General features: G+C 35.2%; 2 protein-coding genes across 3 annotated transcripts in view; both read right to left on the reverse strand.

Moving 5' to 3' along the window:
* FBXL3 (F-box and leucine rich repeat protein 3) overlaps positions 1-7,697 on the reverse strand; it is a gene marked incomplete at both ends in the record, with an annotated part of 7,779 nt that extends 82 nt beyond the window's left edge. The window contains 4 exons of the mRNA XM_084234360.1: positions 1-562; positions 2,471-2,642; positions 5,161-5,283; positions 7,353-7,697. The exon at positions 1-562 is cut by the window's left edge and continues 82 nt beyond it. Of these exons, the coding sequence (XP_084090486.1) occupies positions 1-562; positions 2,471-2,642; positions 5,161-5,283; positions 7,353-7,697 (1,202 nt within the window). The remainder of the gene's footprint in view (positions 563-2,470; positions 2,643-5,160; positions 5,284-7,352) is intronic.
* Positions 7,698-19,495: 11,798 nt separating this feature from the next.
* Positions 19,496-225,235, reverse strand: MYCBP2 (MYC binding protein 2; the record flags this gene model as incomplete). 2 transcript variants are annotated; one of them, XM_084234986.1, is made up of 85 exons in its annotated part: positions 19,496-19,611; positions 21,764-21,929; positions 22,830-22,937; positions 31,228-31,437; positions 32,378-32,485; positions 33,208-33,396; positions 34,236-34,339; positions 35,431-35,563; positions 35,933-36,061; positions 36,679-36,780; positions 38,482-38,601; positions 40,124-40,220; positions 41,262-41,545; positions 42,322-42,588; positions 43,620-43,700; positions 48,604-48,693; positions 48,984-49,223; positions 50,299-50,364; positions 51,571-51,795; positions 51,955-52,111; positions 53,144-53,304; positions 55,158-55,307; positions 55,900-56,096; positions 57,277-57,434; positions 57,923-58,090; positions 59,986-60,230; positions 61,233-61,402; positions 61,956-63,599; positions 77,928-78,083; positions 80,865-80,987; positions 84,336-84,468; positions 85,294-85,518; positions 88,073-88,147; positions 96,982-97,122; positions 97,800-97,916; positions 98,949-99,046; positions 101,139-101,254; positions 102,030-102,085; positions 103,589-103,804; positions 106,524-106,668; positions 107,846-108,018; positions 108,122-108,171; positions 110,592-110,679; positions 111,234-111,352; positions 112,641-112,866; positions 117,934-118,152; positions 118,797-118,897; positions 120,436-120,578; positions 122,901-123,079; positions 124,392-124,523; positions 125,609-125,815; positions 128,339-128,530; positions 131,392-131,604; positions 132,877-133,151; positions 133,673-133,865; positions 136,520-136,616; positions 137,847-137,930; positions 139,474-139,608; positions 141,719-141,810; positions 144,139-144,266; positions 144,351-144,476; positions 146,049-146,221; positions 148,675-148,828; positions 149,468-149,672; positions 153,912-154,029; positions 155,513-155,594; positions 156,531-156,650; positions 162,629-162,736; positions 166,984-167,085; positions 167,399-167,544; positions 170,272-170,476; positions 173,445-173,603; positions 176,022-176,186; positions 177,642-177,846; positions 178,815-178,891; positions 180,284-180,422; positions 180,566-180,639; positions 184,309-184,405; positions 185,624-185,695; positions 185,920-186,162; positions 187,856-188,052; positions 192,126-192,279; positions 198,429-198,644; positions 204,619-204,694; positions 224,934-225,235. In XM_084234986.1, the coding sequence occupies 85 exons, from the start codon at positions 225,233-225,235 to the stop codon at positions 19,496-19,498; spliced, it is 14,247 nt and encodes a 4,748-aa protein (XP_084091112.1). The 2 variants fall into 2 exon arrangements, with proteins under 2 accessions (XP_084091112.1, XP_084091113.1); XM_084234987.1 differs by lacking the exons at positions 77,928-78,083; positions 88,073-88,147 and having other exon boundaries at positions 48,595-48,693; positions 55,900-56,099; positions 131,392-131,613.
* Between the last annotated feature and the right edge of the window lie 63,123 nt (positions 225,236-288,358).

Raw genomic sequence — 288,358 nt, forward strand, 5'->3', positions numbered from 1 at the left:
TTTTGGTCAGGAATTAATACTTCTTCCATAATGGATAACTGAGACAGGCGGCCACCACACATTTTTACAAACTCAACAAAGGCACTACAAGAGACTTCGCACTCCCCAAGTCCAATAGCAGATAAATTTTTGCAACGTTCTGCAATGCGAATTAACTCTTCATCAAGTGGCCGTAATCCATTAGCACAAACTACTAGTTCAACCAATCTAGGACATGTCATTCCCACACGACCAAGTACATCTTTGCTTACTGATCTCCCGAAGTAAAGATGGGTAGCAGGTATCTCATACCGAAAGAATGGATCAAATTCCTCTTCATATAAAAAAAAATACATCACTAAGTTCACTTTGGGTGAATGTCTGATGAAAGCATCCCAGCTGCTCTTCTGAATAGTATGAAAGTGTGTCTGTCCAGGATTCTCACTGACTACATCAATGCGCAAATGTTCTAATCGAACATGTTTTTCAGAAGATAAAGCAAGTAGCAATTCATCACTTAACAAGTGGTAGTTCAGGGCCAGTTCACGTAAGCCATGACACTGATCAGCCACACAAAGGATACCTTGGGAGAAAAAAGTTAATTTACAAATTTTTGTACAAGTTCATTGTCTCTTCAAAAATGCAATCTTCAAAATAGCTATTACTTATTTTTGAAATTTTTGAGTATTTGTGGAAAACCTATCTAGTACCAGACATCGCATACTTGCACAGTAACAGATAATACATTGAGTGTTTTGTTGTTCCATTGTTGTTTCTAAATACAAGGAAGAAATGACTAACGACTATATACATGATAAGATCTTGTTCATAAATTCTAGGGATCAGGGCATAGACTCTTGGGGTCCACTTTTAGAACATGCCTGCCAAAATTGCTTTTGTAGTTATTAGATCATATCTTGTTATCTTTAATTTGCATATTTGGTTACTATTTCCCATTTGTTTTCTTTTTATATCAGACTTTATGAGATCACAAAGAACATAAATAACTAGCCCAAAAGCCACTAGGTGAGATCAAGCAAGTTACATGATAATTGATGTGTGTATTTAATAAAGAATAAATGAACACAGAATGCACCCGGATAAAGAGGGTAACAAGCTCATGGTTTCTGAAAGACACCTCACATAGTGTGATAGCTGCCACAAGTCATGTTGAGAGGACTATGAAAGGACAGTTTAGTTGGGGAATCTAAACCAGAAAGGAGGAGGAAACAAACAAAACTGAACATCTGAGCTGAATTTCTGAAGCTGGTCTAGAGTTAGCTAAATGAAGTGAGGGAAAGTATCCCACAAGCCTCAATGTACTGACCACACACAAAGGTACAAAGAACTATTATATACAAGTTCAAGTAAAAGCTGCATGTGAATGTGAGTAGCAAAAAAGATTTAAAAAAAAAGATTAAGTAGCAAAAAAGCAAAAAAGACAAGTGGAGGTAAGGACACAGAGGACACTGTACACTATAAAGCTATGAAGTATGGACCTAACTTTTAGAACAAACCTAAACAGATGTAAACATAGTATACATGCTATACATAGTAAAATGTGACCAAGGTCACACAGGAAGTAACTGCCAAAGTCCACCCTTCTACTTTATCTATTATCATCCTCAGTGATCTAGACTTGGCAGGAGCAACTGCAGAACAACCACAATAGGTCAAACTATTCCCATCACAGGTCAGGGTGGGAGAAGTTGGAACAAGCGCTCTTCATCCAGGAAGGAGTCACTTTCTTAGAGAAGGCTAGTGTCATTTCTGGCAAGAAGATGGGAAGTGTTCTGTAAAGGGATCAAAGACCTAACACTGACCCTTAAAAACAAGTTTCCCAAATCACACAGCCAAAGTACTGGAAGGTGAGGACCAGCAGGAGCACTGCAAGTATGAAGCACAGGTTTATGCTTAGCTCTGCAATACAAGCCATGTGGAATTTAAATGATCTCCAACTGAATAATGCAGCGACACTTAGAAAATATAAGAGAGGTTTGAAATGACTTTCATGTTACTCCCCCATTTGACAGATTCAGTACCAAAATTCAATTGAGGAAAGCACTAACTTGCAAAATGTAAGGCAACATTATAATAGTTAGCACAACTCTTCTTCTATGGTGAGAAGAAAACCAATAATGACTTTTGCTTTGACCCAAAACCTATCCTGTTAGCCCAACTACAAATAGAAAAAAATCCCTATTACCTAAAGGGGCATCTCAGGCAGTCTTTATCCTGTCCTTTCCATTTTTAAACTTACTCTATTTGTAGTACTGGTTGGACACAAATTGCCAAGAAAGGTTAGAAAATAAGTTGAAAGTAAGTGTATAGGCTAGGAATAGTACAGAATTTATGCTACTGTATTATGAAGTTATAAAAACACTATGCAAAAAGAATTAGTGCATCTTCAAGGTTAATGATCACAGTTCTTAATTTGATAAATACCTCAACACAGTTTACTAAAATGTGTACGGCAAAAAAAGCAGCCTACCTGCTGGAGAGACGTGAGGACAGCTGCTCATTTTTAGCAGCTTGAGCGTATCACTGTTGTTGGCTACCAGCACTTTGAGGGATGGATCATCTACTGGGGTATCATCTATCTTAAGCGAGGACAAGGATTTGGAATTTACAAACACAACCGTCAGTGCAGAGATAAAGTGAGACTGAAAAGCAAAAACAGTAAAACACCGCTTTGGTTACAAATGAGAAACCCCGCACATAAACCTTAATGTTCACATAAACCTTAATGTTACTGTTTTAGGGGTAGCAACCATTCTGTTATGGGAGTAAGGGGAAAAAGAGAGGCGGTATCTGCCATCTTTGAGAAGAGCCTTTTTACAGGTGCGAGAAGAAAAGGTTTTAAGCTTCGGGATGATTGTTGCTAAATCAAACCAATCAATGGTAAGAAAAAGAGAAATTCTGAAACCCAAGATAACACCTCTCAGGCACTTCACATCATCTTATCTTGAAACCCTACTCTAGTGTTGAAACTCTCACTAGTGTTTTACAACACTGAACTGCATTCTCTATTGGTCTGATAGCAATGGCTATTAAAGTAGCAGTAACTATTAGCATAATCATTACAAATAGTCAGCTAAGAAGCTATGAAAGACTCTTTTGCAATATGAAAGCTCATAAAAATTTGATCTAAAATAATCTGAATCATACCTAAATTAAATTCCACATTTAAAACTCCTTTAAACATGTTAAATTATCTACAATATTTTAAAAAGCATTTTTCCCACAATGTACCAATTAATATCCTTCCAGTTATATAAGTATCTGTTGGACACATAATTGAATTTAAAGCAACTGATGTAGGGAAATAGGAATTAAAAGCATGGTCAAAGTTTATGCAACTTTGAATCACAGCTTAGAAGCCGGTCATACCAATGGAAAAAAAAATGCATTTATTAATCCAATACATGCTACAATACATTCTCCTACATAACCAATCTTACCCTTTACTTCACTTTATAAGTTCACTATAGTAGTAAACAAGATGCGGGAAGGCTATTAGGCAAGAAAGTATAATGAAACACAATCTTCTTGCTCATGTTTTTCTACTTACTTTTTCCTATGGTGATTAAATAACTGCTTAACTACTTAAATTTTGATTAGGTAACTGTTAAGCTACTTTAAGGTTACCATCTTTCTCCTCATTTTTACATCAAACAACTGTATCTTGAACAATCACATTTCTTCATTAGTATTCTCTTGGCTGCATTACTGCCTTCTTTTCCCTATTTCTCTCAGATTAAGCTCTGGTCAACTATACTTCTTTTGTGTTCTCTCTTTTTCTCTCAGGATTTCCAAGATATAGCAACACCTATTTCAGTGTCCTACAAAAGTCATAAAATAAAGAGTGTAAATATCCTAAGCTCATTTAATAAGGAAGCAGTTCTAGATGAACCAATAGCTCCCAAAGACAAAACTACAGTACATACCAATACAGTCCTAGTACTAAATGCACATAATAACCTTAATAAGAAAAAAAGTAAATTATGTTCAACATAAACATACCTTTTACTACAGTGTATTTTATACACACAATATGTACATTTAACTATGGTAGGTATACAGAAAATCAATTGAGAAAATGTCATTTTCTATATGAAGTTTTAATAAGGGGCAACTATACCATGTAACCAGGTGCTGTTTAGGGGCCCTGTATCATCTTAATGAGAGTCATCCGTATTGGTCTTAATTGGGAAGGGAAAATTCTGTATAGATAATAATCCAAAATTCAGAAGTTACTCAGATGGTTTTTGGGTACAATAAGTTTGACAGCTACAGAGATCTAACACATATACTTTGAATCTTAGGATGTTGAAATAACATGAATTCTCTCCCTCATATCTCAAATACACAAATTTAACGACCCTTTTGAAATCTAGTAAGACTTTGAAATCATGATACATTTGTTACTGATATTCCAATGAACAACCTGGGTTACATACTCAAGTTAGTAATATTTCTTCCTGAACCATCCTAGTAAATTAAATCGCTAAGTGTTTAGAGGGGTGTCTGTGATGTATATGAAAAACACTTCAAATTATTATTAGATACTAACATACTGAATATTAACTAACATACAGAAGGGGCTTTATCAGTTTTTCTATTTAAGAGAATAGCTCCTAGAGAAAGACTATCTCTATGTGCAGGATTATGTTCATACAAATAAACAAAATAACTTCGCCAAAAAAAGTTTTCTTCAAATAAAATCAGTAAGTTAACCCAAGTTATACTGATACCAACTTCTGTGAAGAATATATCTTTATACTCTTAACAAAAGATTTGATAAATAAGTTATACCTGCTCTCAGTACCAGCACTATCTACTTTCCTTTGTTTATAATTTCGCATTCTGTTCTGAAAAATCCTAAAAAGAGCATCTTTATGTCTCATTTTTCTAATATGCTCTTTTCTCATTTTACTTAGTCTTTGTTAGTATTTCCTATAAAAACCAATGCAAATTAATTTACTTTTAATCTTACAAATGAGGAAGAATAAGGTAATGAAAATAGGAAAAGCCTTTTAAAAATTCAATTGCTTAACATTCCACAGAGTAATGGTTTTCCATTATATATACTATTCTTATATTCACTCCCACTGGCAATAAAAGATGGTTAGGGTTACACTAGATTTCTCAGTGACTACTAATAACAAAACCAGCAGATACCTTTGGCAAATCCATAAAGCTTGGCCGAGCAGTTGAAATAAGTCCAAGTGTTTTTAAAGAGCAATTCACAAGTTGTGATAATATATCACAAGCTGCCTCAGCTGACTCTTTGCTGCTGTCCACCTAGAAAAGAAAGGACCATTTATCCATACATATATTTACATTTCTCTGTACATGTAATTTTATAAAAGCAAGAAAAACAGTTTTTTTTGTTCACTACAAAAGCAAGAAAAACAGTTTTTGTTCATTAAATTAAAATTAATTGTAAATTTAAATTCTCATATATACTGTCAGTCTCTTTAGAGGTTCTCTGGAAAATAAGGACAATTTTCAAGACTTGACTTCTATCATGATGAGATATTCAATGCTGAAAGGACCTGGCTTTTAAGTTGAGAGATCCTAAACTGACTGAATAACCTAATGAAAAACATAAACTTACAATCTTCGAAAATAGTTATGTATTTGGTGGTAGGTCACCTCATACATGTTTTAAACTGAGAAACTGAGTATTTACTTAGAAGGTTCAGGTGAATTATAACCTGGGTTTCATCATTAATACACTAAGGAAAAATTAGAGGTGAAATAAGGCATAGATGAAAGTAATACCATTATTTTAATTTCCAGATTGATATACATTACCTTAATCCAAAATATTCTTGAGAACTGATCTGGGGCCTCCCTCGTGGCACAAGGGGTTATGTCTTAGCACTATCAAATTATTGGCAGCCACTGCAGCATGAGTTCAATCCCCAGGCAAGGAAGTGACCCACATGGCACAGCAGACCTCTCCTGTCCTGCCCCCTGCTCCCCTCAGCAGTGTATTTTAGCCAAACTGCTTGTTCTGCTCTCCATTCTGTCTCTGGTGAATCTTCTTACCAGCCACCCACCGCCTTTGGGCTACACCCCAGCTCTTGTACGTATAAATAAATCTTTAAAAAAAAAAACAAACTGATTATGGTACAGTTCTGTACGTGTTCATAATATAATCCTTTGGTTAGGGTTCTCTACACCAGTGATTCTCAAAGTGTGGTCCTGGGACCAGTATCAAAATCATCTGGTAATTTTTCAGAAATGCAAATTCTCATACCCAACTCAGACCATCAGGACTATAAATTCTGGGGGTGGAACCCAATAATCTGTATAATAAGTTCTCCAGTTTCTGATACAAAGTCTAAGAAGCACTGGTCTATACTGGTAACTGACTACAAACCTCTGTGGTATAGAGTCAGTCATGATTTAAACACAAACATTATCAGGAGAGCTCACGAGAATCCTGTGATGTGGCTCTTTCTGCAAATCAGAAATTATTTCCTCAAAACTGTTTAAATGTATAGAATACAAATGTTTAAATACATAGGACAAATGGTTTTGTGAGGATTCTACAAACAGGATATAGTGCCTATAAAAATACAACACTGGGGCCTCCCCTGGTGGTGCAGCGCTTAAGCGCGGGTTGCGAAGCTGCATGCAGCCTCTGCAGCACTGGTTCAATCCCCAGCCACCGGGTGAGGGTCCCACATGGCGCACAGACCTTTCCTGCCGCACCTGCTGCTCCCCTCAGCAGTGTATTTCTTCGTCAGTCTGCCTGTTCTGTTCCCCGCTATGGCTCTGGTGAATTCTCTCACCCTCCCGCGCTTCTGACTGTACCTAGTGCTTGTATAAATAAATAAATCAAAAAAAAAAAAAAAAATACAACACTGACCCAGTCAATCCACTTGATTGAATTGGCCTTTAAACCTATGAGATTAATGTATTATACACATTTCTTAGGTAGTATTTACCACTTAATATTTTTTTGACAACTCAAAGATGACTGCAACTGAAAGGAAGGCTCTTCAGGTTTCTTAATGGGAGTGGGGTAAGTGTGCGAGTATAGGGGGTCGGGGGTAACATGAGGAATTTGATCCTTCCACCATTGCCCCACTCTTGCCCCCAATTAGGGTTGCTTCTCCTTTACAAAATTATCAATTATAATAAATATTATAATATTATATAAAAATTATCAATTATAATAATAAAAATTTAGCTCATACACGATCACTTGTGTCAGGTATTAAGTACACAATAATCCTAGACCTTTAAACACTTTCCCTAAAATGAAGTATTGTAAAGACATGAGATGATGTATTGGTTCAGGACACAAAAGTGGCTGAATATGTTTTATTGTTTAAAAGACGGATTTAAAGTATTACCTTGAAGCTGACATATTGTAGATGATTTGAATGTCTTTTAATAATCTGTTTGATCAGCTCTGGATGTGTAGCTTTCAAGTAAGATGTAGCTGGCTGATTCAGTTCAAATTCAAAACATCTCCACAAGTCAGGCATGTGAAATACCTGGTTCCAGTTACGGCAAACTTGTGAAGCATGAGCCCGGTCAAGAAGAGGCAAATACTTAAACACTTGGAGAATGATGTCCTGAAGGAGATTCCCCCAATCACAAGTCTGAGAATGCTCATTTGCAGTCCTGAGTTTCTTGGCATTCTCTGCAGTATCTTTTTCTGAGGCAATGCGGTCACTTTCTCTTCCTCGTTTCATCCTATTCAGAAAAATGAATTATTTTTTTTGTACTTCTGAAAAAGAGGAACCCAAATTTCATTCTTCTGTCACTGACGTTTGTATACATGTTTATATATACAAACACAAACACATGAGTAGAATCAGATCTAATTTAAGGAAAGAGTATCAAAACAAAATATAACAATATGTCAGTGAAGATCAACTATGGTTTTACAAATTCTATATATCTTTTTTGCATCTCTATACTATACTACTTGGGGGAAACATTAAGATTTTGAAATTAAACCAAGGATTTATATTTCAAAAGTTGTAGTCAACTAACTAAAAGCAACTTGTAAGAGAACTCACAGTGCTACTTTTAAAGATTTCCTTAAAATCACCTAAGGCTACCTCAGGTTCTTAAATTCAATACAGACAAGAGTCCCAGCAATCTCCAGAGAAGATATGAGTTAAATAGCAAATAAAGAATTTGAATAAAATAGTTTAAGATTTTATTTATTTATACAAGAGCTGGGGTACAGGCCAGAGGCACGGGAGGGTGAGAGAATTCACCAGAGACAGAGCTGGGAGCAGAACATGCAGACGGACAAAGACAATGGTGAGGGGAGCAGCAGGCGAGGCAGTGGGTTTCTCCCTGGCCGGCCGGGATCGAACCCGCGCTGCAGAGGCTACGGACAGCTTCACAGCGCTGCGCTCAACCCACTGCACCACCGGGGAGGCCATGAATTAAATAGATTTTTTATTAAAAGACATGAATTAACATCTTACCACAGTGAACAGTTATATGTTACTGACATTTCCAATCTATGTTCAAAATAAACAAACTCATCCTTGTTATGACTGTTTGGTGTGGAATGTGGTTTCTTCTTCTAGCATATCACAGTTCAGTTGCAATGTTTCCCCCAAATTCCACCCTGAATGATAGCAATTTGTTTATTCTATGTATCTGTATTACTTTCACTCCATTGGTTTTTTTGAAAACAGTTTTCTTATTGCAAACTAATAAAACAGTTAAAGGAGAAAAGGCTCTGGAATCCAGCTATGCAGTGTTCAATCCAGTCCCTACCTACCTCTCATTACTTGACCTTCCTGCACTTCAGTTTGTAAAACAGGAATAATTAACACATAGGGTTCTTGTCAGGAATGAAAGTACTATTAAGGTTTCTGAAAGGCAACAGATAATTGCTTAACTGAAATATGGGAAAGCAGCCCAGTATTAAAGCCATACATTAAAGTGTACAACACAGTAAAAACAAAGATTGCCAAACAGGGCAAAGAATAATCCTACCTATCTTTTATTTATTTATTTTTTTAAGATGTATTTATTCATTTATTTTTATCTATCTATCTATCTATCTATCTATCTATCTATCTATCTATCTATCTATCTATCTATCTATCTATTTATACAAGCACTGGGTACAGCCAGAAGCACGGGAGGGTGAGAGAATTCACCAGAGCCAGAGCGGGGAGCAGAGCAGGCAGAAGGACTGAAGTACACTGCTGAGGGGAGCAGCGGGCGGCAGGAGAGGTCTGCGTGCCATGCGGGACCCTCCTCTGGTGGCCAGGGATTAGCCGGGGATCGAACCGGCACTGCAGAGGTTGCAGGCAGCTTCGCAACCCAGTGCTCAACCGCTGCGCCACCAGGGGAGGCCCCCTACCTATCTTTTAAAGTAAAGTGACTAAGAGAGAAAGTGTGCCCAAGAACCCATGCTAACATGTGCGAAACAATGGAAGTAGATCCACCAAATTATTGAACATTAATAGTAACTACAATAGTAGCATTATAGTGATGGGATTAATTATATATTTATTATATTACTTGATTATAATAGCAGTGACATTACAGGTAACTCTTTTTGCGAGTACTTTCCTCTATATTTTACACATTTCTTCCAATATCAACGAAATGCACTGTAATCAAATAAAAAGATCTTGTTTTTATTTATTTTTCTGTTGTTTCTAGGGAGCAGCTCTGGGCAGGATAGTGGATTTTCGTGTCATAATTTTTCAGACTCATGGCTTGTGGTTCTAACTCCCTTCTAACACACCACTGTACACGTATTTCTGATTCCTGTGTGGGATAAAGAAATGTGCATATGCATGATTCTAAGCCAAGTCGATCCTCACACTCTCTATTTAGTAGCTTTCAAAACTTATGAAAGAGGACTGGGATATGAGGGATACAGAATCCAATAACATCAGCCTATGAAGATTTAGCATACGTGCAATAAACTACCTATTTTCTTGCTCCTACCACCAACTCTGTGAGTAAAGAGAAGTAAATGATGAATATTCTATTGAACAGAGGTAGAGGAAGACAGAAAACTGAATGACAAAGGTGATGGCAAGAGGGTAGTTTTACAGAACACAGAAACACACATGTGAATCTAAGAATACATTTTCTCAAAAGGTAGTATAATCTACAATCTTTAATATTAAAAAAAATTCTCCTAGTAATAATGTCCCCATTAGAGGTTGAGAGAACACTGTCATTATGACCCAATTTTCTGCTTTAACCTATCCTGAAGGCTTACTTTAATTTTAGCATATAAAATTTGGGTCAAGGAACAAAGAGTTTGCTACCCAGGGCTTATAATTTCTCTTCTGGCAACCTAAAACTACTCAGAATTTGGAGGTACAGAGATTTTTAAAAAAGTGAAGTGGTGTTTATGCGGATATAGAAACAAATAATGACTATTATTCACATAATTATCTTTGCTAATACTTTGCTGGTCGTAGCAATAAATACTTTTTCAACTACAGTCCTGTTTCAAATAAGTTTATTTCAATACCTTTCCCAAGCTGAGGGAAGAAAAAGTTGTCATATTAAAAATAAGTATGCAACACTGAGGAACGGTATCTGCTGATCTATATACCACGAAAAGCTATTTGATCACCAAAGTATATTTTAAGCACTTTCTAGGTTATGAATAGCTGAACAAAATCTGTAAATTGTTCTATGTAGTATGACTGTATTATGTCAGAATGATAGTATATTAGGCAATAGGAAAAAATGTAAGGCCAAATGCTGATAAAAAGGGTGTCTGCATTAATCCTCATTTATGCACGAAAATACAATTCCGTGGGCTCCTAATGTTCAAAAGCCAGTATTTTCCAAGATGATGTCACTTTATTCTCACAAAATTTCACATTGCATTCAAAAGTATTTTATTTATTTATTTTTTTAAATCTCTCTTTTTTAAAGATTCATTTATACAAGAACTGGGGCACAGGCCAGAGGCACGGGAGGGTGGGAGAATTCATGAGACAGAGCAGGGAGCAGAACAGGCAGACTGACCGAAATACACTGCTGTGGGGAGCAGCGGGAGTGGTCGCCACACCATGTGAGCATCTTCCTGGCCGGCTGGGAATCAAACCCGTGCTGCAGAGGCTGCGGACAGCATCACAGCTCTGCGCTCAACCCACTGCGCCACCAGGGAGGCCCTCAAAAGTATTTTATTAGAGCTATTTACACATGATGCTCTGCAGCACAGAAAGTTAAAAAATATTTATCTCCTTCCTACTTTTAGCCAAAGAACGAACATCTTATGTTTGAACAGGGGTTGTGCCACTGAGAATGCTGGATAATATAACTCACTGAGAGTAAAGGAACAAAACCAGGCCCTTTAGAGTTTTGGCAATTCACAGATTTTCCCCAAATAAGTGATGCAATACAGGCTGCTATACTCTATTGGTGAGGAACAAACATTACTGAAAATGCCAAAAAACAAACTAATAATGAAATATCACAAACTAGTTGAGCAGCACAGGGAGGACTGCACAAATGCTAAACATTTCCATACACTCTGAAAGGAACAGCCAGCTTGACCTTAGGTGAGGAACAGAACACTCACCTGAGAGCCCCTCATTGTATGAGGCACCTTAAGTACACTGGGCATGTAAGTCATTTTAAAAGTCCACTGGCAGGGCCTCCCCTGTGGCGCAGCAGGTTGAGCGCGGTGCTGTGAAGCTGTCCGCAGCCTCTGCTGGGAGAGTTCGATTCCCAGCAGGCCAGGGAAATACCCACATGGCGCCGCAGACCTCTCTTGCCGCCCGCTGCTCCCCTCAGCAGTGTACTTCGTCAGTCTGCCTGTTCTGTTCCCTGCTCTGGCTCTGGTGAGTCCTCTCACCCTCCCACCTCTGACTGTACCCCAGCTCTTGTATAAATAAATCTTAAAAAATAAAAAATGAAAGGTTAAAAAAAAAGTCCAATGAAAGGTTAAAAAAAAAAAAAAGTCCAAAGGAATCACAATTCCTTTCCCTCTACGTTCTGTTTTAACTAATGCAGCGCAAAGTTTGCATGAACTCAGAACTACAAAGTAGGAAGGCGGTGGTGGTGAAAACACACCTAAAATTTTAAAGATAACCGGGAGCCGATGGCTTTTGCATCACCATCTCAGGAATGGTGGGGGGACGCGCCTCCACCGACACGATCTGGCTGGGCATCACCAGCAGGAACAAAACCCAGTAACGTCACCACCATCGCCGTCACCTCCCACCTCTCAGTCGGGAGTCGCAGAGGTAAGAGGTTTCCGCTGACCCCCCCGACGGGCCTGCAACCCCACCCGAAACGGACGCGCACGCCACGGGCAGGGGCGACGCCGTTCCGCACACGTTAACCAAGTTTCCCCGGGTTCCGCGGCGGGGGCGCCCCCACGGGCTCTCCCGGACGGGTCGCAGGCGCCCCACGCCGGGCCGTCTATTCTGACACCTCAACGCCCCCCGTTTCTTAAGTTACTCGCGCCCGCGGAGCCGGCGACGCCGGGAGGGGCTGGCAGCGCGCGCCACGCCCGGTACCTGTCGCGGGCCCCGCCCGGGAGTCAGTCCCGGGGCCCGCGAGCGGGCGGGGAGGGCGGGCGGCCGCGCCCCACACGCACCACGCCTTGTTGACATGTTTTCAAGCGGGCGCCGCGGGGAAACGCCCCCAGGCAGGCGCCAGGTCCTCGCGCCGCGCCCCCCGCCCGCGCCCGGGCCCGCGCACCCCACTGGCCACCCCGACACCCAGCCATGTCGGCGCCCCCTCCCCGGCCGCACCGGGGCTCGGCCCTGCCCCCGCCGTTACCTGCTGCCGGAGGCGGCTTCCCCCACACACCACCCCGGGCTCCGGGAACCGCGGCGGCGGCGGCCGGGCCCGCGACCCTCACATGAGGCGCCCCGGGCCTCCCGCTCAGCGCCCCCGCCGCGGCGGCCCCCCGCGCTCCGCCCGCATCCGAGGCGCAGGTCCCGCGGCGGGCGCCAACGCGGCTCCACCGCGGCGCTCCGGCTGCCCAGGGAGACGCCTTCCTTCTCCGGCCCGCGCCGCCGCGTCTTCTCCTGAGACCCCCAGTCGGCGCGAGGCACCCGGCGCGAGCTGCCGCCACCGCGTAGGGCCCCGCGCCTGGGCCGAGACGGCGAGCCCAAGATGGCGCCCGGGATCGCGGCCGCGCGCTTTTCCCGGCGCGTCTCCGCCCGGGGGTGCGCGCGCGCGCCCGCCGTGATGCGCCCGCGCGGGAGCGCGCGCCGCTGGGGGTCTCGGCCTCCCGGTTCAAGGGGATGCACCTTGCTCTCTGCCTTGCTCCGCAAAGCCGGGCTTGGACTTGGGAGGGCTGGAGCGAGCTAGAGGCCCAAGAGACTAGCCGGAAAGTTTAGGGAGGTGGAGCAGAAGGGAAAAAGCAGGAGTGTCTCTGGATTCCAGGATAAGCTGCTGGCCTTGAGGGCGGAGCAGCCCACGCGGAGACACACCATGCGGACTGCAAGAAATAGACGGTGCACATCATACATGGACAGGTGTTTTAAAACTACCCAAATGGTGACAGTGTTGACGCCGGAATTACAAGGGATTTGTGCATGTAAAATATTGCATTTTTCAATTTTCTTAAACAACTTATATCATCAGTGACTACTTTTTTGAAAGCACCTTTACTTTATAGACGCCTGACATTTGTAAATAGCTTTCTGAAACACGATGAGGAAAGTGTAAAGGGGATGAGTAATTGAATGTATACCTGGGATGAAGCATTTTGTAAATCCTAGCATCTTGGCTTGTCACTGCTACTATAGGTAACTTGTTTTACAGGTTTGGATTTTTTTTTTTTTTTTTGAATATCTTCAAGTTAGAAATATCCTTAGGTGCAAAATCATAATGTGAAGGATTCCCCATTCTCCCGCCTCCCTCAAATATAAAGAAAAAGTAACATTCTATCCAAAAATGTGTTCCATTGATCTAAGAGATTGGGAGGCAGTGATGCCCAAGGGCCCCTCCACTCTTCCACTGTGCCCCACCCCAAATTGAGCTAGGAAGCATGTGTAAAATAACATTAAGATTCAGTGTGGGCCTCCCTGGTGTTGCAAGGGGTTAAGATGCAACCTCTGAATAATCTATCCAGAGCCTCTGCAGCACAGGTTAGATCCCTGGCCAGGGATCTATCCACATGAGGTAGGTAGTAAGAGAAAAGATCACAGATCTTTTCTTTTCTCTTACTGGCTAAGAGAGGTGCAGCAGACCTCTCCTATCTTGCCCGATGCTCCCCTCAGCAGTGTATTTCAGTTAGTCTGCCTGTTCTGTTCCCCACTCTGTCTCTGGTGAATCCTCTTACCCCCCACACCTCTGGCCTGTACCCCAGTTCTTGTATGCATAAATAAATCAATCTTTAAAAAAAAGATTCAGGGGGCCTCCCCGGTGGCGCAGCGGTTGAGCACTGGGTTGCGAAGCTGCCCGCAGCCTCTGCAGCGCCGGTTCGATCCCCGGCTGCTCCCCGGCCACCGGAGGAGGGTCCCACATGGCGCGCAGACCTCTCCTGCCGCCCGCTGCTCCCCTCAGCAGTGTACTTCGGTCCTTCTGCCTGCTCTGCTCCCCTCTCTGGCTCTGGTGAATTCTCTCACCCTCCCGTGCTTCTGACTGTACCCAGTGCTTGCAAAAATAAATAAATAAAGCTTTAAAAAAAAAAAAAAAACTTGTCTTTAAAAAAAAAAAAAAAGATTCAGGGCCTCCCCTGGTGGTGCAGGCAGTTGAGTGCCACCCTATGAAGCTGTTGGCAGCCTCTGCAGCGCCAGTTAGATTCCTGCCGGCGGGGGAGGGTCCCACATGGTGCAGCAGACGTCTTCTGTTGTGTCCACTGCTCCCCTCTGCAGTGTATTTCGGTGTCTCTGCCTGTTCTGTTCCCCACTCTGACTCTGGTGAATCCTCTCACCCTCCTGCGTATCTGGCCTGTATCCCAGCTTGTGTATAAATAAATAAATCTTTAAAAAAAAAATTCAGTGTGGGGAAAATACCAGTGTTTTCTGTTTGGACCTGACTATCTGACCATCACTTCAAATGGTACAAAGCTTCTAGTGACAATAATGTGGATGTACCGAACTGCAACATTTTTCTAGGTCCTTTAGTGACTGGATGATGGACACTAAGTCCTAAGAGAAACAATGATATTTGTGGACTATAGTCCCATTTATTTGAATGCTAGATTGACATTATTAATGATCAGCAAAACACATTAAAACAAATCAGCAAGCATATCTAGAATATTATGTTACATTTCACACTTCAACTGTAGTTCTTTTTAATTCCTTACTATCTAGCCTCTTCCTAAAGAACACAGGACCTTGGCACACTTACAGAATGCTCCTTCTCTTTCCCTCTTATTTTTATTTAAAGATTTTATTTTTTTAAAGATGTGTGCTTATATTCTAATCAATCAATACTCACATCCACTTAGTTGCATTAGTGAAGATCAGTGACTTTGGGAGGAAAGGGAGAGGGTATTTTTGGAGCAGACCCATCCATCAGGGAAGAATATTTTTTGTTTTTTGACTTAGATTTTCATCCAGGTTCTGCCTTTACTAGATATGAGTTTTGCCAAGTTATTTACCTTCCTTGTGCTTCAGTTTCCTCATCTGTAGAATGGGAAATAATAAAATGTAACAAGCCCAGTAAATGTTAGTTTTCTCATTGTTACTAGTACTAGTGGCTTTAACTCCAGAAGTGAGGACAGAGGCAGTTGTTTTTTAATTCCAGTCCTCCTCAGCAGCAAGAGCTGTGATCTTTTCTCTTACTGGCTAAGCAGCAGGAACACCTCATGAAAGGAGCCACTAATATCAAATGCAGAAAGTGTTTTTATAAGGACTCACTTTGTGCCTTGTAAAGCAATAACCCAGGAAAGTGCCAAGACACTTCTTTCTAGGTCTGGCATGCATTACAAGAACATCACACAAGCTGCAAATAGTTCTCTTACCCTTTACAATTTATACACTGAAGGTGATTGATTTGCCAACAAGTAATGACACAAAACTTTACAGTGCTCATGTATCCATGGTACCTCTGTGTGGTATTCTCAAGGTTATTTCATTCTTGTGGACTGTGAGTTTAAGTCAAATATATTTACAACAGCCTTACTCAGTTCTCCCCTTCGGTTTTCCAGAGTTAGACCTCCAAACAGCTTTCCTCTCTACCTACTTTGTGATTTCTGAAGACATTTAAAGTGAATCTTGAGGGCCTCCCCTGGTGGCGCAGATGGGTGAGTGCAGTGCTGTGAAGCTGTCCATAGCCTCTGCAGCCCCGAGGGTCCCACATGGCGTGGCAGACCTCTCCTGTCAGGCTGGCTTCTCCCCTCAGCAGTGTATTTCGTTAGTCTGCCTGTTCTGCTCCCCACTCTGTCTCTGGTGAATCCTCTCACCCTCCTGCGCATCTGGCCTGTACCCCAGTTCTTGTATAAATAAATCTTTAAAAAAATAAAGTGAAATCTTGAGGCTGTACCCTGTCTTCTTTCACAAGCCTATAACCATAGTAATGTTATAGACAAGGACCAAGGATGGGAGTGGTGGGGGCGGAGCAGGGGAACAGAACTTCTTGAGCCATAGAAGCTGGGGCTGTGAGCTCCTTTAAGAAGCAGGGTCATTCTTTCCTGATAGCTGTTGCCCAACATCCTCAAGGCAGAATAACATGTTTTGGGAAAAAAAAAAAAAAGCTACGCTGCTCTGAAGAGTCTGGAATTTCTTTTGAACATAGGATGTGGATCCCCAGTAGTCCTTTGTTAGAAAAAAAAGATATAAACATGGGAATGCAATGCCTTCAGGACTGTTTCCTGCTGAAGATGTGGGGGTTAAAGAAATATTAATGCAAATTATTCTGGATGTTGAAATAGGACTAGTCTTGCCTCCAGCCCTTTCAGTTTGCTAGGGGATGACCAGTACTCTCAATGACAACAAATTATGCCTCCTGCTTGCAAATACATTGGGGTACTAGCAACTCTGACCAAATAATGCAAAGGAAGTTTGCATACTCTTCTTATCTTGAAATAATTTAGAATAAAATGAATCAAAATTTTTGTCAAGTCTTGTGAAATAAATACAGTCTGATGTATGATGAGTCAAGCAATTTGGCAATTTCATGGATTACTATTAAAAAAAACCTATTATCTACAAAGATCCACTTATCTATAAAGATCAGTGAATTTGTTGATTATAAAGTTTTAAAAAATGCTAGTAAATAAAATAGACTGTGTAAGAGCAACAGTGAGGAGCAACCTCCGAGTCAGTGAGTGGCGCTCATAGTCAATTTGTTGGTAGAAGGAATGGACTGGAGGCAGATGGTAAAAAGGGGTGGAGCTGGGGCTTCAGCAGTTAAACTGCTGGTGAAGAAGGGTGTCTGTGGAGAAGCTGCCAGTTTGTCTCTTGTGACTTGGCTTGGACCTTGGTTTCTGCTCAGCGGATGCTGTGCAGAGCTGTGTAAGAGCAGTGCTGTGTTCCTGGTTCAGGGGTGGCGCATGACTGGCTCTGCTGCATCCCTAGAGCAAGGCGGCTGACCTCAGTGCAGGTGGGGTTTTATGTGCTGGTGGGGATTGGGCTTTGAAACTTGTTCAATTTTGAAAATGTGCCAGTCAGGTTTGAACCTGGGCCAGTGCCAATAAAGTTTGAAGACAGCACTGGTTTTGAAATTGTACCAATCTGGTTGCAGCATGCAGACCTCAAGAGCCACAAAAGCCAGGGTAGCAGATAGCTTGGGATATACTCATCCAGACTCGCCTGGGAAAATCTTCCCATCTGCTTTTTGAACTGCCTGACTGCTGTTCCTGTCTCCAGCACCACCTGTACTGCCACCTAGAGCTGTACACTGCTGCTTAGTCCTTTACACTGCCTGTTGACCTGCATTGCTGACTTGTGCCTGGTGCTTCTAAGAGCTGTCTGCTGCTGGCCTGTGCCTGGCCACCTCTAAGAGCTGTCTACACTTCTGATCCTTCAGTACCACTGCCAACCTCCAGTACTACCTCCAACAAGTCCAGCACCACTTTCTGGTTCTGTTGCTTCTGGTGCTGTCCCGTCTGACCTCTGGATAGGAGCTGCTGGCTGTTGCTGTATCACCTCTGCAGTACCACCTGTGATTACCTCCAGCTGCCACTACTGAGTGGGGTGCCAGGCTATTACGTGTGTGTGCAACCAGTTCCAGGCTCTCATTGGAGGGGCAACTCCATCATTCACAAGCAGCTTTTGTACTACTGGGCACTGGAAACACTGTTTGGGGTAGGACAGTTGGCCATGTGTGGCCTTAGAAAGTCTTTCCTTTTTCCTTATATCTCTTGCCCTTGCAAATAAATGCTGCTATTGTCACAGTCCGAGTCTGAGTCACGCCTTGCAATTGTAAGCTCACAGGTTGGACCCAGAAATTACCTACGTTCACCTAGGAATGCAGTTTCAGCAGGACAGGCAGCATTTTGGCTGTGCTAGTCTTTAAATACTTTCTCTCTCCTCCTGTGTTAATAAATCCTGTATTGTCTTACAAAATGTGTCTGCTTTTGAGTCATGTCCTGCAGTTTTAAGTGCTTGGAAGAAGACCCACCAGTTGTGTCAAGCATCATCCTCTGAGTTTGTCATAATTCAGTTGGTCAATTTCCTTAATGTTTTCTTCTGGCTCTAGCATAGGTCTGTATGTAGATACATCTCGTATCTATGTGTATTTTCTATCATGTGTTTAAGACTCCAAAATTGAACTTTATTCCTACTTTTATTTTTCCTAACAGTTGTGAAAATCATCATTGTCTGCTAGTAAGTTTCTTTCCAAGGAAAAGTGGATAAATTTTTAGAACTTTAAGTTATTTAAATTTTGTTTTTCAAGCAGTACTGACACAATTGTTGGACTTTATCACTGTATAAAAATGTACAGTGGTTTATTGACATGTACATTCCAATATGTTTACAGCTGTAAGATAATGAGGCACACTCAGTATTGCACTTCATTAAAATTTCAGGCTCAAACTTAACCTAGAAGTTTAAATGAAACTGCATTTGTAATTTAGTAATTCTTATACAGGACAAACATTGATATTTTTATGTACAGTGTGTGATACTTATTACATTTATATGCATCCTAACACAATTTTTTTTAAATAACAGTCTAGGAAATAAACCAGAATATTCCTCTTTTTATCCCCACCCGTGATGCAATTGTACAGGATTACAAAAAGGCAGTATACAATAAACAATGATTAATTTTCTTTTTTTGCTTGAAAGCCAGCATCATTCTTAGTCCATGGGCATGGTGATTCTTTTATATCAATTATCTATAAATGTCCAATGCATCACAGGCCAATGACGGTAATGGCCACATGCAAACACCTCAGAACTTTGATGTCTTGGTTCAAAAGAAGATAAACCAAAATCATGGGAAAACTTTCCATAGCAAGAATTATGTACATGGTATTTGGCATCCTTCTTGCACTGTAAATGGTTCATTTTCATGGGTTTAAAAATGGTCCCGGTTCTTATCCTGAGCAGTTTAACTTCACCACATCCCTTTGGAGGATGAAGAAAACTTTTCTCTCTGTAGACAAAGGAATCTGAGTGTTCTAAAAAGTGTGAGCATTCCTACACACTCCACAACCTAGAGCAAACTCTTCCCCAGTGGGTGGATGAACAACGTGGAGAGGACATTCAGTTCCTTCTAACTGCTTGCCTTTGGGACCTGTATAAATTTTGAAGGAGGCAAAAGAATATAATTAAAAAAAAATACACCCATCGAAATCTCATGTAAACAGAAACCATAAGTTATGCAAATAAAGGCTATGGTTATGCAAATATAAAATTAAAAAATGTATCCTCTAACCACAAAAGTAAAAATGCTCATTATAAGAAATTCAACAGGGTCCCTAACATAGATAGCTGCTCTTAGCTAGAGAGCCTTTTCTTTTAATAAACAGATCTTTTAAAAGATAGCCTTTTCTTTAATACATTGTTTTCTAGCAAAAAAAAAAAAATTGTCACAAAAATCCCTAAATGTAATCAAACAGGAAATTATTCTGGATGGAAACTTTTGTGTTGACTGTATGATTAAAAAAACTTTAGGTGTAAAAAAAGCCATATTATACATTATAATCTTCTCAGAAGAAAAAAAAGCAAACACTGGTAAGATGGGAAGACTCTTAAGTGTTATTTTTAAAAGTATCTTAAGAGAAAATGAAAAATGAAAACTAATCAGCTTAAAAATACAAATGATAAAATAAAATATAGTAATCTGGAAGAAACTTTGGGGAAGGTAGAAATTTGTAGGTAACCAAACAAACTAGGCTTGAAAATGTACAGAAACTACTTTTCTACTTTTTAAAAAGATTTCTTATGTCAACGTGCTTATGTCATAAGCGCAGAGTATTACTGTGTATGGAATACAGGCTGTGCTTGTACTGGAACACAGAGTCCCTATTTACAGCGGAGGATGGAAATTAACTATGCATTAGCTTCTGGCCACTAGTTTCCAACATTTTTCAGAAAAGGAAACTGAGGCAAAGATAAATTTTCTGATTCTTTGATCCTTTCTCTTAAAAATAGGCACGGCAAAAGCTAATTCCCCGGGTGCTGCTAAAATTAAGTATCCTGGCACCAAGAAGGTAGTCAGTATTTTAGAAAGGAATAGAGGGGTGAGTATCTACTTCAACTTCTTAATCTGGATTCTGGTCTTTATCCAAGTTAAAAATTCAGAGTTGATGTTTGGTAGTGACTGAGAATCAGTCTTTCTTTTCTTTGAGGTAAACTGTACAGTAACTTACCTGCTGATCTCACCGTATGGTATCCTCTAATTCTACTCCAGTTCTCTAAATGAACGGATGAGTTAGAGGAATATGTAAGGAAGTGAGGGCACACCTCAAACTATGTGGGTGATCACAATCCAGTCACTTAACCTCATTAGGTCTTGATTTTTCATTTGTAAGTGTGGAGGCAATGCTATCTACCTTGTAGGTTGTAAAACTTAGATGAGAAAAAAAACATGTGAAAATGCCCAGCCATCAATACCATTCCCCTACCATCTCCCTATATCTCCTTTCTTGCCTTATTTCAGTGAGTCACAATTGTTTAAAGGGCAAAGTCCCTTCTGTTGGCTGACCCAGATGATTATACGAATGTGTAGGAGAGAACCCTTCCTTTGCCTTACCCATTCTCCTCTCTGAGGCTCCCCACCCTCCTCCTGCTAATTACAGTTTTCATCTTATTCAGCCTCTATTTTAGAGTATGTTCTTACATTATTTTGATCTTGCTCTTTCCAACTCCACTACTTCTACTTAAAAAAAGTTTTCAGAGAGAACAGTGTACAATATTACTTGACATGAGCAAACAGTAAAAAGTAGCCATAGTTTAAAAAAATCCTATTTATATTATTTTTTGAACAGATATTATACTTAGATATCACATGGTTAAAAACAGAAATGTCAAAAAATTATCTATAATAAATTATCTTCTCTCCATCTCTACCCCATTTACCTTGCTTTTTCCAAGTTAATCAATGTTAATGTTATATATCTTTTCCTTTTTATGTAAATATAAACTATGCATATAATAGTCTCATTTCCTCCTTTCTTACAAAAGGCAACATACCATATTATACTGTTTTGTAATTTGACTTTCTTCTCATTCCTCTTCACTATAGTTCCAAGCACCTCATTCACAACAATGATCTAACTTTCTGCTTCACTCAAAGTTAGAAGATTGTAAGAGCAGAGGGATTCTCTTTGATTCTAAGGCTGGTTTAAACCAGGTTTCTGTCACTTAACACAGAGTTTGCATGTGGTCTTTCAATAAAACTTAACAGATACCATGTAAATCATCACCTTATATTAAAAGCATACCTGCAGGACAGTGTGGTAGTTCTTCCTTAGGAATGCTAGTCATTCTTTGAAAATCATCGTGACAAGCATTACAAAAATGTGTTGTTCCAAAACAGAAAAAGACAGCCACCGAACAGCAATAGCGACATTTATATTCCAAAAAGTCCGTGCCATGTTTTGGACACATCTATGGCAAAAGAAAACAGACACAACATGACAGTGAGTCTACTTCAACTATACTTCAGATGGTCACAGACAGCTCAGTGATTCACATTTTGAGAGTATACACAGCTATCAAAACTGATGGAGACTTGACTTCCAGGATCAAGCAATTCCTGGCCAAGAAACAGAAGCAGAACTGTCCCATTCCCCAATGAATCTGGATGACAACTTGGTAATAAGATCAGGTACAATTCCATGAGGAGAAAATGGAGAAGAACCAAGTGGAGTCTATAAGGAACTGCATGTGAGGAGGCACACAAATTTATATTTACCAAGATCAGTAGCATTTTACCATAGCATACTGAAAGTATCATTATTAATTGGACATGTTTTCTCTGTATGCTTCTGTGGCTAGCAGGCTGGCTTAAGACATATGTGAGATTTTTGTTTGGGGGGGAAAAAAAAAACCCAAAATAAAATATTAGATGATTTATACATTAGAAATTAATGAATGTATGGCTTTGCTCAAAAGATCTGCACAAAGTCCTGAGTACTGATCCTAGCTCCATCATAACCAAACTTATTTAGTAAACAAGTCACTTAGTTTCCCTTTAACTGTTTCCTGGTCAGTCAAATTGAAAAATTAATATTTCCTTATCTCTCAGTCCCAAAGACATACTGTGAAGATTTAATTGGCAAGGGGAAAACCTAAGAGTGTGACTTCACATTTAAGAAAATGAAGTAAGAAATTAGAAAGTACAAATATTCAAAAGAAATAACACACATGAAGTAATTTGGAAAATTATGCCCTACTGTACAAACATCAGAAAACACTAAGGGAAAAACCTACTACACAATTCCTACTATATTGGTTACATTATTTTTATTTAAAAAAAAGTTGAATTCTATAGAATGTTCTTCCCACCTGAGCCCTGGACACATCAGAGCAGGCACCACAAATGAGCTCTCTGGGATCATAATCATCTCCTTGCCCAGCTTCTGCATCACAGCGAGCTTCACCACCAAAATATGCCTATGGAGAGAACACATTTAGATTACAACAGGAAAAGAGAAAAGGCTGCATTAAGCGATAAGTGTGAAGTGAAAGTGAGAACAAGAGCTGTGAGAAAATATTATTGTCTACCAGGAACCTCCTTGCAATGCCAAGAGGATGTCCATATTGTTGCCTGTAGGACAGATCAGGGTAAGAAATAAAGCTGTTTCAATTCTGGAATGGACTCATGTTTATAGTAGGAAGTTCTAATACCGCACTATCAAAGCAAAATAACAAAAGGATGTAAAAAAATATATATATATAAATAAAATATTCAAAATAAATACCAAGAATAGGTTATAGAGTAGTAAAGAGAAACTGCTTTTCTAGGTCAAATTTCGAGTAAATGTTCTCATTTCAAAATTTTAAATAATGTATTCCCTTAACTGCTTTAAAAAATGCCTAAGATGCCCCAAATTTTAATACTATAGAAATAAAATTTTGCCTAACATAAATGTTAGTACAGAATTATAATCTCTGAGGGCTAGTGGGGAAAAAACAATATTGATATATAACATTTTTTTGAAGGAAAGGCGAATTTGATAATTCTATTCAGAATACTGCTCCAGTTACAAAGCTACATTATATGCAAGAACTGAACAGTATTCAAAATAGACACTTGAATAAATGAAATGTCATGATGAATAATTTATCTGTATTTGCTCTGGGCACAAAATAAAAGAGGTCAATTTTAATTGGGGCAATCTGTATGCATGACATGTTCCACAGCTAAAAGACTATGTCCTTAATTGAGGATAAACAAGATGAGTCAATATAAATCTATTATTTGTACTAAAAAAACAGGTCAAAAGACAGGCTCCATTGATACAGAGGTTAGGAACAGCCTTCTACTAGCTAAATATGGCATCAGAAGTATTTCTTTTGTCCTGGGATCTCTTCTTTATTCCAGATATTTCACTTTTCTATAACCCTGCTTGATTTCCTACACATTTGACTATTATCCCTCTGGTAGCACAATATTCATTTATGATGTTTACTACATTAAACTCACAGAAATATTTTCTTTGAAATAATAAGTTTCTCAAATACACATTAGTGGTCTCTCCTTGCTGTATGAATCTTCATTCCTTTTCTGGCTCTCCTCTACTTAGCCTTCCATTTATTATCTTTATTTTCATCTTGTTCCAGTGGGAGACTATGTATTTGTTGACTCCCTTTACATGTTTATTCATTTCCTAAATAACCTATTATCTAGTAAGTGAAAGTATTAGAGATAAACAAACAAACAAAAAAACAGTTTCTGTTATCAAGAAACTTCTCAAGTGGGGAGGAGACTAGCCAACCAAAAATCACAATGCAGAAAGAGTGCAATAATGGATTCATGTAAGATGCCCAAATCATGCGGTGGTGGTGCAGCACTTTATAGGGGAGATGAATCCAGAGGCAAGAAGTTAGATTTGGCTTTGCAGATGAGCATGTGTGCCTGGTGGGTGGCAGGTGCAGAGGAGGAGGTAGAGAAGATAACCTATGAAGAGAAATAGATTCTGCAATGGCATGCAGGTGGTAGTGGTGAACAAACATGGCCAAGTTTGGGGAACTGCGCATTGTTCAGTATTTTGTAGAATGCAGCACAAGTATTAGCATATTAGGAGATGAGACTGGAGACTGTTGTTGCAGGATTATAAGCAGAAGAGTAACACAATCAGGTCTGAGATCTAGAAATATTAATCTACTAGCAGCAGTGTAAGTATCAAGGATAGAATGGAGGGGTTAGGTGCTCCACACAAGGAGTACAGTAAGAAGGTTACTAAATTACCAATGAAATGATTAGGGCTGCTGAAGATGGACTAGGGAGAAAAAATGGACTTAAACATTTAAAGATAGAACTGACAAGATTTTGTGAGTAAAGACTGGGGACTGAGAGTCAAAGTGGATGAATATAACATTAGATGTGTGAACTTTGAAGTATCTTTGAGAAATCCAAATGTCTAGTAGGAAGTTGGATATGTGTATGCACATTGCAAATATTTTGGAAGGTCAGATGGTAGACAAAAGCATGGATGAATAAGAGGTCATCAAAGGCGAACCCAGCAGAAGGCTCACCAAGGAGACAGAGGTAAGCTGGGAGGCTTGCCCATGCTGGGCGCCTTCTAGCCTGCAGTTCCAGCCCAGAGGGGAGCAGCACCCACCGCTGGGGCAGACCGGGCGTGCAGGGGAGCACGTTGGGGAGCACGTTCCCGCATCGCCATTTTGCAGCAGGGACCTTTCTTGCTGGAGACTGTGTGAACCCAGCAGAAGGCTCACCAAGGAGACAGAGGTAAGCTGGGAGGCTTGCCCATGCTGGGCGCCTTCTAGCCTGCAGTTCCAGCCCAGAGGGGAGCAGCACCCACCGCTGGGGCAGACCGGGCGTGCAGGGGAGCGCGTCCCTGGCACCGGCATTTTGCAGCAGGGACCTTTCTTGCTGTAGACTGTGTGAACCCAGAAGAAGGCTCACCTAGGAGACAGAGGTAAGCTGGGAGGCTTGCCCATGCCGGGCACCTTCTAGCCTGCAATTCCAGCCCAGAGGAGAGCAGCACCCACCGCTGGGGCAGACCAGGCGTGCAGGGGAGCGCGTCCCCTGCACTGGCATTTTGCAGCAGGGACCTTTCTTGCTGGAGACTGTGTGAACCCAGCAGAAGGCTCACCGAGGAGACAGAGCAGGGACCTTTCTTTGCTGGAGACTTGTGAACCCAGCAGAAGTTCCCCAGAGGAGCCAGTGGTGAGCTGGGAAGGTCGCCCAAGATGCCGGCCAGCACCAGCAACACAGTGTCACAAGGAATACGGCAAATTAAAAAACAGGCAGTAGGGAGTAGAAAAACCACATGCAACCCAGCAACTCCTCAGCAAAAAAGCACACCGCAAAAAGAAAACCATCTACCAGATGGCAATGACAGTAACTTGGAAGAACTTCTGAGCCTTCCAGATAGAGAATTTAAAATTGCTGTGATTAAAAAACTGACAGAAGTCATAAAGGAAAACAATGATAAGGGGAAAATAATTAATGACCAGAAGAATGAAATTGAGTCCCTAAAGAGGGAAGTAAAAGAAATGCAGGAGATCAAAGAATTAATGGAGACGCTAAAGAACTCTGGGAAAAGCAATGAAAGCAGAATAGATGAAATGGAAGAACGAATAAGTACTCTTGAAGACACAGAAATAAAAAGAACTAAAACAGAAAAGGAAGGAGAAGTACGAAGGAAAAAGACCGAAGAAAGACTTCGGGAACTATCTGACTCCATGAGGAAAGGAAATATAAGAGTTATAGGAATCCCAGAAGGAGAGGAGAGAGATGTAGGAACAGAGAAAATATTCATGGATATAATTGAAGAGAACTTCCCAAACGCGAAGAAGGATCTGAAAATTGATATACAAGAAGCAAGAAGAACACCAAACTTCCATGACGAAAGGAAAAATACAGCAAGACACATAATAGTAAAGCTCCCAAGAATCCAAGACAAGGAAAAAATGATGAAACTAACAAGAGGGAAGAAACAGATAACATTCAAAGGGAAACCAATCAGACTGACATCAGACTTCTCTGAAGAAACACTACGGGCAAGGAGAGAGTGGAGGGACATAGTCAACAGACTCCAAGAAAACAGATGCCAACCAAGAATACTCTATCCCGCAAAGCTCTCCTTCCTCTTTGAAGAAAGAATATGGACCTTCCCAGACAAACAGAAACTCCGGAATTTCATTAAAACTAAACCCCCACTCCAAAAAATACTACAAGGAGTCCTAAAGCCAGAACCTCAGAGGGACGAATAACAACAAAAGAAGGCCAAAGAAAGTTATTAAAAGAATAAATAAATAAAATCAAAGGAAAGACAAACACAATGGCAAATACAGATGCTAACATATCAATACTAACTCTAAATGTAAATGGACTAAACTCTCCAATAAAAAGACACAGAGTTGCAGGCTGGATTAAAAAACAAAACCCAACCTTTTGCTGTCTCCAGGAAACACATTTAGCTGCAAAAGATAAAAATAGACTCAAAGTTAAAGGATGGAAAACAATTCTACAAGCAAATGGACCAAAAAAGAAGGCAGGAACAGCTATACTCATATCAGATAAAACAGATTTCAAACTTAAAAAGATAAAAAGAGACCCCAGTGGTCATTACATTATGATCAAGGGGACAATACTTCAAGAAGAAATAACACTCATTAACATATATTCACCAAACGAAGGAGCACCAAAATATATCAGACAACTATTGGCATCTCTGAAAACAGACATCAGAGAAAACACATACGTAGTGGGAGACTTCAACACACCACTATCAACAATGGATAGATCAACAAGACAAAAAATAAGTAAAGACACTAAAGCTCTAAATAAGGATCTAGAGTGCTTGGGCTTAACAGACATATATAGAACACTAAACCCAAAGAAATCTGAGTATACATTTTTCTCAAGCGCACACGGATCATTCTCTAGGATCGATCATATACTGGGGCACAAGACAAACATCAACAGATACACCAAGATTGAAATCATTATCAACCATCTTTTCTGACCATGAAGGCATCAAACTAGAAATAAACCATAAAAAGAAGGCAAGGTACTCTCCTACCTCGTGGAGATTGAAACCCACACTACTGGAAGTCCACTGGACTAACGAGGAGATAAAAGAAGAAATTAAAAAATTCTTTGAATTGAATGACAAGGAGGACACCAATTTCCTAAATGTATGGGATGCAGCAAAAGCAGTAATAAGAGGAAAATATATAGCAATAGATGCTCACATCAAGAAACAAGAAAAACTCAAAGAAACAACCTAATCTCGAAGCTCAAAGATCTAGAAAAAGAACAACAAAAAAACCCCAAAACCAGTAGAAGAAAAGAAATAATAAAAACCAAAGCAGAAATAAATGAAATCGAAACTAAAAAAACAATCCAAAAGATCAATGAAACCAAGAGCTGGTTCTTCGAAAAAATAAATAAAATAGATAAACCCCTAGCCAGGCTCACAAGGGCAAAAAGGGAGAAAGCACAAATAAATAGGATAATAAATGAAAGAGGAGAAATCACAACAGACACAGCAGAAATCAAAAGAATAATTAATAACTACTATGAACAGTTATATGGAAACAAGTTCAACAATCTAGAGGAGATGGACAAATTCCTACAACTCTACAATCACCCAAAGCTAGATAAAGAAGAAATAGAACACCTAAACAGACCAATTACAATTAGCGAAATTGAAATGGTAATCAAAAACCTCCCCAAAAACAAAAGCCCAGGACCTGATGGATTTACAAATGAATTCTACCAAACATTCAGAGACGAATTAGTGCCTATCCTTCACAAACTCTTCCAAAAAATTGAGAAGGAAGGGACAATACCAAACACGTTCTATGAAGCCAACATTACACTAATACCAAAACTGAACAAGGACAACACAAAAAAAGAAAACTATAGGCCAATCTCCCTAATGAACACGATGCAAAAATCCTCAATAAAATTTTAGCTATCAGAATCCAACAGTGTATCCATAAGGTAATTCACCACGACCAAGTAGGATTCATTCCAGGGACACAAGGATGGTTTAACATCCGAAAATCAATCAATGTTATCCAACACATCAACAAAAAGAAATATAAAAACCATATGATAATATCAATAGATGCTGAGAAAGCTTTCGACAAAGTGCAACACCCATTCATGATAAAAGCCCTTGAAATTCTTGGGATACAAGGAACGTACCTCAACATCATAAAGGCCATATATGACAAGCCAACAGCCAGTATCATTCTCAATGGTGAAAAGCTGAAAGCAATTCCATTAAGATCTGGAACAAGACAAGGATGTCCACTTTCACCACTGCTTTTCAATATAATACTGGAAGTCCTAGCCAGAGCAATAAGACAAGAGAAAGACATCCAAGGAATCCAAATAGAAAAAGAAGAAGTCAAACTATCACTCTTTGCAGATGATATGATAATATACATAGAGAACCCCAAAAACTCCACAGAAAAACTAATTCAACTCATCAATCAGTTCAGTAAAGTGGCAGGATACAAAATCAACACGCAAAAGTCAGTAGCCTTCCAATATACAAACAATAAATCTGAAGAAGAAGAAATCAAAAAAACCATCCCTTTTATTATTGAAACAAAAAAAATCAAATATTTGGGAATAAATCTAACAAAAGAGGTAAAGGACCTATACAAAGAAAACTATAAAACACTGTTAAAAGAAATAGAAAAACATCCCCTGCTCATGGATTGGGAGAATAAACATTATTAAAATGGCCATCCTTCCAAAAGCAATATACAGATTCAATGCTATTCCAATCAAAATTTCAATGTCATTCTTCAAAGAAATAGAACAATTATTGATGAAATTCATATGGAATCACAAAAAACCCCGAATAGCCAAAGCTCTCCTGAAAAAAAAAAAAGAAGGGAATGGAGGCATCAAACTCCCAGACTTCAAACTCTACTACAAAGCCATAATCATCAAAACTGCATGGTATTGGAACAAGAACAGGCATACAGACCAATGGAATCGAATAGAAAATCCAGAAATAAACCCACAGATTTATGGTCAACTAATATTTGACAAAGGAGCAAAGACTATGCATTGGAGCAAAGAAAGTTTGTTCAATAAATGGTGCTGGGAAAACTGGGTCGCTACATGCAAAAGAATGAAGCTTGACCACTACCTCACACCATATACAAAAATCAACTCAAAATGGATTAAAGAACTAGACATGAGACCTGAAACCATAAAATACATAGAAGGAAATATAGGCGAAACACTACGTGATTTGCACATCAAAGACATCTTTACAGACACATCACCCAAAGCAGTGATAGTGAAGGCAAAGATCAACAGCTGGGACTACATCAAATTAAAGAGCTTCTGCACAGCGAAAGAGACAATAACAAAAACAAAGAGAAACCCCCCAACTGGGAGAAAATTTTTGCACACAACACTAATGATAAAGGACTGATCACAAAAATCTGCAAAGAGCTGATGAGACTCAACAACAACAAAGAAAATAATCCAGTCAAAAAATGGACAGAGGAGCTAAAAAGAAACTTCTCTGAAGAGGAAATGCGAATGGCCAACAGGCATATGAAAAAATGTTCAATATCACTTGCAATCAGGGAAATGCAAATCAAAGCTACCATGAGATACCATCTTACACCAGTGAGAATGGCACATATTAAAAAAACTAGCAACAACAAATGTTGGCGAGGGTGTGGAGAAAAAGGAACTCTTCTGCACTGTTGGTGGGAGTGCAAACTGGTCCAACCACTATGGAGAGCTGTGTGGAGATTTCTGGACCTACTAAACATAGAGCTTCCACAGGATCCAGCAATTCCACTCCTAGGTATTTACCCAAAGAACACAGAAACATCAATTCCAAAGAACACCTGCACCCCTATGTTTATAGCAGCACTGTTTACAATAGCTAAGCTTTGGAAACAACCCAAATGCCCAAAAATAGATGACTGGATCAAGAAGATGTGGTACATATATACCATGGAATATTACTCAGCATTCAAAAAAGATAAACACATGCAATTTGCAGCAACATGGATGGCGCTGGAAGGGATCATGCTCAGTGAAATAAGCCAAAAAGAAAAAGAAAAATACCGGATGGTCTCACTCATAGCAGGAATCTAGAAAACTTAAATAAGGGACCAGGAAAATGAATAACTATAAGAAAGTGAAAATCAAAATCAACAAAAACTATGAACCAGAGACACTTTTTGGGGTGTGGGGGGCGGGAGGGGAGGGATTGGGGTCAGAAAAAAAAATAAAAATGAACGATGTAAAAAAAAAAATATTAAAAAAAAAAAAAGAGGTCATCAAAGGCAAGGAGGTCTTAGCAGGGTAGAATGGGGGGCTGAGAAAACAAATTTGTAAGGGGTGGGTAATTGGAAAGAAGCCTTATGAAGGAGCTGAGGATGAATGACCAGAAAGGAAAGAGGGTATCAAAACTGAGTGAAGGGTGCAGAATTTTAAAGAGCAAAGTATAAGAACTTTATTTAAGAACCAACTGGATTTGGCAAAAGGAGGTTATTAGTGATGGAAAACAGCTTACAGTCAGAAATATTACATATTTTGGAAATAGTTTGTATAGATTAAAAAATATGCATATTCATCCTGAAATGCAGTACCAAACTTTCTCATTTTAAACTTCAAATTTAAGACATAAGAATAATTACATACATTTAAACAATTAACTTCTTAATCACATAGGTAATCTCAAGTTCTCAAAAATTCTTAGTATACTTTATAGCATACCTTTCCGCATTTGTAACAGACATAATATGCATATCTATTCATGGCATAGCCAGCTGGATCATTATAGAATCTCACACCAGGAGTTGTGATAGCTTCACTTTTATGCAGACCTTCATACTCCAATCTCATTAAGGCTTTTCTTCTGACATCTTCATAAAGTTCTTTTATTGGATCAAGGAGGTCTTTTAAAACTATATGATTTATTTTGTTCTGAAATATAAAACATGAACATTTTTAACAGAATGTGTACCTAAGTGCCAAGTGCTATGCTAGGTGGTAACCAGACAGTAAGTATTTTCTAAATAAAATGCCATTTAAAAATAATCCTATAGGGCCTCCCCGGTGGCACAGCGGTTGAGCGCTGGGTTGCGAAGCTGCCCGCAGCCTCTGCAGCGCCGGTTCGATCCCCGGCTGCTCCCCGGTCACCGGAGGATGGTCCCACATGGCGTGCAGACTTCAACTGACGCCTGCTGCTCCCCTCAGCAGTGTACTTTGGTCCTTCTGCCTGTTCTGCTCCCTGTTCTGACTCTGGTGAATTCTCTCACCCTCCTGCGCTCTGACTGTACCCAGTGCTTGTATGTATAAATAAATAAATAAATCTTTAAAAAAAAATCCTATAAAGTCTTCACAAGCTTTTATTTCCCCAAGAGCAGGGAAAATGGGAGCAAACAGGGCAGAATATGAAAATTCCATTGTATTAACTTTATCTGTGAGTCTTAAATATATCTCTTGCTGCTTTAGTTTGGCAATGAAAGATTGTTGCCGTATCTAAAGCACATTCTGTGTGTTTGCGTGTTGCTGACGGGACTGGTATGTGTGAGTGTGTGCGGAGGGGTGGGTTGGTACTGATTTCTTGGCATAGGGTAAAATGTCAGGGGGTAGAAATGAGTACCTGGAATGGAGAGAGCAGAAACTGATTGGGTTGGTGATGAAAAAGTAAGGTGCCACATATGGTGCAGTAGACCTCTCCTGTCTCGCACCTCTTAGCAGTGTATTCCAGTAAATCTGCCTGTTCAGCTCCCTACTTTGTCTCTCGTGAATACTTTCACCCTGCACCTCTGGTCTACACCCCAGTTCTTCTACACATAAATAAATAAAATTAATAAAATAAAATAAATAGGCAGTAGATAACTTCTGAATCTTGCCATACCTTGCAAATGGGACAGGATATAAATCCAAATGTTATCCTTGGACCAAGCCATCTGTTTTCCAAAACTCGTCGACAGCACTGTAAGTGGAATACATGACTACAATCCAGCTTAAATAAAGAAAAGAGAAAGGTATAAGCAAATATTACAATGACAAACACTTAAGTAACTGGCAAATTTTTCAATTTAAGGTGTTACTAAAAAACAGGTAAGAGAAAAATAAATTTAGTACGATGAAATTTTAGTGCTTTCTAATGTTCACAGGACATTACTTAGTCTTCAATTTTCCCCATTTTTTTTACTATTACATATTAAATGCCACCTTATAGAATAAGGTGGGTTAGAGAGAAATGAAAAATTATTAAATTTTATATCTCACAGAATGAAGAAACTACTGATTCAAAGATTTAATATTGATTTTTGAGATTTCATAATCTTGGGCTCACAAGAATTGAAAATATAAATTAGCAACTAATAAAAGTTGAGAAATTATGTATAGATAAGTTACTTAATAGTATAAAATAACATTCTAGATTTTGAAAATTAAGATGTGTGTTGCTACAGGGTAATGTTTTTTCCTTCCTTATGAACATTTTATAAATTCTATTGATTATGTTAATTGTATAGATTCACACAAATTACAAATTATAACTAAGCACACAAAATAGAAATAGAATATAAAAAGATATCACTTGCTTTTCACTAAATTGTTACCTATTAATGGTACATTTCTTTCCCAATGATACAGAAAAGAGTCAACCATTTGATTATTAGACAAATATATTTCCCAGTTTAAAATCAAGACAGTTAATACTTTAAAAGCCGAGACAACCTGGATGGCTGGTGCTGCTGAGAGTGCTTCAGTGAAACAGATCATGCACATGTCATCAGCATCTTGCTTCAGTGTTGTGGCATTTTTATCACAACCGTGTAGACAGGGCAGACAATGCTCTTCGTTTTTAACACCTCCACATGGATGGCCACAAGGATGTGTCTTACTACAGGCTATCTTAGCATATTCCTATTAAAGATGAATTATATGAATTATAATGGCACATAAAATATCAAAGAATGCACATATCCTGGTAATTACTTCCATTACATTAATTTTCCTGGATATTTTCCCACAGAAAATAAATGTTAAGGATAAGAAACCAGAAAGTAAAGGTATTTACTCTTTGTTTGAATATAAGAGGATTATTAATAAAGCCTACTTTTCTTTTAGTGTCATTAAAACATATATTCAACATAAAGGGACTGCTGATAAAAAGTGAATTACAATTCTAATATATTTGTTATGCGCAGCCATGAAGGAAAAAAATTCCTGCCATACAATCTCCCAATCACAATCCATCCCCATGCCAAAATGGGGTTTTAAAAAAATACAGGTATCTTTATGTGAATTCCACCCAAATTTGTGTTAAGTGAGTTAAGAACTCCAAAAAATACAAATAGCATGAAATGTATATAAGTGTTTATAATGAGTGTACACATTCGTATAACTGTTTAAGTACTGAAAGGTTATTTTCAAGAAATATGTAAATAAAGTATTCAATAAAGTAGTAAAATATGAGGCAAAGGAAATACAGTCTATAGATTTTTTGCTGTTTTTAGTAGACATAAATATAAATATATATGATGATAGTAGTTAAGAAACACAGAGTCTGAAAGTTTGAGAGCCTTATCTGATCCATTCTCTAACTTTGATAAAGCACTGAACTCTTGACATGGGTAACTTACTAATTTAGAAAACTCCAGCATCCCTGGAGTGATGCGGAGTTCAAACTTATTTATATGAAGTAAAGGTGTCATGAGGGAATACATGTTATTACTTATGGGGATGACCAACTATCTACTCACTTGGCAATCTGCATCAGAACAAACGCTGCCCACAGCAGATAACTCTGTTCCACTCCTGGAACCACAGAAGCGGCACGCTTCTGAGCTACTTGTGGTGGGCTTGCCTAGGTTAGAGCAGAAAAAGAAAAATTTACCTTAATGATATAATTTCTATATATTTTAATATAATTAATTAAAACATAAACTAGGTTTGTATCAGTTGCCATCAGTGGGAAATCAGCCTGGTAGTCTTACAGCTGAACAATTGTGAGCTCCTTAATTACAAAGTAAATAATCATGCACAGGCACACACACAAGAAATTAAAAATCTATTTGAAAATCAAATACATTTCTTAACAGGATTGTTTATACTTTTTCTATAGAAAGAGTCTTTTTTAGCAATATATTTTTAGTAAAGACAGCAGACTCAGCATATATCACAAGTTCTCCCACCACAAAAGCACAATACCAGACAACAGCAATAAAATAAAAATACACAGGACAAAGAGGAATCTTTAAGTGTTTTTCCATAAGATAAAATTATAATACTTCCCATTCAAGTAACTAGCAACAAAAAAGCAACTGGAAAAGGAACTTAAATGAAATAGTTAATATTGAATTCAGCAATATTCATAGAAAATAAGCTTTAAGAGGATGTTTTATATCATGAATGCAAGGATAGTTCTCATTAGAACATTTTTTAATGTAATACATGATACAGATAGGTTATTGAGGAAAAATAATGAGTTTTGAACAAAAAAGACCATGCTTTTATAACATGAAAAGTTACTCATATTTAGAGTTATATTCTTTAGACTTATACTTAACTCCAATATTAGAAATGTGTGTCAGTGCAGCACATGGCAGACTACAGAGGTGCTGAAAATTGATAATTTGTAAGTTTCAATGTAAGTTTAAGCTTGGAACATACTAGAAAATTTACTTTTAAGTGAAAAGCAAAATGAAAAGTTGGATGTTTTGGAGACAAAATACCCAACGTCACACAGCTAATGAATAGTAACCCGGGTTTCCTGACTTTTAGCCTAAAGTCTATTAAATATAATAATAGTAATCAATGACATCATAATTATATATCAGAATACACTAAAAATTATCCACATTGAATCATTAAACTAATAGTTACTTTAAACATAATCAGTAGACATGGTGAAATCTTTTGTTAAAGGCATGGTTCAATCTTAAATTCCTTTTTTACCTGTGTGTTCTCTAAATTCCACCATTGCCTTCATTGTTTTAGAATCTGCTAGTGCCATCAACCAAAACAATTTTGTTCTACCACAGCCTTCATGAAGATCAACTTTTATAGCTTCTTCTTCTTCTTTGAAGACCTATTGTTTCATTAAAGGGAAAAATATATCCATTTATCACTCTGAAAGAAGACATATCAAATTTAACTATTCAATAATTATAATAATAATAATGGTTTTATTTACTAAGCACTTCAAGAAGTTTTTGTCTTTAATATTCACAACAGTACTCTTTTTTTTTTTTTTTTAATGTGGAAACTAAACCTCGGAGAAGTGAAACAACTGCTTGATTTATAGTTGGTAAATGAAACAGGAACTCCATGGAGGTCTTTGATTTCAAAGTCCATTTTTTTTTTCATTACACCAAGTCTCCTTCCCATATCTATTACAAAATCTATTTCCAATCTATGCTCAAGATACTGTTGTGTGTGTGAAGAGAGAAATCTTCACCTGTCTCTGATGAGTTTTGGTTCGCCGATGAAGATGAAGGAATCTGTCACAGTCAGTACATAAATTTCCACATACGTTGCATAAAATGATTGCTGCTGTTTCTCCATCATCATGGTTATCACACATAGGCTAAAGTAAGACATTTCCATAGTTACATCAGGTTAACAAGAAAGTCTCATACGTTCATACACATCGAACATAATTTATTTACACAATAACATTGCTCTCCTGAAGTCCTTTAAAAATACCAATGTCCCAATTCAATGATTAATAAAATAAACGTATATTTTGCTTATTGAGTTTAGAAATTGTCTTGCCATGATAGTCAAACATTCTGTGTGTTTATGAAGAAATGATTTAGTTTTGAACATACATAAGAAAACGCTGAAAGGCTTATCTAGCTTATCAAATCTATTTTAAGTACACTTGTGAATAAATAGATGTAATGTTGCTTATTTTATTATGTTATGTCCTTCTGATTATATTAAAGTATAAAACATAGATACAGTATCAGGCTAAAACCAAATTTTGGTATGATGCAACATAACTCAGAGGAGAAAGCTCTTTTATTGAATTAAAACCCATATATACTATAAGAAGGGACCCTTATTAGATGAACTCAGGCACCATGATACAAATTTTTTCTACTAATTGTGTATTTTACCTTGCTGAGTTTAAAAAATACATTACTAAGTTAATGCTTACTGTAAAGAAAAACAATGTAAGTCAAAAAAATCTTATCTTACCATTTGTTTTTGCTGCCCATCTTTCCCCATCCATCTCCCTGAGGATAGGCGATCTACATGATCCTGGTCAAGAACACACAATGATGCTAGAGCAAGCCAGAGCTGTTGGAAGGAAAGGCTGTTTATACCACTGAATTTTTAGGGGAGACTTACTGGTACATTACAAATAAAATAGGTAGGTTATAAATAAAATGCTGACTGTCTGACACATCAAAATAGCTTAATAAGTGCTAGCTGAATTTGAAACTACATAGACACCTGTGATACTCAAGTTTGTGTATCAGACATACATGCTCACTACTACATGCCATGTAGAGAGTAGGCACCTCAGTAGTATTTACTGAATTAATGAATAAATGTTGCTGTGATGAATTATTGTTTTTTTACCTGACATATAAATTATCCTTATTGGTCTATATGTAAACAATAGATCAATAAATGAATTACATATTTAATATAGCAATGCTTCCTACAAATTTTTCTATCTACTATCATCTGCCTGAGTTATAAGTTCCAAAGAAGGTGGCACACAATGGTTTTTTAATTTTGCACGGTCATATGAGCAGTTATGACATACTACATTCTTTCAGATAACAACATATCCTTGAAGTCTCTTATGAGCTCTAATTATGGCCAAACACAAACTTGGTATACTTTGTTGGAAATAAGTAAATGCCTAATAAACTTTAGAAAACTGCTTTCAAAAGTCACTTGAAAGTTTTTGAGGTTTAAAGGGTTTCAGTTTTACCAGTTTTACACAGGTTTAAAGGGTTTCAGTTTTCTTACATTACTAAGAAAAAAAGAAAATTACTTAATTGTCTCAACTCTAAAAAGTGCATTAAATGTCACTGGACATAAAGACTAAGAATTTGGAAAAATAGGGAAGAAAAGTACGTAAGGAGAAAGGGGTGCAGAAAGAAAAGAAAGCATTCATGGTAGGAAAGTTACTGTAAGAAGGACTGCTTCAGAAGCCAGTCACTGAGCAGCATAGCATAAACTGGTTTTATTCTGCCCTATGGAAATGCAATTTATCTTCTTTCCCAGACTTCGATGATTAACATAAGCAATTCCTATCAATGCTAACTTCTTTCCAATGCTGCCACATTGCCTTGCTTTAAGGATATATCAACCTGTGGGCCATGAAATTTGGTAGGTTACAAATTACTAAATTTCTTTCATTTGAAGAATGCAATCCCATGTCCAAAGAGATTCTTATGTAATTTTTACTTTTTTTTAAAAGCAAACATACTTTTTGCTTTTTAAAGTAAAGCCTCTATATCCAAAAAGTAGGCTAGAGTTTCTCTACTTTAGGATAATGGGTCACAGCAAAAGGAGTAGGCAGGGGTTTTTGTCTTTGAAGGACCTTCAGTCTATCATAGCATAATTGAACTAATACTAAATTTTACTGTGGTCAGCTATAATAAATACATCATCAGTAAGATAAATATATTGACATATAAAGTATAAATTGTTAAATGTCTTTTCTAACCAGTATATCATTAACTTCCTAAATAATTTAGAAATATGTGATAAAAAACACATAAAAGAGAACATTAATGGTCATCATATTTAGTAATTCAAAATTACACTCCTCTAGATAATGAACAGATCTCCAAAAGTTTCTGTAAGGCCTAGCACAGAGTCCTTCATGTTTTTCCAATAAGTAAAATATTTGGTTAAAAAAAAAGTGGAATAAGCTGATTTATTGATCATAGCTTGTTCAAACCCACAAGTGACAAAGAATGTATTGCAACAATACAGACCAAATGTTAAAAACAAAACAAAACAAACAAAAAACCCTACCCTAGTTGTTGCAATACATCTCACTGGAGATCTAAATTCTTCCTCCATCTTGGTCAAGGCAATGATGGTTTCTGCAATGGCATTTTTTGTCACTCGGGACCATGCTTCTGACAGATGACCCTATTGAACAGGACAGAATAACTTAATAAGAAAAAAGAAACATATAATCAGAGTAGTAAATTCTGTCCTCTAAATAACCCCTCATGAAAATAAAAAGATCTGTATATAACAAGACCATGAATTAAAGAACAAGGGACATAGACTTTTAAAATAAAAGTCCTTCACAACCCTGTCAAAAATTCAACCTCTAATCACTATTTTGATGATTCAAAAGAAAAGAAGAAAAATTTATGTTCTAAATACCTTTTCGTAGAATTCAAGGGCAATGTCTCTTATATAAAGAAAAAACATAACAAGTGTACTGAATGGTCTATGCTTGAGAAATTTTGATTAAGAAGCCTTTTATTTTACATAAAATTTATACAGGTAAGCAAACTGCTATAGATAACTATTACTGGAACACAAGAGCATAAAATATCATTTTTTGCTAATTTGATTTTTAATAAACATTAACAACTGACCACTACACAAGTTAAATATTCCCTAACATTAATCTTCAATGATTTTACCTAGTCAAAACCCTGAAAAGGGCTGAGAATGGAGAAAATTCTTCCATTTTTTGCAACTGAGTAAATGCCCATGCTGTTGGGGAAAGAGAACTTTCCATCTTCCAGAAAAATTCATGTTATCATTACTTGAAGGGGGTTGTTTAAATTCCTCCTTCAAAACGTTTTTTATCTACTCTACCATTCATTCCTGGAAGTGTAATAGAACAAGAGCAAACTAATGATATGGAGCAACGACTAAGAGCCAGACACTCTGAGGAGTAATCCCCTTTCCTCCACATTCAAAGATCTCTCCCCCAAGCCAACAAACACCTAAAGACACAGGTATAAGATACATTAATAATGAAGAGTAAAGGTGTTATAAAGCATGAGAACTGAAGAGAATGAGAAACTTCCACTTTGGGGTACCCTTTTTTTTTCCCTTTAGGCTTTTGGACTTGGGCTGCTTTTTAGGATACAGAAATGTTTTATTTTGAAGTTTTAAAGTCTGAGAAGACTCATATATAACAATTTTTTTTTTTAAAGATTTATTCATTTATGCATACAAGACCTGGGGTACAGGCCAGAGATGCAGGGGGTGAGAGGATTCACCAGAGACAGAGTGGGGAACAGAACAGGCAGACTGACTGAAATACACTGCTGAGAGGAGCAGCAGACGAGACAGGAGAGGTCTGCCATGCCATGTGGGTTGCTCCCTGGCCAGCTGGGGATTGAACTCCTGTTGCAGAGGCTGTGGATTGCTTCATAGTGTGGTGCTTAACCCCTTGCGCCACCAGGGAGGCCCTCATATAACAATTCTTAAATAAATTAACTGGGAAGCTTGAAATGAACAGCACAAAGAAAAATTTATATATCTAATTGAAAAGACAGAGTAACAGTTACTAAAGGCTACTACTAAACAGAACCTTTAAGAAAAGCAAAATAGCATTAGTGTACTTCTATTAATTTGGTTGAATAAGCTGCTTGTTTGTTCATCAGATTTCATCAATGTAACTGTTAGTAGGATGGTAACTTACTGCTGCCATATCCTTTATAAGTTTAATGATAATCTCTGAAATCTGGGTAGGAGTTGAGCCCTTCATCCACCAATGGCTTTCACCTCGTCGAATATAACTACAAAGAAAAAAATCAGCATTTGCAAACCAATAAGTAATAGATATAAATGAACAATATGAGAACTGTTATTTCAGTATGTAGCATTTCAGTTTTGAAATGGGTCAATCAATTAATGTGTTTTTAAAAGTAAATTAATCAAGATACTGTCCGTAATCTATCTCTTCAACCCAAAGAGAGTAGTTAGTCTGATAATTATTCTAAATATTTTTCTGCTTATATTGTTTGTATCTTCTACAACAGTGCTATTAAAAGCATATCCATGGACCAAAACTATTTGCTATTAGTCCACATAAAGATAATAAAGAGGCTTCATCAGAATATGTCAAACTATATCACTGGGCATTCTACTGTTCAGCTCTGCTGACCTTTTTTCCCTAAGAAGACTATCTATAGATGTAGGAATACATCCACTGATGTATATTCCAGTGTTTGTCCTAATAAAGTTTAAAGAGAAATATATGTGTAACTTTGAAGGCTCTCAACTTTATTTCTGTATGTGATATGGGGGGTGTGTGTCTATAACTCCCTACCCTGCCCCTACATGGGAAGAATTCCAATGTTAAACATTCAGCACACTTTCCTTTTTTCCAATAATTGAAAATGACAGCATTCTATTTTGAAGATGGGTCAGTCATTTATGATTTTTATTTTATTTATTTTTTTATAGAGGCATGTTTTTATTTTATTTATTTATTTATTTGTTTGTTTGTTTGTTTATACATGCACTGGGTACAGTCAGAAGTGCGGGAGGGTGAGAGAATTCACCAGAGCCAGAGCGGGGAGCAGAGCAGGCAGAAGGACCGAAGTACACTGCTGAGGGGAGCAGCGGGCGGCAGGAGAGGTCTGCGCACCATGTGGGACCCTCCTCTGGTGGCCGGGGAGCAGCCGGGGATCGAACTGGTGCCGCAGAGGCCGCGGGCAGCTTCGCAACCCAGCGCTCAACCGCTGCGCCACCGGGGAGGCCCTATGACTTTTATTTTGTAAGTAGATAAGGCAACTTTGTTTTATTTCAGTACTAAAACAGATGCAGTGACCAACCTGGAATTGAAAATCATCGGAAGGGTAACTGTTGTAACTCCTTTGCCCACAGTGGTACCAGCTGTTCCTGTGATGGTAGTTCCTTTGGCTTTTAGCTGTACTGTGAGTGCTTTGGCAATGCATCCTAGAAACATGTCCAAGATACCTAGCTTGTTCCAATCACCTTTCTCTGTTGAGTGAATGATATCACTGATATCTGCTGGTGGGAGGGATTTCACTCCTATGATGCTAGCCAGACGATTAGGGGTCACTTCAGGTAAAACTCGTCTTAGTAAGGAAGTCACCTGGTAAAAATAAAAGAATTCCATTTAAAGGTTAGTGTATTCATTTTCATTTTTAAAAATGAGCTTAACAGTCATTCTATAACTTTATAAGCTTTGAGAGGGACAGAAATATGATTTAAACACTCTTAATTAAACATTTATCATTTTTTACCATTTCAGGACAGCAGCAAAAAACCCACCTCTTTTATTTGGTCAGAATTAAAGAAAAATTAATTAAATCACATGGCAATAAAACAATCAGTAGCCACAATACCCATTATCCAATTACACATTAGTAAGTTGGAACATAATTTTCCTCTTCCAAAGTCTTATTACAATGAGTGAAAAAAAAAATTGTTAAAATCCCCTCAAAACAAAATATGAAACAAATAAACAAATATGATACTTAAGGCCCAAAAGAGATTCTCTTTGCTAGTATATATATATATATATATATATATATATTTTTAAAGATTTATTTATTTATTTATACAAGCACTGGGTACAGTCAGAAGCGCGGCAGGGTGAGAGAATTCACCGGAGCCAGAGCGGGGAACAGAACAGGCAGACTGACAAAGTACACTGCTGAGGGAAGCAGCGGGCAGCAGGAGAGGTCGTGCCATGTGCCATGTGGGACCCTCGCCCGGAGGCCAGGGATCGAAGCTGCGGGCGAGGCTGTGGGCAGCTTTGTAACACAGTGCTCAACCTCTGTGCCACAGGGGAGGCCCTAGCTAGTATAATTTTTAACAATGTTTCAAGTACAAAATAAGGCAAAAGGTAAGCTTATGTCCAGTTACCTGTCTCTGGACTCTAGGAGATGCTGTATGAAGCAGCGAAAAGAGATCCTGCAGTAGAGTGAGCTGCTGAGCCAGATATTGCCGGCCCACATTAGAGCCACTCAAAGCTAAAACCATAGAGAGCAGCTCAAAACAGTAAGCATCAGAGGAAGCATCTTCATCATTGGGCTGAGAATTGGCATTTTCTTTACTTGATATGGCATGCTCCCATTCTTCACGAACTCTGGTGGCTTCCATGCGAATAGCCTGGACAATGTGAGCACACACCTATTTAAAGGCAACATAAAGAACATGGAAAAGAATATTTGTAAGTCTGATTTATAAGGCACAGTAAAAATAGAGACAAATATATTACTGTATTATTAGTTGCTATTCAATTTATTATTCTTGCTCCCATTTAATTCTCCGTCATGATATTCTCTTAATTCATCTTAAAAACAATTACAGAAAAAGAGGAAACCATGAATAAAAATCTAAATATTTGGATTAACTACTGTGTACAGAAACTATATACAACTTATCAATACCGAGGTCTGTGCTTTAAGACATCAAACAAAAACAAATCACCTTGTGTTATCACTTCTAAGGTATGTCCCCTTGATTTTAATTTTTCCATTGACAATGTGCTTTATAATTAAGAGATACTCATAATTTAATTGGCAGTGTAATTTTTTTTTTAGTAATCTATAAAGTAACAGCATATTTACTGGTGGTACCTAAGATTAAATGAAATGCTACTATAAAGGACAAATACATTTATGCTATTTATTAAAAAGATTTCATGGTATTTAAGGTTAAAATAATGAGTTAATTTAAAACCAGAATTTTATTTTTATGTTATTGAAACGCTTAGATAACATAATCCAATTATCTGAACAATCTAGCACCATTCTCCATTTCCTTATAATTTAAAAATGTTAACATTTGTTTAGTTAATACTGCAGTTGCTTGGCAAAATAATAAAAAAATAATCAACTAACAAAAACACAGTGGGAAAAGGAACACACGAAATGCAAATGAAATCTTATATATCTTGGTATATGACATCAAAATGAAGTAATCTAGTTGAAAATGGGAAATAATAAAGAGATGCAAACCAAGAAAGCTAACATTCATAAGAAAATCTTAAAGTGATGCAGGTATGACAACATATTCCTGTCTCTCTAGAAAAAGGTAGACACATTCTGTAGGACCTATAAAAAATTAGCATAAAAATGCCTTCATAAATTTTGGAAAGCACACTATGCCCTAAAGACAAACAAAAACTGATTAAGTCAATGAAACAACTTTTAACTAACCTGTTTTTGTAAGTTAGTCAGTTTACTCCTGCTGAATATGATTCCAACCATATGTTCTTTCAGGTCAGCATCTGATGTTGCCTTTACATAGAAAAAGGGGGGGAAAAAGAGCAATCTTTGCATAAAATTTGTATATTTGACATTTTAAGGTATCTTGAGACATAATTATGCAGGTATTTTCATTAAAAAATTTATTTTAAATTGAGGTCTATAGCAAAAGACTAAGGGTAAAGTTTGAAGAAATAACACTGGATAAGGTGACTATAAAAAGTTTCCAAATTCATGAAATTCAATAAATACCATCTCTTCATGGATTTCTTTAATCTCATGATTTTGGATTATTTTGATTAAATCTATTTCTATATTGTGAAGATTATTAGTTCACATTTTACATTTAGTTGTTAAAAGAGTCATATAGGAAAATGACATTTGGTTAAAAGGAAAGCTCGGGATAATGATGGTTTTAAATTAATCAGCAATAATCAAATAATATGTTGTAAGAAAAAAATGAAGGCTGCAGTTTTATAGTGCTTTATTGATAAGTGCATGATACCTTTCTAAATGTTAGGCAGATGTACAAATATGCATTTTTTTCTCTCTCATATTTGACTTTCATAACAACCCTGCGTGGTAAGATACGATGTTTTGCCTTTTTAATAGGGAAGGAAACTGAGGCAAAACTACTCTTGTTTAAAAATAAAGAAATGACTCTTGATTTCACTTTTCTTAGGATAAAGTCACAAAAGAATGTCACTTCCATCCCAATAATGAGAAAAAGCTGATAATCTGTGAAACTATCGCTTTTTTTTTAAACTACTTTTTTTTTTTTTTTAAATAGAGGCATGTTTTATTTATTTATTTGTTTGTTTATACATGCACTGGGTACAGTCAGAAGCGCGGGAAGGTGAGAGAATTCACCAGAGCCAGAGCAGGGAGCAGAGCAGGCAGAAAGACAAAGTACACTGATGAGGGGAGCAGCGGGCGGCAGGAGAGGTCTGCGTGCCATGTGGGACCCTCCTTTGGTGGCCGGGGAGCAGCCGGGGATCGAACCGGTGCCACAGAGGCCACGGGCAGCTTCGCAACCCAGCGCTCAACCGCTGCGCCACCGGGGAGGCCCGAAACTATCGCTTTTTTGATGACCATCAGAGAGATGACACTGGCAACCAGGTGAGTTGAAATCCAAATAAGTAAATCCATAGAGTTGGACATTTCCAAACTTCTCTTTCTCTATTTGACACAACAAGTAAATGATAAACAAAATTTGGCAAAGTTCTTGAAGACTCAAAGAACATTACGAATCAGCTTGACCTATTAATAGTTGATATTTACAAAACTCCTCAAAGAGCAACAGCAAAGTTCACATTCTTGTTAAGTGCACATGAACTAAAATAGATTACATTTATTAGCTGGAATTCAAACCTAAATTTTAAAAGAACTGAAATTATATAAAGTATATTCTTTGATTATAATGGAATTAAACTATCCTAGAGTCAAAGAAGAAATCAAAATGGGAACCAGAAAATGTTTTGAGCTGAATATGAAAAAGAAACTGCAAAAAAAATGTCACTCACTAATGTAAATTACAATCTTTTTTTTTTTTTTTTTTTAATAGAGGCATGCTTTATTTATTTGTTTGCTGGTCTGTTTGTTTGTTTTGTTTATACATGTACTGCGTACAGTCAGAAGCGCAGGAGGGTGAGAGAATTCACCAGAGCCAGAGCGGGGAGCAGAGCAGGTGGAAGGCCCGAAGTACTCTGCTGAGGGGAGCAGCGGGCGGCAGGAGAGGTCTGCGCGCCATGTGGGACCCTCCTCCGGTGGCCGGGGAGCAGCCGGGGATCGAACCGGCGCCGCAGAGGCCGCGGGCAGCTTCACAACCCAGCGCTCAACCACTGCGCCACCGGGGAGGCCCGTAAATTACAATCTTTGAGGAAAATTATAGCACTACTTATGAAGAAAGATCTTAAGTCTATGATTTATGCTTGGACCTTATCTATGATTTATGCTTGGACCTTAAGAAACTAGAATGAGGGCCTCCCTGGTGGCACAAGGGGTTAAGACGCAACCTATGAAGCTATCCACAGCTACTGCAGTATGAGTTCGATCCCTGGCTAGGGAGCTACCCACATGGCGCAGCAGACCTCTCCTGGCTCGCCCGCTGTTCCCCTCAGCAGTGTATTTCAGTCCATCTGCCTGCTCTGTCTCCCACTCTGCCTCTGGTGAATCTGCTCACCCCCTGCACCTCTGGCCTGTACCCCAGTTCTTGTATGCATAAATGAATCAATCTTTTAAAAAAAAAACTAGAATGAGAGCAAATCAAATTCAAAGCCATCAGGTGGAGAAAAATAATAGAAGATGACACGTCACTACAGGCTGATGATTTTCAATAGTTACAGATGTTCCCTCATTGGAATAGGGGTTTCAGAAATAGACTTAGATATGTGTAAAGATTTTATGTAAAAAAATGACAGTGGACTAATTTGACACCTACATGCAAATATCTGAACTTCAACCCATATACCTCATATTGTATAGAAAATTAAAATGAAGCTAAACTATAAATTTTGTAGAAGGAAACAAAAAAATCTTTGTGATATCAGATAAGATTAAAAAATTATTAGTTTTTCATTAAAAAGAGATAAATTGGACTTTACTGACACTAAATTTCTCTGAAAGACAAGCCACATACTAGGAGGAAATATTTGAAAACATATTTGGTAAAGGACTTATAGTCTGAATTATGTGAGATTTTAAAATCTAAAAGCAATAAAAAATATGGGTAGAAGATCTGAATAGACACTTCACTAAGTTCGGAGATGTTAAATAAACACATGAAAATTTGCTCAGTGCTATTAATTACCATATTAAAATAGAAAACCCCATATTAAAACCATAGTGAAATATTACTACTATACACTTTCTAGAATTACCAAGAACTTTTTAAGATGCGGAACAACTGGAAATCTCAAACACTACTGGTAAAAGTTTAAAACTGTTAAATCAACTTTGGAAAGAGTTTGACAGTTTTTTATAAAATTAGGTATACTCTTACCAAACAACTCAGCAAACCTACTCATAGGTATTTACCCAAGAAAATCTAAAACATTTATATAAAGATTGTATGTAAGTGTTCATAGCAGCTTTAATAATAATAGCTAAATAGGGGAAATGACCTAAATATCCATCAGAAAGTAAAAGGATTAACACCATATAATGGAATACTTAGCAACCAAAAGAATGAACTACTGATATATGCTCCTACATGTCTGAATCCCAAAAGTATTACACTAAGCGAAAGAAACTAGATTTAAAAAAAAGACAACAATTCTATGTGGTTCCATTTATGACATCTGGGGAAAAGGCAACACTATCAGGGAAAATAGCTCAGTGGTTGCCAGCTTCTAGGCATGAGTTGGAAGGATTGAATGCCAAGGGACATGGGGGGAGTTTGGGGAGTGATGTGTTTCAAAACTTTACTGTAGTAATAATAATTTCTCTACTGTACATATAGGTTAAAGTTTATTGAATAATAACACTTAAAGGATGAGATTTTGTTTGCAAACTTCACTTCAAAAACTTCAACTTAAAAATGATTCTCTATTAGGTTGTTTCATGAACATCCACTGGCTAGCACAGTCTCTCCTATTCAACCTTAATGCCTCAACATATACTCTCCTACAATTAGGCCAGCCTTTTCAATGAACCCTTGCTCCCAACCTCTCTATTAATCTAACTTTTATCAATTCTCTTTCAGGTCTAACTCAAGTCCCACATTCCTCAAGAAGCTTTTTCTGATCACTCCTGAGCACAATAATTTTACAGTATTCCAAAACCCTATGACATGTGCAGATTCTACACATAGTTAATATGTGGATTTTATAATATATATAGTATCCTTGCTAATTTCTTTTGGGGTGGGTTGTAGGTTTCCCATCTAAGAATAGAATGTAAGCTTTTTGAGGGCTTGGTACCAATTCTTATGCTTTATTTAGCAGAGCCTTGCCATTTGCTAAAATACAGCTGAGTTTAACAATTAGGCATTCATTTAAAATCTACAAAAGATGTTAAAAGAATGACCAGTTTACGAAATCCTAAGGTCTACAGACCCCAAACAGAAAAAAAAAAAAAAATGGATGATTTAGATATTAATGTAATAGAAAGCTACAGGGTTAGTCTAGGTTAGTCTTTGAAGTTATACTTCAAACAGCTGCCATGTTGATTATTTATAACATTTAAAGACACAAGAATATTAAGGATAGTCAAGATGGACTTCTATTTTTGAAAGTGGATGAAATTTCCCTATTATATAACATGTTTTAGTTTAGACCAAATAAGTAAAGGATTTGTATTTGAGAAGACATTTTAAGAACAGTATAAAGAATAGGTTATTACAATGAAAATTTCCTGAACATACCTATGTTTACATTATGGTGAACACAACGATAAATCAGACATGTACTTGGTTTTTAAGAAGTTATGATTCAATAGAAGAGATGAAACATGTATGAAAGCAAATGTAAGAGACAAACCAAGAAAAGCTACACAGATTAGTATGAAGTTTGGCAGACATTTCCTCAAGTTTTTGTTTGGGGGAAGACATTAAAGAAGGTTCATGAAGAGGACCGTATTTCTGAGCTGGACTGAAAAGGACAGATAAAATGAAGGAAGGAGAAGATAACTGATGGTGAATGACACCATAAATGACTAAGCAAATTTTACAATTGCTAACATTTGAACACAACAGCCTAAGATACAAAACAAGATTTTTTGTTACTTAAAATAGCTAGCTTATACATAAACAGTGAATTTCTTTTTTTAAACTCCACCATCTCTCTAGTTAAAGTAAAACTATTAATTATATGTAAGCTAGTATCACATATCCATTAAAAAAAAAAAAACAGCAGTACATGGATTATTTCACTGAAATGAAAGGAAACCAAAAAAAGGAAATAAATATTTTTAGAATACAAGTAAATACATTGTATACTTTTTCTTCTCCTTCAGGAGATGATAATAGTGCCTTTTCCTCTTGTTCTGGTGTAGGTTCAGCATCTCCAGAGATGAGCTTTCCAAATACCTGAAGAAGAAGACAGGCATGTGAGAAGGAATTAATGGCAGAAATTAGAGGACTGATTCTAAAGGTTTTAGAGTTATTGTGCTACTCCTGTTATACATCATCACTTCAGAATTAAGAATACAAAATGAAATAAAAGTGGTTAGGTTATAAGAAAAAAATAGACCCACCACATACATATGTAGCCAGCAATCTCTACAAGTTTTACAAAGTATTCTGTTACCCTCTTGATATTACTGAAACAATTTTTTTTCAATTAATCCTGAACTAGAATATGTCAGAAGGAAACTCACTTGAGATGTAATAAGTCTGAACACTCGCAGAGTCTCAGCTTCGCAGTTCCGTTGCTGGGCCATACTGGCTGAAATCTGACCGGCAATTTTTGTACTTTCACCATCCTTCCAACCCAACACCTTTACTTGTCTCACTCTCAGAGTATTCTCTGGGCCTTTTAGTTCAATTTTGATGATGTGATTATCGCCTCCTGGAAGTTCACTTGTTACCCAACCAATGTGTCTGGAATCCAGATCAACCTAGTAAAGCAGAAAGGAGAGAAATCTGATACAACTGTATCACTGTCTGAGATTTAGCACTAGTTAATAGCAAGTTCAAAGAACAATTGTACAGATAGTAAAGTTTATTAGGTAACTCATAATGATTATCACATTTAAACCTAGTGAGAACATAACTTTTTTTGAGGATTAAATTTCAGTGCACCATGAAATGGTTTTTGACACTCCTTACTTGACAAAATAAAAATTGTTCTCATGGTATTTTATATCCAAGAAATGATCTGGAATGTCTACAAAATTTATACAGATTTTAAATTGGTATTATTTTAATTGACAATGCCAATTTTCTAAAAAAAAAAAAAGCATAAACATATTTTTTTTTTATTGAGGTAACATCGGTTTATGTTGTACATGATTCAGAGTTACAGAATCAGACTTCCTCAGATACAAGCATAAACAAATATTACCTCATTGAAAAGAATTATTTTCCCAAATCCTCATACAATAAATGAAATTTATTACTTTAATCTATAATCTCAACTCATTCTTTCAATATAACTTGAAAAAGAAAAAATCCACACTGGCCAACTTTTATGGGCTAAATCAGCAGCACAAGAACAGCTCTGACAAAGTTTCACTAATGCAAGTGATTGATGCATGCGCTGGTAAAACTTAACTTGTTTATAGCTCATTTGTAAATTGACTTGCAACCTCGACATAGTTGCAGTGTTATAAATGATAGATCTTTAGGCTAGAGAACAACAGCTTATGTTTTAATTTAAGATGGAGGTGAACTGTGTATTAAGATTTTAATTATGAACTGGACTATGAATTTTTGTAGATGCATGATGAGGAGTGGAGGACTGCAGGTACAGTGCAATTTTTCATTACTGGAGAACATATAGGGCAGTAACAGGTAAGAACTTAAGCAAATTAATTATAGTCATTCCCATATATGGACCGTTTGTCAATTGGGCATTTTTTAAGTAGAAAATTTCCTATAACACTTTGGAAGCATGTAAATTAGACTTTAGTGAAGACTGAGAAGAAATTTCTCCCTACGTAGCAAAACATTTAATGATGAAATTTTAATTACCTGCTTTATTCTGCACAAATCTTCTACTGCTTTGCCAGTTAAGAATGTCATTGAGGTAACTTTATTCTTAAAAAAAAAAAAAATTCAATATGGTTATTATACTATATTTCCACTCCAGAACTTAGAATGGTTTCTTTTCGTCTACCAATATCACATCAACTCTTCTGTCTTTTTTATGGTTTTTCCTAAGATCTCATTATATCTGTCCAATCAACTACAAACTAGTCTTATTCTCATAAACTCCATCATAATTTTCACATTAGCCTTTCTCTGAGGACTCTTTCACACCTTGACATTTTCTTTTTTTATCCAATGGTTAAATCCTCAAATTCCATCTCTATCGTGAAGTCTTTCAGCAACACTAATGGAAAGGAGGTGCAGTGGCTATGAGTGGTATATCTAGTCTTACTGCAGAGTGGACTCTTGGCTAGCATCATATGCACCTTATCTGGGATCCAACCCCACCACTCTGGCTTTTCCGGGAGAGGAACTATATGAATGGGATAGGATAGGAGCAGCTTAGCAATAGTTCAAGGTGCTCCGTTAATCCTGTATCTTCTAGCAAGTCACATCCATTCTGAGGGAAAAAATTCCAAGTATCCTTTCCAAGTATCCTTTCCAGGAATAGGGGTTTAATAGTTGGTGCTATTTTCTTCTTAGTTCTTTATGTTCAAGTAAATCAGATTCTTTTCCTATTGTTCAGTACCTTTTGTAAAAGAGTACTTTATTCAATTGAAATGTATGGATGAGCAAGCGCTAGAGAGAATATAAATTTTGATTATTTAGGTTGATCTAGAACTTCTCCCACTAAACCATGGGTAGGTGAGATTACAAACTGAAAGCTAATTACAATATAGGTCAAAGTGTATTAATTGCCATCAGAGTAATATAAAAAAAGAACCCAGTTAAGGAAAAGGGTTCTTAGAGATTTGAGGAGAAACTGATAGGCAGAGTTTAAGAGTTTAAGGGGAAGACTTCCAGGCCAAGGGAATAACCTGAATAAGGACATGGAGGTAGAAAATGACAGAGAAGAAATTTATTTTGCTTATATAGTCATGGTATACTTGTAAATAGACCTCTATTTATAATTGATATTTTACAACACTCCCAGTCACATTCACTTATTTTCAGATTTAAGATTTGGGCATATAAAATGGTGTTTGGTTGGTGAAGTTTTGATGAAAGTCTTTTTTGCTAAACTCAGAATTATAAGTGAATAATTACTAAATATCTGAAAAGAACTAATGAAGCAAATTAAATTTCTTTTCTTACCCCAAGATCTCGGGAATTGTCCACATGAACAGATACATAGCGGGCATTGATTCCTTTCACACAGTTGATAGTGATATTCTTAGTTTTGTTTTTATCCTCATCTCCTGATTCCCAAAAGGTTTCTGTAGAACCATCTGTCAAACTGCCAATCATGGCAGGTCGGCTTGAAGTTTTTATATCAACAATGCTGGTTAAGTCCTTTAAACACATTACTATGCACAATTCCTACTCAAAAAAAATATGAGTAATCATAATATGCAAACATAAATCTTCTTGATAGTAACAAAGAAATAAAAGAATTACATCATTTATGAGTAACTTTCAGTTTCTCCTTCAATATATTGTATGTTTGAACATTAATAGGAAAATCGTTCAATGACCAACCTGATTCATAGCTTCAAAGCCTGACTGTATACTGATGCTAAAGCTCTCTTCACTATCTCCATCATCTGATTTTGACAAAATATTGTTAATGTGATGAAATACGTTGCTCTGATGGAGGAACTGATGATCAGATTGCTTAAATTTCAGACTCCAGCATCTAAAAAGGCATAAGGAATATATCAAATTGTTTTTTTCAAGGAATTGCTCAGGAATTCCTAGAAAAGCACTCTGTAGTTAATATTTCAAGAAATCTTTATTTTCTAAAGAAAATAATATAGAAATTAATATAATACAGGAAACAAAGGCATTGCTACTTTTTTTTTTTTTTAAGAAATAGATAATTCCTTTGAATAAAGTCAGTTTTAAGAAAAGGTTACTCGTTTTATATATAAAAAAACTTGATACATTAAGATCAAGGCTACGGAAGCAGCAGAAGTAATAAATCAGTTTTGTAGACCTATTACCCCAACTCTAAAAGTCTTTCAAATTTGTTAGTCTTACAATTCCATAGTAATTCATCAGAGTAGAACATATCTTGTACTTCAAAAATCTTGTGCGGAGAAAATAAAATCTTCTTTCTGTTGCTATTATTATTAGGGAGCTGAGCAGTCAGAACTATTCTATCAGCCCATTTCTTATAAGTCAATGGACAATGCACTTGTATTTGGGGTCTAGTATGTGGATCCAGTAACAAGGTTTAACAATATAAAAGCAATGATAAAATTTCAACAGATTTGGGATTATAAGTAGGAGAGGCTCCTCAAGAGTGTTTTTTTGGGATAGGTTGTGTAGTGAATTAGGCTCCATTTTTCTTAAGATTTTTTTTGAATTCAGTACCTTACTTTGATTTTGGTTTTGAGATTTCATTTTTCCTCTCCTATTTGGCGAACACTTAAGATTTTACTCCTGGGAAGCATGGAAACAAGTAATTTGGAATTCAGGAGTGGGAACTGAGGAAGACTGTAACAGACTGATAATTTAAAACACGATTTTCCCACATTTTAGAAGGGCACAATTTGAGATAAGAAGGAAATCTTAAGCTATGTAGTAATGAAGGAGGCATCATTCACGTAATGTAGAGATTCTTTGTATTTTACTATTTAAAGAGGTCTTTCAATCATTTTGGGCTTCGAATACTCTATAAAATCTCTTCTCTAAATACCGAGAAAATACTTAGATTTAAAATTACCTTAGGGCCATTTGCTGTAATGAACTACCACTAGGGAGAGACATCATAAGATCGGAGATTGTTTGAAGTAGGCGGTGAAATGTATGTGGTAAAGGATGAGCAGCTTCACCTGCAATCACTATATCTGAGAGTGGATGTTCACATACTCTTGTATCTTTCTCCTAAGACAGAAAGTGAAAGCAAATTGATCAGCTTGTGTGCTACAAAGAATTTTCCCTACAAAAGACTATTAGGTATATTGAAAAGAATTAAGTATACTTTAAAGATAATCATACAACAAAAATGTAAACAGTAAACCTCACCATACCCAAACCCTATATTAACATTAACTAATTATGTTTCTATTATTTTAGGGAAAAAGTGATGAGACTCCTCATTAATAAAATCACTAAACAAATGGATACCACATATACTGGAGTACTCAAATTCATCAGCAGAGTGAGTCTTTGTGTGTGTGCGGAAAAGAGCACCTCCTCTTTGTAGAGTCTTACCCCAAACTGGCAACCCAGAGCCAGCTACAGGTGTAATGATCTCACACTGTAACTGCGGAATTTTTTTCTATAATTCCTTGAAGATCTGTCAATCTGTACTTGATGTTTTTAAGGCTATATTAGTAGGCACATATATAGGTTCAGGATTAACCTGTTATCATTTTGTAAAGAGCTTCTTTTTCCCTATTATTAAGTTTGTCTTTAAATTTATTTTTTCTGATGTTAAAATAGTTGTACCATCTTAATTCTGGCATTTATCCAGTGTATTTTTTTCTAATCTTCTACTTCTAATCTCCTTGTATCTTTATGTTTCAGATCTGAAGTTTATTAAGTACATAGCGTTTGTTTTTCTATCTATTCTGACAGTTTCTGTCTTTTAAAACGTAGATTTAGTATTCTACTTTTTAATCTGCACTTGTTATTTTGTAGTTTTATATGAATAAATTTTTCAATTTTTTTCTCTCTTGAGTTGATCACTTTTCTCATTTTTCTGAGTTTGGAAATTATACACTCTATTTCTGCTACTTGCTACTTCTGCTATTTCTTACTCAAGGCATTTTGATTTTTGTAAATTTTAAGAATTTTGACTAAATGCTCTTTGACATCACTGGAAATTACTTTAAAATATCAAGTATATAACTAAATTTAGAGTGCTTGCAATTAAGTTAAATGCTGTTTAGCTTACACTTTACCTTTATAAATATGGAAACTGACACCTATGAGTCATATTGCTACCCAGACTTCCAGCATTTTAACTGAATGATTTTCCATTATACAGACTGCATCCTATAAAATCCAAGTCCTTTCTAGCCAAACAAAGTTTCTGCATTTAATATACTACACAGTATTACTTCTACTCTGTGACATGTTACAGCAATGTTACATTAATAGATTGATTTTCTATGTAATAATGTTTTTTTTTGTTTTTTTTGTTTTTTTTTTTAAACTTTTTTTTTTAAAGATTTATTTTATTTTATTTTTATTTATTTATTTATATAAGCACTGGGTACAGTCAGAAGCGCGGGAGGGTGAGAGAATTCACCAGAGCCAGAGCGGGGAGCAGAGCAGGCAGAAGGACCGAAGTACACTGCTGAGGGGAGCAGCGGGCGGCAGAGGGGGTCTGCGCACCATGTGGGACCCTCCTCCGGTGGCCAGGGAGCAGCCGGGGATCGAACCGGTGCTGCTGAGGCTGCGGGCAGCTTCGCAACCCAGCGCTCAACCGCTGCGCCACTGGGGAGGCCCTTCTATGTAATAATGTTGACCTATTTATCTGTTTCATACTGCCATAGTATTTATCTTCCAGTTGATTAAGTCATGCAATGATGATTATAGGAAATCAGAACTGACTGATAACAGCTTTGCTTATTAGAAAATCTTTACCAGTGAGTACAGTAAATATGTTGCTCATGCATTGCCTTTAGGTTATGTAATCTGTGAATGACCTGAAGCAAACTATTGTATTATTTGAGGGGGCTTTACTCTTCTAAAAAGTATGGGCAATTAAAAAAGTAATTCTCACTCACTTGTTCTGCATTTTCTTTGTTTGTTTTATTTTCCTCGTCCTCTTCTTCCTCTGGTTCCACTGGAGCAGGAGTCAATGATGCCACAAAATGCCACAGGATATCATGGAGAGAAGTTGTTTGGATGACATTACATAAAAGCCAATTGAAAGCCTGAATAAACAATGGTTAAATGAGTCCAAGATAAAAGTACATGAAGAAAAAATTACAGGACTTTTCGTACTCAGAAACATCAGAACCAAGCACATTTCCCCCCTCAATTCTACTTAGGATCAACACAGAATGTTTCTCAAGTTCTACACAGACTACCACTTATATTTAAATACATTCATATTGTTCCCATCAATTTAGTGGCTTTCTGAGACCCATAATAAAGAATTTACTATATATAAGCAATACTCTCATTTTTAGAGAATAGAGAAGCAGATAAACTATTATTAAAATCACAGTTCCACTTCTCTTTGCATGATTATTCTAACTGAAATGACACTATCAATAATACCAAAAGCTTTGGAAAAAAGACAGGATTCAAATAATAAAGCAAGGCAGAAATAAATTTCTTTAGAAGGCTTAAATATGAACTCTAAATCTCTACATTCATAAATTTAAGGGTTTAATTGTGATATCAAAGTAATATTTTTCCACTGGGTAATGTCTTAAAATTTGTAGCCATTTATGTTTGGAAGAAAAGTGACATCATTAAATAGAATCATTATAATCAAAAACTTCATCAAAGTATTCATACCTCCATAGCAAAAACTCGACAAGCAGACTTCCTTAAGGCCTGTTTCATTGCTATTTCAAGACCTTCTAAGTCATGGTGCTGTATAACAAAAGCTAAAACTGGCCACTGGAAATTTCGTTCTCCTTTGGAAAGAGAGCTGTGGGCTGAGATTAGCCGGGAAAGCTCAGGGGATGGATGTCTCAAGAGGGAAGAACCAACTTCTATTACAAAAAAAAAAAAAAAAAAAAAAAGTATTAATTCTTATAGAAACTCACATTTAAGATACTAAAAATAACAGTTTAGTTTATTCATCTTAGAGCCCCCTTTTTTGCTTGTGACATGTATCAATCATATTGACTTCAGTTTTTACTAAGGTTCAAAAAGATTAAATGCCTTACTTTCCTCAAGTCATACTGCTATCAAGTTGTCAAGGTGGGTTTTGAATCCAGGGCTGAATCTAAGTTTCATGCTTTTTAAATTGATAATATTTTATCCCTTAAAGAAATCTGTATCTTATTCCATCATTTCCTAAAGGGCTGCTTTATAACAAATGTGTCTCAGCAAGAGCTAAAATATATTTGTTGAATGAACTATAAATCACTGGAGTATGCTCAGTAATACTGTCCTTGAAGATCTTCAGTGACATGATACATAATCACCTCCCTAAAAGTATTAGGTAGATGATTTTTCTAAGTATTCTACCTGATAAATTATCACCATCTAACTTTTCTCATAGGTTTCTTTTTTTCTTTATTCTTTAGGTAGAATCAATCAATCCTAATTTAGGGCTATTGATACCAACTGGTCCAGATTATCTAACTTTTTACTGTTAAGGGAGCAGGACTTCAGTGTGAGGTGAAGGATGTGTTTATTAACAATAGGGGGCAGCCATTCACAAAGGATACATATATCAAATATCATCACATTGTCCACTTTAGATATCATATAATTTTGTCAATTAGATCTCAAAAAGTAATTTAAAAAAAAGAAGAGCAGCTCATATCCCCAGATTTATTATTCAGAGTAGTAGTAGCTGCAAGAGTTACAAGCTTTTACTGAGGATGGGGAGATAATTGTGAAAGTTTAAGTCACTGGAATTGCTGGTTCACTGAAGTTTAATGAAAGAAATAATGGTTACTATATTGTCATAGACACCTAACAAGTAAGAATTTAAAGATCAAGTTATTCTTGAATAGTCACTAGATGACCTCTGAACGTCTTTTCCAACTGAGATAGAAATTTTTAGAGAGGTACATTTATATTATGGCTGTGTCAGATAGAAGGACTATGTACTCTAATTTAAAATAATCGATTCTTCTCCCTTTATAAACCAGATTTAAAAACCTGCACATAAAACCATTAGGATCACATAATCTTCCTTTTTATTTTTATACTTACCAGTGTCTCCACTGTTAACTCTTCTTCTAGGAATGGCTTTGACTCGTGCAGGTAGAATAGAGTGTTGTTTATCATATTCAGAGGCAACAACTGAGTATGATCTTTGGAAGACAGTTCTCTTTGCAAGATCAGTATCAGTTATGGGGCTAGTTTCCAAACTAGATGGAACAAAATAACAGAAAAACTTAGAAGAAAAAAAATGAGTAAAATATAACTATATTTTATAATAATGTAGCCAAATGTGGGAATCGACATTTCATGTGGAAAAACACAAATTCAAAGCCAACTTGATCTTCTCTTTTCAAATAATAATTTGATCTTTCCAAATGCAAAAACATTTTGATTAAACTCAGAACTACATCTTTTTGTTGGGGTTTGCCAGTTTGTTTTCTTTGGTTATTTATACCCACAAATGAGTGAAACCATCTGGTAGTTATCTTTCACTTTCTGACTTATGCCACTTAGCACCTCAAGTTCCATTCAGATTGTTACAAGAGACTACATCTGCTTTTTACTAGTGTTCGAATAGTTAATTCAATGTCCTTTTGATATGGAAGGATGTTTAAATGAATTGTAATATTCTGTTTTAGTTCAAAGTCTTCTATGAAACACTGGCTAGCCAACAGAGAGTACAGAACTAAAATACCTTGGTGGCATAGACTTCATATTGCTCTCTGGTTCCTCAAACACATTAGGACTAGCATCAGGAGTTACTGATATATATGGTGCAGGTACAGATGTTGAACGTAGATATCTCATTTCATCCTGGAATAAGTTGTCATCTTGATAGCCCACAAAATTTTCATGATGATGCCTGCATTAAATCAAGTGAATACCTTAAATTATGATAGCATTACAGATATCTTCCATTTTTTAGTATTCTTTGTAAAAGAAGCATATGTATGTAAACCTCTAATTAAAAGTATTAGAATAATCTACTTAAATCTAAGTAGAAGGAAATAAAAGTCTGATAATTTTACACATAGGTATTTCAGGTGCCACCATTTCAAATTCAAAATTGAACTTTTTTTCATTCCTTTTTTGACAACTTTTCCTGTTTTCCAGTGTATTAGCGAATATGTTAAACATATTTTACAATTTGATTCTTTTGTTTTCAAACAGCAACAATTGTTAAGTCTACCAAATGTTCTTACTAAAGCTAAAGAGTTCTTGCATTTGGCATACCTGATGATTTCAACCTTAGTCTCAAACGTATTTAGTTTCACATTTTCAATTTTGTTCTCCATTTATTTTATTGGACTAGTCAGTACAAAATTAAGAAAACAACAACATATAACTCTGTTATATAAATATGACAGTTGTCAAAATGGAGCTGTTTGTTACTAAGATATGCCAGTAGGCAACTTTTAGAAACTGTCATTTGCTAGTTGATTAAAAAATTTCAACATGTTATATGAAAGTCAGTATAGGCTGTGCCCTCCAAGTCCAAGGTACTATTAACAGGCTTCTCTCCATCTTCAGTTGTGTTCTTTAGTTTTCACGTTAGTAGCAGAATAATCTGAGAGCCAGTTCAAGTATTTCTGTTCAAATTTTTCCACTCTTTTCTATGGGATAAAACCCAACCTCAGCATGGGTTACAGAACCCCACATTACTTGGCCTTGGTTAACCTCTTCTAGGCCATTTTATATACTTTTACAAGCCCATGATTCCTCAACTATGTAATACTTTTCATCTGGGTCTTCACACACATGATTTACACTACCAAGAATAGTTTTCCTCCTGTTACCCACCTGATTTATTTTTATTTATCACTCAAGACTGTTAAAGTGGCTGACCCCCTAGATATCCTTGGGAATACTCAGATACTCACCATCTTTGATGTTCTAATAGCATCCTATACTAATTCTATTATAGTACTCCTCACACATTTTTTTTTTTTCATTGTGGTAACACTAATTTACAACACTGTACCTGATTAGGATCACCCCCCTTCAGGAGTGTTACCACATCACACCCATCACCAGGCACCCATACTCCTCCATCATAGTCCAACGTGCTCCCTCCGACTTTCCTTTCCTCCTCCTGTCCCCCCACCCTTTGGTAGCCTCAATTTCATAGTCAGATTTCTAGAATTTGTTATTGGTTTTGTTTTATCTGACCTGTTGTTTTGCTTTACTGTAAGTCCCACATATATATAACATCTCCTCCTTCTGACTGATTTTGCTTAGCAAAATCCCTTCCAGTTCCATCCGATACTCACATAATATTTGCAATATTTTATTTACATGTTTGTCTTCTCACCAGAATGTGAGCACATGGAAACTATGATGACTATTTTCATCTTGGTGTCTTCGAAGTCTAGCACACAACTGTTATTCAGCTGTTACTCATTTAAATGTTACCAAGATGATTTAAAAATGAAAGAGTCCTATAGTTCCACTTTGGCAGTTCCCGCTATTAACATACTGGAGTCAGCCAATAAAAAGTAAAAGGTAGCTGAAGTCTTACTTTCAAGGATCATATTTTATATTAATAATAATGCAAATTGACAGAGCATTTACATGCTTTTCTGAAATGCCTACCATCATAAAGTATACCAGTCATATACTGCTCAAGATAACTTAGAAAGTAAATTTTCGAAGGTCTATTTATTGTACAAAATATGTAATGTAGTGTGGATATTCATAGAATATTAATCAATAACAGCTGTTAATCAAAAGTGATTAAAAACAACAACCAGTTATTACCTAGCTAATGTCTGCAGGTAGAGACAAGGCATTTTAACAGGAAGGTCCTCAGAAATGCCTTCTTTCACACTGGGCAGTTGAGACTGGAATGGCTTTGCAGGATGGTAACACAAAATGCTTGGTTCTGCTGCACTGCTCAAGGAGAGCAGGAAGAGGGCATTTGCTTTAATCACCTGGTGCGCTTCCATAGTGGGCAAGGCACGTGGAGTCTTGACTTGCATTGGCTTCCTCCTAGATTGTTTGACCTGGGAAAGAAAAATCCTAGTGAAATTTTACTACTTTTACACAAAAATTCCTTAACTTACATATTTTGAGTTCAAAACAATAATTATTAAAATCTTGCAGAACTATTTTAAAATAATAAGATTACCAAAAACAACATTCCTTTCATGCACTTCCTGAACAGAATCTACTTCATACTGAATACAAACTATGTTTTTATTCCCCCTGTGAAAGATAAAAACGTAATTAGGAAAAACTAAATGTAATTATTTTTTAAAAAGAATAAATAATCTGTTGTGTGTATATTTATTTAGCAAGAATATTTTGTTAGGTGTGTCATTAGATAAAATCTTGAGTTTCCATGAGTCCTACAATATAACTAGGGATTAAGAAAAGAGAAGTTAGGGGCCTCTATGGTGGCACAGGTGTTTGAGCGCCACACTGTGAAGCTGTCCACAGCTTCTGCAGCGCAGTTTTGATCTCGGCTGGCCGGCGAGAATCCAACATGGTGCGGCAGACCTCTCTGTCTTGCCCCTACTCCCCTCAGCAGTGTATTTCATCAGTCTACCTGTTCTGTTCCCTGCTCTGTCTCTAGTGCATCCTCTCACCCTCCCACACATCTGGCCTGTACCCTGGTTCTTATATAAAAATGAATAAATCTTAAAAAAAAAAAAGAAAAAAAGAAGTTAGAGGGTAGAAAAAAAAAGGGAAAAGAAAAAAGGAGAGTTGAGAAAAAGGAAAAGAGGGAAAATTATTTGTGTGTAGAGTAGTACATAATTAATAACAAAGAATGACACAATAAACATTTGTCAATAAGGCATATGTACCACAGGTTAGTTGTCCTCTGTTATCTCAAAGATGTAATTTATTTCTGTAATTAAAAACAGCTGACCAAGTATTATATTATTTGTTATAAAAGCTGATCTTTATCATCCATGGAGTTATCAAATATAATCGATCATATAAATATTTTCATGACGTTTATCCCTATCATTAACATTGTAGTTAGAGAAGAATAAAAATACCTTCTCCCTTGCAGCAGCCTGTTTTTCACGGAGGTATTTTTCTCTGCAGCGATCACACACCAGATACCAAGTGCTTCCTCCTATGCCACCATCACCACAGTTACCAGCCCATCCTCCACAAAAATGTCCAATGCTATTGTAACCTTGCCCACCAGCATACCGGCCACAACCTTGAAACAAGAGCAAGAATAAATTTTTTACACAATGTCCTTAATAGTCTCATCTTTGCCATTTATAATATTCGATTCAACTTCTCAAAGTAAGCAAAATGCAGAAGCAAACACCTGACTTTTTTCTAAGCTATTAACTTTTTAAAAAATAATCATGCTTGACCCAAAAAATAATTTGCAATTTTTAACAGGAAAACACTAGTATCAAAGGAGATAGTATTAGGATCTGCCCTGTGGACACTGACATACCTTTTTTTTTTATCGTGTGAGACATTTTAAAGCATACTTTCAGTAACACAAAGAACATTTAATACTTCAACAATATTTCAGAATGTCATTCACTGAAATATACTCAACTGCTTTACCACCATACAACTAGAATTTTTCTTAGCCATTTTTCACAACACTTATACTGACAGTACATTTTAAAATGATATCATCAAATATAAATCTGGGCAGGTTTCCCTATACTTAAACATAATTCATAGTACAAATCAACTCAAAGTTACCTCCTTTTTATTTTAAAGTATTTATATTTAATAATCGCACTTACCTGGGTGAGCCTGTCTCATGTGATATGTCACTGGGTATGGATGTGATTCTCCACACAGCTCACAGATAGTATCTTTCTCTGGTCCTCCCACTGCCAGCTGGGCCATCTCACCAAACAAATTTCCCCTGGGTCGAACTTCCGTCTTTTCTTTTTTCTTTTTTTCTTTCTTGGCCTTTTTATTCTCTTTTTCACATTCTTTCTTTTTAAGAACTGCACAAGAACCAGGACTTGGAAAAATCATATTCTGGGAAGCTGCTTTGATAGTAGCCAAAGATATGTCTTCCCAAAAAGCCACTAAATGTTGTAAAGTTAAGGGAAGAGGAGATTTCGACTTCATTGGGTGATGCATGGACATTTCAAAAGTGGCTTCAGTTTTTCCATCTTCACATTTTTCATGCAGAGGTGGTTCCTTAAGCATAGACAACACCTTATTTTTGTTGATACTACCCATTTTAGATATATCTGGTCCATGAGGAGCAATATTAAACATATTCAGTGCAGATGATATTTCCAGTGAATGTCTATTTTTTAATTTGGTTTCCTTTTCTTCTGTAGGTTGTTGGCTATTTAAACTACTTCTTATAGGAGCATGTTCTTTGGAAAGTTCAGGATTAAATTTCAGGAAAGAAGAACAAGCCATTGCATCGTGTACTATGCCTTCATGCCACAGAAAAGAGGCAAAGACTGCTCTGGCACACTCAGCCACAGAAGGAGACATGGCTTGCTTGGCTGGCTCTAGTGGTTTGGATCCATCTCCTTTGAAAAGAAAGCTAGATTTTTCCTTTTTGGGCCTGGTGTGCCTATTAGCACACTTTCGACTTATTTTGGGGGATGCTCTCATTTCCTGTTCATCTTTCAGTGGTGCTTTTCCTATGCTAAAATGAACTTTATTTGAGCCTTCATCTATACTTTTAAATTCACTGTTTTCATCACAGGTGCTATCTGTTAGACTATTTGTTTTTAAAGTACTTGAAGTGCAGACTTCAACCACTTCACTGTGAAGGTTTTCTTGTACAACATGGGGAGAGGGAGCTCTATTTTCAGATCCAGGGGAATCTTTAGAATCCTTTGGTACTGATTTTGCTTTTGGTGATGTTGATCGTCCCCTTATTGGTTCAGTGAGGGGCATTTTCTTCTTACGGAGGGTATCTGGATCAAGCGTGTAAGAGTCTGATTTGGAACGTTCCCGAGGAGGATCAAGTTTTGTCTTAACAGGAGCAGTGCTCTTTTGAGGTAGATTTTTCTCATGCGGGGAAGAGGAGCGTGGCGAACTAGCACCAGAAGGGCTAGACCTATTGGTTGGGAGAGTCTTTGGCTTAGGAGATGATGACCGAGAACCTGGTCCTGGGGATTCAGCTCTGAAGCTAGAAGACATTCTCCCATCAGATTTTAGTGTCTGCAAGGTGTTATGGTTGGGAGATAATGACCTGCTATGAGAATCAGACCTCAACTTTGCAGCATCAGATTTCAATATGAGAGATTCACTTGCTGATAAACCTTCTGTTCCCCTTGGCTTCTTTTGATCAGCAGTAGTCCGGCTCATACGTCCATCAGCTTTAAGTGACCTGCTGTGTTTGGAGGACAATTCTGATTTTCCTGATGTAGAGACTGGTCTAGAAGATGTTGAGATAGTTCCTCGGTCACCTGCATGGTCCATTTCATAGCGAAATTTGTTAATAAAATTATAACTTACTGATAATTTAGCCAATAAATACTGCAATAAAAAACATAGCTAAATATTTTCATATTTCTTGTCATAGACAAAAATAAGTATTTGAAGAACAAAGGAAAAGGCAAAAACTTTTCTCACTAAAGTTTAATTATATCATTATATAATCATTTCCATAAAAAACTATTTTCATGGATATAAAACAGATTGAACAAATAGTACCTATTCACCAATATGAATTATCAGCTATATCTAAACCTTTATCCCAGAACAATAATTAGAACTGAAATTCAGTGAAGGACTAGAAAGAAAAAATGTAATTCTTTATTTTGAAATAAGCAATTATTAAAACATGTATTTTTATGTATGAAATAGTCAACCTAATTTCCAATACAGTGATACCTCATATCCTTGTTAGGGTAAGTGATGCAGGTCCTACTGAATTAGAAAATACTGAATTTATATTTAGATCTTATCATTTTCAAAATACAAATAATTACAGTTAGGCTAATAAAGAGCTGCTTAGGACACACTCCATTTCACTAATTGGATCAGAGAAACTTATAATTAACATATGAATGTCCTAAAGTTATGATTTAGTGATGTGTAATTCAGACAGCCTATTATTAATAAATGGGTTGTATTCCAAGAGTTTATTTAATTCATTAAGTTAGCTGATTAGAACTCGGTTTGGTTCTCTTAGAACAAAGACAAATGGTAGGATCATCAGAAATAGGAGTGCAGGTTCAAATTGTGGAACCTTGAGACAAGGACTCAGGAGACTGCAAAAAAGGGGAAAAAATAACCTCCCTCTTTCTAGATAAATTAGTAGATATTTCTACAAAGGTTCCATTCGCCATGGGCACCCTAGCCCTCATTCAGACTTCCCTTCCTACTTCAAGCTTTCCTTTAAGACCAGTCTTCTTGGATTGTTTCCAATAATACAACCTTCAACATTACCTTTTCTTCATAAAATAGAAATTTTTATTCTTGATAAAAGTAATAGTTGCTAGCAGGAAAGCTATGAGACTTAATATGAAATCTGTAGATCTTGCTAGTAAATTAAATGAAGTTAACTGGTTACAATGTTGTTATCCCCCCTCCTTTTTTTTTTTTTTAAAGGGATGTAGATGTAAACAAATATGAATAATTCAGGGGAATGTTTCTTTTGCTTGCTTGCAGTCAGTACACATGTGCGTGCATACCTGTTTGCTGTCATGCTCTCGTTTAGACAGCATCAAGACAGCATCTGCTCTCCTAATGGAACACTCACAGGTCTTTTATTTTTGTCTGCTGTTCTTCACTGCTATAATGTAAAGAATGGGTCCGGGAATATTGTCATGCTTAATGAATATTTGTTGAAATGAGTAAATGAATTCTTTTTTTCTCTTTTGCTATTCCCAAACCTTCAGATTCTCTGAAAATCTACTTTTCTAATTCCAGCTCCCAAACAACAGGCAGAGGAGGAAATAGCCTTTGTTGCGTAAGGGTTAGAGGTTTACAACTGAGTAGTTCTGTAGTCAAATATTGAAGAAAGGCAAATAGTATATCTAGACACACTGGTTAACTAAATATATGTTTTAATTGCAACATGCTGTTGTTTAGAATAATTATTCCTGTTCTTTGGGTGAATAAAAGTAATTACATTGAATATATTGCTTTTCAGCTTCCTGCAATTATTTTCTATCATGAATTTTCATTTATCTTATCTGCTCTTTTTATATAGAATAAAATTGGGCTATATTTGGGGCAAGGAGTAAAAAAAATCACAATATTGAAAAAAACTCTAGATATGATGTCTCAGTGAAGCACAGAAAAAAAGGAGTTGCAATCTTGATTATAAGTACTTTCACACTGAATGAAAGTTTAAGAAACAGCTTTCCATCTCATCTTATTATTATAGTTTACAGATCGGTAAAGCAATAAAATATCTAGATTTTATTGACAAGTATACTGCATTTGGTAAACTTCAACATCAGCCTGAACTTGTCACTAATTTGGAGTGTGGGATGGTGGCTGGACATTGGGCTCTATCAATTATCAGGAATACCCCTTATTATATGCAAGCAAAAATACTATACAAAGAGGATTAGACAAAGGCATCTGTATTTCTTATTTCTGTACCTTTAGTAGTGGTAAATATTTTCTGAGGTATATGAGTGGGAAGAGTTAAGATTGTATTCCAGATACAAAGCTGAATTATTTCTTCCTGAAATGCATTTATTAATCATTAAGTATTTTTGAAAAATTTACTTTTCCAAAATATACTTCATATACTAAAAAAATGTTAAGTTTGTCAAGTGTGGTGAACCCATGTACTAAATAAATGATGTTTATCTTCTTCATATGGCTTTCAAGATTGGAGGATACAGAAAATGCTACTCAAAATTGTCATGCTGTGGCTGTTTAAAATGCCAACAAATACAAACTGCTAAAAATCTTTAGACCACATGTAATACTTCCTCATCTATCACTTAATTTAGTTTATATTTATCCTAAGTTTAAGTGATAATGGACAAAACATTTTCTAATCCTGAAGGAATTCTGAAGAAGTAATAATATAGGGCAGGATAGAAATTTAGTACATTCAAACAAATTAGGAAATATGTTAAATGTTAAGCATTCATTCAATAATGACCGGCGTAATTTTTCCACACCAAAATCATTAGGTTATATGATACCATGCACTAATATACCATGATACTATAATACAATATGCCACATTATATAATATATATCACTTTACACAATTTTATGTTTTGCATAGATGTGGTTTTATAATAGTATTCATTAAAGTATAATATTATATGGTATCATTGTCAACTGCACAAAGGAGAAATGTAAAACTCTTACTTATTACTAAGAAAGAGTGGTAATTACTTGAAAATTTATGCCATATATTAGCTATTGCTGCAAAATTTTTTTTCATAAAATTTTCTTAAAATACAGGATTATAAAAGTAATATTACTTTAAAACAAAAATATGTAAATCTATATCTATCAAAAAGGCATCTATATTTTAAAAGACATAATTTTCAAGTTATATGAAATTTGATCCACTGTCAAGAGTTTAAACATAGTCTAAGTTTAAAGTATTAAAGGAGTCACTAAGAAGTACTGTAAGGAAGATATGCTAGACAGAATAGGTAAGTATATTCAAATATGTGTGCCTTGATAAATAATTTAACTAAAAAAGTGTTTCTCATAAAAAGTGAGTAAAATGATTTTTACATTCCATAATAGAAAAATGAATTTAAGACTAAACTGTCACATGAGATAATATATCCTTCTAGAACACAATGTGTGCTTTATACACCACCTTGTCCTGATAATAATGATTTGAGTAACTTTCCAAATAAGGCATTTCTTTACATATATTCTATTTCATTTTTAAAGACCTCCATAGATCTGAAATTAAATGTAATATTTAACCTACAGATACAATAAACATGCATATCAATTATAATAATCAATACTATAACACTGAAGAGATATGTTACAGGTTACCCAAATAGCACATTCTAAATAAAATGGTATATTTTATTGGTAAATTCTATTCTTAAAAAATGGAATGGGATGAAAATGACTGAAGTGAACTAAAAACTTCTTTAGTGAAACCTATTTTTATTAAGAATGGCCCATCCATGAATGCACGCATACCCACCCTTCAGTTTGTGAGACAGAGATGAGAGAGCAGAGGCAGGCCCAGCTACACCATAATTTTTGTAAATGCGCTCACGAGAAGCAAGGTTGCGAGATGGAGATTCTATAGTGGAAAACATTGGCAAAGAAGCAGCACAGATTCAATGGAAAAAAATTTAGCCAAGAACACAAGCAAAAACAAAGCATTTCAAATGGTATGTAACTATTAACTGTTATAAAAAAGTTTGTATCTGCTAAATTTTTCAACAAGTTTGTATTTCTCTAAAATTAAAATGGAAAACAAGTCAAACTAATTAGTTTGCATTAATAATGATGGCTCCCAATGTATTCACTTCAAAGGTAAGGTTCATAGTTCTGTAAGTCAAACTTGAATATTTTTTCAGACCAATATTTCTTTAATTCAGTTTTCCTTTATTTGGTTCTCATTTGATTATAAATAAGAGCTTATAAGTAAAATATTTTTTAATAGTGGGATATAAGAAAATGTTACAGTTTAACCTAGACCTGGTTTTCAGTATGGACACATGATTATGGTTTTTCCATGTGTGCCTTAGGATGAACCAAGGTGAGTTTTATTGTTGAGTACTTTTCTGAATCCATTTTCAGTGAGCAATCTTAGTGCTAATTCCAATATTTAGTGTTTCTTTTGCAGATGTTATTAGATACCATATTATTTTATAAAAAGTTTCACAACACAAAGCAAAGAAAATTTACAAGTCATTGAAAAATGTTAGACACATTAATGATTTACCATGCAGAGAATGAAGTACTTAAAAGTAAATAAGGTTATTTTTGTTAAAGAATTAATTCTTTAATGTGTGAATGTCTAAAAGCAGCATGCTAAAAAAAATGTTATCTAAATCTGAAAAAAATCCACTTTATTTACATTTTTAACTAATGGTAAACAAAGTAAATATAATCAACTGAACTAAAATAAATTGAGGTAATAAAGACTGCTGGTGAAATAAAAAACTGCATACAACATACACTTCTCTCAAAACAGAAAAAGTAATGATTTACATTCATTATTATAGCCTAGATTAAAGATTACCCATACACTAATAAGTAATGCCATGTAAGGTACTGAGTATATATTATCATATGTCAGTTTTAGGTACTGAGGATATAATGAATAAAGGAATGAAGTCTTGTTCTTATGGAGCTTAATTCTCTAAGTGAAAAGAGAGAGGCAATGAACAAATAATATTTATTTATTTTAAATAATACTTATTTATATATAAGTTGGTGGTCATATGTGTACAGATGTTAAGTAATATTCCATGACACTCAAGGTGTAAGGTCTTAGAAGAGACCCAAAAGCTGGGACATTCCTAGGAAACCAGAGTAAAGGAGAATATAGAAAAGAGACAGGAAATGAATTGTTTAATAGGTAGGAAACATCCAGCTGGCAAATAAAGGCATTTCAAGGAAGAAAGTGAGTTTAACCCTGTCAACCACTTCTGATAGGTCAAGTATAATGAGAACTTAGAAATCAGAGCAATTCCTGAGGCAAAGGGGTCCTTGCAGTGAATTCAGGAGAGAATGGTAGAAGCGGATATAAAGGGTAAGGAAAAAGGTCAGGCTTTTCTGCCCTCCTGGCATCAGGATAGATGATGGATCCTTGCGGTCCTGAATGCATGCCTGATGGCGGGCACCTGGAATAGGGTGTGGGCAGAGGTAGATGGGATTCACTTGGGCTGACACTGGGCTTTTAAGGGTGGTGTCACAGGGACACCAGCAGAAGCCGAAAGAGAAGCCAGGAACGAGCAGAAGCCGAGAGAGAAGAGAAGCAGAAGCTGAGAGAAGGCCGGAGAACCCAGATAGAGTGAAGACTTGCTGGGGGCCGAGAGGCCTGCCAGCCTCCCGGCCCCCCAGCACCCCTGCCTGCCATGCCTGGTGAACCCCAATAAAAGACCTGCAAAAAACCACTGAGGACTCTGACTCCTTTACCCGGTCTGCATGGGATCAGAAAACCTGTACTGTGTCTTCCTGCCTTTACAATTGGCGTAAGTCAGCAAGATGATCCACGCAGACGGGTATGGAGCCCTCCGAAGACCTGGAAGGACTAAGGAGTAACAGACTCTGTTTGCCTGTGACGACGCTGGAGGCGCCCTGGCGGCACAGAGGGTGGACAAGGTCTGGGAGCTACGGGACGAGACCTCGTGTGGAGGAGGGGACACCCGAGAGGACCACCCAACGACACCTGAAAGGACCAGCCAACAACCCCTGAGGCAGCAGAATCGTCGGGAAGGAGAGGACCACGATTCGGAGCTCGCCAGTGCTGATGCAGGGAGAGGCCAGTGGACTTTGACTGATGAACTTGGACTGACAATTCCGCCAGAAGGCGGAGGACCTTGGCAGGTTATGTTTTTTTTGAAAATCTAGGGGTGGCCAGTGGGCCTTGATGGCCAAAAGCAGCCTGTGTATGCCCAGCAGCTAGGTGGAAGAGAAAAGCCAACTGAGAAGGCAAAAGCTGGTACTAATGCTAAGATTGAGAAGCCCTGAGTGGCTGTTAAGTAAGCCGAGGAAGGACAGTGAGTCTCCTAAAATCACCTGTGGGTGATGCCCTGCTCGTTGTCGAGTAAGGGTGAGGAGCTGAGGACCCCGTCCTTGGGGGACGGGTGGGGAACATGGCTTGGGGTGGAGCCCAAGCCGAATGTAGAGTTTGGATCCCCGACCCATGTGCTTGTGCAGTGGGTTGGCCTGAGTGCAGGGGTCTGCGAGTCGCATGGGTGGCTATGAAAGCCGGGTGTTGGAGCGACTGCAGACAGAAACCCTGAGGGTTGGCGATTACCCCCAACAGTATAGAATCGCCAATCCCAGAGTGAGTGCATCCTGGGGGTGGATGCGGTGTGTGGCTTGTAACTGAGACTACACCCAAAGAAGGCCAGGAAGCCTGACGGCTCCTGGTGTGTTACAGTAGATGCTGTGAGTGGTTCCCAAAGAAGGCCAGGAAGGCCAGAAAGAAGGCCAGGAAGCCTGACGGCTCCTGGTGTGTTACAGTAGATGCTGTGAGTGGTTCCCCTCCCTCATACGAGCAGTGCCTTCCACAGCAGATTTGGTGGCTCATCTGCTGGTACCAATAATTGTCTTTTGCCACTAGGTTGGGGCCCTGCTGGACCTATTTGTGTTCTGTTGTATTTTGTTACATGGTGATGTATTTGCTTTTGTGGGCCATGGCTGCATTGTTTGTTTGCTAAGAAAATTGTATATATGTAGATTGTATGGCAGAAAACCCTGAGGGGGTGGACTGTAGGGTAAGGAAAAATGTCAGGCTTTTCTGCCCTCCTGACATCAGGATAGGTGATGGATCCTTGCGGTCCTGAATGCATGCCTGATGGTGGGCACCTGGAATAGGGTGTGGGCATAGGTAGATGGGATTCACCTGGGCTGACACTGGGCTTTTAAGGGCGGCGTCACGGGGACGCCAGCAGAAGCCAAAAGAGAAGCCAAGAACGAGCAGAAGCCGAGAGAGAAGCAAGAGAAGCAGAAGCTGAGAGAAGGCCGGAGAACCCAGATAGAGTGAAGACTTGCTGGGGGCTGGGAGGCCTGCCAGCCTCCCGGCCCCCCAGCACCCCTGCCTGCCATATGCCTGGTGAACCCCAATAAAAGACCTGCAAAAAACCACTGAAGACTCCAACTCCTTCAACCATCTGCATGGGATTAGAAAACCTGCACCGTGTCCGTTCCTGCCTCCTACATAGGTCAAGTATAATGAGAACTTAGAAATCAGAGCAATTTCTGAGGCAAAGGGGTCCTTGCAGTGAATTCAGGAGAGAATGGTAGGAGTGGATATAAAGACATGACATACATTCCATCAAAAACTGTCAGCTAAGTTAAAAAAATATTTTTAAGTAACTTTTTTTAATCATTGTTTTTGAGTATCCCTCTTTTAGAAGCTTGTAAAATCCAAAAAGTGGCAGGCACTGCAAAAGGAATTTTAATGCTATTTAAATCTTATATAATACATAGTTTGCAACTATCATTGAAAATACCAGTTAAGAGGGTGGCAAGTTCTGATTGGGGGAGTTAATTCACAGGGTATTCAAACTGTCATGCTTAAGGATATAGTCTTGTGACTTGGTGGCTAAAATCTGTGAAGAGTAGGTTTAGCACCAGGATACAAGAGCAAGAACTCAGAATAGTATCTCAATTGGAAGGCACCTATAAACATAAATGTGAAAACTACAGGGACACTGTAAAATGCAGTGTTCTATAAAAGGTTTAAGGGCAAACTCCTGTAAAAGGTGAAGTCAAAATAGTCTTGAAGTCTTTTCACTATGTTGCAAAGTCTATAGAGACTGGATTCCTAGGTAAGATTCGAGTGAATACGAAGAAACAATTTTTGAAAGCAATTTGCAGCAACATAGGTGGAGCTTGACAGGATAATGCTAAGTGAAATAAGCCAGGACAAAGATAAATACCAGATAGTGTCACCAATATATGGAATATAAAGTAACTCAATTAATAGTCAGATAAAGACAAGCTGAAAAAGTAACCCCTGATAGTTGTCTACAGAATGAGATGCCAAAGAGGGGTAACCTCAGTTATTTTTTTTACATTTTATTTTACTTTTCCCCACTGATAAGTCAACAATGATTAGAAATGTTAAATTTCACAATTAAAACTCAGCAATCAACCAAAGATCAAAAATAGCAAGGTTGATCACTTATGAGTTCTGATGTAAATGTCATAAATATTAAACTTCAAAAATATCACAATGATATTACAAAATAAAACTCACAGCAGTTATTTTCAATAACAAATGTCTTAGCATTAAATTTGTGGACTTCCTAATATGCATAATTTTCAAGCCATAATTATTTTCAAATTATTGGTAGGTGATAATCAAAACTACAGTCACAGAATTAGGAAGGCCACTATAATGAAAATGCATTATATTCAATAAGTCAGATGTGTAATCACATTGCATAAATGATTGTCTGATACTCCAACAAGGTGAAATAGTATTTTTATAATCTTTTCAAATGTTTGTTATTTATCTTTTCCCTGAATTTCATGTATATATTGTATTATTTTATGTATGTGCTATTTTTTTCCCTTAATGACAATTTTTTAATTGAAATAATACTAGTGTGTAACAGAATAAATATTATTGATGGATATTTTTTAACAGAATATTCCACTGGAATGTTACACATAATAATTGGAGGAAATATTCTTCAAGTTTTTTTTTTTTTGGTTTCTTGTTTTTTAGTTCTCAGTCTTGAAGAGGCAGTACAAATGACAGTGAAAATATTTATCGTATCAGTAAAACTACTAGATGCAATTCTAACATAGAAACTTGAAAGAACTTGAGGAAGTTTTGTAAATAAATCTTTGACAAAGTTCAAATTTCACTGTATTCTGCTTGTGCTTATACATGCCTACACTTTTGTGTTTGTATGTATTTTTTGAGATGTAAGAAAGAAATCTAATTCTATAGATCCTTCATAGACGGTAAGATTTCATCATGTTTACAAATGATATGAACAGTGTTCCTGATTTCCTTCACTCAATTTAAATCCCAGTACTTGACTGGGATTACAGACTTATAGTCTGTAAATAGAACTTCAGATATTTTGACAGGGTACAATCATACTGACAGTATAATCCAGATATTCTGGAAACTAATTACTTTAAAAAACTAGTTTATTGGTTTTTGAGGAGACTATATATATAAATGAAACCTTCTACATGGCCAAGAGATGTGAGTAACCAAACAATTCAAAGAAAATTATTGCCACTTCTGTTATTTCAGATGATTTAAAAGAAGGTGACAGTGGTAATAATTACCTAGTCTTAGCTATGACAGCTATTTAGACTGGCAGCTTTAGAAGAACTATCACTGCATTATCAATATATCCAGAATCCTAGTAAGTGTCAGGAGAAAAGTGAAATTATGTGACTGCTAAGGAGTTTACGACAGAACAGGAACTAATATTTACTTACATACATGCTAGTATACATAAAGAATTAAAAAAAAGAATAAAAGCTAGAACAAAATCTCCACTTAAAGATAAACAGAAACAAGCTTTTCACTAAAATGTACAAAGAACCATGGATGAAAATATGTAAGGAGGATACCCACCAAAATACAATGTGTCTATAAATGATTTTCAGACATAACTACACTTGCATAAAACATACCATAGCCTACTAATGAATATGCAGTGAATCCCAAGTAAATTTGGTTAATGGGTATAATATTTGGGAAAAGAGTATCATTTCAGAGCTTGTTGTGGCTGACAAAGGAACATCTGAGCAAAATTTGATGAGTGTATTTTAAGCCTCAGAAAGAAAAACGTCAAATATTTTCAAGAAAAGAGAAACAGTATTATTAAATAGTAACTTGATACATAAGAGGGTTATGGATGCTCTGAAAAATAATAAATCTGTTTTTCCACAAATTGCTTAAAAGTTGCAAGGGAAAAAGTGGTAACTTTACATCAGAGAAATCAGTCACTGGAGTAAGTTGAGAGTCTCTTTCATTAAAGCCCTAGATTTGCCAAGACTTTGGGCAAGCGACAGAGAATTTCTTTATCTGTTAACGAAAGCTGGATTGCTCCCTAAGTCTTTTGAACTACAGAAATTAATCATACCATCACATGACATCATATGTCTTAAAAAATTGAAAGGTGGGGGAGAAGGAAGAGAATCTCAAATGACAAGGATGAGAAGTCTGAGTTAAAATGATGGGGTGATGATAACACAGGTGTATGCATATACCCAAACTCACCAAAATGCATACATAAAGTAAGCATTTTCTTGTACATCAGTAATACCACAATTAAGTCCTAACAGAAAATATAAAAAGGATAAACATTTAATTTTTCTAAGCCCAAGTAATAAGGTATACTAAAGAGCAGACGTTTTAGGGAATAACAAAGTGGTAGATATGGCAGGCCTATTAGGAAACACAGTTGAAATACTTAAAAACTGGCTTTTGAAATTTAATTATAAAATCATGAGAACATTTTGATCATTCATTTTTAGTGAAAATATATCTATAAATTACTTAAAGGTGTAATTTTAACTTGTCTGTCAACAATGCAATCTTTAATAAAGAGAATGCGAAATACGTTATTTTATGAAATAATGAATGTAATATTCTTTTTTTTTTAAGATAACCATCAAGATGTCATGATTTTACTTAATTTTTTTTAGAAATTTATTTTATTTTATTTTATTTTTTAAAGGATTTGAAGATTTTATTTTATTTATTTATACAAGCACTGGGTACAGTCAGAAGCTCAGGAGGGTGAGAGAATTCACCAGAGCCAGAGAGGGGAGCAGAGCAGGCAGAAGGACCGAAGTACACTGCTGAGGGGAGCAGTGGGCGGCAGGAGAGGTCTGCGCGCCAAGTGGGACCCTCCTCCAGTGGCCGGGGAGCAGCCGGGGATCGAACCGGCGCTGCAGAGGCTGAAGGCAGCTTCGCAACCCAGTGCTCAACCACTGCGCCACCGGGGAGGCCTGAATGTAATAATCTTAAAAGAAAGCAGGCACAGGTACCAGTCTCTATCTCAGTCCACTGGAACATTATTGCTAAAGCACTTACTAGTTCTAAAAACTACATGTTTTGGGCCTCCCCGGTGGCGCAGCAGTTGAGTGCCGGGTTGCAAAGCTGCCAGCAGCTTCTGCAGCGCAGGTTCCATCCCCGGCTGCTCCCCGGCCACCAGAGGAGGGTCCCACATGGCGCGCAGACCTCTCCTGCCGCCTGCTGCTCCCCTCAGCAGTGTACTTCGGTCCTTCTGCCTGCTCTGCTCCCTGGTCTGGCTCTGCTGAATTCTCTCACCCTCCCACACTTCTGACTGTACCCAGTGCTTGTATAATAAAATAAATAAATAAATCTTTAAAAAAAAATTCTAGGGCCTCCCCGGTGGCGCAGCAGTTGAGCGCTGGGTTGCGAAGCTGCCCGCAGCCTCTGCAGAGCTGGTTCGAGTCCCACCTGCTCCCCGGCCACTGGAGGAGAGTCCCACATGGCGCGCAGACCTCTCCTGCCGCCCGCTGCTCCCCTCAGCAGTGTACTTCGTTCCTTCTGCCTGCTCTGCTCCCCGCTCTGGCTTTGGTGAATTCTCTCACCCTCCTACGCTTCTGACTATACCCAGTGCTTGTATAATAAAATAAATAAATAAATCTTTAAAAAAAAATTCTAAAACATTAAAAAAATAAAAACTACATGTTTTGAAATAAAAACTACAGAACATTAAAGGAAAGGTCTATATACACACTCCTCTTTTTCTCTTGCTATAAACTATAAAGGGGAAAATAACTAATCCAAACAAAGCTAATAATACCCTTGTTGTTGGAACTAAATATAAACAGAAGTTTAAGAAACATATATTTAGGAACAAATTTTGCATTATTCATCAGTGGCAAAGCTGAATATTTTAATATTTTAAAACATGGCCTTTGTAGTCAACAGAACTGGTTTTACTTTCTGGCTCTATCATTTTACTATGTAGGTTTCTATGGGAAATCATTTATCTTCTCTAACCTCAGTTTCCTTATCTATAAAAATGAAGACACTATCTCAAATGAAGATGTAAAAAAGTACTTAAGTGTAGTGTTTAGTACACAGTGGTGACTACCAGGATAAACAAAAATCACAAGAGTGTAAGACAAAAATGATTCTCATTTTACTCTCATTCAAATGGAAAGGAAATCCATTATGAGTAAGTCATCTACAGTAGGTGAAATGCTGCTACGCTGGATGGCTGTTAAGTTCAGGAATGAACATCTTGTTCAGCAGTCTTAACAATGTGTACTCTGCCACATTTAATTTTGCCAATATTATATGGTTAATACAATTCTAATTTATTTCCAAACCCTAAAAATGACTTTTAGATTCTATACCATTTTCACTTATGCTAAAGACAGACTTCTGGTTTCTGGAATGTGGAAGTGAAACTCCAGTGATACTCTGCTAAGAATAAGAGGTTTGTAAAAAGATCGAAGTGATTTCTCAATGTTGGAGCCCACGTAACTAAATGATTCAGATATTTTTAGGTCACGATTTCAAATTTGCTCCAAGGTGGTGGTAAAGGAAGTGGTGGTACTGACAACACTTATGATATACATACAATTATAGTGACACAGTATCAATTAGAAGCCTGTTATCTTTTGAAAGAGACAAATTGGTTTTATTATGATCTATATACTTTGTTTTTAAATATATTATTCACAATTACATTTTAGGTAGAACAAAAAGGTCCTTATTTCTTAGTCTTCTTGTCTACCATGAAATTATCACGGTAATTTCCAATCTGAATTTTCTGCCTAATTGGTTATTATTTTCCCCCTTGTTTTTACCTTTAAACTTTCCTGTAACCGAGGTACATCAGTTGCTCCATGTAATAAGTAAATTAAGCCTGCACTTTCATTTCACCCTTCTCTAATGCTTATCAAGGAAGGAAAACCTATTTTTATATCCATGGAATTCTTATTTTAAGAATATTCTAGTGAATATCATATCATCTCCATGATATTAGCTAAAAATCGATACTGCTTATATTTCCAAACTAATTTCATTAATTAAACTTGCCTAATGCATAATACAAACCTTTAAGAGTTCATAATTTGCATATTTACCTCACATAAATATCATAATGAATAACACTATTTCCTAACTATAACTATCCTGTGCCTAATAAAAACTAAATGAGATGGCTCTCTCTTAAGTAATTCTATTAATAGTCATCCAAACATTTTTGTATTAAAAATAACTTAGACCTAAATATGATTGTATTTTATTAAAGCAAAGAGATCACTCATTTGATTTCAAACAATGGGTTTATGAGCTAAGACTTTCATAAATTATATCATTCAGTGGATGTGTTTATATATCATATAGCAGCATGTAAAGTTAATGTCAAAAAGACCATATTGCTATCATACAGGAAGGAACTTTGAAGAAGTTTATATGGAAACTTCAGGAAGTTATTAAGAAAAAAAGAACAGTCTGTTAAGTGTAATTTGTTTTGGTCTATTTTTTATATCAATATAAGTTACTATGATGGATACAAGGCTAGAGTGATCCTAGAAGGCAGAACTGGAATCAAGCGATGAGTTTCAGTATATTAAGAATAAGAATAGTAACAACAAAAAAGTAAAGAAACAACAATTTAAGAAAAAATGGAAACGTAAGTTGCTATACTTTCCACGAATACCACACTTACTTTAAAGAAACCAACCAACCTGCCCATTGTAATCTCTTGCCCACGACTTATAAAGTGAAAAAGCTTTACTCTCTTGGGGCATTAACTAACAAAAATCCAAAGCAAAACAATGAGTTATCCCTATACCTGATGCTTAGCATAGTCAAGATGTTATAAAATTTTAATCAAATATTTTTCTTAACATGGTTATAGTATGTATTTGCTTATACTGGAATCAGAATAGAAAGTATAATAGTCATATTTGAGTAACTACACTTAAAAAAATAGGAAAAAAAACAAATATCTTAGCTGCAGGTTGTCATAGCTCAGAATAGTTTAAATGCTTCAAAAATGTGGGAAGGGATAACATCCTCATTAAATAAAACCAGTCAGGTGAGTTGATAAATAATTAATAATTGATAAACAACTCAGAACAAAGCTTCAGAAATGGCTTGATGAGGCAGGTAAGGCTGACAGACTTACTCTGAAGCTGAGGCTGCTGGAAGGAAAGGGGCTGTCCGAACACAAATGGGCTGTGGACTAGGGAAGAGGGAGGTTTTGCAGCTTGATCAAAGATGGAAGGAGCTGGGAGATTGGGCCGTGACTGAATGGAATTCAATATGGCACTCAGTTGGTCACCTGCAGTGGGCAAAACAGTTAAAACTACAACTCGTTATTTATTAACATCCAAATCGGCAAAGTAAATGGTGCTTTATGACATTCAGATAAAGTTAAACACTAAGTAAAACTAGGCTAATTCAAATATTCATGGAAGTTGTTGATCATTAATCTCAAACTAGGGACCAAGTTTTACATGTTGCTTTAATAAGGAAGTACCCAACCAATCTTACATAATAGCCCACCTACAAAATCAAATCCATTTAAATTCACATACAGCATCTAGCAGGAGCATGGAAGGATACAGAGTCTATGAAGAATCTATAAATTGATTCAATACCATGCAAGTATAAATGATGATTTAAGAAAATGATTTCATCTAAAATGACTAAATCACTCTGCCTCATAATCAGAATACTTCATAATATGAACAGGCTTTTTTCAAAATTTAGAATTTAAGGAAGAGAAAGTATATGTTTTAACTTAGTAACATATTTATATTACAGGTATAAAGTGCTATTTTCCTTTTAAAGTTACTGCTAAAAAAGTACTTTCTTAAAGCATACTCTTGTACGACTAGGTTATATAAAAATCTGTAAGTCTTACAAGATAAAAAAGAACGTGAGCGATCTAATTGGAAAGTATCTCAAATATGAATTCCAGCATTTTTACTTTAAATACAAAGAACTTTAATAAAAACTTTTAATGAAACTATTATTAGATGGAGAGTAGCTTTTATTTTTAAGAATGTATATATAAAATAGCTTAAATGATGTTGAAAGAGAAAAGGAGACCAAATATATCTATACAAGTTTAATACAAAAATGGAAAATAGTACTCTTCCAACTTTATTCCTTAAATATAACCAGGTTTTATAATAGAAAATTTCAAATGAAGCACCAATAAGGAATAGATATTTTCTGGAAAGAATTGTGTAGGCAAACTACACATCTCTACTTAAAAAAATTAATGTTGTAGATTATAGAAAGGATTTTAAGTGATTGACAATTTTATAAAATTGTTTTAAGGAAAAAGGCTTTTTGCAAAAAAATGATTTTTTAAAATTATTATCTTTATTTATTAATTGTAGAAGAACTGGGGTGCTGGCCAGAAGTGCAGGACATAAGGGGATTTACCAGACAGACTGGAAAGCAGAACAGGCAGACCCACTGTAATACACTGCTAAGGAGAGCAGAGGGCAAGAAAGGAGAGGTGTGCTGTGCCAGATGTGGGTCTGCTCCCTGGCTGGAGATCAAACTCAAGCTGTAGAGGTGATAGCACTGAGACTCAACCTCTAGGCCCCCTCCCAAAAATGATTTCTTGATTGTGGACAGTATAAAGAGTTAAAAGTGGGAAGTATTGTTTAAGATAATAAAAGTTAGATGCATTTAATCAGATATAAGTTTCATAGTATTTCTTCATTCCATCTAAGTATTTTAAAAGTCTAGCAACAGGTACACAGTATTTTAAAATAATATTGGCACAATCACACTTTTAAAAGTAATACTTTATTATTGGTATTTAATAACAAATGTTCTCAGCAATGTTGTATCCCTTGAAAGTTGATTTGTATTTCTATGATGTTTTAGTAAATTATATTTTAAGATTGATTTAGAGTGATGGCCATCAGTACCATTTAGACATGAAGTACAGAGACTGAAGCACACAGTTTGAATTAAACATGACTTTAAAAGAGATTAGTACAGAAGTACATTATGGGTAAGTAAACACAGCTTTTAATTTAAAGGTTGTCAATGCAGAAAGAAAGAAATGTGAAGAAAACACTACCAAGCATATACGCTTCATAACAGTGAAGATCTAGCCTATAACTTAAGTTAATGAAATATGAGCTACCAGAAATGAGCAAGCAAACAGTATCCAAATCTGCAGAATAGACCAATACAATAGGGCAGGAAAACCCAAAAGAAATCTTGAGGCTAGGCTTCTTTTCTAAAAACACTTTGTGAGAAGTACTAAAGATATCCAATAGAAAGTAGTTTTATTTTAAATTAAGTATTTCCTACACACTGATGTAATTCTGCATTTTGCTGAATATTTCATTATTTCACTTGTATAATGACACTATTTATTCCTTGAAATCAAATCCTGAGAATTATTTTCACTAGGCTATCTTATCCCTCCTACCTGTCATTCAATTCTAGTTACCTGCTAATAGTATGGCTGATTTTGAAGGAATCAGGATCAGCACACAGGAAGAACACAGATATGTGTGAATGTACATACAAATGCAACCAGGTATAAATTATTTCAAAATAACTACTTTTTAGACAGTTCATTATGTTGGTCTTTTCTATTAATGCAGCCAAAACAGCTCTGTACATTTTATATTCATATGGTATAGGGATTTTATTTTACTTTTTTTAACTTTGTGATGTAATTATACGTATTAAACCCAAACATATTTCATATAATTCTAAGACAACTAGAGCAGCTTGGCTAGATATTAAAAATCAAACATTTTTATTAAAATTGAATTGTACAATATTATGTGAAAGTAAAATTGATAGTAATCTGATTTTAAATGGTTGTTTTGGAAAGTCCTTTGTTGTTCGTTAACATTATTCTCAATAATATGTGGGTTATGAAAAAAAATAGTTCTTTTACTAGATATGGTTACAAAGCAAGAATGCTTGTAAACATATACTAAAACATTCTGAGTACCAGTTTCCTAGGAAAACATTTTAACTTAAATAAAATTTTGTGGGTAAATAAGAACAAAAATGAATAAAAAATAAAAATATTAAAGTTAGGTAAGTAAAAGACTTGCTTTTAAAAACCTACCTTTATTATTTCCAAGTCCATAATCAAATCCCTGTGCACTGCAACTTGCCCCTTTATTAAAAGCTTGTACTGAGAAAGGGCTTGGAGGTGGAGTTTGAGAATTTTGATCCAGAAGAACTTGTTCTATAATAAAAGACACAGCTATAAAATTAATTTCTCATGTGTTATTTCCTATTCAGAAAAGAGAGAAAACAGCAAGAGCTTACGATAATTACATTTAAAATTAACTTCACAATTAGATTTGACAAGTCTAAATACCAGTTAATTCACCTTGACAATGAAATGATAGGCGAAATCTTTGTTTCACTGATCAAATACACAGTGAAATTTAGAAATGAGAGATATGCTACTATAGAGCCAATTTACTTTCACATATCACTAAGTGTAATATTTCTGAACTAGGAAATCTTAGATTTGTACAAATTTATACACAGGCTTTTTACAAAATGAAAAATTTTAAAATTTTTTTATAAACCAGCAATCAAAATATTTGGTATATTAGTACTCAAGTAGAAAAAAGTTTACAAGATTTCTAAGTACCAAGAAGAATTTTCACTTATAAAATATTTCAAGTTTTGAATGTGAAAACTGTGGAGAATTTAACCTCTTTTTCAATTTATGTTTTTTCTCTATTTTTTCTTATATGAAAAATTCAACTTTTGAACTTTTTTTCCTTATCCTTATTAAATAAGGATATTTTCCCTCAATGAAAGGATGTAATACAGAGTTATTAACACATCCTGAAGTCAACAAATGTGTCAGAAATTCTCTTTTCAAGATAGAAATGGCAAATATATCCAGCTTACAAATCACAAATGAAACACTGAAATACATAAACTAAGTTTGTCTCATATTAACAATCAAGAGGTTAGAAAATTCTGATAATACTAAAAATATTAGTAGCATAATTTTGAAATCATATTAATGCTAGGTAAATAAAAGAAAATAATATCTACCAAATAAAGATAATGAGAGAAAATATTTACTCCATTAAAATAACATTAATAATGACGTTTTAAATTTCTAAAAGGTCACTATTCCTTTGTGTAGATATGGAACTAGAAGAATGTGGTCATTTCTTCTTACTTATAAATTAGAATTTTGCTGTCCCATGGTACTGTATGGCCTATCCCATTACCAGCATTTATTTATTTCAAGAAACCAATCCTAGCACTTTTCTTAGGCAATGCTTTTTCAGTGTGAAATACTTCTGAAGTGGATTATTTCTTATGAGAAATACTCAAGAACAGTAAATTGTACAGTAAACACTCTTACCTCTAGACTTAGAATAGTCTAGCAAGTGTAAACTCTTTTTACTATAGCAATAACTATCTACTAGTTTTGTGTACAGATATCAGAGAGCAACATTTTATACAAAGAAAGCTTTTGTTTTATTTACACTATACTTCATATAAATTTACCAATCCTCTTATTGCCATATAAAATAGTTACACATTAATACCAATGAGCAGAACATTTGGATACCACATCATATACTAAGTGATTTTAAAACGCTAGCTTCTCATCATGTCTTTCCTTACTACTCCAGTTTTAGTGTATTATATAATTATAATTATATAATTATTATAATTCACTTATGATCAAGCATATACATCAAAAGAGCAAAAAGTAAGGATCATTAAATGATTAACTTCTCTTATACCTCTTTTAGGGTTAAATATATCTCTTAGCAGAAATAGCTAACCTTATCATGTGCTAGCTTTACGCTATTTGTGCAATTAGCTTTCATATTAAAATTATAAAGTATCCAAATTTTGTAAATGTGAAAACTATGGCACATGATATATTAGGTAACCTGGCCAAGGTTACACAACTGAAAAGAGTTTGTACATTAGTACCTTGGCAGTCCAGTTCAGAGTGCATTCTTACACATTATACTATATTCCAGTTAAAATGATTAAACCAGAAAGGACCTCTGAGCATCATCTAAACCATTCTCATATTATTTAACTATTTATAAAGTTGATCTCACATTAGGTATTTTGTTTATTTAAATATTCCCATATGCTGAAGATACTGAAGATATTTAATAAAATAATATAGCATGTAGTAAGTATATTGTAAATGGGAAGATGATTTTGTAAAATGCCTTATATTCATCAAAGGAAGCCTTTTTTCCCCCAAAACATAACAATAGTTCTATCACTTCAGAACATTATTTTATGATCACATCATCTATGCCTAAGAAGTTTATCTGTAAAGATATGGTCGGAAGGGAGTACGTGCTCAAATTATGTTCAGTGGACTACTGATAAAGTGTGGTATGGTGCTGAGCACAGCATCTGAAATATGAATGAAGATTCTGGCTGAAGTCCTATATCTGCCATGTATTTAGCTGCATAGCCACAGACAAGTCATTTCAAATGTATGAGCTTTACCCAAAGAAAACAATGTATCTCAAGTGCCTGTTGTAGAGAAAAAGGGAAAATGTTTAATGTATAATATTAATATATCTAAATGTGCTGTTATTAATGCAAGTTTTATTTTTTTTTCTATGTATAGTAAAGGCCTCTTGGATAATGAGTGTTTTAAATTTATTCTCTTCAAGAATAAAGAAGTATGTTGTTTTGTTTATCTTATCCTGTAAATTCTGTAATTGGGCAGAAAAGTCTATACTTGACTTATCCACTCAGTGAGATGTTCTAGTATTTTTGTGACTCGACTTGTATTTAAAAATTTAGTTAACAAGAGGCATGTGTGAAAACTGATCTAAAAATAGGAATACAAAGATTAAAAACCCTGTACTTATTCACAACTGTCTCACAATCTGAGTATGAAGAAACAAAAATTAACTCCAGTATAGTATCAGTTTTGTTCTAGTGGTTCTTTAGGAACATTGAGGCAATTCTTAATTCTGTCAGGAGTAGTCAAAGTTTCGCCTAATGACATGGTCTGAACTTTGAAGAACAAATTTTTGTCACCAGGAAAATGAAAAGAGGGGGACAAAAAGGAAAATCTCATATTAAATGAGATCAATGTTGAAAGAGATAAAATAAAATTTAAAGCAGAAATTCTTACAAAATAGGAAACCCCTCTCCCCACCAAAGCTATGCATTTATTTAATGTTTCTTTCCTAAGATAAAATTCAATAAAATTGGCTGGGAGAAGTATGACTGACACTTTGAAAACTGAATTTGCATTTAGTGGCAGAAAGGATAAAATGTTCAGTCCTTGGCTGATACAGAGGAATCAGTAACATCAGTTTATATTAATGAAATTAAAAACATGTTTTACAAAGATGGATTCATGTTTCACATTCCTCCTTTTAAGTTCATTCATTTAAAAGACTCATGTGCTTCGCAAATTTTAACAACTGTAAGACTTTTACCCCTTAGTTTTGCTTTTGCTTAAAAAATAAACACACAAAAAAGCTCTTTAAGATAGAGAAATACATGTTATGCTGCATTTCAGAACTTAATTGGAATAAATCACAAATTTAAGCCAACTTGCCATCTTCATGCCGGAGGTACTGGTTTCCGCCTCTGTCTCTAGCTAAGGACCATGCCTCTCCTTCATCACTCTCACAGAACTCTACCATGCTGTTCTTATCCAGCTGCACCCATGTACCTTCAGAATTGGTTACCTGGTACATAACAAAAAAGCATGATTGATTGGCTTGATTCTTTCAGGGCACTAAGGTTGAAAACCAGCAAAAAGTTTAAGTGTTTGAATAGTGTAATCATTCCAACAAATTTCTACCATGAAATTAGTTTCTGAAATTAAGACCACAGCCTGAGGTAAGAGAAATATATAACAAGTTCTATATAACAACTTTTAAGGCACATGGATAATCCTTAAATAATTTCAATTGTTAACCAAAAACGTGGTTCTTTAATCTTTTTGTCCCTAAAATGCTCCAACATAACATCTCTATTCTTTAAGCTGCTAGTCTCTATAAACCAGATTGAAAATGACCCTGCCACTGAGAAATAGCATGACACACTACATCTTCAAGTTCATCAGCGGAGGCAAATGCCACAGTTGATGAAAATGTAATTTTATTTGCTCAGGACTTCAGTGAAACACATGAATGGGAACAAAGAAATGAAACCATTTATATTTATCATGAGTCCGTAACAATTCAAAGCAAATATTCTCAAGTATTGTTAATTCACACAGCATAGTACATTTGTAATAATGAAAATATATATGCAAATACCAAACACTTCAATATACAAGTCATTGTGTCAATATAAATTGTTTTCACAAGGATAATTATCAGAATAAATCTATTAGAAAAGAAGCACAGAAAAATTTTGTTAGTATTTTCAATACAAATAAAGGTTAAGAACATTAACACTTAAAAACCTGGGATGGAAATGGCAACCTTTGAAAGAAAGAGATGCTTCGATTGTTATTATATTAAAAATGAGTATCTTAGAAGTCATGAAGCTACAAGAATCCATACCTCTCCCACTGCTTTGACTTTGTTTCCCAGAACTAACATTCCAATTGGGATACCTCTAAGGTTAGGGCAGCTTCTGATGTTGTGACCGGAAGGTCCCGTCTTCACTACCTTGTACATGCCTGGCCCTCCTCGCAAGAACGGGGTATCTTGTTCTTGCATTGTTGCTTCCTGGGGGCAGCATGAGTTTATGTCTTTGAAAAAGTCATCAGTATTAGTTTTAGGTTCCTGAAAATTTGAATAGGAAAAAAAAATAAACAAAATACAATCTATTATCACATTCAAGATCCTCCTATTAACAGTTTACAGCAACTCTATAATACAGTCAATTAAGAGAATACATATTTAAAGATAACTTAAGTATCAGTCAATACCACTGTTAAATAATCTTTTGGTTTTTCACCGTTAAACAATATTCAAAGTTGAAAAGAAGCAAATATAGCAAGAGAGATATTGAATTACTGTTTTTTTGTACAAGTAGTGCCTCATTTTACTTTTCTTTTAATGAAATATGTAACAGAAGTAACAAAAATAATTTACTGTGAACCACAATTGAATAATTCTGAATCATCTCTATTTTTATATGTTGGCATGGATTAAAAAGTGTAAGTCTTTATTTCCTTCTACTTTCGCCTATAATAATTATGTAAAATCAGAATATAGATGAGAAGTTTCTAGAGACTTATCAATAAACAGTAATGATGAGAAAATATGCATGAAATGTAGCTATATCTTAGTATTTACTAGTTATGACTGAAAAAAGAATGCTTATAAGATTTTAACAATCCACACTTTCTTAATATAGTACAAATAAAAATGACTCGCTAGATTTGCTTGGTCATTACTGAACAGTGAAATATTCATGCTATTAAGAGAAAAGGATGATTATACTTTGAGTAGAGAGGAGAGATTAACATTAAAGATACATTTTTAAGGAAATATAAAGCATCTGGATAGAAGATAGTTACTTCTAAAATCAAAGAAAAGAACAAGTCCTAAATTTTCTATTGATTCTGTGATAAAATTCTTTCCCATGTGAATGCAATAAAGAGCTGTAACAACCTTCCCATATTTGCTGTTCTTACCAACTGAATAAATTAAAGTTCCACACTGGGGGTTTTCCATTGTCATTATTCCTTAAAACATTTAAACTGTGCTTTTGAATACAGTAACACAGACTGAAAACTGCTTTGTATTCAAACAGAGTTAAAGATGACCATAATGGGACACTTACTTAAACATTCAGTTAAAATTAATATATTTAATAATGATGTTATATATAAATATGAAAAAATCTAACATATAAGATTAAATAATACTGAGTAGTTCTATGCCTATCAGTTGTCTCATAATATGAGATGGCTATACATGTCCATTAAGTAATAGAAAATTAAAAATACTGAGATTAAAAAAAAAAAAGAGTACATGCAACTTTGTAAATTCAGTATATTGTTGGTCAGGGAAAATTCTAAGCCCACCAGTAAATTTCACATAATATGTTATATATTTCATTGTGCTGATGAATAATCATCAATTTTACTTATACAAATATGTATTGTGGACAATATTTGTATACATTTATTACATTTATCATACTGCCTTTACCCAACAATCCTTAACAATTTATTTGCAATCTAATGGAAAGGAGAATTTTAAGTAAGCACTTAGACTGGATTTATAACTTAAAACAAAGTCAAAATATACCTTTTACATGCCCAGGCACGTATATTTGTAAAAACTTACATATATACACAACTTTAAGTATGCAAAGAGAGCAACTCAAAATGAACACACAGTAAGATAGCTCAAAATTTTAAATAGTGCTACTACACCTACAGGTTTTCAGTAAACATTTACAAATGTCTAGTTGTAAATAATCAGTTTTAGTGAATATATCCTGCTATTTCTAAGTTGGAACAGGCAAGTTTTACTCTTATTTACAGTTGAGTTTAAAAAAATTACATCACATGCATCAGGAAACAAGTATATACTAATAGATTAAGTGAAAAAATAATTTTTCTTGTATTTAATGATTGAGGATTTAATTAAACAGTATTTCCAACTTTTGATCAGTAAGATCAATGAGAGCTGAGTCTTAGAAAAAACTAATAATTACACGTTATTCACTGAAAGGTAATTATAACAATTTCTATTAAAATTATTCCTATTTAATGAAGTTAATGAAAATATATAAATTAATAAAGTAAAAATAAATTCTATCCAATTTTTTTATACTAGTCAGTATGAAAAAAGAGCTGACAGACATAAAATCATAGAATTGTGCCTGTCATTCTTAAGTTCCTAAAATAAATGTTTCATTCAATACAGAAATGTAGAACCTGGGCACCAATACATAAAATTGGGTAAACTGAACTTTTTTTTTCCTCCCTCCTCTCCTACTCCATTCTCAAATGAACATTCAAATGGGCATTGTGAAAGGCTAAGAAAAATAGAAGAGCCATAGGGTTAGTATTCTACCATCCATATAGCAAGTTCTGAAAAAAGACTTAGAAATAATTGTTTGAGAGGCTAGTCAGAAAATTAAATACAGCAAATATGAAGTCAACATGAAAGTTACCTTAAACTAACAATATATTATTTGGCAGAAATAAAGAGAAAAGAATTACAGGGAAAACTCAATTGTAGCACTTTGTATAGACCTTTTGGGGAATTTTATTTTTTAATTGATCTTAAGCACAGGCTTAAAAAGATATAACATAAATTTGCTTTACATGCTGAAAAAGCTGAATAATGCATGACTGGTTCCTTACAGATAACTCACCTGGGGGAAAAAAGCTTTGGAAGTCCATGAAAATACGTCCAAATCCCTGACTCCTTGGCTAGCATTAAAGATATTCTGAGCGACAAAGTTTAAGAAAGAAAAATATCAACAAAGAAAGGGAACAGGATATCATCTGCAGAAGATGCGTTTACAGTAACAACATTGTTCAGTACTGTAGCACCAGCACTGAAATATCATTTTACTAAAGGGAAACTGAAGCCACCTGAGTAAACCACACACCAATGAAATTCTGATAAACAAATGCTTTTGTCAAAAGCTCTCCATGGATATAGTGTGTCATGCCATTTACTAAATTTAATAGCGAGATACAGTTATAAAAGCTTAAGACATTCAATGCAAGAAGGAAACATCAAACTCTGTTAAATGATAACATATCTGTTCATATAAAGCCAGATTTGTTTCATGACAGAAAACAGTCCGCTGCTTTACAAAGAAAATGTGAATAACATGGACTATATAGATAGTGCAACTATTATATTGAATAATGGCATGCAGTGACTATGAACTGGACAACACTTTTAAAGAAAAAAAAAATCAAAAAGTAAAAAAAAATAATTTTTCAATTTTTCTTCCTTGTATAATTGGAAAAAAATCATCTGGAAATGTTATTGAAAGTTTTTAGTATGCCTGTTAATAACACAGAAAAATAAAATCCAAACATTTTACTAAAAAACAGGTCTACCTAGCTTTTTCCATCACAAAGTTAAGGATATACACAGAGTATCTAGGATCTAATTGTTTAAGTATAAAATCATTTTGTTAAAGAACCACCATTCACAGCAATATGGTCCCAGAAAATACAACACATTCATAAATGTTTTAGTTTTTTTAAAAATTTAAATATGATATATATTTTTTACAGATATATCATACTATTGATCTATAGTTATCTGATTTGGAATTAAAATCTTTCCAGTGAGTAGCAGTTAAAGACTTTTCTGCTTATGTAAAAACTATGATAAATGCTTATTCTGAACTAAAAAAAAAGAGCACATTCAAAATGTTAATAAAAGCTGTCATCATCCAAGATTTCAACACGAGAAACAGAATTCCCAACTAATTATAACCCATTCTAAAGAATTAGAATTTATTATTCTCTAGTTCTGTTTTCTTCATGTATAAATATGTGTACACAGATGTAGATAATTAACACCCATACATGTACATATACACTAATTCAGAAAAATAAGACTTACAAAGTCAAAAAAAATGAGCTTCTAATAATATGCCTACAAATAACTATAAAACAAAAAAAAAAACACCTCCTTCCCCATTTAAAATGAATGGAGAGCAGATTTCTTTAGGTAAAGTGGAAACAAGTTGCAAAGCATTTTGAAATGCCATTTTTGTGGTGGAAAGGTGTCCTTATCGGTTCATATAGAATATATGATGCAGACCTTTCAATGTTAAAAAAAAAAAAAAAAATTTTTAGCATTTTTCTTTTTCACAGCATAAACTTTTCTAGTTTTAAAAAACAATATGAAAAGCAATGCAGATGAAGTTAATGATAATGGAGTTACAAGGCAATTGAAAATTTAATTGCTCTTTTATTTCCACATGCAAATTTAGCAATCTCTGGAGCCAACTACATGAATTAAGTACATTGACACTTTAGAGCGATGTAACTACTAATCATGGTAATAAATTGCCAGTAATAAAAATTTTGCTCATGCTAATTATATGTGGAGCCACATTTTATACTTTTTGCTTTTGTTCTGCATTTGTATAAAATTGTTAGTCGAGATGAGTTTACTGTAAGATTATTTTCAAAATGTGGTGTCCTAATAAAACTGCATTTATCAAATATCAAAAATTACCAACTGGAAAACTGGACATTAAAAATAAAATAATTGATAGCTTTCTCTCAAAAAATGCATGAAAATATTAATTTCACTGAAATCTCAATTTCTCACTATTAAAACACATAATTTATCTTTCACATATAATTTCATAAATTAATGTGTATGTATATGTATGTGCACACATATATATCAATAGTAATCTAAATCACTTTATTCTCAGACTATTTTGAAAGCATAGGAGTTCTGTCAGGAAATTAGAAAATTAAAGCATACTGAAAGTCTAACCAAATGATTAAGTACCATAAAGAAACTCTCAAGCTGATAACCTCTCAAGGAACTAAAGAGACCAAATTAGTGAATAAGTTTAAGAGTAAGAAAACATGACTGAACATGCCAAATGCTCATGCAAAGCAAATGATAATTCTTTGTGTTATATAAGCAGAGCTAAGCACTGTCATTTTTTTTTTAACTGAAGTATCCAGGAAAATAAAAAAATTACAGTGTTATTTTAATTGGCTTAATCTCCTTCTGCTTAGGAAACAGACACCAAGTTAAAGTATGAAAAGAAGCTTTTAATAAAACCAACGAAGGACGGCACCTTTACTAGTGCTGTACTAAATGATTATTTAACATTTAATAAAACTAAATAACAGGTTATACAGACACATACGCACAAATTTGCGAACAAAACAAAACTTAGAAATTTGGAGTAATGTTAAAGCTATGGCTATCAGGCATCATTTGATATCCCAAAAGGATAAAATCGGAAATAAAAAGCAAGAAACATTTCCTAATGTTACCTATTATCCTGGGTCACATCAAAACAAATGATATTTTCCTTTCATTTCTTCTAAGTTTCAGAGACCCCAAATTCAGAAAAATCAACATTCTTTCTATATGTGACACTAATCAGCCTACATGGGTAAGAAGTGGTTTGCATAAAAGCATGGAGATTTTCAGAGACCCAAGATTCTTCTTCAAGAATTCAGATGACACAAACATTATAAAGGTATCTTAGAACACTTCTTATGGATCATCTACTTTCCTTCATATAAACCTTCTTTTCCACTAATTCCTTCACAGTTTTGAAAGACGATTGAATGTATCCAAAGAACTGGATCTAATTTCAAATCACTAATCTCTTTATTCTAGAAGTAAACATTTTTTACAAAATACTTAAGCGCTATTCTGGACAATCAAATATATTCCATATCCTTTGCACAGCTGGTTCACTCATTTTTTCACTTACATTTTTCCTCAATGTATGAAACATTCTACTAGCTTATACTCTGTAATTTCCAAATCTTTAGGCTTTTAATTTAAAATCAACATTCATCAGGTATATTTTCTTGAACTTACTCATGTGATCTTCAATATATTATCACTGTCATCACCCTCATTTAACTAGTAATGTTATGAGTATTATTATTTAATTTTTACAGGTAACGTCATTTTTATAGATATATTTACATTATCCTTTTATAACTGTATTTATCCTTGCCTATCTACCAGATTATGGCAGAAATGCTTAAAAGCATGGGCTTTGGAATCTCATCAATTGGGATTCTAGAACCAGTTCTACTACTTTCTACTTTCTACTTGGAAGAACAGCTCGCTCTTGTCATTGGAAAAATAAGACAAAATACTTAATATTACAAGATCATACTGAAAGATGAGGGTAAGCAACATATATGTGTCAGGAATTATTTAAAGTAGCACAGCCACCAAAGGTTAAGAATTGAAATTTAGGGTCTCCCTGGTGGCGCAAGAGGTTGGGCACAACCTCTGTGAAGCTATCTGCAGCCTCTGCAGCACAAGTTCCATCCCTGGCCTGGCAGGGAGCTACATACATGGCACAGCAGACCTCTCCTGTCGCGCCCGCTGCTCCCCTCAGCAATGTATTTCAGTCAGTCTGCCTGTTTTGCTCCCATGATGTCTCTGGTGATTCCTCTCACCCCCTGCACCTCTGGCCTGTACCCCAGTTCTGTATGCATAAATAAATAAATTTTTAAAAACAAGAATTAAAATTTAGTATTCAACAGATCTTAAAAGCCTAGGATTATCAAAATGTAGTATTTAATACTTCAAAGAAACAAATATGAGTAAGAAGGTACCCATAAACAAGTCCTTGTCCTTAAGGAGCCTAAAAACAGAAATACAAATAGACTAAAGGCAAGAAAGACAAAATAAACATGGGTAGCTGGAGAAGAAAGAAAACCTTTTCTACTTTTAGAGGTAAGTGCTACTTGAGAAGAAGTAGGGAAACCTGATTTCCTCAGTACTTACATTTTTTTGTTTTAAAGATTTATTTATTTATATAAGAACTGGGGTGCAGGACAGAAGCACCGGAGAGTGAGAAGATTCAGCAGAAACAGAGCAGGGAGCGGAAAAGGCAGACAGACTGAAAACACTGCTGAGGGGAAAAGCGGGCGAGACAGGAGAGGTCTGCTGCACCATGTGGGTATCTCCCTGGCTGGCTGGGAATTGAACCTGCCCTGCAGAGGCTGCGGACAGCTTCACAGCGCTGCATTCAACCTGCTGCACCACCAGCTGCGCCACAGAGAAGGCCCAGTGCTTACATGTTTTCTATCCCCAGTCTTTTGATTCACCTGCATCAACTATTCATTGGTTCCCAAAAACAGCATACCACTCTTAACTGTGGACATCTGATTATCTCTCCGGAAATTCCTTCCCTTTTCTAGAAATATTTTCTTTCAGATCTCCTTTAAATGTCGAAATGAAGCCATTCTATAACTCATCATAATAATTACTTGAATACAGAAAGTCTATCATGTTAAGAGTACCTGAAAAGAACTGTACTCTTTATTTGAAGAGAACCCTCCACTTCTCTTTCTCACCCAATATCTACTTTCCAGCTTACTATATGACACATAATAAGGACCCAATGAATATTTTCTGAATGAAAAATTAATGAATTAACTACAACATTACTGAGATTTACAGAGAAGAAAACAATTTTGAGCTTGGTCAACTAGGAAATATTAGAAAATTAGAGAAAAAATGTAAGCAAAAGCATTGTAGAAAAATGAAATAATACAAAGATGTTAAGATATAAAATTGAACGGTATGTTCAAAAGGGGGAAGAAGTGCTAATAGAATCATGAGTGCCTCAAAAAAAAAAGGGGGGTCTGTATTTCTGTATTCTTCACCTATTTACCCTATTCTTCCCCTGGATTTTAAATTTTTAACAGTCAAAACATGAATGTTTAATGCTATTTAATTTCCAAACTAGTCATTACTATAGTGATAAAACAGTTAAAAGTCACATCTGAATTATGTTAGGATGTTACTATTAGTGATGTGATGATGTTTAAATAGAACTATGGCTTGATAGGCCAAAATATAGCTGAAAGACATATCTGCAATGAAAATGAGGGCTCTAAAACGTGAGTAAATAAACAAGACGGTGAGTGCAACAAAAATGACTTTAAAACTTATTTTAAACATAATTTCTTAAAGGCAATATCTTGAGTTCATCAAATATTTAAGTAGCATTCACATTTCTAAACTCTGTTCCAACTCTTTTTAACTATTTCAGTTAGGACTCAAGTAAGATATAAATACTGATGTGAATGCAACAATGTTTTAACCAGAAAAGACCCAAGCTGCAGATGTAAAAATGCCTTAAAGCATTGTTTTGTATACTTTTGCTTCTTTGAAAGTTAGGGTATTGGCCCATGATTGTTTCTAATTTTATTCCAAATATTCCAGCTTTCATTTTTTAAAACTGAGTAGATTTTTGCAATATCAGCCATAATTACAGTCAATTTATTCACAAAGGGACTGAAGTAAAAAGTAAAAAAAAAAATTTCCAATAGTATATATAATAGGAGATACAAAGGAAGAAGATGCACACATGTATGTATGTATGTATTTAACCATTCATTCATTCACTACTTAAGGGGGTGAGATGGAACCACTATTTTTCTCTTCCCTGGGTTTAGCTCTCTAGTATGAGGTACTCATTAAAAACTTATTGACAAAACCTTACAGGCAAAACCTTTGTCACTGCATACAAAGATTTATAAAGCTAGTCTGTTCTTGTCTGTATCAGGATCTGATTCTGTGGAAATCCTCATCTAAACTTGCATTGAAGCACTTTATACCAGATTTTTTTGGAGCACTAGGCCAGTTAACTTTGACAAACTGTATCTCCTCTGTTGTCTTTGGTTACCACAAAAATATCAGTCCTATGACAACTATGTGCACTCATGTTTTAACACTAAAACTGCTTTAGTCTCCTCCTTGACCCAACATCAAATTATTTCCATTTGTCCCATAACTTCTATCTAATGGCACTTTTTCTCCAGTGGTAAACAAAATTGCTTTCCTCTTTAACCATGTGGTTCACAGTGTTGTCATCAGTCTGTATGTCTTTGAGACCATGTGAGACACATGGTCTCACACATGGTCACCCACTGCCTTGCCTCTTAGACTTTGGCAGTTCCAACGACTTTCACTTTCACTATACCTCACTTACCCTCTCATGACTATGTTAATGGGCCACCTCATTCAATAAAAAACTCTATGAAATAAAATCCAAATATTCTACATTATCACACAAAGTCTCCATATTCTTCAGTTCTTCAGCTACAGTGAAATCACTCTCGTGTTCTAGGATTGCATTAAGTTCTTCAAGTTTCCTGGACCTTCTACCTATACTTTCACATTTCTGGCTCAGGCTGGATTCACCACAGCTGATGGTCAGGAGTGCTCTTTCATCAGCATCTACAGTTCCTTTTGGCTCCTATTTTCTACCATAGTAGCCCAGAAAATTCCAATCTATGCTATAATCTGATTTCTTCGTTCTTTTATATCTGTATTCTTCAAGCTATGGGGAAAAGAGATATCCAGAATGGATCCATCCAGTGGTCTTACTGGGACGTTCGAAACACCTAAGTAGTTTTTGGTCAGATCTCTCTCTGTTTCTCAAGTATTATCACAAATCTTTGTGTCTTTCTAAACTCTTTCATTTGTTTCAATTTCAACTGAAGGCTTTCTTTTCTTCTATTTTATGGAAATCATGGTCTTCCCCAGCCTTCTTCCCTTCCTTCCTTATTAAAAACTTATCTATCATACTTTTCCCCTCCTCCTTTATAGAAATAACGTCTAAATGTACCCTAAGTAGAAAATAGATTCTATTTTTCTCCTCCTTTTTCAGTCTTCAGATTTCTTATCTGTATCTTTAACTTCTCCCCTTCCCTTGGCATCTTTCCTCTATTTTGTAATATCTCATTACTACCATACTTATAATAAAGGAACCTGAAAAACTTCAGACTTCTTAATGATACCAGATACTCTGAATTATTTACATGAAAACAGGATCTACTATTTGACATAAACACTAGAAAATATGAAAAGTCACTTTATTTTACTTTCTGTATCCAATATTCTACATCTAGATTTTTCAAGTCAGTGAAAATCTCATTCACATTCTAGAGAAAAACCTGTCAACAGGTTATTTGTATGGATCATTCCATTTAGCTTTCTCTTTCACTTTTGTTACTACCTCTCTCTCTCTGATTTTAAAAGACTGTTTATGACAAATTGTCTCTTGCATGGTGTTAAAAACACCACTATCCCAGCATGAAACCATGAGATTTAGAACTTAGACACACAGTACTTCTTGAACTTCCTTTACCTCTGTTTATTTTCATGTTTTATCTGTGTGAATTACCCTCCTCTTTCAAAAGCATCTCCTCAAATGAATGGAAGGAGGTAATAAAGATCAACATAACTGAAAACAGTCTTATTAGTAACTTAAAATGTATAAAAGTCTAAATTTATTAGAGTTTTGAAAACTGAAAATACCACACAGAATAGAGGATTAACAGTTATAGTTATTCATTTAGAAAACAATTACCATATCTTAGAAATATTTGGTTAGAATAACAGAAAATTATTTCTCTTCCAGAGTACGTTCTTTTTTTCCAGAGGAAAATGCTTTTCATTTTTAACTGTAGAAATAAATCTGAGGGAAAGTTAAGAAGTTGTGGTTTGTTTAAGACTTTATATTTTAATTATAGATTTGTCATTGTTTAGCTTAATCTGACTAAAAGTCAATATACTCAAAACTTTATCATATACCTATTAAGTAAAAAATACATATAGATATCTGTCCCCTCTGTGTTTTCATAAACCACAAAGAATACAAAAAGGAATGTAATCAAGAAATAAAACAGAAGTTCCATAATTTTCTTCCTTATTTAACCTCTCCCCATTTGGAGGATATTAGTCCTCCAAGAAGAAAAACAAATAATACCCTAAATAGTTTGATATAATAAATTAATTTTATACATTGAAATTTAAGGAATTTGACTGTTTTAAAGACTACATTTAAAAAAATTTTTTTTTACCAGTATTGTTTGTTAGAAGTATCATGAAGAACATATAAATTTACGTTGATGAAAAAAAAGAAAAATCATACTTTCCTACTTAAATTACAAAAAAAGAGATGTGGGTTAATATCATAGTTTATGATACAGACATCTTGTGAACACTAATTCTAAGTATTCTTTATCAAAGAGACTCAAGGAATTCTCTCAAGACACTAAATTCAACGAGAACACAATAAATCTAAAAAGACATCTATTTGAACACAATAGTGCTAAAGGCTAGAAACAAAAGATTTAAATTTAGACAAAACACAGAACAAATACAAAAAGACCACATAAAAATATATTATACATGTTTTTGAATATATAAAATACTGAATTCATAGATTTCTAGTTTAAAATCCACCCAGATAATAGTGTAAATATAAAAGTGGTTGCAGTGGTTGGGGGAAATGCAACCATTCTCATTCTCTACTTCTCTGAAAGAAATGAAGTAGGCCTTGTTTTAATTTACTGCTTCTTGCCCATGCTGGATGGTAATAAGTAATATGGTCCTTAGCATTACCAAACTCTACTTTCATTACAAAGAAGTCCTTAAGAATTAAAGCACTTACAGAGTACAAGTTATTTAGTTGTGGTTTACCTCAGAACTAAAAAGCCTTAATTAAAGAAAGTCCTGTAATGAGGACAGAATAAACCTGTAACACCTTTAAAGCCACCTTTTACTTACGTCAACAGGGACCAGAAGGCTCTTGCCAAGATGCTGGTTAAAAGAGAGGCACCAGGCTTCTGTGTAACCATTCATATTAGGTACATACTTCTTAATTGTCTCATCATTCAGCCTCAGCCACACACCATCATCATTGTGGATCTATGGGAAATAAGCAACAGAAACAAGCCATACCCTCCTGTAACTTCTATGAGGTTAAACAGGGCAGAGGGGATACAAAGTAGGCAAATGCAGGACATAGAGATTAAGTATATAGTTCCTGTAGACCACAAGTAAGTATGAGAGAACCTTTAAGAAAAAAAAGCAACAAGGAATGTCAAATCAATGATAGTTTACAGGGTGAGATTATAAAAACATCACTTAAGAGTTAAAGCACAAAGAAATCACACTTTAAGATCACTTAAACAGTATAATTAGATGTTTTCCAAAAGAACAGGTCTTCCTTTCCCTCAATTTAGATTTTAATCAGAAGTTACGTAGTTGTATTACTAGAAACATATACTGCCTAAAAGCAATAAAATAAGCACATTTAAAAACAAACATTAAAGAAATTCAAGAAAAACTATACTAGTTTTCAATGAGTATTTTTACAAGTTATGAGTACTGTATTAACTGAATTACTTTCATGTTAAATATAAAACTTTAGTGATTTTTTTTATTGATAAAGAAAAATAAAATGTTTGAGACTCAATTCTGCAAATCGATTTTCCAAATATTTCCCAAACTGCTTAAAACATAAAACCTAGTAGCTTTATTGGGCAAATAATACAAACACTTTCTTTCTAAAATTTATTACCAACTGTTTTCTTAAAAATTACCTCATCAATAAAAGTGATAGTTCCATTGACTTTCACTATTCCGATCTGTTCACTCTGAAGGGAAGGGTGGCTTCGGATACGTAGTCCTGCACTGTCCTTGGCCACAAATTTTCGAACCTGAAAAAGGTAAAGATAGAGATAGTGAGACAAGGGAAGTCATGGAATAGAGATCCTGTAGGCAGTAAGATATAAAATTACACCGATTTGCCGACACTATAATTCTGAGGTAGTTTCCAGAATTATTTGTATCTCGTTTCCCTTGGCAAATAACAGTGGTTTATTTATAATGGAAATTTGCAAGTATTAAGAAAAATATTAGGACGTTATTAATATTTCAAAGTTCCTTTCTAAATTTTGAAAACATGATAAAGTGGAAAAAAGGGTCTTCTTTATTTTTACTTTTGGGAAGGAATGATCAAATTCTATTACCAATATTTCCTTTTTAAAAAGTAGTTTACCAGAAGTCTTATAGTTGTTCTTTAGATGTTAGGAAATTACCTTGTTACAGTATAAAACACTTTAACCTTGCAAATTTTACACACTTAATTTCAGTAGGTTTTTTCTTTAAATTTTTTTTTTTTTATAGAGGCATGTTTTCTTTGTTTGTTTGTTTGTTTGTTTGTTTATACATGCACTGGGTACAGTCAGAAGCGCGGGAGGGTGAGAGAATTCACCAGAGCCAGAGCGGGGAGCAGAGCAGGCAGAAGGACCGAAGTACACTGCTGAGGGGAGCAGCGGGCGGCAGGAGAGGTCTGCGCGCCAAGCGGGACCCTCCTCCGGTGGCCGGGAAGCAGCCGGGGATCGAACAGGCGCCGCAGAGGCCGCGGGCAGCTTCGCAACCCAGCGCTCAACCGCTGCGCCACCAGGGAGACCCTCAGTAGGTTTTTTCTTAACTGTCAATTTTCAAACAGAAAGAACAGAAGGCCTATAAATTGCTGTAGCATAATACAAAGAAGCCAAAAAGTATAGGCCCACCAATTTAGAAATGATCAGAATTACCACTAACTACCCTTCAAATTTATTTGGAGATATTTAGAAATCAAATACTGAAATCAAGTAAATGGTAGGTATTTAACGGTCTCCTTGAAGCATCAATGAAAAAAATTAACAGATCTCTGACAGATTCACATTCTGACTTCTTAACCTAACCTTATTTGGTTGAGGTTCTGTCTTTGGTTTGACCAGCTGAGTTCCTGGTGGTATCATCCCTTTTGGAGGGTCTTTTACTTTTACTTCTAGGCCAGCATCTGAAAGTAAAGAAAGGGGACTGTAACATTTGAGAATAGAAGGGAGGGAAGACCATTAACCTAATCATATAAACATTGACAGGCTATTCCCCCCCCCCAGGCTATTTTTAATAATTAAAACAAATAGCTTAATTCTGTCTTTTTAAGATGATTCCTATCTAATATGCAAAAAGGAGAAATGCTTTTAAAATGGTGCTGAGATTACAAATGGGAGTTTCAGGAGTTCAAGATAAAAAGATGAGGTTAGCATTCTTCAATTGGAAAATATGATTGAAAACAAAAATCTAAATAATAAAAAAGAAACCCTTGTAATTAAACATAATCTCACAACATCAAATAATCTTGTATTATCTACAGTAATTTTTTTTATGACTAAGAGGCAGTACAACACGATGGTTAAAAGCTAGGGTTCTTATGTTAGTTATCTTGTTTGTTCCTACATTTGCTGCTAATTGTTTGACTCAATGAATGTCAACATTTTCATCTATAAAATGGGAAGGAGAATAGGACCTATCTCATTGAGCTGTTGTGGGAGTGAAATGATTTAGGATGTGTAAGGTATGCACAAAACAGAGTCAAATTATATTAAATGCTAAATAAATGTTGGCCGTTTATTATCATTGTAATGTTACGTGACCTTGCCTATGGTTAAACAAGGTTCTATTCTAGAGACAGGTTTGGTCACCGTGGTAGAAATCTGAGTTATGAAGGTAGGAAAAAAAATGGATAATTTTAAGTAATACGACTGTTTTTCTTCGGTCCTTCCAAAACACAAAGTGGATTTTTCTTTTCTACTGTGTATGTTTCCTCCACCCCACTATTAATGAAGATGAAGCCATCCTTGACTACTTCAATTTCTGAATTGCTGCTGTAATTTGAACCTTGTTTTTTTATACATAAATGCTTATTAATAAGTCTCTCTAATTTTAAATATGTTTGAAAGCTATCATAATGAAAAGGTTTTTTTAATTTATTTTCTTTTAATGTTATAGACAGGTAATCTGAACCTCTTTTATGTTGTTCCCTATACTCTACTTTATAGAACTGTGTTCTCTTGTTTTATTTTACAATCACTGGTAAACTGTTAACACTTGACAGGAGTAGTATTACCTAGAACAATGTTTTGCTCAGAACCATTAGAGTCTGCTGAACAAAAAGGCTTTATGTGTACATTGAAATGAAGGTGTGTACAACAATGGTTGGGGATTTCTTTGGATGGTATAGATGAATTTGATATTCTGATTCTACTTAGTTGCATCTAGGTAGAGTAACTCCTTACCTTCTTTACAAAAACAAACTACTTAAAGTTTCCCAAAGGATATTTTGGTGGAATAATTTGTATTACTTTTATCAGTAGACTATCTCCCTCCCAGATCTAAGGGTCTCATAATAAGGATTAAACAAAATTAGGCAAAGATAATTAACTTCAGACTTCTTAGAATCCCTAATATGTGAATATAAATTAAATGGATGTCTAGGTGAGGCTGGAAACACTAGGTTGTCTAAATCTATCTGATCACAGGGACCCTTTTCTTTGAGCAGCATCAGGAAAGGTGTTATAAGGAAGTCATGCTGATAAACACCATTATCTTTCTCATTCTACAGCTGTCCAATTATATGGATAATTTAAAAATAAAGAAAAACATGACTAAAGAAAGAACAGTTTGTTTTTCTAAGTTAGTGGGAAAAAAGTTCATTTATTCAACAGAATTTTTAAGCAATCATTAGTTCCCAAGCCCTGAGTTAGATTGGAAGACACAAGAATGAATGAAATGGTTTCTGCTTACATCCAGGAATGGAAGATAGGTATACTACAAGTGGGGAGAGACCAGATATGTATAGGGTTGTAGAGTAACATGAAGGAGGGCATACCTGACCAGTCATATTAGGGAGTGGAGGGAAGGAGTCACCAGGGCTATTTTAAGACTTTATGAATGCACAAATTAAATACTCAGTATAAAGGAAAAAATAAAGACCCAGACAAGTTATGAAAACTCTTCATGTTTATAATATAAACTACGACAAAAAAGATGACTTTGATTCTAGTTTTTTATACTAAATAACTCATAATGTAAAAAATATAATTACATACCTATTTCAATGCCATCAATAGTAACATGAATAGTGTAGAGTCCAATAGCTCCTGGAGTCCAATTTGCACAGTAAGTTCCATCATTATTGACACGAATAAGCATATTCTCACTGGGTCTGAAAAGAAATAAGATGGATATTGGAAAATCTTCTTTTGATTAAATTGATGACATTATAAGATACTTCAGCAAACATGAACTTCTGACTGCATTATGACAAAAAAAAATCCTACTGTCCTGTCATAGCATGTTTTCCTACTCTCTAAAACACCTAATTTTCATTATTTCCTCACCTCAAAAAAATGGGCAGAAGAGCTAAATACACTGAAATGTATGCAAAGCAATTTTCATGCAAATTCTAGAAAGTTGTCTGTCAAAATAGCCAACTTTTGAGATATCTTCATCTAAGTATAGGGAAGTAGCATTTTGTCTCTGGCTTAACTTTAGTTACAAAATTTGTACTATTGTAGAACCATGATTTTTGTAAAATAAAAATGAACTAGATAAATGAATATGAACTACATAAATTTGTAGGATATTGAACCAGAACAAATTGGCCATTTGCCACCAAATAGGATAATGGAGAAAAGGAAAAATTGAAAAAATAATTAGCAAAAATAGAACACGAAAAAAGAAACTAAACTTAATCATAGTAATTTATCATTATTTTAGATACTAGTTATTCTATTTTTTATGTATCTTAGTACTCCGCAGTACTACAGCTGAATATAAAAACATTTTACCTACAAATCTGCACATTATAAAATTTGTGGCAAACCACTATTGGAAATTTTAAAGTGCTATAAAATGTTAAATTATGAAAAATAAAAATTGGATTTTTAGTTGCAGTGATGACACTTATTTTCACTGTGCTTTGAAAAAATGATCCTTACCTCTTAGGAGTTGGTGATGCGAAACGCAGTTCTTCAAATGAATAATTTTCATAAACCTTTACAAAAGAGACCAGAAAGAATCACCAAATCATTAGAAACATCCTTAATTGGTATTGTGATAAAATATTCAATAAATGGTACTGAGAAAGGCTATCCATAAAGGAGAAAAAAGTTAATTATCTACATCAATTGTTTACCAAAATAAATTCTAGATATGTTAAAGACCCAAATATAGCAAATAAAACATCAAAGAATTTATAAGAAAAAAAGGAAGATAGCATCTTTTGAGTACACTAAAATTTAAAATTCCCCCAAAATAATACACTTTATAAAAAGGGAAAAGGTAAGCCTTCTGGTAGAAGGGGATTTAAAATTCATATAAACCAGTCTGGATAGCATCCACATATGCAAAGAACAAATCAATACAAAAGAGCTACAACACAAAAGAAAAGTGAATAAAGACATTTACTAAAGAAGAAATCTGAAGGGCCAATAAACATTTTGGAAATTACTCAACTAGACTGGGAAGCAAGAAATGCAAATGAAAACAAGCAAAAAATCATATTACAGTCATCAAATTGTTTTGGAAAGAAACCAGTACTGAGGAGAACACTAAGTACCTAGTATTTAATACAATGCTGGTAAGAGAGTTTAAGTTTGGACAACATTTAATATAGTAAAAGATATGTATGCCTCTATAATCCAGCAATTTCCTCTTTATCTTCTTAGAACTAATGTACAAAAGATGATCTATACAAGGATGTGTATTTCAGCACAGTTTATATTGTGAAAAAAATTAGAAACAACCCAAATGTTCATTAATAGAATAATGAACAAATTATGGACTAGTAATACAATGGAATATTTTAAAGCAATTGAATGAACTGCAGCTACACAGCTAAACAAGGTAAGCAAAATACGGGCAAAAGAATATGTGCAATATGACCCCATTTTTAGAAACTTCTGAAAAACATACAAAACCATTTTACATATAGTTTATGTACAAATTTGTATACAATAAAGTATAAAAAGGTGTCTGGAGGATGAAAACCACTACATTCAGGATAGTGGTTACCTCTAGTGTTGGGGTGGGAACGGTTCAGGGAAGAGCTTCATAGGGTTCAATTCATAGGGTTAGAATTGCATCTGAAACAATCTGTTTCTTTACAAAAATATCTAAAAACAATAAGATGAATCTGAAACATGAGAGAACTCCAAAACCAAAGAGAGCATAGGTATGTCCTGAATCCCTGAAGGTCCTAAGAGTAATGGTAAATTGAAAACAAGACAAGGACTTTTACAGAAACTGAAATATAGTTTAAAACCATCCCAATTTCTTTCTGAGTGAATTTGATTTATAGTTGGTAATTCCCTCTACACATCTACCAAAAGCAAATGAAAATCCTCTTCGGGGAAAATGACATCATCCTAAAAATTATGTTTCAAGTTTTACATTGATCAACAACATCTCTGTGATCTATAATTTTGTGTCTGAATTTTAATCATTGAAATGCTAAATGCATAGTGAAAAATAAATTTTTTTGTAGATAATAAAATACCTTCATCATTGTTATAGCAATGTATCTAGCCTCTTTCACTATCATTGGTTCATATGAAACATCCAGCTTTGGTGATGCCAGTCCACCAAAAGTCATGTCAGTATTAGAAGATACAGCTGGTACTGCAGGACTGCCAGGAATCCTTTGAGATTTTTTTACTTGCTCTTGTTGTAAAGATGTTTTTTTCTGAGAAACAGGAACAGCTTTCACTTCCACCTAATCAAAGTATTAACAAAAAGCAAGTACTATTATTATATAATTGTTCATGACTCATTAAAGTAAGCAATTTATAACTATGGACTCACAATTCTATACATTTTATGTTACCACTGATCCACCCTGGGCACTTTAAACTTATTGAATAGTGCCAGAATGACTTCACAACGGCTTCAAATATGGAAATGAACACAGTTTAAAAGAGGCCTTGTTTTTGGAATAAAATAATTGGTTATCAAAACATAAGAATAAATACCATCATTCATACACAAAAGGATAGTAGAATGAATCTACAATGAATTCTTTGAGAAACTACTGTTAGGCTACTTTATCAGGGAATTCAAACATACATACTATTCCAGTATCTTCCATATATTTAAAGGATTAATCTCAATTTTAGTTGTCCTGTTCCCTGAAAAGAAAATGTAGTCCACTGACACTTCACTCACCAACATAAACTATTTAAGTAATTTAAACTTTCCAACTCAATTTCTTCAACAATATATAGGGAATAGCTTTTATCTCCTTTACTATGGAGACACAAATTTGTTATGGTATGTTAAGATATTGAAAATACAGACTGTCTTACAAAGAATACTCAGAAATACCTTCCAAGAATTATAACAAAATATTATATTAATGTATGATTGACTGTGCACTGGCAAAAAAATACTTGATCCTGAAGCAATCATAAAGCAATCATAAAGTTATAAACAACTTAAATAGCACTTTAACTTTTTAATCAGGAATCATCGTTCTGAGGTTCTTTCAAAGTTTCTTCTATTCTTTGCAAACACTACTTTTGTTTTGACAAGAAAAGGTAATTCAGAAACACAATCTTCACAAAAATAGAAAAGGCAGCATAAATGAAAGTGACAATTACTTAACTAAGTGAGGGACATCCCAGAACTGGGGAATACCCTTAATGTTTATTGTTTTTATTAACCCATTTCATAGAATTTATAATTTGAGATTAAAACCATCTGCACAAAATTTAATGAGTTTCATTAAATGACTACAATCTTTAGTTGGGGTTATGAGAGATCAGCTTTTGGACTGACAAAATGACCTGGAAATATTAAAAACCCACCTAATATATAAAGCACAAGTTTATACTCTTGTTTCTCCTAAGATTATATAAATCTTTCCCCTTTTAAAACACAGAAGTTTAAAAAATGTATTGGAAACTTCTTCAGCTCATAGTCGCCAACAATAAAAGCCAAACTTTAAAAGTAATAATAAAAACACAAAAATGAAAAAAAAAAGTCTTCAAATTTAAGACATCAGATTTTAATAGTATTTTAAATACTTTATTAATTTAATTTTTTCTTTAACAACTATATTTACCCTAAGTATTAGAGTATATTTGCCTATGTATTATGAATCTTGAAGTAAATCACTGAAGAACTGGAAGATGTCATAAGATGAAAACCATTCCGATTTCTTTCATAAACTCCTTCTTTTATTAAAAAAAGGAAAAAGATTTAGATGAGCTGAAAGGGGAAAAAAGCATATAAACTCCTATAAAAAAGAATTTTTGTTATTCTTTCATTTCCTAGGTAAAGATTCTCTTTCCACTACATAAGATTTACTTGGAATAATCATATTGTAAGTAAAATAAAGGTGTCAGTAACACTGCTTTAAAAAGAATTTAGATCTCACTGAAATATTAGCTGTAAATCAACTTTTATGTTTCAAATAATTGCCTATTATACAAAAAAGTTCTTTAATAATTTTTGGTAACTATAAAATGTTCCCAAAACTTGATGTGCTATCATTCATCAGGATGAAAATAAAAGATTAAATTATTTTCAGCATAAACAATAATGTGATATAAAAAACTTAAACATCAATAGATATGTAAAGCACTTCCTAGTTTCAAAATAAGAAATAAGTCTGAAATGGATTTTGAGCATATTGAATAGGTTTATGGCAAAGCTTGATATTGCTACCAGGAATATATTTTTCTCTTTTTTATTTTTCCTTGTAATTTGTAATTTTGCTTTGCAAGTATTATTTGCATACCATAGAGAATTCATAGTAGGTATGCAATTAATTTGATGGGGTATGATTTTCCTTAATAAATGTAAGATCAAAGAGAACTTTTAAAACAATTTACATAAGTGCAGCATGTAAGCTCTAAAATGTAATTATTTTTTAATATGCCAAGGAAGAAGTACCCAAAGAACTCTACATTTATCACTATTTTTAGCACATGCCTATTTCCATTTTCATTCTTTCACAATCCAAATACATGTTATTTCTAATTTAATAAACAGCAATATTATATTTTAAATGTTATTTCAATTATACCCAAATGCAGGGTTTATAGGAGTCTTTAAAAAAATATATACAAAATTTAAAATTCCTTCATGGATTTATTTAATCACCATGTACAGAAAGCCTTTCTCTGTGCACACAGCACACTTTGTATGGACAGTTTCTTTCTTTCCACTGAATCATCATAGTATTAGCAAAATGTGAAAAAGGAAACAAAAACATGTAACTTAGAAAATTGAGGAATAACATAGATAAATTATTTGAACAATTTTCAGCTTCCTCTATTACATATATGTAAAGACAGTGGTACAGCAATCAGACACCTAAATACCTGCCCACATCTAAAATTTTAAAAGTTACAACAGTCCATGTGCATAGATGCAATTCTAATATAATCCAATATAATCCTATATAATATATTAAATTCCAACAGAATCACCTTCATATTGGGAACATGTACCACATCCCCATACTGGTCTTTTGTTTGAACTGTTATAGTAGTAGGCCATCCACAGCGAATATCATCCTTATTCAGGATCAAAGACGTTTTCTGAGGATCAGCATAGGAGTCTGGCTGAAGCCATCTAATAGTAACGAAACAAACAAAAAACTGAACATGCATCAGTATCTTCAATGATTAACATGAATTAAGTGAAATGAATACAATATTTGCAAATACTTATTATCACAAAATACTAAAGCAATATTTTTGTATCTGATTCAGTGATAATCATCTCACATGTCTTCCTTGGAAATTGTTAATGAGGATTCATTAAAAATTATGTCAAAGCACACAAAATTTCTAATTTTTAAAAATAATACATAAATAATTTTAAAATCAGGAAACTTGATTTTAACTAAGGTTAATTTAAAATAACCAAGAATATTAATTTAGGTTACATAAAAATGTCCAAAAAGACAGCAGTGACGCTGACTTAAAAGATTTTCTTTCTCTCCAATCACCATGTTGGTTTATAAAAACTAATGAGTAACTTCGGTATTTCTAAAATTAAAACCAGAAAGAAGGTACATTTCTAACTTTTTAAGTAAAATTTAAAAAAGCATTTTTTTCTTTTTGTCTTAAAAAAGCAAGTAACAACAAAAATAAATAGGATCGCCTAATCTTAAATGTTTTTATATGAATTCTAAATTTGTACCTGAATTGTAGATTTCAAGACTATTATAAAAAAAATAATGACAGCTTAGCGATATTAATTACTACTAAATGAACAAACTTTGCAATTATACTATGTATTTCATACATTTTTTAAATAAACAGTTCAGCTAGGAAATTTTAAAATAATCAATTAAAAATTATCATGTATCATGCCTCCCCAGTAGTGCAGCGGTTGAGCGCTGGGCTGCGAAGCTGCCAGCAGCCTCTGCGGTGCCAGTTCGATCCCCAGCCACCGGTGAGAGTCCCACATGGGGCACAGACCTCTCCTGCAGCGCCCACTGCTCCCCTCAGCAGTGTACTTCATTAGCCTGCCTGTTCTGCTCCTCGCTCTGGCTCTGGTGAATTCCCTCACCCTCCCGTGCTTCTGACTGTACCCAGTGCTTGTATAAATAAATAATAAATCTTTAAAAAAAATTATCATGTATTGAAAATATATTATGAAATATGAACTACCAACTTATACTGCAGTAAGTTCAAATCAGAGAGCCAGAGTATTTTAGGCAGCACTTTAATATTCTAACGATTTCCCTTTCATTTCTCTTCAGAAATCAAGACTGAGACAAGTCCTGAAAGAAAGCACATACCTTGCAAGCCTTCCACCACTTGATCCTGGAACACAAGCAATAAAATCATCCAGAAAGGATTGTTCATTGCTTTGGATTTGAAGTGGTAAGCTTCCTTCAAGTGCCTCTAATATAGTTGGTGAATGGGAAAGAGCTAAACCCTTTCCAAGAATACCAGAATGGGTTTTGCACACCTATTATGTAAAAGAGAACACATTTATATTTAAAATGAAAAACTTTAAAAATCTTATGAATCTTCTGAATTGGGACACATTAGATAGAAAATTTAGACAATACCTGTAATGCAGCCTCTTCAAGAATTTCAAGATCTTCCTCTAATTCATTACCTGTTGTGTAAATGAAAAGTTTTAATAAAATTTATTCTAGACCATTGCATTCATTATACCTTTCTTACAATTTTTATATTTCAAACTGAAATGAAATCATCATTCTGGACAAATCTTGGTGGTTTGAATTTTAAAATTTGTTTTACAGTGTGAATGCAAGCTACAATTCTCAAGACAATACGCAGAAAGCATCCACTGGGTGATTAGCAAAAAGATAAACATATTTATATGCATATAAATAAAAACTAAGGAGTAGAAACTGATTATTCAGAATGTGAGGCTTTATATTTTATATTTTTAATAACAGCTATACTTTTAGTAAACAAGAATGATGTTCAGGAAATCATAAGATAGTGACGATATCCTCTAGATTTTTTCTCCTTTAATGCTTGCATAGATCATATTTTAGTTAATGAATTTACTTTAATAGTTTAATTATAAATATCCATAACATACAAAAACATAAAATGAAAAATTCTACCTCTTCAAAAGTGCTATTGTTACTTTCCCAAAGACAGTGTCAACAGTTTGTGTACTGTTCTAGGAACTGTGAGTGCAAATGTATATATCAACAGACATTTTTTTGCAACTTGCTTTTCTTAGGTAATACAATTTTTTTTTTTTTTTTTTACAAAAGATTTATTTATTTATGCATACAAGAGCTGGGGTACAGGCTAGAGATGCGGGGAGGGGGGTGAGAGGATTCACCAGAGACAGTAGGGAACAGAACAGGCAGACTGACTGATATACACTGCTGAGGGGAGCAGTGGGTGAGACAGGAGAGAGGTCTGCTTCATTATGTGGGTTTCTCCCTGGCCGGCCAGGGATCGAACTCTTGCTGCAGAGGCTACATGCAGACTGCTTCATAGTGCGGAGCTTAACCCCTTGCACCACCAGGGAGGCCCTTAGGTATTGTAATTTAAACAGCTTTCTCAGTCAGCATATAGTTAACTACAGGACAGTTATCCACAATCTTTCTTTTTTTTTTAACAGACATACATTCCCATTGTGTGGATGTGTCATCACTTATTTAAATGGCTCCTTACTGATAGACATGTTTGTAGCTCCTGGGTTTTACAATCACTGCTTTATTAATCTGTCTTTCAATATGCATTTTTTAGCATTTGTATAAGTAAGTATAAAATATCACTACATCAAAAAATATACATGCAATTTGGACAGTTCTGGCAAATTTTCTCTAAACAGGTAGTATCAATTTTTCACAAATTAATAGAATATAAGATGTCAGAATTTCTCATATACCTTTCTCATATACCAATATTCATTAGAAGCATGGGAATTGAAAACAAAAGGGAATAGTGATGGAATTGGGGCCAAAGAGAAGGAAGGGAAAGGTAGTCTCAGAAGAAGAAGACATAAATTAATTTTTGGAGTGTGAATTAGGAAAACAAAACCTTAGAAACACAACAGAATTAATAAATATTTCAAACTTTACTTAGATCTTTACCATCTTGATAATAAGCAACTTAAATATCATACACATTTGTGTCCATATAAAGAAAGACATAGCATTCCTGGCACTGCCTCATTTCTGTGTGACTTCACCTGTAAACTTCAGTTACCTTCACTTAAACTGACTCCCTACTTCACTTTATATTCTCTTACTTCTCTTTAAAAGGGTTACATCTTTATTTTACTGTTATATATTTCTTACTGAGCATATACAAAAGTTTTTCAATCCAATGATAGATTCAAAAAGTCCATGAATATCCACTTTCCTGCTTTACTTCTACTGAAAAGTTCACTGTGCTCCTTTTGTCTTCTGTCAGTCTCTTTATTCTGTTTGGTCCATCTTTGAAATTTTGGAAAATCACAGCTTTGATCCTGAACTACATTTTTCCTCTCATTTGCATTCTCTTCCTTGCTCATCTTTCATATGATCCCAGGTATTTAAATATCAGCTAAGTTCAAATGACATTTCTATTGCGTGTTCCCTGAACTCCAGATAATGAATATCCAATTGTCTATATGTCCACTATAATATTTAACAACTACCTCAAACTTTTGGATAAATACTATTATTCAGTGCTTAGCCCAGTGCCTGGCACACAGTATATATATATATATATATATATATATATATATATATATATATATATTTATATATTTATATATTTATATATATATATTTATATATATATTTATATTTATATATATATATTTGTGCAAGGAGGTGTTTGTGTGCATATGTGAATAAAAAGCCTAGCAGATACTTTTTACCTTCATTTCAAAAAACCAAACCACCAGTATACTAAGCAGATTGTGCTCATTGGTGCATATAATTATGGAATTCATTATGCTAACCTACTTTTAGAATGTTCTTCCATAAACATAATCTATTCTTAAAGTTGAAAAAAAAAAATATAATGAACCAACACCTAGTACTTGACCAGACTTACCAATAGGAAGTGCTAGATCCTTTTTCATCAAAGCTGCCGCACAAACTCCACCAAGATTGGCTAATTCTTTTTCCAACTGAATGACTCCCTGTAGAATTGCAAAAAAAGACTATCAGCTGCTTTGAAAATTGTTTGGATGATAATATAGACTATCAACAAAATGTGATTTGCATAGGAGTATAACTTTTAAAACAAGAAGAAAGCATATGTTAGCTGATGGCTAAGATTCAGCATTTTGTTTCAAGTTGGTTATAAAGTTCAAGCCTACAGGTTTATTGTCCAAAGAATTTTCCATTTGTTACTTTGAGAAGACATGATCATTTCTTTCACTTTGATTTTATCACAAGACTTTAAATATTTAGGAGAAATATTTAGTTAGTCCCACTGTGAAATAAGGTTTTATTATTTGCTCAGGAGGGTTTAGCCACCTTAGTAGGTTTGAGTTCATTCTCTTCAATGTAATAAAAGTAGCAAAAATAGACCAATGTACAAAATTAAACTACAGAACATCTTAAAATGTACACCTCTACCATAAATAAATTTCGGACTTCTTAAATATAGTCAGAAAATACAATTTAAGTCAATAGTAGCCCATAGAAATATAATCGTCTTTAAAAGAATAAGAGGATAATTCATTCGTACCTCATCAGATCCAGGACTAAACTCATATCCAATTGCAAAACACTTGAAACCATAAAAAGAAGCTTTGTCATCTTTCACATAATCTGATGCAGTCTCTAGTGAAAAAAGTGCCTCATTTCCTAAGGGAAAAAAGTTAATATTGAGTTCAAAGTTAGAAACAATGTTATTAAAATTTCCTTATCTTTTATTCTTCTCAAGATAGGTAGCTTTACAAATCAGGTAATTAAAACCTAGGCTTTTGGAGTTCCTATATCTACTTTAACAAAATTGCTAAAAACAGCACTAGGAACTGTGCTGTACTAGCCAAAGTAACTGGTTTTTTTCTTTATGAACAATATCTCCTTAATCAAATGTCATATTTAAGTCATGATAGCAATCATTTTTCAGTAATCTGTCAGCTACTGAGATGACCCTTACTGGCTCTTTCTGTTTCAAAGTGAGCAAACTCATACCCTGGAGATTTGCTTTGTCTGATTTCTTTCTTTTTTTTTTTAATTTTTATAATTTATTTTTTATTTTTTACATCATTGTTCATTTTTAAAATCATGTGCTTTCCTCGGCCCCTCAGATGTAGTCCCCATAGAATTTCCTTCCCCAATGCACCCGTGCACCATCACCCCAGTCCCCTGTGTTCCTCCCTCCTTCCCTCTGATCCCTTTCCCTCCTCCTCCCCTGCAGGATGTCTCTGATTTGTAGTTGTCTGTTTTTGTTTTGTTGTATTTTGTATTGTTGTTATTTTTTTACAAACAAACAAGGCAGGTCTGACTGAAAGGAAGTTTCTGAATTCAAATTGGTTAGCATGGCAGATTACAAGTTATGGTTACTCGGTAAAAACACAACGTTCTACATGTAGTTTTAAAAACTTAAAAACTTTCTTTTCAAGGAAGAGACCACTTAACAATATAACAAAAGTGTGCTCTTGCCCTCACTTACGTGCTGTTTCTCTTTCTTTCTCTCTCTTTCTTTCTCTCTCTCTCTCTCTCCCCTTAAAAGACTGAAAACAAAAACTCTAACACAACTCAGAAGTTGTTTCACCAATTCTCTTGAAAGGAAGGAGTTCTTAGTGATTTCTCAACATTCAACACTTAGTAGGAAAATGAAAGGTCTTACTTGTTTTCTTCCATAGTTTGAGTAAATACAGACACTCTTCAATATTAACTCTTTACTTTGATCAACCTAATCTTTTCCCACCAAATCCTCAAAACTGTCTCTCCTCTAAAACCCTGTCATACAATGCTCCTGCCTATAACATCTTTATTCCTCAACTGCAATCCAGATAGATATTTGGTTTTGAATACATTATTCTAAAAACAAAATAAGCATTTTGATGATATATCCTTACTAAATATACATTATTACAAATGTATTTATTTTACCATCTACATAAGAAGAGTAAAATTAACTTACCTGGCAACACTAAAATCATAGTAGGCCACCCAGAAGATCCTGAGAATTTCTTTAATTCTATCCATGAATTAAGATTTTCATGGACAGATATTAACTTTTGTCCATATCCTGAATTCTGAATAGTTCTGACAGGAATCAACAAACGGAGGACATCTTCGGACTGTGCAGTACCACACTGAGGGTCAAACTCAATTGTCATCCATCGTACACACTCTGGGAATGTCACCTAAGGTCAACAGGCCATAGGATAATTGTATTTGCTAGGAAGAATCATATTTTTGCTTTTTTTTTAAATAAATGGGACATCAGACTACAGAGATGATGCTTTCAACATACTCCAAAGTTAAGAATTAACAGAACAGTAAATATTATCAGAAATCAAAGTATTAGTGTTCAGCACCAATCATCCCTATGCCAAACTTACAATAACTTCTGCTTTCTACTTAACATTTGGTTGATATTATAGTAATAATGTTTGTGAGCACATACTGATATTTTAAAAAATATTCACACAGATGCTTAATTTCCATAAACATTCAGCTTTTTCTTGTGGAATAGTTTATAATAACAAAATAAAATTTCCATTTTGTTCACTATGTATTCCCGGAATAAAAGCAAGTAAATAAAAATATAATTTGATAAGAAAAATATAAAGATATTGATGGAATGAACAATATCAACATGCAAGATTGTAGTCACTTTTATATTATCTACCCCAAATCATAGAATTTGTTACAAATGTTTTTCATTAACAAAAAAACCCTCCCAACTTCGTATGTCATGAGAATAAACATAAAAGTAAGTACATACATATGAACATTTACAAACAAACTTGATAAAAGCCAAATGTTAGTATTTTCCTAAGGTAAGGTATAATATACCAATTTATGATGACACCAAATTATTATTTTTTTTAAATCATATTATTGACTTTTTTTTTTTTAAGATTTATTTATTGATACATACGTACAAGCACTGCGTACAGTCAGAAGCGCGGGAGGGTGAGAGAATTCACCAGAGCCAGAGCAGGGAGCAGAACAGGCAGAAGGACCGAAGTACACTGCTGAGGGGAGCAGCGGGCGGCAGGAGAGGTCTGCGCGCCATGTGGGACCCTCCTCTGGTGGCCGGGGAGCAGCCAGGGATCGAACCGGCGCTGCAGAGGCTGCGGGCAGCTTCGCAACTCAGCACTCAAACGCTGCGCCACCAGGGAGGCCCAACACCAAATTATTTTTAAGGTTACTTTTTAAGCTTCTGTCACTGTCATGGCAATTAAGAATTCTGTCACAGAATCAAACTATAGTCAAGCAGGACCATGTTAAATAGTAAACTATGAATTGGCTATAGGATATGATATGACCCGTAAGATTTCCTAAGTATTATATTAATCTAAAAATATCCACATACTGCTACCAAAAAGAAAAAACTAATGATTGAAAAATGAGCTAAATAAATTTACACTTCATAGAAGAGAATATACAAATGGCAATTACATGAAAATCTCAACCTTGTTCACAATAAAATAAATGCTAATTAAAACTAAATTGAGTTTCCATTTCACCCACCACTTCTCCCATTTTATTCGCAAAAGACTCCGTGTTTAATCACATACTCTGTTGGGGAGGCTGTGTCCCATACATTGATGGTGAGGACAAAAAACAATATAATCTCTTTCGAAGGGAATGTCAGCTTCTGGTGAAACTATATATGCATTCACCCTCTGAATCAGCAACCCCAGTTCTTCGAAGAACAAGACTCCTCATTCTATATTTGTGTGACCTGGCAATCCCACTTCTAGGAATTTATTTTGAAGATATGCTTTCATCAATATGAAAACAAACAAACAAGCAAACAAACAAAGCATGAGGTTATTGCAAAATACCAAAGAAAAAAAAAAAAAAACTAAATTGTCACACATGAAATTACCTGAATAAACTACAATACATCTTCATGGTGGAGTGTAATGCAATTGTAAACAAGAATGAGGATGACCTCTTTAAATGGATATGGACTGATTTCTATACAGAGTATTTTTTAAAAAGCAAAGTACAAAATAGTATATGTAGTATGCTACCTTTTTTGAGATAAAGAAGGAAAATAAGACTACATCTATTCCTCCATCTAGGTATCTAGTTATCCACCCATCATCAATTATCCATCCATCCATCCTTTCATGTATCCATCCATCTATACCTCTGGTCATTTTATCAAAAAAAGAACAGAGAAAGGATAAGCCGGGATCCTTACTGGAGTGAGAAACAGGAAAGGATAATGGGAAGAACTTAGAATTCTGAGTATATTACATTGCATAATTTTACTTGCGGAGACGTTAATTCCTTACATATTTAAAAAGTAAAATTAAATCAGTAAATCAAGGGAAAAAACTCAAAATTTAGCACAAACAAACCTAAGCTTTTATTAAACTTACCACATAGTTCCTACACACAATACATAAAGAGTAAATTTTGAATATATTTACTTTTATTGCATAATGTAAAATGGGATTTATTTTAAAGGTAAGACTTTGCAAAGAAACCCACTAATAATACTTAGTAGTTTTATTATTCATAGTTGCATACACAAACAGAATGGGTATAAAGGGAAGACCTTTATGGTACTGACTGGAATTAGTAAGGAGTGCTCAAAAATTGATAAAAACACAGTTCAAAGGACATAGACTTCAGTTTGAATGGACTTCCACTGGCCAATTAATTAAAATTTGAGCATCAAGATAAATGATGTTAAAGGATTATAACAGTAAACAACAAGAGAATCTTAGTCTATACTGATATAAATACATAAAATTAAAAGTATAAAGGGTGGGAAAACGCCATTAAAACAGCACACCTGCAGGAAGGAATAATAAAATTAGAGAACTGTCATTTTGCAACTAATATAGCAGTAAGTGTTTTGGTTAAGACTAACCACTTATAGAAATTTTTTTGAATAATATTCGTTACATAATTTCCAGTTATCTACCCATAGACAACTTCAAAGAAAAAAAGTGATGAAGAAATTTGCAATCATCATCTTAATCATGGGACTATGTGTTTCTGCCAGGATGCACTGAGAATACATTGCTTATGTAGTGTTGCCACCCAAAATATGTAACCTCAGTAATCATTAGAAAGCAATCAATAAAATCCAACTAAAAAGATACTTTTACAAAATCATTGATTGTATTCTCCAAATACAGCAATGCCATAAGAGACAAAGGCTGAAGAATTGTTTCAGATAACGGAGATAGAAAAGATCTGACAATTAACTGTAACTGTGAGCCTAGATTGGATCCTGTACTTGGATATTTAAAATGCTATAAATGCCACGTTTGGGGAAACTGACAAAGTATTTAGTTTGCAAAATGATATAAAACTACTCTTTATTATGCTAGCAATACTTGCATCAAGGTTAAAGTTCTTACATTTGATTAATGTATTATGATTATACAAGGTGAACCACAGTAAGAACAAGGTGAGGAGTCCTGATGTTCACAACTTACTCTCAAAAGGTTCAACATTAATATATATATATATATACATTAAATATGACAAAATATTAACTGATAAGCGACAGGCATATAAGTATTCACTGTATAAATCTTGTTACTATTTTCTCTAGGTTTGAAGTTTTTCAAAATAAAGCTAAATCAAGATTTAGAAAACAATTCCTAAAAATCTAAAATAAAACAAGTGACTCCAAATGTATATCCAATATACACATAATCAAACAGATGGATTATTCCAACCTTAAACACAGTAATTGATAACTGTCACTTATTTTAACGTCATTTATCTACACATCCTAGTTGGGACACACCCAAAGACCCACACAGTGTAAAGGAACAGTTAAGTGATAGTAAAATTGTAATATTCCCAGTGTCATCAAGAACAAGGATTCTAGAGAGATTCAGCTGATCCTTGTTTTGAATGAGTATCATTAATACAAACTAATGAGATATTTTATCTTTAAAAATACATATACACATAAATCTGTCTATACATACATACATACACATATATATATATATATAAAATGTGCCTGTGTGTATAAACACGTTTATATGTGAGTATATGTTCTATTTCTGGGTATTATAAACATCTACAAATAATGACCAACTTGAGAAAAGAACATTACCAAATGCTAGGTTTTGGCTCTTAAGTAACAGCACCATTAAAAAGAACCATGGTACTTAGAAAAAATGGCTGGTTTCTAATCTAAGGTAGGAAATTTTAAGATGAGGCTGGATCATCTTATACCAGAGAGCAAAGATGTTATGAATGCTGATATGCCTAAAGGATTCAGGAGACAAGCTGCTTTTATCCAACAAAGACATATGATCCAATTTCTTTAACAAATAAAAGTCAAACAAAAAAAGACAGTGGTAGGAGACCTATAACTTAAAAGAAACTAAATAGGTATAACCAATCACAATGTTTCAGTCTCATGTGAATTTTAATTCAAAGAATTAAAAATGTGATTATTTGATGAGATGAAGGAATTGTTAGTTCTGTCAATGTGCTAATACTATGGTTATTTTTAATAGATCCTAGTATTTTAGGGATACATACTGAAATATCCATGAATGTGCACTGAAATAATACTGGAAGGGGCAAAGCAGGCGTGGAATATACATAAAACAGGTTTGACCAAGTGTTGATAACTGCTGAATCTGGGTGACAGGTAAATGTGGTACACTGTACTAGTCTGTACTTTCATATGCTTACCGTATTCTACAATAAGAAGCAGGATATCTTACAAGCACATAAAGATTTACATATAAATTGATGAGGTAGAGGAATCTTCCTTAATTTACATGGTACACTTTTAAAAGTAAAGAATAAGAATTATGAATATAATATATATAAATGCTTTATATGTATATTTTTTATGTCATGTATAGTATACTGGAGTACTTGAAGTCCTACACTGTGTATGTATATTTGCAGGGCTCAGGCACAAATAATAGTAGATCAAAAAATACAATTTTCAACTTTCAATATTTATATACACTGCTATTATAATATATAATATGCAATTTAACATTATAAATTGGACTGTACTTATAGAAAAGACATAAGAACAACTCTCAGAAACCCTACGAAACTGTATTAAGAGCCAACATTTTGACTTAACCCTTTTGTATATCTGGTAGTGCCTAACAAACAACCTGCTGATTCTCTAAATTTAAATACCATAAAAAGAAGTCACACTTAGAGGCAAAGGACCCTTTAAGATATTATTATAAAACATCAAAGCAAGTTTTAAATTTAAGTTCTTCCTAGGAATCAGTGCCTACCTTATAATGCATCACACATGCAGGTTTATAGGGATGCTCACTCTCTATGACAGCATAGTGATTAGAGGTTGTACAGGCAGAGAGGCCTTGTTCAGGTTGGTTTCCTGTGGTACTATCTGTTGACTGATTAGGATTGAATGCTGGAGGTGCATACTTCTGATTCAAAATGGCAACTGAGGGAAGCAACTGTTGGACAAGGCCAAACACTTCTACAGCCACCTAGTATAAAAAAATGATTAAATGAGATAAAAGTTTTTTAAAAATTATTAATTACTATCATTGTTGGTTATCCTTGTTATTAAGAATTTCCATATAAGGTGTTTTCCAGTTAGATTTTCATTCAAAGGGAAATCTGCCCTATGGAAATAAGGATTTATATTACATGTCTTAGATATTATATAAAAAAAGTCATCTGCATTTTTAAGCACTCTGCTTTTTTGTGATCTGCAATAAACTAAGTTTTACTCAATAATTATGTCAAAGAATCAAGTTTTTTATTTCTTTCATGTCTTGAATATAAATGTCTTAAATTTAAAATACTCCTGTACTTACATATTTCTATTTTCACAATGATGATTTGACATTAGTCTCATAAATTAAAAAAATAATTCAGTAAATCTTTCTTTACACATTTCTCATTAATCATTCCCAAATTCTTCAAATGTAAAACCAGTTAGTAAACACAGTAACCCATAAACAATACTAAAAATAGAGAGGTTTAATAACTTCTACTATTTAACACATATATCTTTGTTTGCGACCTGTACTCAAAATATTGGAAGATTAAAGTATTTTTTAAGGAAATTTACACAGTCTAAAAGATGGTTAAAAAACAATCAAAGTTAGAGCATTAATTTACATACCTTAGGAATAGCAGCAGCTACTGGTCCTATGTAGGCTATAATAAGGGGAAGCAGCATGGAAAACAGACTGGAAGAGCTAAGCAGTTCTGGAATGTCATCAGCTAAAAAAGGTAGTAAAACTATAGTTAGAAGGTGACTTCACTGTAATGTATTATGCTACTGTGAAATTTACATTCTGTTTTCTGATCAAAATTATAGTTAATGCTGACTGAGTTTATAAGGGAACCAGCACTATTCTAAAGGCTTTATTTACATGTGTTATTTCAATTAATCCTCACAGTAACATACACTTATTATTCCCACTTTTTATAAGAGAAAACCAAAGCACATAGTGTTTAAGTACCCTATACCTCAAACAATGTATCTGTAATATGAGAGAGCCAGGATAAGCATGTAGAGCAGCAGTAATGATTTTAAGCCACAGTTCTTTGCATCCTGCATGGTGATATATGTGACATTACTCAAATCATTTAATCTGTGTATACCTCGTTACCCATCTATAAAAGAGGGTAATAACTACTTCCCTCATTGAGTGTTGTGAAAATTAAGTGAGTCAATGCTTAGAGCAATACCTGCACATATTAACATTCCAAAATTGTTCGCTATTAAACTGTAGAATCTTCTACTTTTCCAAGGAAAGCCCTTTGCTGATGGACATTTTAAACATTTATCCATGAACATGATGCTGAGAATATAAGCTGACTCTAGGCTGTGAAGACCTGTATATTTACAACCAATTACTGCCAAACACTTGTTTCAATATCTGCTGTTGCATCAGAATAGGCTGGGCATTTATTTATAAAACACTGTTTCTTAGCCCAACCTAAACCCATAGTTTGGATGAAGCAGAGTTCTTTATTTTTAGCAAGTTTCCAAGCAAGGTGAGTCTGATGTGTAACTAGACAAAGAAACATATTTTACAGAAAACAGTAAACCAAGGCAAGTACCAGTGAGTGTTTTTTGTAAATATTAATTTTGCTTCCAGAGTGGAGGATGACTAAATAACTAGGTGGTGGGGAGGGGTAGGTGTGTGTGGGGAGAGAGGATGCTGGGTGAGCAGGGAGAAAGGTGGCAGTGAGATTACTGGATGTTGTGCATCCATAAGAACGGACTTGGACCTGCACCATGGCACTCAGAACTATGGGAGAATGTTTAGAGGGGCGCATACAAACTGAAGAGTTTCCAGTGGAGGAGCTCACAGAGCTCAACTCTGACAAACAAATATGGAGAGATGTTTAGGGTTACCCAGAACTTTGGGTGAATGGTGATACCATTATTGGAAATAGGATATGCAGAAAAAAAAACAAAGGACATGTTTTTCCTATAGGAAAAAACAAAATGCTTTTTGAGTGCTAAAGAAAGGATAAAGCAAAGATTCAGTTGAATCGAGAGTTTTTCTCTTAATGTATTAAATAAAAAAAAAAAAAAGAGTACCAAGTAATAGCTTTTGAACATTCTAAAATATTCTGCATTAGATCATGGAAAGTATGGCTGATCCATAATGAAAGCATATGGATGTGTAGATCAATACTGAATATAGCACACTGGGGTTCTACAGCATGACTCCTCTTTCACAACTGCATACTAATTAGAGTAAATATCATCTAAAACATGTCTATTAAGAAAATAAAAGTCTTACCATCCACAGCAAGAGCTCTGTGCAAGAGGTCTTTTGCAGCTCTAACAACAGTGCTTACCACGGAGAGAGCTCTGCTACAGTTTTTATCTTCTTCATTGGCTTTACTCAGAAGTTGGGATTGTAAATCTCCATCAAATTCACTCCTATAAGATGAACACCACTAGATTATGTTATAAGGTAGATAAAAAATGATCTAACTCTAGGATTCAGATCTAGAGAATATGACCCCATTTAAATATAAAAAGTTTTAAAAGTTAGTATGTAAACATGTGATTTTAAGGATAGGGCTTTGAAGGAAAAAAAAGCAGAATTAAGACAAAATTATTTTACATAATTAGGAATTGACATTAAACAAAGTCCTAAATTGCATTAAAAAAAGAAAAAAACCAAGAGGAAAGTATTCAGGGAAAACAAATAGCAAGATAAACATTCAGATGGGAAGAAGACTGTGAGTTCTGCATAAAATGAATGCAGGATTGCCCAGAATAAAAAGAGGAACAGCAGAGTGTCACAAGGCAGGAAAGGTAAAGAAGAGAGCTTGTGAAGTTGTAGGCCACAGTAACAACCATACATGTGATACTACAATAGGAATGGGTAGCTGTAAGAGGATTTTATACAAGGGCAGGACTTGAAATGTTTTAAATTTCTGAGATTACTCTGCTGCAATATGCAGAACTGACAGCAACAGTGAAAGAAGGGAAACCAGTTTAGAGTTTACATCATTGTTTCCATAACACAAGTGTAGGATTCCTCCTTCTGGCATTGTTGTCATAGTGCATGCACCAGAAGAACCACAGTCCCCCACCACAGGCACCTTTGCACCCTCCCTTCTTTGTGCTCACCCCTCTCCACCCCTTCCATTGTCCCCACTCCACAGTTAGGTTTCAAGGGTTAGTTTTTTAGTTTGGCTTGATCTGACCCTTTTGTTTTGCTTTTCTATATTCCACATATAAGTGATACAATCAAGGTGGGAGGAGTACTATGGATACATTAAACTAAAATGGCTATTGGCCAACTCTCCTTAAAGAGAATATGTGTAGTATAGTGGTTAAGAGAGAACATCTGAAGTCCAAATTCCTGCATAAAACCCGGGATCATAACTTCTAGCTGTGTGACTTTAGTCAAGCTGTCTAGCCACTCCGTGTCTCAGTTCCCTCATCTGTAGAGGAGGGACAGGAAAAACATCTATTTCACGGTATTAACATGAAAATGAGCTGAAATAACACTGGTAAAGCAGCTAGAATACTGTATAGCACACAGTAGGTGTTCACTACCTAGTAATTTTCATCACAATCTCCATTACTGCCACACAAATTCAGATATCAAAGAGGAACTTCAATATTCAGTTGAGGGCTCAGAAGACACAGAAGTTAGACATATAGAAACCCGAAACCCGGGAGCTATAAGAATAGGATGATATTTAAAGATAAGTGAATTTAATTTTTTAAAATTTAATTAATTTTAAAATTTAAAGCTAAGGGTACCTACTGCTTAGTGGAAAGCACAAAAAAATTTCAAATACTGTGCTTTGTATATGATATAAAGTCTGGAATGCAGACGTTTCCAAGGAGCTCCCTAGGTTTTTGAAATATGTAATGTCTTTGCATGTCATTTTTAATCTATCTTTTGGAAAAAAAAATACTATTTCAATAATGAATGAAGAAGTTTTTCATGATGGGTGACAAACAAGATCTTGTATTCAGCTGCAAATTGCCACCATGTAGATTTTAATTTTAACTCTTATTATTTCTATTTTATTTCACATGGAGAAAAGCAAAAAAATCCATAACCAGGGAAAACTAGGCAGTGTCATCAGATTGTATATGAAGGAAACAGAGGAAGCAGCAAGTCTCTGAAAGTGATCTACAACTTCACTGAACGATGCTGAGTCACGCTGGAGACCAATACAAGAATGAGTCACTCCTACTTAAGATTCCAGCTAAGTTGCCACAAGAAAAATTCAGACTCAGTGAGAAATGTGTACTTAAAAATTTCTTTAAAATGTAAAAGTACTATCATTCTCTATTTACAGAAAGAATGGTTTTTGTTACAAATGTCACATGAAACATGGCATTATATATTCTAGAGCCTAAGGGGCTAGGTTGGTAGGTATAAGATTCATAGGCATCAAAATATTCTGTAGACTAGTTTAAAACTTTCATTTAAATTTGAAATTGCAGACCGCAAACTTTTATAAAAGTGACAACAAACAGCATACAAGCCCAGTACATTAAAATGTTAACATTATAGAAATTATGGTTAAAAATGTTTTAAAAACATTCACCTTTACAGTAAACACTGAATTTATAAAAGCTCTCTTTATATGACTTAGCACAAGTATATGCACAGAGGATACATTGTACAACTTAATCTAAGTACCCATTTAGCTCTTTATTTTAACTTGGCAGTGAAGTCTATGTTGTTCTACTTAAACATAGTTCCCTTATCTCTATGTGTACACCTACCTATAGTAGAGTATCTGTGGAATCTGTCCTCTGGTTTGGTTTGTGCCATTACTACTCAAGCTGCACGTGCTGAATGTAAACGTCACACCATCGGGGCACTGAACTGTGGTCATTCCTCCATCTCCATTGGCTGTACGGCTTCCGTAGTTCCTCAAGCGCACAGCATATTTAACATTTTCCTTCACAATAAAGATATAAAATTTATTTATATTTCTTTATAATGTACAGAGGATATATAAAAGGAACTCTAGCAGTAAACTGGGCAAATATACTGAATTTGTCACATTTATAGTTCATTTTAGTTGCCTAAGTTTTTAATAAAGAGGATGACTAACACTTATTGAGGATTATTATTTAACACAAACTGCCCTAGGTTGGTTAAGTCTCAAAATGTCCTCATAAGTGCCCTTATTATGTCTATTTCATATTAGGAAACTGATTCACAGAGAGGTTAAATAACTTGCCCAAAGTCACAGAGCTAATAAGTGGTAGACCTAAGATGTGAATATAGGTGATGTGACTCTAATTATTGATCTTAGGCATATGTAGAGTATTAGCCATAATGAAAGATTTTAAATACATAAGCTACTGCGTTTCTTTGCTTAATCTAACTATTGATTTATTTTAAACATGGGGAAAGTGTTGAATCTATCATATTTTTACTTTGAGAGACATTCAGAGAAAGAAACAGATAGGCAGGCAGACATGGGGGAAAATGTCCATAATAAAAAGTTGTCCAAAATATGACACCCAGGAAATGTGAGATGTAGATGCTGGTGCTTTATGCTCCATGATGTAAACTTCACAATAAGGCTTCTGGGCTTTTCAGTCTACCTAGTTCCTATCTAAACTTTTTCTGGTGATGTCTCTTATGAACTTACCTTATCCAAAATTCTTCCAATGGAATAACGGAAATTATTATTCTTGAATTCAGAATTTACTCAATTAATAATTAACATTGATTAAAATTTCTATTTTGCTAAATATTTACTGCCAGACAATTAAGTTATTAAAGTGGTGACTTTAATAGCTATTACTATCTGTTAAGACCACTGGTTTTTTAAATGAATTTTGGTGCAGTAAGAGAAGGAAAGAGAGACTACTGACTGAATTTTTATACTAGCCTAGACATTGAGACAAGCATGAATACTGCTACAATGTAGGTATTATCTTACCCAGGTATTATCCTTCCCAATCTATAGGTAAATCCCAGAGCAGGTAAATAAGGACATGTCCAAATTCTCAGAGCTTGTAAATGGAAGAGCAGAAGTCTGAAGCTAGTCTGAAGCTAGACCTGTTTGACTCCAAAACCTAACAATACTATCAACTGGATGAGACTTTAAGAGATCTTTTTGAAAAATTAGCATATAGTACACCAGGAATATAAATATTTAAACATTTAAAGTACCACATAAAGGAATATTTATCACTATTTTTAAGTAAACTACATAATAATTGTTAGTTACAAAAGAAACTTATTGTTAAAATTACCTTTAAAGGAACAACTTTGTCAAGTCTGATTTCAGCTATATCACTGGGTGAATCATCTGTTGTATAGGTTCCTTTGACTAATTCTAGAGAAGTCCATCTGTGAGAATGAGTTGAATCTCCTGCATGCTCACTCTAATTAAAACAAAACAAGTAGATACACTCCTAATTTTATTTATGTAAATAATTTTCTCTTACAATTAACGATTGTTTTTAAGCATTTTTTTCCTCTAGCATATAAAAATTATCCATTAGCATTTCCCAATATACACTAAAGAAAAAAATTCTGACACTCTATTCACTTTTATCTGAGGAGTCAACAACCCACATTATAAAATGAGCTTTTCTCATTTGATGTCTTAAAATAATTTCAACTTCTTAAGTAGTATGCTATATCTAATTACAGAGGCTAAAAAAAGTAGGGAAATAATTAAAATTAATTGTTCAAAAGAATCAAGATACAAATAGGCACTATTTATTAGGAAATGGTTTTCATGCTACATTTGCATCCCACTATAATACAATTTGTAAAAACTCATGTACTCTAAATAATTTAGAGAAATATAGGAAGATAGAGTTCAACCAGTAATACTGTTTTTAATAATAATCACTCTTTGGGACCTCCCAGGTGGCACAAGCATCAGTAATCTGCAGCAATCTGCAGCCAGCCAGGGAGCTGACCCACTTGGTGCAGCAGACCTCTCCTGTCTCTCCTGCTGCTCCCCTCAGAAATGTATTTCAGCCAATCTGCCTGTTCTGCTCTCCACACTCTCTGATGAATCCTCTCATCCCCCCAATCACTGGCCTGTACCCCAGTTCTTTTATGCATAAATAAATAAATCTTAAAAAAGAAATCACTCTTCAATGCTCCATGGCAACATTATTGAGCCACCAACACAGGTTAAGAATTTCAGTTGCATATTCCTTTTGTTTGTTGAAAAATTAGCAAAAAAATTACTCATGAATTGTAATCGGAGGTTTAGCTATATAAATTCTTGTCTTTTAATTTAAAATCTTTCCTGGAAGTGCATTAAATATGATGTAGGAGTGATCCAAGATACTACACAAGCAAATAAGCAGATTCATTCTCTTTCAATTTCCTTAATGTCATTCATCTATGAGGGATGTGCTAAAAAGCCTCAAGGTTTGGATATCACACTATGATAAGTCCTGATACACAACCCACAGAGTAAGATGAGCACTCTGAGAGAGGTACTTACATCATCGACCAATACCTCTAATTCATATTCATGAATTCCACCTCCTCCATAGACTGAGAAACCAACCACAACTATTCCAGGCTTGTCTACTGAAAAACAGATTGCATCAGGGGACCCATTCCCAGTGTTCCAACTTCTCCCCTGACTTGTTTTTGTGAACCGGTTAGCACTAGCCTTCACAGAGTGGAGAGAATTAAGTCCATCCACCTGTGAACAACAAAAGCAATTATGTCAGTAGTGTGTTCCTGAGGGCTAATAATACATATTTAACAAAACTATCCAAAGGTTTTGAAAGAAGGTCAGTAAAATAATCTACATTTGACAAATGGCTTTACACCTTCCTGAAGGTACATTCCATCACGAGATTAACCAGCAATACAACTATAGATTTTATCATTGTAACTTAACAATTATCACTTGACAGTATTTTCTTCTTTTATATTAAACTACATACTTCATAACCAAATGAATGAAATCACCTCATAACCAAATAAAATATCACTATTTTGAAAAGAGGTAAAGATTTCATCAAATTCTACACATCAATAGTTTCTAGACTACACATGGAACTCTAGGAATTATACGGAGATGGGTATTCAAGAAAGAGGTGAACTCATTTCCACTCTTCCTCAGTCAAACTATCTCTTCTGTTATCTGACTTTTCAAATAAAACTTCATATGAAGACAATGTTGTGTGTCTTAAGTGTGAATACCACTTACATACAATAGTGATATGTTAACTTGCATTTAATATTTGAAAAGACATACACATACACATTCACAATCTCATTAACTGAAGACTTTCATTAAAGAGGAGTGGGGACCTTATTTTGGTTTGGAATCACTATTTTTAATTATAGAATCTAGTTCTTATCTAAGTTGATTGCAGCAAAATTGAAATTTATGATTCTAGCAAGAATTGGAAACTGATCTGGAAAAGAAAAATATGGTTATATAATCTAGGGTCTTTGGAAACTCCCAAGGTTGTAGATTAAGTACTCTGCAATTTTGGGTATTTCTTTTCAAAGGGGATACATAGAAAACTTCAGAATGGAGCCTATGTAGTACAGACATTTTCTCTAGGGTCTAGTATAGAAGAGAAGCTAATCATAGGGGAAACAAATAAGGAAAAAAAAACTTAAAATTGTTGACATGGACTAACAAGAAATAGAAGAGCTTGCCAGGTTGAGATACTAAAATTTACCCAGGTACATGAGATTATTTAGAAATTCTAAAGGGGAGCCTCCGGGTGGCCTAGGGGTTAAGTCTCAGCACTATCACCATGGCCAGGGAGCTAACCCACACATGGCACAGCAGACCTCACCTGTCTTGCCCTATGCTTCCCTTAGCAGTGATTTCAGTAAATCCACCTGCTTTGCTCCCCACTCTGTCTCTGGTGAATCTTCTCACCTCCTGCACCTCTGGCCTATACCCCAGTTCGTTTATGCATACAAGAGCTGGGGTACTGGCTAAAGGTGTGGGGGGTGAGAGGATTCACCAGAGACAGAGTGGGGAACAGAACAGCGGCTAGAGGTGTGGGGCATTAGAGGATTCATCAGAGACAGAGTGGGGAACAGAACAGGCAGATTGACCGAAGTACACTGCTGAGGGGAGCAGCGGGCAAGTCAAGTAGGTCTGCTGTGCCATGTGGGTTGTTCCCTGGCCAGTCGAGGGATCGAACTCGTGCTGCGGAGAGCTTCATAGGTTGTGTCTTAACCCCTTGCGCCACCAGGGAGGTCCTAAATAAATAATCTTTAAAGGAAAAAAAAAAAGAAATTCTAAAAGCTAAATGGCTGTTTGACTGAATGGGTTAATTCAGAATAGATTTTAAATAAGTCTGTAAGTAAGAAAAGAGCAAAGATGGGCAGTTATAAAAGTAAAAAAGTAAAAAGTAGTTCCTTGGCAAGAAACCTGAGACCTGGGGAGACTGAGTACATGGTAGTAATTAAGCAGTGATTTGAATGATATATCTTACATTATGCATGAGCTTCACAATCAATCTAGAGGAAAAAATAGAAATATTTACCATTTTCAGTCAAAACATTTACATAAACTATTAAAATAAGGCAGTGAAAAAGTTACTTTAAAAAATGTAAAGGCACTTCAAAATGTTTCAAAGTGTTTTTCTCAAGCGTAGTATTTGACCCTTTTAAAAACTCTTGTGATAATGACTATAAAACAATGTACATGTACTTAATGCCACTGAACTGCAAATAAAAATTGTTTGAATGGTAATTTTTGTGTAGTTTTACTATATTTAAAAAACTTTGTGATACATGTTAGATAAAAATTATTATACACATGTATTTGTCTAGGACCAGTCAAGTCAGCAAAGCTGAGGTTTGAACCGCTTAACCATTAGCACATCTGATGTTCGTTATTAGTAATCCTACTTGTTCTTTAATACTCACTACCCAACAATGTGAAATAGTTTTGCTTTTACTGGGACATGGTGGTGGAGCTGTGAGACGGGACAAATAAAGATAATATATACTTTGTATTATTGTGACATCTGGGTAAGCTGATGAGATGAAGCAAGTAATAACAGGGAAGAAGAACAAGGAAGGGCAAAACAGTCAATTGAGAAAACACTGAAGCAGAGCAGTTTAGCTTCAATCCCACAAATACTGTGGGATTAAAATTAGTTTCTACAAAGTCAAATTATACGGGGGGGGGCAGTAAAAACTTTAAAAAGTGGTTATTATTAAATCTCAAAATGTAACTCATTACCTCAGATCCCAGGGCGGATGCTGTCAGTTCACTGACAATGCTGGCCAGTAATCCACAGGTGTTAGAGACCAGGTGGGAAGAAAAGAGCTCATTTTCTCTTCTCAGGCTGTTCCTGACTGGGAGCACAACAATAACTAGCATTTTCTCCAGAACTTCACGGAAGCTTGTCATCCCTGAGATATTCTCTTCACTCTAATATGTGAAAAGAAACAGTTCCAGGATAATGCTCTGTTTTCCTTCACATGAGTACTCAGCTGTAAAATCTTGTGATACCCTTAACATTTAGACTGGAGATATCCTTAAAATTTAGACTTGAGTCTATGCCTATAAATTTACCTGGTTGTACATGGAATCACTGTATCTACTTTTCATTTAGAAGTTCTTTTATTAGTTTCTATGAAACATAAAGGTACCACTCATTTATAAGGTATGTGTTTTCATTTGAGTGGTTCTCACTAATTTTTTTTTACTTAACATTTTAAAAACAATGCTGTATGACAGGCAAGATAAAACTCTTTATTTTAAAAGGTTTTTCTACAGCACAAGATTCATACCTGAGATAATCAGGGGAACTATTTGGAATGATTCAGCTATCAAAATCACTTTGTTGTCCCCTGAGCAAGCAAGTTGTTCCACTTAACTTAAGTTGTATACTGCTTTACAAGATACAGTATATATAACATATTCAACAGTTTTTTATAAAGTCATGAAATCTGGGAGTGAAGAAGAGCTTGAAAATTAAATCACTCTTTCCAAGGCAAATCATATATGTAAATGAATACATTTTGAATCCACAGAGGAAATGAAGTAACTTTTCAATTAAAATTTTCATGAGCATTATTATAAATAATTTTCAATATATTTCTTAATGTACAATATTAGGCTGAAAAAAGTATCACTTAGCGATATTTTCATTTCTCAGTTTATGGTGGTGGCAGAACTATGGGGACTACACCTGAGGGGAGAAATGAAATACTGTCCAAAAATTAGCAATGCTATAAGAAAATAAATAAGTAAATAACCCCCCACAAAAAATTACATACTACCTAGTATTTCAAAATATCGTATGCCTTTTGCATTCATTCTACAGTTACTGTATGTATACATTAACTGTAGAATGAATGCAAAAGGCATACTATAGTATATATACACTGCTGTCCTTAAAATTTTAAAAACATCTGCCCTGATATTAGATGTAATAGTTGTGTTTAATGGTTGACTCATATAGAAGCTGATATATCCAAATTCAACCACTGCATATAGTGATGAACATTTAAAGATCTCATCAGATTTCTTCTTTTTCTTTATAAAATACCCACACAGCTTTTATTCTTAATATTTCTTCTTTTAATTTCTTTTGTAAATACTCATCATAAACAATACTGAACTGATTTATCTTACAAAACTACGTTCTAGTTTATAGACTCCTAATGTAAGAAACACAATTATCTTTTTTACTATCCTGTTTATTATATAAGATCCCAATAAATAGTAAACAATAAATAATTGCATAAATATTGAAAAAGGATTACTTAGACTAAGTACATAGAGTCATGAACCATTTATAAGTTTTCTAGATTTCCTCACAGTCTCACCAGCACTGAATTAGAGAGAAAATTTTTTTTTTTTTACAAATAAGTGGTACCTCAATAGAATTTTATTTAATTCATATTTAACTAATAATAAGGCTGAAATATTTCCAATAGTGACTTACTCTCTACAGTCACTCTCACATTTCTTTTATTATTTCTCCTAGGATCCTATAAAAGGTGTAATATTAGTTACAGATTTTCTTCCTGTCCTACAATTGCCTTTTGGTTTTGAATATGTCAGTGAAATGTTCTCATAATATGTTACTTCTGTCAACAAAAAAATTGGTTTTGTACAATAATTAGGATGACTATTCTTTTTTCTACTTTTCATGTTTTTATTTTAAAGATAAATTCTGATCCACTTAGTAATTTTATTTGAGTATTTAATTTTTCCTTCCTAGTAATTTCTAATAAACCAGAGGGGATTATTAAAGAATATTTCCTATGACTATTGCTTTACAATGCTTGTTTAATATGGCAAAATGTTGTAAAAATTATTTATTTCCTTAGAATTCTACCTTGGCAATATAAAATATTACATCAGAATATAAAAGATTGGTTACTGTCTGTAACTTATATTCAAGTATCTCAGTAGAAAAAAATACAAGAATTCACTGCTTAATACACTCAAATTTCTTTTTTTCTTAAACTTTTTTTTAAATTATTTATTTATTTATTTATTTATTTTACACAAGCACGGGGTACAGTCAGAAGCGCAGGAGGGTGAGAGAATTCACCAGAGCCAGAGCAGGGAGCAGAGCAGGCAGAAGGATCGAAGCACACTGCTGAGGGGAGCAGCGGGCGGCAGGAGAAGTCTGCGTGCCATGTGGGACCCTCCTCTGGTGGCTGGGGAGCAGCCGGGGATCGAACCAGCGCCGCAGCGGCTGCGGGCAGCTTCGCAATCCAGCGCTCAACCGCTGCGCCACCGGGGAGGCCCTACACTCAAATTTCTTATAGATTAGCAATCATTCAAAATAAGCAATTAAAAAAAAGACTGCTTATTTATATGTAAACATGAGAATTTTTGCCCTTAATTTTATATCTTACTGTGATACATGAATATTTACTGATACAAGAGAAGAATAAGCAGCAAGATAAAAACTCATCCATTTGGGACTCCCAGTGGTGCAGTGGTTGAGCGCTGGGCTGCAAAGCTGCCTGCTGCCTCTGCAGTGCTAGTTCTTTCCCTGGCCACCGGCAAGGGTCCTACATGGTGCGCAGACCTCCCCTTCTGTGCCTGCTGCTCCCCTCAGTAGTGTATTTCGTCAGCCTGTCTGTTGTGTTCCCCGCTCTGGCTCTGGTGAATTCTCTCACCCTCCCGCACTTCTGACTGTACCCAGTGCTTGCATAAACAAATAAATAAATAAATAAATAAATAAATAAATCTTAAAAAAAAAAAAAAACCTCATCAATTTACAGTTTCATCCCTTTAATATAAAAAGATATTTTAGAAAAACCTACCTGGCTGAGTTTTTCCATATGTGCTACCAAAAGGGGGAAACGGTGAACTAGCGTTGAGTCATTCTCTGTGCTAACTTGCTTAACAATTGATCGTAGCAGTACTTCTCCATCATATGCAATAGGGAATATGGAAGTCAGCTTAACAGAAGTGTGACACAGCGCAGACATAACAGCTGCAAGGAGTCGGCTACTCGACGTCTTGAAATTTGCTTCCTGGATATCCTTTTAAAAACAAAAATATTCAACTACCAAAGAAATACTGCACCATTATAATTTAAGTTTCTGGATATACAAAAGGTACTCAAACTTAAATCATAACAAAAATCAAAATTTCTAGCAGTCATTTTGTGTTGGCATAGAATAACATTACATCAATACTTTGAAGGTATTAAATTTGAAAGTTTAAGTTACAACCCAATGTAGATAATGAAGAAAAATCAGCTTCCTTTAGTAAATGAGTTTATACATTTATATAGTCTCAGAATCACAGTCCTCTCTAGCACTATTCTCCAAGACATCAAGAAGATCCCAATTAGTATACATCTGTAGCATCTGCAATGACAAGATTGAAACTACTTTCCTCAAATAATAAATTTTTTAAAATTGTAATTATGTGCTACTATAACATTTCATTAATGTTACTATAGCATAATTTTATTATTCTACTATAATAACAACTCAAAATTATGTTAACTGCATTCATTGCATGGTTTATTGGGAAAAACTAGTAATCCACTTGTAAAATTTTCTAGCAAATAATTAAAAAGCTTATCAATACAGGATATCCTAATTAATAAAAATCATGTACATGTTACTTAGTTCACCACATATTTGTGTACAAAGTCAGGCTAAAAGTAAAGCAATATTCTATATATTTAAACCAATATCACTGAAGTCTGTTCAGTAGCAAAGAAACAAAAAATTCTATTAGACTGGGCGGGTTGAGAGAGTAATTTAGTCCTGGCAATAATCTTGCCTGAGTAATGAGTAGAAAATATACCACTCTTGACATAGACAAATGTGGAGGACATTACAGTAAGTGACAAAATCTGTGACAGAGATAGACACTACAGGATTCTATTTTTATGAGATATATAATATACTCAAAATCAGAGAAGCATTGAAGAGAGGTTGCCAGGAACTGGAAGGAGGGGAAAGTGGAAAGGTGGAAAATTAGTGTTGAATGGGTATATACAGTTTCAGATGGAAAAAAAGAACACAAGCTAGAGATCTGTACAATGTTGTACCTACAGTCAACAATATTGTATTCTACATTTGAAAACTGTAAAGAGGTAGATCTCATGTTAAAAATTCTTTTAATTTTTAATTGTTTCAATTTGATTTAATTTTGATTATTTAAATCACATATCAGAATGATTTCCTAATTTAACTTTTCTAAAAGCAAGACAGAAGCAAATACAATTAATTTTCTTGAAGAGGATAAATTAATACATTTTCAACTAATATTTAACAGATTTATGTTACCTGATCCAAACAATTCAGCAGATCACAAAGGCAAGCCCACTGTAAGGCAGGAGTTGGGTAGAAGGAATGAAAACAGGCAGTAAAGGTGTTATGACATTCCTGAAGGACAGCTTCTAGGAGACTCAAAGGTTGACTGAGATATCCTTGAGGATCATTATCTAACTTCACCATGCAGTGATCAACTCCTTCTGATAAAATTTTTCTTAACAAAGTTCTGGTTTTTCCAATACATTCTGCTAATTTGCTAGTTTCTTCTACAACTGCTTTTCCTGTAGCTTTGAGGGAACAAAGGAGACTGTTAATTAAGTAAAACAGTAAATATGCATTAATATAAAATTATAAATATGTATGTTAATTAAATAAAATAATACATATAAGTAAATATGCACTCAATATAATTCAAGTAATTTCCTAACAGCTAAAAAGCACAAGGACTCATAGTCTAGAAATGAAACAATTTTGAGATTAAATGTGGTCCAAAATTATTTCTTTTGTAACTCTAAATGCAAAATAACCCAACTAGTTTCAGCATTTCAGTCCAAATCAGTTGTTCTATTTCTATTTGACAAAATGTTTTTAAAATAACAATTGGTTAAAATATTAAATTTTAGCTTAACATGAACTTCTATTATCAGAATGACAACGTAATCATTTTTCTTTATAAGTAAATACATAAACAACACAGCAAGCCAACTCTCTCCCCTCACTTTTGGAGTAGGTTACCCTCTGGATTTTACATGTAAACCTTCTCAATGTCTCACTTTCTCCCTAAATTCATTTAAAAAGTGCTTCATACCTGACACTGGGTAAATCTCACAGGTATAGACACGCAATAACCTCAGACAACAGGTACCCACAAAGCGCAGTCTCTCTAAATCTAGAAGTGTAGCTGTGAACTGGAATCCTTTTAATCCTCTAAGTTCTTCAACTCCTAAGACTAAGGTGGTCCAGCTCCAATGAAGAATACTCAGCAAGGACTCAAAACATTCCTAATCCAGAATATGAAAAACAGAGAACAATTAGTTCAAATTATATAATAGACTGAATCATCAAATGGAATGACATTCAACTTCCAAATTGTTTTATAAAGATTTATTCATTTTTGCATAGAAGAAGTGGGGTATAGGCCAGAGGTGCGGTCGATGAGAGAATTCACCAGAGACAAAGTGGGGAGCACAGGAGGCAGCGGATTTACTGAAATACTCTGCTAAGGGGAGCAGCAAGTGAGACAGGAGAGGTCTGCCTGGCCAGGGATCATACTAAAGCCACAGTGGTGACAGAGCAGAAACTTAACCCCTATGTCACCAGGGAGTCTCCCTCAACTTCCGAATTTCATCTTAAATATTTTTGTTCAGTTTTGGTAAGCCAAACAACATCCTTACAGTTCACTCATTAAGTTGCCATCAGAAATATATTTGAAATCTGAACCCCCAAAAAGGTAAACAATTATGTATTTAATAAAACAACATTCTCCAGTTTTTACCTACTTAAAAATTCATTTTAAAGCTTTCCTGCTACCAACTTATCTAGTTTATCATTAAGAAAAGAAAAAAAATGAACGCTACTCATAAATACATGGTCATCTGAAAGAAAAACTCTAATTGTCACTGTAATATGTAAATAAACAAAAGATAAACAAAAAGTATTTTGGACACTAATTAATTTTTAAATATAATCAAGTGTTTTATTATAAGGTATCAGTGACAACAGCAAATTATTTTATATCTACATAGAAAAATTTAAATTATAAATTATAATTAGAAATATAAATTATAAACAATTTTGATAAACAAGTTAACAGAAGATAAAAATTATTAGAAAACACTAAAGAGTTGTTATCTGAATTTTTTTTTTTTTGATTCTAGAATTGTGTTTAGGATGCTGGGCATCCCTTGTGGTTCCAGTTGGTCTGTAACTTTTATCATGCTTATATGATGAGAAATATTTTATGAATCTCAGAGAAAAGCACTTATCTCCTCATGCCCGCCAAATTCTGGCCCTCTAGGAATGGTAATAAAAGAATGAGAGTTTATAATTTAACCTTTTAAAGAAGTAATTGAATAAGTTTCTTATATATAAAGGTAATAATTACCAATGACCACAAAACCACTCAGATATAAATACAGAAGAATTACTAAGCATAAAAAAAGAGATGACTGGAAAAGTCACAAGAGATTCAAAGACACTTATTTGAATTAAAAAAAAAACCAAACTGATATTAATAATAAAAGAAAGCAAAGATACCAAGGAGTCAAAATTCTTACAAGTCTCTTACTCAAAGCATTGCTCTGCAAACTGTCATAGCTCATTTGGAAGGTCAAATAATGATATATATCAAAATTTAAATGAACACACTTCCAGTAGAAATATTCACATAAGTACAAAGAAGTACTTAGTTATCAAAGAAGTATTATGGTTAATAACAGTAAATATAAGAAACAAACTTGTTTCATGGTACCATGCAAACATTAGAAAAGATTGAGAGAGCCAAAACACTAACAAAGATGACCATTGCATATATCATGACATTTGTTAAAAAGGAAGATGCAAAACTTTAACAAGATTGTATAGCACACTATATATACAGACTAATAAATCTGTGTATATATAAAAAATGATCTGGGAGGAGAGACATCAAAATGTAAATAGTGGGCCTCGCCTGGTGGCACAGCAGTTGAGCTCTGGGCTGCGAAGCTGCCCGCAGCCTCTGCAGCGTGGGTTCCATCCCCCGCGCTGCTCCCCTCAGCAGTGTATTTAGTCAGTCTGCCTGTTCTGTTCCCCCGCTCTGGCTCTGGTGAATTCTCTCACCCTCCCGCGCTTCTCTCTGTACCAGTGCTTAAAAAAAGTAAATAGTGGTTATATACAGCAATAAGAGGGAGAGAGGGAAAGAACTTGAATGAACTTTCAATATAGTTTTATTTCTACTTCACCCTACTAGGGTCACGTACTCATCTGTGGTTGAAAAAACTAAAAAAAGGGAAAAGCATTTGCCTATGCATTTTACCAACATGAGAGATTACCACGTGTTAGTAATTCACACACATAAAGTCTTACAATTTTAAAATCGTTTTTATACAACTTATCTCATTATAAATTCATAATGATGCTATCATGTACTTTAGCTAACTTCATAAAAATCCCCAGCTAGGACGTGAAAGAGCAAGAATTTAACTCAGACTTTCTAAGCAGATATAACAAGGTCTTGCAATTACAACATGTTGATAGCCCATTCTATACTAGTAACTCTAAGAGTATCGTGTATCCTTAAACGTAGCATGGGAACGGTCAAATAATTCAATGACGTGTGGTCATCTATAGTTCTTCAATGATAAAGGTAACATTTTGTTCAGCGCCATCCCTAATTTTTTTTTCACTTTCTCACCCCTTGAGCACATTTATTCATAAACAAATTATTAGAAAAAGCCACCAGTTATTTCAGAAATAGCAAGGCATGTTAAAATCATAGTCAGCATCTTTATTTTCCCATTATTTAAAGTGCAAATTGTCCTTAATCTGGAATATCAATGCTAATATAAAACCGAATGTGAGTTCATAAAACTATGCTGAGATAAAATCTTAGAAGCGAGGCTAAATAAAACTGAATATTTGGATAGAAAAGCTGAAATTTAAAAAAATGGCTCACCACTGATACAGTTCTCGCAAATGATCTCTTTAAAATGTGTACAGGTTCACTGGTTTGCTGTTTGCCCTTAGAAGCACTGCCATCACTGGTCGGAAGTCTGAAGGCAGCAGACACACATAAATTTATGTCAAAAAATTCAATGTCATTTTTCTTTTCAATATATACATTTGTGTAATAGTGAAATTTTTTTTTCAAAATACACTTCCTTATTGACACAAGAAAGTACCCTCACATCTCAACCAAAATTCTTACCTTTATCTGTACTTTAGCTTTCCCAACTCAATAGTTAAATAATTAAATTGACATTTAAATATTTTGTTAGATAAAATGCAAATAGGCCTCTTTTTAGAAACATTTCCAAAAGCTAAGCAAAACAGCACACGAACACTTTATCTTTGAAATTCCACTTTTGCAAGATGGGTAGCAGAGAATTTCTTTTCTACTAGACAGCATATATAATCTCTACGTTCTCTAGTAATATTACTGTTAAATGTTACTTTTAAAGAGTTATTCAACAAGTGTGCTCAGGGGTAGTTCAGCACCTTGATTATATTCATACAGCTATTTTTTACACATACCAACTATAAAAGATTGTATATAAAATATCCAAAAATCCCCTCTTGGGAAAAGTGAGATTTATAGCATACAGATTTTTAAAGTGACTACAAGAAGCAAAGAAATGGAAGATAGAGAATCACCATTTTAGGGATATTTTCTTTGGTTTTTTACTTGCTGAAGGACCTTTTTTTGGTAAGCTTGTACATCTATTTGAATACTTTAGTTTACATATTATTACAATAATTTCAGATAGATGGAAACACAGGTATATACTTCTATATGTGCCTCAATTACTTGGAAGCAATTAAAATTCTTAATGCTAAAAATGAAATAAATATCACATGAGCAAGCTGTTATTTGATTTTTCAATAAAGGTTAAAAATTTTTCAGCAGTAAGGGATTTTGAATTCATTCCATCACCAGATAAACAAGATATATATAACTGTGGCAAACTAATCAGGGCTAAAGTCCTGATTTCATTTCTTTATGACAAATATTATTAGTTTATAATATTCTATAGCATACATTAATAATATCAGCGATATTGGTAATGGTTAACTTTATAACAAAAATTCAATAGACTAAAAAGTTAGTTATTAAATATTTTTATTGGCATAATTAAATGTTTTTTCTAAGTGTAGCTATATTTCTACTGGTATAACTTACTGAATGCTTTAAAGACTTTATAATTATGTCATATATTTAATAGTAATCCTAGTTCATTATAGCAAAATAAAGTATATTTACCAACTATAAATATGCTGCATACCTGTATAATAATTGAGGTATCTGACCAGCATTAACATCTGTACCATTATTTGATTTCTTAGAACTCTTAAATTGGAAAACAACCCTAAAAAGAGGAAAAAAAAAAAACACAACGATATAAAAACAACATGATTCAGGGCTCATTAAAAGAAGTAAGGAACTTAACCATGTTTACAATGAACAGAGCTACAAGGAAAATGGCACTGTCTTGATTTTTTTAGTTCTGGCTCTGAATGGCTTCACCAGTAAGAATGAAATTGAGGGCCTCCCTGGTGGTGCAGGGGTTAAAACCTATGATGCAATCTGCAGCCACTGCAGCATGAGTTTGATTCCAGGCCAGCCAGGGAGAAACCCACATGGCGGGACACACCTCTCCTGTCTCTCCTGCTGCTCCCCTCAGTGGTGTATTCCGTCAGTCTGTCTGTTCTGTTCCCCACTCTGTCTCTGGTGAATCCTCTCACACCCTGCATCTCTGGCCTGTACCCCAATTCTTGTATAAAAATGAATAAATCTTTTTTAAAAAAAAAAAAAGAATGAAATTAAACCTTATCAGAAAAACTCCTATTAGTCATCCTAATTCAGCTGTAACTATAATAATGTTTTTACCAAAATATTCCAATTAATGAACATTCTAAATATGCTCAATTAAATGTTTTTCTAATTAAAATATAAATTTTAAATATAAATTTTAACTCTTTAAGATATGATTTCCTAAAGTTGAATGAACTGTGTATGGGAATCTCATATAGTTCAGAATCAAAGCAGTCTCTCCAGTTCTATCTTGTCAAAAGTTGAAAAGGATACACACAATAACACAATTTTTCTACAGCCTTCTATTTGGACATTCAGCAACATAAAATTCACCTCATAAAAATTAAGTCTGTCCTTTTTCTGGTCAGCTCTGTTATGAGTTGAACAAAACTAATGGAAATATACTATTTAATGACTCCTGCATTTCAAACAGTTTATATTCAAGAATTATAAAAAATAAACTGAATTCTTATAACTAATGGTCCTTTTAAACAAATGAATCAAACTGTGCTTTGCAGAGTGACAGACCTGAAGCAAATCGCTTCATCTTTTGGCTCTCTATTCCCCTGAGTATAAAATGGTGCTAATCACCACTTCAAAGTTGTTCAGGGTATCAAGAGAGAAAATACATACGAAAATGATTTATAAATTGAATTGTACTCTATGTATGAAATTTAAAATTTATTTCCCCTAACATTTTATTAAATCTATGCCATCAAATATTGCAATTTGTAAGCTATTTTTATAATCACTGTCAAATTTTATAAGACATATATATTTCCTTTTCATGGTTTGCCACTTCCCTCTACATAATTTCTAATTGGGTAATAAGTTTTTAAACAATGTAACATTCAGAAATGCATACAGATGCCAACTGAAAAAAGCAAAGAGTGGAAGTCCTATTAGTTCTTTGTCCTGTCTAAACCTGAATTTGGCATGCAATTATATGAGTTAAATTTTTAGCAGTCACATTGTATGACTGCTTACCTTTCTATCCAGGTACCTTTCTATCCAGGTGAGAGACTTGTAAGCTTTCAATACAATATTCCACTACATAAATTACAGTTGCTTAATAAATATTTTAAAAAGTTGCTTACCCATCATCTGTGGTAATTGAAGCCTGTCCATGAGATCCACAGTCACTGCTGGGTCCTGAAACTCGAGCCCATGCCACATACCACCATCCAGCTTGCAAAAGAACTGGTTCATCAAACATCATTGCGTATTTTTCTCTGAAGAAAAATCAGTGATTCAGACAATGTCTTTGCATTTCCATGTTACATATACTTTCAAAAATAAATCTTTATAAACAAAACATGAAATTAATTTTATTATAAAAATTATTATCAAAAAATACCCAAAAAATCTCTATTTTAAAAGGCCTAGATGAGAACACAAATAATAAGTAATTTGTTTTATGGTGACGGAATTAAAAGCTTTCTTATTAAAACAAGAGAAAAGGGCCTCCCCTGGTGGCGCAGGTGGTTGAGCAACACGCTGTGAAGTTGTCCACAGCCTCTGCAGCACTGGTTGGATCCCAGCCGGCCGACCAGCAAGGATCCCACATGGTGCGGCAGACCTCTCCTCTCTCGACCGCCTCTCCCCTCAGCAGTGTATTTCGTCAGTCTGCCTGTTCTGTTCCCTGCTCTGTCTTTGGTGAATCCTCTCACCCTCCCGTGTATCTGGCCTGTACCCTGGTTCTTGCATAAATAAATAAATAAATCTTTTTAAAAAAAAAGGAGAGAGGGCCTCCCTGGTGGTGGCGCAGTGGTTGAGCGCTGGGTTGCGAAGCTGCCCGCAGCCTCATCAGCACTGGTTCGATCCCTGGCTGCTCCCCGGGCCACCAAAGGAGGGTCCCACATGGCATGCAGACCTCTCCTGTAGCCTGCTGCTCCCCTCAGCAGTGTGCTTCGGTCCTTCTGCCTGCTCTGCTCCCCACTTTGGCTCTATTGGGTTCTCTCACCCTCTCGTGCTTCTGACTGTACCCATTACTTGTATAAATAAATAAATAAATCTTTAAAAAAAAAGGGAGGGCCTCCCCGGTGGCGCAGTGGTTGAGCGCTGGGTTGCGAAGCTACCTGCGGCCTCTGCGGCGCCGGTTCGATCCCCGGCTGCTCCCCGGCCACCGGAGGAGGGTCCCACATGGTGTGCAGACCTCTCCTGCCGCCCGCTGCTCCCCTCAGCAGTGTACTTCGGTCCTTCTGCCTGCTCTGCTCCCTGCTCTGGCTCTGGTGAATTCTCTCACCCTCCCGCGCTTCTGACTGTACCCAGTGCATGTATAAACCAAACAAACAAACAAATAATAAATAAATAAATAAGACATGCCTCTAGAAAATTTAAAAAAAAAAAAGGGAGAGAGAAAATTTTTAAAGATTGTTGTATACACACACATTGTGCCAGTTTTTTGTTTGGAAATGAAACTAAAGCTGGCACTGTTTTTTTTTTTTTAAGATTTATTTTTATTTATTTATGTATGCAAGAACTGGGATATAGGTAGGCCAGAGGTGTAGAGGGGTCAGAGGATTCACCAGAGACAGAGTGGGAGCAGAACAGGCAGATCTACTGAAATACACTGCTAAGGGGAGCAGCGGGTGAGACAGGAGAGGTCTGCTGTGCCATGTGGGTAGCTCCCTGGCCGGGGACTGAATTCATAGCAGTGGCTGGGGATTACTTGATAGCACTGAGACTTTAATTCTTACACCACCAGGGAGGCCCCTGAAGCTTAATTTTAAAGTTCATTTATTCAGCAAAAGTGGTTTGATAGGTAGCATATGTTAAAGTGAACAGCATTTAAGTGAGATGGCCTGAGTTTAAGGCCCAGTTGAACAACATCCTCTTTATGGCCCAGTTTCCTCATCTGAAAACAGGCAAAAACTCATAGGGCTGTTCTGAGGATTAAGTTAATACAGATACAGTGTTTGGGCTGCATCTGCCACACAGTATCTACACAAAAAAGTTTACTGAATTAGGAGAGAAAAGGTGTGTATCTAAAAAAAGGAGATCTGATACAGATATAAGCAAATTACAAAGTTCTGGGTAATAAAGTAGAAAGAATGTGTGTTCGTTATAATGGGGATTCAGAGAAGAAGAAAGGGTTTTTGAGGAAGAAGAAGAAAATTGTTAACTGGTCCACAAAGGTATGAAAGTACAAAAGTCTGGAAATAGCAAGTTATCCATTTAGGTTAAAGCACTAAGATAGATGGATTTAAAATAAATAAAAAAAAAATTTAATTGCTCACATCTCCTACCGGTAGATTATTTAAAACTTTCCTTTTATGTTTATTCATTTTTATTACATTTTCCATTTTAAGTATGTAATGGTTACAAAGAATAAATCTTTACCTAGCAGCACAGTCATAAGCTAAAACATCAGTCTCTGCAAGAAGGTCTCCATCAGTTTCATGATCTCCTCCATCAGGACCCAACTCAAACAGCTAGGGGAAGGGGAAAAACATATTGTCTCATTCATTCATTGATTCATTTATGTAAATCTGTTAAGTATTTTATTATTTTCTGTGTCTAATACATGCTGTACTACCCAGAATATAAAAAAACAGATATTAACATTTTTGTTGTTAAACATACATTCATTTGCATTAACTAACATATACAATGTTTTATTGTGATACTAATCTTCATTTTCCCAATTTATACATTCATTTATATATACTCTAAATAGTTTCATATAAGGTTTGTACCAGATGTAAACATCTAAAGGAGGTAGAGAACTCAACCAGGTATTTTATCTAAATGAACTTTAAAACAAAACAAAATCTTGCTTCAGTATTTGCTAGCTGTGAGATTTAAGACCCACTTTACTCAATCATTAAAGGAAGACAGATAACAGTACCTACTTCATAGTAATTATGATGACTGACTGAAATATTTGTGTAACAAATAGAAAAGTACCTAGCAGAAATAGTTAGAAAAATGTTAGCTATGGAAAAAGAAATAATGGAAAATAAGGATGCTTGAAAACAACAGGAAACAAAAAAATAGTTCAAAGTAACATGGCATATTGGAAAAGGAAAGATGAAAATCATAAAAAAAATAGATAATCATAAAAATGAGAGACTAGAGAGTCTGGGAAAGGAAAATAAAGACATGAAATAGGAAAGGCTATGAAATAAAGTGAAATTTAATTGAATGTAAATAAAGCAGAATGAGGAAAAAGGTTGCTTTAAAAAATGGACTAATATATTAAAAAAAACTTTCTCTGGGGAATTATAAATAACTGCAAGGAAGGCAGAAAAATCACTTGTAAGGAAGAGACCAGAACATTAAAATTACTGCACGATTACTGTGCTAGATATCTTAATTTTTCAGTTATATGTGAATGGTTTGGAAATCTGTCTTCAGCGCACTTCTTATTCTCAACAGTTATTGGATTTTCCTACGCAGATCAGTCCACTAGTTGTCAAGTGATCTATTTCTTCCTCTTCTGCCTCCCCGTTCTTATCAGTGGTACTATCATACACCTAGTCATGCCTATCAAAGACTTGGAATAATAATTTTACTCATATTCTCTACTATCACTATATCTATTTTATTGTTGTTATCAAAGCTTTCAATTCAACACACACCCTGTTACTGGCCATAATATGTCAATAACAACTTCTCGTCTCCTTTGATTCCTTGATGGAAGTCATAGTTCACCAATGTGGGAGGTTCTGCTTTTGTATAATGACACTTACTGCTCATCTAAAAATGAACGATTGACCAGAATACTCTGCTTAATCTAAAATTCTTCAATAACTTCTCCTCTCTTTCTTTATAGCAATACATAAAGATCCTTAATGATTTGCCCCTAACATGCCCTGCTTATGTTCAACAAACAATTTTGAACATATACTGAGTGCCAGGCACAGTTCCAAGAGCTGGGCACTCTGGGTTGAATGATGCAGACCAAAAAAATCTGAGCTATGCGGAGTAAGTTTGTGGCAAGGGAGAGGATATACACTTTTAAATAGGCTCATTAAGGAGTCAAGACCTGAAAGATGAGGAAGTGTGTCACACAGATTGACCAAAGAGTTGCAGTCAGAGGAAATAGTAAGTTCTCATAGAGAATGAGAGTACACCAGTGTGGCTGGATCAAATGAAGCAAAACTAGTATAACACTAACCAGTACCTAATCCAGGGTGATAATGTCTGTTTACATAGTATTCTGCATTAAAAATGCTAAAAACATTACAGCTACATCAAAACGCCCCTTTATGAAAGTTATGCCTCCTATCACCAAAACAGCTACAAGAAAGATACAATGAAAAGTACTGCTTTTCACAGGGGACTGTGGTGATGGTGCACAGGTGCATTGGTGAAGGAAATTCTATGGGGACTATACCTGAAAGGGGGGGAGGAAGCAAACATTGTTTAAAAATGAACAATGATGTAAAAAACATATAAAAAAATTTAAAAAAATTAAAAAATGGTAACAGAACAAAAAAAAAAAAGTGCTGCTTTTCCTAACACTACAAAGTTAAGCATGTAGGATTGAGATTGACTATTAAAAGTCTTTTTCAGTCTAATATTGTTAAATAATCATTTTCTATTCATTTTACTTCCTTCTTACTTTGTTTACTGCAATAATGATTTAGTACTATTAATACTATCAGTATTATTTTTAGTATTTTAGTATTAGATTTTTTAGTATTTAATATTTCCTAAAGTCCTATTTTTAAAAGGAACATTATATAAAATAACATTCTAAGTCAAAACCAACTAGTGAAATAAAAGGACAACAAACATGTTCATGACATGCTTACCTTAATTTTAGCAGTGTATTCTCCTCTACCGCCAAACAGACCAAGACCACCAAGTAAAATATCAGTGTCAGCACTAAAACGTATAGCTTCTACTGAATGCGCAGAGTAGCCCCAGCCCCCTCCATGACCTAAAGGATACAAAGGATTTGCTTTAAAATATCCACATATATTTGAGCCACCAGACAATATTTCCTAAACATAAATATACATACTTTCAAACCTGTTTACCACACTATAATCTTCTTTGGAATAAACCTTCATTACTGCTTGAGTTTCTTCCTCTGTACTTGCAACACCCATTTTTAAATCTTGCATAGTTGCCAAGGTATCAAGACAACCTAAAAACAAACAAAAATCGACTCTTTGACATTTAAATTTTCAATATTATTGATAACATGAGATGCTAAAGGGGCTAAATTAATAAACTTTGATTGTGCTCCACAAATTTTTTCCAAGCTTTAATCACCTGCTTTATGAAAGCTTACAAGACATAAAAATTCTTTGCATGGGCAATTATCTTTTTTAAGATAACTGTCATTGTCATATACTATATGACAATGTTTTGCAAAAAATTACATCTCTGGTAAGTTAGAATTGCTTACTTTTTGAGTACTTACAAAATCCTTCCTTTTATGAATCTCACTGAAGAATTTTACTTTTATCCTTAAAATACTATTTGAGGATGACATATTACCCTGAAATAACTTTAATTGATGCTAATTTTGAATCTTTACAAATGAAATTTGAGAAAAGCAAGCAAGGCATTATAGATGTGATCTACTAATTATATTTAGAAACATGATTTCACAACTGCAAATTGCAGAAAAGCATAAGCATAAATGAATCTTTTTAAGAATTACTTTTAAAAGCAGTTAGTACTTATGTGGACTGGTAAAAAATTCCTAGCAACAGAATAAATATGTTGAGAAAATGCTATACTTCAAATTAATTAAATAGAAATGAAGGTGATATGCTGTGTATAATCTTATGTAAGAAGACTTATAAGTAGGATCTTAAAAATTTAACATATTTAATAGAAATTGTCACTTTGAAATAATGTCCATAAATCAAGTATTATAATGATACATTTGAATATTTGATCTACATCTCTAATGCTTATATATTCAAGTTAAGCAAAAACATTATTTTTAAAAATCTGTTTTATAGCAACACTATTTATAATAGCCAAGATATGGAAACAACCTAAATGCATTAGAAAAGATGAGTAGATCAAGAAGATGTGGGGCAGGCACACACACACACAAATACACAATACTACTCTGCAATCAAAAACCCACTCATAGCATTTTGGCAACATGAATGGAACTGTGTGCAGAGAACCAGAAAGAGAAAGAGAAATATCAGACATTTTCACTTATATGTGAAATGTAGAGAAAACAAACAGACTCAAAGACAAAAACAAAGTTTAAAACAAACCCTTGAAAGCTGGCCATAAATCTCAGGCATCCAGGAGGAAGGTGGAGGTGAGAGGGAGGAGGAGGGGAGAAAACAGGTAGGGAGGAAAGCACCGGACTATGATAGAGAGCTATGAGTGCTTCGGTGGTGGGAAACTGTGGTTACTATACCTGAAGGGAAAACACCTGTACTGTGAATAAACAAAGGATGTACAATAATGGTATGTCATTGATTAAAAAAAAAATAAGCTAACTATTAGAAAAATTATGTTCAGGACTGCTTCATATTTGGGCATATATGAATCTTTCATGGTATTGGCAGAAATGTGATATAGTCCTTTCTACATAATAACCTCCTTCCAGTTAGAGAATTTGACATACCTAGCACATTATTGTTTAATAAACACAAAAGAATGACATACACATCTAAATTTAAAAATAAAATCCTCAGTACACATAAGTGAAAATTAGCTGATCACCAAAGAACAACCTTACCTAGAATATGCAAAGCTGCATGAGATCGGGTGGTAAGCGCCCGTGATCCTGTTGGTAAGGCCAATTCAGGACTTAGAATACTACATCTGGACTGCATGTCTGTTGCAGAAGGAAGTCTGGCATCAGCAACTACTGCATTGTAACACCACAGTTCTCTAGTATTTGGCCGAAACCTTAAAAAAAGAAAGAGAATAATTACAGCATTTTAATATACAGTTTCATTATTAAAAAATTTTCATTACAAATTTTTTAAATATAATTAACAATACAAAGAGAATACAAAGTTAGCTGAATGAGGACAAAATATAGTTCATTATTTTCAATGTTTGCACCAAATTGTACATATTGTATTATAAGGGAAACAATATGAAAATAGTAATACTTCATGAACAGTATATTTAACAACAATAGTTATTAACATTAATATTACTGTATTTTTGCTTAATTTATTAACCTAGTTGTTGCTCTTTTCTAGATGTTCATTCTTAGGCTGCTTTTAAGATTTTTCTTGTCTTGAGTGCACTGTAACTACTATAACTTTTTGATTACAATTTCTATTATCTGTGGATTCAAATATTTGATTTGGGAAGAGTCTCAGGCAGTATCTCTTCAAATACTGCATCTTCTCTATTTTCTCTACTGTCTCCTTGAATGTTTATTAGATTTCATTATAATCTTCAAATCTCTTAACTTTCATAATTTTTATATTCTTGTTTCTATGGCATTCAGGGTAATTTCCTTAGCTGTGCCTTCTTTACCTATTCAAATGTGATGTATACATGCATTTGTTAAAATACTACACTTAAAAAAGTTCTGCTTGTTTTTTCCAAATATGTCTCATTATTCTAAGTCCCATTAAGTCTCTTTTCCTTGTTCAATTAGGAGATTCCATTTTTATCTTTTAAACATTTCATATATAGCTAACGTATATTCTTTTTCTGACAATACCAAGATCTGAAATTGGTATTTGTTTGTTCTTTTGTTGAATTTCACTAATAGCGTTAGTCCTCATAGGTTAAGGAGTCTTAAACTTTTAGCTCTTATTTGACTGGATCTCAATTTGGTAAAAAAAACCTCTGAACCTAAACGGAGAGGGAGCTTTTCTTTCTAGATGATTTACACTTGACTACTGAAGCCAAAGAGGAAGCACCTTTCTGACCCCACCTTAGCATCATTCCAAGACGAGAAGCTTAATTTGAGAGTTTCAGGATCACTTTCCACCTTCCTTACTGGTATCGTGTTTTCAAAATGGCAGTGCTGCAGTGCTGATGTCAGCACTGCCCTCAGCAGTGCTGATGTCAGCACTGCCCTCAGTATTTACAGTGCTGACAGCACACTGTTCAAGAATGACCTTTTGGAGCTATGATTTTTATTTTTAATTTTTATGCTGGTTTTTCTTTTTTGAGGTGAGGGTAGAGACAAGAGAATTATATTAGCAATATGTTGGCTAACTGTCAAACAATGTAAAAAATACAAATTTTTTGTTTTTAAGAACAGGCCCTGTTAACACACTAGTTCACCAAATTCCTAGAAGTTGAAATCTCCATTCACTCTTTAAAGCACACCAAACTAGACTGCACATCTAACACTTCCATGAAATTATTCTCATAGTTGCAAATAACTTCTAAGTAACCAAAACAAATGAAATTGCTTGCTGCTCCTTTTACCCTCATGACTAGTTCCCTCTCTCCTAAGAAATTTCTAAATTTTGTAAATTCTGAAGGGCTTGGCCCAGGACTTTCTTCTCAAATTACATCTGTTCAGGTATACTCATTCAATACCACACATTTAGATATTGCTATAAACTACATATTCTCAAATTTATATTCCCACTCCAGATGACTCTTTTGAGTCTGAATCATTTAATTGTCTAATTAACATTTTCATTATCAGCTAGAAATGCTGAATTAAATTCTTTTCTCTACTCATTACCAGTATAAACCACCACAATAAATTTTAAATGAATACAATGTAGTTTTTTTAGCCTCTTATGTACGTACCTACAAAGTACCCTATACATTTCTCTACCAATGTGGTAATTTTGTTATGTACAGTCCTAAAGAGCAATCGCTCTTATTTTGTATTGTCTTTCACATAATTTCTTCCACATAAGAGGTAATAATCACATATTTATGGGAACAAGAAATGGGATGAAGTCTATACAATATAGACAGAATTGCTGACACAAAAATAATTAACAGCAGAACTCTTGAAGTAACTGCTTATTATAAATTATAAAATTGCTAATTATGACAGTAGCAAACATTTCTATAGCATCTATTATGTGCCTCTGCTTTTGTTCTTCAATTCTCCTAACACTATGAGGTAGGTACTATTATTATCCTCATTTTATTAATGAGCAAAGTGAAGCTCACAGAGTCAAAGTAACTTCTCCAAGATTATACAGAAAATTGGGATAAACCTAGTCATTCTGGATTAGAACACATGCTCTTAACCACTGCACTATGCTGTAAGGTTCCGGTGAATCACAATAGAAGTGAAGCTAACAGTTAAATAGGAGAGTTCTCATGTGTGAAAAATCTGCCTATAATTAATTTTATGTAACCATAGGTATATAATTTGATCAAAAGATTTATTATTCTATTTTATACACAAAGATGCTTACCTCCAAATGACATCATAAACAGGATCAAGACACACACCAAATCCTTGCAGGTCCTCTTGTTCAGAGTCATTAAAAGTTTTACAACTTCCATCCACTTTATTTATCAGAAGACATTTAAATGGAGGGGGTTCTGATATAGAAGCAGGTACCAGGCCTTGGGGAAAATTTTTTACATATACTTTAAAGAAGTATAACTTTTTTATAGTCTCCTCAAGCCTATAAAATAATTATTACCATTATCTACATTTGCAGATGAAAAAATTGAGACCTAAAAAAAAAAAAGTTGATCACGTAACTGAAAATCTTTCAAACCCTCATAGTAGAACTAAAACTTCAGGGCATCTAAATTTACAACACATGCTCTTAATTTCCAGGTGATATAAAACTATTATATAATTTTTCATGATATGGATATAAATGTGGGTTGATACACAATGAAACTTCAAACTTTGATTTATGAAACCTTTCATACCATTTTTTATCACTTAATGAATAAGAAACAAGAGGAAAAATGCCTTCTCCCAATATAGGTTTATTCCCCCTACAATTTAGCTCACATTCTACTACTTTTTAGCTTATAAATATACTTGTTTCATATATTTGTTTCCATATCTCCCAGTTATTCCATTCTTCTAGCAAGACACATACACAGATACTCATAAGTTTCTTTTAAATTCTTCAAACAGAAAAAAAAAAAGACCATAATAAAGGTATATCTTACAATAGAGAAAGATGAACCATTTACAATTAATCAAGGATTTCTTGGATGGATGTTTGTCTTAGAGGGTATTACCTATTATGTGTTTACTGGCAAAAATTTCTGATGTAGCAAGCACGTGAGAATTAATGAGTGCTTCATCAATTCGTAAGAAAGTCTGGTCCCCACTTGCACCTATCCAGGTAGCTTTTCTTCCATATTTTGATCCAATATTAGGCATGGGAGCTGGTTTTGCATTCCAGTATGGTACATCCAAAATTGGTCTGCCCAATTGTCCTTTCTGAAAGATTATATAAATCATATTAACAAAATTACTGAATTAACAATCCATAATTTTTATAAAGATAAGGAGATAGACAAAAACAGCTGAGACATTAATCTTCATCGATTGTTAGTTTTTCTTAATGAAACATGCATGAAATTCCAACCAAATTTATAAAGTAATAATTTCTGTTTTTCCTAGGAATTCTTTGCCTAATAAAGCATAGAACGCATTATCAAAAAAATAAGTTGAAATAATTTTCCATGCAAGAAATTTCCATGAATTACTTTGACTGCATTCATCTACATTAAATGAAAAGACAAATATCCAACATGTTAAAATATTAATATCACAAATGGCTCATCAAAAAAAAATCTATTTCACATTTTGCATTGTTATTTCAAAAAAAAGTTGCTACTGAATTTGCCTGTCTGAAAATATTTGGGTAAGAGACCAAAACAGAAAGTACTGCTACTATTCCACTCCTGGGTATTTACCCAAAGGACACAGAAACATCAATTCCAAAGAACACCTGCACCCCTGTGTTTATAGCAGCACTGTTTACAATAGCTAAGATTTGGAAACAACCCAAATGCCCAAAAATAGATGACTGGATCAAGAAGATGTGGTACATATACACCATGGAATATTACTCAGCATTCAAAAAAGATAAACACATGCAATTTGCAGCAACATGGATGGCGCTGGAAGGGAACATGCTCAGCGAAATAAGCCAGAAAGAAAAAGAAAAATACCGGATGGTCTCACTCATAGCAGGAATCTAGAAAACTTAAATAAGGGACCAGGAAAAAGAATAACTATAAGAAAGAAAATATCAAAATCAACAAACAACTATGAACCAGAGACACTCTATGGAAGTAGGCGGCGGGGAAAGGAGGACATGGGGTCAAAATAAGGGGGTTGTAATTGTATGGGGAATATAAAAAATAAAATTCAAATAAAATGTGAAAAAAAATAAAAAAAATAAAGTGAATACAGTTGGCTGCAAAAAAAAAAAAAAGAAAACCTAAATAAAAAGGAATGCTACTGTGAAAACAATTAGAAAATTATATATATAGTTCACTCAACCATGTGTTAAGTTTTTTCATTTATGTTTCAAACTACACAGCAGAGTCAATGGTATGTATGACGGCACCATCTCTCATTTAAAAAGTATGGCTGTAAATAGGTAAGAGTCTAATTTTAAAAAGTTATAGGAAGCTTCTCACTACAAAGCTAGTAACTGAAAAGAATTAAAAAATGTTGATTTTTGGATTGGCTAACATTCATCCCTGATTTGGGAGTGCGCACATGGGCGCCCTTTCTCTCTCCCTCCTCCTCTCTCTTTCTCTCCCCCCACCCCCCTCTCTCAAGGATCCCCTTTCAGAGCCTTCTGGAGGGCAGGAATGTTATGACACCCAAGGTTATTTATGAGTATCTTGCCAATGAGCACCCAAAGCCAAAAAACCCAAAGAACAAGAGAGTCCAGAGCATTGCAAACAGCCAAGTTAAGTTTTTAACATACTAGGTTTCCAGTGAATTACACCAACGAAACAAGAAAACAGTAACAAACTGACTACAAAAGCAACTTAGCCCAGATACATGATTGGAGAAGAAGCCAAAAAGTTTAATGATTGTTTTCAGCTTCTTTCAATGTCTAGTCTTATTTTTTTTGGGGAAAAAAAAAAAAAAACACAAAACACAAAAATGTAGTCAGCAAAGTACCTCATATTCAGAGATATATTTTCAGGGGAAAATAATTACTTCCAGTTTTTTGTTGATTACTGAAATAAATACCCATTCTCTTATTACCAACCAACTAATGTGAGGAAAAGCAGTCCAAGAACATGATAGATGTCTGGACAGCCTCAAAGGGTTTCAGAATGTGATTATAAACACGGCACATTTAAATACAATAAAAACCACAACTGGGACTGTTGGAGCTGGCGGACAAGAGTCTGACTTCAAATATGACAATGCATGTGCCCCCGTTTCCCTAAACAAAAACCCACAAAACCAACACACACTAAAGGAAACCACATGTGACTCAACTCCAGCAATATTAGAAAGCACCGGACTCTTCACAGTTACTTTTAAACACAGGAAGAAACCCAAAAGGGTCTTTTCCATCCCCTTCCCACTTGCCAGTCTGAAGGGGTAGAGAGCACAAGAGGGGGAGCTTAAGGAAGAGAGTAGAGGGTAGAAGACTTGGAAAAACCACTCAGAAAATCATCTCCTCAAGAAGCAAATTCCACCATACTGTCAAAATATTAACTACAGGTAGGAAGCTGAAGATTCACAGCACCAGGAAAAGGAGTGAAGTGCACAGGGCCAGTTCTTACCCATAAGACTGACACAGATTAAAAGGTGTGATAATACATCCCACTGATAAGGTATGGAGAAACTGGCTCTCTTATACATTGCTGGTGAGAAAATAACATAGAAACATAGAGGGAAATTGTTACGATTTCACCCAATTATACTGGCACTAACCTTTGATGCAGCAATCTTTACTTCCAAAAATTTACCTCAAAAATGCAGCTCTAACAATATTTACTGAGATTGTTGCAAAATATTGGAAAGTATGTGAATGTACACAGTGGAGTACCAAGCAGATAGAAGAATAGAATAAGGAAGATCTACATACATAAAGTTACATAAAGCATATGGAAGGAGGAATCCTTAAACTAAAAGCAAATTGAAACAAAGAACAAAGTGAAGCAATTCCATTCCAAAGGAGTAATACAGTAACACCGTAAGTGTATGGAGATAAAGATTCCAAGTTAAGTTATAAAAACGGTATTTGACTAAGTTATGATTTTCGATCTTGAAGTAGGACACAGGTGAGAGAGTGGCAAGGGCAAGAATGACAAATTCTGAATTCTTTTTAGTGAATTTTCTTTCAGTAATGGCAAATATGAAAAGTATTTTAGACATATTTGAGGACTAAATACATGTTAACTAAGTGAATGATATTGTTAAGAGGCATGATTCTCACTGTGGAAGAACAGGCATAAATATGGAATGGGGCAAAGTGAAAAACAGCTCTTGTGGGAGTGGACTGAAACCAAAAGTACTGTTTTGGACTTATAATTTCTAAAGTACATGCCTATATGAGTTTATGCACATATAGGTATTCTGGAGTGTAAAGACACTCAGTAGCAATGAATATACATGCTGTTCAGTTAGTAGCTAATATAAATCCCCACAAAAAAGAACCTGGGTACTTGGAAAAATAGCTCATTCTAAGGCTGACAGAGCTGGTAAGCCTGATGTTATTATTCCAATAAGTAAGGAAGTACTAAAACGGCATTATACAAAACGCATTATACAAAAGGCGCATTATACAAAAACGGCAGCTGCTTGAAGGCATTCCCACTGGCCAAATCTGAGACAATTTAAGCACTGACAAATTAAGGAATATAATGAAGAAAACACATGTGTTTATACTAATAAGTAGACAGTCAAGAAAGGAGAACTGCTAACAGGAAATGCAAAGGGCCAATTGGAAAATGTGGTAGGGTGCTGGAGTTGGTAAATAATCACTATACAACTATTATAGTAAAGACTGGTTTAATCAAGAATGATGAATGAATGCTAAATCTAAGGGAAAATTTTGATGAGAAGGTGTCAATCTACAGATTGCTTAATAGTATCAAGGGAAAAACTAACGATACAGTAGAAAAAGCAGATGACATTTTACCAGGTGATAAAAATTTACATCACCAGTGAGGACAGATGGATATTTTATGCTTCCAGAATTGATGTCCAGAGAACAAAACATCATTTATATAGCATTTCATGTTTTGGCCTGAAGTGCACAATCTGAACTACATATGATAAAATATCAGAGAAATGAAAATGAAAGACATTTTTCAAAACTACCACATTGTCAAAATTGTCAAGTCATAATAGACAAAAGATATGGCAATGTTACAGATTAAAGGAAAACAGAGAAAAACAAGCAAATCAATACCTGATCAGATTGGAGGGGGAAAAATGCCTCAAAATAATTATGGGATCAATAATTATTGACAAAATACAAACTAGACTACGGAGGAGCAAAGGGTTGCAATGTATGCAGATTATTCTTTTTTTTCCCCAAGGATTTATTTATTTTTATACAAGAACCGGGGTACAGGCCATATGCACGGGAGGGTGAGAGGATTCACAGAGACAGAGAGGGGAACAGAACAGGCAGACTGAAGAAATACACTGATACAATGCAATATTATTTTTGTTTTAAACATTACTTACAGAAAAACTTCCAAATGTGAAGACTTGCCCATCCATTAAAAGTACTGCGGTGTGGTTGCTGCCTGCTGTAACTTGTGTAGTAGGGCCTGGCAATGCCTGAACAAGAGTCGGACATCCCCTAGGTCAAAAAAAAAAGGCAATTTCTTACAAGATCAACTGAAATAAGAAACAATAAATAAAGAATAGAAAAGGCAAAATATATTAATAAGAATATTATTATTCTTACACACTTATTTTGGTATAATGTGCCTGCCTCCATTCCAGGTGATAGAAATACAAAGATGAAAAAGACATAGTCACATAGATTATTAAAAGATTTCCTGAATAGATTACTCTAAGTCTAGACACAAAACTTTTATTTTTTTTCACCAAATATGACTCAGAAATACAGACTCTCACCTCTTCAGGTGTGTCACCACACCACACCTACTAAAAGGTACCTAGAGTCCTCTACCGTAGTCCACTGGGCTTTATCCCCATTTTCTTGTCCACTCTCCTCCTCTGGTAGCCTCATTTTTTTATAGCCAGACTTCTAGATTTTTTTATTCCTTTCTTTACTGAAGTTACAATGGTTTATAACACTGTACATGATTTAGGGTTAAAGGTTAAGTAACCATACCACCCACACCAAAGCATTCAGAGTCCTTTACTCTAGGCTCTTGGGCCCCTTCCCTCCTTTCTTTTCCTTCTACGCTCCCTCTCCCTCTAACAGCCTCAATTCTGCAGTCATATTTCTAGGCTTTGTTTTGGAAGTTTCATCAGTCCCTGGACTCAGATGAGAAAACACAATGAGTCAGATTGTAAATTGTAGGTTACTAAAAGGTGGGAACTTAATAAAAGCACAGGAGAGCAGAATGGTCATGCCTCATAAGAGTAGTTTTTTTCTTTTTACGTGCCAGAGTGATACAGCTAGAACAGAAAAGGTTCTCAACTCTGAGGTACAGGGAGTTTTGGTAAATAAACAATTAGCACTTTAAAGGGCGATATGGTGAACTAATGGTCTCATGGAAATGTCCAGTTCAATTCAAACAAAGAATTAAAGGGGAAGTTCCTAAACCTGCTTATTTGTCTGTAGCTTACAGAGCATTTTTACATGAAATATGTCACTATTTATCAATTTACTGTAAGCTCTGTAGAGCTTAAAGAATTTTCCCAAGAGTTGGTAGCAGGTTTTCTAATACATAGTCTGAACCCTTCCCATAATACTGGTGAGCCCATTTATTAAATTTAGAGAATATAAAAAAAGGAGGAAAGAAAAATGACATTTACATGTGTTCATGTTAGGTACTTTACATGTATTTAGCAATCCAACAGAATGTAAACTGCAGTCACAAAGTTGGTAAGAGAGGAAAATGAACAATGATGTAAAAAATAAAAAAAATTTAATTAAAAAAAAAAAAAGGAAATCAACTTTTCTCCTGGAAAAGCAGTATTATCTATCTCCACAAAAGCACTCAAGAAATCAAGAATCACCAATAATTCATGGACTACAATGCAAAGCTATGAGCACATATTTCAAGTATATAAATATATATTTAGAAAGAAAAGAGTATAGAAAGGAAAAAACAGACTTAGTATGTTCAAACAAATTGTCAGAGTACCTGGAATTGACATCTCCATGACCAAGCTGACCATGCTGCCCATATCCAAATGTATAGACATCTCCATTTTCCATTAAGACCACTAAATCAAAAATACAGAGCTTTATTTTTTCATTATATACATTTTATTTTTTCCATCACAACTGTACTCAAAGCAGTGCAACTTTCACCACTTAAAGTTTACAGAGGTATTAAAAAACAGGCAACTGAAGCAAAAATTTATATTAATAATACTTTAAAATGTTTCATTTTAAAAGTAAATTAAATATTTTGTACATTATGCAAAAGCATATTTTTCATAATACATACTTTAAATTCTTATAAATGCCATTTAATAACATTCATTTTTAATAAAACATTTGTTTGGGTCAACTGTAAAATGTTACTGTGTAATCATATATAAATACTGTTCTCTCATATCTAGATAATTCACAGGTAGCAGATGAGTCTGAGCTCTGTACATTTATGTAAAATATACATGAAATATCAGAACTTTAATATCTTTCAATGCTTTATCAAGTAAGAAAATAGAATTTAAAATTTAAAATTTTCTAGAATTTAAAATTTTCTAATTTTATAGAATTTGAACAGTATAACCTAAGCTACATAACCCAAATATCAATAATTTACAAAGAATTTAATTATTTTATACATTTTAAGAAAATTGAGGAATTTATTGATACACACTTCTCACCAAATTATAACAAAATATGGAACCAAGTTACAAAGATCACAGGATTCTAGAGTTCAAAGAGATTTCAGGATTATTTGATCTTCAGAAATTTCATAAACTAAGTACACCAGAAGACAAACTAGAAGTATCTTTACACAAGTACCTGCTTCATCATGCCAAGTTTTAAACAAGACTGTAGTAAGAATAAAGCTTTCATACAATTTAAGAGATCGTGCCACACTACATATTTTAACACAGAGTTATCAGATTATATTCATCAAAACTAAACAAGTTATTTAGCACAATTGTAAAAATGCAGTTATACCCTAACGTTCCAGCTGCTACCTGAATGGTGAAATCCACAGCTGACTTGTACTGCCCGAAGCTCACAGTCAAAACGCACAGAGCCTGGAGGATATGTTGTGATTTTGCTTGCATCCTTTTCTCCTCGTTCTCCACTTCCATCTGTAAGTGTTATATTTATAATTAAGCCATTATTCAGCTTCAAAATAAAGTTTTTAATCAGTTTACTTTGGAAGAACAAGAGAAAAATGTTAAAAGGAACAAGCAAGAAGAATCTGCAGCTGTTAGAAGTGATAGATCAAGAATCTACCTGCAAAGAAGCAATTCTGAAAGATAAACTACTTCTGTTCATAAATATCACTAAATCAATAAAAACAAGTATAAGAACTGGTTATGGATAAAACCTATTAGCTAATCAGTTATGTGAAGTAACTGGGTCATTAAGTTACAGAAGTAACAAAATTTTACATGTAATAGTTTATCTGGGAAAATTTAGTTTGCATAAAAAATAACTGCATGCAAAGTCATTTCACAAATAAACTTAGTGATATTGTTAGTAATAGTTGATTCACAAGTGACTTACATTTCCCAAATATATCTCAGAAACGCTATTCTGTCCTCCAGTATTAATAAACTCAACTGAACTCTAAAAAATTTACAAAGTTTTATCCAATATCTTTAATGGCCTATTCGCAATCCTTTTTTTTTTTCTCATTTATCTTTATTGTCCCATCTTGTCCCTCGGTCATTTTCCTTTGTGGTCTTCTTCTGCTGACCCCCATTCACTACCCTCAGCCAAATCTTTCTTTCATTCCTTCTTCTTTCCTGTTTCTTTTATAAATTTCCTCCTTTAAGCTTACTTTAGGCCTTCCCATCCTTGGTTTCAACATTTGACTTGGAAAATACTGGCATTCTATCCTTTAAAAAACTACATTTCACATTATAAAAACTTTAGTTTAGTATATATAAATAAGGAAGGCAATTTACTTTTCCTATTCTAAAGTTACATATAACTAAAATACGATCTATGTCATCAAAAGTCAAATTCCTTGAGCATGGAATAAATGTAAATCTGGAAGGAATTTCAAAAGGTCAACTAGTCTAAGCTGTACCTTGTAGTACAGCAACTAAACAAGTGTGTATAAGGAAGAAATGGTAGATAAATATGTGGATCTACACACACATTTTTAATTAATTCTACATTTCATTGCCAATTTTAGGATGCTAAAGAGAGTATCATAGATAGTTTCATGTTCACACACTCTTTTCTAACTATGTTTATCTAGAATTTCTAAAGTATTATCCAGGTACGACAAAACTGGACAAAATTAGGACTTCCCTTTCTGGAACTAAATGACTACTGTTTCAAAAAGCTTGAACTCTTTATGACACTAGGACAGTAAAACCTCACTAATTCGGAGTAACACTGAATGGATTGGCCCATGTCACTTACTGAAAAAATCTTAACATAGAACATTTAAGTAAAATTCAGTTTTATTAACTTCAAGCAATATAGATTATAGATTAAGCTAAATGTTACAATAAAAATGTGGTTACCTACATTATAATTCAAAATAGGCCTATATTACATAAAAATGTACCATAAACATAAAAGTCCTTTAACATACAAGAATTAATTGCTGGACCCAGAGGCTGAAGGCACGTTGAAGGAATCCTTCATTTCTTGAGCCCTTGGTTTGATAAGCTAGTGATTTTAGACAGGTTTTCCCTTATAAGTATGACCCTGAAAATTCAGAGGAAGAAATTATTTTGAATTTTTTACTCAAAAAAAAAAAAAAAGAAGAATCACAAATACTGCATCTAAAATGTCATAAATTCTGAATTAGTGAGAGGTTTTACTATATAGCAGGATAAAGAATATGATTCCTCTTGTGCTAAATTATCTTATGTGGGTTTGCCAATTAAATATGCAAGAATGAATGGGCTTTTAAAAAAATTACAACAGTTAGATAAAATTCAAAATGAAATATACTCCTAGTTCAGAGACTCCTCATCTAGGAAAAACAGTGTAATGGTTAAGTATAAACAAGGGGCTATACAAAAAGGAGTGTTTTCCAAAGATTATTTAAATAAAGTGATATATGTACAGAAATTTTCCAGCTTTATCTTAGTTGGCAAAAATACATATTAAAAACAAATCCGGTTTAACACAGAAAACAAACCGTATTTATATGATTGCAAGACTTAATTAAATTCAATATTAAAAGCCCATTCCACTTTGTGTAAATGTACTGATGCCAAGTTAGAAGCTTTTCATGTGAATTTACCATTTTGCCCTCTTGAGTGAAAGATTAAGTGTAGACATAAATCCCACAATAGAGCCATGGTAACACAGTAAGAGGGAAGGAGGAGGGAGGAAAAGCCTAGTAACTGAATAAAACCATAGTGATTAAATGAGCAGTAAGCAGCTATTATCTGAAGGTAAAAATTATCGTAAAAATACTTTGGTCAAATTAAGCTAAATAAATCTATATCTATACAAAATAATTCCTCAATTATAAGAGATGATGAAAATATTATTACAAGTCAAAAAAGAGGGATGAAGTTCTTGATTATTATTAGCAGCAGTGGCAGGATTTAAAAAGTTATCTTTATGTAGTACTTGATGTCTGTTATGAAAATCAAACACAATTCTAATAAATTAAAATTTGTAAAAGTTTATCAAAGGAAAAAAGGTGCTTTTAAATAGACAAAAATTTAGTGTAACAAAAAATTTGCGAAATTCAATAATATTATGCTCAGGTTCATTATTCAGTAATATGTTAATGAGTAGCAATAAGAACTAATTTCAGATTTGTAGGAAGAACAGGTCTGAACAATCTTTATAAATGGACGTTAGGTATAAGTACATCTGCATTTTTCCTAAGATGAGTATGTTCATAATATCATGTGACTTGAAACTTTAACAGCTATAAAGCTTGGGCATATATATCTAAAATATTATGTGTTTCTGTGCCTATATAAGTTATACATATTTCTCTACCAAAAAGAAAAAAGTACAGAGTATCTATTTTTTTATTTCAATTTTTGTTTAAATCTACACCTTTGGGTAATATCACGAAATTGTCAAAGAATACAAAGAGCACCTTGAGAAAATAATGAAAATAAAATAGCAGAAGTAACTGCAATTACAATTTAATAAGAGCTTCCTCTGTGCTAAACACTGTGAAAACTTAAATAACACAGTGGTTAAGTATTTTTGGTCAGTGGAACTGAAAAGACTGGATTAGAATCCTAACACTACCATTTGCTAGTTGTATAAAAACTGGACACTGGATCTTTTCAAGTCAGGTTTTCGATCTCTAAAACAGCAATACGGATATATTTTCCTCATGAGTATTAAATGAAGTGACAGATGAAAAGTGTTCAATCAATAGTCACTATTGCCATTTTCTTTCTTTAATCAACACACTTTGCATTTGAAAAAACCAAGGCTCAAAAGGGTTAGGTAGCCAGCACAATGTATTAAGCAGTAGAGCAGAGCTGGAGTTTAATCAAAAATAATGCTTACACATTTTACTACCACTAAATGACTGACATCCTAAACCTTGTAAAAATAAATTATACATTAAGTATACATTAAGAAAACTCAAATTTTGTGCCTTTGGGGTAACTCTAAAAGAAAATAATTCAGTTCAAAGAATTAAAGGTAACATTCACAGAGGATTTCTATTTGTAAGGATGTGTGTGTGTGTGTGTTATATACATATGTGTGTACTATACACACATACACACACACAATCTTCATGGCAACATAACAAGTTGAGAATTATCATTCCTATTTTTTAAAATAAGGAAACTGCAGTCAAAGAGATAAATTTGTGAATGACCATAGGTAGAAAATACCCACAGACATTTATCTGTGTGCCTCTGGATTTTCACATCAGTCACTTCAGGACATGTATCAAAACTATCTCCAGAACAATTTGGATGTTCCTAACTAGGTATATTCTATTAATCTTTTTTGCTACGTAAAGGACTGAATAGCTGAAACAATGACAATTCAGATGTCTCTCTGAAATACATTCTGTGGTTACATTTTTAAAATAACTTATTATATGTCATATGGATTACATGTTACTTATTGATTCAGCCGTAAATATTTTATTTTGCCTCTGGTCAAAACTTCCCTGTTACAGGATGGACTCCACAATTTCTGTGAATGTCCTCCAATCACACACATCTCTTCAACTTTCAATCTTAGAACTCATTCCTCTTAAAAATAAATTCACAGTTCTTACCCTCCATACTCTCCCCCCAGAAAAATCAAAGTCTTGAAAATTTTAACTATTATCATTCAATAATTTGTACCACCAATTAAATGTAAGACAGAATATGGCAGTGAATATAGTTAATTTCTCAGTGGATAAACTGGAAGACAAACAAGTAAAGAAAATACAAAAAAAAAAAAATTGCATGTAGAAAAAAAATCAGAAAAAATATTTATTAGAAGACTATGACTATATGTAGTTAAGAGTAAAAGCAGTGAATGATGAGATGATTAAATGACAATGAATTCAAAGGGGATAAAGGAGAGAGAAATTTGCAGGTACATAGGAATTACTGGGAGGTATAGGGAACCACTTATTATTCAGTTACAATTTAAATTAATTCTGGAAGTAAAGAGATCAAGAGTGACTATGAAGTTCTTCCAAGTTGCTACAAGTATATAAAGAGCCTTGTTATAAAATAATCATGTGGCAGACAAGACTGAAGGTATGTCTGGCTATGATGAGTAATTTCTATAGCTAATCAACATGTATTGTAAAAAGTACATTTTAAACTTGTAACCTTAACCTTCCTTTAGCATTTTATTTTAAAATTCTGGAAAAAAATAAACCTATTTGTCCATTAAGGCACATGATTATGCATAAGATTTAAACTACTTCATGAAATGTGAATACTTCCATATAATTTTGAGGGGGAAAAAAGACACCAAGAAAATCTGTCGTAATAGTGACACATTAGAAAATACAAAATCAGAGATGGTAACTAATATATATAGCAGACCCCAAATATGATGATTAATCAAATCAGATTTGAAATACTCTCAGTTTTTCTGCACATATGTATCTTAAGTAGTGCTCCATTTGTGCTTTTACCAAAAACAGGGGTCTTGTCTGCTTAATTTCATGCTTTTACTTTGAGAGGCAAACTAACAGGTTGAGAGAGGTAAATATAATAAAGTTGAATACATTACATTTTGCATGTGAGCTTTTAAATAAAATTAATCTGTAATAGTTTTGCAGAAAAGGTAAAAAATTAGCTAGATTAATTAATATATATGGAATTTTTTAAACTTTCTGTTTTATGGGTTTATCTTAGACATTTAAGAAAATACTACTGAAAGTTGTACTAGTCAAAGACCCTCTGGATCACATGCAGGCATTCAAGGCAAAATTTATACATAAATTTAAAAATTCCCTGGATTAAGTTCTTTACTGATTTTAGTTTGTCCCATAATCTGTGGTTTAAAAGAGTATTTTCTATAGGGATATTTTAAATTAATCCAGAAATCTGAGATCTCAAAGAATAATACAGAAATAGATTCCTAATGGCTCATAGACTTGTTTAGAACACTGACAGGTTCTGAAGACAAAAGAGGGACAACACAACTATTTGCTTACACCTATTTCTATTTAACTCTCTATGGATGTTATATATATAAACTTAATATTAAAAGAATGGAAAAGAGTAACAGCAGTGAACTCATTATCGCTTTATACATTTAATAACTTTGTCAATTCTAAAGCAAATAGAGTTTTAAAAAACAGCAAAATGTCAGATGGCAGTCACCAATAAGCAGAAAATACAGGCTGAAAAATAGAAAGTAATATTTATCTTTTTCTAACTACCTTTTACTTTACAAAATATGAAAGGAAATGGAAAAGAACAAGATATAAAATATCCTCTTTATTGAAGCTAACAATACAAAAATAAAATGATAAACAGTCACTGAAAACAGTATTACTTTAAATGTGTTCTTTCTCCTCAGGCTATACAATAAATGATAGAAGCAAAGTAGAAGAATTAGGTTGTGCATTTTCCCAGAGACAAAATTCAAGTGAGTGGAAGAATTGGGAAAGTATCCCACCTAGTTGATAAGGAAGACCAAATACCTTTGTGCTTGTCCCGTTTATGCTTTAGCTGTGCTGGATGGGATCTGAGTCTGGCTAGAGCCTGTTCTCGATGGTTCATAAAAATAGGGCCAGCAAATACAAGGGGGCCTGAGGAGAAACATTTTGTATGTGCATAGAAAAGCTCACAAATGAAAACACTACAATGAATAAAAATAATTCAAACTGAAAATTAGCATGAAAATTTATTCTTAACTGTTTTGGACATTATACTTTCCTCCTAATTCCCCAACTCTAACACCCCATCCCCAGCCATAACCTAATCAGCATTCCATACACATGGTAATATCTTTAACATCATTTATAAAGTACAAGTTCTACCTCATAAAATTATCAGGTTATTACTAATAGTCTCAAATATATGACCATAAAGTTCAATCAAGTAAATCAAATTCTCTTACATGTATTTTAAAATAACATATATATTCAAACCCACTAAACCATACATTCATTAAAAGCAAATCATTTAGCAGTGAAACAAAGAAAAATCAATTTGTAAATTAATGATTAAATTTAACAAGATATTCAAGATTTAATATCCACATCAGTCTTGCTACAAAACCAAGAAAGACATGTTAACTATACTCTGTCATAGAGGTAAGAAATCAAGGTAGTAAAAACAAAATGAAAAATTACTGTGATTTGTTTATATTTAGGAATATACACATATATACACATACGTATATGTAAATATATATATAAATTCACTACTTTATACAGATAGAATTGTAGAAGTTGCATTTGATTTTCTAGAAGAGATAAATTTAAATTTATGTATGATTTCTGGGAGCACATACATAAAATCAGAAACAAGGATAAGGTGAGCTTCATGTTGATGCCAAAGAGGGGAATATAATAAAAATAAAATTTTTGGTACATTATTTTTTTATAAAATCCCCTTTCTCAAGCTTTACTATGAACCTATATATATATATATAAAATACATACATGGCTTACAATTATTTCCTTTTATATAAAGAAAAACTTAATAGCCAAATTAATTTGAATAAAATTTCAAAATTATTATTTTCCCATTATTATTTAGCTTAAGAAGAAAAACTTTAAATTATACCTTAAATGTTTAGTTCTTTTATTACAGAACTAAAGCTTCCTTGAGTTTTATCAACATCAAAAATGCCTCCAAGTTTCACAACGCTCTAAATTTGACAGCTAAGAAGCTACCAGTATTTGAAAAGGGATTTCACAATGCACCCAAAAAAGCCCATTTCTTCATGATCCTCTCTGTAACTTCAGCTCTACTTAATTTTTCTAACAATGGAGCAAAATGAAATTACTGCCCAATGATAAAATTTGAAATGTCGAATTAAATACCAAAGAACCTTTTATTAAACATCAAAAAATGGACAAAAAAAACATATTTCAATTATGTCTCTAAACATAGACAAAAATGCAGGCAGTACCGATTCAATGAATAATCAAGAATAACATTGTTATTAAAGATAGAAATAAGATACTTTAATGTTAATAGAATTAAATATTATTTCCCAGTAATGAAGGATTATTTCGAAATAAGATTATATACATTGACTTCCATATTTAAAATACAGTAAAATGGGACATGTTTCAAACATAGACAAAATGTCTTATTTCTTCAATATGCTTTAATTTCCAGTTGCCCTGCCAATGCATATAAATCATTTCTTAAAAAATGAAATGATGTCCATCTGCACAAAAGAACTGTAAATATTAAAATAAAATATTAAATTGTATTATCATTTACTGATTTTTATGGTTTCTTGGAATGTTATTTTTTCCCATAAAAATTTTATACTCACAATATTCACAGTTATTTAGTTTTTCACTAAATTCAATCCTTTTAGTGTCTTTTGATACATAAATCTAGAAGGCCCACCATAATCACACCTAGAAAGCAAACCATCTCAACTTAAATTAAATCAACATTTAAAGTAATAACCTATCAGTCTCTAAAATACTCTTTTACCCCATAGGCTAAAATAATTATTCCTACAAATAGTTCAGTCATTTATTTAATCATCAAACAACTAATGTAACAGACACTAAGATATCATGGATAAAATAACAAAGTGAAAGATCTCACTAGAACTTAGTTCACTAGGGAATCCAGGAATTTTAAAAAAGGACTGCAATATAATTGTGACAAATGTTATAAAGTCTGTAGACATTATGATGAATAACAATCAAATCAAGTTGGGTGAATCAGACATGTTTCAGAGAGTAAGTCTGATAAAAGAGAAGGAAGACAGACAAGAAAGGGCATTCTAGGTAAAAAGAGTAAGATTTATAAGAAAGTATGAAGATGTTAAACAACAATCTTGATGATCAATAAAAAAACACTAGCTGAAATAGAAGGGCAATAGGGTTATTAAACAGAAAAGTGGTGGGAAATAAATTTGGATGTATCACAAAACAGATAATTTAAATCTTTATATCATGAACTTTATTGAAGAGGTGATGCAATATTCATGAAGTGTTTTCAATTAGTCAGCAAGGCCATATTAAGCACTGATAAATTTCAGGCTATACAAAGCAACAACTGCCATTAATAAAGTCCATAAGGAAGATCCAAACCATTAAGAAAAGATATTTATTATATATTCTGTTTACCAAAAGACAAGAGGGTGATAATGTGTAAGAAAGGGCTCAACTAAAAAGTAAGGATAAGGCAATTTTTGTGCACTAACAATTTGAAGAAGTATTTCTATATATTGGCTGCAGATGAGGCTAATTTATCACAAAATATACACCAACAGCCTAGACTCTAAATATATGCTTGTAAGGCAGGTACAACAATATAATTCCTGTAAATATTTAAATAATGGAGCTTTTTAACTTTAAATAGGTAGTTTATGTTTTAAAGGTCTATGACACATTTTAAAATAAACAGTAAAAGAATATTCTATAACCACAAAGTTTTGTTAAATACACAATGTATATTTTGTAATGTTCTTACTTCTAATACACAGAAATATACTATACATAAGGAAGAACAGCATTTTATAGAAGAAGAAAAAAGATTAACAAGATATACAGCTTTAAGCAAGTAATTAAATATCATCACCAGAATTTGCTACTTTGGTTGAAAGACAAGAAATTGCTGGGTTTGGTAGGTCAATTCATCTTATTCAAAAACCTAACATTTCCAAAAAAGAAAAAACAGGTAGTATAAAGATACACCAATGATAAAACCTAAGCAAATCACATCATTATCATAAAAGAAATTATTATATGATACCACATATAATAAAGACCCAGAATGTAAATTTTACCCTATTTTGTACAAACGTTTAATTTGCAATTTTGCAACATAGTTACATAATGTAAAAAAATGAGGGTATATATATTAATCATTGAAATATTCTTTAAGTGCAATGATTCTATGTAAACAAACACTGTATGTAACTACAAATATTTACTGTATCAAATAATCAACATTGATTATCAGACACTATAAAGAGTAATCTTCAATTTCCTAAATATGTTTTACAACTTAAGTTTAATAAAAACAACTTACATGTGTGCTACATATTGCTTAGTCAATTTTACAAAAAAAAAAAATACTTAGAAAAAAACTGTGATGATGGATAAATGGGTAATACGATTTATCTCAATTATCAAATATGTCATTTCTAAAAAAAAATTATATACCTCTGTACAATCTGTATTAATCAGGCAAAGAAAAGACTCTATTGGGCAACAATAGCTCTAGTAATATTTGTAACACACCTCTGCTTGTCAGATATATATTAAAATACCATTATGATCACTAGTTAAGTGTATTTTTAGGCTGTGAAATGGTCATAAATAATGAGGAAAAGATAGATAATAAATCTAACTGTATTAATACCTGCAGTCTTTACAACTTACCCCTCCTGTATATAAGCAGAATAAGCTTTTTTCCAAAAAAAAAAAAAAAAAAAAAAAAACAACTGAAAGCATAATTATGTACTGGATTGGAAGGAAGAGGGGCAGGACTATGCCCAAATGATAATGATCATAAATGACTACAAAAACAAAATACTGTCTTAAGCTAATTTGTTGCTGTTAAATAGGTGAGTCCAAAATCTGAGTAAAACATTAGATCTTAGAATTCATATTTTTTAAAGAGTTGCCATTGCTAATTGTTCTTGATGTTGGCAGATGGCACAATAATTCTTAACATGCTACTGAACTAAATGTATGTGATTAACATAATTGTAAACATCTTAAATATTTTCACATTGCTAATTTTTATTTTAGTTTCTGTAAATCAGCCTATTAGGTAAACATTTCAGTGGTCTAAGTCTAGGGTAAGAAAATGGATTTTCATATACTTTCTCTAGGCAGTCACAACTTACCTCTTCCTTCCTCTAATCTGTGTCTCCTGATGACACGCTGTCGTTTTTCTTCTTGTCGTAACTGAAGGTGTTCTTCAATGTTAACCCCAGGTACTGGGACAGCTAATGATTGACAAAAATAAATTAACTAAAAATTTAAAATACCTATATATAAAATACCTATATAACAGACATGAAAGTTAAACGAAATTCAAGAAAGTAAAAGCTAATAAAAATACTGTCTAAAACACAAATTTTTACTGCAAGAATCTTAGCAGAAAGGGAAGAATCTTATCCTTTAGTGATATATTATCAATGGCCAAATAAGTAGTATTATACAATTAACAATCATCTTAATTTTCTGACACAGGAAGTGCTCAAACTACCAGAATTACTTAGTTGAGGACAAGATGCTTAGTACAATGAGTCAAATTACCTAACAGAAGATCTAAAGGTATCATCTCTTTCACTGCATCAAGAATTCCTCTTTGTCTTGCCTCTTGACCATCCAACTCTCTTGCACAAGCCTTGCAACATCCACATACAGCACAGCCAGATTCTCCAGAACCACAACCACATATGCTTAAAAATAAACAAACAAATAAATACTTCTATTCTTTCCTTAAAATTCTTTTCTAACATTTTTCTGCTTTTTTTAAGTTAAATGAATCATCAATGTAATCACATCTTCAGAACAGATCAGTTTTAAAGAAAAGTTATGAATAGATTAATAATTAAAAGAAGAGCTCATCCAACTGGTATATTTCCACAAAAAATACAAATGAATTCTGCTATCTTCAAAGTCATTATTAACAAAATCTTTTAAAAGTCTTCACAATTAGTGAAGCACCAGCAGCTTTACAGCAGGTAAAGAATGGGTTGGTTGGCTAACAAACAGTTCTCTCCAAAGAAATGAAGAGTGGCAGTCTTCCATAAGCACAGCTGTAAGTTAGGACTCCTTTCCCTCCCTCTCCTTTATATGCTTATCATCTCCCATTCTCTCTTTTCACTGTGTCTGATTGCCTATTCTTTTGCTCCTTTATTGTCCTTTTACTACTTCTAACTAAGCACACAGCACTTGATTGTAAGATAAAAGATAAGAACACTACCAGAAGTTGACTAGAAGGTCAGTGAATAAATTTTTAGTCACATATTTTGTAGGTGTATAAGTTGTAGTTTTAATACTACTTGTTGGGTAAGTCCTGGTTATCCAGATCTGTGGGGGTACAAGAAGGCTCTACCCAACAGCAGTTTTGCAAGAAATAGCTAGTGCCCTATGAAGCTCCTCTCTTTTAAAAGCCAGTGTTACTGACAATTTATAGGATCACTTACTACATCAGTGAGGAATAACGCAATATGTTCTACTGAATTGTCTGTGGAGAGTTTTAAAAGTATTTCATTCTAAAAAATGTAGTCAAAAGTTTATGACAATTAAGTCATCATTAAAGTGCCTACTGTCCTGACATATATTCCTATGCCGAATCTTTTCATTTCTACTTCATAAATGAAATTCTGGGGGAAAAGCATCTAAAGTTGAATAATAAATTTTAAGGACTAGAGGATTAAAAAATTCATCTATGATATTTATTAGCTGCTTAATTTCAGAAACTGGGGATACTTCATTTTAAAGAAAATAACTTGGGAGAAATACAGGGGGGTAAAGTTCAACTCCAACTTTGCTGAAGAAAAATTACAGAATCATTCTATATCTAAATTAAATTAAAAAATAAGTTAGGGACTTTTTCTTTTTTTAAGATTTATTTATGTATGTATGTATGTATGTATGTATGTATGTATATATGTATGCAAGCAATGGATACAGTCAGAAGCGCTGGAGAGTGAGAGCATTCACCAGAGCCAGAATGGGGAACAGAACAGGCAGACTGACGAAATACACTGCAGAGGGGATCAGCGGGCGCAGCAGGAGAGGTCTGCGCACCATGTGGGACCCTCCTCGGTGGCCAGGGATCGAACCGGCACTGCAGAGGCTGCAGGCAGCTTTGCAGCCCAGCGCTCAACTGCTGCGCCACCAGGGGAGGCCCAAGTTAGGGACTTAAATATAGTAAACAGAGTCAAATATACAGCTTTGAAGAGGAAATATCTTTTGATAAAAAAGAGACAAAAGGCCTGCTTACATATGATTTATTTAGCTATGGCGGGTCAAGTAAAAACCTAGAAATATATTCATAGGAAACCCAGGCATTAATTGGGAAAAAAAGCAACTGATAACTACAGATGGGTCAGACAGGGAGGTAAGAGATGAGGAAGTACCTGGGTTCATGTTGGGCTGTCCTTCACAATATTCGCCCTCCTTCTCAAAGTCAGCTAATTGTCATAATTAATCTGATTCTACAAAACTCAGAGCTATCATAATACAAAGTCTAGCACAATTAATTGATGTTACAAAGGATACCCCATTATGTCACACTGGTTACAAATGACAACACAAAAATAGAACTCAAATTTTCCCAGGATTCTGAGGAAAAATTGATTCTGCCACACTCACATATTAATTTTAAGATGACAATAATATAGAAACCTAAAAAAAAAATATGTGATCCAACAAGAGTAAAGAGGATAAATACAACAGATATAATGCAATTTTAGAAAAGGCAATTCCTAAACCTCCTAACATCTTAAAAAGTAAGTTTAATTTAGGACCTCCCTGGTGGTGCAAGGGGTTAAGACACAACCTATGAAGCTAGCTGCAGTCACTGCAGCACAAGTTCGATCCCCAGCCAGGGAGCTATCCACATGGTGCAAAAGACCTCTCCTGACTCGCCTGCTGCTCCCCTCAGCAGTGTATTTCAGTCACACTGACTGTTCTGCTCCCCACTCTGTCTCTGGTGAATACTCTTACCCCCCACACCTCTGGCCTGTACCCCAGTTCTTGTATGCATAAATAAATAAATCTTAAAAAAAAGAAAGTTTAATTTACAATAAATTTACATATCTCTAATTAAGTACTCTAAAATACTTGTTAATTCTACTCCGAAGATTCAAGAGCAACAAAAATCAACAGATATTTGGTATTAAAGCAAAACAAATACAAATGAAGGCAGAGCCTAAGTCTTCAAATTCATGATTTGTTTTTAAATAATGGTCTAAATGAATCAAATAAAAGCAATCTTAAATAAAAATGATACTAACTTAGAGATTTTTATAATATAAAACAATTATAAGAATTCTTATAACAGAAGAATTTAATACTAATGCAGCAGAATATACTGTGGGATAATTTTGAAAAGGAGTAAGTGTTCTGCACACTTTCTACTTATTTTATTTCTTCAATATTAGTAATTTTCTTACCCTCCTGGGACTCTGTCTGGACGCCCACTACTGACACAACTGGCTCCATAACCTGTACAGTCTCCACAGACAGTACACACCATGCACTGCTCCAGCTTCCATTTATGCATGCCAGGAGGGCACATCATGGACTTCTCATCTTTCTCATCTAGTTCTTCTTCCAGATCTTCATCCATGGCTGTTGCCATATTTTCAACTCCAAACCCTATTTGACAGATAAATTTATAATTTTTAATAGATTAGTCCCATGTCTAAACTGATAATTATACTTTCCTGTTAAAAAATACCTAAGATATAATAATCCAAGTAAATATACAAAGAAATGCTAAAATATAGAAGCAACAAAAATAAAATTAAAAATAGAAATTCTATTCCTAGAATTCTACTCCAAGAGAAAATAATACGTATTTCCACAAATAATTACGAGGCCAATATTAGCACAGCAACAACAATCATAATATACAAAACTAGAAACTACATAGCTGTCCCCCACAAAAATAGAAAAGGTTTAGAAAAGGTGATATAGTCACATAATTTATTACTATACAATGATGAGAGTGAACAATCTATTTGTAACAATGTGGATGAAACTCATAAACATAAAGTTGACTGAAAAGAAACTAGACACTATTGCTACATAGCTGCAATTATATAAAGTACAAAAGTATGTAAAACTAATTTTTGCTGTCAACTGGAAAGGACCATAAAGAGAACTTCCTGGGTGCTGGTTACATATAATCTCTTGATCTGGGTGCTGACTACATGAAAATGTTTGTGAAAATTCATGAAGATTCACATTTTAGCTATGTATGTTTTTCTGCATGTATGTGGTTGTCTGAAACAACAAATAGAAAACTGCAAAAAATCCCAAGTGATAACCATCACATTGGCAAAAATCAATCTGTCAACACTAATTATTGAAGAGATGTGGAAAATCAAACTTTATCAATGAGAGTATATACTGGTACAATCTCTTCCAAGGGAAATTTAATAAAGCTAAAATCTACAACACAGAAATTACACTAAAGAAGATCTTACACGCTTGCCAGGAAACACGTACAAAGGAAGTTTTAAAATGATCTATAACATTGAAAAATTAAAAATAAACTCACGTGTCATCAAAAGTATAAACTGTTATATGCTGGTGATATGCCTTATTACACAAGTAACATGAAGCATCTAGATTTATATGTACCAACATAGATATATTTCAAACACAATGGTAAGACAGAAAAAAAAATTTGCAGAAAAATATGAAAGATTAGCACTTATAAAATGACACACTATTTTTATATGTAAAATCACTATATTTTCACATATAAAATATATGCAAACAAATATATAGAACATGATCAAAGGGATATTTGTCAAAATCATGATCATGCATGATTAGTTCTAAAGAGATTAGTTCTGATTAGTTCTGATCTTACAAGGGAAATACAGGACATTTAAATATTAACTATATATTTTTCAACTGAAAAATGATAACATGGTGGCAGATATACACCTTTTTTCATTTCTGTATTATTTTCTGTATTTTTCCCAATATTTAAAAAAATCTTCAAAAATTTTACTTATGGGCCTGCCAGTGGCGCAAGCACCGCACTATGAAGCAATCCGTGGCCTCTGCAGCACGAGTTCGATCCCTAGCCAGCCAGGGAGAAACCCACACGGTGAAGCTGGCCTCTCCTATCTTGCCCGCTGCTCCCCTCAGCAGTGTATTTCAGTCAGTCTGCCTGTTCTGTTCCCTACTCTGTTTCTGGTGAATCCTCTCACCCTCCACATCTCTGGCCTGTACCCCAGCTCTTGTATGCATAAATGAATAAATCTTTAAAAAAAAAATTTTACTTATGTTCCTTATAACTGCAACCTGTTTTCCTTTGTGTGTCTTACTTTATTAGTCTGCTTTTTAATTCTCCACTTACTACTAGACTGAGTATAATTCCTATTGAGTGAAAAATTTCTTTAACAATTTTATTTAGATCATTACAAAACTTATACTAAGAATCCAGAACATAGGTACACATGTATGCCAAATTTTCAGAGGTGTTTAAGAATAATAAACAATTCTATTTAACTATGAACACCTATGAAACTCATATAACACTGTGGGCACTTACAAAACTCATAATATGAATATATATTCGTATTATGTTTAGAAAACTAAACTAATTCTCTTATTTTTGTCCAAAATCGTGGTTTACAAGTTTATCAAGAAGAAAATACTTTTCCAATTGGGTGTAATCCATTTCTGTCTTTTGTTCTTTTAAAAAAAAAAAAATCAATGTGCTTGAACAGACTTGCTTCAACAGTATTTTAAACACACACACACACACACACACACACACACACACACACACACACGGTGAGGGTAAAAAAAATAGTAGACTCTTTATATCCAGATGTGTTTGCCATTAAGAAGCGCCCCCCCAAAAGCTAAACTTGTTTTTGTTAATTGAAACAGATTTTAACATTCAAACTCATTTGTACTTCAGACACAGTTGAATGGTTACTTGTAATACTATTTGTTTCCAATTTTCCAGTTTCATTCAAAATTAAAAACAAAAACAAACAAACAAAAAACAAAACAAATTGGTGAAGGATACAGGAGAGCACTGATAGCAGGCAGAAAAATTTAGACTAAGAATTAAGTAGACACAAACTATTAAAAGAAAAAACAAACAGTATGTATGGGTTAGTATGAGAGTTAGGACTGGATACAGTACAGAAAGTGCATCAACAATTTAGCTCTTAATAAGGGGTCAAATATTCATAAGGATTATTCTTCATTCGCAAGAACTATTTAAATTACAGACAAGGCATTCTGCTAAACAGATCATCATATTTTCCAGATAGACTGTCCCCAAAAATGGTTCCCACTGAAAGCAGGTGGTATAAAAAGAATTAATAATAACACTTACAAATGCTAACTCAGAGATTCTCTTATATTTTTATATAAAATTAAGAAAAACAAACAAGTTAGCAAGTTCATTTGCTCAGAAATTAAAAATCTGTAAGTAATTAGATTATTCCAATACTGTCAAATAAAAAAATTCAGTGCTATTTCTAATTTACAAGTATGATATCAGAGGTTTACTTATTTGAAAAGTGTTCTTTTGAAAAGCTAATGAAAGGACAATACAAAATTTAATACCCACAGATTCAACACCTACCTTTCCCACCTTGGTTCATGGCACCAGTGTCTCGCCCACACTGTCCTTTATTATTTACACCAAATGTCCAAACTTCCCCATTCTTCATTAAGACACAAGTGTGAGCTTTGCCCATAGCTACCTGAGTTACAAAATGGCCCTTCAAATCTGTTACCAAGCCTGTAGAAAGGATACAAATTTGATTAAGAAACAACAACAAAGTCTTTCCTGAGGCCTAATAAATCATCAGTCTAAAGAGGACTATCTCAATGCATAACTTCTCATTCCTGAGGCAAAATAACTCACCAAAATGGGAAACAAGTAGTCAAAAGACTAGAAGGGAATCAGTAAATTAATTTTGTCATTTGGTAATGAAAACTCAAAAATCTTAAACTGTTACATAATTCTGATCTGGGACAAATTTTTTATTGTGGCATTAACTCAATCATGATCTCCTAAATGACTGTGCTAAATGACAACATCTATCAACAATTCTCTAAAGGGTCATTACTTTTCAAACCTTGTGGTCTGATTACAAAGCAGCCCATGAATCATGTTCTTTACATGCTTTGACTAGCATCTGGCAAAATGGAGTGAAGCACTTACCAGAGTATAATGAAATAACATTGTTTTTGTAGACACCTGTGAGATTCTCCAAAGTCGTATTTCTCAATCCTTTGAAACCTACAATGCTTTCTTCAAAATCCAATACATAGCTACTTCCTAAACTTCACTTACATTACTTTCATTACACCTGTCACATGCAAGTACCATTCATTATCCTCTTAATATTTCTTGCATCAACTTTAACTTGAATGAAGCATTTTTAATCTTATCAAGTAGTAACCAAAATAAAAAATTGTTGATTATTTCCAAAAATACATTAAAATAACAACACTTCAAAAAGTTAAAAGTATTTGTTTTATTTAAATTACAAGTAATAGCATTCCTATATCGTACACTGGAAGAACTATTTAACATTATTAGCTCAGATATCACTTGCTCAAGGTGATCTTCCCATTCACACTAGACAAGCTTAGGTCATTTTGTTAAGTATAACTTGAACAACCCCACCCCCCCATTTATAACTTAGTTTACTTGAAAAAGAATGTATCTATATATAGCAACACCATTTATTATAACCAAAGAATTGTGCCAAAAATTTCATAAGCATTATCTCCTAAAATCTTGTAACAAACATATGAAGCAGGTAATATCTTCTGTTACTCTTAACAGGTGGGGAAAAAAAAAAAAAAGACAGTTTCTGAAAAGTTAAGTAACTTAAGCTAGCTAGGCAAATAAAAAGTGGCATCACCAGGATTTGAATCAAGACCCATAACCATTAAGCTACATTTCTCTAATATTAAGTTCTATAATGGCCAACTACCTCTCAGATCCCAAAAATGAAAGGGATCACATCTGTCTGGTTCACTAATCCCCTACATATTCTCTGTGCTCAATAAAAATACATGTTGGAGGGCCTCCCTGGTGGTGCAAGGGGTTAAGCACCATACTGTGAAGCAATCCGCAGCCTTTGTAGCACAAGTTCAATTCCCGGCTGCAACCCACATGGCGCAGCAGACCACTCCTGACTCGCCCACTGCTCCCCTCAGCAGTGTACTTTGGTCATTCCGCTGTTCTGTTCCCCACTCTGTCTCTAGTGAATCCTCTCACTCCCCGCATCTCTGGCCTGTACCCCAGCTCTTGTATGAACAAATAAATAAATCTTTTTAAAAAAATCCAACAGGATTTCAGCAAGCAATAGTTATAGTGAGTATTATTTTCAAACTAGACATGAGCCCACCCCGAAAGTTTGATTCACTGACAGTTGAAGCCAACTCACATTATTATATGGTACAGTTCAACATAATAATTACTAAAAATGTTCAACATATCACCAGCATAAGACAATCAAACTTCCAATTGTAAACTTCATTAATTCTGGTTTCCTTTTTAAAGAAATTCATAGGCTTTGCATATTACCTCATATAAAATCCTTCTTGTTGGGTTGCCACAATCATTAAACTCATTTCTAAAACTAAAAAGAAAACCTAGCAAACTAATATGATGAGTATGTGAGATCAGAAGTCCATAAATACAAAATCCTTTAGTTGGCTAGTTCTATCCCTCATATCCACTACTTAAGCTGTCGGTTTCTCAGTCTCTCAACATGTAATTCTTGAGACCCTACTATGTACTAGACACTGAGCTAGGCACTGGGGGATTATAGTAAATAAAAGAGAGTCTTTCCCCAACTACCTACTAGGGGAGATAAATAAATCATTAATTATAAACTAGGTATATTATTCAAATCACTTTACAGGGGCACTAGCCAAAACATGTCACATAAACATCTGAGGATAGGAAAAGTTTTCCAGAGAAACTAAGGGCTAAGGGAGAGCTGTACTAATAGAATCCATGATAGACTAAATAAAACTGGTTCCCAACAATGTAACAGGAAAGAATCACAAAATGTTATTATTTGGCAAGAAACATGAAAAATGTAGGCAAAGTGTTAATTTTCTAGACTTATTTTGTAATACATAATTTCTAATATTGAATCTTCTTTACATAAAAGTTAAATGGTATTTAACTTACTTGAACTATCAGAGTAAATGGCATCTTTTCCAAACATGTATAGCTCTCCATCTTTAGAAATAACAGAACTACTTCCATTATTGCAGGCTGTATACACCACAATCTTCCCTTCCATCTTAATTATCTTTTTAGGTTTATAGGGTTTTGACTGTCGTCTGCTTTTAGCTTAAAAACAAACAAAAACAACAACCAACAAAATATAATTTAAGGCATCTATGTACAAATAAAAACAATGGTTTGTATATAAAGTGCAAGGAAAAAACATTATTTGCATTCATGGTAGGCTTTCTTTCTCCCTCCCTATTTGTTATTTTCACAAAGCCCTGGGTTTCCAAACAAGTCAGTTAAAATGAGTCAAGATGCAAGCCTCACCTGGTTAGTTAATGTTTAGGCAATCAGATACTCTTCTTTGTAGCACAGTGAAATTACTAAAAAAAACCACCAATTTTTCTACAAGTTTCTAGAGAGCCCAATCTCTTTATTGGTTATTTACTTTATCAACAGCATTCAATTATCACATATATATGTATTAAAATATTTAATATATAAATATATTATGAGTCCCTTTTCTCTCAAATTAATATATATTTTATTCCTAAGCTAGATGCTGGAAACAAAATCAGTTCTGTATTCATTCAGCACATATTTACTAAGTAGCTATATGTAATCAATGAGAGATTGCAAGAGAGGGAAATAAAGTCAAGGAAGAAAGGGAATAAATTTAAATGTAAGAGCTTCAAGCAGACTGCGCTTAAAAACTCCTGAAATGAGCAAGGATAAGAAAATAACAACTCCTTCATTCAATGCTTTTCTTTAATGACTCAGAATAAAAACATATTGCTTACTGGGTACAATTCTAGGACTTGAAATATTTTATTTTTCATATAACATGATCCATATACATCTATGGCAATTAAGTTATCTGTTGTTCAAGGAAAGAAATAGTAATGTCCTCTGAATGCTAAAAGGAACCTTCAACATTCTTAAACTGAAATTTCTGACAGATGGTAGTAAACACCATGGCTATTTTAATGTATTTTTTTTTTTCAGGGTAAGTTTTACTTACACATGATTTTTGCATAGAGATGTTAACTTCAAACCTAAAATTCAGCTACCCCCACTGTGCTATAATGTATAAAGTACAAAAGAAGTTACAAGAAGATAAAAATGTTACTGTGAGGAAGAACTAAAGAGAGATACATAAAGAAGAGGTAAACAAAATGGTTTATTTTTTCATCATAAATACCAAAAGAACAGTAATCTAGAACTGACATTATTACACAAGGTTATACAGGTTTACTTCATTCTTAACTATATATTTCTTCTATAGTTTTAAGTTACCTAAAATAATATATTGGTATAAATTTTTCAAAAAAATGCCAACTGACAAAACAGGACAAGCAAATAGGTTCAGATGAATAACCACGTGTCCATGAAGCATGTAACATTTACTCCAAAATAAAATCACCAGTTCTTTAATAAGCAGCATAACCATCACTAAATATGCCTACTGTAAAATCCTCTATTAACTTGAAGAAGTTAGTGTTATTTAAATTGCTATACATCATGCTAATAAATGCAACAGTATTTTGACTGAATCCCAGTTGAAGAGACACTTACTTGATTCTCCATCTTCTCCTTTACTAGCAGATCCTGTAAAGAATATGCTTCCATCTTCTGCAACTAAAAGGGCATGAGAGCCATCATGTCCAACTGAGAAGTGTACAATCTTTGGAGATTTCGTAATTGGCAGCTCAACCCATTTTCCTGCTGAAGGGCCACCTTGTTTGATTCCAAGACTTTGGTACTTGCCTGTGTAATATATCTTTATATATACAAAAAAAGAGTAAGGAACAAGGGAGGGACCGTGGGGAGAAGGAAAGAAAGAAGGAGGGAGAGACAAAGGGAAGAAAAGAAAAAGGAATTATTATGCCTCTTGGAGTAAACAGTATACCAGGTTTCACCTATTATTTAATATGAATAATTTTAAGCACAACTGGCACCATTTTGATAAATTTTAAAAAATTTCATGTTTTATTAAAAGATAAAAATCAAAAGAATCCAACTGTCTTTGTATATTATACAATTTCTGTGAGCAGAAGAGGAGAAAAACAGGCATGTATTTCAAAATAAAAATAGTTCATAATAATTTTTTTCATATTTGCTCTAGATACTTAAAATGGGAATATCCTAAATAGATATGAACAAACACACTTCATAATTACACTTCAAGCTTACAATAATAGGAAATTCCTACAATGCTCAAATTTTTTCCCAGTATAAAAAAGATTTACATACAATCTTCCTGTATTTGCTTAGCAATTCAAATTTCGGAATTATGTAACCATCTTATTTTATCTATACACCCACTAGATAAGAAAGAAGTTTCTCTCCCTATAGACTACCTCGACAACTATAATTTAAGAATACATGCCCCTACTTTCTCCAACTTCTAGTCTGTGTATTTCCATACATTTAAAGAAATTTGCAATAGATATCTTATTTATCAAAATAAGTATGCAAATTCACCCATACCAAAAAATTACAAAGGTCTCCATAATAAAAATTATTTGTAAAAATATAACATTTTATAAAACTTAGTTTTATATTCTTACATGTCGTAGTTTTCTTTTTAAAAAAATACTATTGCAACATCAATAAAATTTTACCATATAATTTTAAATGAAAATTAAAGTGATCATGCTTAAACATGTAAACCGTATAAACTAATTACCTGATAATGCCAACTATCTTTGAAAACAGAGAATTTTTAATCCTAAAAGAGTAATTTACCTTTCCATTTGCTGTTTTCATTAGTGCAAATTCTCGTCCTGCACCAAGAATTGCTGACTCTTCATCAAATCCTGTACCTAATAATATTAACAAGACTAATAAATACTACTATTTAATATGAATACTTTCAAGCATAATTTGCACTATTTTGATTGTTTAAAAATGACAAAATGTGAATTTTTTAAAATATACTAGTATAAGATATATACTAGCCAAAGACAGATAAAGGCATTATAAGCTTCCTCAGTTGTTCTAAACTAATGCCAATTTATTTTTTTAATTAAAAAAATATGAATCAGTGTGAGCAATATTCCTGATTTAATAAATAACCAAATTTTCACTGAGCATCTATTAGGTTCAGGCATTATTGTAACATGCCCTGCCCTAATTGATCCACACAACTATATTGGCTGGCTTATAAATAAACAAACATAAACCTTGGTGAGGTTTGTCAGATACAGGGTTCATTGGGTTTGAATAATGCTATGCCGTTATTCGAATTAAGGTATTTCTGATTCTCTGTTTCATGATTTTCCCACAAAAGAACATTTCATATAGCTATTCCATGAATCTGAATAAATACGTTTGCATATACACAAACAGATCCCTATGCATACTTTCAAATGGTAAAATTGTAAGCAATTATATATGCCAATTTTATAATTTTGTCTAATTGCACAAGCTATTAATTCATTTATGGATTTTTAAAATTTAAAAACTATAATTTTAATTTAATGTTTTTATATGAAAGAATTATAAAAACATTATATAAAATATGCAAATTAAAACACTACAGTTCAAGCCTATTAAACTTAATGAGAAACAGTCAAAAAAGATGGATTTTGCATAAAACCCCACAGTTTAAAAACGGCACTATTAAATCTAGAGTAGCATGGCAAACCAAAACAGAGACCCTAGTGAGAACTAGAGCTCCTAATTTTTACTATGTCACCAAAAGTATGCTGGGCCCAGAAAATACTCTGCAGTTATCTATATTTCTATGACCAAATAAAAGATTGTCAGCTAGGCCAATTACCATTTCACAAACTATGACTATCCTGAAAATCTGTTCAAATAAAATTTCAATGAGAGAATTATGCATATTATTGTAGTAATATCTACAAAAGAAGTTTCCAAATTTTAAACTGAATAAAGATGGAACACAGTTATGTCCAAAAATACTATATAGCTATAGTTCTTATCAAACACATAAGTTTATTTTCTTTTGCTCTATTCAAAATGAAAAAGGAGAATTGTCACTTCCTTAAAATCATCTTCAAATATCATACTTTACCTAAAGGTTGTATTTCATTTTCAAGCACATATACTAATTCCTATGTGTGCTTTACAATAATAACAAAAGAGCTGTTAAAATAGCAGTTACACTGCTTAAAACACAATGTTAGCTTTTAAAAAGTAGATAAACACAAAATTAAAATATGGGAGAAAGGCTTATTTGACAGTCTTACTTATAATATGCAAGTCCTTTTCCAGATCAAATAGTGAGATACCACAGGCATGTAAGCATTTTCTGGCTAGTTTAAGTTGTAATTCTTGTTGTAGCACAGGTTCAGTGCTTGTGGCAAATATTCTGACAACAAAGCCATCCTAAAAAAAATAAAATATCCATAGTATTATGTTGCAAAAATTGGGTCTTTTATGGCTCTGTACATTATATAATAAAAACAAAATACTTTCAGAGAAAAGGATTCCATTTACACCAACTATTCATGATTCAGAGTACTACTTACATCTCTTGAAGCAGCTATCTGATTAATATATTCTCCATCAGTGAATAAAATATTTTGACCTTCAGTGTGGCAATCTGCGCAAAAGGAACAAAAAGTAATTATATTACAAAAGGAACACCTTACAAAATGATTTTACTCCTCTGTTGAAGTCAGAATGAGAGTTCTCCACGCAATAAGGATAAACTTAAACTCAAAGGGAGACTGTGCTTTTTAATAAAAAATTACAAATGAGTGGAAACTGAAAAACTGAACTAATAACATTCATTACACTTCCTGTTTACAAATATAAATCTTCCATAATCAAGGACCTGAGAGCACACCTAACTTCAAAATGAATTAGTATTAGATACAATCTGATAGTAAACATGCACCATGATGAGCACACTATAATACTGGTTATAATCATTTCAATACAATCACATGCAAGGTAGGCAACACTCTATCCTCAGACATACACCACAGTCATTAGTGTCACAGAAAAATACAGATAGACCTAAACCTTCTGTATTTGGAGCCTATGGTGTCCAACACAGATATCCCTTGCTTTATCACATAGATAATATTCAAAACTGGGTATAGAGTTCCAGTTAGCAGTTCAATGTTTATTACCAGAACTTCTAGCACTTACCATGCTCTATACTTTTTAAAAATTCATCCTTCACAGAATAGACAGATCTTTCCTTTTTTCTATAAGTCATCACATATTTTGGCTAGAATACCAATTCTGTAGATACTCTATAGATCTTTGTGAAACAGTGCACTATATACTTTGATCAAAAGAATACACAAGGCAATTACAAGGGATACCAGTGTCACAGAAGGACCACTGGGACATGTGTTAGTGATTGCTGCTAAAAAACATGAAACTACAAGCAAAATCAACATCTAAGTATAAACTGTATCCTTTTGGAAAAACAAATGTTCAGCAAGCAAGTATAAAAGCACACACATTTCCCAAAATAACTGCAGAGAACTAGGATGAATCTCTCCATTAATCATAATACCAAAAAAATAGTATTTCATGTCTATTTGCACCTGAATTAACAAAACATAATTTCTATTTTGGAATGCAGTAATGGAGCCCACCCAAAAGAGTTGGATTACTCCATATCTTTGCCCAGGAGCTTCATACTAGCATACTTCCTTATTATAAATACGCAAAACACAGGCAGACCCTTACCAAATAGAGAATTCAGTGCTCACAAACTGGAAATAGAAACTGGGAGACAAGGCCCACTGGTAGCCCAAGACACTTGGTAATCAAAGAGAGGAGAAATCGAAAGAAAGAGTTCCTAGTCCACTGTACAGAATACAAAGAGGCGCAAGAAAGATGCTTCTCAAGCTCTAAGCAGTAAGATTTTAAACTAAAAAGCAAAGAAGAAAAACTCATTATAATTTCAGATAAATGCAGGGGTGAGGAGTGAAGCGGCGCAAGAAGAGTAGCAAAAACCCTCATGATCTCAGGCAACCTGAAGACATGAAGAGCAAATGACTTAAGAATACAAAATAAAAGGTATGTCAACATAAAAAAGCTAAAATGACAATTAATGGGGGAAAAAGTATTTTCAGTTCATCAATACTAGGTTGAAATATTTATAAAATAGATTAAAAAACAAGTTCGAACATGAAGTTCAAGGAATTACCAGATTTATGTCAATTTTAAACATGGTATTCACTGCCAAGTATGAACCTGACAATTCACTTCTGCTCCTTCTTAATGGAGAAGCTGCAGAGCAGCATTGCCCTGGGAGTGGGCATGGGGAGGTGGGGGGAGTACTATTAAAGAAATCACAGTCCAGGTGAAAGAAATGGCAAAATGACAACAGACTTCTTCAGGCTTGAGGATGAGTCTTCCTGCTGTGTGATTTCAAAAAGATTTTCTTTCTCCTTTCTTTATCCATCATGTGATGCTACAACACAGCATCTTCAAGAAAGTATCAAACAACATCTGCCAGGTCAGAAGAGGCAACATAGGGCTATCCTCCCAAAGTCTGGTTCATTCTTCACCATGAATATGATACATATTTATAAAACAAAGAAAACCATACTAGCATTGTTAAAAGTTGCATTGTATATACTAAAAATGATGTAAAGAAGTAAATAAGGACATTAACAAATCAGTTTCTATCATGGTAGGACAAATAAAACACCTATAGGAAGACCATTTCAATCACAATCTCTATTAAATGATTAGGGTTTTACAGAAGTAAATCCTTTCTATAATATCCATCTGTTGGCATATGGGGGCAGGGAAGGAGTCTTGTAATTTTTCTTCCAGGACATCATCTTAAAATCACTTACATATAGAGCAATAGGGATGCTCACTATAATGGACTGTAATTTATATGGAAAAAATGGAAGGAACTTTCACTATATATATCAACAGAATATATTTTATAACAATAAAATGATGTAGAAAATTATTTAATGGCCTGGAAATATATTCAGAATACATTAAGTAAAAGGGATAGGTTAAAAAAATATTATGTGGCCTAAGATCACTTTTTTACAAATACATAAGTACATAAATATACAGGAAAAATACACGTCAATATGTTAATAATGTTTAAATATGGGAAGGTGGTTATCATTAATTTTGATACCAATATAGTAAATCTGATTTTTTTAATATATTTTATATGTATATATATATGGAAGGCACATATTATTAATGTATTTATTGTGGTAGTGGTGGTGGTCATGATGATTGTGGCCCAGGTTTTGTGATGACTTAAAAACCCTGTAGACATATCTGAAAACAATTATTTACAAATTTGCTTTAGTAAGTCATCTATTTTCCAGATTTGTTTTCTTTGTAAAACAAACATGAAATGTGGTATTTACTCCTTAACATGGTATTATGTACAGTAATTTGTACATACATGTACACTGAATAAATGTGTGATGAATTTATAAGAATTATTAAAAATTAACAAGCATCCTAGAAGCAATTCATTTCAACATATTCTTCAGAAGTAGTTCTCAATCATTTTAAGGTAGCCAAGTGCAAAGAAGTAGTATTGCTGTTTACCATGTCTTTGATAGACACATTAAGCATTCAAGATTTTAGTGTAAATAAACTCCTTTAGAAAGCATAAAAGACATAAGGAAATTCAAAGACCTGAAAATGGAGAACATTTTATGTATTTTCCCAGTGTTCCACAAAATGTGAGATCCACTGCCTTAGCATTTAGACAGCACAGTGATCTGAGTGATAGATGAACTTAAAGCAAAATGAATTTTTGTCCAAAGTGCCTTATCAGACTATTATTAAAATGTTTAAATCATGGAACTTAAAAAAAAAATCCTGACCCTAAAATCTCTCTCAAAACCCTTTAAAATAAAGAGGAAAACCCAACGGGCACTGTTATATATACCAGAAGGTTCTATATATCAGGTTATCATATAAGAGAATCATTGATGTGGTTTTAGTAAGAGCAAAAAAGAAACATCATCTTTCTAATTAAAAAGTTGACACAGTCTTGGGATGCAAATGAAGAGATCAGGCTGCAGAATGGCGATAATTTGAAAACAAACAGTAAAACACTTTATACTGTATTTCTGATATCTGTGATCCTCACATGCATTAACTTTGTATAGATTACAAAATGTTTTGACTCTCAAAATTTAAACCTATCTGTAAGCAAGCACTATTCCTTGCAAATAATTTAGACATATGACCTGACATGCAGATCTCATAAAATCATCTGTGAAGAAAATAAATGACTAGTTCAGCAACATACCTGGTAACATTACAGTACCATCCTGCTCCAGTGTTTCAGGGCTTATTCTTATGGCTGTCATGCTGTGGTTATTCACATCTCTATACAATAAATAACCCTGATGACAACAAAAAATTTTTGCTATGTTGTGTATTAAAGTATTTCTTCATTACCAACCAAGCAAGAAAAGAAACCGCATAGGCCAGCATTAGAATTTTTTGAGAAATAATACATCAAAATCGATGTCTAAAACAGATTAAAGATTAAAATTACAAGAACATGGTCTACTTTAATAGGGAAGAAATTGTACAACTTGGGTATCAAGTTATCCTATTATTTTCTCACATATATTTGATACACTACACAGAAACTACACATATTTTGCTCAAAATTGTTCAATTATTCACCAAATAATTAAAATGACCACTGTTATTTTAACAATATTTTATGGGGGAAAAACTGGATTATTTAGATTAATACTTCAAAATGAACACAGAAGTGGTCTTAAATGAAGTGATATGCCACGATATTTTTGAATAATGTATTTTCCATAGCATTATTTTTTTATATCCATCTACAAAAAAGCTTGGCCTTCACCTCTCAGGAAGGGATAGTATAGAAACAAATACTTCTGGCCCTTTGCTCATCATTCACTTGCTTCTCTCTATGGGAGGAGGAGTGATGAATCTAGTTGCTGACACTCATTTAGCCAAGTCATTCAGGTGATGGGATCACAGCATTAGGAAAGCTATCACTGTCTGTAGTGATACTCTCACCCTCCCTGGGGCAGTTAAATACTGAATACTGGGCAAGCCAAACACTATTCCTTGGAAGACACTGATATAGACTTAGAATGGAGGAGTTTTTGGTTTTGTTTTTTAAATTTCTTTTTTCTTTATTGAGGTAACATTGGTTTACAACATTGTATTTGATTTAGGGGAAAAGGCTCACCCTTCTCAGATAAATTACCAGAACACCCTCACCATCAAGGTACCCATAAATCCTTTACCCTAGGTCATTGGGCCCCCTCCTCCCTCTCCACACCCTTCTAGCAGTTTTTATTTTGCAGACATATTTTTAGGGCTTGTTTTGGTTTAGTTTTTTCAGAATGGAGGAGTTTGTGGTAACAGCTGGGCCTTAAGACATAGAAATATTACCAGTTCAGAGATGGTAATGACAAAGGTGGTTTCTGATTATTATCTAGAGGTTCACTTGGTAAATCCAACAGAAGATACTCTTAATTTCAAATTACAGTTAAATATCAAAAGATAAAGTAAGTTAACTAACTGTCCAAAGTCACACGTTTAAAAAAAATTGATTTTGGATATTCTCCTACCTGAGCATACCCTAACCATGACTTTTTTTCTTTTCTGTTTCTGATGCGAGATGTAGAGTTGTATATATGCCCCTGTAAAATAACAAAAGTTAGTCTCTCAACAGTTTCATAATTAATAATCAATGAAAAATAACACAAATGAAAGAATGACATTTAATGCATGTTTCCTTCACCACTTTTAAAGAAATACTACCAAATAAAATTAGATGGTACTCTAAAAGTAAAGCAAGAAGAAAACACAATTCAGTATGGATATAACTTCTGCTGTGATTAAAAGCTGTAAAGAATTACATTACCCTAACTGTTCCACTGTATCCAGAACCTATTTTGTATAATCCATCCTTGCATAAGAGATAAAGAAAAAATCCATCATTCTGAAGTAGACATTGATCATCTTCATCAACAGATATTTCTTTTAATGGCCACTTGTGCATTAAAGCTGCTTTCTTAATGCCATTGCTAAACCAGTCCTGAATTTGAATTTTTCCCACCAACACTGCCTGGACACTTCTCTGTAGTGAATTCAGTATTGTTGGCACCTATTTGAAAGAGAAGGGGAAAAAAACACATATTTAATTGTCTTTGAAACACAAAACAGACAAAATATTTTAGTAATACATCATTATTAATAAGAAAATAAATTTCCTTCAATGATCATCAGCAAAATGTGCCTTGACTACAAAAAGCAAACCTCAAGCAGGCCAAGATAAAAATATCAAATCCAAACGATATTAATTTATGGCTTTTGACCAAAAACACTGAAATATCCATTATTTTCCAAAGCACCAGGAAACTTAAACTATTATTTTATGTTTTGTAAGCTAAGATTAGTAAAATGTATGAATCCTGGACATAAAAAAATCATTTGTTGTGTACAAGCCAAAATGATACCTCTTGTAAGATATGTATAATCTTTAATGTTTCATGATAATAAAGCATAAAATTAAGTATAAGGGAAACAGTAGTACTTCTACAAATGAAATAAAATTTCTTGTTTCTCTTCTGCTTTGTTAATACCCTAATACCATTAACATTAATGATTTTTCAAAATATAAAAATCTGTGTATTCATTCAGCATTCATTTAACCAAAATTCTCTCTACACGCCCCAACACTAACCCATCTACCTTCTGGACCGGCCAATTTCAACTTACCATTTAGATCTCACCTTGTATCTGCTGGGGTAATCCTACATGAAAATAAATTGCATGTATGCCTAATAAGCTCATGTGTTTGAACTTATTTGATAAATGATATCTGAATGTTTGTGTGTCTATATTTTAAGCATACATTTAAATTAAAATATTGCCAAACCCCCAAAGCACACCTGCAGAGTGCAGTTTGAAAACAACTGCATTAGGGGAACTTCAAAATAAATAGTTTGTAAAGAGGAAAAAAAGATTTCAGATATGGAAGAGGGAAAAAATAAAAATTGAAATTTAGAATCAAGGGACTGCTCACATGTTTGACAAGGAGAGTTCAAGATCACTGAATAAGTCACAGACTAAGTCACCCGTTCACTATCTTTGCCCTGCTGATAACAGGATAGAGGCAGCTTTTCCATCTGTTCTGTAGGCTGTCCAAGGGCAGAGAAGAGCACCTAACAGAGACTTAAAACTATAATTTCTTACTAAATTTCCAGAATAGTTCAAAAAAATTACATGAAATTTACCTACAGGGAGGATTATAATCCCCACCATTAACAAAGGAGAAAAACCTGTTTCACAATCAGATATTTAAAAGCACAAAATGTGGTATTTGAAGTTAAATAGCTCAAAAACAAAAAACTATAATAAACCAATCAAAACTATAGTAGAATTCTACCATATCCTACTCTTTCAACAGGGAACAGATATTTAGAAACTATGAAGACATTACGTTATTGAAAATTCAGGGCAAGATGGGAGGTGTGAGTAGACAATGCAAAGAAAGGGAGGCAGTGTAATAAGACAAAGAGCATGTTAGAAATGTCAGAGTTTTTAGCAAATTTCCATTTACTTGTGAATTTTTCATTTTCTTAAATTTCACTTAATACTACAGTTAAACACACATGTAGAATAGCCCAAAAAAATGAAAATTATTTCTATATCAACTTTAAACAAACCAAACCATTATACTGCATATGCAAAAACCATTCTTCTGAGTAAGCAGGAAATTCTTATTGACAGAAATTGAGATGAAATTTGCAACTTGGCATCTTAGAAATTTCCAAATAGCTACAAATATGAAATACCTGAATTGTTTGGCAAGCGTGGCTGCCGTTGTTGGTGAGAATAGCAGAGATAGCCTGAAGTGTCCTTCCTGTTTCTCCCCAAGAAGCCACCAGACTAAAGAGGCAAGCACAGGAAAGTGCTGTCAGAGACTGTCCTGTGCTGTCATTCATTCCAGTGCTTCGAACAGTGATTTCCAAAAGGAGCTGGAAGAGAGATTCTGTGGATAAAATAGAACTCAATTATAGTCATTCAACATGAAGGACATACGTACTTGTTTGTTCATACTTTGCTTCATTATAAAAAAATTTCAAGGCAGCTAGGAGACTTTCTTTTCATTCGTTCCTTTCTTGTTATCCTCTTTCCCCAAAGTAGAATATTTATATAAAAAGGGCCTTAGATAACATTTCATTCAACTGCTTATTTCTGTAAATGAAGAAATGGAATCTGTCCAAAATCATTTTAAAAACTTGCCTTGAAGCAGTCACATATTCAGGAAATACTATCAAGTAATGGACTTATTCATTGGACTTATTTTACATTTTATAGGGAAGAATATAGGTTTCTAAAATGTTAAGTGTTCTGGAAATTATGCATTTATTTGTAAAACAATACAACATCCAAAACACGTTATAATGTCTTTACTATAAATGCTGGTTTTATTGCTGCCACAATTGCAAGTCACAGTTACAGTGGAAGCATGTGATTTATTTTGTACTGTAGAAAAAACCTCGAAGTCAACAGAAAACATACCTTCTTCCTTAATCCATGCTATCCCACCTCCTAACTGGACTACTAAAATGTGTTTATAAGTTAGCTCCTACCATTCACTTTGTGCCCTGTGGCCAAAAAATTGTTAAAACCAGACTTTAAAAGATCTTAAAGGATTTTTAAAATCTGACGTTCTACCTAAAATCTATTTACTTTGTTAGTTCCTTCCTACTACTCTCTCTTTTCTTTTTCCTGCCTTTTCTTCATTTGTCTATACATCCTTTAGTTTTTCCTTTTTTCTATCTAACCTTCCCTCTGCTTTTCACGTCAACTGTCCTTCCTTTCCTCCATCACTTATTTTCTCCTTCTTCTGTTTATTTTTCCTTCCATTATTATTATTATTATGCCCATTTATCTCTTAATCAGCAAATATTTACAGAATTCTCTTTGTATATTAGGAACTATGCCAGGTTGGTGTGTTACATTGGCAAATAAGACAATGAGTATCTTCACCATCAGAAAATTTAAATTCAAGTGAAAGAAAGCTGTTGAAGCACTATGTAATACAGAATTTTTTTTTAAGTCTGAGAAGATAGTGACTTTCCATTCCTCCTAGAACAATAACCAGACTCCTTTAACATGATCCCTAAAGTTCCATATGATCAAGTCCCTGACTCCTTCTTCACTTATGACAGAGTACTGCATCCTCCCTTCACTTTGCTATTCCAGTCGGTCTTTTTCCAGTCATCATTCTGCCTGTTTCAGATCTTACTACATGTTGTCCTTTCTGCCTAGAAACTTGGTTAACTCCTTCCTACTCATCCTTCAAATCTCTTATTTTTAAGGAAGCCTGTTATAGTCTCAGAACTCTAACTTGCCCCCATATATTTACCCACATTTGTAATCACATGTGTTCAACTGTTAGAGATGCTAATCCTTAATAACAGCAATGATGTTTTTATTAATCATCCCATGTACTCTTACCTCAGAACACAGGAGATACTATTATTACATTTAAGTGAATACTTGATAATATATATTCTATTTAGAAAGATGGAAAAACAGCAGAGAGAGACCATAAGCACTGAAAGGATAGTAAAAAGAGACCAAAAATAGTATAGCAATATTTGAAGCGGTTAACAAGAAAATAAACAAATTAATCAGGTCAAAGTTTTAACAGACAGATGATTAAGCTAAGGAACACATTATATATTAAAAAACCAGTACTAAGAACAAGCGTTACTTGAAAAAGAATAAAGGAAAGGGACTATTTATGTACAAACTGGGTACATAAGAAAGTATATAATAACTAATAGAAGACAACAAAATGGTAAAAGATCCAGGAGGAAAGAAAAACATGTTGTTCAAAGTAAGAAACTTTGAACAGTAAAGAGGTTTTAGTGGCAATTTAAATACTTCAACTATTTGCTAATTGACAAGTCAGAGTTCAGAATAACTAGCAAAATATTCTTTAATTAATTAGCCTCTTTGGTAAAATGTTGTGAAGCCAAGCAGTGCAGTACAATAGTAATATGATCAATAACCAACATGGTGGCTGCTTCTTAACATGACAGCTTTTATTTGGTATCAACAGTTCAATAAGCGGGGAGGGTATTTTTAAAGAAATCTTCAGTTTGTTTTTATGGCTAACATCCCTATTTCCCTACTAAAACAAAACAACAGAAAATCAAACACAAAATCTAATCACTATACATGATCAAAAATAATCTGACATGGTTCAGACAATTAGGTTGCAATTAGGCCATCATATATAGATCTAATAAAATCCAAATAGCCAAGAATAGAAAAGAGAATCAAACCCTAGTTCCGATCAGTACTAAGGTCACCAAATTGGCAGCTTTGGCATCACCCAGAATGTTATTCCAAATGCAAATTCTTAGGTCCCACTCAATCCTACTGAATCAGAAACTTGTATTAGATACAAATTACAAGTTAATGCTTGAGATTTTGAAATCTCAAGCAATCTCAACTGTCTTTGAAGGTCAATGCTTAGTGTTAGAGAATAGCAATTAGCCAATTTTAAAATATGCTTCCATCTCTATTTCTATTCCTAAATAACTTTTAAATAAGAGCTCCTACCTTGCTTATGTGATTCTGTGTTGAGCCTAGATTACTGGCATGAAAGGCGGGAATTCATAAAATTCAAATACACAAATACTTAAAGGAAGTTCCTACTGATTCAGAAGCTTTACCCATAACTAAAATAGATTTTTATTTATGATGAATACAAAAAGGATGCTGTCTCTGTTTAGAAACTAATTGTTCCCTTTTTTGCTACTTCTTTGATTGTGTAAAATAACATATGAAGTTAGAGAAAGCAAATATTAATGTATTTAATGGGGTTTTTAAAATTTTTTTTTTATTTTTATATTCCCCACACAATTGCAACCCCCTGATTTTGACCCCAAGCCCTCCTCTGCCCACCCCCCTGCCAACTGTGTCTCTGGTTCATAGTTGTTTGTTGATTTTGATTTTTTTCTTTCTTGTAGTTATTCTTTTTCTTTTTCCTGATCCCTTATTTAAGTTTTCTAGATTCCTGCTATGAGTGAGACCATCGGTATTTTACTTTTTTTTTTCTGGCTTATTTCGCTAAGCATGATCCCTTCCAGCTCCATCCATGTTGCTGCAAATTGCATGTGTTTATCTTTTTTGAATGCTGAGTAATATTCCATGGTGTCTATGTACCACACCTTCTTGATCCAGTCATCTATTTTTGGGCATTTAGGTTGTTTCCAAAGCTTAGCTATTGTAAATTGTGCTGCTATTAACATAGGGGTGCAGGTGCTCTTTGAAATTAATGTTTCTGTGTCCTTTGGGTAAATACCTAGGAGTGGAATTGCTCTATCTTTAGTAGGCTGAGGAATCTCCACACAGGTCTCCATAGTGGTTGGACCAGTTTGCACTCCCACCAACAGTGCAGGAGAGTTCCCTCCTCTCCACATCCTCGCCAACATTTGTTGTTGCTTTAACTAACAGTTTTAAAAGAATTAGTTAAGGGCCTCCCCGGTGGCGCAGCGGTTGAGCGCTGGGTTGCGAAGCTGCCCGTGGCCTCTGTGGCGCCGGTTCGATCCCCGGCTGCTCCCCGGCCACCTGAGGAGGGTCCCACATGGCGCGCAGACCTCTCCTGCCGCCCGCTGCTCCCCTCAGCAGTGTACTTCGGTCCTTCTGCCTGCTCTGCTCCCCGCTCTGGCTCTGGTGAATTCTCTTACCCTCCCGCGCTTCTGACTGTACCCAGTGCATGTATAAACAAAAACAAACAAATAAATAAATAAATAAAAATAATAATAAAAAAAAAAAAAAAAAGAATTAGTTAAGGTAATAGTGACTATAAGGCCTGAGGACTATTTTTGGGTTCCAAGAATTTGTTTTTTCTCCTCCCCATATCATAATAATCAAGAAATAGTTTAACTCTTAAGCCATAACACCAGTGGAACATAGTCAGCAACATAATATTTATATCTGAGTATAATACTTAAAGGCTGCATTTCAAACTGCTGGATGTACTTCATAAGAAAAGCTATTTACATTCAAACATTTCATTCAATGCATCTGAGCTCTTACCTAGGACCTCCGGGGGCTCTGACTGGAGGCCTTCTGGCTGCTGACCCTGCAGCACATTAAGCAGAGCTTGCAGACTCCTGAGGCACAGGGATGGATGAGAAAATCGTGTCTCCTTGATCAATTCAAAAACTTCACAAAGTCCAACTTCAATGATCTATTTAATGTGAAAAAAAATTATACTTTATATCAAGTAAGCTAGTAATACTTCTCAGGCAGTTTATTTGGTATAGGTTATTTCAACAGCTAATGATTAACTTGCAATGTTTAAAGGGAAGAAAAATGTAACACATTAAAGAAAAGCAGTATATTTTTAATTGAAAGATTCAGAAAATCATGTAGTTAAATGGAAATTTTATTTAAAAAGAATGGCAGTTTTAAAAACTGGTTTTAATATAATGAACTCATAATAAAATGCCATGAAAAATCTAACAGTGAACTCAATCACTAATTACATTTACTGAGAAAAAATATGCTGTATTAATTTTACAAAGTTCATTTGGTTGTATTCAATTAAAAATCAACATTATTTTATTATAATTCATACTGTTACTTATCACCAGGAAAAAAAAAAAAGACGACTATAGCAAACATAGTGAAAATATTAAAAAAGGAACTTTGCATCTTAGCCTTTTCTGTGAAGGTACAATCACCATAATATTGTTTACAGATATGTTCCTAACTTTAATTAGATTATTATTCCTCATAGGCATGAAGAAAACACGATTCAGGGTTTAGTTAAAAATAGAAAAATTAAAGAATGAGAGAACAAATATGATGAATTGGCACAAGGAGATACATTCAGAAGACAGAACAGACAGTGAAATTCCATTTCTTTATTAAAGCCAACATTTTGACAAACAGATATATAAGATCTTTTCAGGAGGTGTTAAATTATTTGGAGAAGTTAAGAAGTAAAATTAAAACAAGACTAGTAGAACTGCATCAAAGCATTAATTTTATTGGCTGTAATAGAGGAAAAATATTCCTTCTTGCTGAGATTTGTGCATTGATTCAAATATTACATAATTTTTTTAAATACTTATTTTGTGCAACTCACTACAGGAGATATAAAATTTATTATATTAGACCCTATCCTCTAAAAGTTTATAATCTAACAGTTTAAATGAACCTTCTATATAAGTCTTTCCCAATCCAGACTTCTGTTACAACATTTATTATGCTATAATGCAACTGACTATTTAGAGTTTCCTTTTGCCAACTAAACAGTGGTGTCCTTCTGAATCAAAGATTATTTCTCAATTAGCTTATTATCTCCCAATGACTAACCCACTGACTGGCATATAATAAACAGACCATAAATATTCATTTAACTGTTCTGTCATTTGTGTGCTTAAATCCCACTGAAACTCAGCAATAATTTTCCAGATAAGGGTCGAATCAGTTGCAGGCAACTAAGTTGCAGTTCCAATTATCATTTGCAAGATTTCTGAAGACAATAAATATGACCAACAAGAAAAAAATAATTACAGGACTGTTTTCAGAAATTTATCTAAAATCTTAGCAAACTTGATTATAACCAAAATTACAGAAGTTCTATATAGAGTTTCAATTGGCTAAATGCAATAGCCAAGAAAATTTTCCATTTGATACAGTTTCTTTTCCTAAAATATGTTAGAGGGCCTCCCTAGTGGCACACTATGAAGCAATCCGCAGCCTCTGCAGCACCAGCCAGATCCCCTCCTGCCAGGGAGCGGCCCACATGGCCCAGCAGATTTCTCCTGTCTCACCCCTTGCTCCCCTCAGCAGTGTATTTCAGTCAGTCTGCCTGTTCTGTTCCCTGCTCTGTCTCTGGTGAATCCTCTCACCCCCCCACCCCCCGCCACATCTGGCCTGTACCCCAGTTCTTGAATGCATAAATCTTTTTTAAAAAATAAAATAAAATACGTTAGAAAATAAAAACATACTGTCCAAGATTTCTCTGCTCATGTACTTTCAGGAAACAAACCTGAAATCAAAGATCTTCTGCATGTAAAACATAAGGCTTTATTCTAAAGCTAATGGGAGACTACGATATCCTAGCAGCCTTTTTGTAATTGTTTATTTACTATCAATCGTGTCTTCTAATTCAAAGAAGATTATTCACAGATGACATTTCTGGCTAGAGTTTGGAAGTAGAATAAGTAAAATTCCAATAGTAATAGGTAAGTATTGAGTCTTGCTAAAAACTGTAAGGGGCTATAAACTGAACAGTTTCTTCAGGTATCTCTCTTAAAATTGAGGTATAATAACAAATGTATGACAATAGCCAACTCAAGTAGGCTGCCTATGAACAGAACACTGGTTTTTGTGAGACATACACATAAAACATTAGACATAATGATGAGGGCAGAGAACTAACCCTCTATTTATGTTAACCACTATGGATTCTCACTACTCTGTATCTTAGTTCACTATAGGTTTCTTTTTTTAATAAAGGATTAAACATACTTCATCGCCAAAATAGTAGTATGTATTCAATATACAAAGTATACAAAGTAAAAATCAGCATACAAAGTAAAAATCATACTCAAGTTTTCCAGTCATATTTAGCTCCAAATTATTGGGCAGATGAACCAGACATATTGTGAAATAAGTCTTTTCTGAGGTTTGACTGATTATATTTTATCATATGTATGAATTTTGAACTGCACTAATAATAGGGAAGGTCCTACACTATGCTTCCTCCTCCCTCAATATTAGTAAGAAAGAGTATAAAGAGAAACTATATAGCATCACGTACACAGATTTCATAAGTAGGGGAAAGAAGCATAATTTTAACACTATATGTGTCTATATAGAAACATTTATAGCAGATTTTCTGGGTAAACGGAATTTTAGAAATAACTTATAGAAAAATGTTCTGCATTTTTTAAATTATCCACAGTGATAATTTGCCTTTATCAGCAAAACAAAAACCATGACTTTTAAATAGTTCATTATAATTAGTAACAACATGCTAGGCTTCAAAAATTTCAATTTCAAACCATAACTAACTACCAATACTTGATCATCTACTTCTATTTAGAAAATATTCTTTTTTTTTAATACTGGATGGTGTCAGTTATATATGGAATATAGAGAAACCAAACAAAGTGTCAAACAAAGACAAACTTTAAAACCAACCTTTGAAAGCTGACTACAGATCTAAGGCATTGGGGGTTGGGGGGGTAGTAAGAGGGAGGGAGAGGTTTGAGAAGGGGAAGTGGGGAGGCAAGGAGAGTACAATGGACTATGGTGAAGACCATGGGTGCAATTTGGTGTTGGGAGAGTGACAGTGACCATATCTGAGGGGGAAGTCCTATACTGTCATAAATATTAACAAGGATATAAAACAATGGTACTTCATTAAAATAAACATATTTTTAAAAAGATTTTTGTATATTTACTGAATTGTACCTTTACTTCATTATCAATAATTAAATCCTGAAGATTCTCTATTCTCCTCCAATTTTCCCTTTTCAGTAAAAAGTATCACTAACAAGAAATTTTAGAAATATTTAGAGTTTGCCTTCTCTTTCCCCCCTTCATATGTAGCTAAAAAACAACTGCAATTCTGTCTCCTTAACATTTCTTGTATACCAAACATTGTCTCTACCCAATTCCAACCCCTCATTAACATTTTCTAGACAATAGCAATAACTGCCTAACAGGTCCCTCTGACTCCAGTCTCACTACTCTTTAGTGAATCTGTGTTACTAGTACCATTTTAACTTTATGAAGCCTCAAGTTTGATGATACACTTTTGCTTAAAATCTTCAATATTTCCAATTCACAAGACATAATCTGAAAATGGGTTATTATATAGGCCTTGCTTAATTCACTTTAACTTTTAAAAGAAAGGAAAAAATTACATTAAATGATACTTTAACAAATAAAAACTGTAACAATTATGTGAGAAAGAAATAGAAAAGACATCTTAGGTGAGAAGAAGGAAAGTGACAACCATACACAGAGGAGGAGCAGACCAACCAAGAAAAGGAAAGAACTGACATAAAAGAGTAGCAAGACTATAGCAGAAGCACATAAAAGACCAAAAGGAAAAGAAAAATGCCAATAATTCTCACCTGCCTTCAAATTCCTATCACCTCAAGCCCTAAAGAATTCATTATTCTTTAGTATCAATCCTCCATTGTCATTCGAACAGCTGCTGAAAACACCACCTGAGAATTGTACTTCCCACCCGTGCCCAAATCACAGCATTCTGAACACCTCTACATAAAGGAATTTCATCATTTCTTTCTCTCTCTTCATATCATTCATCATGTCATCTCACCAATTGCCTGGAAATTTCATTTCTTGGATATAAAGAATTTCTTAATAAATTGAAGAGTTCCTTGTAGACTAACTCAAATTCATTTGCACCTACACATTTTCTTGTTTGCACTTAGCCTGACAGCTATAACTACATTTGTGATTTATTGAGCACTCATGCATTTGACATCTACATCACTTAATCCTCACTGTAAACCTATGAGATAGATATGATCTACACTTCAAATATGACAAAACTAAGACACAGAGAGGTCAAACAGCTTTCCCAGCATCACACAGCTACAATTTGGGAAGTGTCTGAACCCACTCAATTGGACTCCACAACACATATTCTTAACACTATGCCCTATTTCTGATAGCTCAACATGTGATGGAAAATTCAACATTAATCACTTGGGGTATCTAATTTTCTTTGAAAGATCCACTTTTAACTCTGCATCTTTTAACTCTGCTGATCATGCCATTTTGTATCTTTAACAGTTGTTCTTGACTGTGTAAGTATCTTTTAATTTGAACTACAGCTTACTGTACAAGATCTGTACATTCATGCAAAAGATTTCTCTGGGTTTTTATTTTCTTCCCAATACTGAACTTAGGCCAGGTGATTAGCAGAGTGAGCTTATCAACATACAGAATGGAATTCTTACCTAAAGTATATTATGTAAGTCATGTAGTCTTAGATCCTAGCTTAACAACATTTTTTTCCTTCAGTTTCCCCTAGCAAAGCATAAGAAATAAGAACAAGAGACCACAGCTCTAACTGGAGGAATTTACATGCAAAAAATGACCCTGTTTGTTTTGGGTTGGAAAAAAAGGAGGAGGCAGCAGAGTAGGTGCACATAAAGATACAGGGCAGAAGAGATCAAAAATGAGGAGATAAGAATGTATGAAGAAAGTTGATGAAGCTAAGGAAGTTCAGCTTCATTATCCTATGAAATAGGAAGCAATTCATATGCTAAGAATCAAATGAAAAGAACCTGACAGTAGGATTTGGCAATAGCTATCACAATGCATGTTACAGAAATCAGATCAGGAACATTAGATTCTATCCTTGTTACTATTTTCAAATAGTAAAAAATATTTACAAGAACCTCTTACATATAAAAGATTTCAAGGTATACTTTTAAAGTATCAATTTAGTAAAAAGCTAACAGACATGAATCATTTAGTTGAAGCAATTGTTTAAAATTATATTTTAAAAAAGTACTATGCATGTATCATCTATGATATAGGCACCCATTTAAAAATGTATGTATTTTTACCCATTCCATTAGTAAAGATATTAACTAGACTTCCTGTATAGAAAAATTGAGTACCTTAATAGATTACTTTAAGAACAGTTTGTTCTACTACAACATATATATTTCTCCAACACTAAGCTAGTTTACAAAAATGAGACATAAATACATCAGAGAATGACACAAGTTGTGTTGATTCTTTTGTAATTTATTTTTCATAGGTAAGGCAGCTGAAATAGCAAGAGCGCCATTATAACCTTGGCCAGCAAAGGCCAAAAGCTCACACTGCAGCTGCTACGCAGCCAGGAGCCCTTTTACTTCTATCTCAAGAAAAATAACAGTATATACCGGTACCCAGGGCTCCCTTCACTAAGGGGCGAATCCCCCGTTTTTCATGGTTCTTGGCTTGTGTAGTAGACTGTTCTTCATCCTCTGCCTATCTCAGTGGTAGCCCATTGGTTCAGAGCTCCACCTCTACCCGCACTGGCTCAATGCTTATAAGCCAACATTTCCACTCTACTGCTTTTATACATTTTTAACAGCTCCTTGTATGAGACTGCAATCCACTAAATTCCCTGTATGTGCTTTCCAAGTTCTCCTCACTGAGTTACCAATTACTCTTTTTGTTATCAGAGATCTAGTTATAAAGTTTTCCTTGTCTACTTTTCAATATAAATCCAGTTCTTTTTAGTATACAATTTTATGAAAAATAAGGTATTTTAGGAATGCAAATACATGAATTATAGCCAATATTTTTCTAAGTTATGCACCTAAGTAGAACTTACTAACTTACCTTTGGAAGCTTGATAGGGGGCTCTTTGGATTCCTCTTCTTCATCACTATCGGATTCTCCACTCTGCACAGAGTTCTTAGATGCAGCTGCCAATGATGTTTCCTTTTTCTGCCATTCGAGAACGCAATGGCGCACATTACAATAAATATTGAAGGCAGACGGATTGCTATGTAGTTTGATATCTGGTATGATTAATGTATTCTCCAAGTTTTCCGACTGAAATGCAACACATAATATTTCAATTTACTATTCCTTTCCATCATCAATTCCATTTTAAATAATAAAAAATTAGAGCTCATTCAGGCTCCCTAATTTGCAATAGTCATAAGTCACACAGCAAAGATAATCTAAATTTATTGCCTCAATTTATACAAACTTTCTACCCTTCTTTCTACATTTTACTACTTTTTGAGTAACACACAAATAAGCAACATGACATGGGTTCGGAGAGGTAAAGAACTGAACTCTATGCCATGATAGTGTTATAGGAACAGAGTTAACAAAGCTTAACTTGTGGAGTATCAAAGGATATTAACTTGATGGCTTCCTAAGAGACCCCAAATGTATTCACTGACCTGCCACAAATGCTTAATCATATTTTGATTTCTCATAAAAATAGATATAGGTATTTCAACAGAAATTAGGGCTTAAAAAACCCTTTAATTTTAGTCAATTCTTTCATTAAGTAACAGTAATACTAAGAAAATCACAGATTATGGACAAACGTTTCCTCAAATGTTTCTCAGTCTTGATAAGTAATAAAAATCACATGCTTGATAATTTAATTGTTAAAACTAAACAGTCAGTTTCTATTCTGGTACAGCATTTTACTTCATCAGACAGCACCTACACTTTTGAGATCAACATTTACATTACAAATATGAAAAACCGTTTTAAAATATAATCGTAAGTATATCCAGGAAGTATTTAAGATAAATAACATGACACCTCAGATACCCAAACATTAATGTCAAATTCCACCCTTTCGCACTTGGCATTTATAGCAGAGAAATAAAAACATGTTCTTCCAAAAAAAAAAAAAAAAAAAAAAAAACCAGTACATGAACATTCATAGCAACTTTATTCAAGATCACCAAATAAACTGTGCTACATCCATACCCTGAAATATTTATTCAGCAATGAAGGATACAAACAACTTGTACAAATCTCAAGATTATGCTGAATGAAAAAAGTCAATCCCAAAAGATTAAATACTACATGACTGCATTTATATAACATTTTTGAAATGCCAAAATTACAGAAATGGAAAACAGATTCATGGTCACCAGAGGCTATAGAGAGTATGAGGATGCCAACACAATTCAAAGGAAAAAGAAGTATGTTTACCAAATGATGCTGGACCGACTGAATACCCATGTGGGAAAAAAATAGCATGAATCCTTATCTCATATCACACACAAAATTTAACATGAAATGTATCATGAACCTCTGTATATAACTGCAACTACAAACTCTCTTGAAGAAAATCATTTGTGGTAGACAAATATATCTAAGGGCACACAAAAAAAATCATATAAGGAAAAAAAATCAATTAGAAATACCTGACAAAGGACTTATATGTAGAATATTCAATAAGAAGACAATTATAAAAGGGGGACAGGATTTGAACAGGCATTTCACAAATAAAAAATAGCAGTGACCAAAGGCACATGAAAAGAGGTTCACATCATTAGCCACTGGAGAAAAACTAGCTAAAACCACAGTGAGATAACTTTATATACTTATTATAAAAACTAAAATTTTGAAAGGCAAGAATACCATCTGTTTTCAAAGTTTTGAAAATTTGAATTTCTCATATACTGCTGTTTGTAGTAAAATGGAAGCTCCACTATGGGAAATAGTTTTTCACAGTTTCTTTGAAAGTTAAACATTCATCTACCAAAATACCTGTGAGGAAAGAGTTACTAACACGGCCAGTGATCACTTATTCCTACCACTTCTCTAAGGGAGCTATCCACTGACCCCGGGTCAATACTCCCGAATGTTCTCTGTAGTGTTTTATGTTAGTTATTGATGATTTTATTATATTCACCTGGAGGTGAGGTGTGCCTGCTGAAATTTAGGATTGTTTTACACAAACAACGAGTTTGATGATATGCAGCCGAGTTAAACTTCCATGGTACATTGCATAGCGGAGACCTCTCTGGGACAGACAATCATGAAAATCTTAGACCCTAAGACTCAAACGGGCTTCCCGAGGCAGAAATATTCCACACATGTTCCTGCAATGCGCTGTCAGAGAAAAAGCAAGTCCTGTGTGCCCAGATAAGAACAGATAAGGAAGCCTATACTTTAACTCCTTAAATACTACCAACACATTTTTTCCCCTACTGCCTGCTCTGTAAACCCTCAGTTGTAAGAAAGTTTAGCCATCAGATAAATTGTTTTTAAGTCTTCAACGTTTTCTGTTATATCACAACGATTTACCAGAAAGGAAACACCTCCTACCCTTCTGCTCCTAAGTAGTTACCCAAGGAAAATAAAAATATATATCCATACAAAGGTAGTACACAAAAGTTCACAGCAGTTTTATTCTTAAAAGCTAAAAACTAGAAACAACACTGAAATGTCCACCAACAAGTAAATGGATTAACAAATCAGCATAAAGCCATATGATGGAATACTAAAGAGAAAAAAAAAGAATTAGCTATTAATATATACAACTACAGACATGCTCAAAATTATGTTGAGGGAAAGAAGTCAGATGCAAAGAGTACACACATTAGGATCACTTTTATATGAAATTCTAGAAAACAAAAACTAATCCAAAATGACAGAAAGTGCATCTGTAGTTGCCTAAACCCAGAACTATAGTGATGGAATGAATACAGCAGAGAAGCCCTTGAGGATGATGCACATTTTCTCAACTTTGATAGTAGCTTTCAATACTCACTGAAACCCTATTCCAGGTTGTCCTTTTAAGGAACCTGACCTCCTGGTAGCAAGAGGTGGAAGAATTTCCTCATAAAATGGATTTGATTTCTCCTTTTAAAAAGGAAGGTAGGATTAATCAGAGGCTTGAGGAGAGTGATAAAGGTCTAAAACAGTCACAGGAGAAAATGGGAAAACTATTTAATCAGGGAAAAAAAAAGCACAGTCTAGCTATGGAAGGTCCTTTTTAGACTGATGATCATGAATGTGTGCCGGAATCAATTAACTCTTAGTTATTATTAGCACATTGTATTCACCTCTAGGAAAAGAGAAAACAGCTGGAGTCACAGAGGCTTGAGTTTTGTTAGAAGAATGTTACAATCATACACAGCGGAAAAGGAAGATGAGGTAGGCAGAATAATGGCCTCCAAAGTTTCCCCCTACTCTCTCAAACTTGTGAACATGTTGCCTAAGACAAAAGGGACACCGCTTTAGATGTGATTAAATTAAGGATTTGGAGCCAGAGAGATTATTCTCAATTATCTAGGTGGCCAATGTAATAAATGAGTGGTAGGTCAGTCAGAGAAAGAGACACAACAGCAGAAAGTGTCAGTGACATAGCATGGCCTTCGAAGATAGAAGCAGGCACAATCCAAGGAATTCCAAAGCCTTTAGAAGCTAGAAAAGTGAAGGTAATATCTCCTCCTAGATCCTCTAGAAGTAAGAGAATCTTGCTAACACCTTGATTTCGGACATCTGACTTCGAGAACTATAATTGAATGTGTGTTGTCTGAAGCCACCAGGTTAGTGTAATTTGTTACAGCAGTGATAGGGAAAAAATACAGCAGATTAAGCAGGAGTTTTTCTAAAAGACCTGTACCAACACTGGGTAAGGAAGTTAAAAAGGAAATGGTTAATGGATAAGGGGAAACAAAGGGGTCAGTGACAGCAATAAAGGAGGAGATAAAGTAATAGTTATGTGGCATTTTTAAAAATAACTTTTTAACAAATTGGTAGGGGCCTCCCTGGTGGCGCAGGCAGTTGAGTGCTGCACTGTGAAGCTGTCCGCAGCCTCTGCAGCACAGGTTCCATCACCCCCCCCAGCCAGTGAGAATCCCACATGGCGCAGCAGACCTCTCCTGTAGCGCCCGCTACTCCCCTCAGCAGTGTATTTCAGTCAGTCTGCCTGTTCTGTTCCCCACTCTGTCTCTGGTGAATCCTCTCACCCTCCTGCACATCTGGCCTATACCCCAGTTCTTGTATAAATAAATCTTTAAAAAAAAAAAAAAACTGGTAGATAAAAATACACTAGAAAGAGTAATACAAAATATGCAAGGAAACACCACCATTTTGCTATTTTATGTGCTCATCAAGAGCAGGAAATGTTTCTTACTCATCTTTCCATCCCAAATACCTAACAGAGTGCCTGCACATAATCAACTAATATTTGAGAAATAAATAAATACATTTTTATGTCACTCTTATCACAAGTTGTTCATAACAAGTAGTCTAAAACCTGAGGCCAAGAGAAGATGAATAATAATTAAGGTTACAAAGCTAGTTAGAAACAGAACTGAAGGCACTAAAAAACTTCACTTCCCACCTCTTTCTATTACATGCTATCACTCTTAGGAAAATCACAAAATGAAACTTTTAAAGAAATTAAAAAGATTTTCAAAAGTCCCATATTTCACTTTGTACATAATACAAGTTTTCATAAAAGGAATAGAGGTTGGAAATCTGAATGACCACGGATTTGCTATTACATACTTAAGTATATTAAGAATGTTCTTCACATCTGTCTATCTCAAAAGCAGAAGTCACATAGTGAAGATATATTAATTACCTGCTCACCCTGTAACCTTAGTATAACCACCCCTCCCCCATTTCACACAGCATGCTCATCAGGGTGCTCACATACTGCCCATTACAGGCTGCAAACATAACTCAGTGTAACCAAAGTGCCCCATCTCCAAGGCCAAAGTGAACAGTGTAGGTCAATCAAAAAACATATCTAACACTTTCTTCCACTAGAACTAGAAGAAATGCCCCTCACCCAGTGAAAATGCAGTCGGAGCTGGCAGCAGCATTAGTCCTCAACTACAGGTAATAAATCCACACACAGAGGAAAGCAGAATCAGAAGAGAAGATACAGATTTGATAGCATTATTTAATCCTTGGATCTAGTTGCATTTCAAGATAGAGTAACCAAATACATTTTAGCCCCTATCTTTTATTTTTTTCCTACTACAAAGTAGATTTCTCTCAGTTATAATAGCAATAACACTTATTAAAAGGACAGGAAACAACTGTCTCTAGAACTTAAATATGATATGCAGGCCAACTAAGCTATTGCCTCTTTAATCAAAGTGGCGCTGTTCCTAAATCAGGGTTATAACCCCTCTTCCTTCTGGCTAGGCTGACTAGTATTGCTCAACAGGAAAGAGGCTTTTTTACAGAAAGTGGGCTCTGATCACTGAATTTTTTTTTTTTTAAACAAAGGGGGGGATATATTTTTATAGGGAAGATTTCTGTATTACTTAAAAAAAGAGATCCTTGATTTCTAAGGTCCACTTAATTCAAGTATTCTATATTGCCCTTTCTTTTATACAGCCATCAACAATCAAAAGAAGTCAGAGAAATACAGACTTACCAACAGTCTCCCTAATTTATGACATATGCATAGACATATAATGAAGCCAAAACTAATTCTCAAGTTTCTATTCACAAACCAATTTTGTTCAGTTTCATGTATATGCAGTAACAATGAAAAAAGAGGGCCCTCCCTGGTGGCACTATAAGCTATCACCAGTCATTGCAGCATGAGTGCTATCCCCCCAAGCCAGGGAGCTAACCCATGTGGCGCAGCAGACCTCTCCTGTCTCCTGCTGCTTCCTTTAGCAGCGTATTTCAACAGATCCACCTGTTCTGCTCCCCACTCTGTCTCTGGTGAATCCTCTCACCACCCCCACCCCCGACCTCTATCCTATACCCCAGTTCTTATATGCGTAAATAATTCTTTTTTTAAAGAAAGGAATGAAAAAAGAGAAGAAAAAATGGACAAGTCCACTTCAAAAAACTAATGAAAAATAACAAAAGTAAATAAAACTATCAACACCCAGATATTAACTTAATAGGCTACTTGTAAAGAAATACGTGAAAGTAAAGAAGCTAACAGTATAAGCAAATAAAATTATAATGATTTGTTAATTATACTTACATCCTTTTAATCTTGACATTTCTGTTCAAAGTACTTTACAAAAAGTCATTATTCTTTATAAATTACTAGCAGTTTTACCTTGCTTCTTGTCTTCACTTTTGACTTGCTCTTCTGTTTTCTTTTCAACTTCTTCTTATTTAAAATTTTCTTATTCCTAAAATTTTTTAAAGAGTGGAAAAAAAATTGTGAAAGTCCATATTAAAACAAAGTTATTAAAAATAGGTATTTCCAAACTAGTCACTTGAATATTTCTCTTATAAACTGTATGAAATATACTCTATATATATATATAATATATATATTATATATATATATATATATATATATAAAAATACCGGGCCTCCCCAGGGGCGCAGCAGGTTGAGCGCAGTGCTGTGAAAATGTCTGCAGCCTCTGCAGTGCCAGTCTGATTCCTGACCAGCCAGGGAGATGCCCACAAGGTACGGCAGACCTCTCCTGTCACTCCCACAGCTCCCCTCAGCAGTGTATTTCAGTCCTTCTGCCTGTTCTGTCCCCTGCTTTGTCTCTGGTGAATTCTCTCACCCTCCCCCACCTCTGACCTGTACGCCAGTGCTTGTATAAGTAAATAAATCTTAAAATAAATATAAATAATAAAAATAAAATACCAAAGAATAATGTAGCCATTGAGATAACACAATACTGGATAGCTAACAAATATACTCTAAATGATAATGAAGATATTTTACAAAACAGTATTTTCCTACAGCCATCAAATGAAGTTTTTAAAACTTCATTCAACAATAGAATACTAAAATTTATCATAGTGTTACTTTCCCAGACTGGGGGAAAAAAAAAACACCTATCCATTATGTGCAAAAAAAGGCTCCATTTCTCATAAATGAGCCCTATATAAATACTCCAACTTACGTACTTTATGTATCTAGTAGCCAGTTTTCCATTACCTCACAGTTCTAAGACCAAATCATTCTTTAAGCAAAAGGAAGCCCCTGAATGACTTTCAAGGGGAGCGAAATGTGGTAAAGAGTAAGAATTATAATGGAAGAAACTAGAGACCAAGAAAACATTTACTTTTCAACAACTTTTTGGTCTACCATGAAGAAATGCACACTGGCAGGTATTAAAGACACAATGAAAAATACAGTTCTTATTCTCAAGGAGCACAGAAACTTGAATGTAGAGCATAATTTAATGGCTTAGAAAAAGGAGAGGAATTACAGGCAGGAAAAGAGGGAGGAGGAGGGAAGAGTCTCTAGATTCTCAAAGGTCAATTCCTAATATTTGACAACTAGTTTAAGGAAAATCATCACAGAAAAAAAAAAAAAAATGCCATTTACAAAAACAGAGGAGTAAAGGGGAAGAATTAACTTGCAAAAGAAAAAAATGGGTTCAATTTTAAAGATGTTTGAGTTCAAAATAGTAAAATATCAACAATAAAGATATGACAAGCATATGAAAAGTGTATCCTTGACGTTTCAGTTTCATTCCCCAACAGCAATCACAAAACCTAGTCAATCATATCTTGTAAACAGTTATTGAACCTGTCTACATCATCTCTACTGCTACTAATAGCCCAGGTTTTCACTGAATCTTGGACTATAGCAAAAGCTTATTTCTGCACATTCACATTTGCCTTCCCCCGCCCCCAGCTTTTAATCTGTGCTTCACACAGGTCCTAAGTCGACTTTTTCAAATACAAATCTGAGTAAGGTAATTTCTCCACTTAAAACTCTTAATATCTCTTAGAAGAAAGTGCAAAAGCTTTGACAGTTTTTAAAAATCCTCTACCAAGATCTACCTTTGTCAGGCACTTCTGCCTCATTTTGCATCACTCTCCAACATGTTCATCAGGCTCCAGCCACAAGGAAATTCTTTCCGTTGTTTCAATCTGTTAGGGCCCTTGGGGGTTTTCAAAAAGGTTCTCCCTCTGCCTAGAATTCTTTCCTACTTCTGTTAACCACTATTCATCTATGAGGTGCCACTTTAAGTTTCATTTATGCAGGAATCTCCTGGACTGGGTCAGTTTCCATAATACACACTCTCATTTCACCTTATATCTGTATTTCATTCTGTAAACTACAACTATTATGTATGAGGTTTTTTTAATGTAACATTCTGTCACCAAACTATAAGCTCTAAGCATGCAGACCATATGTTTCTTTTTTTTTAAGATTTATTTATTTTATTTATACAAGAACCGGGGTACAGGCCAGATTTCTGGGAGGGTGAGAGTATTCACCAGAGACAGAGTGGGGAACAGAATAGGCAGACTGAGGAAATACACTGCTGAGGGGAGCAGCGGGCGAGACAGGAGAGGTCTGCTCGCCATGTGGGTTGCTCCGAGGCCGGTGGGTATCGAACCGGCACTGCAGAGGCTGCAGACAGCTTCCCAGAGCTGCGCTCAATTGCCTGCGCCAGCAGGGAGGCTCCAGACCATATGTTTCTTGTTCACTGCTCTAGCCTCTTTACCCAGAAAAGTGCCTGGAACAAAGGACTCAATAGTATTTTGAGATAAAGTGAAATTAGTAGGAAGAAGAGAGGAAGGGGAGAAAAGAACAAAGTTCAAAGCTATAGCTACGAGCCTTACTCACAGAATAAAATAAGTGAGGACAAAGGACAGATCCATAGAGACACCAACATATTTTTTTTTAAAAGATTTGTTTATTTATTTATTTATTTGATTTATTTATTTATGCATGCAGTCAGAAGCGCGGGAGGGTGAGAGAATTCACCAGAACCAGAAGCGGGGAGAACAGGCAGAAGGACGGAAGTACACTGCTGAGGGGAGCAGCGGGTGGCAGGAGAGGTCTGCGCGCCACGTGGGACCCTCCTCCGGTGGCCGGGCAGCAGCCGGGGATCGAACAGGCGCTGCAGAGGCTGCGGGGCAGCTTCGCAACCCAGCGCTCAACACCAACACATTTAAAGAGAATCTAGTCAGTGATATCCATGAGTTTACTTTACATGAGGTTATTTTAAGGACTTATCCATGATGATTATTTTACTCAGATTCTTATACAAATGAGGTAATAGAAACCATACATGTGAATAAGATTTCCCCAGGTCAATGTGCTAGGAAAGAGAATGATCAATAGTAACAAGTGCTACAAATGAACAGATGTTCTTTACACTATCTATTCAGCTATGAGCATCACTTCAACTTTATATTTTTAGCATCTGCATCAGTGTCTGACCTAGATGGTCAAGAAATGCCAGATGAACAAACGGGTTACTGAAAAGCAATGAATAGTCTTCCTAGGTGGTTTAGGTTCACAGGAAGTTAGATTCATACTCAAGTTTAACTGAATAAAATTGCTTATTCAATCAACAGGAATTTGTAACTGCTAAAAAGTAGGCCCTACTATACAATTTAGAAAAGTATCAAGATTCATTCAAAACCAATCTTCAAAGCAGAATATAAGTATGAATTAAGATAAATTTTCTAAAGACTTAAATTTTCACAATTATACACAAATACTTTTGCAATTTCTTTAAAGTTCAAATGACTTTGTAAGTATTCCTAAAATTCTACTTTCTGTGTACCTGACATTTAATTAGTTACAATTTTAATGAATCTGGTACTTCAATATAAACCAGTTGCAGAATCAGTATTCCCCAAATCCCCATAAATTGATCTTACTGTGTCTTTTGTTGATTTGATTTGTTTTAGAAGTAGGTTATCAAAAAGTCAGTAATAAATTCCAAATTATATGAAGAAAATCCACATCCAACATTAGAAAATAAAAATTCTGTTTGTTAATATAGCATCTTATTATATGATTGCATTTAGATCTAAGCATAAAAAATGTTTCTTATCTGAGGATGGAAATATAAAAAAGAAGAAAGCTCTAGAAAACAGTTTTAAACATTAACAATCACCTTGAAATTTCTGATGATTTAGAACTTTAAATCCTAAATCAATAGGAGCTTGATGAAGAATGTCTGAGATTGGTACTATAAAATTTTTAGTCTTCTAACAAAAAGAACCTCATAGATTTGAGAGAATTTGAAAAGAGATGAGATTTGAAAGAATTACTAGTAGTAAAGAAAGACAAAAGCTATTAGCATGCTTTAAATATTTATTTTTCAACTGAGTTTTAAATTTACTTTAAAAATTCCAAAGCAGATATTTTTTTATAATAGCTAACACTGTTTAAGGAAAACCAAACACTTCTGCAATACGAGAACAAATGATTTTTGCAAGCTGTTCTATGGTATAATATCATCAGTTTGTCTACCTAGCTTAATATTGAGTCTGTTGTCTAACAAAACAAAAATGTGCCATAATTTAAAGACTTCTCTAAATCTAAATCTGTTTCTTCGTTTATAAAATAATAAGATGGTAAAGATTATCTCTAAGGTTCCTTTTAACTCTAAAATGCTAAGATTTTAATATGTACAAATCCAAATAACTTCTAGGATAAGCAGGTTTCAATCCTTTTCTCAATTTCCCTTAGTAATGACAATGAAAAATTCTGAAGTCTAAGGGAACAGGCAAATGCAAGGGCGGGAAAGTAAATATTTTATACTTTGTGGACCACAGTATCTGTTACTGCTACTCAACCATGACAGCATAAAAGTAGTCATAGACACCATATAAACAGATAAAAATTACTGTATTATAATAAAACTTACTTCTGGACACTGAAATATAAATTTTATGTAATAAAATTTATGTAATAATATTTATGTAATAAATGTAATATAATATTGCATTTTATGTAATATAGCTGGTGAAGTTATATTAATGATTGATAAAGTAATTTGAGGCCAGAACAGAGTATTTCATAATTTGTATCACAAAACATTTTTCTTATTTTTTTAGCCTTTTAAAAATACAAAAACCATTCTTAATTTACAGTTCATAAAAAAACTGAATTGGGGCACATTTGATACCTGTGCAATAGTTTTGTTGATATCTGTTCAATAGTATATTTTGATAAACAGGCTCACATTAAGGAAAGAAAAATACAACAACTACTACTATGCAATGTAGAAACAACTATTCAAGCCATCACCATGCTTACAAGCATTCTTAAAATTATCTGCCCTCACTTTTCTACAAATCAGCTTCTGACTTGTACTTCCCTAAAATGAAACAGTAAACAGAAGGAAGACATTGCTCCTCCTTCAAAAACTAGACTAACGTGAAAACTGTGGATACCACTAAGGACTAAACGAACTAAAAACTCCAGGGATGGAAGAATACTTCCCAGGGAAACTGAAAACAATGGCATCTGCAGAGTTTGTGTACAATGAGAATTGAGTTTGGTTTAATGAGAGGAATTCAATTAAATGATACCAGGAACAGTGGTGCTTTAAATGTCTGCATGGACTGGAATGAAAGACTAGAAATCTAGAAAACTACAAATTTGTGGCCAATTATCCAATGGAAAACTGTGATGGGGCACTGAAGAAGGATTGGGAGGCTGAGCCAACAGGGCAGTTAATTTCCCATAGTCTCCCAGTGTTTAGAAAATAAAATCCCAATAGAGAGAAGAGTCTACTTAATCTTTGACAGGAATGAGGTAATAAACAATTCACCCTGTTTAACACAGAAAAGAGCTAACCTTTTTGGAAAAAAATTATACATCCAAAAGAAAATAACTGTTCTTTTACACAGTGTAATAGTCATATAACAAACATATTAAGAGACATCCCAAAGGAGCAAAGTAATAACAAATAATCAAGAGAAAATCAGACAATTAGGCAGACTACAGATAATCCAGATATTAAATTAGGCAACAAGGACTTGAAATAAATGCAAAGAGGAACAAAATGGATGAAAAGATATGATTTTAAATAGAATCTGCTTTTTAAAAAATCAACTTGATTTTCTGGACCTGAAAAATAAATATTTAAAGTGATTTTAATAGCAAGAATAGGCTTGAGAAAAATAGATTTCATAGACTTGAAACACATCAAGAGAAAATATTCGAAGTCAAGCACAGAGAAAAAAGTAGTGGGTTGAACATAACCCACAACAGAGAATATGAAACATATGAAACACATATTATCTCATATTCATGTTAAATGGAATCACACATAAATCAACGGTACAAAAGTGAAGAACAGAAAGAAATCAACTCGAAATTCAAGAAACTCAGGGAAATCTCAAGCATAACAAATACTAGGCACAAACTGCTGAAACAAAGGATAAAGAGAAAATCTTAAAAGAGGCCTGAGAAACGATACTTAGAACAAGACTGATAACTTCCATTCTTTGTATTGAAAAGTGCTGGTGGGCAAGGGTGAAATAACCTAAGCAACCTAGAAATACATACCTCTCAAACTTATCTTTTAAGAAATGAAGACAAAAAATAGAGATTTTTGTAAACCCACAAAAGCTGACTATAAGAAACATAAAAGGTTGGTTTTCCTTTCATAATTGCTTTGTCAAATTTTTAAATAAAAGGATACAGACTAAGAGTTTTAGAGAAGATTAATCTTAAACTCACTCATCAGCCGCCAAAAAAAGATGGCACGGCTATGTTAATATTTGATAAGATAGTTTTTAAGCTAGAAGAGAGCTGAACAGAGTGTTTCATAATGTTAAATGGTCAACTCAATAGGAAAAAATAGAAATCCTAGATTTGAATGCATCTAATAACATACCTTCAAAATATATGAAGCGAACTGAGAAGGAAAAAAAAATTCACTATAAAAGAACAGATTTTAAAAGAACCCTTTCTAATTGACATAACAAGTAGGCAACAAAATAGCATGGACAGCAAAAGACTTTAAAATATAATTAATCTAAAGAATACAGAGAAAATCACATACAACAACTCAGTCTGGACATTTCTCTCTAATGCACGTAGACTATTTCCCAAAAGAGACAATATGGTAAGCTGCAGACCAAGTCTAAACAAACTTGAAGGACTATGATCACAGAAAAATTAACCTAGGAAAAAACAGAAACTAAAAAATTCATAAATATTTCTAAAAAGAAAAACAGAGTTCCAACAACCTATAGTTCAAAGAGCTATAATAGAAAGTTTAAATGGGATTCAGAAGATGACATCAAAACTTGTGGAATTCAGCTAAAGCAATGCTTAAGAGAAATGTATAGCTTTTTGCATGGAATGAAATACACAGAATGAAAGAGGAAATTTGAAATTAAATGATCTAAACTTACAACTTGGGAAGCTAGAAAGAAAACAGCAAATTAAATGCAAAGAATACAAATGAAGGGAAAATAAAGTACAAGTAGATAGCAATGAAATAGAAAGCAGACAATCAACAAAGAAAATCCAGGAGTCAAAACTGGTTCTCTGAAAAGATGAATAAATGTAGTATACCTACAGCAAAATAGGTCAGAAAAAAGCATACAAATATCTATATGAAAAATAAAAAGGGAAACATATTAATAGATGCTGCTCAGATTTCAAAACTTAAATAGAATGGATAAATACCTTGAAAAATATAACTTCTCAACACTAAACAAGGAAAAAATACAATATCTGAATAGTCTGTATTAAATTGAATACCTAAACTAAACCTTCCCACAAAGAAAACTTTAGACTCAGATTAACTCCATCAGTGAATTTCTCCACTTAAAAGAATTTACTGGTATATTCTTTCAAACAATCTTAGACTAACTCTTCCAGAGAACATAAAAGAAATATTTTCCAACTCATTTTATGAGACTTGCATAAATTCTGATACCAAAATCTGAAAAGGATATTTCACAGTAAGAAAATGTCAGGCTAGTATCTCTAACGAATATAGAAGCAAAAATACTACACAGTCAACAAGTGGATATAACCCAAGTGCTTATCAGCTGATGAATGAATAAGCAAAATGGGGTGTGTGTGTGTACATGTTCATATAATGGAATATTACTAAGTCACAAAAAAGAATGAAGTAGACATATGCTACAATACAGACGAACCTTGAAATGTTAGGCTAAGTGAAAGAAGCAAGGAAGACAAAAGAAAACAAATTGTATAATTACATTTATATGAAATGTCAATAAGGAAATCCACAGAAACAGGAAGTTGATTAGTGTTTCCAGGGGCAGATATAAAGGAGAGAAGTACTAACTGCTAACTGATATGGGATTTCCTTCAGGGCAAAGAAAAATGTTCTATTTGTACAACTTTGTGAATATACTAAAAACCACTGAGTTGCATACTTGAAAATAATGGTGTATTTTATGATATGAGAATTATATCTCAAAAAAGGAGGAAAAAGTCATTGACCTAAAAGTAATTTAAATGTCCAGTAACAAAAAGAATAACAGGTAAAATGCAAAATTTAATTGATGTAATTCAACATAGTATCTGAAAAAAGGAAAACACATTGTCATTTCAGTAGCAACAGAAGAAGTATTTTTATTTGTAATAAAAAGGCTCAGTAAGCTAGAAAGGGAAGTTGCTCAATCTGGTAAAGGTTATCTACAAAAACCTACAGTTAAGTTATACTTAACTATATTCAATAATGAAAAAAATTAAATATTTCCACTAAGAATCAGAAAAAAACTTATACTATTACCTCTTCTATTTAATACTGTACTAGACATCAGTAAGGAAAACAAAAAAATGAAAGGCGTAATGGTTGAAAAGGAAAAAGGAAAACATTAAGAAGTAAATTATTTTCTTAAAAGATTTATTTTTATTTATACCAGAACTGGGGTACAGGCCAGATGTGTGAGAGGGTGAGAAGATTCACCAGAGACAGAGCGGGGAACAGAATAGGCAGAACGACTGAAATACTCTGGTGAGGCGAGACAGGAGAGGTCTGCCATGCCATGTGGGTTGCTCTGTGGACGGCAGGGATCGAACCGGTGCTGCAGAGGCTGCAGACAGCTTCACAGCACTGAGCTCAACCACCTGCACCACCAGGGAAGCCCAAGAAGTGAATTATTAACATCAGTGGCTACAAAACCAATTTTAAAAAACCAACTAATTCATAAAACACCATATATAAACTTGTTTTTTCTATAGAAGCCAGACTTACTACTTCTGTGTAATTAATGTAATGATACTCTCATCATTGTGTTCAAGCATCACTGAATAAATTAGGGAGGAATAGCAGCCTTGATTACTAAGTAGAAAACTTGTATTTACTTAACCTAGGCTAATAATTAGTACAAAAAGAGATCTTAATAGTTCAAGTTGATCTAGGGGAAAGATGCAAACACATTTCTTATGGTTTCCATCTCTTGATCTCATTTGGAAGTCCTCATATTGGGGGGGATGGGATCAGGTTGGGGAAAGATGAGAACTCTAAATAAAGCTACCTTGGCAGTGTGCAGAGCAACGTAAGAAAAAAGAGAGTGGGAGTGAGGAATGGGAATAGAAAGTGATGGGAGAAGTCTCTGAGAAGTTGTGACTTTAGACCATGCCTCATGAAGATGTATACTCTAGGTACACAAAGCCAGGAAAATTCAAGCCATTAAGCAACTGTAAAACTTGCTGAACACAGTCCTATCATCCCAGGCCTTAGAGACCCACCTCAAGGTAGTTGAGTTAAGAGTCAAATTATCAAGCATTCAAAGATATAAGACACCATGAGTGAGAACTAGCAAAAACAGATAACAGAAAGAAATGTTCAAAACAGACTTAAGATGGAAATTTTAGATACAACTATGCTTAACCAAATTTAAAGAAATAAAAGACTAGAAGACTATATAAAATATCTGCCATGTATGGGGAACAACACACATTGAAAAAGAATTAAATTTCTAGAGGTGAAAAATATAGCAACTGAATAAAGAATAGCATTTACAGCATATATAACACAGGTAACTTACAAACCTCATTTTCAATAATCTAAAACAGCCTAAGCAAAAATAGATACTGACCATTCATGAAAATTATCAGAATGCTTGATTAGACTCAATTATGATAATAAAAGGATATCCTCACAGAAATCTACAGCCGTCCTAGTCATTTCAAAATTCCACCCCTCCAGATTTTTAGCTCAGCGCAGATAATCTAGCCCAGCACCTAACTGCCAAAACAGGGACACCATTAGAAATGTACTTACTCTTTTACTTTCCTTCCACCCACCTAGAAATGGTTTCTACACACTTCCTACTCCATTAATTATCCCCACTCACTTTTCTGTTCATAACACCTGCCCTTCTCCCACAGTCTGCCAGGTTAACAGTACAGAAATTAGAGACAAATGAACTACGTTCAGTTACAGACTGTTATTTATTAGATCTGTGATTGGGGAAACTTACTTAACCTCTCCTCTCCACCTCAGGTGTCTCATCTGTAAAACAAAATGAAAATATCTCTCCCATTAGAGTATGAGGCACTTAAGAGTAATGCCTCATATTTAGAAAGTGCTAAACAAATTTTATTTCTTACTATTACTATATTAAAATAAAATTTCTACCATTTCTTCCCCACAAGCAGACTTGATTCAAGGGTTCAAGTGCACTAGTTATTCTGAAAGGGGTTCCAGGAAAAACATTGGTAGGGAAAATCAAACTCCAGATAGGGAAAGGAGGGCATACAACTAAGAGTGCATTATTAAAGCCAGTGACCCTAATGGGCATAATCCTACCGTAGAACTCTAGTAGATGGTGTAGAACATGATTCAGCTATCCCAACTGAAGCATCATAAATATTAGGTATTTATCTGCCAACTCCCTACCCATCACTGGTAACTCTATGGAGCTTCTGGTTTGCCCGGCACATATACATAAGAAAGCTCTCAGGCAGAAAAGTAACAGCTACAAGTACAGAATATGGAGATGAGTGCCACAGAGCTATGACTAAGACTTACTATTGTTTTAAACACTTCCCTCTCTAATACTTTTAAACACTAGTCTCTAAATATTCTTCCATCTAATGTCAATTCATTTTCTCAGTGAGTGGTGACTTTTTCCTGCCTTCTGGAAAAAGGAGGTGGGAATGAATGGGTTGTTAGGTCATTATGATCTCTTAATGCCAATTTTAAGATAATGTCTCAAATTCTATTTAGGTGATGTACAGGAAAAGAGGCATTTTGTCAGTGATAAATATGCCCATGGGAGAGCCTTTGAATATACCGAACACAACGGTTATTGTTTTTTAATTAAATTTTTTAAATTCATTTTTGCATAGAAGAACCAGGGTGTAGGCCAGAGGGGTGTGTGGGAATGAGAGGATTCACCAGAGACAGAGTAGGGAGCAGAACAGGTAGATTTACTGAAATACACTGCTGAAGGGAGCAGCGGGTGAGACAGGAGAGGTCTACCGCACCATATGTGGGTTAGCTCCCTGGCCTGGGATCGAACTCAGGCTGCAGTGGTGAAAGCGCTGAGACTTAACCCCTAGGCCATTAGTGACATAATGTTTTTGAGACAGGATTGAAGGACTAACTAGCAGATTTTTCAAAACGCAGGTCCAGATATAAGGGAAAGATTTTAGTTACAAACCACAGACCAAGAAGTCAAAAACAACTGGGAAATAACTTAAATGAGTTTCAATGATTTCTGACTAAAATAAACAAGGAAGAAAATTTAAAGAAGAGTACCAAGAAAGGACTCTTAAGAAACTAGCTCTTCCACCCTTTACTACCCAAAAGGCATTATTATATCTACATTTGAATCTATTCACCTGTTACAACTATCATTCTTTCTTCTTCTAACATCAAAATATCTCTCAAATTTATTCTTTCCATCTATTCCAATTGCCCTTTCTCAGGGTTTGTTATCACTTGTGAGAACTACTGCAATTGCTCCTTTAAAGGTAGCCTGCTTTGGGGATCTGTGCCTTTTCATCCTCTACAACTCTATTAGAGATACTTCTATAAACTGAATGCTTAACTCTATTACTGTTTTCAAATAGAGCAAAACATGGAACATAACCTGGCCTAACATTTTCTCCAGTAGTCTCTTCTCCCAATACCTTATTCTCACTGACCCAGCCCCCACACCTCAGTTATTGCCAATATTTGGGGTTTTGCACTTCTATACTTTTACATGAATTCATAATATAGCTCCAGCAACTATCACCATCTACTCCAGGAAGTCAGCAACCGATGGCCTACAGTCCAAATGGAGTCTGTCACTTGTCTTTGTAAACAGTTATATTGGAACACAGCTATGCACATCTGTCTTCATATCCTCTATAGCTGCTTTCTGGCCATTAACAAGAGCTGAACAGCTGCAACAGAAAATATACCTGCAGCAAAGCCTAAAGTATTTACTAAGTTGCTCTCTACAGAAGTTTGCTGATCCCACAACCCACTAGACAATATCAAGCAGTCCCATACGTATGCAAATAGATTCCCAGGAGGAAATATGAGACTGGTATTGAAATAATATTTGAGAAAATGCCTGCAGTTGGAAATATTTTCCTTCTGAAACTTAGGACCTCTGAACCATTCATATTCATAGCTACAGAGGAAGAAACCATACACTCCCCAGCAGGGACTAGAGCAATGAAGTCAAGTCACCCATTTCCCTCTGTCCTTTCTACTGGAAACACCTGAGCATGCGACCAATCCTTAAAGAATATTATGTACAAATTCCAGGATATCATCATCAGTTGTACCTTCAAAGGGCTAATTTACTGCTCTATTAGGGCAACAGCCACTTTGAGGTGTGGTGTATGAGAGGACAAGTGGATCCCATGGATCGTCCTTTACTGTGATCCCTTACTCTGAAATGCTATTTATGTGGGACCTGTGCTAGTGGGTCAAACACTCTGTAAGCCCTCAAACAGTGGGACTGGCGGAGTTCCTGAAAGCGGAAAGGCAAACTCATGCGGCAGAATGTGTGGCAAATCCAATCAAAATGAATCACAGTCCTTTCCAGGGCTTAAGGGGTACTTGGTCTCCCTGAAGGAAAGGTTTAGTCTCTGCTACTGAGGCCAGATATTCAGCAACAGCAGTTGCTAGGTCGGCACTGATAAGCTGAGCGGGTCCTTACATAGCCATCATCAATAATTTTCCCACAACACTTGTAGGCCTAAAAAATACATAGCATTAGTGTATAAAGCAGCTAGATTCAAATGATGAATAAGAATTTATGTCCTAACAAATTAGTCATTTTAAAAATAATAATATATATAAATTGAAAAAGAAATAATTTTTACTGCATTTAAATAATCACAATTATTTAATAATAGGACAGGTGCACCTGCTGGGTGCTGTACAACTTTTCTTTAATATGTCATCCTTCTTTCCTGTTCCACAATGATTTTTTGTGCAATCCTTGATTTGCATCATAATAGCTACCAAAAATCCAACTTTACAAGTATGTGCACAAAAGCAAGGCAGCATGATCTAATGTTGAAACTGTGAACTACCTCCAGGTAGTAGTTTATGACAGATATTGCTGTGTTTCCATTGAAATTCTGAAATGTTCCATGGTTTTCTTATCTGCTGTGGTACTTGAGGGTGACTTGCTGCAGTTTGGAAATCACTGTGAGTGGAGGTATATAGAGTGCGTGTGTGTGCGCGCGCGCGTGTGCACACATGGGAGCACGCACGCGCGCACACACACACACACACACACACAGAGTCACACAGTGCTTTTCCTTTCTTAGTGGGTCTAGCATCTCCCAGAGGGTATTGTAGGGGCTAATTTTAGTTATTAGTTTGGTGAGAGCCAGTAAAGGAAGGAATAGTAAATGGAGTTAGTAGGGACAGCACAGTCTTCAATCAACTACCCTCTAGTCAGGCCACTTCTTCAGGTCCAGAGGGTTCAAAACATGTTAAGATATCGAGGTTTTCAAGTACATCAACTCAGATGTGCATCGTAAGTGTAAAGGTCCCATTCTTCCTAACCAGAGCAAAGACCCCAGCATGGTAGGCTACTCAGAATTCAATCCACCCTGGAATCCTGCACCCTTAATTAAGTCTTAGGCCTAATGCTCTTTAGCTTTTTCTTTCCTCTTGCTGAAGATGAAATTTCTTTATATAATACTAAAGAAATCAACTCTTATTTTGCCCCTAATTATGTTCAGTTTTTTACTGTCGTTCTCCAATATATCAATGTCAGTCACCAAGTCACCAATAACCATCTGATTATACTGTCTTTATAATTAACAACTTCCTTGAACCTCTCAAAAGCCTAAGATATTGTACCCAAGTGCATTCCTTTTCTACAGGAATCCCATGCTGATTTACTACCACTGAAAGTTTTAATAGTTGCGCAGCTACAGTGCATGTAGTACACACAGTGCATGCCAAGACCTACCAGTATCAGTGCTCCACCTACAACCATTAGAGTGGGGTTCTCACTGCCAGCCAGTCTGCAGATAACCTAGCTTCAAAATCAAATGCTAAAGTTTACTTCCTTAAACCACTTCAAGCACCTTGTCTTGGGTAAGGTTCCCCAGAAAATAGACATTGAAATAGAGATTTACACACTCTTCATTGGAGAAATAAGTCAAATACTGGGGGGGGGAGAACAAAGGAAGGAGTAGAACTGCAATACAATCACAGGAAGAGCTCAGCCAGTGCCCTGGGGAGCACCAGCTTGAGACAGATTTACATAGCTGTCCTACCTTAGAGCATAAAGGTCAGGCATTTATACCCACACAGGTATTTAATGCAGGCTAACCCTGAAAAAGCATGAGTCTGGGAGAAGCTGCTCTGTTGGTTCAGGACACAGTATGAAGCGGGTCTTAGCTATAATCAATTTTGGCTGCCAATATGCCCAACAGTTAGGGGAACTTGTAACTGAAAAGAAGGATCTGACTGATGAACAGCAGCATTTGCTACTCTGCTACTAGACTGATAAACCAATTTGGCTTAATAAGGGTAGAGAACCATTTTCCCCTGCTTTCTAAGGAGGAACCAGTTCATCACTGGTTGATGAGGGGAAATTCATCCTTTGCCAAAAAATAAATAAATAAATAAAATTATCATTTTGAAACCCCTAATGAAACAATTAACCTTAACTACTGGGATACTAGTGGTGGGCACAGTATGAAGATACTTTTTTGTGGAGGTGTGAACCTATAACCTGCAAAGACGTAACAGTGTAAACCCATTTTACCTAGATATAAAACTAATTTTTAAAAAAGAACTGACCTCAGGCCAGAATTATGAAAGGATGCTTAAAACAAATTGACAAAAACATTCAGTGTGCTGAAGTTATTAACCATGATTACATGTTTACTGCAAAAGGGAAAAGTATACATTCAGAGAGCGAAGAGATCTAGTGGGTACTATCTTAACCAAGTAATTAGACTAAGCATCATTAAACAGTGGCCCACCTCAATCCCTCTGGGTGAGATGCAATATGCAGTATTCAGTATTACTTATAAAATATTCTCGCTAAAAAAATGTTTAACCAAAACCTAATGAACCTTTAAAGCCTGACTTTTATTTCACTTCATCAGGAAATACAGTTAGATGACACAGATTAAGAATATGCAGGGCTCTGCATTTAAGGGACTAGATTAATATGACACTCTAGAGATGGCTAACTATTAGCGAAAGAAAACTGATGTGTGATGACCAGGGGTTTAGAGTAAAAGGGGGGAATAAACTGAAGAAACTTTTTGGAGTTCTAGAAATGTTCTATACTTGACAGTGCTCGTGTTTCTAGGTCTTTTCAAATGAACACTGAAGGAGGGCAAATTTATTATATATAAATTAAGTCTTGATTATCCTGATTCCACCTGAGTATTTAATGCTTTTAAATAAAAAAAGTGACACTGATCTGACTCTTCTGGATTTTTTAAGCAAATATTTTAAAATGCAATCATATTTATCTTCTTTTTAAGACCCAATGCAAGATTTTCTCTTAAGCCAGGAGATTAATTCATCTCATATTCTACCTACCAATACATCCACCAAGCAGTTTTTGTCTTAACATGTGTTTATACATGATTCCACAACTATAAGAGCTTCATGAAGCAAATTACTATCTACCCAAATACAGATATAAGTACACTGATTCAATCCCAGGTCTCCCCCTATAACACTCTTGAATAAGATCTCTTCATAGCTTAAAACTATCATTGTCTACTAAATAAAATACAATTCTTACCTTACTGTTTAAGCAGTTCTTATGGCCAAAGCCTCAATTTCCAGAATGAATTCCACCACTCTCCCTCATAATATCTACGTTCAAACTATAGTGCAATTCTTACTATTATCTACACACAGACTATTCCTTCTCACCTCTTGTTCTTTTGTGCCAGCCCAGAATGCCCCCTTTTATCAGAACTATACCTTCTTAGCCATTCCATTTAACTCTTGCAAGTATCTCCCTTTATAGCTTTCACCCGTATCCAGACAATAAATTCAACTGTAGAAGCTCTTATAATCTATAGGATCAATAGTCAATATCAAAGTAATAATCCCTGAAGCCTTCGATGGATTAACTGACTACTTAATCTTTTACAACTGAAATTTCATGAATCTGAAGGATGGGTTCAAATACCATTTCTACCAAGAAAGACATATAGCAGCTGAAGGCATTAAGTGGGTTTTGCTGAGAAGAAAAGCAAGTCCCATTCTAACCACAATCTCTGCTATTATTTCGACATATGCTGTTCCACCACTTCATGACGCAGATACTTGTAATCCTCTTTATCTATTCCAGTCTATCAATTCCTTCCTAGAATCACTTTGCCTTTTACCATATGGTCAATCATTGCCACCAAAAACTTTCACTTTCATTTTTTTTTTCCTTTGACCTCTACTCACACCTCAGCCTTGAATCATTTCTCAACCAGCAGTTTTTCCATCTCTCATTTGAGTGTAAAAAATTATAATATGCTGACTGAAACTTTAAATATATGACTTTAATAATAATAATGCCACCAAGCACAAGAGCTAAAATTTAGTGAGTACTTACACCATCCAGGCAAGATCCTTTCAATAACCCTGTAAGATTATCCATAAAGCAACTGAAATGCTAATTAACTTGCCCAACTTAACAGAGGAAATGGCAGAACTGGATCTGGACTAAGGAGCTCTGCCCCCAGAGCAGATTGAGAGCCAAAAACAAACAAACAAAAAGAAGAAAAAAAAAAAAAAAAAAACACAAAGCCTAAACTCAAATACAGACTACAGACTAGCAGCTGTCAGAGGAGGGGAGTCAAAAATGGATGAAGGTGGTCAAATGATACAAACCTCCAGTTTATAAAATAAGTCAGTCATGGGGGTGCAATACATAGCATAGGAACTACAGTTAACAATATTGTGTATTTAGAAATTTCTAAGAAAATAGGTCTTAAAAGTTCATATCACAAAAAAATTATGTTAATTGTGTGGTGATGTATGTTAACTAGACATATTGTGATCATATGACAATATATGAATATCAAAACATATTACATTCCTGAAATTAATACATTATATGCCAATTTTACCTCAATTAAAAAAAAAATAACAAAACTTGAGATAGAGAAGTTATGTAATGTACCCAAGGTCACAAAGTTAAAAAGTAGAAGAGCCAGGATTTAAAACCACTTTAGCTTCAGAATGTAAGCTCTTAACCACTTCACTAAAATGCCATTAAAGTCACTGACTCTTTTAGGCCTCAATCCCTCAACTCTTCCACTGTGCCCATAAAACATGATCCACATTAATTCATTTAAGACTGACTGATAACTCACTCACCATCCTTTTGTTCCTTGAATATACCAAGCTTAGTCCCGCCTCAGTTCTTATATTTTCCTTAAAATATTCCTAGATCTGCCTTCCCATCATGATTCAATTTAAATCAATTCCTAAACAGACCTTTTCTTGACCATCCTATCTAAAATAGTCCCCTCACTACAAATCATCTATCACTTGAAATTTCTTTCATAGTTATTTATCGCTATCTGAAATTATCAGTCGTTAATTTTTCCCCACTAGTGCAAAAGTGCCAACAGAATAGAAGCCTTGTCTATCTTGTTCACTGCTACATTTTCAACACCTGAAACTATGCCTGATACAATAGATGCTTACAGAAGGAGTGTCAAAAATCATGCTAAACACTGATATTATCAAAACAAATAGGGTTTAGTTCTTATCCTAAACAAACTCATCTTTCTATTTATAAATACTTGCCTCCAATATACAATTATATTAAAATAAGATTAGCCCCTATTTTTTGTCAATGGTTAAGCTCTCCACCTATTACCTTAAACCTGTGCCTGAGATCTCCCTGTGGGCTCTCCCCATCAATTATCCCCTCACTCACTTCTTTAATTTCTCTTTAGCGACTTTCTGATTATTTCCCACCCACCCTTCCAGACTCATACATCCTGCATCTCCCTATTACCCCAACATCTATCATTGACTCTGCACCACATTTCTTTACTATGATCACTTCCTTAAAAGTCATCAGTAACCTGGAAAGTGTTCTCACTTTCTTCCATATTTTACACTGCTTAGGACTTTCAACCCTCTTTCTTCCCACTTGAAGTGCATCTGTGTCACATTTCTCTTAATTTTCTGACCTCTGTTTTCAGCTTTGTTCACTGTCTCCTTCCTCTCACTCCCTTTCAATGTGATGTTCATTAGACCTTGATTTTTGTGGGACTTCTTGAAGTACTGGAAATTTTCATTACTTTCTACTGCCAACTTGTGCAAAAATAACCAGGCTAAAAATTTTATATATGTGTTTAATCTATATTAACTGTCTAAAACTGTTAACATAGTTCTAGATACAGAGAAATGGTATTACACATGTATCAGCAGAAAGTCAAAACAGGAATATACCAGTCATAAATCATTACGTAAGTATAAAAACAACACATAAACTCAAATTCTCGGAGAGAGGTTTGTAAAGATGTACCTACAGTGCTATATAATTTAGAGACACACAGTTCAAAAGCACAGGTAATTATCAGAACAATCTGTCTAATGAGGTTCTACACTATTTTAAAAAACATTAGCAGGAAATAAACTTGTGCTATTGTGGCCTTCTGTTTAGACAGCAAAAGGTAGTTACACACATTTTTATCCATATGGTAAAACTTCTCACATGCCCAATTCTGCAAACAATTAGAGACATATGAAGACTGAAGACTGGTTTACCCAGAAAAAAAGTTTGAACATAGCCCCATCTTTATAACTGCTGCAACGAGGAAAAGCCATAATACATACTGATAAAACTACAAATACCTGATTTACGTCTAGTCCTTTTGATAATGGGAGAAAAAGATATCTGATTATTGCCTAAAAAAGCTGAAGATTCAATAAATACAGTAAAATCCTGGAGGGCTATGGGTACTTTGGTGGTGGGTATGTTAAGGAGATGGCACCTGAAGGGGGAGAGCCTATACTTTCAAAATACTAACAATGATGTAAACCAATGGTAGTATTAAAAAAAAAAAAAACTATTGAAAAAAGAAAAAAGTCCTACTATGCTTTCTCTACGAACTGCAAGAAGCTGTGAGATGAAAGCCAACTCCCAATTACCACTGTCAAAGTGAAGCTGGTGAAACAAGTTGATCACCACCCTACAGGGTATGTGGCATGTATGGGCATGGGGAAGAAGACAACAGAACCCTTGGCAAAAAAGACACCCACATTTAAAGAAAAAGAAAATGAAAGTGATTTAACTTCTTCCACCTCAAGGAAACTGAATGTGCAGTGGGGAAGAGATCTAGGAGCCACTCAAATTTTTGGAGTTGGTGGCAGCTGAACACTACACCAGTTGTCATATTTGAAGTTCTGCAGCTTTCCCTGTTCCCCTCCAAACCTCTTCTACTCTAAAGCCCTTAAGAGACAAGAGGAAATGAAACAGAAGATGAGGGAAACGGCTGATGGGACATCAAAACACAAAAGCATCCGCGTCTTGGAGGAGCAAAAGCTTCATTTATCAAAACACAGCCGCCCCAATTCTCTATGGACACCCTTCACGTACAATGCCAATCTCCACCTGCACGCCTTTTGCATAATCTCGTAAACGGAAACCCCAAGCCTCATCCCACAGCCTACTCCCCCGACAGACGACACTATCCTTAATCTACACCACCACTCCCCTTAAGGACAGACAGATTTTTTTTTTAAGGGAGGTGGAAAGTGTAGGCTGGACAGTCCTAGCAGGGGGAAAAGGGGGAGGGCGGGAGGGAGAAGGAGAAGGTGGGGATGAGAAATACGTGCAAACACCATTGCGGCAGAGACGCTGGAAAAGCCACAGCCCTCACTCACGACTCCAGCCAATTCTCCGCGTGCATTACACCCTCACCCTCCCCTCCTCCCTCCACAATACACACACACGTGTCACGACCAAGCCACACCATCACCTTTTCTAGGATCACGCGCCCCTCTCACAGACGGACACACACACAGACACACACACACACAGAGCAGAACCTGCGACCACCGCACCCCGCAATCGCAGTGTCTCCACTCCCCGGCGGCGAGCGCTGGCCGAAAGGCGGCTCCACAACTACGTACACACACACACACACACACACACACAGAGACACGCGCGCGCGCGCGCACACACACACACGCACACACGCGCGCGGCGGGCGCCCCGCGGCAGGGAAGGGCACCCCGAGACGCACCTGGAGGTCGGGTGTCCGGCGCCGCCGCCCCCCTGGTCCCTGTCACTGAGCGCCGCCGTGTAGATCCTCCGGTAGCGCTCGGCCAGGGCCCGGCCCGACAGCAGCAGCTGGTAGTGGCCCCGCGAGTCCGCGGCCGGCAGCCCCAGCCCCAGCCCCGCGGCCGCCGCGGAGCCCTCGGGAGCCGGCATGAACAGCGCCCCCGGCGCCGGGGCGGCGGAGACCGTGGCGGCCGGGAAGAAGCCGTCCCCGCCGGGCCGCGAGCCGGCGGCGGCGGGCGACGCGGTCGCCGCGCACATCATCATCCTCCGCGCCGCCGCCGCCGCCGCCTCGTCCCCGCGAGCCGCGAGGGCAGACACGCGCGCGCGCCCCCGGCCCTGCCCAACGACGCCGGCCCGGAGCGGCCTCGGGGCCCACGGAGGGAGACTACAAAGACAGCGTCCGCCTGCGCCGCCGCCTTCTTCTCCTCCGCCCCCCCGCGCCGCCCTCGCCGCTACTGGGGCCGCTCATCTAACCCCGCCACGCCGGGAGTGTGAGAGGAGGCGGTGCCGCCGCGCCGCCGCCGCCACCGCTGCCACCGCCGGGGCTACCCGCAATGGGAAGCGGCCGGCCGCACTGGGCATGCGCCACCCCCCGCACATGCTCAGTAGCCGCGGCCCGCGCCCGCCCCACCCCCTCCTGCCACCACTCCCTCCGCCTCGGGCTCGGGGTGTGAGGCTGCCGGGGCCCGCGGGATCTGGAGCGAGTCCACTTCTCCGGGTTTTCCTGGCAGCTCGAGGAGGAGCGAGGGAGGCTGTCAAGTGCGGGCGAGCAGGTAATGCGGCGGGGTTCCCTGCAGATGGGAGAGCGGGAGCGTGGAAGTGAGAGGGAATGTGCCCGCCTCATACCTTTTCCCAAAATGGGTGCTGCCCCTACCTGCAGGTTTGCTGGGATGCTGCTGCTTCATTCAGAATTCAAGTCAGAGAAGGCCAGCCGAAGTCCCTTTGGGTTTTTTTTTTTTTTTTTTGACATTGGGACATAAAGTGTGTTTAAAATAGCTTTTACTTGCAAAAGGCAGGAGTAATTTAGTGCCTTTTTTTTTTCTCGGTGAAAGTAAAATTCACACATTGGCAAGTATTCACAAGCCAGAGTCACTGGTAAATTCTTGTTCTCAACATTGACCTCAGCGCTAAACACAACGATGTTTTCCTTAAATATTCTTTTGTTGACTCTTCACTCACCCTGAGTGCACTCTTACTCTTGACATGGTCACTGCATGGCTTATCTTTTCCTGCCCAGACTTGCTTGATTAAAGAACAGTCTTGAATATGACCTGGATCTATAATTGTGACTAAGGCTGTATAAGCCCTGAAATTGTCAGCTCTACCAAAGATCTTATCATTTTTTTTTATAAAAATGTGCATTTCCTGACTCCCCTCTTCCAAGCTATTCCACTTACCGCCTCTGAGTAAATGCTCTAGAAACATATGCACAAACCCATTTTGGTTGCTATTAAGTTTTATGGGTTTGACTGTCAAGTTTAAGTTTGTCTAATTCATAAGCCTGACAAAATCATTTGTAAGTCCTGTCATCTCCAATACTTATCCTTTAGATAAATATTGAGAACCCTTATGTCTGTGCCACTTCTCTGAATCTACATCTCTTTAAAAAAAAAAAAAAGTCCTATTTAATGTTTTGAGGCTTATAAACTAGTGAGGAAATTAAATTAAGTCTAGCTTTGGAGGGGAGGAAGCACAGAAAAAGTATGCTTTATCTGGGACTTTAAATGATCTATGGATGCCCTTTTGACTTAAAAGGATAGTTAAGAATAGGGTAAAGGACAGACACGGGGAATCAGTATTTTATAACTGAGTAGCCTTGTTACACAGATTTTTGGACTTGTTTCTGCTGTGGGATAAACTCATTCAGAGATTTTGTGCTTGTGTCTTCTTCGGCCCCTAGTCTGGAACCTTGCACATAGTAGGTATTCAAGAAGTATTTGTTGGGCTAAATCCTTATCCTCATTCACTTATGAACTTCAGTGTTGAAAAGGCAGCCCCTCCCTCAACCCTGGAGTGAGAGCCTGACACAGTAATATGAGCTAAAGGCTGATGGAACTTGTGAAAGCTACAAGGCCTCACTACTGTTGCAAGAGCCAGTGAAGTAGCCAAAGGGCTCAGACAGATGTGGATTTGAATCTTGACTCTACTATAAGGGTTTATCTTTGTCCAAGTTTCATCCTCTGACCAGAGGTGGAAATAATACTGCTTAAGATTGTGACTTTTAAAGCACCTAGCATGTCCACCTTGGCACATGGCTTTTCACAACACAAGGGTAACACACACAACAAATTCTGGTGGACTTTTCCAGCAGGACAGGAATGGTGTCTGTTCTCACATTACATTCCCAGCAACTGGATAGGCTCAGTCCTATCCAGGAGGAAAGTACTAAGCAGGAGGGAAATGGATATTGGCTGAATGAATGAATGCGCGCTGCCTACACAGAAAAATATCCCAAGTTCCTGTTCAGGGGATGGCATATGCAGTCATTGTCCATTTAAAGATCATATCAACTCCTCCCGCCCCTTCTTAATTTCCACCTCTGTCTTCACTACACCCTTCAGGCCCTTTCCAGTGCCTACAGGGCACACACAAAACCCGGGAACTGGATAATTTCCGAAGAAACCCGTTGTCATGAGCAGCCCAACTAGGCGTGCGCAGAATCACACACATGCTCATTTAGGTATCTGAGGGTGGCGTTCTGTTGCGGTTGGCAGCGTTTCCTTCCACGGCAACGGCAGCAGCCGCTCTACTCTAAATTGATAGCCTATGCAGCGTTTTTTCTCCTCTTCCTGCCTCCGCACTGAGTGCTCCTTGGTCACTGCCCCTGCCACAGCTGCTGCAGCTGGATACCCGGGAAGCTCTCGTGGGGAGTGGGTTGGGGGGCGCGTGCCAGGAAGGAAAGGACGTTTGGAGTCACCCTTAATTCCACTGTCAGAAGGACATAAAAGGGAGGGTGGTCCCCAAGGCAAGTCGCGACGCTTACCTGAACCATAGCTGCAAATGGGAGATGGGGGTTTCTTGCCAAGTGCAAAGCAATTGTCTCCTGCTACCAACCCAGTGCGCAGGGCTACTTAGGATGCGTTTGCAGTGAGATGGAAGAACTCCAGTGATTTAAGGAAATGTGCAGAATGAAAGAATATAGAGGGGTTTGCTGTTGATTTTCCATCCACACTGAGCGGGGCTCCTATACTTTCCGCGCTGCCATCTTAGCTGTATCTCCTGCCGGCTGGGCGTGTGTGTGCATATGTGGTAGGAGAGCAGGCTGGAGGGGTGGGAGAGAGTGGAGGTTACACTGTGGTTGGGTGTCAGGATTGACTAGACAGGAATGCAGGACACATTAGCACTCAAAGAATAACACGGAATCACTGCAAATTCTGACTTTGCCCATTTTATTAGTGAAACACCCGCGAAATAGATTTTAGTCTTTGTGGTTGATAGGCTCATTTCTCCAAAGCATCACCTAGCCACGATCCTGTAAGACTATAGTTTCATCTTTCATCCTATGACAACTGATACTGTAGCTCTTTTCTACTTGAAATGGCAAGCATGGAACTACAATTTTCTGAATTCTTACCAGATTTACATTTTATCTATTCAGTAGCTTTGTGGGTGGGCTTTTTTTTTTTTTTTTTTTAAGGAAGCTCTCACTGCTGATGTAACTAGCAAGGCAGCAACCTTAAGGTTTATGTAAGAAGATAGATTGATATTGTTAGTTTCATTTAAAAGGTTGATATTGTGCTGGTGCTACAAGATCACAAACATAGGGAGCATGTAGATTAATAGGGAATATCAAGACTGCTGAAAACGCTGTGGTGCAGACAAGAGTCTTGTTTCTTGAATTTGTATAATAATGTGTTGGAGCATTTGAAAGCAAAATTGGTAGCTAGGAGCGTTTTAAAACAAGCCAGGTAGCTGAGAACAATTTTAGGGGGAAAAAAATGTTAAGACTGAAGAATGCAGAAATGCTTTTCTTTTTTGTAACTTTCTTTTAAAATCATAGGGTTCTGCATTCTTTTCAAATATGACCATATTGAACTTTAAAGTGAAAGGTATTTCATATAACATAGTACTCCAAAGTGAGTAGAAAAAGTCAACATGGCAATTGAAATTCTTTTAAACCAAAATTACATATGGGATCCCATAAATATCTTGACTCTTTGCTTTAACAGCTGTATTTTCAGAGCCTTGGAAGATTCAGTACTTTGAAGGCACAGAGTTAATGCTTTTCCCTTTTAGTCTAAGTTATGTATAGACATTTCATCCCTGAAAGATTAATCTAAAATATGTATTAGTGAGGATATTCTTTGAAGTGTATAAATGCAATGACATTTGAATGCAAATCACGTCTTGAAAAAAAAGTCATTGTTATGCATTTTAGGCCAGAGGAAGCTTTCAGAACTGATAGAGAAAGTCAGATAAAGTATAACTCCTTGAAAGAGAATAATCTAATAATCACAATTTAACCTTAAAAACATCAGTAGAGTCCTGTACTCCATTCTTGTATAAATAAATAAATCTTTAAAAAAAAATCAGTAGAGTTTATAAATTATTAGATTGGTCTTTATTACTAAGGATAAATAGTTTAATAATTAAGTCATATTTCCTATTAAAATTCTTACATAGACTAGCAATTTTATCATATTTCAAAAGTTTCCTTGAAATATGTTTTTCCTAAAAGAATTTTTTTTTATAAAATTCAACTTTATTTATTTTTTTTAAAGATTTACTTATTTATTTATACAAGCACTGGGTACAGTCAGAAGTGTGGGAGGGTGAGAGAATTCACCAGAGCCAGAGTGGGGAGCAGAACAGACAGACCAATGAAATACACTGCTGAGGGGAGCAGCGGGTGCAGCAGGAGAGGTCTGTGTGCCATGTGGGACCTTCATGGGCAGCTGGGGATTGAACCAGCGCTGCAGAGGCTGCGGGCAGCTTCGCAGCCCAGCGCTCAACCGCTGTGCCACCAGAGGAGGCCCCTAAAAGAATTCTTGACTAACCCAGATGTCAGGCTATGTCTCAAAAATGTTCTACACTGATTAAACTAAGCATGATCTTATATTAAGGACATTTAACCTCTTTCACGCCAAGTTTTTAAGTCAGTAAAGTGAGAGTAATAATAGCAACTACTTTAGATTCTTTGAGAATTGAACTGAATAAGATGTATGAAGTACTTGCTTAGTACATTATCCGGCAGGCAATAACTATTAGTGTTAATCTAATGTGTGGTCCCTTAGTTGAGGTGTTTCCCAATCTTGTGTAGAGGAAGTAAAAACAAATAATTACACAATTTGAGTTATAAAAATGCATTTAGATTCGGAAGTTTGTTTTCAACATATTATCCAGAAATATAGATTTAACTATAGCTTGATTTGCCAAGAACAGAATCCAGAGACCATACTTATTTCCAGAGACCATACATGTTTCCAACCATGCTCTTGGATGACATTAATACATAATACATATTGTTTCTTTTCACAAATTGAGTGAATTTTTGAATTTTAACCACGACATTTTGACCTAACAGTCAAACTAGATTACATTTTTTTTTTTCCCAAATGTCTGTTGACTGTGTTATAATTGTAGGGTCAAAAAATTATAAATCATCTCTGGCTTACATTTTCTGTTAACTTATCTATAATTAACATCAAGTCTTGGCCCCACTTCTTTCAACTTCCTGTTATGATCAATATTTTTACATTTATATTTTGAAAGTAAAAAAGGTGTCAGTGTACTACTTTTTCATAAGTTACTCTCTTGACAATAGTTTGCCTCTCTTTTGTGATCATGTTTATCTTCAAACTGGACTAGAAGCTATTTAAAACATTTTTAGAGCATATAATTCATGAAAAATCACTCATCCTTTTCCTAGGTTAATTTGTGGTGAGTGACAGTATTTTCTAGTTTAGACAAAATCATCCATATGGTGTCAGATGTTAGGAAGTAGGCTAAGAATGTGATGAAGCCAAGACAATTCTGCCTGCAGAGAAAATCTGTGACTTCTGTTAAAGATATTCCTAACACCCACCTTTATGTGCGGATGCATGCCAGTAATTTGCTTATTTTCTGGAGCCCATTCCACCCCATTTCCCTACTCTACTCTGTACAACAAAGGAATGGTCCTGCAAACTGATTTTTTAGGCTCCCTTGACAGCCTGCGTGGTGAGATGGGTGATTGGAAAGTAGGAGGAGGGGGAGAAACTTGCCTCCCTTTACCCCCTGCCTCTCTTAATGCTTTGGTAACATCTCCCTTGTGGTCAGCTCCTGCTGGACAGATTCTTCCATGATGCAGTTCCTGTCAGGTAACCTCTGCTGGGGAACCAGTTTTCACTGGGCAGCCCCAGCTGCAAGATCCTGGTAAAAGCCCCTGCTTTGCTCTCTTCAGTCCTAAGTGTCTTCCTGCTGATAATTATCCTTAAGATATTTCTGTGCCTAGTTTGGCTTTACAGATCCTTGACTACCATTACAATTATTTCCCTCTGTTAATGACCTGCCATGTACTTGTGATTTCCTGTTTGGACCCTGAATGATACTGATAGCCTGCCATCTAATAATAGGCCTGATTTCACTTCTCATCCAAAGGGTGGCATTTTATCTTCTCGTTCTGCTCTTTTAAGTTTGTGGATCTGACCTCAATCAGCAAAACAGAAGCCTACGCTGAAAACAGTTTTGGTTAACGCGTCTGCACCAATCTCAAATTCTCTGCTCGCTTGCCTGCCTCTACTCTAAAAACTTGAAAAAGTAAGTGAGCCTCTCCTGCAGCTAGATTTGGCTTTAGGATACAGTTCATTTCAGCAAGATGAAAGGAAGCCAGGTGGTACTGCTTCTGTTTCTCTGTCCCTTCCCTCCTCCAAGATTGACAGGATGGTTGACCTTTGTAGTGGTAAGAGGAGGTCTGAGATAAAGACACTGAGCATCACTGACATTGGCCTTGACCTTGTAGAGCTATTAACAAAGTTTCCAACTTATTTTGTGCAAGAAAAAAAAAACAAACTCCAAATTGTCTCAGCTACTGCTAAGGAAATATTTTATTTGTAGCTAAAAATATTTCTACCAGATAAATCAACTCCAACATCTTTTCAGAGTGTACTTGCATCTAACATGTTTAAGTAGTCTGACTGACAAAAGAAATATTTACGAAAATGATCAAAACCATAAAAATTTGTTCCTAAATGTTCTTGATTTACTCAAATCAAAAAGTTTATATTCATTGCATAGGTGATATATTTCCTGCATTCCAGTTGCCATCTCTGAGTCTGTTTCCCAGGGAACCCATCTTGTTTCAAATGGTATAGGGAGTGGTCTGAAGAAGCAGACCCTAAAATGGGGACTGGAGCTGGGTCTTCTATTGGAGAAGTGGCAATGAGGATCCTACCTGTGTTGGACAATTTCTAAAGTGTCCCCATATCTCTATCTCCTTTTATCTCTACCCTAATATAAATCTCTCTCCTTGTGGATAGGTAGAGCCTGAAAATTCCTTCTAGCCATTAGAATACAGCAAAAGTGACAGGACCTACATGATTACACATACATGAATGAGTCACATAATGTCATGCTCTTTATCTTCCTGGGACTCTGTCTTTCTTGCTGACTTTGAAGAAGAAAGCTGCCATGATATGAGCCACTGTATGGAGATATCACACAGCAAAGAACTGACTGACCATCAACAAAGACTGAGTCCCTTAATCCAGCAGTCTGTATAAGGAATTGAATTCTGCCAAAACCCACATGAATTTAGTAGTTCCATTCCCAGATGAGTCTTGTGACACTGTAGCCCAGCTGACACCTTGATTGAAGCCTTGCAAGGTGAGCGTTATACTGGAAACCATGCCCTGTCTTCAAATGTGCAGAAACTGACAGATAATAAACATGAGGTTGGAAGCCACTAAGTCTGTGGTAACACCATTATACAGCAATAGAAAACTTATAGACCATCGCTGATGCCAGATGGAGCACTGATCTCCCCGATGTGTGATGCGTGGAACTGTGTAATTGCTGACACGTTCACTGGAGACAAACTAAGATGGGATACCTGCAGATGGGAATGCACTAGCAGGTGCAAACACTCAAGCTGTGAGAGGTTCAAAGAAAGTGTTTATTATAAAGACAATGGAACTAGATCACTCTTGCTTAGTGTCATAGATGCACTCGACAAAGACAATGAAATGCTGAATTAGGGGCCTAATGGTCCAGGCATACAAGCATCCCTTATGAAGCAAAAGATAAATTATCACATCTCACACTTCTACCGCAAAGAAGGAGGGACAGCACCTGCTAGGCTTCTCTGGGTTCTGCAGGCATAATATTTACTTGAAAGTATCGCTCTGACACATTTCCTGAATGACACAGATCACTACCAGCTTTAAGAGATGCCCAAAGCAGGAAAGGGCTCTATATAATCTCTTAAATGTGGGGAAAGCAGTTCTGTTCTTTGGCCGTATAACACGAGAGCCCATGATACCACATGTGTCATGGTGGGGGGAAATACTATGGCGTGAATGGCAAGATTCACTGGAAAAATCACAAAGGAAAGACCAAGGGTTCTGGAGCAAAGGACAAAATTTTAGTATATATTATTGAAAAATGGTTCCTGGTCGGCAATTTGGTCCCTGACAGAGACAAAACACCCTACTGTGAAATGTCAAATTGCTAGAACTGTCCATTAGGAGCTGCATTTCATCAGACCTACCAGCTCACAAGTTCTAGGGGGCCCAGCATAAGCCTACAGTAAAGTGGAAGTGAACTACCCATGACTGGGCCAGAGGAGGGCCAAAGCTCAAGTAAGATGCATGAGTGTGTGTCCAGACTCCTATGTCATAGCCATTTACACACTGTTACCTGGCTCTAAGTTCAAACATAAGCCTGCATAGGAGTGGGTCAATCCCTGATAACTGACTAGAAGAGGAGGAAAAACACTGAGTTTTGTTCAAGCAAAGGCTGAAGTGAACTGCTGTTACACTATGATCTGACAGTGATGAAGCAGAATCATTCCAGTGGTTAAACTGTATTCAGTGCAACTTCAGGCATTATACATGGTCACATGGTCATCTCTTTTACACATAAATAGAAATGGCCTGAAGTAAAAATATTTAAGAGCCATGGGTAAGTGGCAGGTAACTTTGCTATTTCTACCTGGGAGTAGAAAGATTGGAGGTTGGGGGAGTAGAAAGGAAGCCTATGGAAGAGGCAGGTGAAAGGGACTATGGGAGTAGGCACAAAGCGTGACTATCTTAGACTCACAAGGTGATGCCCGTCAGAGAATATTCTACCTTGAAAGAGATCATGGTAAATTACCATGTAGACAGGATGATTCCACCAGTCGATAGCAGCTCTTTTCTGTCCCCCCAGAGGAGAATTCAGTGGCACCTATACAGAGTAGCTATAGTATGGAGATAGGGACTTGCATGGTGGCAAGGATGGAGGTTATATATGGGCCTTACAGTGAGAACTATTAACAATGTCAGTCTAGCTACTATGACTGCAGAATGTACAAACTGCCACAGGAGAGAACAAAAGTAAGCCACCAATATAGCACAATCAAGGAGACCACCATCTACTTGCTGCATAGTTGATAACATTCTCCATGAAAGTTTCAGTGATTCAACTTGTGTGGGATTGATATCTATCCTGTTATGGATTTGTCTTCCCTTCTCACATTGCGCAAACAATTTATCTGAAGGTTTGCAGAGTTCTGTGTCATAGGTATGAGATCCTAAGAAGCATTGCTTCAAGCCAAGGGCCCCACTTTATAGTAAATGATATATGGCATAAATACATGTCTGTGGTGCACTGCATAATGACCCTTCTCCAAAACTTTCCACATTGTAATCTCCTGAACCTATGAATAGATTGCCTTACATGGCAAAGGAGGCCTTGCAGGTGCGATTAAGTTAAAGATCTTCAAATGAGAAGATGAGCCTGGAGTATCTGGGTGGGCCCAGTTTAATCACAAGCATTCTTAGAAGATTGAGGAAGAGAATCAAAGAAAGCAATATGGTAACAGAAGTAAAGTCAAAGATGATATGTTAACAGAAATGGAGAGATTTGAAGATGTTATACTGCTGGCATATTAGAAAGGCCCATGAGCCAAGAGATACAGATGACCTCTAAAACTAGAAAAAACGGGAAAGTAATTTTTTCATAGAGTCTCCAGAAGAATATAGCATGTCAACGCCTTGATTTTAGGACTTCTGACTACCAGAAATATAAGATGGTAAATTTGGTTTGTTTTAACCCAGTTTGTTACAGCATTAAGAGGAAATTAACACAATGTCCACTGAATTCATTTATCCTATCTTATAAAATGCCACCTAAAACCGGCTGTTGATAGAGTTGAAAATGAAGTTGGAACACAAACTACACAGAACACATTTTAAGTTAATAGTCAATTAAGAGAAATTCAAAATAATTGAAGTTACTTGAAATAAGTGTTCTTATGCAGTGCAGTTCATAATAATACACATTAAGTATCTATTACCTGTAAGATAGTACATGAAAATATGAAGTATCCTAATGTAGGGGCAGAAGGGCACAGTGCAGGTTTTCTATGACCTGAGCAGATGGGGTAAGGAGGAGTGTCCTGGAGCAGACTTTTATTGGGATTCATCAGGTACACAGCAGGCAGTGATGCGGGGGCAGAGGGAAGACAGCAGGTGGGGGCAAGAGGCTGGCAGGCCTCTCAGGCCCCAGCAAGTCTTCACTCTTTCTGGGCTCTCTGGTCTTTTCTCATGGTCTCTGCTTCTGTTTTGCTCTCGCTTGTTCGTTCTGCTGTTCCGCTGGCATCCCTGTGACACCACCCTTATAAGTCCAGTCTCTCGGCCCAGGTGTACCCACCCACGTACGGCCACACCCTACTCCAGATGCCTGCCATCAAGCATGCATTCAGGACCACAGGTTTCCATCATCAATCCTAATGGTGGGAGAGCAGAAAAGCCTGCTATTTTATTACCCTACACATAATTAGCAAGACTTAAGATCTACTCTAGTTTACCTGTATCATAAAGTTTACAAATATTCTTTAATAATGTACCTACTATATCAGAACTATAATATATGAATATAATCTTAAAATAAATGTACAGCCAAGCATAAAAAAATTAACAACTGGCCTCCCCAGTGGCGCAGCGGGCTGAGCGCAGCGCTGTGAAGCTGTCCGCAGCCTCTGCAGCAGGTCCGATTCCCGGCTGGCCAGGAAGATACCCACATGGCGTGGCAGACCTCTCCCGTCTCTCGCCCGCTGCTCCCCTCAGCAGTGTTTTCAGTCTGTCTGCCTGTTCTGCACCCCGCTCTGTCTCTGATGAATTCTCTCACCCTCCCATGCCTCTGGCTGGTACCCCAGTTCTTGTATAAATAAATAAATCTTAAAAAAATATATAAACAACTATTACATGGTGCTGTATCCCTAATGGGTAGAATAAATAAATTCAAGAACTCGTAGTGGAAGTAGTGGTGATCCTGCTTCTAGCTACCCCTTAGGAAATATGGACTTTCTGTCCTGGTCTAGAGCTCCTGGATCTCAAAGGTCCTCTTCAGAGGACTCACTGAAGAACAGTGCCATTGGACTTTAAGTCCTGGTTGATCTCAGTCCAAGAGGTCAACAGACCAAAAAAAGGAGTACCTATCCTCATAGGAGTAGCTGATCCTTATCATAAGTAAATAGGGCTGCTATTACATATCAGAAGAGTATGTCTAACACTTAGGTGAGTCATGGTTGTGTTTCTTGGTATTTCTTACACAGTTTTGATGTACAGTTCTCTTGGCCTGGAAAGAACATAGTCCAGGGACTCCAATCTTTCAGGTATGAGGTTTTACATGACCCTACGAGGCTTACCTATACTAGCAGAGGTTGTAGCTGAAGGTGAAGGCAATCTAGGGCAGGCGTAAAAAGGGTCATTACGGTGCTCGCTTCGGCAGCACATATATTAAAAAAGGGTCATTATGAATTTTAGTTATAGTATTGAGATGAGCTGTGACAACAAATCTTCCTCTTTTAATTCTCTGAAGAAATGAAAAAGCACCCAGAATACTGGGTACAGGGTGAATTCATGAGAAGCAAACAAGTCTAAGCAATACTAGGGGTAGAGTGTAAAGGATACATTAGTGTCAGGCCCTGATTGATTATCCCTTCAGGATTGAGTCACTTATCTCCCAGCTGTCAGAAGTGTTGGCTGCTGACCGTCCACACCTGAGCCCTTTCTGAGAGTTGTTCTCCATGGAAGATTGCTGTTTGGCTTAGGATCATGCACTCTCCCTGAGGTTTGGTTTGCTTCAAATGACTTAATATTGCAGTAGTATAAGGGCCTAGCCCCGTTGCCTTAAAATGGGGACAACTCTAAAGTCCATCCCAATTCTAGAACTCCGTGGATTTGGCTGATGCTTCTTAGCTGGTTCTCAGTTTAACTTTTCCCTCTACCTTATCCTGTTTCCCTCACTTCTTATGTTTTTTTTTCTAAGTGTACTCGCTATATAAACTTTCTGCAAGCAAGTTGTTGTCTCAACCTGATTTTCTGGAGATCTTAAACTAAGACAATTACTATGATCAAAAGGCATAAAAATGTGTCATTGTATTTGCTTGAAATATTAAGGGTATTATTTGTAACATCATGCCATGTTCCAAATTTTATTTTATAATTTTTTTTTTTTTTTTTGTGGGACCCTCGCTGGTGGCCGGGGATCAAACTGGCGCTGCAGAGGCTGCGGGCAGCCTCGCAACCCAGCGCTCAACCGCTGTGCCACCAGAGGAGGCCCTATTTTATTATTTAAGTACTCAGAAAAATAATTTCTTACAACTAAAAATAACTTGTTCTTTTCCTTTTCAGTAGTGAAAATTATATAGTTGATCATGACTCTCTTTACATTTGGCTACTAAGGAACAGAACAAATTTGGTAGTTGCTCCAGTTCTTTCTCTCCCATAATCTGAAAAAATCATAAAAACGCTTTGTAACAATTGGAAGCCAAAAAAAAAATCTTTATTACAGTAATTGTCAAGTGAGAAGACAGAACTTAATGTAAAGCCAAGAAGCTCTCTTCTCTGAACCCCAGATATTAGTAGTTTGAGCCCTCTATTCACCTTAAGACTTGCAGGCCAGTGCTCCTTGCCCCATAGGGAAAAGATTGGATGCTTTCTGAAGAAAGGAGGAGGGAACGAGGGATAATTGCACAATTTCTGCTTCCTAACTCAACAGTGAGATACAGCACTGCATCTCCCCTGGTCGTCCGTCTTCTGTTACTGTTGCTCTTACTGATAAATAGATGCTGTACCAAATAAACAAAGGATACCAGTTATTAATGTGCTTCAGTTTGCCCCATTGAGGCCTCAACTAAGGCAGTCAGGATAGAAGGGAGAGGCCCTTCAAACTGTAGGACACACAGGAGGAAGTGACTGATCTAATATGACTGCCATGTTTTGGGTGGATAGTGGTGTCATTAATTGGAATGGGTAACATAAGAAAAGGAGACTGTTTCAGGACAGGAAATGAAGATCGCTATTTATCTTCTCTAATCTATTTCTTGCTCTCAAAATAATTTGAGAATGTTTTAGACAACAGGATCACTCACCCATGTGTACACATCCCTCTGCCTTTGATTTCTGGCTGATTCCAATCAATACTCTAAACAGCTCTTGCCTTTAAAAACTATATTATATGCAATGAAGTATCTAACAATAAAAAGGAATACATGCTATAACATGGAAGAACCTTGAAAATATTATGCTAAATGAAAGAAACCAGACACAAGAGGCTATATATTGCTTGGTTTCATTCATATGAAGAATAGGCAAATACATTGAAATAGAAAGTAGAATGATGGTTGCCAGTGATTGGGAAGTGAGGGGTAGGGAGGGACTATTTAATGGGTGTGGAACTTTTTGTGGGAAGATGTGATGAAATCATACTATAATTTGATAGTGTGAATAATTATAGAATTGTGTGACTACACTAACAACCACTGAATTGTATACTTTAAAAGGATGAATTTTGTGTTATATAAATTTTATTTCAATAAAACTTATTTTAAAAATCTGTTTAAAATCCTTCAGTGAGTATTAGAGTAATTAAAGTTAGTTGCCATAATAGACAGTAACTTGTGAACTACTTATTCTCTTTACTCCCAGAACCACTCTCCTCCCTTGGCAGAACTGCTTTGTGGCCCAAGAGGCCAACTCCTGTGCACTGAGACATCACCTGGGCTCCCTGGAGGCTGCATTCTGATTGTGTGTGGCCAATGGGGAAACCCTCTCAGGGGATTAAAGGACAGGTGCAGGTCAGGAGTTTTTTTCTCTCCCTGCCCCATTTTCTGGCAATGGCTATGTCCCTTTGTGATTAGCATTGCTGTTGGGCAGCCCCTGTCCTCTTTGGCACCAGCTCTCAGAGACTTTCTTTGCCCTTTATTTCCAGGGGTGCTGACATTGTCCTGCCTCCCATGTTCTTCCCTTACCCTGTCCACACCTCTGAAAGGATTGCCTTCATTTAAGTCTCTTCACTTAAACCATTCGGAGTGCTTTGCTTCCCAGTAGAATTCTGGACATTGATACTGTGACTTAACACACCTGATCCAAGTCATATAGCCCTCTTTAATCTTGAAATTTTGCTATCTGCATCAAAAGCCTCCAATACAAGGCAGGAAAAAAATGACTTGGAAGATTGCAGGGGATGCTATCAAGGGCCAGATCTGCAAGTGCTTTATATTTTTACCACCACATCCATGGCCCAGAAAAGTCACAGGGCTCCAAGCTAAGTGTTGGAGAGGCTGGGATTGTGGTGTGGTGAATATATGACATTATCTCTGGCTAATAACAAAAAATTGCCTTCAAGTTTAGACAAACCCTTTAACAAGGCATATATGCCACACCTCCATCCTGTCTCAGCTTACTTTGTTACCTTTATGGCTGCTACTACCTTGACTTTGCACAAACTCTTTCTTCTACCTGAGCTTCTATTCTTCCTCTTTCCACCTGGCTAACTTCAGCTCAGTAATTAACTCTTCCAAGAACGTTATCCTAACCCTGCCTAAAGCTAATTTAACTATTGGTTCTCTGTATTGCAATAGTGCCAGAAAACCATCTCCATTATGACATTTATCATTCTATGTTATAATTTCATTCATTTCTCTATCTTGCCACTTGAGTTTTTTTGGAGGCACGTATGCTATTTCGTTTCTATTTTTCACAGTGTCTACCACTGTGGTCACTATATACAAATGATTATTTTAGTTAGTTCTCAACTGAGTCAATACCATCCCCTGAGAGAGTATTTAAAAAAATTGTGGAAATGTTTTTGGTTGTCATAATAACCAAGAAACACTACTGACATTTAGAGTTGAGGCTAGAAATAATAAACATCCTGCAGTATATAGGGCAGTCCCTCATGATGAAAAACTATTCTCTGTCTTACAATACGTAAGCCTTATGTCCCACTACATTTTAAATACATGAAAAATGTGGTTATTTAGGTCTAAACTTAGATTTCAATTCAGTTTTTCATATAAGTGTTGTTTTTTTGTCTATAGCTATATAATAAAACAACCCAAAATTTAGAGGCTTAACAAGTTTATTATTTCTTAGGATCCCATGGGTAAATTAACTCAACAAGACAGTTTTATTCTTCGTGATACTATTGCCGCAGTCCTGGGTTTGACCTACCTATCTTAAATATTCAAGATGACTCACTCATACTGCTGGCTCTTAAAATGTAATTTGTCTGGCGTTGTCAATTAAAGTACGTCGGACCTCCTTCATATGGATTTTCCACTTGGCTTGGGATTTTCATAACATGACTAAGTTTCAAAAGGTGAGAAGTGGAGATTGCCAGTCATCTTTAGCCTTGGTCTTAAAAGTCCCAGAAGAGCACTTGGGCTACTTTCTATTGGTCAAGGCCAGCCCAGACTTAAGGTGAAGACAAATAAACTCCACCCTTCATATGAGAGGCAGCTTGCCTATATAGGAAGGAGAATAATATTGAAAATCATCTTTGAAGAGTAGTTTCCTCAGACACTAAAAGACTTTTGTTCCATTTTAAGTATTTTCAGAAATAAAGCAAAGGGATAAACCAAAAGATATATGACTTTTGTTTTGTTGGAATTTTATTGATTGTATTTGAGCTACCAGTATAGCATGACTGCATCACTCTGTCTGTTGTCACATTCATGGTGAGTCAATGTTTTGATTGAAGTGTCTGATTAATTCTTTGTTTTCTTGCCAAAATATTTGTAGATATACATATATGTATATATTTTTTATTTTTAATTTGTAACATATTTTAAAAAGTTAAATAATTATATTTTATGTAATAACATATTAAAATGTTTATTAAATATATTTTACATAACTTGCATGTGTTTATATGCAAGTATATCACCAAAATATTTATAGATAGGATAGTCAGACAAAAACTTTTTCTTTTGTTTTCCCTTATATTAAGGCATCGTGGTGTTTTTGTTACACATAAAGGTTATATTATTATTTAATTACTATCAGATAGTAAAGAAGCTGTCACACAATATTTGCCATAAGGAGGGGGTGTAGCAGCAGAGTTGAAAATCATTGATCTGGGTGAAATGACCTGATACTTTTGTCATTTCCATTGGTTTCCATGTTTGCCCACTTGCTTATTTATCTACTTTGATTTATATATTTTTTAATCTCAAGTTATGTGTTATGGACACAAATGAACTCAAATCTTTACGTGGGGAATATAAGTAAAGGAATAAATTAATAAATATCGAGTTGGTGTTCTTCCCAAATATTAAAATTTGTAATTCTGGTAGAATATGTATTATTTATCTTCAAAACTGATTTTCCTTCCACAGAAGTAGGTTGTTGTATTTTCTAGCTTGTACCAAGTTAATAAGAATGTTTAGATATGTGTCATATCAACACTATTATATTTTATTGGTATACCTTATTATGGAATAGTTTCTTGATTTATCTACAACATAATCATTTTTTGAATAACATTGAAATAATACATAACTGTTTAGATTTTTGACATTGCAAAGTGCTTCATCTCATATTAAGATGCCCTTAAGGAAAAAAATTATAATAGACATTTTAGTGAAACCAGCTTATATACAAATGTACTTATCCTATAGCTTTCCTTAATGCATTAGGTTGAAAAAATATTGCACTTAGAATATATTTACCAATAAATTCTGTGAAGTAGTAAACACTTATAATTTGTTTCTTTGACATCCTAATGCTTCTCTAAGTATAATACATTACTCTATAGTCAAGGATTTGTTTTCTGATATTTATAGTTTCATGCCAAAATATATAGATTGGTCTTTGATTATTAAAATTATCAGCCTTTCCCACAATATGATTTTTAAAACAAAGTAGACAAATCTAAAAATCAAATAATTCATTTAATATACTTTTCTGATAAATGCTACCCTTCTGGTCTAGTAGAAAGGTCTGGTTTCCTGTGTCTGACTGGCTGACTTTGCCATCGTGATTTGGTAGACACAGGCTATATGGCTTGTCTAGTAGATAGATGCTTCTTTCCTGTAGTAGTCAGAATGCTGCTCTTCCAGGCTGGTAGAACAATGAGGAAGCAAGATTTGAATCTAACAGTCTTATAAAATCATCATTTAGCTATACCCAGCAAACAGAGTAAGTGATTTTCTGATAGATATCACTGGCATATGATGTGTATGGCCCCTGAGAAGTGTAATAGAAAGGATGTAACTGCCTTTGCTACAATAGGCTCAAGTAAACATTACCTATTTTCTTTCTTAAACTATTTCAAGGAGGGGAAGAGAAATCTGCCTTTGCATTAAGCTTTATCTACATGAAACTAAAGGCTGATATGGGAACCTCATGAATGTTTGACCACAGAAAGAAAATCCCCGCTCTAAACCAACCACTGTGTTTACTTCAGTTTTAGTTTAGGGAACTAGGTCAGCCTCAATTGTAGTGTGGAAAGAGAAAAGAAATCTGACCTCATTAAAAGTGCAAATAGTGACTAATTTAACCTTTAATTATGAAAACATTGGCAACATACAATATTGGAAAGCTATTACAATTTTTTATGTATTTGTCTCCTTTGTTATTCCCTAAAGTCTTCTTTCAGTGGGTTAAAAAGATAACTTTACTTAATCTTTGCACCAAGAAACATAGGACTAGAAAAACAGATAATAGTAAATGTTTAACAAATGCAAGAGAAAATTAATTGTTGACATACAGAAGCATTGCCTCAAAGTGTGTGTATGTGTATAATGCTCCAAGAATCAACTTTCTAGCCACCATCATAGAACTGAGGACCACCCTTAAATTTCTCTATTTACTCTGACACAAGAACATGAAATAGTACGAAGAATCAACTTTTTATGCTGTCCAAGAAAAACACATCTCTCAATTCAAAGTGTATCATGAGACACTTTTAAAAATAATAAATACATCAGTCATTAGTAGTATTGCAATTCCAATATTCAAAATATTAGGGTTATTTCATGTTTTTCTCATTTATTAGAATTATTAATTTTTCATAATTACACAGATGAGAAAACTATCGATTATACTGTTAAATCCCACTGCTGTGATTCCATTCTTTGTCGTTATTGATAAAACAATACAGTTATAGAATATCACAGAGGCAGTTTGTCTTATATAAAATGAATTTGTTACCAGGTGGGCTATTGGTATAGTCCTATGAATAAATTTAATAACCCAAAAGACTTTTTTGACCACTGTATTATGTAATGCAAAGAACCTGGCCTTTCTATGAACAATGATGTGGATCCAAAGATGTTGTAGCTCCCTGCCAGCTATCCATATTGCTACAGTTTCTCTTGAAGAGAGAGCTGAATAATATACTTCCGGGGCCAACAGAGTTGCCTATTGTTTTCTTATGGATGGTAAAGAACACTTATATATTTAAAATATAATACTTTTATTGGTTGCAACAAAGAATTCATTAGTTTTAATATTGCAAATACCTGTGACTTGCCTATTAACTTTGAGATGCCATTCATAAGAAGGATATTTATCATTTGCTGAATTCTCTTCTAAAGCTCCTTTGCGTCATATGTTGCACAATATCATGGGGAATCTGGTATATTCTAAAATGAACTTCTCCATTCAAGATTGTTGCAAGACTTGTTCATATGGAATCTGCTGCCAAGTTCCAATAGTATACATCTATACTGCACATAGAAATTTGTGTGTCTGTGAGCTTTTGAATTTCTGCTGCCTATTTGCATTAATTTCTAGGAGAGTCAATCGTCCACACACTGATTGAGCAATCCAGTTTATTTGTAAGAAAATGAGCACTTTTCTTGTTGCCTGAGAACTAAGTCCAGAATAGCTTAGAGGCTGCAGAACTACCTCTGAAATAATGAGCCCACCACCCTTTCCCAGTCTAAATAAGAAGTTTGAGAGTCAAGATAATAAAATAGTTAAAGGTCATCAGCCTGATGGAAGTGGTAGGAAGAAGGATCAAGAGAATGTCCTCTGGAAACTAGGAACAACTGTTCAGAATTCTGTTCCCTGGTAGACATCTGGGAAGAAAATTCTTCCCGTTCTTCACAAGTCTCTCACATAGCCACATGTTTTAGGAGTGAGTCACATCTACCCTTTGGTCTATCTTCTCAAGGATATCTCTAAACAAAAAGTCTTGGGATTTAGGGGTAGTGTATTCTTCCAGAGCATAAAGCAAGAATGCTTGAAGTCTTGCAAAAGAAAGAACTCTCCCTGTGGAGCAATGGGCAGACTTACCAAGTGTCTGTTTTGAAAGATTCAAATTTCCTAAGCTCAGAAATTTCCTCTTTTGATGTAGAATGCATTTCATGTGTAGGTGTCATCTGCATCTTCGTGACCCAAAAATTGGGACTTGAAGAAACACAAAACTATTGGTACTGTGACTAATGCTTTTACTGTGAGTTAATAAATGGCTCTTCTTCTTTTATTCAGAAGACTGGCATTGCCTATAAGCATCCCCTGAAACTGTGGTAGGCTTGAAACTTGTTAGCTTGCCAATAAGATAAAGTCTCAGAGTCTTCACAATTGTTGACAATCTACTTATACAGTAGATGTGTGGTGTCCTTCTGCTTACCTGAATATAGGAAAAGAGAATTAGAGACAGATTTAAGATGGAAAGAAGAAATGGAACAGACCAGTTTGTATGGCCACCACACATGTAGACACAATAGATGGAGTCTTAAAAGTGACCTATTGTCGGGGCCTCCCCGGTGGCGCAGCGGTAGAGCGCTGGGTTGCGAAGCTGCCCGCGGCCTCTGCGGCGCCGGTTCAATCCCCGGCTGCTCCCCGGCCACCGGAGGAGGGTCCCACATGGCGCGCAGACCTCTCCTGCCGCCCGCTGCTCCCCTCAGCAGTGTACTTCGGTCCTTCTGCCTGCTCTGCTCCCCACTCTGGCTCTGGTGAATTCTCTCACCCTCCCGCCCCTCTGACTGTACCCAGTGCATGTATAAACAAAACAAAAACAAGCAAACAAATAAAGAAAAAAAAAAACATGCCTCTATTAAAAAAAAAAAAAAATCTAAAAAAAAAAAAAAGTGACCTATTGTCACAATGTCACTTAAGAAACAAAAAATTTAGTAACTATCACAGCAAACCTTTATTCCACTCAAAAGTCTGAAAGATTCAGCTGATTAGGGCTGGGTTCAATCATTTTTCAGGGGTTGATGTTTCTTAAATGACCTAGGCTGGTTTCAGGTAGATGTTTTTGGCATCTCAGCTCCTGGAATCACTTCTGGGGTCACAAACATGGGCTTCTTATGGTGACGATGGTGAACAAGAGCAAGGCAAGCCCAGTTGTACCAACACTTTCCAAGTCCCTGGTTGTGTCAACACTTGTTAATAACCCATTGCCAAAGAAAAGTCCAGAAACAACATTGGTTAAAGAAAATACAACCATCTTGGTGCAATGAAATCCCAAGGCAAGTTCAGGGTCAAAGAATAAGGAAACAGACTCTGTCTTTAGTGAAAGAATCTGCAAAGTCATGTTAAAAGGTGTGGATGCAGAGAGGGTAAAGAATTAGCATTCTTAATGCAATCAGTCTTTTCCATGGGACAAAGATGTGTGAGTTTCTGTGGGTCAAAATGGTCAGGGTGGATCAGAACTGGATTATTCAGAACTGGACCGAATAAACTACTCAGAATATCACTTAGAATCACTTCCTGCCAGGAAAGGGGAATCCAGTAGCTGGAGACTGTAGGTGAGTCCTAGGTGGTAGGAGCTGTGGGTCAGGGATAGGTAAAGAGATTGAACTAGTCAGCTCTCCCACACTTTAGGAAACTGCCTAACTGGCAAGTCATTCAGGTTGCCAAAGAACTCGCACATGTACTGTATAAGAAAACCAGTATTTAACCTGCCTGGGACAGAGAGTATCTGTAACCAATCAATTGATTAAAATTTATGTAGAGGGGATCACCCCTACCTGGTGAGTTTCCCTTCATCCAACTTTCCTGCCCCTGGCCTCATCAAACATATCTTGGCAGAAGGGAGAAGAATGAGTAAGCATTCTTTTTACATTTTAGACCCTTTAGCAAACCTGTACATTTGGGGACAAGGAGAGAGCACCTTTTGCTGGGGGCTGGGAAGGGGTAAGAGAGAAAGAGAGAAAGAGAGGAAGAGAGAGGAGGCAGAAAAAAGTATTGAATCTTGGGGCCTCCTTGGTGGCACAGGGTGTTAAGACGCAACCTATGAAGCTATCCGCAGCCACTTCAGCATGAGTTTGACCCCCAGCCAGGGAGCTACACATGGCACAGCAGACGTCTTCTGTCTCGCCCACTGCTTCCCTAAGCAGTGTATTTCAGTCAGTCTGCCTGTTCTGTTCCCCACTCTCTCTCTCTCTCTGGTGAATCCTCTCATCCCCCGCACTTCTGGCCTGTACCCCAGCTCTTGTATGCATAAATAAATAAATCTTTTTTAAAAAGTATTGAATCTTATGAGATTTGCTTAAGATGATAAGAGAACAAGTATAATTAAATGAAATTAAACCATCATATATTTATATCTGTCCTGAATTGTGATTCCCCAATAAACTAGGTACATAGTAAAATATGTTGATTATTCATTGCAGCTGAATAATCAGTATTTATACAATCCTATCTCCAATTTTATTTTTGTGAGGCTGGATTCCTAGAAGTGAAAACACTAGATGAACAGGTTTTCTTCTTAAGGCTTTTCCATTCTATCCATTGCTTTCAAAAAAGATGGCATCAATTTTTAGCTCTTAACAGCAATTATAGAAGCACCTATGTCAGAGTGCTCTTACTAGCATTAAAACAAATTTGCCAAGTCAATAGGCAAAACAGATGTGTGATTTCTTTATTTGTAATTTTTTTCTTTACTAAAGTGGTGTGTTAAAAATATATACATGTAGGGCCTCCCCTGGTGTTGCAGGCAGTTGAGTGCAGCACTGTGAAGCTGTCCACAGCCTCTGCAGTGCCGGTTCAATCCCCGCCTGTCGGCGAGGGTCCCACATGGCACAGCAGACCTCTCCTGTCTTGCCCGCTGCTCCCCTCAGCAGTGTATTTCATCTGTCTGCCTGTTCTATTTCCCTCTCTGCCTCTGGTGAATCTTCTCACCCTCCCACATATCTGGCCTGTACCCCGGTTCTTTATAAATAAATAAATCAATCTTAAAATATATATATATATACACACATGTATATACATGTAGTTTAAAATGCATGTGCATATGTATGTGTATATATTTATATATAAATATTTTATGTATATACATATACCTTTTGTATTTTACCTTCTAAGAACTGTTTATTCATTTTCTAAACTCCCTGGAAATTTTTAAAAATTGATCTTTTATTTAAAATTTGTGTTAGGGTAATATTGGCTTACATCATTGTTAGTATTTTGGAAGTATAGGAATTCTCCCCCAACCCCATGGTGGTACCATAGCGTACCCACTCCCTGGCAATTTTTAAAAGGTCATTCTATTAAGTTTTATTTTTTTCAGATTTGATTACTCAAATTGTCTAATCTTACATTTGTTAACAGCCCAGAAATCTCATGTCTTACAAAGGTAGGCTTAATTTGTGAATACATTTTTAGGCCACTGAGGCAGTTTAACCTAGCTAATAAAAAGCTTTAAGATAGAGCTAGAGAAACCTGAATTCAAAATTCATTTTTGTCACAAGTTCTTTGATCTATATCCAAATTTGCTTTTTGAGCCTCAGTTAACTCAGTTATAAGTTGGAAGGTATGATCCTGTCTTCTGGGGTGTTTTTTGTGAGTATTGAGAAGATACGTAAAGAATCCAACACATATTAGGTGTACAACATTCTATCATCCTTGAAATCAAACCATGAAAGAACGTCCAGATCCACAAAGGGAAACTGGTAAGTGGAGAAATAGAATTACTTTATGCTTTCATAGTTTGTTCTCATAATATATTAGTTGTTTTTTTCTTTATGATGACTCCTATGTTTCCCATCAATAGAGGTAAAAACCATAAGTTAATATATAAGAACCATTACTCTATAAACCACTTCCTTTTCTTTTTTCCCCTCTCACCTTTAACAGTAATCTTAACAGTGACTCCTCTCCCTCCTCCCCCTCTTTCTCTTTACAGTGCGAAGTGATCCTATGCAAAGGGTTATTACAGTTATTTTCCTATGGAAATATTTAAATGGTAAATATTTTTGAATCTAGATCTTCCTCCTTAATATAATTCTTCCCCACACATTTGTTGAAATATAATTTATATATAACATAGTGTGAATTTAAGATGTACTATCATTGTACATCTTGGTTATAACAAAATGGTTATAACAAAATGGTTATAGCAAAATGGTTATAACAAAATGGTACAACTACATAGTGTTAGTTAAGACTGTATCATATCAAGTAATTACCACTTTTTGTGATTAGAATTTTTAAAGATGTAGCCTCTTAGAAACTTTCAAGTATATGATACAATATTATTAACTGTAGTCACTATGACTACAGTTTGGATATCTGTACTCTTTGGCCAGCATCTCCCCTATCCCTCACCCTCTCACCACTAGCTAATCTCTTTTTCTGTGGGTTTGACTTTTATAGATTCCACATGTAAATGATATCAAATAGTATTTGTTTGTCTGTATGACTTATTTCACTTAGTGTAATGCACTCCAGGTCCATCTACATTGCCACAAAGCAAGATGTCCTTTCTCAGGGCTGAATATTTCATTCTGTGTATATCACATCTTATTTATCAATTCGTCCATTGATGGACACTTAGGTTGTTTCCTTATCAAAGCTATTATGAATAATGCTGCAGTGAAGATGGGAGTGAAGATATTTCTTCAAAATCCTATTCTCATTTCCTTTGATATATATATATATATATATATATATATATATATATATATATATATATACCCAGAAGTAGAAATGCTGGATCATATGGTCAAGAAAACTTATTTCTAGCACATACATGTGAAAATCAGCCTGATTAAGTGATTTTAAAGTCAATGCAATTCCTAAAGGACATTTGATTTTAGTAAATTTTTCAGCAATGAATCTGAATGTAGTTGTTAAGTGTCCAAAGTACAACATCGAACGTGGAATAAACTCAAGAACTCTTCTTTCATTGCTACTCAATGACTTTGTAGAAGTTTCCTTATGGTGTTTTTTATGTGGTCATGCTTTCAACTATCAGACTCACATATACATGGACATACCATAGAAAATTTTAAATTAAATTATTTAGGCCTATTTTGAAATTAGAATTTTTGAACTGTAAATACTCTTCTTTAAGTTCATTTTATTGCTGCTTTGCTATGTTGTAACCTGCACACTCTCCTTCTAAAACTGTAACTCTCACAGCATAGAGCTGGGTCTTACTTTCAATCCTTGCAAGTCTTGATGTGAATTTTTGTTTTAAGAAATGGAGTTGAGTCATCCTGTTTGTATTAAAATTATTTGAAAATAGCTATTAACTTTTATCTTGTTTTAAAAAAATAGAACTCTATACTCTTTTGGACATTTCCATTTCTTTTTTTTTATTTCTTTTTTTTTTAATTTTTTTTTTTTTTATAGAGGCATGCTTTATTTATTTGTTTGCTGGTTTGTTTGTTTGTTTTGTTTATACATGCACTGGGTACAGTCAGAAGCGCGGGAGGGTGAGAGAATTCACCAGAGCCAGAGCGGGGAGCAGAGCAGGCAGAAGGACCGAAGTACACTGCTGAGGGGAGCAGCGGGCGGCAGGAGAGGTCTGCGCACCATGTGGGACCCTCCTCTGGTGGCCGGGGAGCAGCCGGGTATCGAACCGGCGTCGCAGAGGCCGCGCACAGTTTCGCAACCCAGCGCTCAACCGCTGCGCCACCGGGGAGGCCCTCTTTTTTTTTTTAAAGATTATGCATACAAGAACTGGGGTACAGGCCAGAGATGCGGGGGGGCAGAAGCTTCACCAGAGACAGAGTGGGAAACAGAACAGGCATACTGACTGAAATACACTGCTGAGAGGAGCAGCTGGCGAGACAGGAGAGTTCTGCTGCGCCATGTGGGTTGTTCCCTGGCCGTCCGAGGATTGCTTCATAGTGCGGTGCTTAACCCCTTGCATCACCAGGGAGGCCCAACATCTCCATTTCTTAGCACGCATTAAATGTCTAGTTTAATTTCTCACTACTATAATTTCTATCTGCTATATGGATCTGAGATTACTTGTTTTCTATCATTTATATAGGAACCCTTTGCACTCTCTTAAATTGTCTTTACTGTCTCTTAAACTCCTTTACTCACATTCTTTACTAGCCAATTTTAAATTGTCCGTCCCTTTGTAATGGTCTTGCTCAAAACTGCCATGCAGAACTTTACATATGTTCTCACTAATACATTATTGTTTGTACAGTGTTAAGTCATAGGTATACTTGTGGGATCCAGAGTTCAATTGATTCATGTAAATAAGCAAATTTAGGACATGAAAGAAATTAGTAAAGGGACTAATGACTATCCCTCTCAGCCCTCTGAAAAGAAATCAGACAACAAAGGGTTTGTTTGATATGGTATCTTTTAATGCTATTCATCCAGTGGCCCTCATAGAGGAAGATGTTTCTATTCCCAAATGCACTGATATCAATAGCAGGGAAATAAGTGCCAATTCAAATTTCATGAAATAAATGGAATTTTTGCCAGACTAAGTTTGAAGGACAGACTTGGTCAATAGACTCTAGTTAATGTATCTGAAGACACTGAAACTTATTCACTAAACCGTATACTTCGAGTGTGATCTTAGTATTGACATTGATCTGAATAGTCTCTTTTCCTGGGACTGCAATATGACCCCTTGCCACCTCTGTGACCTAACCAGCGGTCACAGAATGGCTGATTTACCTTTCTGGCCTTTAAACCACACAGAACGGCTGATTTACCTTTCTGGCCTTTAAAATAGTGTCGATGGCCTCATTAGTTCCAAGTTCAAAACTACCTAAAAAAATGACTGCAGATAAAATGTTCTCTTTGAACTTTCAATATTTACTCTCTTACACGGTGAAAGTGAATAAAAATTATGTCGAGTTGTTGATTTGCCCCTTTATTTAAAGCAATAAATCTCATTTGCTCTCAATCAAGACCAGCCAATTTCACCCTGGGGAGGTGAAGAGCTAGGCTCTATAACTTGTATCACCATTGTCAATGACATCATCAGATATTCTAAATGCAGGTGGGGCTGGCACTAACACCACACCCCTGCATCCTGGATGCTACCACAGCTACCAAAGTCCTACTCCATCACTACAAAATGAATCTACCACCTCCCTGCTCTTTAGGTCACTAGCTCCAGATGCAACATCCTGAGTTTGCTTCTGATGATTGGCTGAAATTTGCTCATGTACCCATGTCCTAATTACCACACTTACTGGGAAAGCAAGTATTCCCACTTTTCAGTTTCTTTAGTGGGATCCATGTTTTGCCTTCTATGAAGATTCAAAGGTGGGGCTCCAGTCCTGATGGGGAGACAGGAAGTGGGAGGAGAGACCAGCCGCAGGGCCTAAATGATAGTGGTGAGCCTGAGGGAAAAGCTTATATTTTAAGGGTCACAGCCTTCCAAAGTTTGTCCTAAGTACCAAGCTTAAGTAGCAAAACTGTAGATCCAATCAGCCAGGATTGTTTGTTTTTATTTTTATTTTTTTAGGATTCATTTATTTATACAAGATCTGGGGTACAGGCCAGAGGCGCGGGAGGGTGAAAGAACTCACCAGAGACAGAGCGGGGAGCAGAACAGGCAGACAGACTGAAAACATTGCTGAGGGGAGCAGTAGGTGAGACAAGAGAGGTCTGCTGCACCATGTGAGTTGCTCCTTGGCTGTCCGGGAATTGAACCGGGGTGCTGCAGAGGCTGTGGACAGCTTCACAGTGCTGCGCTCAACCGGCTGTGCCACCGGGGAGGCCCTGTTTTTGTTTTTTTTTTGAATCCTACCCTTACATTTTGGCTTAAGAGGAATTTCTAATAGTGTTAGATGACTGTTCATCTTGCATGTGGATGTTTGTTTGCTTTTTGTACAACTTTTAACCAATGATGGGCATTTACTATTACTGAAAGACATAATTAATTTGTTACTGACTGTTGATGAATGACAGAAAATGCAATACAAATTGTGGAAACACTGACAATATTAAAAATAGGTCACTGAAAATTATTAATGATAATAGGAAAACACACTTTGCAATTTAGGAAGACACTATACAATTGTATTGTATAATTTTGGAAATCACACTATACAATTTTATTATATAATTTAACACTTTTCTCTTTCACTGAGTACAAGCCCCATTAACAGAAATAAAAACAGTTATTTGCATAACAACTCCCTTGGCATTTGATTTTTTTTTAAAGATTTATTTATTTATTTATACAAGCACTGGGTACAGTCAGAAGCGAGGGAGGGTGAGAAAATTCACCAGAGCCAGAGAGGAGAGCAGAACAGGCAGACTGTGGAAGTACACAGCTGAGGGGAGCAGTGGGCGGCAGGAGAGGTCTGCACTCCATGTGGGACCCTCACCCGGCTGCCGGAGATCGAACTCTGCGCTACAGAGGCTGCCGGCAGTTTCGCAACCCAACGCTCAACCGCTGCGACACCGGGGAGGCCTGGCATTTGATTTTCTTTTAAAAAAAAAAGGTTGGTTTTTGCAGAACACATCAATATTTTCATCTTAATATTTTATAATTCTTTAATTATTTTCTAAAATCAGAATTCAGAGACATAATATATCATAATTTTCCTGGTCAGCATGGTTAAAAATGCCTCTTAAATTTTTACAATTTGATCCAACTTCATTTTCCCTTCATACCATTTGCCACTTCTTCGTATGTTCTAGCCACACAGATGGTTATTTCCACATTCCCCAAATTAGCTGTGGTCTCTAATGTTTGTGAAAAGTAGGCACTATACTTTTTCCTTTCTTGGGCATTCCTTTTCCTTCCTAGCCTGTCCAATTTCTGTTCAATTTCTTTGTGAAGACAAACCTGGTTCCACCACATAGAATCAGTCACTCCTAGCTCTTTTGATCATATTCTATGCCTTCAGCATGGTGTTCCATGGTGTTTTCATACTACACCCTCTCTAAAGTACTTATGCAGAGATGCCTCAAGTATCACCTTTCATTCTGTAGAGAAAAGAGAGTGGACTCTGGAGTTAGCTCTTACATGGCATTTGAACACCACTACTCATTAGCAGGGTAAACTTGGTGACTCACTGAGTCTCTCTGACCTTAATTTCCCATTTGTAAAATTGGCCAAATAATATCTAGCTCATTGGGTCCGTGTGATGATTAAATAAGATTCTGTATATAGTGTGCCTACCTATTTGTAAATGCAAACTCCTGTTTTCCCTTCAAGTTTATAACATGTAAAACTTAACATATTTATATCTCCCACTAGATTATATTGGCAGAGAGAGAGATGTAGCAAGGTGTCTGGTCCAGACTACACACTCAATAAATCTTTGATGAGTAAATGAATGACTGTGATTTCTTTCCACATTTCTTTGGAAGCTGTGTCTTTTTTTTTACCTACTTTGATTGAATAGTTCTGTTTTCAAACCAGACATACACGATTCAAGTGGAAAATTGGACAAAATTGCAGTTATTTCACCTCTCCCTCTTCCGCAACTTGTTTTAGATTTCAAATGATCATATTTTCTAGAATCCAAAATGGAAATTTAAAATGAAAAAATACTGTTTCTTCATATTTGTACCCATTTTATTTAACTTTTCATTATGATTTTGTTTTGATGAGGATCACTGAGCAGTTTCCTTGGGTGACCTCTGAGAAAACATTTTACATAGCTCCCCTCTCAGCAGCTCATGACTATTTTATCATGGAAACAAGGGCATTTGCACATAGATAGGCAGAGGAAGGTTACATTTTTAAAAGACAGGTTTATTAGGGAAAGGAGAAAGAAAAAAAAAAAAAAGAGGCATCTTCATAGACACAGGCGGGCAGGCTTGGGATGAGAGCTCCATTTTGCCAGTACAGAAATTGTTCTGATATAGTATTCTTTTTGGAGGTAGGGGCTCATTCCATTTTGGAGGTAGGGGCTCATTCCATTCTATTATTAAAATAATCACTTTTAGGGGGTGACTGGGCTAATTTGTAAGAACTGGTGATTTGCTATAATGGCCCTCAATCTCCATATCTTCCTCTGGTCTACACGACTGGGATATTTTCCATAGCAGTTCTCTGTTATGGCTGACAATTCCCATATCCCCATCTCCTGGTCTTGCTTAAGGATTTTTAAAATTTCTGTAGCTGACTTAATGACAATGTTAATCATTTCTACCCTTACCTCCAGTTTCTGGTTTTGTGATGCCTCCATCCCAAATTTTCTACTTTGAGCCTCTTTCAATTCCATTTAGATTATTTTGCTTTATGTAATTCCAGGACATAATAGCTCATTTTCATCACAGACAATCTTTAAATAAAAAGGGAGGTATTTGTTGAGCATGTACAAGTACTTCTGTTTTTCCCCTCTCAAAATTAACCAAATAAATGATGACTTGTTAAGTTATGAAGTCATTAAATCCCATACATGTGCTTAGAGAACAAAACAATAACAACCTTAATTATTGTTATGAAAAAATCCATAAAAGAAAAATTAGTGGTCATTGGATAATCACTTTTTATTCAACAAAGTGTGAGATATTTAATGAGATAATTTATTTCAATAGTATATTAAAAGCTTTCATATGTTCCAAATTGGAGTTCTCTTGCTACAATGGTTTTTGCAAGTTATTACTTTTCTCTTTTAGAAAATTTTATTAACCATAAAAGCACCCTCTGGGCAATGCTTTTGATCCTGAGCAAATCTAGTGATATCATAGCCTTTGAAATTTTTATGATAGAATGAAGTAGTAAAAGAAAATACTAGGTTGTTTCTTCAAAAGTAATTATACAATACATGATTTTCACATTAAAATATAACTTCTTTAAATTTTCTTAGTTAAAGCTCAGAGAACGTTCTGGTTTTCCCAGGTATACTTACAAAGGCTATTCAGAGTTCATGTCTGAGTGGAGTCTTAAAGAATTAATAGGCATTTTCATAATGAAGAAGATTGGGAATACATTTCAGATTGAGTGAGTGAATAACCTTTCCCAGTTGATATTGGGTTTGACTTTTATGTGATAGTCCTTCAAATGTTGAAAACAACTATTATTACAATCATCAATATTTTCTCTTTGGGAAATGCACATGTGAAAAGGATTAAAAGAATGGGTAATTCCTTCTTTAGTCGCTTTTTCTCTCCTGAAACAGGTTACCCAGCAAAATAGGCTGGGCAAAGTTTCAGGTTGCTACTGCTGTGTTTCTAAGGATGGTAGGTTGCTATCACTCCACTCCTGAGTTTGTTCTGCAACTTTATTTTCCTGTATTATGTATAAAAATTGCAAAACCTTCAACTTATACAATCTTCTGAAAACTGCTTCAGACGAGACACCTGGTCTTGTCTGAAGCCTTATTTTCAGAATTTTTTTATGATCTGTAACTTTTGATTTGCCACATTCTTGTTTCTGCACTTTTGATCAAATTGTGATATATATTCTCTGACTTCAGTCTCCATTCTATCTCCCTTCCCTGAACATCACATGGCACTCTCTCTACATATGGCATTTGTTTCTCTTTGTTATTTAAGTAAAAGTCATCATTCTTTCTGAATTGTGATCTCTAGAATTGTGAACTCTGGATTGTGAGCTCACACAATCCTAGAAAATAGTTTTGGTGTATAGAAAAGATAAACACAAACAATAAAATGTTGATAATTATTAAAGCTGGGAAATGGGTACATTAGGGATCATTATAATTTTTTCTCTAATTTTATTTGTTAGAAAATTTTCATAATACATGTTAAATGATATATAAATATACATTAGTACATATAGATATAAAGAAATATAAAAATAAAAAATATAAATAAGTTTATATTAAGATATATATTTGTTGACAGGCTTGACCCCTGAAATTACCACTTCCCTTGCATGATTACTGGACAGTGTAAACATCTGCCCTGTCTTCATCAAAAGGGGATGAAATCTAAGATGACCACTTTGCTCATGATAGTTTTCTCTTTCTTGGGGATGGATCAAAACATAGAAGCAGGCCTCTAATGGCTATTGCTAAAGTATTGACACTGCCTCTCCAGAGACAGTTGAACAATCAAAGGGTCGGTGACAGTTGATTCAAGCTGGGCCAATCATATTCTCTCCTCTGACAGTTTGAAACTTGTAGGAGAGAAGCATGCAGCTTGGATCTAGCTGGAGGTCACTTGCATCAGTGGCAGTACCCAAACATAAGGTTTATACACTCTTGCTCGGAGGTTTCTCAGCTGTCTGGTCTCGGCTTTCCTGCACTTTGGCTGTCCTCTTCTTCCACTGATCCTGTGAAATGCTTCAGTATTTGTCCAGTAAATCCCCTTGTCACTCTTTTTGTTTGTTTAAATTATCCAGAATCCATTTATGTTACTTGGAATAAAAAAGGCGCTTATTCCCACTTTTTTTTTTTGTTGAAGCTATCCAGAATTCATTTATGTAACTTAGAATAAAAAAAGAAAAAGAAAAAGCTTAGTTAATGTACCATCTGAATGAAATGGATTCATTCACATTACAAGGAACAGAAGGTCTGAATACAGCACAATTATATGTGTGGAATATTTTCATACATTACTGTGTGGAGAGTTTCCTTTCTTCTGGTTACTTTCCTACTTTCTTCTGGTTACTTTCCTACATTCAACCCATCATTGTTGAATACTACTACATGCCTATGCTGTGACAAATGCTGAACACCCAGTGATAAGAAAAATAGAGAGGGTCCTTGCCCTCGGAGAAATTGTAATTTTATACAGATTCTAAATATCATATAATGATATTGGCCATTGTATTAGAGTAGATATGAATATCAAAAAGGATAGAAATATATTGCTTCAGAAGGTAAAAAACCAGACAACTTTATTAAAATGAGATGGTGAGGGTGGAAAATGAACTTATCTTGAGTGTAGTGAAATGGAGATGAGAGTTGGTAGTCACTCTTGAAAGGACAACTTCCAGAATTCTGATTAGCAAAATGGAAGGAGAAATCCTACATTCAAAAAGACATTAGTCACTATCTGATTAATAATTAAGTTGAAATTGGTATTGCTTAATATTCACTATCAGGACAATATGTAAACTAGAACATCCACTTCGTTATAACAGTAAAGCTCCCTCAGGCTTCATGAACTAGAATTGGGGTAGATGTCTGTCCTTCCTAAGCCAGGTCATAGTAGGGTCAAAGGTTGTTTGGAGAATGAGTTATAGGCTAAAATTTTGATTCCTCACCATTAGACTAGAGAAAGGTCCAAGTCTTCTAAAGCACATGGCTGTTTTATGAGTAAGGAAGATGGTAACTACTGATAATATGGGAAGCAGATAGATTAAGTTATCTAGACAAGAACAGAATCCATGGGGCAGACATTTGTAAAGCATTCTACAGAGAACTAAAAGAGAGCAATTAAGGCTGTTCAGGTAGACAACTCTTTTGAGTTTTTCCTACAGCACCTAGAAGTGAGGGGGTAGCTGGGGAGAGATGTATGGGCCAAGAGAGACTTTTCTGTGTAGAAATATGTATATACATATTTAAAATTGGAGAAATTACTGCACGTATAATGTTGACGAGTATAAGCCTATAAAAAAGCAAAAAATGAGGGGCAGAAGAGAAAAAAAAGTTGAAATGTGTTGTTGATTAGGAGAGAAGTGCTATACATGAATGCACAGGTGGAGAGATTGGTCTCAGAAGGAAGATCATTCATTCATCCACAGTAATAGCAGACAAAAAGTCAGTGGGTTCAGATGCAAGTAGATGAGTAATGGAGGTGGTGACTATTGTGAATTCTCTTCTGATTGCTTATTTGGAACCCTAATATATAAATCAGATTAAAGTAAGAAATAGATTTCTCAGCCAGATTAAGTTATTTGGTTGAGATTTTTTCATTGTTTGCTTCCCTGTGAATGATTTCCATGATGTCTTGATTCTAAGTATAGTTAGTTTATTGTTCTAGAACTATATTCATGAATAGATCAGTGGAATCAGTGCCAGCATACAAGGACCTGGCATTGCAGATTGAATACAATTCAGATTCCTCACTAGAGACTACAGGTTCTTACATAATCTGATCTCTGTTTCTTTCTCTAAATTTATAGACTATTATTTTTCCCCTTGTATACTCTACTTCAGCTAAATTGTCTTTCTTTCTTTTCTGCCAGTAAATCAGATTCTTTCCAATTTTAGAAACATTGCACTTACCATTGCCCTCTTGTTGGGACACTGTTCATCAGGTATGTGTAAGGTATCTCATGGTTATCATTTAAGGCTCATTGAAGCCTCCCTTGTTCCCTTATTTAAAGTTGCACATCCCCTACTCAGCCACAACTTTTACTGTATTTTGCCTCTTGGTAACATTTACCACTAGCCACAGTATTATCATTTCTTTCTGCATTGTCTGCATCCCAGCATCTAATATAGAACCTGGTATTATTATATGCTCAAAAATTTTTAAATCAATGCACAGAAATGACTCTGTTCTTGCATTTATTGCATTCAATCTTTTCATTTCTATGGCAAAAAAGACTTAGAAGGACATGCTTTTCAAAATTGTAGATAACATAAAACTGCTAATTTATTTATTTTAATATTATTGAAATAACATCAGTTTACTATTCTGTATGTGATTCAGAGGTATAGAACAAACCTCTTCAGATAATGTCACTATACCACACCCACCACCAAAACACACATAGTCCCCCACCATTGTTTGTATTCTCTTTTGCTTCTTTTGTTGCTGGAGATGAAGCCACAAAGACATTACTGAAGTCAATGTTGTGAAGTGTTTTGACTATGTTTTCATCTATGTATTTTATGGTCCCAGGCCTTACGTCGAAGGCCTTTAATCCATTTCAAGTTTTGTGAGCTAAGGTCTAGTTTTTTCCTTTTGCATATAGTTGTTTATATATTTCTGATATTTCAAAAAATTAAGATGCTACATTTTGTATATTTCAGCATATTTATCACAGATATATTGAGTTTAGTTGTCTGTTATAATTTATTATACTCATTAAAGGCTAGATAAGTTAAAATGCATAAAGCATGCATTGCTTTAGAGAATGGCTTAATAAATAAATAATAGCAAATAAATAATAGCAAATAACATGTCTGAACATTGTAATTCTCCATATCTACTTAGTCACAGATGAAATATGATGACATATTTTATAAAACATTTTAATAAAAATGCTTGCCATTTCAAAAGCCATGGTATTTGCTTGCAGTAGTTTATTCTGTAGTAGGGAAAATGCAATCTAAGTCTTATGGCAATTCCTTGGCTACTTTTTGGTGGTTCTAATGTGGAAACAATTGAAGCAGAACTCATAGAACATACAAATATTACAGCTAAGAAAAGAGAATATTAAATTACCAAAGAAATTTGACTTTGAATTTTTTAATTTTTTTCACTGATTTATTATAAATTTTCCCCCAATTTCTTTTGAAAAATTTTAACTCAATGGAAAGATCAAAAGAATAGTAAAATGAATATTCACGTATCTTCTCCTAGATTAACTGTTAACATTTTGCCATACATGACTTACCTCCCTTTTTAACTAATAACACATTTTTAAAGATCTTAGAGCATTTTAAATTTCACACTCATTTTATTGTCTTTACCCACAAAATAGATGTATATGCCTTGTGAGGTCATGAAGTAGGCCTGTCTTGCTCAGTGCTGCATCTCTAACACCTAATATGATGTTTGGCATATAGTAGGAACTCAAAAGATACTCACCTACTGATGACCTGAGTTGTTCTTTCTATACTTGGCCCTTACTAGAAGCACAAATCAATTGAAGCTTGAAAGAAATTAAGTTGATTTGATCTTAAGGTAAACCATTCAAAAGTGTCCTCAAATTTAAGGGGAATATGTATAAATCTGCACTTTATTTCTCTCTTACTTATTAATATGCCTATATTAGGTCAGTGCTCATAAATATTCCTTGAATGATAGACCAAAGAAAATTTTGTTAGAGCATATACCATAGTCCTATCGAACTTTGGAAAATTAGCCTTAATGTGGAGAATGAGTTTATTCAGACTGAGCTAATCCATCTCAGCTGATCTGTGTTGCAAGAGTAAATCCTAGAGCTGAAATTCAGTGAAGAACAATGGACTCCAAACAGAATAAAAAGTAATATTTAAATTTCAAAATTATCTTATTTACTCTTTTGTCTTTGGGATAAAGATTTTTATAATAAAAAAATGTGTGGTATTTGAATGGTATTTGGAATGGTATTTGAAACAAATTGTTTCCACAGAGTAGTAGTATTTGGTAAGTTTTAAAGTGAACTTGTTAAGTTTTACAGGATTTATTCTAATGAATGCCAATTAGTAAAAGAGAAAAATGCCTTAAAATTAGCAAAATAAAATGAGAATCTTCCTTGGTGAGTAGAAATTACCTTTGTTGACACATGCTCCTATGCTTATTTAGAGAAGTTGAGAATGGATGAACTATTTGCGTGAAGTGCTCATTACTTTGTCCATTTTTCAAAGTGTCTATGAATTGTGTCATTCATTCAAATTTCAGAAACATTTTCAACTTATTATTAAGAAAAATTATCCATGGGTTTCTCATATTTCTATACTTTTTTCTACCTGAGCACAGGTAACCTTTGTTTTGGATGATTGGATTAAAGGTGTTTGCTAGTGAATAGCAGAAAAAGATGGTATCTTTCTCTGCAGCAGAGGACTGGTTTGTTTGGTGTCAGTATGATAAAGGTGAGCTCTCTTGAGCAATTCTGAACAGGTTTTCTTGTGGAACAGTCTTTAATAATAAATGGTTGCTTTCTTAGGCTCAGGGATTCTCAGCTGTGATGCAAACCCATTCATTGCCAGAAGTAGCATCTACCTAGACTTCCCTATGTAACCCCCAAGGGACTTGAGAGATAAGGGGAACCAACATGAACATGAACTTCAAGGTGCCAGCTGTGCTATGAGTAATAAAATTATTAGTCTCTGACCTGGAAGTCTGATATCTTCTGCTAGAGTACAGGAAAATAAGGCAGAATAGCATGTCAGCTTGCAAAGTTTTCTAAAATCCCAGAGTTAACAGTTCTAGACATTTGCAAAGAAACATCTTCTATGGGAAATGAGTTTGGAAAGCTTTTTTCTTCCAAATCAAGCCTGCTCTGGCTCAAGACCCCCGGTACAGTTCACTGCTAGATGATTGGGGTAGGGTAGAGTTGAATCTAGATGAAAAATTCTAGGCTGAGGCAAAAATCAAGTCAACAGGATGCTCTGGTACTACCTAAGAAAAGCAGTCTAATTGTGGGTTTGGAACAGACTTGAATGAATGGAAAGATTGGGAATGAATATCTCTCAGAGGTTAGGATAGTGCAGGTAACCACATATTCCCCACTAAAGTGGTCAAAGCAGATTGGTGGGAATAACCGCTTTATTCCTTTCTGTTCTAGAGCATGTCTTTTTATTCAGATTGGGATCTTTTCCGACCTCTAAAAATGAGTGTTAGGTAAGACTTTGAATTCTTAAGTTGCCAAATCCTTACCCTAGACTGGCAAACTGTAACCATTTCCATTATTAGTGTTTAAGGGAAAGTGATGTGCTTTGCCTATTGGGGAATAATGTCTGAGGCTTGAGACTATTTTTTTGGGTTGTGTTGGTTCCTGTGGACTGATTATCTAATCTCTTCTCCAAAAGACTTTCTATGGTAGAACTAGTCCCCCTTTAGTATTGAAGTGAAAGTATGATACTTTGGGCCTTTAAGAGAGAGAGCTGGACAATTCGAAAAACAACAAGAAGTCGATATAGTGGCTTAAATAGTAGCGAATTTCCAAATGATGTGTCATTCCGTTTTCTCAGTATAAACAGTTACAGTTCCCCTGGGAATTTAGAACTGTTGGCTGTGCTCTTTCTAAAGGGGATTGCGGTTAAAATAGCAGCAGTCAGTTCAACTGGCAAGCCAGAGGAGTGGTGGCTAAGCCTTTTTGTACTCATAAATAGACTTATAAAAATGGATATGCCATGGGATGCAAGAGCCATGGTGTGATCACATGAAAGTTTGTAAAAAAAACTCCCTAGTTATTTCAGACTCTTAATTTTGGTTCCATTTACAGTGTCCTTCTAAATTGTTAATCAACGATTATATCAGTATTGCCGGCAGAATCTACAAAAAAATGAAGATTTTCACTGCTTTAAGGTAAACAATTAGGAAGAGTTTATCTTAGAAGTATTTAAGGTCATCTTTGCCCTTCAGTTTGATTATTCATATCTTTAGTGGGGAACATGCTTGTAAATGTTGAATTTGGAATAAAAAAAGCAAACATGGGTGCAAAAAATCTCAAGCAGAGCATAAGTCCTGGTGTCAGAGCTGAACTGTCAGGTTCAAAAAGAGAACGGAAATTTAAGGGCAAAATTTGGGGCAATCTAAGAGACCTGGTGAAATGAGATGACATCAGGAATTCTTGGCCAAACTGAATTTCAAAGGAATATCACCTGATTTGAAGTATAGAAAAGCAAACTAAGAGTTTAATCAAAGTGAGACTGGAAAAAGCAAATATGGACAGAAGGATGATTCAGGCATATTATCAGCTCAGCAAAGGCAAGATAACTCCAGCAAAACAAAACACCACGCAATGCAATGCATGTCTGACCAGATTATTTTAGCATAGCAAATAATGTGGACTGGATGGTTCTAATAACCTGCTGAATTTTAATGCAGTTTGATTTGGAATTGGGTTGGTCTGTAACTGTCAATGTTAGGAGCAGCGAGAGAAAGGATGGGGCTGTTGGCATCTTCTTCCTTTGGAGGACACAGTTGCCCTGACAGAGAGGGTTTCCCCAGGCAATCAATAGCCTCTCAATCAAATCTGGGGCAAGTAGTAGCAGGAGTAGAGTTAAAATTAATTGCATCAATTCAGTGAGGGGATTTGTATACACAACCATTGTGAGGGGCCAGGAGGTATCAGAAGTTATGGGATGGAGGCAGGGGTAAGCATTCTTTTGTTCCTTCTTTTGCCCTTTAATCTGATTATTCATATCTTTAGTGGGGTACATGCTTCTAGATGTTGAATTTGGAATATTCATCACACACATATCCAATGTTATGATGCAGTAGGCTTGAGGCTAGCTTTTAGGAATACAAATATGATAAGATATAATCCCCACCCTCTGATAATTTAGAGTCTTGTAACTACACTAGACAAGCTGATTACAATCAAGTGTGGTAAGAACCATGCTAAAGATCACATGAGGCTCTCTAGGAGCATGTAAGGTGGTGCTGAGGTACACAGACTGAAAGATGGCTTCCTGGAGAAGGCTCTGACCAAACTGTGAAAACGGATGAGTAAGAGGTAGACAAGTAAAGGGGAAGATTCTTCTAAACTGAGGTTTGTACAAATGCTGTGACTTGAAAGAGAATGTGATCATTCGGCCACCTTGAAGATGTCGGGGTATCTGAGACTGGAGAGCAATAGGGAGCATCATGTGGGTCATGATTTCCATGCAGTGAGAGAGAAACTCAAACACTCACTTTTAGGTCTCAGACCACCTCCAGTCATGGGCAACGGTGGTTCTCTTAACTGTCGTTGGCTCTTCTCTAGGCAAGCTGAAGTCTGCTAGCATTCTCTTCTCACCATGAAATAGAGTGCAAAGGACTGAAGCTCTCCAAAGATTGAAGGTAGGGAGAAGAGTATAAACAAACTCTTTGCTGAACATAGACACACAGGCTGAGATTCCAGTGTTCTTTTCCCTTGGGTTTCTAGAATGAAGTTTCAAGCCAACATGCCTCGATAAACCCATGAAGACTTTTTTTGTAAGCCTTTCCCTAAGCAGAAGGATATGAACCCATATGTGTCCAAAAAATTAGCAGACACTGGGGGCAATCTTGGAGTCTTTTACTTGGGATGGGGGCCAGAGAGGGATAGTGGGGAGATGCAAGTCTAGTACATTGTTTAGATCCTACCATCCTTGGCCTGAATTCACATCTAGCTTCTTCCATTTCGGTTTAAAGATGTTACAGAAAATGAAAATGTCATGTTTGTTTAGTAATGCTTAGATGTTATATATAATGATGGATTGTTGCTGTGAATATTTGTGTTGCTATGAATGCTTGAAAAGACAGTGTGTGTTACAGTGAAAGCACTAGAATGCTGCATTAGCCACAAGGTTCTGGTACTAGGGTGCAAGTAATGAAGCTTGCCTTGCCCACCATGAGTCTTATTTGAAAGATCAAATTCCAGAAGATATGTGAAAATGAAGTGTTACCAGGATGTTTTACAAACGTAAAATGGTTATTATTTGACATGCTCTTCGTCTCGCTTTCTAAAAACAGTACTTGTGAAATGAATCTTTTAACTAGAAATAAGTTACCATGGTATCAGAGATAATTTGAATGAAATATATCAAGTAAAGGAAAAAAGAAACTGATAAAATATTGTCGTTTAGAAGTGGTTTTTAATAGTGTCTCAATGTGCTGAATAACATTTAGGGCTCCCCTATATTTCATTGCTCTATTGTAAGCTGACAGATACTTGATCCCAAGCTTTAACATATTTTGATGCAGGAACACTGAAATAGGCAGCAATTTTTTGAAAGATAATTGTTTTAAAAGAGAACTTTAGCTTTGACTGAAAGTATTGGTAATTTCTAAGAATGCGTTAGGAACGGGTGCAAATTCAGACAGGAACAGTACAGATTAGAATTAGTGGAAGCAGTAGGAGTGCACAGAAAGAGTTCTAATAGTTCAAATGTGCAAGGGAGGTGAAACGTGAGGAAATACATGGAGGTGGAGAAAGATTTGCAAGACACTTATTATCTTTCCACAAAGGGTGGTGCTTGATTGCAAAAGGGGCACAGGTCTTCCCTATAGCAACCATCTATATATCTGGCATTAGTATCTGCCCCAAGCTTCTCGAATGCAGTCTCCTCCCTGTATGCCAGGCTGTCACAGACCTCCAGAGGGAATCCTTTGGGAAAAGGAGCATCCTCTTCTCACAGGGAAGTAGACATTGACTTATGTCTTGGGAGGCTCCCCAAAAGGAATAATTAGGGCAGAGACCCCTCCCCTCGAGCTGATTTTCCTGTCCTTGCTAATCAAGGAGTCACATTAATGCCTGCAGATGCAGCCTGCTCCACAGGAACTGGGGTGGAGGGTAGGGTGGGATTGATCTCCCTCTTCATACTCAAGGAAATACATTGCTTACATTCATTGGGGAGCCAATGCCTTAGATTTATCCAAAGTACTATTTCTAATAATATTTTCTTAAGTATGAGTTTATTCACAATGAAGTTCATAATTTTAATAAAGAAGCGGTTTCTTACATTTTATTGCACAAAACTGTATAAATGGACAGCTGTCACACTAGTGCTTGAAAACGAAAGCATAAAAATTTTAAAGTGCTTAGATGTTTAATGTGACTGAGAATTGTATCATATTGATGATGTTATTCTGATGTTTTCAAAGAAGTCTTTTTAATGAGTGCTCACAGATAATGTAATTCTATTTATGGGAGAATAAATTTAAATATACAGGCAGTGATGCCCAAAATAATTTTTCAAATGAAAATTCCTAAGCACATTATGAAAATTCTCTGTTCATACATTAAGGATTAAGTTCCAGAGCTAAAACACTGAATTCATTGTTTTTTCAAAACAATATTTAGTTTTATGAATAAAGTACAGAGTAGGGTCAGTTGCAGGAGATTACAGCAATTAAAGGTTAGCTGTTTAACAATGTAAATCATGCAACTGAGGAGTCTTAACTTTATGTTTTATTGTGTCATGAAAAGAGGTCAGAAATTTGTTGAGGATACTGCCTATGTAATTTCTTACTTTGCAAATCTTGTTGTGAGGCTAGTGCGGTAATATATATGCTGAACAGATATTTCTTGCTGGCTGGGTGTGGTGAGATTAATACCTGCAGAGTAACTGGTTTTTTCTCTCTGCTCAGAGACTTGTGTCTGCCTGTTTCTGGAAGGGTGAGCCTGAAACACGCAGAGTCTGGGCGTTCCTTCCTGGTGTAGAGTGGTTTTAAAAAGGTTAATCTGACTTTAAGCATATATAAAGTGGGGAAAAAAAATGACACAATCCTGGAAGACTGTGATATGCATAGGCTTTTAAGTACATGCTAAGAAGGGGCTGGACCTGACTGGTTTATCATATACAATTGTTAACTTTGAGATCCTTTCAACACTTGTAGAACCAGAGACTGTACCTTGTAGAGTTTCATTTTTTAAAAAGATGTTTTGAGTGAATCCTTAATATTTAAAGTATAATATATATCATGAAAAGTGCACAAATTAAAAGGGTGTCATCATTTATTAAGATGGATTCTGAGGTCATTGAATTGGAGCTTGTGGTTGTCGTAATATCAACATTATCTAAATTTCACTCTAAGTATAGTTTCACTTGTATGTCACATTTCTTTTTTAAAATTTTCAAACTTCTTTTGAGATTTTTACAGCATTAGTACAAATATGCAAGGGGAACATTTTCTATAGAGTCACATTTTCCAAATTGCATGTCACATTTTGACATGTTCTGTTTTATGCTATAAAATATTTTATAAATATAAATATAAAATATTTTATAAACCTTTTTTCTCCTTTCTTAATTGTTGATTTTACATTATTTTATAATATTTTCCAGTGGCTACCACTGACATTACAACATACACTATACTTTTGCCTTTTTCTTATATTTTCATGAATATATATATTTTAGTCTCCCTCCAAGTAATATTATTGTTTCCTGCTATTACAATTACTTATAGTTCTTTTCTATTGCTTTTCATTCTGTGTCACCTTTCTGTGTTTCTACTTGGTATTTTTTTTTCCATTTGAAGAACTATCTTTAATATTCCTTTTAATGCTGGTCTGCTAATAATGAATTCTCTGTTTTTGTTTGTTTTAAAATGTTTTTATTTCTTCTTCACTTTAAGTTTTACTGAGGTACAATTTATATAGCACAAAACTCACCCCCTTATTTGTTTTATTTTTCCTCTCCTTCACTTTAAAAAAAAAGTTATCCCAGAATATACAACATAAAATTTACTATCTTAGTAATTTAAAAGTGTATAGTTCAGTTGTGTTAAAGTATATTCAGTTATTGTGCAGCCAGTTTCTATAGCTTTTTATTTGTGCAAAATGTCTTCTCTTTTGATGTTTATTTTCTCGGGATATAGAAATATAGCTTACAATTGTTTTCTTTTATCACTTATGATGGTAAGTCAGATGTTTGTTTTATTATTGCTTACTTGAAGGAAATATTTCTAATTTCTTTGCCATAAGTAACAACTGCATTGTTTGTCTGTGGATCCTTTTTAGTTGTCCAATTTTATTGTTGTTTCTTTGACTTTTGTTTTTATTAATTTGTATTTCCTGGCATGACTAGTAATTTTTGATTAAAAGCTGAATTTTAGATATAGAAGATTAGAGAAATTAGAATGATTTTATATTCCATCCAGAGAGGATTCACTTTCCTTCTGGTAGTCAGTTTGTGTAAGGGTGGATTACCTTGATTTAGTCAATGGTTGTAATGACTTGTGATGAAATTTCAGTCCATTTCTGGTATATTTTGGTTTGTTTTCATTCCTGGAACATAACATTTCCAGGGTCAAATGACAAGCCAAAGTTATACCTTGATTGTTCTTGAGCATCAATTTTTATCTTTCCATCCCTGTGAAAATACTGAAAGCCCTGAGCTTGGAGGTTGAATGTTCTGCTTGGACACTAAATCCTGGGGTGCTTACGTATTAACAAATGTCCCAAGGGGCAAAGTGGAGAATGTTGAACTCCCATCTGTGTGCGTCTCTTCTCTCTGTGACTGTAGCTCTTTACATATTGGCTGCCTACGTTGCTCTCTACTATCTTCAAATACCTGATTTCATTCGTAAGATTTCATCCAGCCTAATGATAAGTGTGTTGGTTTGACATATACCTCAAGGTGAATGTGCTCTGGAATTTCTTTAGGTCATGTTAAAGCTGAATAATGCAGATTCTCTTCTCCGGAAATTCAGGTCTGATCAGAAATTGTAGGTGGCTATTTATCTCTCCGGAATCTGCCAGAGTTAAGTTTTATCTCAGTGAGAAAAGGGGTGAAGGACATTAGTTAATATTTCACCGAAGTAATATAAAGGTAGCCACAGCACTTGTAAATAAATGTTCTACTGCAATAAATATTAAGAAAATGAAAAATAAAAAACTTTTTTTTCCTATGCACTGTACTCATACAGAATACTTCTGTGACCAGATGTATGGGATTTTTCCCTACATTTACCAATTCTGACACCAGCTGAGTATCTTAATTACCTGGAGTTTGTGTCAGACCCAAGTTAAGGGCTCAGTCTCACAAAGCTGTCTCCACTTTGGATGCCTATAGCACCTGTACTTCTGCATGGTTATAATTGTAGGTTCTCATGATCCACTCCTTGAATTTAATAATTTGGTAGAATGACTCAAGGAACTTGGATAAACATTTGTGTTTATCGGCTTAATGTAAAAAGAAACAAAAAGGATACAGATGATTAGTCAGAAGAAGAGATCCATAGAGATCCAGAATGTTCTCAAGTACAGAAGTTTCTGTCCCTATGGTGTTGGGGAACACCACCCTCTTGGCTCTCCCTCTTGGCATGACTGATTATTAACTCCCTTTCCTCTACAGAGAAAGGGAGGTTAGGCTGAAAGTTCCAAACTTCTGATCATGTGTTGGTCTTTTTTCAGGGGACTGCTCTATCCAGCAGCCCACCTAGAGTCACCTCATTAGAAAATTCTTTCTATTGCCCAGGAAATTCCAAGGGATCTAGCAGCTCTGTGTCAGACACTCCTACTACTCAGAAAAGTAAAAGAATTTTAGGAGATCTGTGCCAGGAACTGGGGTCAAGGACCAAATATTAGCAGAAACCAGAGAAAGAAAATGACATGCATATGTCTCACTAGCAACTATTCTAAATGCTTTATATGTATTTTGTTTATTCTCATAATAATGTTATGAGATGAATAATAATATGATTGGTTCAATTTTCAGAAACTTTAATAGTATGTCTGAAATCACTCAGATCATCAGTGACAAGACTAAAATTAGGGTCCAGGTAGTCTGGTTAGAGTACCCAGTCAATAATTTAGACTGCTTCTCCATTCTACTTTTAAAATATCATCTTATCTCACTTCTGGGTATTTACCCAAAGAATAAAAACTGTAATTCTAAATATGTGCACCTCAATGTTCATTGAAGCATTATTTACATTAGTCAAGATATAAACACCACTAAAGTGCCCAATGATTGATGAATGGATAAAGATTAGTGTATAGAAACAATGGGATACAACTGAGGCGTTAAAAAAAAAAAGACGAAGTCTTCACATTTGTGATAACATGGAAATAAGTCAGAAGAAAAAAGACAAGTACTAGATGATTTCACTCAAATGTAGACTATAAAAACAAAACAAAAAAATAGATGAAACTAAACCAAAATGAAGCCCAGAAATCTGACTATAGAAATGGGGCTACAAGAGGGGAGACTTGAGGGTTAAGAACAAAGGGAGAAGGACAACAGACAATGGTGTAGAATTATGGGTGTGGTGTGGTAACTTACATCTGAAGAGGTATGAACTTATACATTTAAATCATATAAAGTGTTGTAAACCATTCTTACCTCAATAAAAGAAAACAAAAAAACTTGATTCTATGGGCACAAACAAATGTTTAAGGAGACATGTACAAAAGGTCCCTTAGGTTATTGATTACAATACTCAAAAACTGGGAACAGATTAAATATTTATCCTTATGGAATAGTAAATGTATGTCAAACATGTAAAATATCTAAACAATTGAATTCTCTGCCTTAGTTACTACTAATATAATAAGGGAGTTTTAAATTTATTGACATGAAAAAGTCCAAGATATAATTTTAGTAAAAAAAAGATTAAAGAGCATTTTGGTAAAATAAAATATGTATAAGTAGACAATATATGTAATAGAAATGTTCCTAATGGTGTATACACTAAATTGTTAATAATGGTTTCCCCTGTAAATAGAATTTGTGAATTGTGGTGAGGGATGACTTTTGTATTTTAATTTATGTATGGCTTGTATTTTTTGTACTTTTACATTTGAATATATTTTACTTTTATATTATTTTAACCACTATTGAAAGTTTTAAGTATACACTTAAGTGGAGAATAAAATAATGAATATATATATATATTTATCACCTAGTATACTTTATTTCATGTACTTCCCACTGTCTTTTTTTCTTTCCTAAATACCTGGTAACAGATCTCATACAGCATATTTTCACTATAACTAACTCAGTATATGTCAATAAGAACTATAGATATTTTATTACCAATACAATGCTATTTTTACATCTTACAAATTGACAGCAATTTCTTGTATATCATGTAATACCCAGTCTATAATCAAATTGCTGCACCTGTCTTTTTTTTTTTTATTTTTTTTTTAATTCTTTTTATTTTTTTTATTTTTTTTTTATTTTATTTATTTATTTTTTTATTTTTTTTTATAAATTTTATTGTTATATTCCCCATACAATTGCAGCCCCCCATTCTGACCCCAATCCCTCCCCTCCCGCCCCCGCCCCCCTAAAAGTGTCTCTGGTTCATAGTTTTTTGTTGATTTTGATTTTCACTTTCTTATAGTTATTCATTTTCCTGGTCCCTTATTTAAGTTTTCTAGATTCCTGCTATGAGTGAGACCATCCGGTATTTTTCTTTTCCTTTTTGGCTTATTTCGCTGAGCATGATCCCTTCCAGCGCCATCCATGTTGCAGCAAATTGCATGTGTTTATCTTTTTTGAATGCTGAGTAATATTCCATGGTATATATGTACCACATCTTCTTGATCCAGTCATCTATTTTTGGGCATTTGGGTTGTTTCCAAAGCTTAGCTATTGTAAACAGTGCTGCTATAAACATAGGGGTGCAGGTGTTCTTTGGAATTGATGTTTCTGTGTCCTTTGGGTAAATACCTAGGAGTGGAATTGCTGGGTCATATGGAAGCTCTATGTTTAGTAGGTCCAGAAATCTCCACACAGCTTTCCACAGTGGTTGGACCAGTTTGCACTCCCACCAACAGTGCAGAAGAGTTCCTTTTGCTCCACACCCTCGCCAACATTTGTTGTTGCTAGTTTTTTTAATATGTGCCATTCTCACTGGTGTAAGATGGTACCTCATGGTAGTTTTGATTTGCATTTCCCTGATGACAAGTGATGTTGAACATTTTTTCATATGCCTGTTGGCCATTTGCATTTCCTCTTCAGAGAAGTTTCTTTTAAGCTCTTCTGCCCATTTTTTGACTGGATTGTTTTCTTTGTTGTTGTTGAGTCTCATCAGCTCTTTGCAGATTTTTGTGATCAGTCCTTTATCATTAGTGTTGGGTGCAAAGATGTTCTCCCAGTTGGTGGGGTTTCTCTTTGTTTTTGTTATTGTCTCTTTTGCTGTGCAAAAGCTCTTTAATTTGATATAGTCCCAGCTGTTTATCTTTGCCTTCACTATCACTGCTTTGGGTGATGTGTCTGTAAAGATGTCTTTGATGTGCAAATCACGTAGTGTTTCGCTTATATTTCCTTCTATATATTTTATGGTTTCAGGTCTTATGTCTAGTTCTTTAATCCATTTTGAGTTGACTTTTGTGTATGGTGTGAGGTGGTGGTCAAGCTTCATTCTTTTGCATGTAGCGACCCAGTTTTCCCAGCACCATTTATTGAACAAACTTTCTTTGCTCCAATGCATAGTCTTTGCTCCTTTGTCAAAGATTAGTTGACCATAAATCTGTGGGTTTATTTCTGGATTTTCTATTCGATTCCATTGGTCTGTATGTCTGTTCTTGTTCCATGCAGTTTTGATGATTATGGCTTTGTAGTATAGTTTGAAGTCTGGGAGTCTGATGCCTCCATTCCCTTCTTTTTTTTTCAGGAGAGCTTTGGCTATTCGGGGTTTTTTGTGATTCCATATGAATTTCATCAATAATTGTTCTATTTCTTTGAAGAATGACATTGAAATTTTGATTGGAATAGCATTGAATCTGTATATTGCTTTTGGAAGGATGGCCATTTTAATAATGTTTATTCTTCCAATCCATGAGCAGGGGATGTCTCTCCATTTCTTTGTGTCTTCTTCTATTTCTTTTAACAGTGTTTTATAGTTTTCTTTGTGTAGGTCCTTTACCTCTTTTGTTAGATTTATTCCCAAATATTTGATTTTTTTTGTTTCAATAACAAAAGGGATGGTCTTTTTGATTTCTTCTTCTTCAGATTTATTGTTTGTGTATAGGAAGGCTACTGACTTTTGCGTGTTGATTTTGTATCCTGCCACTTTACTGAACTGATTGATGAGTTGAATTAGCTTTTCTGTGGAGTTTTTGGGGTTCTCTATGTATAATATCATATCGTCTGCAAATAGTGATAGTTTGACTTCTTCTTTTCCTATTTGGATTCCTTGGATGTCTTTCTCTTGTCTTATTGCCCTGGCTAGGACTTCCAGTATTATATTGAAAAGCAATGGTGAGAGTGGACATCCTTGTCTTGTTCCAGATCTTAATGGAATTGCTTTCTTGCTGCACCTGTCTTAAAAGATTTTTTTACAGTTGGTTTTTTAAAACAACTGTTTTTTAAAACAACAGTTGGTTTTTTAAAACAACAGGTTTTTAATACTTAGATCATTTTTACCTATTTTACCCTTCTTTATGTCATTGACTTATTGTACTTTAGTAATTATTCAAAAGAATTCAAATATGGATTCCCATAACTACTTAAATTATATGGTAACTCACGCCACACATTGTATCTGATAGAAATAAGATATTTTAATCCTATGTGCATTTCTTCTCCCTCCCTCCACAACTTGTCAATTTATCAGTATTTATTGAATGCCTGAGATGGTTTGAGCAAAAGGCATTTTGAAAGAATCAAAATTTTAAGCTTGTTAAGCATAAGAGCAAGTGTAATTTTTATGTTCTAATATTTTTGTTCTAAGTTAGAAATGGAGATACTCAAAATTATAGTTTAATTGATCATGAATATACATTGTGTTAAATTTTGCATGTAATATTTCCTTTACTCCTCCCTACAGAATGGAGTGTATGGACCTTGCATCATAGACTTTTTCATGATATCTTCTCCATAAGAACCTCTCCTTTCTTTGTAATTTTTTTAATGTGTGTGAGGAATTTTATTTTTTTTTTAGTTTCCTCATTTTATGTATGTATTTTTCTTTATTCCTTCTATTCCCATGTTCTCTTCCCTTCCTTTTTCCTCCCTCTTAACCTTAGATGCCTCACATTGTTTATTAGATGTCCACTGGTTTTCAAAATTTTACATTATCTGTTTGTTATGTAGATGTCCAGTGTTTGTTTTTCATCACTCTGACTTGCTTTACTATGCATAATTCTCTCAAACTCCATCTACTTTGTTGAAAATAATTGCTTTTCATTATTTATTGTGGTTGAATAGTACTCTGTAGTGTGGATATAGCATGTCTTCTTGATCCAGTTATCCATTGGTAGATATCTATGTTGCTTCCATGTCTATTTATTGCAATTAACATGACCACTCCAAACTTTCTTTGTTGTTGGTAAAATGTATTTTTTCATTTTCTTTCTCTCTTCTTCTCTCTTCTCTCCTATAAATATGATCAGCAGTCATTGGTATACAGCCAACATTCCCTTGCAATGTTATAGCAAATTTTAGATACCTTAGCTTTGAAAAGATCAGAAAGTTTAAGAACTTTCACAGAAGAGCAAGTCAACATAATTATAATCTCAGACATAATTTTTCAAGGCAATTTAAAAGTATTCAATGCATAATAAATAAAGCTGTGTTTCATTGTCCACAGCAATTGAGAGAGAATGCCAAGATGGAACAGCATTATTGTCCTTGATCCAAGGGGACCTAATTAGCACTAATGGGGGAGAAAGTAGCAAATGAGAGCAGGAGCTCAATATTATGTCACAGAAAATATCCTAATAGACAGATTGATCAGTTAATGGAAAATTCCCAAGAGAAGTAACGTTAATGCAATTGAAATATGTAATTAAGAGGGCAGAGAACATTGCAGGAGAAATAAATGTACTGTTTATAATTCTCTATGCAGCTCTGCACAGATCAGTTCCTGTTTAGAACATTTTGTCTTTATTTTGGGAATAGATAAAAACTACCATTGACATGTTTTTAGTGAAGGACTATCTAGAAAGAGAACACAATCATTAAAACTATATGTTGTTTTCATTTCTCTTGATTATGTGAGAGTGCACATACTAGAAATTCCCAAAGGAGGTTCATATTTCAGTGACTCTCCTTTACTTACTTCAATATCATAAAATTTGCTTAATGATTTAGTATAATAATACTACAAGGATTCATGTAGCAGCAACATGCACTCAGTGTATTAGCAAGGCAAAAAGAGAAAACTAATGTCAAGTTGATATCTCTTTATAATAATGTTCTCCAATAAGCTAAATTAATCTATATGGATTGAACTTGAATTCTTGATGGTAGAAAGAAGTTTTCACAGCATTGCTGTACTTGCTGTGATTGACTTTGACTAGGAAGAATGAGAGAAGTGGAACAAACTCTTTAAGAACTTTCTATGAGTCTACTGATCTATTTGCTAATTCACCTATCTTAGTCTTCAAAATAATAGGTTATTTTGCATTACCAATACTCAGAAAATACATGTTCTATTGTACTTTCTTTTAAAATTATTTGATAAAAAATTTGAAATTATAGAATGAGTTGAGATACTTCAAGAACTTCACCAAAGCCCAATGAATTAAGTTTGGACACGGTTACAATATGTCATTACTTCTTGTTACATATTTGTATTAGCTGAATCAGATTCTTGCTTCTAGTGAAAGAGAAAAATTCAATTCTAAATAGTTTTATCTTTCATAGTTTACCATATATGTGTGAATTACTCACTATTACTGCATAATAAGTGATGTCCAGGCTGACTGAACTGACTATACCTTTGCTTCAAACTCCATTTTACTAAGCTTTTTTTTTTTTAAAGATTTATTTATTTATTTATATAAGCACTGGTTACAGCCAGAAGCGCGGGAGGGTGAGAGAATTCACCAGAGCCAGAGCGGGGAGCAGAGCAGCAGAAGGACCAAAGTACACTGCTGAGGGGAGCAGCGGGCAGCAGGAGAGGTCTGCACGCCATGTGGGACCCTCCTCCAGTGGCCGGGGAGCAGCCAGGTATCGAACCAGTGCTGCAGAGGCTGCGGGCAGCTTCACAACCCAGCGCTCAACCGCTGCGCCACCTGGGAGGCCCTTACTAAGCTTTTTAACTTCTAAAACAAACAACTCTTCACTACTGGCAAGAACCGTTTTCCAATGAGACATGTCCTTATACAAAAAACTGTTCATAGATAATTTTTTTCCTTTTTTTCTTCTCTCCTTAGTGATTTAGGCCAGCTTGACTAAAAACCAATAAACTCCAAGAAATGTAATCTATAATTAATCCTGTTTTAAAAAGATTTATTCATTCATACATACAAGAACCAGGGTACAAGCCAGAGGCACGGTGGGGTGAAAGGAGTCACCAGAGACAGAGCAGGGAACGGAACAGGCAGACTGACTGAAATACACTGCAGAGGGGAGCAGTGGGCGAGACAGGACAGGTCTGCCGAGCCATGGGGGTATCTCCGTGACCAGCTGGGAATGAACCCACACTGCAGAGGCCCTAATCTATAACTAATCCTATAAACAACTCTTACTCTTTGATAACAGCTTCTAGGAGTATAATGATCTACTGCTAACTCAACTATCTTAGTCTTCAAAATAATGGGTTATTTTGCATTACCAAATACTCAGAAAATACATGTTCTATTGTACTTTCTTTTAAAATTATTTGATAAAAAATTTGATGTTATATAATGAGCTGAAATACTTCAGGATCTTCACCAGAGCCCAATGAATTAAGTTTGGACATGGTTACTATATGTCATTACTTCTTGTTACATTTTTGTATTAGCTGAATCAGATTCTTTTAGTGAAAGAGAAAAATTCCATTCCAATGTGTTATCCTCCTCCTCCCTTCTTTTGTCCTCAAAAAAAAAAAAAAATCCTTAAATAAAGACCACAGAAGTATACAATTAATGCTGATACCTAGGTTTGTATACTTCCTGATTTGCCAATATAAGACCCCCTTCATAAACAGCATTAGTTTAACTATTTTTCTCAATCTACAACTCTGTGCATCTAAATGCACTTAGATTTTCATTTTGTTCTGCCATGTAGCTATAGCTAGAGCATTTAGAATTTAAATCCAGTTTCAGAAGCAGGGTTAAGTGCAAAAATATATAATGGCTCATTAATAGGAGTGAGGATTATTGTGAAAGGTTATAAACTAATAATAGGGAAGTGGCTACCTAATTATATTCATTGTACTTGCATTACGCCCATTAGATGCATTTGTTTATTTAAACTTGCTGATCATAATCTAGGATATGTCTATGTGCATAATGCCACATAGTTTCTTTCTGAGAAATGAGTGAATAGGCAGTTAATCTTTATCCTGGAACTTGTAAAAGAACAAAACAAAAACAAAAACCTGGAAATAGAATTTGAAGTCTATCGCCAAGGTAATAGAATCAAACTGGAAATGCCCTACAGATACCAAAAGAAAATCTACATGGAAATTACAATTTTCGTATTTGGCAAAAACAAATTTAAAGTAATCTGGGCCTAGTGAATAGACAATTTGCTACACAATGTTATATTTTTCCTATGTCTTTGGATAATTCATGAGCTCTCTTAGATGATCTCTTTTGTGTCAGTCTGATTCACAGGGTGTTTCCAAATCAAAACCATGATCCAGTAATCTTTATTCTTCTATGGGCATAAAGCCATATTTCCTATAAATTAAAAGCAATTACTTCTGCATTTATAGAGTTGTCTCTTATTTTTTTAGCAATATGTCTGTTAAATTATATTTATGACAAAATAGCATTGTTTGTTGATACCAAGATATTACTAAACTATGAGTTCCTTAAGGCAGATACCTTACTGATCACTCATGAATGCCTGGTGTGCATAGCAACTCTGGCACTTAGCAGAGTGGAGGACCTATAATACAGATGAGAGTACCACCTTTTTGTTAAGTAAGTGGATTTCTTTACTCACGGAATGGTTAGAATGCTAAGTACCTAATGACTGTTAGTAGCACAGGTCATTGAAATACCCTGTATTCTATGTGAGTAAGCTAAAACTTCAAGGGGAGTGGCCTCCTGTACCAGATCCCTATATAGTCTTTCTCAAATTGATTCAAGGATTGCAAGTCAAAGGGTAGCAATTTAACATTTCACTGCTTTGGAAAGGGTAGTAATTTAACGTTTTGCTGTTCACTACCTTGCAAATAAGGCTATTAGTTACTTAAAGTATTATAATTCCAAATATCTGTTTATTTCCGTTTTTGCAGACTGAAAGTTTGGAAGTTTCATGTTAATGTTAGCAATTCTTAATGTTGGTGTCACGTTTTGAAACTTCAAGTGATATTTGATCGTGAAGGTATATTTGACATACAGTAAACAATATATTTAAAGTATAAAAATTGATGTTTCAGCTTATTCATATACCAGTAAGACTATCACAATTATGCTAGTGAACCCATCCATCAGATCCAAAAGTTGTTTTATGGCCCTTTATAATTCTTCCCCTTTCCCTTTCCTCCCAACTCTATATCCCCAAAGAAACTACTGATCTGTTATTTGTCATATAATTAATTTGCATGTTTAGACCTTACTATTTAAATAATTTTGTAGTATTTACTCTTTTTCATTTATCTTTTTTTATTTAGGTCTTCTGTAATTCTGCTGCACTAGATACTATAAATTTCCATATATAAAAGTCTTGTAATATCACTTGTCAAATTTATCCCTAAGTATTTCATAACTTTATGCAATTTTAAATGGTATTACTGTATTTTCAGTTTTAATTTCTGATTGTTATGAGTATGGAGAACTAAAAGTGAGTTTTATATGTTGATCTTCTATCTCATAACCTTTCCAAAATTACTTCTTAGTTTTAGTAGCTCTTTTTGTGTAGGGTTTTCTATATAAATGATTATGTCATCCCTGAACAAAGGTTTTCTTTTTGAGGACCTCCCTCCTCCCCTCCCTCACACCCTCCCTGCCTCCCTCCCTTCCTTCCTTTTCTTTTCTCTGGATTTCCTAACATAATGTGGAGGAGAACCGCTGACAGTGGATGCCTTGCTTTGGTTGTGATCTTAGGAGATGAAATTCCGTCTTTCACCACATTGAGTCTCCCTGCAGGTTGTGAGCATACAGATATAATCCTGGGAATTCCCAGATAAAAGTGGAGGAGTTTTGAGAGAATTTTGGGGATCCCAAATTGTGTTTGGTGGGGATCACATTTTGAAGAAATATGAGTCGTTATTAGTTATGCGCCTTAATTCTATTCTATTGGTGGGTGTTATGTGGTGAAATAAGGGCAGTGTATTCTGCGTAGGTTAATTTAAAAACTGTGTTTTGGTCCAGTTTAATGAAGTGCTAGACAGTAAAAAGATGATCAACTACTGATCTACCTATTTTATTTAAAAAAGACCTGCTGTTTGGCACAAAAATTATTTTCCTAGTATTCTTTACTATTCTTAAATGATGGAAACTTTACTGTGATTTCTAAGTGCTGATTAATTTGGAAGCTCTCTCAGGTCTGTAAATGTTAAAAAGTGTAGAGGATGTGATTTATAGGAAAAACACTGTGTGCTTTAAATTTATCTTGTTGCATAATGGATTATTTTTCTATTGCTATGCCTTCATCATTTGTTTGTTAAATAAGGCAGTCACTGACTTGAAAATGGTAAACCAGAGATTTTGTGTTAGAATGTGTGATATTAAGGGGGTGGTAATCTGTAAATGTTATTACCAATGTCTCTGTGAACAGATGCAATTTAATTGTCACAAACAGTTCTGGTGATGTTCCAAATATTTGCCACCTCGATCAGGCGTTGCTTCAGTGGTACAGCACTTGACTCACAAATCTTCATTTGGTTGGCTCTGACAGTGGCCTCTAGTGTCCACAGCTTGTTAGATTGACTAAATAAGACGATGAGTTTATAGTTCTCCAGGTAGGCTAAGAATCACTCCTTCCAGTTATTGTGGTCCCATACAAAATAAGATTTTGTTTTGTTTGAAAACAGTGATGCTTCTTTTCCCTAAGTGACTTTATTTATTCTTACATCAATTGCCATTTTCTTAAATAAAATTTTTTTCCTTCCCCTTTTGTTTTTCGAATTTTGTATGCTTTACTGACATCTTAAACTTAAGTTTCACTGTTGAAAAAGAAAGGTATCTCTTTTTTTTCTAAGCTACTATTAATTCTCAGTCAGTATCTTGAAAAATAGATATTTTATGGTTTTTCTGTGGAAAAGAAATAAATGGGATCTGGAGTAAAAAGGATATGAAGATTCTGCCAGGTGCAAAAGGGACTAGGACAGCATTTAGCAACTAAGATTCTTGGAGCTGCTTTTAAGAAAAGCAATGTATAGAAATACAAAGAAAAAAAGATTCTTCATAGCCTCCTTTAGCTTGATTGCATCTATCCTAAACTATTAATTTCTCTTTTAGAAGAGGGTTGTGATGACCTGTGAAAGCCCCAAGATTTCACCTCTTTTGCAAGATAACAAGTGAGCCACCCACCATGTGATGGAGGCCAGCAGAAGACTTAACTCCTGATACTGAGAGTAACACAAAGACAGCATAGCAAGCAGTCTGAGCGGCAGCATATTGAGATTTATTCTCTTGGTGTCCATGTTCCATGGAGGCAACACTGGCCCAGATAGATACTGTTGACTGAAATAGTTGGAGGAAAAAAAAAAAAACTCAATTTAGTAAAAGAGAAATTTATTAAAGCGGTTTTTTTTTTTTTTTTTTTCCAGAGCCAAATTGAGAACCTCAGCCCAGGAGACCAATATCACATTTCTCTGACATTTTTAATAACAGATAACAAACATACCTTCTCTTTGCTCTCGAGGAAGACTTTATAACTTTGAAGTCTGTTTGCAACATAAAAAATCCTTGAAAAGATAGTTCTGAATGCTTGCTTTCATAAGAATTGTGGTATCTTAGGGACTCATGGAAACCAATTTTCCAGTGGGGTTGTAAAGACTTATCTCTTTTCCAAAGGCAAAGAGTCAATCAACATTTATGTCTTTCTGAAAACCAAACAAAAATCAATTCCAATGATGCACTGAGAAATGTTTAACAGCTGGTTCTCTGAAAAGGAAAAAAAAAAAAAAAACCACTGATTTGTAACATTTACTGATTTCCATGGTACAAATATTTCCATCATGGCTGATTTTAATATACCAGCAGAACACTGCTGAATATGGATTTAGGAAGGGACGTACAACTGTAGAGTATTTCCACCATATAGTGTAATAGAAATAATCTCAATGGAAAGAACATTAAAATTTAGCAAATAATGAGTTTTGAGTATTTACTACCTTTCAACTTAATATAATTTATTTAATTTTGAGTTTATATAATTTAATTTTTAGTAGTCATTTTTAGCAACTGGACTGTAGAAGTTCTACACATTGAACAGTGACTCTTGCAAGCCATTAAAAGCCGACTCAGCACCAGACTGCCATACCTCTATCTGTCTGTTTAATGGAGTTCAGTTGGTCTCATTCTTCAAAACCAAGTCCCTTCTGCTGCAATGCTCTTATTGTTCTACTAGCATATTTAAAAATTCTTTTAAAAATCCTTTCTCCTTTTATTTAAGGCTAAGATGACAGTCACTTAATAGCACCATCTGGTTAACATAAATAACTCAGATCTACTGTGTCCTAACTTAGATTATGTTATAAATAACACAGATAATTTAGGGTGGTTTTCTTTCTGTCAATTGTCTTCAGTACTATGGATGAGTAAGAGTAGAAAAACCCATATAAATTCTTCTGGGAACTGAATATTTTTCTCTTATCTTTTACTGCGGATTTTATAAATGGAACTACCACAGTAAAGTCTGTCACAAATTCTTGGGGAGCTGAAATGTTTAAAATGGGAACAAAAGCAGAAATCATTCCTAAGGATGGCTAATTCAGATTGGATACAACAAATACTTATTGAATACTTATGTTTCATAATATATAAACATAATGTTTTCATAAATGTATTTAATTGATTAAGCAAATCTGTGATGTAGGTATTCACTTTTTTTAAAACATTATTTTTTAAAATTTTTTAAAATTTTTTTTAAGAGGCATGTATTTTTATTTATTTATGATTTTTATTTGTTTGTTTGTTTTGTTTATACAAGCACTGGGTACAGTCAGAAGCGCGGGAGGGTGAGAGAATTCACCAGAGCCAGAGCGGGGAGCAGAGCAGGCAGAAGGACCTAAGTACACTGCTGAGGGGAGCAGCGGGCGGCAGGAGAGGTCTGTGCGCCATGTGGGACCCTCCTCCGGTGGCCGGGGAGCAGCCGGGGATCGAACCTGCGCTGCAGAGGCCGCGGGCAGCTTCGCAACCCAGCGCTCAACCGCTGCTCCACCGGGGAGGCCCGTATTCACTTCTTTTTAAGGGCGGGGAAACAGAGAGAGTCTTGGGTTATTCACTTACATTTTGAGAAAAGGCAGTGACTGTTGTGTGTCTCTCCCCCTCCCTCATGATCAGTATACAATCATTAATTATCAAACATTTCTGTAGCATTTTTTAGTAGGAAGCCTTAACAAGGTAAGACTGCCCTAAGGATTCCAAGAGGGTTCCACTTTCTGAGTGAATTGGTTATATTTTTTTTGACTAGAACAATAATCTAGAATGAAATTGTGAGCCACACATTACTAAGATGTGCAAGAACATTTCATTTTTTTTTTAAAGATTTATTTATGCATACAAGAACTGGGGCACAGGCTAGAGGTGTGGGGGGTAAGAGGATTCACCAGAGACAGAGTGGGGAGCAGAACAGGCAGATTGACTGAAATACACTGCTGAGGGGAGCAGCGGGCAAGTCAGAAGAGGTCTGCTGCACCATGTGGGTAGATCCCTAGCCAACTGCAGATAGCTTAATAGGTTTCGTCTTAACTCCTCGTGCCACCAGGGAGGCCTGCAAAAACATTTCAAATGAACATAAAAAAATAGTGTGCTCATCAAACAGAAACTATAACTCAGTTCCAAGAAAAGTGATATCAGTATCATCACTCAAAGTGGTGCATGGAGATTCATAAATGCACTGATGATTTTTTAGGAGGTGATTTAAATTCAGACATTTAAAAAAAAAAAAAACAACTCATTTTTTGGTAGGTGGTTATTTTCTCTTGGTGGAATATCTTCTCTCTGAAGAAGATGAAGAGACCATAAATGAACTAATAAAGACTTTAGGTTAATTATAACTGCAGTGAGTTGATCAAGAGAAAATAATAAGCTGACAGCCTTACTTGATAAAACAGATGAGAAAATCAGAGTTAGTTGCATCATTTAGTTTACTGTGTTGCCAAGACAGGAAGGATCCTGAGACAGGACAGGACAGGACTCAAGGACAAAACATTGTTGTTCCCATGGGTTGGTTAACAAGAAGTTAAACAAATCTGATGGCTCTGGGCACTGACACTTGCTGCTATGCATTTACTTGCTCACTGGTTTTATTATTAATTTCACACACACGCCCCCTACTCAGCATTCCTGAGCTATCTCTTTAAGGCTTATCAAGTGGCTGCTATGAAAGAAAGGCTTTACAAGCCCAGAAGAAAAGTTACAGAAGAGTTCAAACTGGCCCTGCAGGCACACAGCCTCCATGAGCTGTTCACCTTGGAGATTATCATAAGCTCCTCAAGACCACCATGCTGCAGTTGATTGGTGCCCACAACTAGTAACAATAAATGGCCACATTTGGAAAGATAAATGGACTTTAGCCAAGTTCACTCTCCTTGCTTTCTCAGCCAAAAAACGTTTAATTCCTTTGTTCTCAACCACCAGCCCTGTAACATATAGAGACCCCCTAACCCTGACACTTAGGAGAGTCTCCCATGCCCAAAGAAGTCTTTCCAAAGCTCTTTTACTAATCAATAAATGCTGATTCTTTGCCCACACTCACCAGTGTCTGTGTATTTCTCTTTCCAATATTGATCATAGGGTCTCAAGAACACCTTTCTGGGCTTGGGAGCAGGGTCCTCTTGGTTCTTTGCTCTGATTCCCAGTGGGTGGAGTTGTGGACAGTGACTGGTACACTCCTAGCCTATGTGCCTATATTGGGGAAGGTGGGATCCGACTGGGTGGCCACAGGCCTGCACCCTTGCCTGTTGACGCTATTACCATGTTATCACATAGAAAATAAATTTGTCTCTCCACAAGTAACAATATTGCTGCAATTTGGATAATATAAGTCTGGACATAGATCAGAATTTTTTTGTTTAATTTGTGGGTTTATAGAAATCACTATTTCAGTGGATTTATTTCATATTCATTTCATAGCTACCATTTTAGTGGATATTCTTAATGATTAACTCATTTAGAGACAATAATTTAAAACTTTTAAAGGCAAAAAACAACTTGTGGAAGGCAATAGAATATTTGGCATCTCCAGTTATTACTAATTATATTAGTTTTCATTTTGCTTAATGTGTTAGGTATAGTAGTATATTAGATACATTTATGCTAATTTGACTTAATTGTTCTGCATATGCATGAAGTTCATGCAATCTCCATCTCTATATGCAATTCTTTTGGATTATAGACTCTGGTAATTTGCTTAAAGCTATAGACCTACTTAAGGAAAGATGCAAATACATACATGAACACTAGTGTTTGCATACGATTTTAGATCTCCTGAAGCCCATTCCTGAATTCCTGTCTTAGAGTGTGCTTATAGATGCATTTGCAATAGCATTGTTTACAAACTCTTACTTATTTTAATCAGTAAATTACAGCATCGAATTTCAAAGGTAGAATCAATGATCCAATTGATATTAAGTAAATTACATTGTAGGAAGAGTGTATTCTCATCCTGTGGAAATAAATGGAAAATACAATGTTTGCCAAGGCTTAGTGTAATATGAGTAACAATTTACATAGGGGAAAATGGAATTAATAACTAATATTTAGTAATAGAGTATTTATTAAACATTATTCTTACAACATCTTGCTACAACAAAATAGCATTATCCTGTAATAAAGATCACTGTGCAATCAATATCACTGTATCAAAAAATGGATTTCTAAGCAGCTTATTTGCTGTATTGGAAAAAACTACATACATATATTCCAGAAGAATCTGGAAAAGTCCTTAGTAAAGAGATCTCTTTTATGGGCTACATAAGAAATTTTAAAAGACTTCTCCTGGGAATCTCAGCATCCAAGCCATTATATAGCTGAAGTCATGGTGTCTGGAGCCAGATGCAGCTTTGGATTTAAGGAGGCTCTAGGGGTTCAAAGTTCACAGTCTGGCCTCAGTACCCACTTTGAAAATGACTTCATCACTCTGTGGCCCCCAGCTTCTTTCTGTTGCACTTTCAGCTGGCACACTCATAAATCCTGCTTCTTATAAAATTTAACTTTCCTGTAGCACAGGGTGATTCTCCAACTCCAACCTGCATCTGAGGTGGTGGGATGCAGTGGTAAATTTCATATGGTAGAAGGGTGTGGGTAAGGTAATTTCATTTAGACAGGACCAAGGCAGACAGGCAGCATAAAGAAAGCCTTGTAAGAAAAGATTATGTACCAGAAAATAAGTGGTTATTTCTGGATGGTAAGATTATGACTAATTTGAAAAAACATTTTTTGTGTTTATTTTAAAACTTTTCAATAATGATTATGCATGATTTTGTAAATAATAATATCACTGTAATATGATACGGACTTTTACCTTTTAGTTTTGATATAATTCTATTTGTTAAAAAATAAGTCCAAAATCTGGGAATATTACTTTGCTTGGAAAATTAAGAATTTATTGAAAAAAAAAGAGTGAAAGAACAAAGGAAGAATACAAGGAAAGAAACAATAAAAGAAAGAAGGAAAGAAAGAAAGAAAACGAACCAAATCTAGTGTTAGTATGAGCGCAATCAACCAGCCTATGTTGTCTACTCCTGTCTCTCCGCTGTCTCTCACTTTTGAACCCAATGTCTTAGATTCCTCTGTATGAATGAGGGTCCAAACACCTTCTTAATCTAACACTGGTTTTCTTCTTTTATCCTGGTATTCTGATATAGAAATGTTCTTACTGTGTTCATACAGCATTAAATTATTCTGAGGCGATGGGCACTGGGTGTGAGTGGGACAGTAGGGAGAAAACACCGATCCATTTCAGAATTTAATACTTTGCTCCATTTCTGCCTGTCCCAGGCCCGTTCAGCAAAAGATACAGAGGATTTCCCTGTACCAGGACCCTCTCCCGCTGAGACTTTGAACTTATCTGGTCAAGGCAACAGTTTATCATTGGTCTCAAACACTGGCATTTAACCAGCTGGTTGTGGACTCTGGAGTGAGTATAAATGGAGAAAGTATAGTATCCCCATGAACCACCCCCTCGACCATCACCCACTTCCAGTTCCTTCATCATGTTTGCCAAAGTCTTATGACAAAATTCTTTCCACAATTTCCTTTTCCTTACTCTACTTTCAGCTTCAGAACAGAGATCGTTTCCTAACCTCAGCCTTCTTGTCTGGCATACTATATTCTTTATAAACATTGTTGAATCAAAACCAGAAAAATGACATAGCTCTTGTTCTTAGGAGGATCACTGGAGTCTCCACATATGATTAATTGACCTGGATTTTGTCATCTCTCAGTGAGATGTTTGAAGTGCTGCTTCGTGCTTAATTGTAAAGGACATACAATCAAACAGGCATAAGAACACATTTAGTATAGTAACTAGGAATTAGATGCATATTTCCTTCTTTTGGTATGTAATACAGAACTAATGACTCAAAAAATCTAAGACATAGCTGATTCACAGTTTATATGTACAAGGGCTGTTTTTCTCTACAGTGAATTTTAAATATTTGATAGCTATAGCTTTAAATCTTACCATGAATATTACATTTTCAAGTGTGTGCTGACTTTTTATGTGAATCATATTGGATCGGTTACTCACCTAGATCATATTATTCTAGAAAATGGTTGATGCTTCATATAATTCACTTACTATGTTTACTGAACACCTACTATATGCAAGATAATATGCTATATGGGACATAAAAATGAATAAAATCTAATCTGAGGCCTATTGTGGAGAGACTAACACAATTAATTATATATAGGCATGGACACAGAACAGGGTAGGCAATACAATCTTTAAATGACAAGAAAACAATTTTAATAATAATGGCATGATCTTAGTTCTTGGCTAAGATAAAGAATAATTATATACTCAGGATGCAAATTATGCCTGGCTTAATTATCTCTATCAATTTGAAGAAGCAGGCCCTCAGGTGTGCAGACAGATGATAATACTCACATGGGAGCACTTAATCCTTGTCTTTTTATGGTGGTGGGGAATGTTCCCTGATTTCAATTGATATTACATTTTTTAAGAACAATGTAGCAGAAGACTTTTTTCTCAGACTGTGTTCTACTATGTATAACCTTTGCATGAACATTCTTCAGCAGCTCTAAAGACTACTAGTTGATGACAAAATCCACATCTTCATGTCAAGCTAATTTAGGGAACATTTTATCACTTAACTTCACAGTGTGAAGAACATTAATAATTCAGTGGTTTGTATACATTTCCATTCATTCCCTTGTGAAGATGTTTGCACTGCATAGCAATGGCAGAGAGATGGAGGAGTTGGAAAGACTTGTGTCCTGGTTTGGAGATAGTGGTGTCCATATCCTATCCTCTTACTCCCTTTCCTTCTAGAATGTATGGGGTTTCAGCACTAATTGAGTGGAGCTGAGGAAAGGGTAGGCTTTAAAAACACCTTATGTCCTTAGCAGCCCCTAGCTGCTGACAATTGTCCTTCATGTTAACTTGGTCTGGACTAAATAATCTTATCTTAAAAGTTTCTTTTTTACTTGTATTTTAGTGTTAGTAAGAAAAAGACTTAGTGTAAAATAACTTCTTCTGTGTTGAAATAAAGATCTAAAAAATGCAGACTCTGTGGTAGTAAGATTCCAGAAACACAGTCTCTTGGGAACTACCCATCTGTGAAAAAATCTATTTCTGTTGGACTAGAGACTGGCAAGGGCAAAATAGACAGCCACTGCAAGCCATTTATTCTGTCTCACTGGACAGAATAAATTGTTTCCTAATTGAAGCTATGTCATGACATGAACAGTAAAATGTGGTAGCAATAATTTACTCTCAGTTTAAAGAAATGACAGAAAATTGTTTGCTTTTTTAAAAAGCTTTTTTCAACCAGACTGAGATAATGTTTAGAAAAGATACTTTTGCAATGCTATTTTATACATTAAACTACATATTTTGCAATGTTTTAAAAGAACTAAGTAAAAAAAAAAAGCACTGTATTATGCTTTTGAATAGCAATGATTTTTAAAAATAAATCCGTTTCTTGAGCATACTTTCATATGCCATTTAGACCATACACTTTTTTGCTGTCTTCATAATAAAGTACATAATATCAAAAACTTGCCTTCCAGATAATAAAACTTATGTATGATATAATGTAACAACTACACATACACATGCACCATATAGATTATGTCTATATTTATATATCCACTAACACATGTGGGAATTTAGTATAGGAACAAGTATGGAATTTCAGAAAAAAATAGGAAAAATGATTTATTTCAAAGATGTTAAGATACTTGGCAATCTAGCTAGATATTACCACATCATTCACAAAAACAAATTCCAAATATGTTAAAGATTAAGCATTAAAAACACTCAAAATATAAAAATTCTCAAAGAAATGGAATGAAAGTTTCATAATTGTGGGATAGAGAAAGATTTTCTCTGAATAATGT

This window comes from Talpa europaea (assembly GCF_964194135.1).
Source record: "Talpa europaea genome assembly, chromosome: 6".
Taxonomy (NCBI): domain Eukaryota; kingdom Metazoa; phylum Chordata; class Mammalia; order Eulipotyphla; family Talpidae; genus Talpa; species Talpa europaea.